The sequence below is a fragment of the Pristiophorus japonicus genome, chromosome 14 (assembly GCF_044704955.1).
Source record: "Pristiophorus japonicus isolate sPriJap1 chromosome 14, sPriJap1.hap1, whole genome shotgun sequence".
NCBI classification, from domain to species: domain Eukaryota; kingdom Metazoa; phylum Chordata; class Chondrichthyes; family Pristiophoridae; genus Pristiophorus; species Pristiophorus japonicus.
The window spans coordinates 167,953,468-168,241,825 of NC_091990.1; the positions used below are offsets into that span (position 1 = coordinate 167,953,468).

The 288,358-nt window shown below is 46.8% G+C and overlaps 2 protein-coding genes across 3 annotated transcripts; one reads left to right on the forward strand and one right to left on the reverse strand.

Annotated features, from left to right (window-relative positions):
* Positions 1 to 7,624: 7,624 nt before the first annotated feature.
* Positions 7,625 to 117,558, reverse strand: LOC139279654 (acyl-CoA 6-desaturase-like). The gene is made up of 10 exons (XM_070898761.1): positions 117,432 to 117,558; positions 116,809 to 116,888; positions 86,892 to 86,920; positions 85,899 to 85,974; positions 41,328 to 41,525; positions 39,716 to 39,806; positions 37,359 to 37,406; positions 11,586 to 11,678; positions 8,795 to 8,847; positions 7,625 to 7,657 (listed from the first exon to the last, which is right to left on the reverse strand). Exons 1-10 carry the CDS (start codon positions 117,556 to 117,558, stop codon positions 7,625 to 7,627), a joined length of 828 nt encoding a protein of 275 aa, XP_070754862.1.
* A 4,561-nt stretch (positions 117,559 to 122,119) lies between these two features.
* On the forward strand, positions 122,120 to 231,559 carry LOC139280222 (acyl-CoA 6-desaturase-like). 2 transcript variants are annotated; one of them, XM_070899835.1, is made up of 12 exons: positions 122,120 to 122,438; positions 161,585 to 161,695; positions 192,563 to 192,760; positions 194,273 to 194,374; positions 202,335 to 202,460; positions 203,319 to 203,379; positions 203,481 to 203,557; positions 204,260 to 204,357; positions 206,083 to 206,179; positions 211,789 to 211,868; positions 224,138 to 224,263; positions 227,976 to 231,559. In XM_070899835.1, the coding sequence occupies exons 1-12, from the start codon at positions 122,232 to 122,234 to the stop codon at positions 228,025 to 228,027; spliced, it is 1,335 nt and encodes a 444-aa protein (XP_070755936.1). In that variant the 5' UTR covers positions 122,120 to 122,231; the 3' UTR covers positions 228,028 to 231,559. The 2 variants fall into 2 exon arrangements, with proteins under 2 accessions (XP_070755936.1, XP_070755937.1); XM_070899836.1 differs by lacking the exons at positions 122,120 to 122,438; positions 161,585 to 161,695 and adding an exon at positions 172,869 to 172,920.
* The last annotated feature ends 56,799 nt before the right edge of the window (positions 231,560 to 288,358 follow it).

Here is a 288,358-nt window from a genome sequence, read left to right on the forward strand (position 1 = left end):
TCTGCATCTTCTCAGTTGGAAGAGATTGAGGGTTGAGGGAGAACATAAGAACATAAGAAATAGGAGCAGGAGTAGGCCATAGGGCCCCTCGAGCCTGCTCCGCCATTTAATACGACCATGGCTGATCCAATCATGGACTCAGCTCCACTTCCCTGCCCGCTCCCCATAACCCCTTATTCCCTTATTGGTAAAGAAACTGTCTATCTCTGTCTTAAATTTATTCAATGTCCCAGCTTCCACAGCTCTCTGAGGCAGCGAATTCCACAGATTTACAACCCTCAGAGAAGAAATTCCTCCTCATCTCAGTTTTAAATGGGTGGCCCCATATTCTAAGATCATGCCCCCTAGGGTTGAGAGAAGGAAGATTAGGTATGCAGATATCTTCATCATTGATTGCTTCAGCTCTGCCAGTGTCCACAGCGTCAGTGATGGCCCTTCCCATGATGGTCACCACCGGCTCCTCAAAGCCGATTAAAATGTGCAGACGCACTTGTCCTCCTCCAGTTCTTTGCTGCTGCCTGCTGTTATGCACCGCCTTCTCCTGCAAGAAGGAGGAAAGTGTGTCCTGCAATAAGTTTGGGTGATTTGGCTGGCATGGTTGAATAGCTGCCAGTGTGTGCAAGCTGTGAGCTATGGATGTGAGGCTAGCAACAGTGCTAAGTGCGTGAGGGTGAGGTAAAGCATATGAATGGTAGGCTTGAGTACAGATTAATAGAGATTGTTGGTAGGTAGGTGATTGGAGGGGGGTGTAGAGAATTGAGCAGTGGATGCGGCCAGTGTTGCAGTTCGTAGGATATACCATTTGAAGTTGAACTCACTCAATTTGACAACTTGTGAGAGATTGTTAAACTTCTCAGTTTTCAAATGAACTGCCCCTACTTCCTGCAGCCACAATGCACCTCCCCTTTAAGAGGTGCAGGCTGTCTTTAATAATACTAACCGATATTGGGCCCCCCTGTTGATTCATGCAGCCAATGAACAACGCTACACACAGCAATCATGTAAAGCAACTGACAACATCAATTTACCAATGCAATGAATGGGTGCGAGTTAATCGTGCACTTTGATCCCTACACCCGTTTTCAGGGGTTAACCAATTTCCCTCCCTGAAAGTCTCTGATAACTTGTTGAACTATGTCGTTCTCATCAAATCCTCCAACACTAAAGCCAGCTCATGTAAATGATACAGCTTCACTATGCCGGCACTGAGAGTCCAGCCACAATAAACGCATGGTCTCATGGCACATCTGCAATTAATCTCTATGCAGACATGGCACCCAAACTGCACATAATGCTATCGCCCAGCAGCTTCCTTAATAGTTTCCCCAACAATCCCCTGCTTCCTTGTAGCATCTAGGCCCTGCAAGCCCACTGCCGAGCATCTTTAGGCCTTGTCTCACCCCCTCACTTCTAACTCTTTGACATCCTGTCTCTCCCTCTTCCTCTTCGCCTCCTTTCTCCCTCACTTCCTCACCTGCTCGTCTCCCGCCTCCATCCTCCCCTTTCCCTTGTCTCCCCTTGCATCCTCCATCACTCTCTCTCCCCTTCTCTAACTCCCTCTCTCCCTCCCTCTTTCTCCCTCCCTCCCCCCTCCTCCTCCCTCTCGTCAGTTAGCCAATAATCTGCCATGTCTCTAAATATAATTTGGTTTCCGGCCTGTTGAATCAGACACAGCTACATATAAATATATGTATATATATATATAATAAATATATTCAAATCAATTTAAGCTTTTATTTGTGACTGACCTCAAGTATACCAGCAAAGCAGCAACATGGACCATAGCAGCATAGAAAAATTCCACTATGGGGCAACCTTACCAAGCAGGACACAGTAATTATCTCAGCCCTGGGAAGGGGGCCAACCAAGGTTTCTTTCTTCTGTGGAGGATACACTGTAACTCCCCGTCTATGTGCTGACTCTCTCCCTATATACCCTTTATTATCACGACCATGTGACACATCTGGCTGCAACTTCCCTTTGTTTTCAGACTTCCATTAACTTTATTACACTTCTCAGAGCTGATGACGTCTTTTGCTAAATTAATGCTCCGGTGTTCTTGCAAGTGATACCAATAAAAATGAACTACCCTAACACCAAGAACAGATTTTCCATCTCTGATAACTGTTTGGCCTTGAGAACCCGTTGGATTCCCAGGACTGTACTTGGAACTGGCTTGTCTTGTTCCGAGCAGCCTTCCCACATTCCCATGCGGGCTTCACCTTGAGTAACTAACACTATGTGCCCCTGCTGTGCCAAGTCACCCTTATCTCTTTACTTTGAATGAGTGAACAAACCATCTGTTCAAACACAAAATCGCAACATTGGTTAGTTATCTTAAGATACCGTGGCTGAAAGATTATATCATCGTGCTCAACAGCCAAGAGCTGGGGAATTGTCACTACTACAATGTAACAAATCATTGGCAGTAATACGCTAACAAACTTCATTAAATCACTTCTTCTCAGTTGCAGAAATCCCTGCATACAGTTCCATTATCACCCAAAACCACCCTCTCTCCTCCTGACCACTCCCTCCCCTCATGACCTCTCCCTCACGCCCGTCCTCCTTGCCACAATCCCGCTTCTCTGCCCTCTCTCCCCTCCTATCCTCTGTCCCTGCCTGTTGTGTATGTAATAACTGTTAGACTAAGTACTGTTTAACTCCAAGAGGTATGACCTTGGCTCTGCTTTATTAAGGCCCAAAGTGACTAATATACAAAATGGCTGGCCTTTTATACTTGGGCTGCACACACATGCATGCAGCCCAATGGCCTCCAACAGTGACGCCATCTAGTGGCTAGTGATCCCAAAAGTACATACATGACAATACCCCCCTATGAGATATTAACGCAGTCTTTTAGAAAATTGAGACGATCCGGTGTTTTACGCTCCCGGGTTGACCATCTCAGTTCAACTCCAGCCTTAGGTGAGTGTTCAGAGTTTGTTGTGACAGGTAGCTGGGTGGCTGACCTGGTGGGAGTGGCAATGGCCATGTCAGGGATTGAAAGTCCATTTTCATTGAACATGTCAGTGATTAAAAGTCCCGATTCACTGACCACTGAGTCCTCTGATGACTGGGGGTAGGTTGGTTGGTCGTCGATTGTCTCTTCCTCCGACTGTTCCGGTTCGTCTGTGTGCCGCAGCTTTGTCTGATCCATATGTTTCCTGCATGTTTGCCCATTTTTGAACTTAACGATAAATACTATGTTGCCCTCCTTGGCAATGACAGTAGCAGCAATCCACTTGGGACCCTGACCATAATTCAGAACATATACAGGATCATTAAAGAAATATCGCGTGACACAGCTGCGCGATCGTGATACCCTTGTTGACTTTGTCTTCTATATTCAACATGATTATTCAAGGCAGGGTGTACAAGAGATAGCTTGGTCTTAAGACCTCTCTTCATCATTAGTTCGGCAGGCCAGACCCCGGTAAGCATGTGTGGTCTTGTCCTGTAACTAAGCAGTATGCATGACAGGCGGATCTGCAGTGACCCTTGGGTTACTCGCTTCACACTCTGCTTTATGATTTGGACATCATGTTCTGCTTGCCCAATGGATGTAGGTTTGAACGGTGCTGCTGACCTTACATGTTTGATGCCATTGAGTTTCATGAACTCTTGAAGCAGGATCCGTTGTCACTAACAACGATATCGGGCAGACCATGTGTCGCGAACATGACAGAGATTCTCAATGGTAGCTGCGGATGTGCTGGATGACATGATTATACACTCTATCCACTTCGAATATGCATCCACCACAACTAAAAACATCTTCCCCAGGAAGGGACCTGCGAAGTCTATGTGGATCCTGGACCATGGTTTGGACGGCCAGGACCACAGACTCAGCGGCGATTCCGCTGGTGCTTTGCTGAGCTGCACGCAAGTGTTGCACTGATCCACACATGATTCCAGCTCAGAGTCAATTCCTGGCCACCATACATGAGACCTGCCAATGGCTTTTATCATTACAATGCCGGGATGTGTGCTATATAGCTCACGTACAAATTTCTCTCCCCCTTTCTTGGGCATAACAACATGATTGCCCCACAGTATACAATCCGACTGAATAGACAGTTCGTCTTTGCGACGAATGTAAGGTTTGGTCTCCTCGCACATTTGCTTGGGTATGGCAGACCAATCACCTTTGAGGATGCAACTCTTCACCACTGATAAAATCGGGTCCTGGCTGGTCCAGGTCTTAACTTGTTGGGCCGTGACAGGGGTTCCTTCACTTTCAAAAGCATCCATAACTAACAGTAGGTCCGCCGGTTGTGGCATCTCCACCTCCTGTGAGGGCAACGGCAGACGGCTCAAACATCGGCACAATTCTCAGTGTTAGGTCTATGGTGAATGACATAATCATAAGCGGATAATGTCAGCGCCCATGTCTGGATGCGGGATGAAGCATTGGTATTGATACCTTTGTTTTTGGAGAACAGTGAAATGAGCGGCTTGTGATCTGTCTCCAGATCAAACTGAAGATCGAACGGGTACTGATGCATCTTTTTAACCCCATACATACAGGTTAGTGCTTCTTTTTCTACCATGCTGTGTGCTATTTCTGTGTGCTTTGGACAAACTTTTTGAAGCATACGCGACTGGTTGAAGTTTACCCGACTCATTAGCTTGTTGGAGTACGCAACCAATTCCATATGACGAAGCATCACAGGCCAATACTAAATATTTACATGGGTCATAATGCACCAGCAGCTTGTTAGAGCAAAGCAGATTAGTGGCTTTCTCAGAAGCTCTGTCTTGAGATGCACCCCACACCCAGTTGTCGCCTTTTCTCAGCAGCACGTGCAGTGGTTCTAATAAGGTGCTCAATTTAGGTAGGAAGTTGCCGAAGTAGTTGAGTAGACCCAGGAACGAACGCAGCTCTGTCACATTCTACGGCTTTGGTGCATTCTTGATGGCCTTGGTTTTCGCGTCCGTGGGCCTGATGCCATCAGCAGCAATTTTTCTCCCCGGGAATTCGACCTCAGGTGCCATGAAGACGCACTTCGAGCATTTCAGTCTGAGTCCCACTTTGTCCAGATGATGTAGAACCTCTTCCAGGTTGTTCAAATGTTCCTCAGAGTCACGACCTGTGATCAGGATATCATCTTGGAACACGATGGTTCTGGGAACGAACTTCAATAGACTCTCCATGTTCCTCTGAAATATTGCTGCAGCCGAGTGAATTCCGAAAGGGCACCTGTGATAAATAAACAGTCCTTTATACGTGTTAATGCACGTAAGGCTCTTTGAAGTCTCAACCAGCACCTGTGTCATGTAGGCCAACGTCAAGTCCAGTTTGGTGACCTACTTCCCCCCAGCTAGCATTGCAAACAGGTCATCAGCCTTTGGTAATGGGTACTGATCCTGTTTCAAAATCCTGTTGATCGTAGCCTTGTAGTCTCCACAGATTCTGATTGTGCCATCACTTTTCAGCATAGGAACAATGGGGCTGGCCTATTCATTAAATTCCACCGGTGATATGATCCCTTCATGCTGGAGTCTGTCCAGTTCGATTTCGGCCTTCTCCCTCATCATATACGGAGCTGCCTGAGCTTTATGATGGACGGGTCTTGCATCTGAGTCCACGTGGATCTGCACCTTGGCTCCCGTGAAGTTGCTGATGCCTGGTTCGAACAGCGAGAGGAACTTGCTCAGTACTTGGGCACGTGTATCTTTCTCCGACGACAACACCTTGATGTTGTTCCAGTTGCATCTGATTTTTTCAAGCCAGTTCCTGCCAAACAACGTTGGGCCATTGCCTGGGACAATCCATAGCGGTAACTCATGAATCGCACTGCCATATGACACTTTAATTGTGGCACTGCCAATCACCGTTATGAATTCTTTGGTGTATGTGTGCAACTTGGCATTGACTGGACTCAGCCTAGGCCTCACAGCCTTGGTATCCCACAGCTTGTCAAATGCCCTCTGGCTCATTATCGATTGACTCGCTCCCATGTCCAGTTACATCGATACCGGCACCCCATTAAATTTCACATTGATCATTATCGGTTTGCTCTTAGTTAGGAACGAGTACAGTCCATATACTTCCTCCTCTGGTTTCTTGGATTGCGTATCTGCATCTGCGCTAATCTGACCATCATCTTCCACCTGGTGTGTTGCAGCACGCTTGCTCATCTGCGGACACTTGCGCTGGAGATGCCCCACTCTCAGACAGCCTTTGCAACTATATTGCTTAAATCGGCACCTCCCCCACAACGCCAACACGGAGAAATCGGATGCATTCCCACTGGCGGACTTTGGGCAACCACAGGTTTCGCGTACGCAGTCGGATAGGCCCTGCTGTGTGCCGCTCTGCCAAATGCCGAATCAATCACATTTACAGTATTTGCCGAGTTTCGATTTTTCACTGATATCTGCTTTAGACTTCTATCCGTCGTCATGCATGACTGAGCGATCGTGATGGCCCTGTTCAAGTCCAATGTCTCCACCGCCAGTAGTTTACGCACATCACCTCGTGGTTGATGCCAATTACAAAGAAGTCCTGCAGCATGTCTGCCAACACAGCCCCGAACTTAGACGGTCCAGCTAGGCATCTCAGGTCGGCAACGAATTCCGCCACATTCTGGCCCTCTGAGCGAACGTGCATATAAAATCTGTATCTCGAGATGATGATGCCTTCATCTGGCTTAAGGTGGTCCTGTACCAGTGTACACAATTCTTCATACGTCTTCTCTGTTGGCAGGAGTATATTTTTTATCAGACCTCAAACCGTGAAGATCACCGCCCGGCGCTGATCTGCATCCTCTATTTTGTTGGCCACGAAGAACTGGCTCAAATGGCTCACAAAATCTGCCCAATCTTCTCCTTCCACAAATCGCTCCAACAATCCAATTGTGCTCATTTTTGCATGCAAAGGTTCTTGTTGCCTCATTGCCAAATGTTGTGCATGCAATAACTGTTAGACTGGCTACTGTAACTCCAAGAGGTATGGTCTTGGCTCTGCTTTATTAAGGCCCAAAGTGACTAATATACAAAATGGCTGGCCTTTTATATTTGGGCTGCACACACGTGCATACAGCCCAATGGCCTCCAACAGTGATGCCATCTAGTGGTTAGTGATCCCAAATGACACTGCCTAACATCATAATCAGTCCATTCTGCAATTGCTCTGTTATTATTGCAAAAACAAAATACTGTGGATGCTGGAAATCTGAAATAAAAACAGAAAGTGCTGGAAATCTCAGTGGGTCAGGGAGCATCTGTGGAGTGAGAAACAGGGTTAACGTTTCAGGTCGATGACCCTTTGTCAGAACTGGTAAACGTTAGTGATGTAACAGGTTTTAAGCAAGTACAGAGGTAAGGAAGGGGGTGGGGGGAGGGGAGGAAAGAACAGAAGGGAAGGTCTGTGATTGGATAGAAGGCAGCTGAGATTAAATGACAAAGGGATGATGGTGAGGCAAAAGGGGATGGTAATGGAACAAGTTATCTATGTAAACCTGTAAATACCTTGTTTAACCACCAGAGGGCTCATCCCTAGGAGTCCCAAGGGATCCCACAATCCCTTGGGAGCACAGGTACTTAAGGAGGCTTCACAGGCTGGAGAGGCATTCCGGAGACCTGCAATAAAAGACTAAGGTCACACTTTACTTTGAGCTCACAATATCTGGTCAGACTCTTTGTTCATACACTACAGAACAAGTAAAGCAACAGAAATAAAAACAGAAACTGCTGGAAATACTGAGCAGGTCAGGGGGTATCTCTGGAGTGAGAAACAGGGTTAACGTTTCAGGTCGATGAGTAGCTGAGTATTTGCAGCATTTTCTGTTTTTATTTCAGATTTCCAGGATCTACAGTATTCTGTTTTTTAAGGAAAGAAAAGGTGGGTCTAGAGGATCTGTAAATGGCAAAAGCAGAATCATTACAACAGCTGTTGTCTGAAAAAATGGGAACAGTACTTATGATTTGAAATTGTTGAACTCCATGTTGAGTGCAGAAGGCTGTAATTGAGAGATGGGGTGCTGTTCCGCGAGCTACCATTAAGCTTCATGCTCTGTCACTATGGGCTAGGCTTTCCCTAAAGGCCCTCAATGCCCGATTGCCCGCTGAGAAGAACAGAAAAGCTGGCGAGAATTTCCATTTTAATGTTTAAGGTAATTAAAATTAATCGCCCAGCGAAAAAATGGGCATTGCACGCTCATTGTTGGCGGTTTTCTAGGTGGGTAAGTGGAAAATTAGCAACCTGGGTGGTCATTACCGGAATGGACGGTAAGTACTAAAATTTAGTCTGAGGCTGCGGTTGGGCCTAGGGAGGGGGGAAAACTTTTTTTTAAATTTCAATTTAAAAAAACTTACAAATCATTCCTAAGACAGTTTTAAACCTAAGACAGTTTTAAACCTAATCGCCATTTAAACATTTTTTTTAAATAATTAAAGAACCTTTAACTTACCTTTCTATTGTGTCTGTAAGCATTCCAGTAATGACTCCACGAGGCAAGGTATTGTGCTTGAACTGTGGTGACCTTGGTCCATTTATTGCAGCTCCTGAGTGAGCTCCCTTTTATACCGGGTTACCTGTCGTGTACAGGTGACCCCTAGGTCTCCACCAGTTGCACCCTCTGGTGGTACAGGCATAGTGTATACAGTGTGAAGATACATCCAGTAGTCTTATGTAACTGTACATTGAGTGTACAGGGAGTATACTTATATTATACATACACAACACTTTCTTTGCAGGGCCCCCCCCCCCCTTACTGCCCTACAAAAGCAGCATTTACCAGGCGGGTCTCTCGGCAATCTGGACGTCGGCGATTGAGGCCAAACTTACGCCCTGGCAATTGTTCTCGGCGTGCACGTGAGCGGTTTGGTCCCGGCGGGCGGCTTCAGATGTGGGCAATACCGTGAAATACTTACCTGGAAACTCTCGCTGGGCGGAAAACCAACTGTACCGCCGAGAAAATCGCTGACTATCAAGCCGAAAGTCTGGCCCTATAGTCTGCATTAACAGCAGTTTAATATTTTTATCGCATTTTGTACGACTAAGATTTTTTCTTCCCAGTCCTTACATAACCAGAACCCCTGAATATTATTAATTCATGAATGGAACCGTTTAGTACACTGACCACTGCATCATTTGCTTATTCACCAGTTGATTGGTTTCAGCCGAGACGGTCACCCACAGTGCTGTCCCAAGGGAGTGCTGTAACTTCTAAGATGATGTTGTCTGGATGAGTCATTAAACCAGGTCCCTGTCTGCTTGTTCCAGTGGTTTAGATAGTACACGTAAAAGAAAATCAGGGAACGGGTGCCAAATTTTTAGCCTCAACCATCACCACCAAAGACAGACATTCTGATCTGTTTTCTCTCTCTCTCTCTCTTGCTTGTGAACCTACATGAAGGCAAATATTGTACCTGTACTTCAAAGTAACGCATTGAATGTGGAACATTGAGAGATTTAAGGTGCAATATAATTCTTTATTTCTTAATATGTGCAAATTATTGGGTGCAATGTGCAAACAAGGAAAACTATCAAATACTAAGTGGACCTCAATTTCTTTGAAAGGGGAATCTTTACTCCCAGTAAAACATCAACAAGTTCAAAGGAATTTTAATCAACAATCTTCTTTGGTTCTGCAGCAAGCTGGCCAGATGTTACCGAGCCTGGGAGAGAGTTGGATTCACATTGAGCAATACAGAATGGTCATGTTTATTTCCAACACCCGATCCCTGATTGGTCACCTTGAAGGCAACACTTGATTTCTGATTGGTCCCCTTGGAGGACAAGACATACCCAGCAGTTTATCTGGAATGTGTAACTAGATCCTGCCTGCCAAAGTAATCAATTAGTTTGCAAAGTGTAATTTGAGCCATTCTGACTGCATTGCTTCAGATAGAAGAGCTCACATAGAACAGACAGGGTTCACCCTTAGCTTCTCCCGCCCACTCCCCCCACAAGTTCCTAAGCTTCCTCACCAGCCCCCCCCCCCCACCCCCACCCCGCCCGCCCCGGAGGTTTCTGACCTTCTCCCCCTGCTCTTCTTCCCCTGGGTTCTTCCTCCCCCCACCCCGGGTTCATGACCTTCTCCCCCTGCCCAAGTTCCTGACGTTCCTCCCCCACTCCATAGATGGGGCATTGTGTGCCGGTCACGAATTGCTAACAGGTTTATTGGGTATGAAGTGAATAGTGACAGTGTCATGGCTTCCGGATTTTGTCCACTCCAATGATGTCACATGTTACACACGCAGCGATCTTTCGGAGAAATCAACCAGGTGTAAGGGAGGAGAGGAGAACGTGGTGTGGGTGTAAAGGGGGTGGGGTTCGAACAACACGATCTGTCTTCTCATCTGGATCATGTTCTCACTCTCATCCCTCCCCATTTAGACCTGGATCATGTTCTTCCCCCAGACCCACTGTGCTCCCCGTGCTCTTTACCATCACCCACCCAAGTTCCTGACCTTCTCTCTCCAAGTTCCTGACCTCCACTCCCCTCCCCTCTGATCCTCTCTCCCCATCATCTCTCTCTCTCCTCCTCTCTCTCTCCCCTCCTCGCTCCCTCCCTCCAATCCACTCACTCCCTCCTCTCTCTCCCCCTCGGATCCTCTCTGTTGCCCCCTCCGATTCCCCTTCTCTTCCCCCTTCGATCTACTCGCTCTCCTGATTCCCTGTATCTCTCCCCTTCAATCCTCTCTCTGCCACCTCTGATCCTCTCTCTCTCTCTGCGATTCCCTCTCTCTCTCCCCTCCAATTCCCTCTCTCACTCCCCAATTTCCCCTCTCTCTCTCTCTCCAATTCCCTCTCTCCCTCTCCCCAATTCCCTCTCTCTCTCTCCCTCTCTCTCCCCCAATTCCCCCCCTCTCTCTCTCTCCCCAATTCCCCCTCTCTCTCTCTCTCTCTCTCTCCCCAATTCTCCCTCTATCTCTCCCCAATTCCCACTCTCTCTCTCTCCCCCCAATTACCCATCTCTCTCCCCAATTCCCTCTCTCTCTCTCTCTCCCCAATTCCCTCTCTCTCCCAATTCCCTCTCTCTCTCTCCCCAATTCCCTCTCTCTCTCTCTCCCCAATTCCTTCTCTCTCCCCCCAATTTCCTCTCTCTCGCCCCAATTCTCTCTCTCTCGCCCCAATTCCCTCTCTCTCTCTCTCCCCACTAATTCATTCTCTCTCTCTCTCTCTCTCCCCCCTCTAATTCCCCCTCTCTCTCTCCCCTCCAATTCCCTCTCTCTCTCTCCCCAATTCCCTCTCTCTCTCTCTCTCTCTCCCCAATTCCCTCTCTCTCCCCCCAATTCCCTCTCTCTCGCCCCAATTCTCTCTCTCTCGCCCCAATTCCCTCTCTCTCTCTCTCCCCACTAATTCATTCTCTCTCTCTCTCTCTCTCTCTCCCCTCCAATTCCCTCTCTCTCTCCCCTCCAATTCCCTCTCTCTCTCCCCTCCAATTCCCTCTCTCACTCCTCTCCAATTCCCTCTCTCCCCCCTTTTGATCCTCTCTGTTTCCCGCTGGCCACCAATGGAACCAGGAGTCTTCTTACAGAGCTGAGGAAGGTGTGACCTACTGCTGTTGTATAATGTGTGTGTGCGGCCTCGGTAAACATTGTTCATGTGCAGAAGGGGTTCTGATGCGCACACGGGGCTCCGGGATACCGCGTGCATTCATAGAAGGCCAGAAAAATGTTTGTGTAGATAATCACAGCGGCAACCATTAATGCGATGCTGTATCCTAGGAGATCAACAGAGTTTTTGCACCAATCAATTCACTGTGTCACAGCCCTTGCTTGCAGGCATTGGTTCAATCCTGATCTTTCGGACCAGTCGGGGTGATACTTCTATAAGAGCTTTCAAGTAAACCTCACTTGAATGAAATTGTGGCCAAAGCCGCTCGGTAAAGCTTCTATTCTGAATTCAACACACTGCCAACCCTCCAATTCCAGCTTCTCTTCTTCCTTTGAGTCACAGCACTGAATTCAGACCCTCATTGACTCCCCCCGGCCAGTATCCCGTGTTACTGACTGTATCTCCGCTGACACTGATCCAGCTCCCTGTCAAATTCGAACATTCCTCCACAACCAGCGCCCTTTGTCACAAACTATAATTCAGTTTATGCGAATCCATCTCCCTCACATTGAGGCTTAGAAACTCCTCCTCCTGCACTATTCTCTGTCACTGTGATTATCTACACGGACATTTTTGCCTTCTGCGCGTGCGCGCAGTATCCCGGAGCCACGTGTGCGCACCCGATCCCCTTCTGCGCACGTGCGCTGTTCTCCGAGACCTAACGCGTGTATGCATTACCCAACAGTTGCGACTGCTGGTGTGCCGTGTCCTTGAAGGGGACCAATCAGAGATCAGGTGTTGCCTTCCAGGTGACCAATCAGAGATCAGGCGTTGGAAATAAATGCGGCCATCTCTTGCAGGCTGAGATTTAATTGAGGCGTTTATATTTGGACGAATAATAAGAACTTGGGAGTGATTAGAATCTAATCAAAGGGTTCAGATGTGTTATATATATTTGTACTCCGAGATCTCTTTGTTCCTCTACACCACCTGGACTCTCATTTCTTGTTACAAATTGAGACACATGTTACATGCTCCCCGAGATGGGGTGCACTCCTTTATCTGTCAGGTGAACGTGCTGGCACTACAGTGTGTACCGTACATGCCCTATATTGCACAGATATCTGTACAGGAGATAGAGGAGATGCACAGATATCTGTACTGAAGGTAGAGGGTGTTATATATATGGACTTGTATTTACTCTGTACAGCCACCAGAGGGCTCATCTCCTGGAGCCCCAAGGGATCCTATAATCCCTTGGGAGCACAGGTATTTAAGGAGGCCTCACAGGTTGTAGAGGCACTCTGGAGACCTGCAATAAAAGACTAAGGTCACACTTTACTTTGAGCTCACAGTGTTCAGTCTGACTCTTTCTCCAGACACAACAGGGGTTGCACAGATATCTGTACTGAAGGTAGAGGGGATGCAGAGATATCTGTACTGGAAGTAGAGGAGATGTACAGATATCTGTATTGGAAATAGAGGGGATGCACCGATACCTGTACTGGAGATACAGGAGATGCACCGGTATCTGTACTGAAAGTAGAGGGGATGCAGAGATATCTGTACTGGAAGGAGAGGAGATGTACAGATATCTGTATTGGAAATAGAGGGGATGCACCGATACCTGTACTGGAGATACAGGAGATGCACCGGTATTTGTACTGAAAGTAGAGGGGATGCAGAGATATCTGTACTGGAAGGAGAGGAGATGTATAGATATCTGTATTGGAAATAGAGGGGATGCACTGATACCTGTACTGGAGATACAGGAGATGCACCGGTATTTGTACTGGAGGTAGAGGGGATGCACCGATATCTGTACTGGAGATAGAGGCTGTTTGTATAGCTGCTGTGTCCATCAGATGTGAATGAATATGAGCTCCTCCATCAGCCGCACCGCTTGTCCTATTCTCAGATATTGGCTCTACTCCAATAGCGATCACACGATTCATCTCCAGGACAAAGACCCACAGCAGGGACATGGCCAGGTGAGAGCAGACAATCAGCTTTTATCCAGTGTGTTCCTCATGGACTTTGTGTTTTGCGAGACAGTTTACGTATAAATACCAGTATCATATTCATAACGTGTAATGATGGATTGAATTAATAACTCAGTACATGTGGTACTGCAGTAAACCAGTAAATACAGTCAGTGGGATGGCTAATTTAAATCTGAATCACCAATGGAACAGAAAGAGCCAGAGATCTCGCAATCTTGTCAATTTAAAATGCAGCAACAAACAGGTGTTAATCATGATGTATCAATATTATTGGGTCTTTGTTTTACTCATTGAAGTAAAGCATTATTGTCAATGGAATATTTATTCCCCCACAGTGTCACAGCAAGCATACTCCGATCAGGAGCCCAGGAAAAGATCCCATGAATCAGGTCTACATAACATAAAGAACATAAGAAATAGGAGCAGGAGAAGGCCATATGGCCCCTCGAGCCTGCTCCACCATTCAATAAGATCATGGCTGATCTGATCATGGACTCAGTTCCACTTCCCCACCTGCTCCCCATAACCCTTGACTCCCTTATCATTCAAAAATCTGTCTATCTCCGCCTTAAATATATGCAATGACCCAGCCTCCACAGTTCCCTAGGGCAGAGCATTCTAACATTGGTTATAAAGAGGTGAAAGGCCAAAGGGTTAATGGTGTGTACTCCAAACCCACCGTGCCTCACAAAAAAACCTGTGCCCTCCCTTACCAAACGTTTCCTGTTTGAAAGAGGACATTACTTACTGGTGCTCGATCTGTAAGTTGAGGTGGCCACTGAACCAGTCATTGAAGGAGTATTGTTCAATATTACATGTGACCTGCGACTAGAGAATCAAAAACAGAACAGTATGTCATTACACATCCTGCAGGACAATGATCTGAAAGCACCTGCCTCCAGGTTAACAGTCAGGAAGGATATACTTGCATTGCAGGCTGTTCAGAGAAGGTTCACTAGATTGATTCCAGAGATGAGGGAATTGACTTATGAGGAAAGGTTGAGTAGGTTGGGCCTATACTCATTGGAATTCAGAATAATGCGAGGTGATCTTATCGAAACATATAAGACAATGAGGGGGCTCAACAAGGTGGATGCAGAGAGGATGTTTCCCCTCATAGGGGAAACTAGAACTAGGGGACACAGTCTTAGAATAAGGGGCCGCCCATTTAAAACTGAGATGAGGAGAAATTTCTTCTCTCAGAGGGTTGTAAATCTATGGAATTCACAGCCCCAGAGAGCTGTGGAGGCTGGGTCATTGAATATATTTAAGGCGGAGATGGACAGCTTTTTGAGCGATAAGAGAGTAAAGGGTTATGGGGAGCGGGCAGGGAAGTGGAGCTGAGTCCATGATCAGATCAGCCATGATCGTATTAAATGGCGGAGCAGGCTCGAGGGGCCAAATGGCCTCCTCCTGCTCCTATTTCTTATGTTCTTATGTTCTTAACTGCTGAAGGCGGCCTATCGGCTCGTGCCTCGACACCCTAGCCTGTTGACCACCCACATCATGTGTCTTGTTGGTTCAGTGTCAGGACATGAAGCTGGCTGTTACATCAGAACAGAAGAACAGAAAAATAGGAGCAGGAGTAGGCCATTGGCCCCTCGAGCCTGCTCCGCCATTCAATATGATCATGGCTGATCTGATCATGGACTCAGCTCCACTTCCCCGCCCACTCCCCATAACCCTTGACTCCCTAATCTTTCAAAACTCTGTCTATCTCCACCTTAAATACATTCAATGACCCAGCCTCCACAGCTCTCTGGGGCGGAGAATTCCAAACATTCACGATCCACTGAGAGAGGAAATTCCTCCTCGTTTCCGTTTTAAATGGGCGACCCCTTATTCTGAAACTATGCCCCCTAGTTCTAGATTTCCCCACGAGGGGAAACATCCTCTCTGCATCCACCCTGTCCAGCCCCCTCAGAATCTTATATGTTTCAATAAGATCACCTCTAAGTCTTCTAATTGCTAATGAGTACAGGCCCAACCTGTTTAACCTTTCCTCATATGACAACCCCTTCATCTCAGGAATCAACCTGGTGAACCTTCTCTGAACTGCCTCCAATGTAAGTATATCTCTCCTTAATGAAGGAGACCAAAACTGTACACAGTACTCCAGGTGTGGTCTCACCAATACGCTGTACAGTTGGAGCAGGACTTCCCTAATTACTTGCTGTACCTGCATGCTAATTTTTTGTGCTTCATGCACAAGGACCCTCTGTACCACCGTATTGTGTAATCCTTCCCCATTTAAATCACAATTTGCTTTTTTTATTTTTCCTACCAAAGTGGATAACCTCACATTTTCCCACGTTATAATCTATCTGCCAAATTTCTGCCCACTCACTTAGTCTGTCTATATCCCTTTGCAGATTTTTTGCATCCTCTTCACAACTTGCTTTCCCACCCAACTTTATATCATCAACAAACTTGGCTACATTATACTCAGTCCCTTCATCTAAGTCATTAATATAGATTGTAAATAGTTCAGGACCCAGCACCGATCCCTGCGGCACCCCACTAGTTACTGATTGCCAACCTGAAAATGACCCATTTATCCCGACCCTCTGCTTTCTGTTAGTTTGCCAATCCTCTATCCACACTAATATATTATCCCTAACCCTGTGAACTCTTATTTTGTGCAGTAACCTTTTATGTGGCGCCCTATCGAATGCTTTCTGGAAATCCAAATACACCACATCTACTGGTTCCCCTTTATCCACCCTGCCCGTTACATCCTCAAAGAATTCAAGCAAATTTGTCAAACACGATTTCCCTTTCATAAAACCATGCTGACTCTGATTGACTGCATTATGATTTTCTAAATGTCTTGCCAGGACTTCCTTAATGATGGACTCCAGCATTTTCCCAATGACAGATGTTAGTCTAACTGGTCTATAGTTTCCTGCTTTCTGTCTCCCTCCTTTCTTAAATAGGGGCGTTACATTTGCGATTTTCCAGTCCACTGGGACCTCTCCAGAATCCAGTGAATTTTAGTAGATTACAACTATCTCTGCAGCCACCTGTTTTAAGACCCTAAGATGCAGGCCATCTGGTCCGGGGACTTGTCCGCCTTTAGTCCCATTAGTTTGCCTAGTCCTTTTTCTCTAGTGATAGTGATTGTTTTAAGTTCCCCCCTCCCAATAGCCCCTTGACTATCAGTTATTGGGATGCATTTAGTGTCTTGTACCGATACAAAATATTTGTTCAAAGTCTCTGCCATTTCCCTGTTTCCCATTATTCATTCCCCAGTCTCATCCTCGAAGGGACCAACATTTACTTTAGCCACTCTCTTCCCTTTTTATATACCTGTAGAAGGTCCTACTGTCTGTTTTTATATTTCTTGTTAATTTATTCTCATAAGCTATTTTCTCTCTCCTTATCATTTTTTAGCCATCATTTGCTGGTTTCTAAAAATTTCCCAATCCTCTGGCCTTCCACTGTCCTTCACAACTTTGTATGTCTTTTTTTTCAATTTGATACCATCCTTTACTTCCTCAGTTAGCCAGGGATGGTTCATCCTTCTCTTAGTCTCTCTTTCTCATTGGAATATATCTTAGCTGAGAGTTATGAAATATCTCCTTAAATGTTTGCCTCTGCTTTTCTACAGTCTTACCCTTTAATATATTTTCTCAGTCCACTTTAACCAGCTCTGCCTTCATACCTTTATTTAAGTTCAGGACACTAGCTTGACAACTAGCTTTCTCACCCTCAAACTGAATTAAGTTAAGCTACATTCCCTCACTATACTTGTTTTGTTGACATGAGCCAGGTAAAATACACAACACGGGTTTGCTGAGTTGAGTTGAATCAGGTTGAATGCGACCTCTCTGTGTTGTTGCTCTGCCCAGACCAGCCTGTGTTTCAGGAAGCACTGAGCTGCACATTGACAATCCAACCATCAATGGCATTTGTTTTGGAAAAACATTCCATATCATTGCTGACTTCTAAGGCAATTGTTATAATCATCATCATAGGCAGTCCCTCGAAACGAGGATGGCTTGCTTCCACGCCGAAAAGGGATGAGTTCACACGTGTTTCAATGAAGGACCTAATATTCCGGATCCTGAACTACATGTTGAAGGGTGGAAGATGCCTGTGCGTGGATTGTTTTAACGTGTGGTGGCCGTTGCACACCAGCCACCACACGGGCTTGACAGAGCAAGGTCTTGGTCCAGTGGCAAAGATTAACCAAGACAACTGGAGACCAGCTCTGCTGCACGGACCTAGTGCACACACATATCGCAGTGTGGGCTGGCCCGTGCTGCCCCTGGGCCCTCGCCTCTTCTGGGCCCCGATCACGTCCCTCTACGAACTCTCGCCGCTCCTTTGCCCTGACCTCACCGATCCTGCTGTACCTGCCTGCACTGCAGTCAGCCGTCGCCCTCCTGCAGCAGCACACGCTGCTCTCTCCAACGGCCCCGGCCTGCTGATGGTGTTGTAACTGCAGGTACTGACCTCATACTTGTACGGAGTGACATGGGAGTGACACACCAGAGTTATACTGCCAGTTTCTAAATCACTCTCTGCCCAAGGACAACAGCTGTACGGAGCTCTGGTCAGACCCCATCTGGAGTACAGCGTTTATTTCTGGGCACCACAGCTCAGGGAGGATGTATCGGCCTTGGGTGGGGGTACAGCTCACATTCACCAGAATGATACCGGGGCGAAAGGGGTTAAATTATCAGGACAGATTGCATAGACTCAGCTTGCATCCCCTTATGGATATAGAAGATTAAGGAGTGATCTAATTAAAGTGTTTAAGATGGTTAAAGGATTTGATAGGCTGGATAGAGATAAATTATTTCCTTTGGTGGAAGAGTACAAAGCAAGGGGGCATAACCTTACAATTAGAGCCAAGCTGTTCAGGAGTGATGTCAGAAAGTACTTCTTCACACAAAGGGTAGTGTAAGTCTAGAACTCTCTCCCCCAAAAAGCTGTGAAGGGAGGCTAGGTCAATTGAAAATGTCAAAACTGAGATTGTTAGATTTGGTGGCAAGGCAATTGAGGATTACGGAACCAAGGAGGGTAGATGGAGTTAAGTTACAGATCAGAAATAATCGAATTGAATAGAGGACTAGGCTCGAGGGGCTGAGTGGCCCACTCCTGGTCCTATGTCACAGAGCTCTGTTCGATAAATTTTAATGTTCGAGAATGAAGTGTTACATTAGCTCTCTAAAACTTGGCTTTGTATCAGACTGCAGTTATACTGTAGAGAATGTGAAGCAGAGGCAGTGCCGTCCTATCTCCTGAAGTTGGTCTGACACCTCTAGCCTAATCTCGGTTTGAAAAGGGGAGAATATTAAAGCATCGAGGGAAGAAAGGAGGAGAATACTTACAAACATACAGAAAAGGACAGGAAAAGATCATCTGGTCCAGGAAGTCTGCCCCACCCTGACCTGGTATCGCCTAATAATCTACACACACCATCAACTCGCTCTCCCGGTCAGGAAGTTTCCTGGAAGAGGCAAAAAAGTGAAAAAACGACTCTAGGCCAATTTAGGAAAAAACTATGGGAAATTGCACTCCGAAGGCAATCAAGCAAGGTCCAGGGGGTCATGGTGCACAATATTCCTAGTCTTACTTAATCTATCCATCCTCCATACCTCAAAATATCTACTTCCCCATCTGTGTAAACCCCTCCACCCCTACAACCCTCCGAGATCTCTGCACTCCTCCAATTCTGGCCTCTTGCACATCCCGATATCCTTCGCACCACCATTAGTGGCCATGCCTCCAACTGCCTGGGCCCTGAGTACTGGAATTCCCTCCCTAAACATCCCAGCCTCTCTACTGCTCTCTCCTCCTGTAAGTGGCTCCTTAAAACCTACCTCTTTGACCAAGCTTTTGGTCACCTGTCCTAATATCTCTCTATGTGGCTTGGTGTCAAATTGTATCTGATTACACTCCTGTGAAGCATCTTGGGATGTTTTACTATGCTAAAGGAGCTATATTATTGCAAGTTGTTGTTGTCTTCCTCTCTCAGGAATTTACCCAGATCACTTTTGAAAGCAGTGGGATCAGATGAAGTGGAAAAATCACCGACTCAATGAACCAGGTGACCTGATTCTTTGCTTCTAAATATCGTTCCACTCACTTCACACATTAATTATAGAGCTGAGCACATACACTTCTCATCAGTGCAAATTATACAGTGCATCCAGTCTGTAGGTTGTTTACTGAAAGGTCGCTCTTGGAAGCAAATAAAGGGCATTTGTAAACAAGCGATCGAGATGTTTCGTAGTGACCCAGTGGTTCTAGCAGCAGAATGTTTCACTTGTACTCCCAAAATGCATTGAGTTGAATTCTAGACTCAAGTATTTTCATTGCCCATCCCTTGGGATGATAGAATTGGCAGGCGATGCCCCGAGACTTCCACTTATCTTCCTCGTTGGGTGATGTGCAAAAGTAGCCCAAGGGTGACAAATCATCACGTGTAGGAACACTGACTGGATTGTGTTTTAATGCCTCTTCTGAACCTTAACCGAGATAGGGAACTTCACTACCCAGGGAGTCATGGTCACAAACTCATAGTCAACAGTCCACAACATCATACACTGGGGCAGCAATAAACCACACCATCATGGTGGTCCTCAGAACCACAGGCTTGTTTCCAATATCTGACTGATATTGGCCAGAGTGATGGACTCTCATGTTATCCCTAAAGGTGACTCATCTGAGACAACATTGCTTTCCAATGCTTGGCCGCCTTCATGATTGATGTTGAATGTCTTGGACTCAATATTAGTCCCAGACATGACCAATATTGGCTAAAAAAGTCGCTTCAAACATTTTAGGCCAATCAAGAAAGTCAACACCTTCGGCTGATCTGGTTGTATCTCTGGAAGAATCATGTCAAAATATCACATTAAAATTAGACCAACAATAAAAAGCTCGAATGGTCCTATGCTTTCAATGAGATAACTCATTGCATGTGCAAGCATCTAAACATTGCTGAAATGAGTTATCTTCAGCACTGCACAGTTTTACACACTAGCAGCAGGGTGATCTGTGACGGCCTGACATCTTTGTATCACCAATGATGCCAATGCACTGTGTTCGGTTCAGTAACATGCCAAGTTTTCTGACAGTTTGACACATGGCAGCATCCTTTAAATTCACCATCCTATATCTCTGTGCAGTTGTCAGATTCTGTCTGTTTTGTCAGTCAGCACCTGACATGGATCTGCATCGTCGTGGAAACACTTTTCTGCATCATCATGAAACTTTAATCTGCTATAAACATTCTAATTATTTTACATTAGTGGTTTAATGAGCTGCCTTCTGTATACTTAATATTCTGGAGAACAAAGTCATTGAAATTTGAGGCTGAACTAGAGAACAGGAACAGGCATATAATTCAATCTGTTTCTCAGGACAAAGACTAGCCTCCACTAATAATTGAACATCTTTCTCCACAGATTAATGAGCGATCTAGTATACAACATCTCAATGTGACAATAGAGCCACAGAATTGAAGCACCCCCTGGTTGATTTCCGCTGATTTGTGCTCCTCTTCTGCCTCTCTGATCTTTGTTTCCTCTCTTCTCTCCTAAAATCACCAACGTGTTAGTCTTCTATAGGCACTGGACCACTTTCCAGGACCTTCTGCAAGTAGCCATTCCCCATTTGAGACCACACAATGACTTGTGACCAGAGAGGCATCATAGCCAATAGTGATCCTGTCCTCATCCAACTCCACATGGCCCACTCTCTCTCCTCCAGTCTTCCAGATCACATCCTTTCAATAAGAGGCAGCAGGAACAAACAAGGTGAATATCAGACCTGCTTTATGGACCGTCATTGATGCAGCAAACCACTCTTCATGATGAGAACCAATCAAGATCGCTGTCTATAAACCAGATGACCATTTTGATGTTTGTTGCAATTTTGGGCATTTGGGAAAAGCTGAGATACAATGGCCATTTTGTGGTTAACAGGAGCAGCCTGCCAGTGGTCGTTACCTGTCAGTTGGCTGTAACTGCTTGCGTTGCATAGTTTCCTGTGAGGAGGGAACTGAGACAGCACTGGTAACTTGCTCTCTACACGGGAGTTCTCCCTTTATCTATTGGGGACTAGGCCTGGATGGTGTTACACGGGAAAGTCCTATGCGATGAGGTTTCAAGTTGGTTCACAGACTCCAAATGCATTTTCTGCGGCCTGGAGGAATCCTTGTTCTATGTTTACGTTGAGTGTGCGAGGTTGCAGCCCCTCTTCCAGTATTTAAAGGGACTGCTCCTCGATTTTTGGTTGCATTTCAGTCCCACGCTCCTGATTTTTGGGCACCCTGTGCAGGTGGGAGCGAACAGGTCAGAGGACCTCCTCATATCTAGAATTGTGGCTATCTGAAAGTGAGTTTACAGGCGGAATCCAATCAAGCGTTTGGACGGTGTATTTGCATATAATAAACATTTGGTATTCTGTGATTTCACGCTGTGCTTGCAGGCAGCAGGGATGAAGAATCAGGGATAAATGCCGCAGCCCTATCTTCAATGTTCTCCCTGCTGGGAATATAGAACTGCAACATTACCTCTATAGAACAATGGATACCTGGGAGATGAGCCAAAGGTGGGCAGCGGAAACGTTACAAAGACACCCTCAAAGCCTCCCTGGTGAAGTGCGACATCACCACTGACACCTGGGAGACCCTGGCCAAAGACTGCCCTAAGTGGAGGAAGTGCATCCGGGAGGGCGCTGAGCATCTCGAGTCTCAACGCAAAGAGCGTGAAGAGGTCAGGCACAGGCAGCGGAAGGAGCGCGCGGCAAACCAGTCCCACCCTCCCCTTCCCCCGACGAATGTCTGTCCCACCTGTGACAGAGACTGTGGTTCTCATATTGGACTGTTCATCCACCAAAGAACTCACTTTAGGAGTGGAAGCAATTCTTTCTCGATTCCGAGGGACTGCCTATGATGATGATGATGACCTAGGAGGGATTTGCAGGCTGGAATCTGATCGACACCTTTAGATGGTTTTATACAGAATAATGGATCTTCAGTTCAAATGTTCCTGTGAAAGATTTACATCCTTTGTACTGAAGGCCTTGTGTAGAGGCTGATCCAATCCCTCCTAATTCCTCTTTGCCCCCTGTAGTTTGGAAAGAAGATCAAGTATTTGCCGTACAACTATCAGCACGAGTACTTTTTCCTCAGTAAGTATGGCTCCGTACCAGTCAGTGTGGTTCTGTCAGTTGTGAGGGTTGTTTCCTGTTGTGATATCTCCTGTGTTGTCGCTCTCTCTTTCAGTTGGCCCACCCCTGCTAATGTGGGCACCAAAAACAGACGGACAAACACCGGGCAGCATACATTCATTGTAAACCAGTAATATCACAATGCCTTTAACATGGTTCAGTCTACTTCTTCTCCACTTTGCAGGATCTTGCCTGGGCAACTACATATTACATCCGCTACTTCAACACCTACGTCCCATGTTATGGATTTTTTCGGTTCCATACTCTTTGTCCTCTTTGTCAGGTATGTACAGTTGGAGCAAACTACTCCTGTTGTTCCAGTCACAGTCGGTAATGTTATAATTTATTAGGATTATAAACCATTTAAATAGCCATTGTTTTCGGTCCACGCCAGAAACTCTGTTCCCTAGCCACTGACTCCATCCCTCTCCCTAACACCTGTCTGAGGCTGAACCAGACTGTTCGCAACCTTGGTGTCACAATTGACCCTGAAATGATCTTCCAACCACATATGTGCGGCATCACCAAAACCGTCGATTTCCACCTTCGTAACATCGCCTGTCTCCGCCCTTGCCTCAGCTCATCCGCTGCAGAAACCCTCATCCCTGCCTTTGTTACCTCTAGACTTGACTGTTCCAATGCACTCCTGGCTGGCCTTCCACATTCTACCCTCCATAAACTTGAGGTAATTCAAAACTCGGCTGCCCGTGTCCGAAGTCCCGTTCACCCATCACCCCTGTGCTCGCTGACCGACATTAACTCTCGGTTAAGCAACACCTCAATTTCAAAATTCTCATCCTTGTATTCAAATCACTCGATGGCCTCGCTCCTCCCTATCTCTGTCATCTCCTCCAGTCCATCAACTCCTGAGATATCTGCACTCCTCTAATTCTGCCCTCTTGAGCATGCCTGACTAATTGCTCAACCATTGGTGGCCGTGCCTTCTGTTGCCTCGTCCACAAGTTCTGGAACATAGAAACATAGAAAATAGGTGCAGAAGTAGGCCATTCGGCCCTTCTAGCCTGCACCGCCATTCAATGAGTTCATGGCTGAACATGCAACTTCAGTACCCCATTCCTGCTTTCTCGCCATACCCCTTGATCCCCCGAATAGTAAGGACTTCATCTAACTCCTTTTTGAATATATTTAGTGAATTGGCCTCAACAACTTTCTGTGGTAGAGAATTCCACAGGTTCATCACTCTCTGGGTGAAGAAGTTTCTCCTCATCTCGGTCCTAAATGGCTTACCCTTATCCTTAGACTGTGACCCCTGGTTCTGGACTTCCCCAACATTGGGAACATTCTTCCTGCATCTAACCTGTCTAAGCCCGTCAGAATTTTAAACGTTTCTATGAGGTCCCCTCTCATTCTTCTGAACTCCAGTGAATACAAGCCCAGTTGATCCAGTCTTTCTTGATAGGTCAGTCCCGCCATCCCGGGAATCAGTCTGGTGAACCTTCGCTGCACTCCCTCAATAACAAGAATGTCCTTCCTCAGGTTAGGAGACCAAAACTGTACACAATACTCCAGGTGTGGCCTCACCAAGGCCTTGTACAACTGTAGCAATACCTCCCTGCCCCTGTACTCAAATCCCCTCGCTATGAAGGCCAACATGCCATTTGCTTTCTTAACTGCCTGCTGTACCTGCATGCCAACCTTCAATGACTGATGTACCATGACACCCAGGTCTCGTTGCACCTTCCCTTTTCATAATCTGTCACCATTCAGATAATAGTCTGTCTCTCTGTTTTTACCACCAAAGTGGATAACCTCACATTTATCCACATTATACTTCATCTGCCATGCATTTGCCCACTCACCTAACCTATCCAAGTCGCTCTGCAGCCTCATAGCATCCTCCTCGCAGCTCACACTGCCACCCAACTTAGTGTCATCCGCAAATTTGGAGATACTACATTTAATCCCCTCGTCTAAATCATTAATGTACAGTGTAAACAGCTGGGGCCCCAGCACAGAACCTTGCGGTACCCCACTAGTCACTGCCTGCCATTCTGAAAAGTCCCCATTTACTCCTACTCTTTGTTTCCTGTCTGACAACCAGTTCTCAATCCATGTCAGCACACTACCCGCAATCCCATGTGCTTTAACTTTGCACATTAATTTCCTGTGTGGGACCTTGTCGAAAGCCTTCTGAAAGTCCAAATATACCACATCAACTGGTTCTCCCTTGGAAACATCCTCAAAAAATTCCAGAAGATTTGTCAAGCATGATTTCCCTTTCACAAATCCATGCTGACTTGGACCTATCATGTCACCTCTTTCCAAATGCGCTGCTATGACATCCTTAATAATTGATTCCATCATTTTACCCACTACCGATGTCAGGCTGACCAGTCTATAATTCCCTGTTTTCTCTCTCCCTCCTTTTTTAAAAAGTGGGGTTACATTGGCTACCCTCCACTCGATAGGAACTGATCCAGAGTCAATGGAATGTTGGAAAATGACTGTCAATGCATCCGCTATTTCCAACGCCACCTCCTTAAGTACTCTGGGATGCAGTCCATCAGGCCCTGGGGATTTATCGACCTTCAATCCCATCAATTTCCCCAATACAATTTCCCGACTAATAAGGATTTCCCTCAGTTCCTCCTCCTTACTAGACCCTCTGACCCCTTTTATATCCGGAAGGTTGTTTGTGTCCTCCTTAGTGAATACTGAACCAAAGTACTTGTTCAATTGGTCCGCCATTTCTTTGTTCCCCGTTATGACTTCCCCTGATTCTGACTGCAGGGGACCTACATTTGTTTTTACTCACCTTTTTCTCTTTACATATCGATAGAAACTTTTGCAATCCGTCTTAATGTTCCCTGCAAGCTTCTTCTCGTACTCTATTTTCCCTGCCCTAATCAAACCCTTTGTTCTCCTCTGCTGAGTTCTAAATTTCTCCCAGTCCCCGGGTTCACTGCTATTTCTGGCCAATTTGTATGCCACTTCCTTGGCTTTAATACTATCCCTGATTTCCCTTGATAGCCACGGTTGAGCCACCTTCCCTTTTTTATTTTTATGCCAGACAGGAATGTACAATTGTTGTAGTTCATCCATGCGGTCTCTAAATGTCTGCCATTGCCCATCCACAGTCAACCCTTTAAGTATCATTCGCCAATCTATCCTAGCCAATTCACGCTTCATACCTTCAAAGTTAGCCTTCTTTAAGTTCTGGACCATGGTCTCTGAATTAACTGTTTCATTCTCCATCCTAATGCAGAATTCCACCATATTATGGTCACTCTTCCCCAAGGGACCTCGCACAATTGCTAATTAATCCTCTCTCATTACACAACACCCAGTCTCAGATGGCCTCCCCCCTCGTTGGTTCCTCGACATATTGGTCTAGAAAACCATCCCTTATGCACTCCAGGAAATCCTCCTCCACCGTATTGCTTCCAGTTTGGTTAGCCCAATCTATATGCATATTAAAGTCACCCATTATAACTGCTGTACCTTTATTGCACGCACCCCTAATTTCCTGTTTGATGCCCTCCCCAACATCACTATTACTGTTTGGAGGTCTGTACACAACTCCCACTAACGTTTTTTGCCCTTTGGTGTCTGCAGCTCTACCCATATAGATTCCACATCATCCAAGCTAATGTCCTTCCTAACTACTGCATTAATCTCCTCCTTAACCAGCAATGCTACCCCACCTCCTTTTCCTTTTATTCTATCCTTCCTGAATGTTGAATACCCCTGGATGTTGAGTTCCCAGCCCTGATCATCCTAGAGCCACGTCTCTGTAATCCCAATCACATCATATTTGTTAACATCTATTTGCACAGTTAATTCATCCACCTGATTACGGATACTCCTTGCATTATGACACAAAGCCTTCAGGCTTGTTTTTTTAACACCCTTTGTCCTTTTAGAATTTTGCTGTACAATGGCCCTTTTTGTTCTTTGCCTTGGGTTTCTCTGCCCTCCACTTTCCTCATCTCCTTTCTGTCTTTTGCTTTTGCCTCCTTTTTGTTTCCCTCTGTCTCCCTGCATTGGTTCCCATCCCCCTGCCATATTAGTTTAACTCCTCCCCAACAGCACTAGCAAACACTTCCCCTAGGACATTGGTTCTGGTCCTGCCCAGGTGCAGACTGTCCGGTTTGTACTGGTCCCACCTCCCCCAGAACCGGTTCCAATGCCCCAGGAATTTGAATCCCTCCCTGCTGCACCACTGCTCAAGCCATATATTCATCTGCGCTATCCTGCGATTCCTACTCTGACTAGCATGTGGCACTGGTAGCAATCCCGAGATTACTACTTTTGAGGTCCTACTTTTTAATTTAGCTCCTAGCTCCTTAAATTCGTTTTGTAGGACCTCATCCCTTTTTTTACCTATGTCGTTGGTACCAATGTGCACCACGACAACTGGCTGTTCTCCCTCCCATTTCAGAATGTCCTGCACCCGCTCAGAGATATCCTTGACCCTTGCACCAGGGAGGCAACATACCATCCTGTAGTCTCGGTTGCGGCCGCAGAAACGCCTATCTATTCCCCTTACAATTGAATCTCCTATCACTATCGCTCTCCCACTCTTTTTCCTGCCCTCCTGTGCAGCAGAGCCAGCCACGGTGCCATGAACTTGGCTGCTGCTGCCCTCCCCTGATGAGTTACCCCCCCCCAACAGTACCCAAAGCAGTGTATCTGTTTTGCAGGGGGATGACCACAGGGGACCCCTGCACTACCTTCCTTGCACTGCTCTTCCTGCTGGTCTTCCATTCCCTATCTGGCTGTGGACCCTTTCCCTGCGGTACGACCAACTCGCTACATGTGCTACTCACGTCATTCTCAGCATCATGGATGCTCCAGAGTGAATCCACCCTCAGCTCCAACTCCGCAACGCGGTCCGTCAGGAGCTGGAGGCGGATACAATTCCCGCACACGTAGTCGTCAGGAACACGGGTGTCATCCCTGAGTTCCCACATGGTACAGGAGGAGCATAACACGTGACCGAGCTCTCCTGCCATGAGTTAACCCTTAGATAGGCAACAACAATGCTAAAGTTTACTCACTGTTATAGAAGAGAAAAAAGAAAAACTACTCACCAATCACCAGCCAATCACTTACCCCCTTGGCTGTGACGTCACCTTTCTGTTTCTTTCGACTTCTTTTTTGCCTTCTCCCTGTAACTGCACCGGTACGCCTGTCGCCGACCCCGGAACTCACGCCTCTCCACGCACCTCCTCGATGCTGCTCCCGATTGCCGCCGACTCTCTCTTTTGCTTTTGAACTCCCTGCTTAAACCTCTCTACCTCTCTCTCCTCCTTTAAGGCATTCCTTACCAAACTCTTTGACCAAGCTTTTGGTCATGTGCCCTGATACGTCCTTACTACACAGTATAAATGCACACGAGGCCTATGCTTGAGAGAAGGTCAGTCTGTGACCTGTCCTTTATTCCTTAGCACTCAAGTGATGACGGTGGGTGGAGCTTCCCCTTTTATACCTGAAGGTCCAGGTTAAGAGTGTCTCCCACCTAGTGGTCAGTGTTCTCACGGTGTACAACTTAGGTCAGTTTATACATGGGTCACAATGCTGGTTGAATACATGACATCACCTCCACCCCCAAAGTCTTATTGGGATCACAGGTTGAGTCTCTCTGGTGGTTTACGCTCCCTTGTAGAGCGCCTGAGTTGGGGCTCCGGTTGTTGGGCGCTGGCCTGAGTGTCTGCTGTTTGCAGTGCCTCAGGCCTGTCCGGACTGCCCACAGTGACTGGGCTCTCCTCCCTTTGGTTCCGGTGTTCAGTCACCTGTGGTGGAGTGAACTCTATATTGTGTTCTTCCTCTGCTTCTTCTATGGGGTTGCTGAACCTCCTTTTTGTTTGATCCACATGTTTGCGGCAGATTTGTCCATTGGTAAGTTTAACTACCAGAATCCTATTTCCCTCTTTGGCAACCACAGTGCCTGCGAGCCATTTGGGCCCTGCAGCGTAGTTGAGGACAAAAACAGGATAATTTACATCAATACATCGCGCCCTCGCATTCCTGTCATGGTAGTGATACTGTGACTGGCGCCTGCTCTCGACAATTTCTTTCATGGTGGGGTGTATAAGGAATAATCGGGTTTTGAGCGTCCTTTTCATTAGTAGCTCTGCGGGTGGAACCCCTGTGAGCGAGTGTGGTCTGGATCTATAGGCCAACAGGAGGCGTGATAAGCGGGTTTGTAGGGAACCCCCTTGGAATCTGAGCATCCCCTGTTTGATTATCTGCACTGCTCGTTCTGCCTGGCCGTTTGAGGCTGGCTTGAACGGTGCCGTTCTAACATGGTTAATTGAATTGCCTGCCATGAAGTCCTGGAATTCAGTGCTTGTGAAGCACAGGCCATTGTCGCTGACCAAGATGTCCGGTAGACCGTGGCCGGTGAACATTGCTCGTAGACTTTCTACCGTGGCAGAGGATGTGCTTGAATTTAAAATGTCACACTCGATCCATTTGGAGTAGGCGTCTACTACAACCAAAAACATTTTCCCCATGAAAGGACCTGCGTAGTCCACATGGATGCGTGACCATGGCTTGGCGGGCCATGGCCAGGGGCTAAGGGGGGCTTCCCTGTGCGCATGGCCCAGCTGGGCACACGTGTTGCACCTGCGAACACAAAGTTCCAGATCTGCGTCTATCCCTGGCCACCAAACGTGTGACCTGGCAATTGCCTTCATCTTGACAATGCCCGGGTGCCCATTGTGGAGTTCTCTGATGAACACCTCTCTGCCCATCTGGGGCATGACTACGCGGTTTCCCCACAGTAGGCAATCGGCCTGAATCGAGAGTTCATCCTTGCGCCTGTGAAATGGTTTAAATTTCTCAGGGCATGCCCTGTACGTGGCTGCCCAGTCCCCATTCAGGACACATTTCTTGACTAGAGACAATAGTGGGTCTCTATTTGTCCAGACTTTAATCTGACGGGCTGTCACGGGTGAGCCTTCGCTTCCGAAAGCTTCAACAACCATGACCATCTCAGCACCACGCTCGGTAGCCCCCTCAGTGGTGGCTAGTGGGAGCCTGCTGAGTGCATCGGCGCAGTTTTCGGTGCCCGGTCTGTGCCGAATTGTGTCGTCATAGGCAGCTAACGTGAGTGCCCACCTCTGTATGCGGGCCGATGCGTTTGCATTTATGGCCTTGTTGTCGGCCAAAAGGGACGTTAGGGGTTTGTGATCTGTCTCCAGCTCAATTTTCCTGCCAAAAAGGTACTGGTGCATTTTCTTTACCACATATACACATGCGAGCGCCTCCTTTTCTACCATCCCGTAGCCCTTTTCTGCCTGGGACAGACTCCTGGAGGCATACGCTACCGGCTATAACTGACCCTTGGCATTGACATGCTGCAACACACACCCGACACCATAGGACGATCGCATTGCACGTTATCACAAGTTTCTTACATGGTTCATATAGCGTTAACAGATTGTTGGAACATAACAAATTGCGTGCTCTATCAAAAGCCCTTTCCTGGCTGTCCCCCCAGTCCCATTCGCGACCTTTGCGTAGGAGCACGTGTAGCGGCTCTAGCAATGTGCTCAATTTGGGAAGAAAGTTACCAAAATAGTTCAGGAGCCCCAGGAACGAACGCAGCTCCGTCGTGTTATGGGGTCTGGGTGCTCTCTGGATCGCTTCCGTCTTGGATGCAGTAGGGCTGATCCCGTCTGCTGCTACCCTCATCCCCAGGAATTCTACCTCTGGAGCTAGGAAGACGCACTTCGCCTTTTTCAGTCGCAGACCTACCTGGTCCAGTCTGCGTAGCACCTCCTCCAGTTTGGGGAGGTGTTCTTCAGTATCGTAACCCGTAATGAGGATGTCGTCCTGCAAAACCACCGTCCTTGGAATCGACTTGAGGAGGCTTTCCATATTTCGTTGGAAGATCGCGGCGGCCGAGCGAATCCCGAACGGACATCTGTTGTACTCAAACAACCCCTCGTGTGTCGTGATGATGGTCAGCTTCTTCGATTCACTCGCCAGCTCCTGGGTAATGTAAGCTGAGGTCAGGTCCAATTTTGAAAAAAGTTTGCCACCAGATAGCGTCGCAAAGAGGTCCTCTGCTCTCGGTAGCGGGTACTGGTCTTGGAGTGACACCCGATTGATGGTGGCCTTGTAATCGCCACATATCCTGACCGACCCATCCGCCTTGAGCATCGGCACAATCGAGCTCGCCCAGTCACTGAATTCGACTGGTGAGATGATGCTTTCCCTCAACAGGCGGTCCAATTCGCCTTCTATCTTTTCCCGCATAACGTACGGCACCGCTCTGGCCTTGTGGTGTACTGGTCTGGCGTCCGGGTTTATGTGAATCACTACCTTGGCCCCCATGAAAGTGCCAATGCCGGGTTGAAATAATGAGTCAAATTTGTCCAGGACCTGTGAGCATGATACTCGCTCCACAGAGGAAATTGCATTGACATCGCCCCATTTCCAGTTCATGACAGCAAGCCAACTCCTCCCCAGTAGTGTGGGACCATCCCCTGGGACAACCCAGAGTGGCAACCTGTTCTCCGAATCTTTGTGGGTCACGACTACCGTGGCGCTGCCTAGCACCGGAATGATCTGCTTTGTGTAAGTCCGTAGCTGTGCGTCAATCGGCGATAATTTTGGCCTTCTGGCCTTGGATGCCCACAACTTTTCGAACTGTTTGATACCCATCAGGGACTGGCTGGCACCCGTGTCTAACTCCATTGATACTTGGATGCCATTGAGGAGCACTTTCATCATTATCGGTGGCGTCCTGGTGTATGAACTATATACGTGCTCCACATGAACTCGCTGAACTTCAGCTTCCAGCGATTTCCCCCAGTGTCCATTTCTGCAATTTCTGCAGTTATTTTGCTCATCTCTGCAAACTCCGGCTGAATGTATGCCTCCACGCCTCCAGCATGAGTTGCGGTTTGAAACAAAAGGTCCCTTGCCAGTCAATCGTCCCTGACTGCCCCTGTTATTGTCCTTGAGTGCACCATTAACAGGTGTTGATGGTCCCATTACTGGCCGCATTGTCCCTTGCAATGGCGTGAATCGCTGTTCAGCTTGCCATTGTCTCTGTCGAACTCCCCCTCTGGGTTCGACTACATGTTGGGGCATGCCTGACTGCCCTTGTCTGCCTGGAGAACTGTGTGCTGCTTTAACAATGTTGAATCTCTGTCCCAACCATTCCTTAACACGGTACCTCTCGTCTGTTCTGCTAGTGGCCATGCTCGCGTGGTTTAAATCCCAGTTTATTGTCGCCATTGATACGTCCTTACTACACAGTATAAATGCACACGAGGCCCATGCTTGAGAGAAGGTCAGTCTGTGACCTGTCCTTTATTCCTTAGCACTCAAGTGATGAAGGTGGGTGGAGCTTCCCCTTTTATACCTGAAGGTCCAGGTTAGGAGTGTCTCCCACCTAGTGGTCAGTGTTCTCACGGTGTACAACTTAGGTCAGTTTATACATGAGTTACAATGCTGGTTGAATACATGACATGCCCTAATTATTCTTCTGTGGCTCGGTGTCAATTAAGGAGGAGCTTCTTTTCACCTCCAATACTTTGGAATATTTTGTGTTTCAGGTAAATATTTAATTTCATCTACCTAGAACTTGAACTAAATCTGGTAATTATAGACTAAACTGTCTGCTAAGTTAATTAAATACATAAACTTTAATTAATTAACTAATTAAAACAAGGTTATAAAGGCATGGCAGTGCAGGTGGTGTGCTGCAACTGTAGCATGTGGGAATTTGTGGAGAGCATCGCGATCCTGGACAATCACGTCTGCAGTAAGTGTCTGCATCTCAAGGAGCTTCAGCTCAGAGATGTTGAGCTGGAGTCCGGGGTGGAGGCATTGCAGGGCATGAGGGAAGGAGAGAGTTATCTGGACACTTCGATCCGGGAGGCAGTCACACCCCTTTGGTTAGGTAGTAGTACAGATTTACAGGTAGTACCCAAAGCAAATACTCTACTCGGAACTCCTTCACGGCAAACGAGCCAAAGGTGGGCAGAGGAAGTGTTACAAGGACACCCTCAAAGCCTCCCTGATAAAGTGCAACATCCCCACCGACACCTGGGAGTCCCTGGCCAAAGACCGCCCCTAAGTGGAGGAAGTGCATCCGGGAGGGCGCTGAGCACCTCGAGTCTCGTCGCCAAGAGCATGCAGAAATCAAGTGCAGGCAGCGGAAAGAATGTGTGGCATTCCCCACCTGTCCCACCCACCCTTTCCCTCAACAACTCTCTGTCCCACCTGTGACAGGGACTGTGGTTCTCGTATTGGATCGTTCAGCCACCTAAGGACTCATGTTAAGAATGGAAGCAAGTCTTCCTCGATTCCGAGGGACTGCCTATGATGATGAGTACAGATTTGGTCTGTGGTCAGAGAAGGAGGGTGTGACTGCACCTCAGGCAGGTAAGGGGACCCCTGGTGCAGTGTTGGAGGAATCTCAGCCCTTATCCTTATCTAACAGATATGAAGCTCTTGCTGTCTGTGTGGACGAGGGCAAAGTCTGCAAGATGGATAAGCAAACTGACCACGGCACCATGGTACATGAGGCCATTCAAGTGGGGAGAGTGAAAAGAAATGTTGCAGTGGTAGGTGACAGTGTAGTCAGGGGGAATAGATCTTGTTCTCTGCAGCCACGATCGGGAGTTCTGAAGGTTGTGTTGCCTGCCCGGTGCTACGGACTAAGGATATCTCCTTGCAGCTGGAGAAGAACTTGGAGTGAGAGGGGAGGGATCCAGTTGTCATGGTCCATGTAGGAACCAACGACATAGGTAGAACTAGGAATGACGTTCTGCTGAGAGAGTTTGAGGAGCTAGGGTTTAAATTAAAAAGCAGAACCTCCAAGGTAATAATCTCTGGATTGTGACCTGAGCCACGCGCCAATTGGCATAGGGATAAGCAGATCCGAGAGTTAAATGTGTGGCTCAAAGAGTGGTGTGGGGGGAAGGGGATCAGTCCATGGGGCACTGGCACCAGTACTGGGGAAAGAGGGAGCTGTTCCGTTAGGATGGGCTCCCCTTAAACCGGACTGGAACCAGTGTCCTGGCGAATCGAATAACTAGGGCTGGACATAGGGCTTTAAACTAAAAAAGGGTGGATGAGGGATCAGGTAAGGGGAAATTTATAAATATAAAGAGAAAAGTCAAGGCAATGGAGCTTTGAAGCAATTTGGGTAAAGATAAGTATGTGACTGGAAGGGACAGAGAGTTTTAAGGTAATTGTGCATCAGCGAATAAGATGAAAGCAGGGAACAATGGTAAAAGGTTAAAACTGAAGGCTCTTTATCTGAATGCACGAACATTTGTAACAAGATAGATGAATTAGTGGCACAAATAGAGATAAATGAGTCTGATCTAATAGCTATTACAGAGACACAGCTGCAAAGTGACCAGGGTTGGGATCTAAATATTCCAGGGTACTTGACGTATTGTAAAGACAGGCAGACTGGTACAGGAAGGTGGTGGGTTGGGGGCGGGGGGGGAGGAGGGAGCCCTGATTATTAAGAACAACATAAGGACAGTTGTGAGGAAGGATCTTAGCTCAGAGATCAGGAAGTGGAATCAGTATGGGTGGAGAAAATAAATAACAACGGGCAGAAAACACTGGTGGGAGTGGTTTATAGGCCCCCCTAATAGTAGCTTTACCATTGGATAGAGCATTCATCAACAAATAATAGGAGTTTACAACAAAGGTAATACAATAATCATGGGGGACTTTAATCTGCATATAGATTGGGCAAATCAAATGGGCAAGGATAGTCTGGAGGATGAGTTCATGGAATATGTTCAAGACAGTTTCCTGGAACAATACATCATGGAACCAACCAGGGAACAGGCTATTTTAGATCTTGTTTAGTGTAATGAGACAGGGTTAATTATTCATCTTATAGTATAGGAACCTCTATGGAAGAGTGATAATAATATGATAAAATTTCACATTGAGTTTGAGAGTGACATTCTTAAGTATGACACTAAAGTTTTAACCTTAAACAAAGCCAATTGCTTTGTTGAGGGGCGAGTTGGCTAAGGTAGATTGAGAAATTAGATTAAAAGGTATGACAGTCGATAAACAGTGACGATCATTTAAAGAAATATCCCCAAATTCTCAATAAATATACATCCATTGAGGAATATAACCTCCATGGGAAAAGTGATCATCCGTGGCTAACTAAAGAAGTTAAGGATAGCATTAGATTAATAGTAGAGGCTTGTAATGTTGCAAAGAATAGTAGTGGGGCTGAGGATTGGGAGAGCTTTAGAAACCAGCAAAGGATGACCAAAAAATTGATTAAAAGGGAGAAAATAGAATGAAAGTAAATTAGCAAGAAATATAAAAACAGATTGTAAGAGCTTCTACGAGAATGTAATAAGGAATGGAATAGCAAAAGTAAACGTTGGTCCCTTAGAGGCTGAGACAGGAGAAATTATATTGGGTAACAAGAAAATGACAGAGACTTTAAATAAATATTCTGTATCTGTCTTCGCAGTAAAAGACACAAAACGCATACTTAAAATGGTGGTGAACCAAGGGGCTAATGAGAGCAAGTTAAATGAATTAATATCAGTAGAGAAAAAGTACTTGAGAAACTAATGGGACCAAAAGCTGACAAATCCGCTGGACCTGATTGGCTACACCCTAGGGTTCCAAAAGAGGTGGCTACAGAGATAGTGGATGCATTGGTTGTAATCTTCCAAATATTAGATGAAGGGACTGAGTGCAATGTATCCAAGTTTGCTGATGATACAAAGCTAGGTAGGAGAGTAAGCTGTGAGGAGGAAGAAAGGAGCCTGCAAAGGGATATAGATAGACAAAGTGAGTGGGCAGTAAGGTGGCAGATGGAGTATAATGTGGGGAAATGTGAGATTATTCACTTTGATAGGAAGAATAGAAAAACAGAATATTTTTTAAAATGATAAGCAACTATTAAATGTTGGTGTTCAGAGAGATTTAGGTATCGTCATGCAAGAAACACAGAGAGGTACAGCAAGCAATTAAGAAGTCAAGTGGCCTGTTGGCCTTTATTGCTGGAGGGTTGGAATACAAGAATAAAAAAGTGTTGCTGCAATTGTACAGGGTTTTGATGAGACCACACCTGGATTCCTGGGATGAGAGGTTTGAGGAAAAATTGAGTAGATTGGGCCTATACTCTATGGAATGTAGAAGAATGAGAGGTGATCTCATTGAAACATTTAAGATTCTGAGAGGGATTGCCAGATTAGATGCTGAGAGGTTGTTTCCCCCGGGCTGGAGAGTCTAGAACTAGGGGGCATAGTCTCAGGATAAGGGAACGGCCTTTTAGGACTAAGATGAGGAGGAATTTCTTCACTCAGAGTGTTGTGAATCTTTTGAATTCTCTGCCCCAAAGTGGTGTGAATGCTCAGTCGTTGAATATATTCAAGGCGGAGATCGATAGATTTTTGGACTCTGGGGGAATTGAGGGATATGGGGATCAGGCAGGAAAGTGGAGTTGAGGTAGAAGATCAGCCATGATCTTATTGAATGGTGGAGCAGGCTCGAGGGGCCGAATGGCCTACTCCTGCACCTATTTCGTGGGTTCTTATGTTCTAACGATGTTACCGATGAACAGCATTTAAAAAGGAACAGAACATGGGAAAGGGGTTGGAAAATATATAGACACAGTCACATTGAAAGAAATAGAATGACCTCTATTAGCCACAGTTATTATTAGTTAGGCCACAGCTAGGGCACTGCGTGCAGTTCTGGTCACTGCATTACAGGAACGATGTGATTGCACTAGAGAGGACAGATTGGATAGAGTTGTTTGTTTTCTTTGGAACAGAGGAGGCTGAGAGGAGACCTTAGGAGCATAAAATTATGAGGGGCATAGATAGAATGGATAGGACGTATCTATTCCCCTTAGCAGAGGGATCAATAACCAGGGGGCATAAAGGAATTTAAAGATTTAAAGTAATTGGGGGGAGGTTTAGAGGAGATATGAGGGGAAATTTCTTCACCCAGAGGGTGGTGGGGGTCTAGAACTCACTGCCTGAAAGGGTGGTAGAGGCAGAAACCCCCACCACTTGGATGTGCGCTTGAAGTGCCGAAACCGGCAGGGCTACGGACCGAGAGCTGGAAAGTGGGATGAGGCTGGATAGCTCTTGGTTGGCCGGCGCGGACACGATGGGCCGAAATGGCCTCCTTCTGTGCTGTAAATTTCTATGATTCTAAAGTTCTTAAGTGGAGAAGAGGAGATGGCTAAATGGCAGAAGTAATATTAGGGTGAGACAATAGGAGTTATAATGAGAGAAATCAAAGAAATAGAAGACACAAAAAGTGCGTGAATAGCTTAAAGAGATGGTAGATAGGCAGGTGGAAAGGGAAGCCTGAATGGCAAAGTAGAACATGCTCCAGTGGCCCAGGAGCCTGGTAGAAACAAAAAGCAAGTCGACACACCAAGGGTACAGATCAACCTGGTATCCTGACCATCATGGTACCCTGACAGAGGGAGGGCACCTACCACAAACACCAACCTGCTCCTTCCTGGGGCTTGTGGTTGGTTGCTACATTGGAAGACCATGGGGTTGAAATTTGGTCCCTCCATGTTTGAGGCGGTGTCTCCGCCTGAGGGCTGATTTTACCGCCAGGCGGTAGGTGCAGATTCCAACGGCCAAATTCAGTTTTTACGCCCAAAGATGAGAGAGCAGCGCGAAAAAGTGGCGTTGCATACTCACCCTCGGGCGAGAGCTCAGGAGGCCAACTGAATTTTTCCGGCATGCGAGCTGGAAAACAGGAAGAGAAGGGAAGAAAAAATAACCTCAAACTTCGCCGATCCACACACAAACTTCCCCATTGTTACAACTAATGAAAAAATGAAGAAAAAAATATGGAAAAAAACTTAGCTTGCTCTCTGGCCGATTCCGCCCGAGTTCCGCTTTTATTCACCACTTTTTTCAGGCTGAGTGTCTGCTGGGAAGGCCGACATGTAAACTACATATCACGGTAGAGGCGCTAAGGAGGTGTTGCACGCTGCATGACATCACCACGCGGATGGCGTTAGCCGTTACAGCGTTAGCTCTTGGCTCCTCTGCCAAAGAGCCGACTGAATTTCTGCGCAGGTGTGGACGCCGCTTACCGTCGAAGGTAGGCCTTTGCCGTCCAGTAGCCGTCTCCCGCCGTCGGTAACGGGTGGCGGTATAAACTGAATTTTGACCCCCATGTCTTGACAAAGGTCTCCTTACCTATGAAAGGATATACTTGCCATAGAGGGAGTGCAGCGAAGGCTCACCAGACTGATTCCTGGGATGGCAGGACTGTCGTATGAGGAGAGATTTGGTCGACTAGGCCTGTATTCACTCGCGTTTAGAAGAATGAGAGGCAATCTAATTGAAACTTATAAAATTCTGACTGCGTTGGATAGACTGGATGCGGGGAGGAGGTTTCCCGTGGCTGGGAAATCTAGAACAAGGGGTCACAGTCTCAGGATACGGGATAGGAAATTTAGGACCGAGATGAGGAGAAATGTTTTCACTCAGGGTGGTGAACCTGTGGAATTCTCTACCACAGAAAGCTGTGGAGGGCAAGTCACTGAATATATTTAAGAGGGGTATAGATTTCTAGAAACAAAAGGCATCAAGGGGTCTGTGGAAAAAGCGGGAATATGGTGTTGAGTTAGAGGATCAGCCATGATCACATTGAATGGCGGTGCAGAATCGAAGGGCCGAATGGCCTACTACTGATCCTATTCTCTATGTTTCTACACCCGATACATCAACTTGTCTGTTCTCCCCACCGATGCGGGAACGGTAGCATAGCGGTTATGTTACTGATCTAGTAATCCAGAGGCCTGAACTAGTGATTCAAAGACATGAGTTCAAATCCCACTCTTGAAGCTGGGGCATTTAAATTCAGTTAATTAAATAAATCTGGAATAAAAAGCTAGTATCAGTAATGGTGACAATTGAACTATCAGATTGTCGTAAAAACCCATCTGGTCACTAATGTCCTTTAGGGAAGAAAGTCTGCCGGTCTGGACTATATGTGACTCCAGACCCACAGTAATGTGGTTGACTCTTAGCTGCCCTCTGAAATAGACTAGCGAGCCACTCAGTCGTACCAAACCATGACATAAAACAATACAGGGACTGCAGCGGTTCAAGAAGGCGGCTCACCACCACCTTCTCAAGGACAATTAGGGATGGGCAATAAATGCCGACCTTGCCAACGACGCCCACATCCCAGGAATGAATAAAACACAAAAAAAATCTGCTGAGTGTTTCTAAAGGTTTCTGGCTTTATTTCACATTACCGCAAATTGTGGAACATAACTGGGCGAATGCCAAGACTGGGATAAGTAAAGCTGAAGTCACCCTAGCCAGCGTCAGAATCAGCAACAAAAGTAACTTTAGCCCAACATAATCATACTCTGCACCTATTCCAAGCAAAGTCCTTTGGAACTGACTACAGAAAACCCTGCAGCGTTCTGATTTTTTAAAATGAGGTGCGTCTTAAGAGCCCCTCCCCCGTGCTAACCTTCATTGTGTACAGTTTTGGTCTCCTAACTTGAGGAAGGACATTCTTGCTATTGAGGGAGTGCAGCGAAGGTTCACCAGACTGATTCCCGGGACGGCGGGACTGACCTATCAAGAAAGACTGGATCAACTGGGCTTGTATTCACTGGAGTTCAGAAGAATGAGAGGGGACCTCATAGAAACGTTTAAAATTCTGACGGGTTTCGAGAGGTTAGATGCAGAAAGAATGTTTCCAATGTTGGAGAAGTTCAGAACCAGGGGTCACAGTCTAAGGATAAGGGGTAAGCCATTTAGGACCGAGATGAGGAGAAACTTCTTCACCCAGAGAGTGGTGAACCTGTGGAATTCTCTACCACAGAAAGTTGTTGAGGCCAATTCACTAAATATATTCAAAAAAGCGTTAGATGAAGTCCTTACTACTCGGGGGATCAAGGGGTATGGTGAGAAAGCAGGAAGGGGGTACTGAAGTTGCATGTTCAGCCATGAACTCATTGAATGGCGGTGCAGGCTAGAAGGGCCGAATGGCCTACTCCTGCACCTATTTTCTATGTTTCTATGACCGATCAGGAACTTGTGTAGCAGGTGGTTCCATTTTGATGTCCGAAAGACAGACAAATGTCCAAAGTCGTGTTGAAGCCAGCCTGACTGCGCCTGGAATCCAATAAAAACAGAAACACCTTCACAGCATTGTACAGGGCTAGGAAAATCGATTGAAATCTCTTTACTGTTTTATAGAAAGTAATAAAAACAATGATCATCCCAGATAAACACCCTCCTCTCACCCCCCGCACCCCCCCCAGTCTCCTCACCAAGACAACCACTGATCAGTTCATCCGACAGAAACTCAACATTATTTCATGGGAGTCATTCACCCATCTCACTGCAGAGGCGAGGTTTGCAACCAAGGCATGTGATCCCCGAGAACATGCTGAAGGTGTGTGTTCATTATATGTAGGATCGGTGCGTTATTTTCAAGGGAGAATGCCTCAGTATTTTATATCCAGGTGCCCAGGTGATATTCAAGAATCATAAAACGTCTCCCCTTGCTCAAAAGGATGAAGTTTCTAAACCCTTGTAGCGATACAGCATCAAGGATTGCCACAATAAATTGCCATGGCGATGTGGGAGATTTGTACCAGTCTCACTGAGACTCCCCGAATTATCTACAGAATATTACAGCACAGAACGGGACAAGTCAGCACACTGAACCTGTGCCAGTTTCCAAACAGAGCTTCCGACTTAGTTCCATCCCCTTGCCCCTTTCCCATAGTCTTTTTTCCCCCAAGTATTTATCCAGTCCTTTTTAAAAAGCTATTATGGATTCCGTTTCCACCTCAGTTTCTGGTGAGCCATTCCATTAATAACCCTCTGTATAACATACATATTTAATTCTCCTAGCCTCCCTCTCTTTTGCCGATGATCTTATATTTATATCTTCTATTTCGCATCGACCAGTGGAAATAGTTATTCCATTTGCTTTAGCAAAATCTTTCATAATTTTGAACTCTTCTATTGACTTAATCGGACCCTGATTTGCATATATTAATGAGGCTCCCAGCTACGTTAGACAGTTGCCTCATCTGCTGCGAAATCCTGCAGTTTAATATCAGATAGGATTGGGATATGAGCGGGAAAGTAACCTGCTCACTTTTAAATGCCTGCCCGGAGGAAACTGGCCAGCTAAAAATTGACCCCTACATTTCCTTTATCAATACACTCCATAGTTCCTCAAAAAACTATTTTAAATGTGCCAGATGCAACTTCCTTTGGCAAATGTGAGCTGGCTATCCTTAATTAATCCATCGATTTCTGAGGGAGCAATTATTTTATCCCATATCATGGCTGCCTACCCACTTTACATCAAGCGCAGGGCTAGGAAAGGGAGGGTATGTCGGTGATTGAATGGAGTAGTATCTTGGAATAGGATTGGCTAAACTCCTTGACCTTCTGGATCCCTCACTGGGATTAGCCAAACTCGTGTTCTTCAGGATCCTTAACTGAAATTGAAATAAGAGATCATCCCGCCCGATGAAACTTAATTAGAGTTTTCACCCTGGAGAAAAGGGGAGTGATCTAACACAGTACATCACCCTGCCCTGCTTAGGTATTTCTTATTTTGCTTGGGCCCACGCCCTTCATTGAGCTGATTATATGGTTATGGCTGCTCCTTACCTGCGAGGTTGCCAGGATTAAGGCAGTAAGGAGTGTTGCAATCCAGCCAGTCCCAAAATATGACAGCGTCAACCAGGCCAGGAACTCCAAGACGAAGAGGTGTCCAAGGTAGAGGGAGAAAAACACCAGGTCGGTGTCAAACAGTTTCATGTCCTCTGCTGTCTTCCGCAACGCCCGGAAATCTTCAATCAACTCCGTCTGAAACCAAATGAATGAGTGTTCACTGAATCTTCAATGGGTGCTCTGTAACCATTCTTGTTTTAATGAATATTATGCTCAGCAAATGTTAGTGTTAATTGTTACTGCTGGGAATCAAACACTTACCCTCGATACAGAGTAAAGAGCCGACTACAATCAAACTAATTTTATTTTAATGTTAAAACTAGTTGACCTTCAGTGTCATTGCACAAGGGGAGTCAAAACCAACTGTAGTCCCCAGATGAAACGGAGTTAGAGGGCTGGGATAATTGCCCAGGGTTTGCAGATCTAATTCTGTCTCCAATTTAAAGTCATGCATTCTGTCCGTGCTTTACTATTCCTGTTATAAATGACTGTGCACACGTTAATAATGGCAATGACTTCAGTAAACTGGTCACCTTCCGGTCAGTGGCACACTGCAGTGCCTCTAATGGGGGAGGGAGTGTTGTGGAATATTTTACAATACTCGACACAAGTCTGATAGCGAGAGTTCAAACAGTCTTTATTCGCACGCGGGCGGAGAGACCGCCTGCATCTCTGTGTGTAGCCAAGCTTCTCCAAATTGGTTTAACAGTTTATGGATATTTATACACACATATAACACATCTTATAATGTCTCCGGCTACCTTTGAGAACATTCCATTTAGACTTGCAGTACAGAAACATAGAAACATAGAAATTTACATCGCAGAAGAAGGCAATTCTGGCCCATCGTGTCCGTGCCGGCCGACATTGTTTGTCATTTCTGCTATAATCAGGTGTCCACCTTATTTTAGATAACATAGAAACATAGAAAATAGGTTCAAGAGTAGGTCATTCGGCCCTTCGAGCCTGCACCGCCATTCAATGAGTTCATGGCTGAACATGTAACTTCAGTACCCCATTCCTGCTTTCTCGCCATACCCCTTGATCCCCCTAGTAGTAAGGACGACATCTAACTCCTTTTTGAATATATTTAGTGAATTGGCCTCAACAACTTTCTGTGGTAGAGAATTCCACAGGTTCACCACTCTCTGGGTGAAGAAGTTTCTCCTCATCTCGGTCCTAAATGGCTTACCCCAGTAGTCAGTTGCGGTTTGCGTCAGTAAGCAGTTAATCAGTCACTTTTCAGACAGTTTTGGTCAACACAGTTGGCCTGACCGTCACCCCCCACCATGGGTTGCCTTAAGCTATTATACGAAAGTGGCAGTTGAGATCAGCATATCTGACAATTGCCTTACTTGTAGCCTTGTTCTCTGTTTTGCTACACAAGCTGTTATTGAATTCTGTTCACAGAAGCTGTTGCTCAAACTAAAGCAGGCCTATGGTTTCTTGTAGCTTATTTCTCCATCTTTCTTGTGCTCCCCCTTCAGTCCCCTCTTTTGGCCCGTGGCTATTAGAATATAAGAACATAAGAAATAGGAGCAGGAGTAGGCCATACGGCCCCTCGAGTCTGCTCCGCCATTTAATATGATCATGGCTGATCCGATCATGGACTCAGGTCCACTTCCCTGCCCACTGTCCATAACCCCTTATTTCCTTATCATTTAAGAAACTGTCTATCTCTGTCTTAAATGTATTCAATGACCCAGCTTCCACAGCTCTCTGAGGCAGCGAATTCCACAGATTTACAACCCTCTGAGAGAAGAAATTTCTCCTCATCTCAGTTTTAAATGGGCGGCCCCTTATTCTAAGATTATGCTCCCTAGTTCTAGTCTCCCCTATCAATAGAAACATCCTCTCTGCATCCACCTTGTCGAGACCCCTCATAATCTTATACGTTTCGATAAGATCACCTCTCAATCTTTTGCGGCGTCTGCCAATCTTTTGGCTCTTAATCACCTGCATTTGTGACAGCAGCTTTTTATCGGGTACAGAATGATTACTACCTATAGGGATACCAAGGTATGGGATGTGTCTGGACATTCATGCCCCAGTCCCATACCCTGCCGTACCATGGGGAGCGTCCAACGTTTCAATTCCTTCCCAGTTTCCCTGATTTCTTTTTGCTATTGAGGGAGTGAAGCGAAGGTTCACCAGACTGATTCCCGGGATGGCAGGACTGACATATGAAGAAAGACTGGATCGACTGGGCGTATATTCAATGGAATTTAGAAGCATATTAAAATTCTGACGGGATTGGACAGGTTAGCTGCAGGAAGAATGTTCCCGACGTTGGGGAAATCCAGAACCAGGGGTCACAGTCTAAGTATAAGGGATAAGCCATTTAGGACCGAGATGAGGAGAATCTTTTTCACTCAGAGAGTTGTGAACCTGTGGAATTCTCTACCACAGAAAGTTTTTGAGGCCAGTCCGTTGGATATATTCAAAAGGGAGTTAGATGTGGCCCTTACGGCTAAAGGGATCAAGGGGTATGGAGAGAAAGCAGGAAAGGGGTACTGAGGGAATGATCAGCCATGATCATATTGAATGGTGGTGCAGGCTCGAAGGGCCGAATGGCCTACTGCTACACCTATTTTCTATGTTTCTATGTTTCACCATTTTCTCCAGTTTCTCTGCTAACTGGGTTAAATGGTGTTCGGGGAGTTTGGGGGATTTCGAGTCCCTCAGGAATCAGGTATTCCCGCAAATCCCCTTTTATCCTCACCGTGGCATTGAGAACTATCTGTTGTCTTTTATATATCGCTATCAGATATTGGTGTCCGATACTCGTTGGGGATTCTAGGCGGAAACATAGGCTCGCAGTGTTGATTGGACATACAAAGGGGTCCGTGGGTATACTGTTTTTCACTCGTAGTCACACAGTATTTCCCCTTACCCTGGTGGGCAGTGTGGGTTGGCTCATTTAGGGCCTGTGTCACTTTCATAGTGCAATTTGAGGTAATATTAAACCGACATAGTGCCTGAGTACCAGTCCCTACTGAGTGTGGACACATCACAGTGTTTCCATACTCCTTGCATCCTGTTAGTGATATTCCTCCCAGGGTCTCTCCCTGCCCGGGTGCTTGATCCTGTTTAGTGGCATAGCTGAAGATTGGGTAAACTCTGATGTGTGCTTTTCCCTGGTTCACACCTATGTTTTCCACTTGGTGTAGTGGGTAGGGTCTTTGGCCCTCGGCCATGACTGGTATCATCATGATCTTCCCGAGGTATTGTGTGTGGTTTGTCACCCAATACTGGGGTATACGCAGATCAATCTGAGAGTTGGCTTGCTGTCAGACTGTTGGGGTTACTGGCCATACCTTTTAGAAACATAGAAACATAGAAAATAGGTGCAGAAACAGGCCATTCGGCCCTTCAAGCCTGCACCACCATTCAATATGGCTGATCATACAACTTCAGTACCCCATTCCTGCTTTCTCTCCATACCCTCTGATCCCTTTAGCCGTAAGGGCCACATCTAACTCCTTTTTGAATATATCCAACGAACTGGACTCAACAACTTTTACTTTCTCGTTACTGATCCAGCTTGGGACCTCTCCCTGGTACAGCTGGTCAAGACTTGACTAGTTACCCATGCCCCATAGGAATGACATAGCAATTGGTTTTTGACTTCTCGTTGATTCGCTGTGTTGGTATCTATTAGCCGGTTGGTGGCTTCTGCACGTGCCTTTAGGATGTGAGTTATTCCCAACAGGGTTTCAGCTGCATCCATCCCCAGCTGACCTCCTTTTTGAGCCTCAATGTTTGTTGGTGTTAGCACCCGCTTTAGTTTGTCGTTTAACTTTCCTCATTTTTGGTCCACTGCCTCGCTAGCTCGGGTATTGATTAGCGAAGTTCCTGTGTTAAACACGGTCCCCACATCCCCCAGTGTGCTTCTTTTCCTCCTACCCCACCGGTTTTCCTCTTTCCTACGCATCGCTGAACCTTGGGCAGCTTGGTCTATTACATATTTTATGTGTTTTATTTAGCTGTTGCGTTTGTAGACTACACCACATGGAAAGATAAATCCGTGCCGAATTCAATACCACAGGCACGAGCTCGTGGCGTGCATTATCATACAATATTCTATGATTGATCACTAATACCAGTCCACCTTTAGGACCTGGGATTGTCTCCGGACATTCCCAGTGTTTCGATGTCGTAGTAATTGTCACCGTTGAAGTGGGTGCAGTTGTGGGCACCATTCGAGTATCTTCCTCCTGCGATGGTTCCGTCCCAATAACTTCCTTTGACGAAGAGGAATTGTTTTCCGTGTTCTGCACATTTTACGCATCCTGTGCTTTCCTGACTTGTTCCGTTACTGCATGGTACACCGTCCTCCGTGGTATCGCCCATGTTTGCCCTCGCCAGTGGTAAGCCCAAAGCCAATGGCAACCCATAATAGCAGCGTCATGGTTGCGGTTTCCTGTGAGGATATAATATGGCCTTGGTCATCACCAAGGGTTAGTGGCCATTACTACTATATCTCTTAAGTTGGGTCCAGCGTTTCCACCGTCCCTCTCCATTCATCTCCATGCATGCACATGTATCGCTTGTCAGTATTACTTCATGAGGTCCAGTCCATCACGGGGCACACCCTGGTCTCCCGGGTAATGTCTGACCATTACAGAGTCTCCTACCTTTTGTAGGGGTTCTATTGGTTCTACATTCTGGTTATCTTGGTCTTTAATGATCTGTTGTTCCCTGACCTCCTTTCGTAGAACTTTCAACTGCTCATCTAATATTTTTACGTAATTTCGAATTCGGTCTCAGATTGGCCCTCGCTCTGCGCTCCCGGTGAGATTCCTTCAGGTAGGCGCATAGCGCGTCCAGTCATTAACTCATACGGGTTCAGTCCCATCGTTCAGTTGGCCATTGCTCGAAGACCCATTAATATGTCGGGCAACGCATCTGACCATGATTGACCTGTTTCTGTGACGGCTTTAGCTGTAGCTGCTTTAAGGGTTCGATTCGACCGTTCTACCATCCCAGAGCTTGGGGGGGGTGGTGGGGTAGGGTATGTGGAAACGTTGTCGGATTCCTAGTAATTTACAGGCATCTTTCATTACCTTTCCCGTAAAATGGTTTCCTTGATCGGAGTCTATCTGAAGCGGGACGCCCCATCGCGGGATAATTTCGTATGCAAATATTTGGGCTACAGTATTGGTGATGCAATCCTGTGCAGGTAATTGGTCTATTATTACCAAGCAGTAGGTTTTGCCTCCACTGTTGGGTAATGGTCCAGTGAAATCTATTTATAAGCATAGAAACATATAAAATAGGAGCAGTAGTAGGCCATTCGGCCCTTCGAGTCTGCACCGCCATTCAATATGATCATAGCTGATCCTCTATCTCAACACCATATTCCTGCTTTTTCCCCATACCCCTTGATGCCTTGTGTTTCTAGAAATCTATCTATCTCCCTCTTAAATATATTCAGTGACTTGGCCTCCACAGCCTTCTGTGATAGAGAATTCCACAGGTTCACCACCCTCTGAGTGAAAACATTTCTCCTCATCTCGGTCCTAAATTTCCTACCCCGTATCCTGAGACTGTGACCCCTTGTTCTAGACTTCCCAGCCACGGGAAACATCCTCCCCGCATCCAGTCTGTCCAACCCAGTCAGAATTGTATACGTTTCAATGCGATCCTCTCTCATTCTTCTAAACCCTAGTGAATACAGGCCTAGTCGACCCAGCCTCTCCTCATATGTCAGTCTTGCCATCCCAAGAATCAGTCTGGTGAACCTTCGCTGCACTCCCTCTGTGACAAGTGTTTGTAGATTTTCCCATGGTCCCTTTGGTCTGGGCTGATGTGCCATTCGGACCTTTATGGGTCTGCCCGGGTTGTGTTGGGTGCACATTATGCAACGTTGGCAGTGTTTGGTCACATCTCTGCCCAGACCACATCCCCACCACCAATCTTACTTAAGTCTGTTTATCATGTTCTCTCTCTCCCTACATGTCCTGTCCCGTGATATATGTCTAATAGGTTTTCCTGGATGCAGTCGGGGAGCTACTACTTGAGTATTATTTCTCCATATCCCGTCATCGTCTTGTGTTTACCCCTTTCTCTCCCACCCTTCCTTTTCAATAATGTCTCTGACCTCCTGTAGTTTCTTATTTCCTCTGGCCTGCTGCAGCGATTTAGGTCACAACTTCCGTCCCTGCCGCCTGGCGGAGTGAACGACTTTACCAACTGCGACAGTTGTTCTTTACTCAAGGTCTCTGCAGGATCTCTCTCTTTGGCCGGTGCATACCAGCCTTGCGGCCCTTGCCCTTCACTGCCTCCTCCCGTGCCCAGCAGTCCTTTGCCTCATGTCCCACTCTATTGCAGTTTTTGCACTGTACTCTTCCCTTATCTTTCCGTGGTGCCCGACAGTCTTGGCGGCGATATCCTGGCTTATTGCAGTTAACTCTGGTTTGTCCCACCATATGCTTTTTCTTCCAAGGCGGCCACCTTGCATGGTGACTAACACGCTTTTAAGAATACCTTGGCGTGTGCTGCTGAGCCTATCTTTAAACATTTTTAGGAAGGCTACATTATTTCTGTTGGGCTGGGCTATCGCTGAGTATGCTAGGAAGCGCGTGCATTTCCTTTCACCATAGTCTTGTGCGGATTCACCTTTATTTTGGCTAACTCCCATTATCAATCCCCAATTTATAGGGACTACTCCCATTGCATGTGTTCATCATCACAGGCGGTCTCTCGAACGAGGATGACCTGCTTCCACAAGAGTTCACAGATGTTTCAATGAAGGACCCGATGTTCCAGTCCTGAACTCCAATTGAGGGGGTGGAAGATGCCTGTGCGTGGATTTTTTTAACGTGGGGTGACCGTTGCACACCAGCCACCACACGGGCTCGACAGAGCGAGGTCTTGGTCCAGTGGCAAGGGTTAACCAGGACGACTGGAGACCTGATCTACTGCACGGACTTAGTGCGCACACATATTGCAGTGTGGGCTGACCCGTGCTGCCCCTGGGCCCTCGCCTCTTCTGGACCCCGTACCCTCATTCGCCGCACCTCCGCCAGGGCCCCGCGCTCCAGCCCTAGTTATAGCCCCAACCTGCGGTGGTGTTTTCACACAGGTCGGGGCGACCCATGCATGTTACTTCAGCTCTGAACAGCATGTATTTGGCTTGGCACTGCTGCCGTGGGTTCTACCTCTACGCCCCAGATTCTGTCCCGGAACCATTGGCCCAACTCTTCCCACATACTTTCCTGCATTTTTGCCCGTACCAGCCGCTCCCCATCTCGGTTATGTAGAGAGTGGCAGATACGCATTTCTCTCGTTTTTTTTTTGCCAAAATTCAGCATCACTCTCTCTAGCTTTTATTTGTGGGAGTAATTGCAGCAACTTCACCTTGTCGCCGGGGGGAGAACGGTACACGTGTAGTCCGGATTACATCCGGTCCTGCTCCTGGGATGAATTCCGATTTAATAGGAGCAAGTGAGAATGGTTTGCCATGGAGGGGTGATGCATCCCACCCATGATTCCGGTTATAATCTGCTGCCTCCTTCCCTAAACCTTCCCAGTTTATGGTTCTGTCATTGTCCTTGTCATTGTCCATCGTGTCTGGTGCTGTTGGCAATGTTGGTGACTGTGATACAGTCGCACTTGCGCGCGGTTTCTTAGCGTTTGCTTCCGTTCTTTTTGTGACAGCTTCGGTAACTTTTTTGCTGAATTCATAATATGTGCGAGCTACTATCACGCATCCCTTTTCTTCCTTATGTTCCTTCTCGTTTTCCCACCATTTCTTTTGCTCGGCGGGAATTACACCAGGATTACACGTGATGCGCGAGTCCTTGCAGTCCCTCGCTCAGATGATGACTTAGTCGAGCAGATGCCAGTGCTTGGAGCGAGGGTGTTGCCATGAAGCCTTGTACTTGTCTCTCTGACAGAACAAGGTATTGATAATGACAAGGCCGTGTTCTAGGCATCGTGTCAGCAGCAAGGTACCGCTGGAGTTAGCTTTCCCTACCATCTCTCTGCCGATCACACCTCCCCAGAGATCCGTATCCTTTCCGACTCTGGTGTTAAAGTCGCCAAGGAGGATCAGCTTGTCACCCGTTGGGACTCGGGACAGCGAGTGTTCGAGGCTGGCGTAGAATTCCTCTTTGGTCGCATCTGTAACCCCCAGTGTCGGGGCGTACGCGCTGATGACCGTAGTGCACTGGTTCCGGGCTAGGGTGAGCCGAAGAGTCATGAAGCATTCGTTTTTCCTGCAGGGGGAGTCTGAGACGGCCCACCAGATCATTCTTGATGGCGAACCCAACTCCATGGGGGCGGTGTTCTTCTTCTGGTTTACCTTTCCAGAAGAAGGTGTAACCGCCACCTTGATGTTTGAGCCGGCTTTCCCCTGCCCGCCGGGTGTCGCTTAGGGCAGCGGTGGCGGTTGCACATCAGCTACCACACGGGCTTAGCGGAGCGAGGTCTTGGCCCAGTGGCAAGGGAATCCAAGACGACTGGAGGCCAGGCTGCGCTGTACGGGCCTAGTTGCGGGATGTAGACCGTGAGCTCGGCGCTGAGCGGTGCCTTTGGGAGAGATGGTGGGAGATCCGAGGTGTGGGGAGTGAGAGCAAGGAACTTGAGGCAATGCTTCCCTCCAGCTTCCGATCAACTCTCAGGTTTGGACTCTATCCTCTCTCTCCGCCCCCACACCCAGCTGATTCGGCCCGCTCTTTGGCTGCCGGTCCCGCTCAACTGCGGAGGCGAAAGCGGCTGGAAGAATCGCAGCGGAGCCCCTGTCGGGCACGTGGTGTGTGTAATGGCGGCAGCAGCGGGCTGCACTCCAGATCATCATCATCATCACAGGCAGTCCCTCGGAATCGAGGAAGACTTGCTTCCACTCTAAACATGAACACTTAGATGACTGAACAGTCCAATACGAGAACCACAGTCCCTGTCACAGGTGAGACAGATAGTCGTTGAGGGAAAGGGTGGGTGGGACTGGTTTGCCGCACGCTCCTTCCGCTGCCTGCGCTTGATTTCTGCATGCTCTCGGCGATGAGACTCGAGGTGCTCAGCGCCCTCCCAGATGCACTTCCTCCACTTAGGGCGGTCTTTGGCCAGAGACTCCCAGGTGTCAGTGGGGATGTTGCATTTTATCAGGGAGGCTTTGAGGGTGTCCCTGTAACAGTTCCTCTGCCCACCTTTGGCTGGTTTGCCACGAAGGAGTTCCGAGTAGAGCGCTTGCTTTGGGAGTCTCGTGTCTGGCATGCGGACAATGTGGCCCGCCCAGCGGAGCTCGACCAGCTCGATCAGCTCGATCAGCACTCCAGAACGGCAACATTAAATGCCATGCGGCCGTGTTCAGCCCTTTGGAAAAAGCTGCACTGAGAGCTGTCTGTCGGCGCTCCTCTGGCCGTGCCTGAGGCCTCTGAAAGTCTCTGTGATCGACCGGCAACTGTCTTCTGCCTTCTTCTGCGACCCCTCTCGATTCAGTGAGCAACAAAGATGGAGCGGGGTGCAGTGTGAGAGTGCGGGCGAGGCCCCAGTGTCTGTCCTCAACCGGGAACTCGCTCACATACACCATCTGCAAAGCGGAGCTTTCCACCGGCCAGCGGGCGGGCGATTGGATTACTGAGACCACCTGTATTGTTGCAGGCGATCGGTAACTGTATCAATGAGGTAAACCGAACCTTTTCATTAATTATTGACTGATGATTTTACCCTTCTCCCTATGCTGCGTGTCCCGTGTCACTGTCGCCTGTGTGTACAGAAACAGATACTCCCAAAGTCTCCAAGGGAACTGCTTTGTATTTTGCACTTTTGCGCTCATTAAGGTGAGTGTTGGTGCCAAGAATGGAACATTTTCCATTTCAGTCACCTGATAGCAGCAGCAAGCATTCCTGGATCAAGATCAGCACAGGGTCGGTGCAGAATGATAACAGTCTACTCCTCTTAATCCAATGTTGCTCAAGTTGACTTATCAATTAATTCAAATTTTAAAAAGTATAATAAAAAAAAAGCCTGTGTTGTTTTATTAAAATTGCTTAATTCATGTTGCTTGATTGTTTTTTAAAGCAGGCAACTTTGAATTATCAGTCAGTCGCTTGCATGACTGCGAGAAGCGGAGGAGGGAATCGAATCGAACTGGGAACTGGAGCAGAGAGAAAATAAATCAAGGAGTGACGTCATAGGACAGCTATTGGCTGATTGGTTGGAAAAGGTCACATCGTTTTGTCTGCCCTTCAAATTAGGGGCCGGGGTTAAATAGCTGGTTAGGGATAACGCAAGTACTTGGAGATCAGTAATTGTTCAAACTACATTAAAATATTCTGTTAATACTATATCAACTTAGTAACTGTTAATACTATATTAAATTAGTAACTATTAAATATATATTATATTCATAACATGAATTAGGTAGATCTTAGTCTTAAATTTCTGGAAAGTTACTTAATAGTCAAAATAATAAAGGGCAGCTCAGTCCCATGGAATGCGCATCCTGTGCCATGTGGGAACTCCAGGACGCTTCCCATGTCGTGGACAACCATGTGTGCAGGAAGTGACATCAGCTGGAGGAACAGAGCCGGTGTCACTACAGTGCATCCGCGAGGCTGAGAGCTACGTGGATAGCACGTTTCAGGAGGTGCTCACCCCGCAGCTAAGGAGTGCGCAGGCAGAGAGGGAATAGGTGACCGCCAGACAGAAGAGGAGGAGGTGTCCCCTGAGTGCATCTCGCTCTCCAACCAATATTCTGTTCCTGTTATGTACGCAATAAAGGTTCAAACTGAGTACTGTTTAACTAAGCAAGGTACAACCTTGCTTCTGCTTTATTCAGGCCCAAAGTGTCTGATTCACAAAACGGCTGGCCTTTTATACCAGAGCAGCACCATGTGCGTGCTGCTCAGTGACCTCCAACAATGCCACCATCTGGTGGCTACAAACAGCATGTACATACATGACAATACCTTCCTCTGAGATCTTAGCACAGCCTTTCACAGGTTGAGATGGTCCGGTGCTTTACATTCCCGGGCTGACCGTCTCAGTTCGATTCCGGCCTTGGGTGAATGTGCGGAGTCTGTTGTGGCTGGTGGCTGGATGGCTGACTTGTTGGGGGTGGCAGTGGCCATGTCAGGAATTCTCGAATTCCTTGTTTATTGAACAAGTCCGTGATGGAAATTCCGGATTCATTGATGACCCTTGAGTCCACTGAAGGCTGCTGGTAGATTGGTTGGTTGTCTGATTGCTCTGGCTCATCCGTGTACCTCAGCTTTGTTTGATCCATATGTTTTCTGCACGTTTTCCCACTCTTGAGCTTAATAACAAATACTCTGTTGCCCTCCTTGGCCATGACTGTACCAGTGATCCACTTGGGACCCTGACCATAATTCAACACATATACAGGATCATTAACAGAAATCTCGCGTAATACAGTTGCGCGATCGTGGTACCCTTGTTGACTCTGTCTTCTGCATTCAACATGATTACTTAAATCCAGGTGTACAAGAGATAACTTGGTCTTAAGACCTCTTTTCATCATGCGTTCAGCACGTGAGACCCCTGTGAGCTTGTCCTGTAACTCAGCAGTATGCAAGACAAGCGGGTCTGCAGTGACCCTTGGGTAACTCTCCTCATGCTTTGCTTGATAATTTGTACTGCACGTTCTGCTTGCCCGTTGGATGCAGGCTTGAATGGTGCTGAGCTTACATGTTTTATGCCGTTAAGTTTTACAAACTCCTGAAATTCCTGACTGGTGAAGCACGACCCAGTGTCGCTCACCACTATGTCAGACAGACCATGTGTCGCGAACATGATATTGAGATTCTCTATGGTTGCCGTGGACATGCTGGATGGCATGATTATGCATTCGATCCACTTCGAATAAGCATCCACTACCACTAAAAACATCTTGCCCAGGAAGGGACCTGAAAAATCTACATGGATCCTGGACCAAGGATTGGATGGCCATGACCACAGACTCAGCGGCGATTCCGCTGGTGCTTTGCTGAGCTGCATGCAGGTGTTGCACTGATGCACGCATGCTTCCAGCTCAGAATCAATTCCTGGCCACCATACATGGGACCTGGCGATGGCCTTCATCATCACTATACCAGGGTGTGTGCTGTATAATTCACGCACAAATTTCTCTTTCCCTTTCTTAGGCATTACAACTCGATTGCCCCACAATATGCAATCTGCTTGAATAGACAGTTCGTCCTTGCGACGAATGTACGGTTTGGCCTCCTCGCACATTTGCTTAGGTATGACAGACCAATCCCCTTTGAGGATGCAACCCTTTACCACCAATAAAATCAGGTCCTGGCTGGTCCAGGTCTTAACTTGTTGAGCCATGACAGGGGTACCTTCACTCTCAAAAGCATCCATGATTAACATTAAATCTGCCGGTTGTGGCGTTTCCACTTCCAGTGTGGGCAACGGCAACCGGCTCAAAGCATCGGCACAATTCTCTGTGCCAGGTCTGTGGCGAATGACATAATCATAGGCAGATAATGTCAGCGCCCACCTTTGGATGCAGGATGAAGCGTTGGTATTGATACCTTTGCTCTCGGAAAACAACAAAATGAGCGGCTTGTGATCGGTCTCTAATTCGAGCCTCAGACCGAACAAGTATTGATGCATCTTTTTAACACCGTTACACACACGTTAAAGCTTCTTTTTCGACCATGCTGTAGGCTCTTTCTGCTTTAGACAAACGTTTGGATGCATCCGCGACAGGTTGACGTTTCCCCGACTCATTGGATTGTTGTAACACGCAAACAATTCCATATGACGATGCGTCACAGGCCAAAACGAAACGTTTACATGGGTCATAATGTACCAGCAGCTTGTTCGAGCAATGCGGATTGGTGGCTTTCTCGAAAGCTCTGTCTTGCAATGCGCCCCACACCCAGTTGTTGCCTTTTCTCAATAGCATGTGCAGTGGTTCAAGTAAGGTGCTCAATTTAGGTCGGAAGTTACCAAAGTAGTTGAGTAGATCCAGGAACAAACACAGCTCCATCACGGTCTGCGGTTTGGGTGCATTCTTGATGGCTTTGGTTTTCACGTCAGTGGGTCTGATGCCATTAGCGGTGATTTTCCTCCCGAGGAATTCGACCTCCGGTGCCATGAAGGCGCACTTCGAGCGTTTCAGTCTGAGTCCCACTCTGTCCAAACGCAGTAGAGCCTCTTCCAGGTTGTTCAGATGTTCCTTGGAGTCACGACCGGTGATCAGGATGTCATCTTGGAACACAACGGTTCTGGGAACGGACTTCAGTAGACTTTCCATATTCCTCTGGAATATTGCTGCAGCCGAGTGAATTCCAAACAGGCATCTGTGGTAAATAAACAGCCCTTTGTGCGTGTTAATGCACGTAAGTCTCTTCATCATCTCGACCAACTGCGTCATGTAGGCCGACGTCAAGTCCAGTTTGGTGAACAACTTCCCCCTGGCTAGCGTTGCAAACAAGTCATCAGCCTTCGGTAATGGGTACGGATCTTGTTCCGAAACCCTGTTGATCGTAGCCTTGTAGTCGCCACAGATTCTGACTGTGTCATCACATTGCAGCACAGGAACAATGGGGCTGGCGCATTTATTAAATTTGACCGGTGATACGATCCCTTCACGCTGGAGTCTGTCCAGTTCAATTTTGACCTTCTCCCTCATCATATACAGCACTGTCCGAGCTTTATGATGGATGGGTCTTGCATCTGAGTCCACCTGGATCTGCACCTTGGCTCCTGTGAAGTTGCCGATACCCGGTTCAAACAGCGATGGGAACTTGCTCAATACTTGGGTACATGTATCTTCCTCCGATGACAACGCCTTTATGTCGTTCCAGTCACATCTGATTTTCTCCAAACAGCTCCTGCCAAGCAGCATTGGGCCATTGCCCAAACAATCCACAGCGGTAACTCGTGAACCGCACCGTTATACGACACGTTAATTTGTGCACTGCCAATCACCTTTATCAGTTCTTTGGTGTATGTGCGCAGCTTGGCGTTAACAAGGCTCAGCCTGGGTCTCACAGTCTTAGTATCCCACAGTTTAGTAAATGCCCTCTCATTCGAGGAGGCGAGAGTTCGTTGGTGAGGCGGGAGATCGAGGAGGCAGAGGCCTATAAAGGCCCGTGAGCGAGGAGTCCGGGGAGTTTGTGGAGGCGGGAGTTCTGTCGGTGAGGCCTACCTGTGCAACTGCAGCAGGGAGGCAAAAAAGAAGTAGAAAGAAATCGAAAGGTGACGTCACAGCCAAGGGGGTAAGTGATTGGCTGGTGAGTGGTGAGTAGTTTTTCTTTTTCTTTTCTTTATCAGTAAGTAACCTTTTAACATTGTTGTTGCCCAATCAGGTTAATCTAAGCGTTAAGTCATGGCAGGAGAGCTCGGACACGTGTTATGCTCCTCCTGTACTATGTGGGTACTCAGGGACACTTCCAGTGTCCCTGACGACTACGTGTGTGGGAAGTGAAACAGCCTCCAGCTTCTGACGGACCGCATTGCGGCACTGGAGCTGTGGGTGGATTCACTCTGGAGCATGCACGATGCTGAGAATGACGTGAATAGCATGTTTAGCGAGTTGGTCTTACCAACTCGCTAAACAGACAAGCCTGAAGGCTCTGTGCCTCAATGCAAGGGGTATTCGGAATAAGGTGGACAAATTAACTGCACAGATAGCAGGTAACGGATATGATGTGATTGGCATCACAGAGATATGGCTCCAGGGTGATCAAGGCTGGGAACTCAACATCCAAGAGTATTCAGCATTTAGGAAGGATAGACAGAAAGGAAAAGGAGGCGGGGTGGCATTGCTGGTTAAAGAGGAAATTAATGCAATTGTAAGGAAGGACATTAGCTTGGATGATGTGGAATCGGTATCGGTGGAGCTACGGAATACTAAAGGGCAGAAAACATAAGAATTGGGAACAGGAGTAGGCCATCTAGCCCCTCGAGCCCGCTCTGCCATTCAACAAGATCATGGCTGATCTGACCGTGGAATCAGCTCCACTTACCCGCCCGCTCCCCATAACCCTTAATTCACTTATTGGTTAAAAATCTATCTATCTGTGATTTGAATACATTCAATGAGCTAGCCTTAACTGCTTCCTTGGGCAGAGAATTCCACAGATTCACAACCCTCTGGGAGAAGAAATTCCTTCTCAACTCGGTTTTAAATTGGCTCCCCCGTATTTTGAGGCTGTGCCCCCTAGTTCTAGTCTCCCCGACCAGTGGAAATAACCTCTCTGCCTCTATCTTTCATTATTTTAAATGTTTCTATAAGATCACCTCTCATCCTTCTGAACTCCAACGAGTAAAGACCCAGTCTACTCAATTTATCATCATAAGGTAACCCCCTCATCTCCGGAATCAGCCTAGTGAATCGTCTCTGTAACCCCTCCAAAGCTAGTATATCCTTCCTTAAGAAAAGTGACCAAACCTGCATGCAGTACTCCAGGTGCGGCCTCACCAATACCCTATACAGTTGCAGCAGATGGGAGTTGTGAACAGGCCACCAAATAGTAGTAGTGAGGTTGGGGACAGCATCAAACAAGAAATAAGGGATGTGTGCAATAAAGGTATGGCAGTAATCATGGGCGACTTTAATCTACATATTGATTGAGCTAACCTAACTGGTAGCAATGCGGTGGAGGAGGATTTCCTGGAGTGTATTAGGGATGGTTTTCGAGACCAATATGTTGAGGAACCAACCAGAGAGCTGACCATCCTAGACTGGGTGATGTGTAATGAGAAAGGACCAATTAGCAATCTTGTTGTGCGAGGCCCCTTGGGGAAGAGTGACCATAACATGGTAGAATTCTTTATTAAAATGGAGAGTGACACAGTTAATTCAGAGACTAGGGTCCTGAACTTAAGGAAAGGTAACTTCGATGGTATGAGACGTGAATTGGCTAGAATAGACTGGCGAGTGATACTTAAAGGGTTGACGGTGGATAGGCAATGGCAAACCTTTAAAGATCATATGGATGAACTTCAACAATTGTCCATCCCTGTCTGGAGTAAAAATAAAACAGGGAAGGTGGCTCAACCATGGCTAACAAGGGAAATTAAGGATAGTGTTAAATCCAAGGAAGAGACATATAAATTAGCCAGAAAAAGCAGCAAACCTGAGGACTGGGAGAAATTTAGAATTCAGCAGAGGCGGACAAAGAGTTTAATTAAGAGGGGGAAAATAGAGTACAAGAGGAAGCTTGCCAGGAACATAAAAACTGACTGCAAAAGCTTCTATAGATATGTGAAGAGAAAAAGATTAGTGAAGACAAATGTAGGTCCCTTGCAGTCGGATTCGGGTAAATTTATAATGGGGAACAAAGAAATGGCAGACCAATTGAACAAATACTTTGGTTCTGTCTTCACGAAGGAAGACACAAATAACCTTCCAGATGTACTATGTGGAAATGTATTTTTATTTAAGCTGTACCACACTGTAGTTTTGTGCCCTTTTTAATATAAAACAAAATGGAGTCCTGGTCCTTCCAGGAATTTCGGCAACAAGCAGTCGGCTTGCATAAACAGCTAAACCTGGCTTGAAATGGCTGATGGCCACCAGACAGCTGGGAGGCAAGTCCTGCTGAGACAAGTAACCGCCCATGGTGCTCTCCTATTGTCTATACGACACCAGTTCCACTCCACCCCACCCTTTTCGAAGTACTCAAACCATCAGCCATTATCTCTTGTACAGACCTCATCTATTTGATGCAAAAAGATAACTGACCAGGAAACTGGACAATCCTGACAATGCAATGCAGGTAATAGCTCATTACCACACTCATCGAGTGATGGCCGGCTGGCCAACTAATAACCCTGACAAAAGGAAATATCTGGAAACCATGTCAGGACAAGGATGTAGTAATTAACTCTTTATCTGTATTCACTGACTGCGAGATAGAGCCAATACACAGGGAGAGGCCATAACTTGGGTTTTACTGTATAAACATCTCGTGAAATTGTACCATTTGGAAGGTGTTCACTTAGCCATTGACTGAGTGTGACCTTTCCCTTGCTAGCAAGTAAATTAAAGAAACTTCTGCCGGAGCTGAAGGTGTCTGAGTCGTTTATTGGAGGTCGAGATTTCGACAGTTGCTTCTTGGAGGTTCCACCGAGATGCATACTCTCTGCCCTGTGAGTAAAACGGATACAGGCATAGTGCCTCCCCAGTGAAAGGCTTCAGTGGCCAAAACAAGGTGAGCCTTTTGCTCACAAGAGGTTTCTTCACTGTTGAATCGCATATGTAATCTGTTGTCCACAGGGGAGGTACTGCAATCTACAAGACTCGATATTTAAAAGCTAAAGTTATTTTTTTATGATCATTTCTTTCTCAGCTTGCAGGCAGAAGAGATCTGGTTCTGGAAATATCTTGAAACAGCCCGGGCAAGGTTTCAGTAGGAAAAGGTAAAAAGAGCGCAATCGAAGGTTCTTATGTGATAAGAGTTAATTAGGAAAACGGTTCTTATGTGATAAGGTTAGGGGAAAAAAGCGCTAATCGATCGAAGGTTCTTATGTGATAAGAGTTAAGGTAATGGGACCATAAGTTTTATAAGTTTCATTAGGATAAGATAAGGACTCAGTCTGTAGTGGCGTACAATGCAGACTGAGAATTGATTATTTGTTTAGATAGAGTTTAAGGTTATGATTTGTATACTCGCGTGAATGTTGTTTGTCCTAGTTGTCCTTGTTATACTGTTGTGTGCAATACCTTTGTGCGACATTGCAATGAGAGAAACGGGAAGAGTCACGAGGGAAAAATTGTGATTTGGAAAAACAAGGATTGATTAAGAGAAGAAACAGTGACTGATTGATCAACTATGGTTGGTTCGTGCCAACATCTCTCACACACCCAGACTGAGCCCGAATTAAGAGCCTTTTCAGGCCACGTAACGGCCAGGAGAAGTGGGCGTAGAGAACTCGGTTGGCCGAAAGGATTGTGAGATCAGAAACTGTGGAAAATCTTAATCATCCAGAATGGGTGCCGGAGCAAGTTAAAACACCACAAAAGGGCACACCAGCCTATTTTCTGCTCCAGAATTGTGGCCAGTCTTCAATTGACCACCAAAAAAAAATGGGTGAAAACAGGCCATTTCCACCAGATGGTTCATTTAATTTAGAGAGAACAACATGTCTAGAGGAGTGTCTTATAAACAGAGATCCAGGTAGAAGAGGTAAAGAAAAAGGAAAGTAATAGAAAAGGCCTGGGTTCCGATTCTTCAAGCCCATGTAAAACTAACAGAGGAAGTAAATCAATCTGTAAAAAAAAGAGAACCTGATAGTGACTTATGGATTCAAAAAAAAATAAAGCTGGCCAAAAAAAAAAAGCTTTATTGAATAAAGAGAGACTTTTGTGAATGTCTGTCTTTGAATGAGAGTGCTTCTGTGTTTTTTTTCTCTCGTGTCTGGAAACCTGTTTGGAAAGGTGGTGCAACTGCCTGTTTGTTTTAGCTCCACCCACTTTTTCAGAGTGAAGTTTTTTTTTAACCCTTCATAGTGTTGTCCTGTATGTGGGAAGTTTAAAACATTTTAAGTTAGAAACGCAGGTGTGGATTTATTTGGATGAGAAGTTACGGAGCTAGGAAATGCACAAAGGGTAGGTTTGTTGAGACATGGTCCCAGTGGTTTAAAAAAAAAGAGAATTTATTTGACACGCTCACTTACTTGTCGAAAGAAGACAAGCAATCATTGATTACATTGGTAAGACATTGGGAAAGACATAAATTTAGTCTAGGAGTAAGATAAAGAACGGGGAAGGGAAGTTGTAATGCCTTTTTTTTTTAAAAAGCCTTTGTGGGTCTCTCGAGGCTGCAGGCTGGGGGAGTACACGCTCATTGTCCTTGGTGTAAAATCTTGACGCGAAAGCTTCTAGCTCAGTAAGAGGATTTGTTTTTTAGATAAAGAGTGGCAGTACAATATTTGAATTGGGATTTTGAGATATTTCAGGTGATCTCCTTGATCAACATTTTGGGTGTATTGGAAAAATCTTGGGTTTGGAAGCCTTTTAATAAAATTATAAAACAAGTACTTTACATTCTGTGATCTGTGAATCACTATAAGCATAAATGAGAAGTCCGTGTAACACACCGATTCTTCCGGTTCAGAAGCCCAATAGTGACAAATGGAGGTTTGTCCAAGACCTACGAGCTGGGAATGAATCTACTATATTCTCACAATGCTTAAAGAAGGATTTGGAATGAAGTATCCCGGAATGCTTTCCAGAGTCTTAAGCAGTCCCTCACTTCAGCACCAGCCTTGGGATTACCAGATTACACTAAGCCATTCAACTTATTTGTTCATCACAAGTTGGGTTTTGCACAATCTGTTTTGACTCAGTTACATGGGGACAGGCAGCGACTGATAGCGTATTTCAGTACCCAACTAGACCCAGTGGCACGCGGACTACCAGGATGTCTTCCTTCGTTGGCAGCAGCTTATTATGCTATACAACAGGCTCAGACAATAACTCTAAATCATCAGACCATTCTATACATCCCACACTCTGTCGAGATTTTACTTACTAAATGTGCCACCCAACACCTAACCTCTGCAAGAACCACTAAGTATGAAGTCGAACTGTTATCAAATCCGAACCTTATCATTAAAAGATGTACTACCTTAAATCCAGTCACTCTACTCCCCACGGAAGAAGACGGCGAACCCCATTCATGTGAAATGGTAACCGAATTAGTGACTAAACCACGTATCAATTTAACAGATGTACCAATGTGTAACCCTGATCTAGTGTACTATGTTGACGGATCAGCCTTACGAAATGATAGGGGCCAACCTAGAGCGGCTTATGCAATTGTAATGTTGTCAGTTTAATGTTGTCAAAAGAGCCTCTCTTCCAGACTCCTTTTCAGCCCAACAAGCCGAATTGTTTGCGTTAACCCGAGCCTGTATTCTGGCTAAAGGACAAACAGTTAATATCTACACCATCTCCAGGTATGCTTTTGGGGTATCACATGACTATGGACAAATTTGGAAGATTCGCGGGTACCTGACTTCTTCAGGAACCACTATCAAAAATGCAGAACAAGTGGAAAATCTCCTGCGAGCCATTCAATGCCCCTTGAAACTTGCCATTATCAAATGCCAAGCACATACAGGCCAGTCGAATGAGGTGGCACTTGGGAACGCCAGAGCTGATAATGCAGCTAAGTCAGCAGCTCTGTCAAAAGGGGGGATGCAGGTGCCATTGTTCCCACTAAGGAAAAATAATTACTCAGACCCGTCACCCACTATTAATGACGTGCTGACCTTTCAGACACAGGCCAGTACAGAGGAGGTGGTGACCTGGACGAAGGATCAGTGTTATAAAAATCCAGAAGGAATATGGGTTCACCACAATGGCCGCGTGGTGGCACCCAGATCCTTACTTCCATGGATTGCCCGATGTGTTCATACATTCACACATGCTGGCAAAGGGGGATGGCAGATTATATTTTGGCAACTTGGTATGCACCAGGTATTTCGGCAATTGCAAAACAAATCTGTAAAAATTGTGTTACCTGTCAGACAATGAATCCGGGTAAGACGGAAAAAGTAGAATCTGCCTCCCACCCAAATCTAGTGGGGCCTTTTGTACATTTACAAATGGATTTTATTGAATTACCTGTGTGTATGGGATTCAAGTATGTATTAGTTATTGTAGATGTGTTCTCTAGATGGATTGAAGCCTTTCCATGTAAAAAGGCCGATGCCAGTACTGTTGCTAAATGTTTGTTAAAAGAAATCGTACCACGCTTTGGAATCCCTGCTAAGCTTTCTAGTGATAACGGGTCACATTTCACGGGAACTGTTATAAGAGAAATGTGTAAAGCTTTACAGACTAATCAACGTTTTCATTGCAGTTATCATCCACAATCAGCTGGACTTGTTGAAAGATATAATGGAATGCTTAAAAATAAGCTGGCAAAATTATGCAATGACACTGGACTGAAATAGACAGAACTGCTGCCCTTAGCTTTGATGGTAATGCGATCTGCAACCAACAGAACAACAGGCCTGTCACCTAATGAGATAGTTATGGGACGTCCCCAATGACTACCTTTTACAGCACCATTTACTGCAAAACAAATGGACATCCACAAAATGGAGGAAAATATGTTGAATCATTGTATTGCACTAACCAAATGTATTTCCAGCTTTCATTCACAGGTAAATGAAGCTCAAGTCAAGCCAGTGGAAGGGACGTGTCATAATCTGGAGCCCGGGGAATTCGTTTACATCACATAGAAACATAGAAACATAGAAAATAGGTGCAGGAGCAGGCCATTCAGCCCTTCTAGCCTGCACCGCCATTCAATGAGTTCATGGCTGAACATGAAACTTCAGTACCCCTTTCACAATCTTTAAAAGAAAAAGCAGTCTACAGCCAAGATTTGAAGGACCATACCAGGTCTTGCTGGCGACTAATACTGCAATCAAGGTAAAGGAAAGACCAACATGGATCCATGCGTCCCATTACAAAAGGGCACCCGATCAGGAGGAAGGGAAGAAGGAACCAGAGGAACAGAAAAAGGAAGACTGAATAAGGAACTGTATGGACTATGGGGACTGATGGTGCTGGGCTTGACAGGGTTTTACTTTGCATTATTGATTATACCAGGGGTACAGACACGCCACCGAAGGGAACTGCAAGTAAACGTATTTATGGCACTGAGTCATAAGTATGCTTAAGAAAGAAACTTGGCCAGTTGTTGGATATGTTCCCATGTACCTGTCCACTCCGAAGGGGGTATTCCCCTAAGATTTGTCCCCTTTAACAAATCAGAAATGGTAGAATGGTTGATAGTGCAAAATAGGACAAACCTAACCAAGGTGTCAGAAACGAAGGAGCAAACAGAATGGAGGTCAGCAGGGTATAAACTTACAACCTTCCAGGGATGGTACCAGCCAAATTATAATAATAATCGTCAGCCTCCCTTCCTAAGCATTACTCCCAGAATAGGAAATCCTTAGGGTATAATATGCCGAGTGGGTAATGAGACTAAAGGACCAGAAATGGGACACAGCAAGTGTTCCCAAATGACTAAATGGCAAGCCACAACTAATCCCACTGATGGGAGAAATGTAGCAACCGTTGGCTGGACAATGGTCCAAAACAAAGCCCAGGTGAAGGATGGGAAGGTGAGACCACTCGAGTAGGGATGGCGCGAAAGGACCAGGAGCTGACGTCCTATAATTGCACCTACTTTATTTGTGGCCATAAAGCCTACCCATGGTTACCAGCCAACTGGACAGGGTCCTGTTACTTAGGATATGTGGTGCCCTTTATCAGATCAATAAAGACTCTTAAGGGATGCCTATGGAAGTCATAGAGTTAAACGGGATTTGACATGGCTAAATGGAATATTCAAGGTAATGGTGCCACCCTATGGAATAGCATCAACCGAATGGCAGTTACGGGAACTGGCTAACTTTGTCAAATCAGTAGCCAACGCAACTTCCCAAGCCTTCGAAGGGGTGAATGATGAAATGGTAGCTATTCGAACAGTGGCTTTCCAAAATCGTATGGCCTCAGATTATCTCCTAGCCAAGGAGGGAGGGACATGCGCATTAATAGGTGAAGAATGCTGTAAGTATATCCCAGATAAATCAGAAGAAATCGGCAGTCTAGCTGAATACATTAGGAAAAAGGTAATAGAGTATAAACAGACAGTTGGCCAGGACGGTATCACCTTGTGGTGTTGGGATCCCAAGGGAGATCTGTGGTACAGGGTTTGATCATATTCCTGCTGATAGTCTTTGCCCTATATCTATTATTTGTCTTGGTTAAGTGTTGCTGTGCCAGGGTGGGAAAAACCATGTTACCTACCGAGACCACAGCTAGAGTTATGGTAGCAACAACTACTGAAGGCTCTTGTGTGGAAATGGAAATATAGAGACTATACAAGATCAGAATGGATTAAGTTGTCCTTGTGAAGGACAAAATGGGGGAATGTGGAAATGTATTTTTATCTAAGCTGTACCACACTGTAGTTTTGTGCCCTTTTTAATATAAAACAAAATGGAGTCCTGGTCCTTCCAGGAATTTCGGCAACAAGCAGTCGGTTTGCATAAACAGCTAAACCTGGCTTGAAATGGCTGATGGCCACCAGACAGCTAGGAGGCAAGTCCTGCTGAGACAAGTACCACCCATGGTGCTCTCCTATTGTCTATACGACACCAGTTCCACTCCACCCCACCCTTTTCGAAGTACTCAAACCACCAGCCATTATCTCTTGTAGAAACCTCATCCATTTGATGCAAAAAGATAACTGACCAGGAAACTGGACAATCCTGACAATGCAATGCAGGTAATAGCTCATTACCACACTCATCGAGTGATGGCTGGCTGGCCAACTAATAACCCTGACAAAAGGAAATATCTGGAAACCATGTCAGGACAAGGATGTAGTAATTAACTCTTTATCTGTATTCACTGACTGCGAGACAGAGCCAATACACAAGAGGCCATAACTTGGGTTTTACTGTATAAATATCTCGTGAAATTGTACCATTTCGAAGGTGTTCACTTAGCCATTGACTGAGTGTGACCTTTCCCTTGCTAGCAAGTAAAATAAAGAAACTTCTGCCGGAGCTGAAGGTGTCTGAGTCGTTTATCGGAGGTCGAGATTTCGACAACTAGGGGACCGAGGATCTCGTGAGAAGGAGGAACTGAAGGATATCTTTATTAGGCGAGAAATTGTGTTAGGGAAATTGATGGGATTGAAGGCCAATAAATCCCCGGGGCCTGATAATCTACATCCCAGAGTACTTAAGGAAGTGGTCCTAGAAATAGTGGATGCATTGGTGATCATTTTCCAACAGACTATCGACTCTGGATCAGTTCCTTTGGACTGGAGGGTAGCTAATGTAACACCACTTTTTAAGAAAGGAGGGAGAGAGAAAATGGGTAATTATAGACTGGTTAGCCTGACATCAGTAGTGGGGAAAATATTGGAATCAATCATTAAGGATGAAATAGCAGTGCATTTGGAAAGCAATGACAGGATCCATCCAAGTCAGCATGGATTTATGAAAGGGAAATCATGCTTGACAAACCTTGGAGAGAGGCGGGAGTCGAGAGAGGCAGCGGCCTATAAAAGGCTCAGCAGTCCGGGGAGCGTCGAGAGAGGCGGGAGTCGAGAGAGGCAGCGGCCTATAAAAGGCTCAGCAGTCCGGGGAGCGTCGAGAGAGGCGGGAGTCGAGAGAGGCAGCGGCCTATAAAAGGCTCAGCAGTCCGGGGAGCGTCGAGAGAGGCTTACTTGTGCAGCTCCAGCTGAGAGAAGTCAAAAAGAAGTAGAAAGAAATCAAAAGGTGACGTCACAGCCAACGTGGTAAGTGATTGGCTGCTGATTGGTGAGTAGTTTTTCTTTTTCTTTATTAGTCAGTAACTTTTAACATTGTTGTCGGCAATTTAAGTGTATCTAAGGGTTAAGTCATGGCAGGACAGCTCGGTCACGTGATATGCTCCTCCTGTACCATGTGGGAACACGGGGACAACACCAGTGTCCCTGACGACTACATGTGCGGGAAGTGTGTCCACCTCCGGCTACTGACGGTCCGCGTTGCGGAGTTGGAGCTGAAGGTGGATTCACTCTGGAGCATCCACGATGCTGAGAATGACGTGAGTATCACGTGTAGCGAGTTGGTCTTACCGCAGGAGAAGGGTCCACAGCCAGCGAGGGAATGGAAGACCAGCAGGAAGAGTAGTGCAAGGAAGGTAGTGCAGGGGTCCCCTGTGGTCATCCCACTGCAAAACAGATACACTGCTTTGAGTGCTGTTGAGGGGGATGACTCATCAGGAGCGGGCAGCAGCAGCCAAGTTCATGGCACCGTGGCTGGCTCTGTTGCACAGGAGGGCAGGAAAAAGAGTGGGCGAGCGATAGTGATAGGGGATTCAATTGTAAGGGGAATAGATAGGCGTTTCTGCAGCCGCAACCGAGACTCCAGGATGGTATGTTGCCTCCCTGGTGCAAGGGTCAAGGATGTCTCGGAGCGGATGCAGGACATTCTAAAAAGGGAGGGAGAACAGCCAGTTGTCGTGGTGCACATTGGTACCAATGACATAGGTAAAAAAAGGGATCAGGTCCTATGAAATGAATTTAAGGAGCTAGGAGCTAAATTAAAAAGTAGGACCTCAAAAGTAGTAATCTCGGGATTGCTACCAGTGCCACGTGCTAGTCAGAGTAGGAATCGCAGGATAGCTCAGATGAATACGTGGCTTGAGCAGTGGTGCAGCAGGGAGGGATTCAAATTCCTGGGGCATTGGAACCGGTTCTGGGGGAGGTGGGACCAGTACAATCCGGACGGTCTGCACCTGGGCAGAATCGGAACCAATGTCCTCAGGGGAGTGTTTGCTAGTGCTGTTGGGGAGGAGTTAAACTAATATGGCAGGGGGATGGGAACCAATGCAGGGAGATAGAGGGAAACAAAAAGGAGGCAAAAACAAAAGACAAAAAGGAGATGAGGAAAAGTGGAGGGCAGAGAAACCCAAGGCAAAGAACAAAAAGGGCCATTGTACAGCAAAATTCTAAAAGGACAGAGGGTGTTAAAAAAACAAGCCTAAAGGCTTTGTGTCTTAATGCAAGGAGTATCCGCAATAAGATGGATGAATTAACTGTGCAAATAGATGTTAACAAATATGATGTGATTGGGATTACGGAGACGTGGCTCCAGGATGATCAGGGCTGGAAACTCAACATCCAGGGGTATTCAACATTCAGGAAGGATAGAATAAAAGGAAAAGGAGGTGGGGTAGCATTGCTGGTTAAGGAGGAGATTAAGGCAATAGTTAGGAAGGACATTAGCTTGGATGATGTTGAATCTATATGGGTAGAGCTGCAGAACACCAAAGGGCAAAAAACGTTAGTGGGAGTTGTGTACAGACCTCCAAACAGTAGTAGTGATGTTGGGGAGGGCATCAAACAGGAAATTAGGGGTGCGTGCAATAAAGGTGCAGCAGTTATAATGGGTGACTTTAATATGCACATAGATTGGGCTAACCAAACTGGAAGCAATACGGTGGAGGAGGATTTTCTGGAGTGCATAAGGGATGGTTTTTTAGACCAATATGTCGAGGAACCAACCAGGGGGGAGGCCATCTTAGACTGGGTGTTATGTAATGAGAGAGGATTAATTAGCAATCTCGTTGTGCGAGGTCCCTTGGGGAAGAGTGACCATAATATGGTGGAATTCTGCATTGGGATGGAGAATGAAACAGTTAATTCAGAGACCATGGTCCAGAACTTAAAGAAGGGTAACTTTGAAGGTATGAGGCGTGAATTGGCTGGGATGGATTGGCGAATGATACTTAAGGGGTTGACTGTGGATGGGCAATGGCAGACATTTAGAGACCGCATGGATGAACTACAACAATTGTACATTCCTGTCTGGCATAAAAATAAAAAAGGGAAGGTGGCTCAACCGTGGCTATCTAGGGAAATCAGGGATAGTATTAAAGCCAAGGAAGTGGCATACAAATTGGCCAGAAATAGCAGCGAACCTGGGGACTGGGAGAAATTTAGAACTCAGCAGAGGAGGACAAAGGGTTTGATTAGGGCAGGGAAAATGGAGTATGAGAAGAAGCTTGCAGGGAACATTAAGACGGATTGCAAAAGTTTCTATAGATATGCAAAGAGAAAAAGGTTAGTAAAGACAAACGTAGGTCCCCTGCAGTCAGAATCAGGGGAAGTCATAACGGGGAACAAAGAAATGGCGGACCAATTGAACAAGTACTTTAGTTCGGTATTCACGAAGGAGGACACGAACAACCTTCCGGATAGAAAAAGGGGTCGGGGGGTCGAGTAAGGAAGAGGAACTGAGGGAAATCCTTATTAGCCGGGAAATTGTGTTGGGGAAATTGATGGGATTGAAGGCCGATAAATCCCCAGGGCCTGATGGACTGCATCTCAGAGTACTTAAGGAGGTGGCCTTGGAAATAGTGGATGCGTTGACATTCATTTTCCAACATTCCATTGACTCTGGATCAGTTCCTATGGAGTGGAGGGTAGCCAATGTAACCCCACTTTTTAAAAAAGGAGGAAGAGAGAAAACAGGGAATTATAGACCGGTCAGCCTGACATCGGTAGTGGGTAAAATGATGGAATCAATTATTAAGGATGTCATAGCAGTGCATTTGGAAAGAGGTGACATGATAGGTCCAAGTCAGCATGGATTTGTGAAAGGGAAATCATGCTTGACAAATCTTCTGGAATTTTTTGAGGATGTTTCCAGTAGAGTGGATAAGGGAGAACCAGTTGATGTGGTATATTTGGACTTTCAGAAGGCGTTCGACAAGGTCCCACACAAGAGATTGATGTGCAAAGTTAGAGCACATGGGATTGGGGGTAGTGTACTGACATGGATTGAGAACTGGTTGTCAGACAGGAAGCAAAGAGTAGGAGTAAATGGGTACTTTTCAGAATGGCAGGCAGTGACTAGTGAGGTACCGCAAGGTTCTGTGCTGGGGCCCCAGCTGTTTACACTGTACATTAATGATTCAGATGAGGGGATTAAATGTAGTATCTCCAAATTTGCGGATGACACTAAGTTGGGTGGCAGTGTGAGCTGCGAGGAGGATGCTGTGAGGCTGCAGAGCGACTTGGATAGGTTAGGTGAGTGGGCAAATGCATGGCAGATGAAGTATAATGTGGATAAATGTGAGGTTATCCACTTTGGTGGTAAAAACAGAGAGACAGACTATTATCTGAATGGTGACAGATTAGGAAAAGGGGAGGTGCAAAGAGACCTGGGTGTCATGGTACATCAGTCATTGAAGGTTGGCATGCAGGTGCAGCAGGCGGTTAAGAAAGCAAATGGCATGTTGGCCTTCATAGCAAGGGGATTTGAGTACAGGGGCAGGGAGGTGTTGCTACAGTTGTACAGGGCATTGGTGAGGCCACACCTGGAGTATTGTGTACAGTTTTGGTCTCCTAACCTGAGGAAGGACATTCTTGCTATTGAGGGAGTGCAGCGAAGGTTCACCAGACTGATTCCCGGGATGGCGGGACTGACCTATCAAGAAAGACTGGATCAACTGGGCTTGTATTCACTGGAGTTCAGAAGAATGAGAGGGGACCTCATAGAAACATTTAAAATTCTGACGGGGTTAGACAGGTTAGATGCAGGAAGAATGTTCCCAATGTTGGGGAAGTCCAGAACCAGAGGTCACAGTCTAAGGATAAGGGGTAAGCCATTTAGGACCGAGATGCGGAGGAACTTCTTCACCCAGAGAGTGGTGAACCTGTGGAATTCTCTACCACAGAAAGTTGTTGAGGCCAATTCACTAAATATATTCAAAAAGGAGTTAGATGAGGTCCTTACTACTAGGGGGATCAAGGGGTATGGCGAGAAAGCAGGAATGGGGTACTGAAGTTGAATGTTCAGCCATGAACTCATTGAATGGCGGTGCAGGCTAGAAGGGCCGAATGGCCTACTCCTGCACCTATTTTCTATGTTTCTATGTTTCTATGTTTCTGGAATTTTTTGAGGATGTAACTAGTGGAGTGGACAAGGGAGAACCAGTGGATGTGGTGTATTTGGACTTTCAAAAGGCTTTTGACAAGGTCCCACACAAGAGATTGGTGTGCAAAATCAAAGCCCATGGTATTGGGGGTAATGTACTGACGTGGATAGAGAACTGGTTGGCAGACAGGAAGCAGAGAGTCGGGATAAACGGGTCATTTTCAGAATGGCAGGCAGTGACCAGTGGAGTGCCGCAAGGCTCAGTGCTGGGACCCCAGCTATTTACAATTTACATTAACGATTTAGATGATGGAATTGAGTGTAATATCTCCAAGTTTGCAGATGACACTAAACTGGATGGCGGTGTGAGCTGTGAAGAGGACGCTAAGAGGCTGCAGGTTGACTTGGACAGGTGGGCAAATACATGACAGATGCAATATAATGTGGATAAATGTGAGGTTATCTACTTTGGGGGCAAAAACACAAAGGCAGAATATTATCTGAATGGCAGCCAATTAGGAAAAGGGGAGGTGCAGCGAGACCTTGGTGTCATGGTTCATCAGTCATTGAAAGTTGCCGTCTAGATACAGCAGGTGGTGAAGAAGGCAAATGGTATGTTGGCCTTCATAGCGAGGGGATTTGAGTATAGGGGCAGGAAAGTCTTCGTGCAGTTGTACAGGGCCTTAGTGAGGCCTCACCTGGAATATTGTGTACAGTTTTGGTCTCCTAATCTGAGGAAGGACGTTCTTGCTGTTGTGGGAGTGCAGCGAAGGTTCACCAGACTGATTCCAGGGATGGCTGGGCTGTCATATGAGGAGAGACTGGATCAACTGGGACTTTATACACTGGAATTTAGAAGGATGAGAGGGGATCTCATAGAAACATAAGATTCTGACGGGACTGGACAGGTTAGATGCGGGAAGAATGTTCCCGATGTTGGGGAAGTCCAGAACCAGGGGACACAGTCTTAGGATAAGGGGTAGGCCATTTAGTACTGAGATGAGGAGAAACTTCTTCACTCAGAGAGTTGTTAACCTGTGGAATTCCCTGCCACAGAGAGTTGTTGATGCCAGTTCATTGGATATATTCATGAGGGAATTAGATGTGGCCCTTACGGCTAAACATAGAAACATAGAGACATAGAAAATAGGTGCAGGAGCAGGCCATTCAGCCCTTCTAGCCTGCACCGCCATTCAATGAGTTCATGGCTGAACATGAAACTTCAGTACCCCCTTCCTGCTTTCTCGCCATAACCCTTGATCCCCCGAGTAGTAAGGACTTCATCTAACTCCCTTTTGAATATATTTAGTGAATTGGCCTCAACTACTTTCTGTGGTAGAGATTTCCATAGGTTCACCACTCTCTGGGTGAAGAAGTTTCTCCTCATCTCGGTCCGAAATGGCTTACCCCTTATCCTTAGACTGTGACCTCTGGTTCTGGACTTCCCCAACATTGGGAACATTCTTCCTGCATCTAACCTGTCTAAACCCGTCAGAATTTTAAATGTTTCTATGAGGTCCCCTCTCATTCTTCTGAACTCCAGTGAATACAAGCCCAGTTGATCCAGTCTTTCTTGATAGGTCAGTCCCGCTATCCCGGGAATCAGTCTGGTGAATCTTCGCTGCACTCCCTCAATAGCAAGAATGTCCTTCCTCAAGTTAGGAGACCAAAACTGTACACAATACTCCAGGTGTGGCCTCACCAAGGCCCTGTACAACTGTAGCAACACCTCCCTGCCGCTGTATTCAAATCCCCTCGCTATGAAGGCCAACATGCCATTTGCTTTCTTAACCGCCTGCTGTACCTGCATGCTAACCTTCAATGACTGATGTACCATGACACCCAGGTCTCGTTGCACCTTCCCTTTTCCTAATCTGTCACCATTCAGATAATAGTCTGTCTCTCTGTTTTTACCACCAAAGTGGATAACCTCACATTTATCCACATTATACTTCATCTGCCATGCATTTGCCCACTCACCTAACCTATCCAAGTCACTCTGCAGCCTAATAGCATCCTCCTCGCAGCTCACACTGCCACCCAACTTAGTGTCATCCGCAAATTTGGAGATACTGCATTTAATCCCCTCGTCTAAATCATTAATGTACAATGTAAACAGCTGGGGCCCCAGCACAGAACCTTGCAGCACCCCACTAGTCACTGCCTGCCATTCTGAAAAGTACCCGTTTACTCCTACTCTTTGCTTCATGTCTGACAACCAGTTCTCAATCCACGTCAGCACACTACCCCCAATCCCATGTGCTTTAACTTTGCACATTAATCTCTTGTGTGGGACCTTGTTGAAAGCCTTCTGAAAGTCCAAATATACCACATCAACTGGTTCTCCTTTGTCCACTTTACTGGAAACATCCTCAAAAAATTCCAGAAGATTTGTCAAGCATGATTTCCCTTTCACAAATCCATGCTGACTTGGACCTATCATGTCACCATTTTCCAGATGCACTGCTATGACATCCTTAATAATTGATTCCATCATTTTACCCACTACTGAGGTCAGACTGACCGGTCTATAATTCCCTGTTTTCTCTCTCCCTCCTTTTTTAAAAAGTGGGGTTACATTGGCTACCCTCCACTCCATAGGAACTGATCCAGAGTCAATGGAATGTTGGAAAATGACTGTCAATGCATCCGCTATTTCCAAGGCCACCTCCTTAAGTACTCTGGGATGCAGTCCATCAGGCCCTGGGGATTTATCGGCCTTCAATCCCATCAATTTCCCCAACACAATTTCCCGACTAATAAAGATTTCCCTCAGTTCCCCCTCCTTACTAGACCCTCTGACCCCTTTTATATCCGGAAGGTTGTTTGTATCCTCCTTAGTGAATACCGAACCAAAGTACTTGTTCAATTGGTCTGCCATTTCTTTGTTCCCCGTTATGACTTCCCCTGATTCTGACTGCAGGGGACCTACGTTTGTCTTTACTAACCTTTTTCTCTTTACATACCTATAGAAACTTTTGCAATCCACCTTAATGTTCCCTGCAAGCTTCTTCTCGTACTCCATTTTCCCTGCCCTAATCAAACCCTTTGTCCTCCTCTGCTGAGTTCTAAATTTCTCCCAGTCCCCAGGTTCGCTGCTATTTCTGGCCAATTTGTATGCCACTTCCTTGGCTTTAATACTATCCCTGATTTCCCTAGATAGCCACGGTTGAGCCACCTTCCCTTTTTTATTTTTACGCCAGGCAGGAATGTACAATTGTTGTAATTCATCCATGCGGTCTTTAAATGTCTGCCATTGCCCATCCACAGTCAACCCCCTAAGTATCATTCGCCAATCTATCCTAGCCAATTCACGCCTCATACCTTCAAAGTTACCCTTCTTTAAGTTCTGGACCATGGTCTCTGAATTTACTGTTTCATTCTCCATCCTAATGCAGAAATCCACCATATTATGGTCACTCTTCCCCAAGGGGCCTCGCACAATGAGATTGCTAATTAATCCTCTCTCATTACACAACACCCAGTCTAAGATGGCCTCCCCCCTAGTTGGTTCCTCAACATATTGGTCTAGAAAACCATCCCTTATGCACTCCAGGAAATCCTCCTCCACCGTATTGCTTCCAGTTTGGCTAGCCCAATCTATGTGCATATTAAAGTCACCCATTATAACTGCTACACCTTTATTGCATGCACCCCTAATTTCCTGTTTGATGCCCTCCCCAACATCCCTATTACTGTTTGGAGGTCTGTACACAACTCCTACTAACGTTTTTTGCCCTTTGGTGTTCTGCAGCTCTACCCATATAGATTCCACATCATCCAAGCTAATGTCTTTCCTAACTATTGCATTAATCTCCTCTTTAACCAGCAATGCTACCCCACCTCCTTTTCCTTTTATTCTATCCTTCCTGAATGTTGAATACCCCTGAATGTTGAGTTCCCAGCCCTGATCATCCTGGAGCCACGTCTCCGTAATCCCAATCACATCATATTTATTAACATCTATTTGCACAATTAATTCATCCACCTTATTGCGGATACTCCTTGCATTAAGACACAAAGCCTTCAGGCTTGTTTTTTTAACACCCTTTGTCCTTTTAGAATTTTGCTGTACAGTGGCCCTTTTTGTTCTTTGCCTTGGGTTTCTCCGCCCTCCACTTTTCCTCATCTCCTTTCTGTCTTTTGCTTTTGCCTCCTTTTTGTTTCCCTCTGTCTCCCTGCATTGGTACCCATCCCCCTGCCAAGGGATCAAGGGGTATGGAGAGAAAGCAGGAAAGGGGTACTGAAGGAATGATCAGCCATGATCTCATTGAATGGTGGTGCAGGCTCAAAGGGCTGAATGGTCTACTCCTGCACCTATTTTCTATGTTTTTATGTTTCATGATCAGGTGTCCTGGTACAACCTTGCTTCTGCTTTATTTTGGCCCAAAGTGTCTGACTCACAAAATGGCTGGCCTTTTATAACAAGGCAGCACCATGCACGTGCTGCTCAGTGGCCTCCAGCAATGACTCCATCTAGTGGCTACAAACAGAATGTACATACATGACAGTTCCAAATACGAGTTAGGCGATAGTTCCTCTGAGGAATACAGCCAAGCCAAGTCTTAACAGATCCACGTGGATTCGGATGCAAGACCCATTCATCATAAAGCTCAGGCAGTTCTGTACATGAGGGAGAAGGTCGAAATCGAACTGGACAGACTCCAGCGTGAAGGGGTCATATCACTGGTCGAATTTAACGAATGGGCCAGCCCCATTGTTCCTGTGTTGAAGAGTGATGGCACTGTCAGGATTTGTGGAGACTACAAGGTTACGATCAACCGAGTTTTGAAACAGGATCAATACCCATTACCGAAGACTGATGACCTGTTTGCAACGCTAGCCGGGGGGAAGTCGTTCACTAAACTGGATCTGACGTCGGCCTACATGACACAGGAGCTGGTAGAGATGTTGAAGAAACTTACGTGCGTCAGCACTCATAAACAACTGTTTATCTACAGGTGTCATTTCGGAATTCGCTCGGCTGCAGCCATATTTCAGAGGAACATGGAGAGTCTACTGAAGTCCGTCCCCAGAACCATCGTGTTCCAAGATGACATCCTGGTCACAGGTCATGACATCGCCAAACATTTGAATAATCTGGAAGAGGTTTTACATCGTCTGGACAAAGTGGGACTCAGACTGAAACGTTCGAAGTGCAACTTCATGGCATCGGAAGTCGAATTTCCGGGGAGGAAAATTGCTGCTGACGGAGTGATAATGGCGGTATTGTGTTGGGGTCCCTCTTACAGCCCGAGCTGTCCTCAGTCAATGGTGACTCTTCCCCCTGTCTGTCACCTGTGGTACTGCAGCTCCCAGTGTCCCAGAGCTGGGCTGCCCCATGTCGCTTCATACCCGACACTGACACCAGTTACATTGCTCAATATGCCAATCCCAACCCAAGAAACTTTGGTCTCTGGGTCTCTCCCTTCCCTTTCTGTTCATGGTACATCTCTGTGGCGCGTGCTTGCTTTGCCTTTTCCATCAAGGCGAAGGATGTTACTGCTGGAGAATGGAACACATCCCTTTTCAGGCACTCAGTTGCAGCACCAAGTATTCCCAGGTCAAGTATAGGTCAGTTAGATGCAGATTTAAGATCACGCTAACCTATCCCAAAAATGTGCCTTAATCCTAATCTCAAAGCAGCTCCCCCTACATAGGGACAGGAGGAGGCTATTCAGTCCCTCAAGCCTGTTGAGTGGCAGTGTGAGCTGCGAGGAGGATGCTGTGAGGCTGCAGAGTGACTTGGATAGGTTAGGTGAGTGGGCAAATGCATGGCAGATGAAGTATAATGTGGATAAATGTGAGGTTATCCACTTTGGTGGTAAAAACAGAGAGACAGACTATTATCTGAATGGTGACAGATTAGGAAAAGGGAAGGTGCAAAGAGACCTGGGTGTCATGGTACATCAGTCATTGAAGGTTGGCATGCAGGTGCAGCAGGCGGTTAAGAAAGCAAATGGCATGTTGGCCTTCATAGCGAGGGGATTTGAGTACAGGGGCAGGGAGGTGTTGCTACAGTTGTACAGGGCATTGGTGAGGCCACACCTGGAGTATTGTGTGCAGTTTTGGTCTCCTAACCTGAGGAAGGACATTCTTGCTATTGAGGGAGTGCAGCGAAGGTTCACCAGACTGATTCCCGGGATGGCGGGACTGACCTATCAAGAAAGACTGGATCAACTGGGCTTGTATTCACTGGAGTTCAAAAGAATGAGAGGGGACCTCATAGAAACATTTAAAATTCTGACGGGGTTAGACAGGTTAGATGCAGGAAGAATGTTCCCAATGTTGGGGAAGTCCAGAACCAGAGGTCACAGTCTAAGGATAAGGGGTAAGCCATTTAGGACCGAGATGCGGAGGAACTTCTTCACCCAGAGAGTGGTGAACCTGTGGAATTCTCTACCACAGAAAGTAGTTGAGGCCAATTCACTAAATATATTCAAAAAGGAGTTAGATGAGGTCCTTACTACTAGGGGGATCAAGGGGTATGGCGAGAAAGCAGGAATGGGGTACTGAAGTTGAATGTTCAGCCATGAACTCATTGAATGGCGGTGCAGGCTAGAAGGGCCGAATGGCCTACTCCTGCACCTATTTTCTATGTTTCTATGTTTCTATGTTCCACTATCCAATCAGATCATGGCTGATCTGTGACCCTAACTCTATATAGTCATCTTTGGTCCATATCCATTAATGCCTTTGGTTAACAGAAAGCTATCAATCTCCAATTTAAAATTAACAATTAATCCAGCATCAATTGTCGTTTGCGGAAGAGAGTTCCAAACTTTACCACCCTTTGTGTGTAGAAGTGTTTCCTAGTTTCACTCCTGAAAGGTCTGGCTCTAATTTTTAGACTATGCTCCCTAGTCCTAGACTCCCCAACCAGCGAGAATAGTTTCTCTCCATCTACCCTATCTGTTCCCCTTAATATCCTGAAAACTTCAATCAAATCATCCCTTAACCTTCTCAATTCCAGGGAATACAACCCTAATTTGTGTAATCTCTCCTCGTAACTTAACCTTTGAAGTCTGGGTATCAGTCTGGTAAACCTATGCTGCACTCCCTCCAATATATCCTCCCTACAGTGTGGTGCCCAGTACTACTCACAGTGCTCCAGGTGTGGTCTAACCAGGGCTTTGTACAGCTGCAGCATAACTTCTACCCCTTTGTATTCTAGTCCTCTAGATATAAACACCAGCATTCCATTAGCCTTTTTGATTATTTTCTGTACCAGTCCATGACAGTTTAATGATCGATGTATATGGAACCCCAAGTCTCTTTGGACCTCCACTTAATCCCATTCACTTAATCTGTCAATTGCCCTGTGTAATTTTATGCTCCCATCTACATTGTCTACAATGCTATCTGTCTTTGTGTCATTGGCAAATTTGGATATATGACTTTCTATGCCATCATCTAAGTCTTTAATAAATACTGTGAATAGTTGCGGCCCCTGCGGGACCCCACTAGTCACCTCCTGCCAATTTGAGAACCTGCTCATTATCCCTAATGCCTGCCTCCTGCTGCTCAGCCAATTTCCGAACCAGGTCAATAATTTACCCTCAATTCCATGGGCTTAGTTAACAGTCTCTCAGGTGGGACTTTATCAAATGCCATCTGGAAGTCCATATAAATAACAGCCATAGACATTCCCCTGTCCACTACTTTAATCACCTCTTCAAAAAATTCAATCAGGTTTGTCAGGCGTGACCTGCCTTTCACAAATACATGCTGACTCTCTCTGGTCAGCTGTAAGTTTTCAAGATGTTCAGTCACTCTCTCCTAAATTATAGACTCTAGTAATTTCCCAACAACAGATGTTAGGCTAACTGGTCTATAATTCCCTGGTGCCCCTCTCTCGCCATTCTTAAATAGCAGTGACATGCACAATTTTCCGATCTAAAGGGACAGTTCCTGAATCGAGAGAACTTTGGAAGGTTATAGTTCGGGCATTTGCAATGTGTCCACCTCCTGAGAAACCATCTACTCCTGGGATCTGTCACTCTTTAGTGCCATTATTTTCTTCATTACTGTTATTTTACTTACGTTAATTTTATTGAGTCTCCATCCCTAATTTAGTTTCCTTGGGATTCCTGGCATGCTATCCTCTTCCTCTACTGTAAATACTGACGCAAAGTAATTGTTCAACATGTCCGCTATTTCCTTATCATTGACGATATCACCACTTTCAGTTTTTAAGGGGCCAACACTGCTCCCAACTACCTTCTTTTTCCTAATATAATTGTTTTGATATCCCTTGCAAGTTTCCTTACATACTCTCTGTCTGTAGCTCTTACTATCTGTTTTGTGACTCTTTGTATCTTTCCCATTCGCTAGGATCGCTGCTATTTTTCTGCGCTTTTTTTAATAGTTTTATATTGTCCCTCTTTAGTCGTCCATGACTGTTTTTTTTGGCAAATAGAGCTCTTGCCCCTCCGGGGTATAAACTGGTTCTGTATCGCCTTAAATTATTTTTTGAACACCTCCCTCTGATCTTCTGTCATTTTACCCATTAACGGATTTGCCCAGTTTACTGTGGACAGTCTGTGTCTCATTCATTTGAAGTCAGCCTTACCCAAATCTAGAATCTTAGTAACTGTTTTGTGTTTCTCCCTTTCAAATGCTACGTTGAACTCGATCATGTTATGATCGCATAGTTAAGCTGCTAACTAAATCTGGCTCATTACTCATTACTAAATCTAATATGGCTTGCCCCCTTGTTGCCTCTAGGACATATTGTTGTAGAAAACTATCCCGGACACACTCCAGAAATTAACTACCTTTCTGACAGGTGCTACTCTGCTTATCACAATCGATATGAAAGTTAAATTCCCCATTAAAACCAGTCTGCCTTTGCTAGACGCTTGTCTAATCTCTGCCTTAATACAATCGAGCACTTCACAGCTGCTACCAGGAGGCCGAGACACAATTCCCAGTCTTAAATCCTTTCCTATTTCTTAATTCTACCCATAAAGTCTCCACTGCCTTCTTACCTCTCGTTTATCCTCTCTTATCATTGAAGTGATTTCATCCTTAATCACCAAAACTATTCCTCCCCCTCTGCCATTTCCCCTATCTTTACTGTAGATCTTATAACCGGGTATATTTAGTTCCCAGTCCTGACCATCTTACAGCCGTGTCTCAGTAATGGCCACCATGTCATATCCTCCAATTTGAATTTGCATCTGCAGTTCATTCAATGTATTCCTTATACTCTGTGCGTTTGTATAAAGAACGTTTATTTGGGCCACACGCCCTAGCCTGTTCTTTGACTCTAATGTTTTTCCCACTTCTTTCTTATTTCTCTCACCTGGTTTAATCACTTTACATCTTTTAGTTTTCCGTCGACATGTAGTGCCTAAAGCACAATTTCTGACTGTTACTCTACTCTCTTCCCTTGCGTTTGGTTTTGAACTAATGCTCTTAAGTCCACTAGAATCCACCCCCACTGAATCGACTAAGATTCTCACCCTAGCTTTCAAATTCCTCCATGGCCTTGTCTGATCCTTCTTCAATGATCTCCTCCAGCCATGCATTCCTGCCGAAACTCCCCGCTCCTCCTCACCATCGGTAGTGTCCTCATTCCCTGGTCACTCCATTCCACTGCTGGCATCACTCCTTCAGCTGTTCTGCTCCTGCCCTCTGGAATTCCCCTTCTAAACCTTCCCACCTCTTGCTCTGCTTTCAAAATCCTTCCCTATGACTGTGTTTTCAGCTTGGCTCCCTCTTGCTCAATCCCGACTTTTCTCTTTTCACCCTGTAAAGCACTCCGACACCTCACGATACACAAGGAGTGCTATAGGTTGTTGGTTGAAGCACTTCACATCACGTTACATTATAACCACTGCCCGGGCAGGAGCTGCCTTTTGTTTTTAAAGGGAAATAAATAAACTGGATTAAAAATATTCATCATGAGTGGACGACAGAGCCACTCAGTCAAGCTGTAACTTGACCCAGTATTGAGCAGTTCAGAGTGAAGGAGTGGATTGGCACATCGACCCCAGAGCTAAAAGGGACAGAGTTCAAAACCAGCCCAGACCGATGAGATGAAAAGTCTCCGCTCTGTGCTGCCTGTAAGGATCCTGTTTGAAATATAGTTGTTCATTAGGGCACGTTTTGTGGGACAGAGAAGAGGGAGCTTTCCTCGCGTCTAACATGTACTCTACCTGATCTGGTAATCCTTGATCAGTAGCTGATCTGGGAGGGGATAGTGTAACGGGAGTTTTATTTTGAACCTAACCACAGGCTTGATGACAAAAGTGGAAGTATTGTCCAATGCTAGCACTGCATTATTGACTTCAATGTGCACAAAACAAATGCCCTGAAGATGAATAAGACGACAATGACTGGGATGTTGGCTCCCATCCACTCTCGCACAGACTGTACATCCCAACACAAAGGGAGCTTGAATTCCTTTTGGTGAAGTAGCAGCCAGAGTGTAGAGTTACCCATTTCATTCAGCACGGATAAGGAGATACCAGCCCTGCAGAGTGCATCAGTGCAACCTTTAGATCACCGGTACCAGGAGCCTCGATTCTTGCTTGATCCTTATTTATAGGCTGCTCTATACTGCCGAGCCTCGTATTGTGGTATCAATGTCCCACCTGGAACTAGGCTTCCTGCCCTTGTTCCCAGAATCTAAAAACACCTCAGTACAGTGCACCCAGATTCCACAAAATGTGTAACGGTCGCACTCTGCTCTACTCGGAACTCCGACACGGCAAGCGAGCCAAAGGTGGGGGCAGAGGAAACGTTTCAAGGACACCCTCAAAGCCTCCCTGATTAAGTACAACATCCCCACTGACACCCGGGAGTCCCTGGCCAAAGACCGCCCTAAGTGGAGGAAGTGCATCCAGGAGGGCGCTGAGCACCTCGAGTCTCATCGCCGAGAGCATGTGGAAATCAAGCGCAGGCAGCGGAAAGAGCGTGCGGCAATCCTGTCCCACCCACCCTTTCCCTCAACGACTATCTGTCCCGCCTGTGACAGGGACTGTGGTTCTTGTATTGGGCTGTTCAGTCACCTAAGAACTCATTTTTAGAGTGGAAGCAAGCCTTCCTCGATTCCGAGGGATTGCCTATGATGATGATGACGGTCAAGTGCAACATTTGAAGCTAATTTTGAGCCCAGCATTGTGTTGGCATGTGTTGACGTGCCTCAGTGCTGCGAAACAGGTTGTTCGGGAGTAATTCTGTACCCGCTATTCTGTGTCCAACAGGCTCCCACGAGTGTGTGTGACATCGAGAAAAATGCAGTAGGTACCTTAACTAGGACCCGTGAGGAAAGCATCCACCCAGTTTACTGGACAAAGCTGAGGGGTGGCGGGTGAGGTGGTGGGGAAGGCCAGAGACATCGGAGAAAGGAGAGAGAAAATGTCTGTCACAATATTTCTCCAAATAGTAAGCCTTCAAACAAATAAGCAATTCAAAAAGTGTTGAAATATTCTGAATACAAGACATATGAATATTAAAAACCAAAATCTAATTCATTCTTTGTTAAATGGCATTGCGATTGGAACATGGCCTTATTGCCTATGCTGACATGGTCTCGGGCGCCTCCTATTAACAAGAGTAGGCATTGATGACGAGATCCAACACTGCCTCCAGTGCGCCAGTGCAGCCTTTGGCCGCCTAAGGAAAAGAGTGTTTGAAGATCAGGTCCTCAAAACTGTCACCAAGCTCATGGTCTACAGGGCTGCAGTAATACCCGCCCTCCTGTATGGCTCAGAAACATAGATCGTGTACAGTAGACACCTCAAGTTGCTGGAGAAATATTGCCAATAATGTCTCCGCAAGATCCTACAAATCCCCTGGGACGACAGGCGCACCAACGTTAGCGTCCTCATTCAGGCTAACATCCCCAACATTGAAGCACTGACCACACTCGATCAGCTCCACTGGGCAGGCCACATACTCCGCATGCCTGACACGAGACTCCCAAAGCAAGTGCTCTACTCAGAGCTCCTTCATGGCAAACCAGCCAAAGATAGGCAGTGGAAACGCTACAAGGACACCCTCAAAGCCTCCCTGATAAAGTGCAACATCCCCACTGACACCTGGGAGTCCCTGGCCAAAGACCGCCCTAAGTGGAGGAAGTGCATCCGGGAAGGTGCTGAGCACCTTGAGTCTCAACGCCGAGAGCACGCAGAAATCAAGTGCAGGCAGCGGAAAGAGCGTGCGGCAAACCTGTCCCACCCACCCTTTCCCTCAACGACTATCTGTCCCACCTGTGACAGAGTCTGTGGCTCCCAGATTGGACTGTACAGTCACCAAAGAACTCACTTCAGGAGTAGAAGCAAGTCTTCCTCGATTCCGAGGGAATGCCTAGGATGATGATTGAGGAACTGGCAGGTTTTGTGGAATTCCTGATCAAGGTACTTGGAGTTCAATCAGGACTCTGGCAATAAGTCGGAAAAATCAGGCTTGTGTTCCAATGGGAGCAAGTCTGCTGGTCGTACACAGATCCAGGCTGTGGCTTTTCTTGTGCTTTTTAGAATTGGCCTCCAAATGTCTGAACAGGTCAGTAACATTTTCTGCAATTAAGTACAAACTGGATCACAGGTATCGGACAGAATCTCAGTGACCGTTTTCATTGGACGATGGGAGGGCACCAACCTACATCAAGCTGTCACTGGGCACCTTGGAGTGGCACCATACCTCTACTAAAGACCCACATACAAGCACCTGGATTAAGCAGTTAGTGCCTAATAAGGCTGTGATACAAATTAAACTTTGCACTTGAAATTTTTCCATTGTCAAGAGAAGTGATGGTGAGGTAGAGCTGGGTGTCATCAGCGTACATGTGGAAACACTTTTAAGGAGCTCTTTCATAGTTACTCAGCAAAAATATATTCCAGTGAAAAAGAAGGGCGGTAAGAGAAGGGATAACCAGCCGTGGATAACCAAGAAAATAAAGGAGAGTATCAAATTAAAAACCAATGCGTATAAGGTGGCCAAGGTTAGTGGGAAACTAGAAGATTGGGAAAATTTTAAACGACAGCAAAGTATGACTAAGAAAGCAATAAAGAAAGGAAAGATAGATTACGAAAGTAAACTTGCGCAAAAGATAAAAACAGAGAGTAAAAGCTTTTACAGATATATAAAACGGAAAAGAGTGACTAAAGTAAATGTTGGTCCCTTAGAAGATGAGAAGGGGGATTTAATAATGGGAAATGTGGAAATGGCTGAGACCTTAAACAATTATTTTGCTTCGGTCTTCACAGTGGAAGACACAAAAACCATGCCAAGAATTGCTGGTCACAGGAATGTGGAAAGGGAGGACCTTGAGACAATCACTATCACTAGGGGGGTAGTGCTGGACAGGACAATGGGACTCAAGGTAGACAAGTCCCCTGGTCCTGATGAAATGCATCCCAGGGTATTAAAAGAGATGGCGGAAGTTATAGCAAATGCATTCGTTATAATCTACCAAAATTCTCTGGACTCTGGGGAGGTACCAGCAGATTGGAAAGCAGCTAATGTAACGCCTCTGTTTAAAAAAGGGGGCAGACAAAAGGCAGGTAACTATAGGCCAGTTAGTTTAACATCTGTAGTGGGGAAAATGCTTGAAACTATCATTAAGGAAGAAATAGCGGGACATGTAGATAGGAATAGTGCAATCAAGCAGACGCAACAGCAGGGGAAATCATGTTTAACTAATCGTCGCCAGTTGTTATGTATTGAATAAAGAGTCTGACTAGATACTGTGAGCTCAAAGTAAAGTGTGACCGTAGTCTTTTATTACGGGTCTCCAGAGTGCCTCTCCAGCCTGTGAGGCCTCCTTATATATAGGTGCTCCCAAGGAATTGTGGGATCCCTTGGAACTCCAGGGGATGAGCCCTCTGGTGGTTAGACATGGTATTTACAGATTTACATACATAACAGACCTCTCTGCTGAGGGAAGTAGGCCCTTTCTATCCACTATATCTAGGCCCCTCATAATTTTATACACCTCATTGAGATCTCCCCTCAGTCTCCTCTTCCAATGAAAACAAACCCAGCCTATCCAATCTGTCCTCATAGCTAAAATTCTCCAGTCCAGGCAACAGCCTCGTAAATCTCCCCTGTACCCTCTCCAGTGCAATCACGTCCTTCCTGTAATGCAGTAACCAGAACTGCACGCAGTAATCTAGCTGTGGCCTAACTAGTGTTTTATACAGTTCAAGCATAACCTCCCTGCTCTTGTATTCTATGCCTCAGTTAATAAAGGCAAGCATTCCGTATATTTTCTTAACCACCTTATCTAACTGTCCTGCTACCTTCAGGAAAGGAGGAGGCAGGGGAGAGGAGCAGGTTGAACTGAGGAGATTGATAGATGATGGAGCAGGGTGATGAGGAGATCGTTTTAAGTTTTTCAGCTGCACCAGATGGCTTATTGAGTCCTGTAGGTAAGCCCACACGTCCAGTTAATTGAAGTGACTTTACATGCCAATATTGGTAATGTAGCATTGCCCAACATCAATCATCATCTATCTGGGCCCAGAAGAGGCGAGGGCCCAGGGGCAGCACGGGCCAGCCCACACTGCGATATGTGTGCGTGCTCGGTCCGTGCAGCAGAGCTGGACTCCAGTTAGTCTTGGGTAATCCTTGCCAGTGGACCAAGACCTGGCTCTGTCAAGCCCGTGTGGTGGCTGGTGTGCAATGGCCACCCCACGTTAAACAAATCCACGCACAGGCATCTTCCACCCTTCAGGATGTAGTTCGGGATCTGGAATATTAGGTCCGTCATTGAAACACCTGTGAACTCATCCCTTTTTGGCGTGGAAGCAAGTCATCCTCGGTACGAGGGACTACCTATGATGATGATGATCAGCCTAACAAGGGCTCAAACCAATACTTGTCTGTTAGTTAATGGCCAATGATTGACTATCGCCCTGGGAAGGGAGACAGATAAGCAGAGTCTCTTTGGGTGCAGGAGATGGCTCCTTGATGGCACACCTGATGATAAGTTGATCAGAACCAAGTCAGCCCTCTGCGATTGGCTCAATAATACTTAAGCCAGGAAAGTTCGCAGTACCTCAGGATACGGTTAATGATTAACTATCCAAACTGGCTCATTATCGGGGCCTGGAGGGATAATCGTCACTAGGACAGGGATTCTTCCCACAAGGTTCCCGATAACCCTGAAGTCAATGCCCAGTAAATAAGGCAGTCCTAGTTGGATGGTATTGAGAAGATTACCACCGCTCTGTGCTGGTAAGCTGAACAGTTTTAGCCGGTTAAACTCCAGCACTGTTCCGGACATACTTGGGACTGCTGAAGACTTAGATCTTGCCAACCTGCACATAAGCTCTTTGGAATTAGATAAGTGAGTGGTGTTCCTATGGGAGAGCATGTGCGCCCTGTATCAAACAGGCAAGCAGTTTCTCAGTGTCTTGGTTTGGGAATGTTTAAGCATTGTAATGAGATTCAATGCATTGGGTCGCTGGCTGACTGGGAAAAAGACATTTGGGGCAGGTAGGAGAGTCGTTTTTCTTCTATTTCTCCACTCTTCTACAGTCAGCTGGTGCTTGACTGCCTAGGCAGAGCAAGGAAAGAGAACCAGAGACATAAAGAAAGAAGCAAAACACGAGAGAAGAACAAGAGGGAAACGGAGAGGCAGAGTGAGATGATAGAAGTAACACACAATAAACATTGCATAGAGTTGTATACAGGACAAGCAGAAACAATCATATTTAAATAACCATCGCACTAGTGCGGAGAAAAACACATTAACATTAAATGCCTGGGCTATTTTAACATTGTCATTAATCCAGTTAAAATAAACTAAAAAGTTTAAGAAAAGAAAATGGTTAACAGCTGCATTAAAATTGCAGAGGTTGGAATTTTACACAATATCTTGCAGGCAGAGGAAGTGAAACCCCGTCATGCTAGAAACAGTTTTGTTGCGTCCATGTTTCTCTGAGTTAGTTCAAGGTGCCCTATGTACAGAGGAAGTAGGGTGTGGAAACACATTAAAGGGACATCACAGAAATATATTTGAAGGGAGTATCCAGGAATGTAATCAGCATTGTGCCACTGGTATAGATATTTCACAATTGCCACTACTGAGTCACAGGAAAATTATTGCAACAACTTTGGTCAAAACAACCGATGTCATCCATTGAAACCACTCACCTTTTTCTGCCGGTCCTGGCTGGGCTCCCCCGGAGATAACTCACCAATCAGGAGAGGCTTCATAAATTTACGGACACAGATAAGGGGCTAGACTTTCCCTAAAGACCCTCAACGCCCGATTGCCCGCTGAGAAGAATTGCTAACGTTCGGCGGGAAAAGCTGGCGAGAATTTCCATTTTAATGTTTAAAGTCAGTAAAATTAATCGCCCGGCGAGAAAATGGGCGTTGCACATATTATGTCCGTAATGTACTTATGAATGACTCCACGAGGCAATGTGTTGTACTCAAACTGTAGTGACCTTGGTCCTTTATTCGTAACTCCAGAGTGAGGCACAAGCATGGTGGGCAGCCTTTTATACTGGGCCCCGCCACCAGGGCAGGAAACCCCCGGTCTCCACCAGTTGCACCCTCTACTGGTGCCAGCATGTATGTACACAGTGTAAACCTTCTTGATAGTAACTTATGCAACCACACAGTGACTACACGGAGAGTACATCATAGTCCGCATATACAACAGCACACGTATTGTCGGCGGTTTCCTCGGGGGGGTAAGTGGAAAGTTAGCAACATGGGCGGTCGTTACCGGAATGGACGGTAAGCACTAAAATTTAGTCCGAGGCTGCGGTTGAGCCTCGGGAGGGAGTAAAACTTTAAAAAATAATTTTCATTTAAAAAAAATAAAAACGTACAAAGCATTCCCAAGATAGTTTTAAACCTAATCGCCGTTTTAAAATGACAAATAACTAAAGAACCTTTCACTGACCTTTCTTTGCTGGGCCCCCCCTTACCGCCCGGTTTAAGCAGCATTTACCGGGCGGGTCTCTCAGCGATCTGGACGCTGGTTTTCGGCATTGCACGCGGGCGGTTTGGTCTCAGCGGGTGTCTTCAGATGTGGGCGATACCGTGAAAAACTTACCTGGAAACTCTCGCTGGGCGGGAAACCAACTGTACCGCCGAGAAAATCACCGACAATGAAGCTGAAAGTCTGGCCCAAGGTCTGGGTGGAAAGCTCGGAAAGCATCCTGCCAAAAAGACACACGCGATGATACAAATGAGGTTACAGAGCAAGGAGAGCGGAAATCTTTTGCTGTGGTAAATTTATTGTGTCCCGTCAAGGCAGGGATGTTAATGCTGAAGATCGGAACAATTTGTCAGTCATTACTCGCGTCATTATTAACCACTGCCAGGTGCGGTACAGCACAGGTTAGATGCAGTGTAAAGCTTCCTCTGCCCAACGTTACAGCAGCTACAATTCTGCAGAGCACAACAGCATAGCACTTCCAAGTCTCAGTGATGGTATTCCGAAAATGCCAAAATTATGCCAGCTAGTGCCAAAATAAAGGGCAGTTTTGAGCACCAGAAACTGCGTTGAAATCGTCCACACTCATTTCACACATAATCCACATACAGGAGATGAAGCTATAGTGCCACCCGAACCACTGTTACTTAAATTATCTTTACAATCGCCCTCGGCCATTAGATGGCCCATTTCCCAGCAAAGCAAGATTCTTTCTATGGGTGCTCCCAAAGCTATTTTTAATGCCTTAATGAACTTTCAGTTATCATGTGCCTGTCTGTACAATGAAGGGCTCTCTCTGTCTTTCTTCTTCTCTCCCTCAAAACCCCCCTGAGTTGATCTGAGATGAACACACAATTCCCAGTTCTGTTAATTTATCGTACAGTGGAGCAGTAGCTGATCGGAACGACTCCACTCCTCCAGCTGTTATAGGCAATAATTCTGAGGTAATATGGAATTAAGAATGGCATCTTACTGTAAACAAAATGCAACCTGAAGCAGGTATTGAGTTGGCGAAGCTAGGAAATAGTGAGGGCTGGTGCTGTGTCACATTCTTTCAGTGTAGATATACCTCATCATAATAGACAGTCCCTCGGAATCGAGGAAGACTTGCTTCCACTCTAAAAATAAGTCCTTAGGTGGCTGAACAGTCCAATACGGGAACCACAGTCCCTGTCACAGGTGGGACAGATCGTCGTTGAGGGAAAGGGAGGGTGGGACTGGTTTGCCGCACGCTCTTTCTGCTGCCTGCGCTTGATTTCTGCATGCTCTCGGAAATGAGACTCGAGGTGCTCAGCGCCCTCCCGGATGCACTTCCTCCACTTAGGGCGGTCTTTGGCCAGGGACTCTCAGGTGTCAGTGGGGATGTTGCACTTTATCAGGGAGGCTTTGATACAGCATGTAAACGGCAACTGACTCCAGAGGGTTGACAGCTGGGGTTTGTAAAAAGCCGACTACGCACATTGGGCAACGAACAAGTTCTATTGTGGTTCAGTTTACCAATTACCATTAAAAAGGAAATTCATGTTACGTTGAATAGAATTACATGGCATTTTACAGCACAGAAACAGGCCATTCAGCCCAACACAGGATGACGACCTACAAGACAAATTTAGGGAGCTAGGAATTAAAAAGTAGGATCTCAAAAGTCGTAATCTCAGGATTGCTACCAGTGCCACGTGCTAGTCAGAGTAGGAATCGCAGGATAGCTCAGATGAATACGTGGCTTGAGGAGTGGTGCAGAAGGGAGGGATTCAAATTCCTGGGACATTGGAACCGGTTCTGGGGGAGGTGGGACCAGTACAAACCGGACGGTCTGCACCTGGGCAGGACCGGAACCAATGTCCTAGGGGGAGTGTTTGCTAGTGCTGTTGGGGAGGGGTTAAACTAATATGGCAGGGGGATGGAAACCTATGCAGGGAGACAGAGGGAAGTAGAATGGGGGCAGAAGCAAAAGATAGAAAGAAGAAAAGTAAAATTGGAGGGCAGAGAAACCCAAGGCAAAAAGCAAAAAGGGCCACCTTACAGCAAAATTCTAAAGGGGCAAAGGGTCTTGATAAGACAAGCCTGAAGGCTTTGTGCCTCAATGTGAGGAGTATTTGGAATAAGGTGGACAAATTAACTGCGCCGATAGCAGTTAATGGATATGATGTAATTGGTATCACGGAAACATGGCTTCAGGGTGACCAAGGTTGGGAACTCAACATTCAGCGGTATTCAACATTCAGGAAGGATAGACAGAAAGGAAAAGGAGGCGGGGTGGCGTTGCTGGTTAAAGAAGAAATAAATGCAATTGTAAGGAAGGACATTAGCTTGGATGATGTGGAATTGGTATGGGTGGAACTACGGAATACCAAGCGGCAGAAAACGCTAGTGGGAGTTGTGTACAGACCACCAAACAGTAGTAGTGAGGTTGGGGACAGCATCAAATGAGAAATTAGGGATGCGTGCAATAAAGATACAGCAATTATCATGAGTGACTTTAATCTACATGTTGATTGGGCTAACCAAACTCGTAGCAATGCGGTGGAGGAGGATTTCCTGGAGTGTATTACGGATGGTCTTCCTAGACCAATATGTCGAGTAAGCAACTAGAGAGCTGGCCATCCTAGACTGGGTGATGTGTAATGAGAAAGGACTAATTAGCAATCTTGTGGTGCGAGGCCCCTTGGGGAAGAGTGACCATAATATGGTAGAATTCTTTATTAAAATGCAGAGTGACACAGTTAATTCAGAGACTAGGGTCCTGAACTTAAGGAAAGGTAACTTCGATGGTATGAGACGTGAATTGGCTAGAATAGACTGGCGAGTGATACTTAAAGGGTTGACGGTGTATAGGTAATGGCAAACATTTAAAGATCACATGGATGAACTTCAACAATTGTAAAAATAAAACGGGGAAGGTGGCTCAACCGTGGCTAACAAAGGAAATTAAGGATAGTGTTAAATCCAAGGAAGAGGCATATAAATTGGTCAGAAAAAGCAGCAACCCTGAGGATTGGGAGAATTTTGTAATACAGCAGAGGAGGACAAAGGGTTTAATTAGGAGGGGGAAATAGAGTATGAGAGGAAACTTGCTGGCAACATAAAAACTGACTGCAAAAACTTCTATAGATATGTGAAGAGAAAAAGATTAGTGAAAACAAATGTAGGTCCCTTGCAGTCAGGTTCAGGTGAATTTATAATGGAGAGAAAGAAATGGCGGATCAGTTAAACAAATACTTTGGTTCTGTCTTTACAAAGGAAGACGCGAATAACCTTCTGGAAATATTAGGGGACCGAGGGTCTAGTGAGAAGGAGGAACTGAAGGAAATCTTTATTAGGCGGGAAATTGTGTTAGGGAAATTGATGGGATTGAAGGCCGATAAATCCCTGGGGCCTGATAGTCTGCAACCCAGAGTACTTAAGGAAGTAGCCCTAGAAATAGTGGATGCATTGGTGATCATGTTCCAACAGTCTATTGACTCTGGATCGGTTCCTATGGGCTGGAGGATAGCTAATGTAACACCACTTTTTAAGAAAGGAGGGAGAGAGAAAACAGATAATTAGCCTAACATCAGTAGTGGGGAAAATGTTGGAATCAATTATTAAGGATGAAATAGCAGCACATTTGGAAAGCAGTGACGGGATCGGTCCAAGTCAGCATGGATTTATGAAAGGGAAATCCTGCTTGACAAATGTTCTAGAATTTTTTGAGGACGTAACTGATAGAGTGGACAAGGGAGAACCAGTGGATGTGGTGTATTTGGATTTTCAAAAGGCTTTTGACAAGGTCCCACACAAGAGATTGGTGTGCAAAATTAAAGCACATGGTATTGCGGGTAATGTACTGACGTGGATAGAGAACTGATTGGCAGACAGGAAGCAGAGAGTCAGGATAAACGGGTCCTTTTCAGAATGGCAGGCAGTAACTAGTGGGGTGCCGCAGGGCTCAGTGCTGGGACCCCAGCTATTTACAATATACATTAATGAATAGGATGAGGGAATTGAGTGTAAAATCTCCAAGTTTGCAGATGACACTAAGCTGGGAGGTGGTGTGAGCTGTGAGGAGGACGCTAAAAGGCTGCAGGGTGACTTGGACAGGTTAGGTGAGTGGGCAAACGCGTGGCAGATGCAGTATAATGTGGATAAATGTGAGGTTATCCGCGTTGGTGGCAAAAACTCGAAGGCAAAATATTATCTGAATGGCGGTAGATTAGGAAAAGGTGAGGTACAATGAGACCTGGGTGTCATGGTACATAAGTCATTGAAAGTTGTCATGCAGGTACAGCAGGCGGTGAAGAAGGCAAATGGTATGTCGGTCTTCATAGCTAGGGGTTTTGAGTATAGGAGCATGGAGGTCTTACTGCAGTTGTACAGGGTCTTGTTGAGGCCACACCTGGAATATTGTGTTCAGTTTTGGTCTCCTAATCTGAGGAAGGACCTTCTTGCTATTGAGGGAGTGCAACGAAGGTTCACCAGACTGATTCCCGGGATGGCAGGACTGACATATGAGGAGAGACTGGATCGACTGGGACTGTATGAGAGGGGATCTCAAAGAAACATATAAAATTCTGATGGGACTGGACAGGTTAGATGCAGGAAGAATGTTCCCGATGTTGGGGATGTCCAGAACCAGGGGACAGAGTTTAAGGATAAGGGGTAGGCCATTTAGGACTGAGATGAGGAGAAACGTCTTGACTCAGAGAGTTGTTAACCTGTGGAATTCCCTACCACAGAGAGTTGTTGATGCCAGTTCATTGGATATATTCAAGAGGGAGTTAGATATGGCCCTTACGGCTAAAGGGATCAAGGGGTATGGAGAGAAAGCAGGAAAGGGGTACTGAGGTGAATGATCAGCCATGATCTTATTGAATGGCGGTGCAGGCTCGAAGGGCCGAATGGCCTACTCCTGCACCTATTTTATATGTTTCCGTGTTTCTATGTTTCCTCCTACCTTACTATCACCTTGTGTAAAACTTGCTCAGAGTTAACAACAGCCCCTGTATTAACAGCACACATTAACACACTAGTTCTCCATTTCTCAGCCCATCTACTGCCTGTGTGATGGCGTTCAAATAAAGCTGACAGGTCACTAAATAGATTGAGATTCCCAATTTCACTTCTGCGAATGAGCATCAGGGAGGGGTGACCTTATCCTGCAGTCTAACCCCCTGCACTGATCCTTCATCCGCTTTCTGTGGACATTAGCATCCTCGACATTAGCGTCCTCGACCAGGCCAACATCCCTAGCATTGAAGCACTGACCACACTTGATCAGCTCCACTGGGCAGGCCACATTGTCCGCATGCCTGACACGAGACTCCCAAAGCAAGCGCTCTACTCGGAACTCCTTCATTGCAAACGAGCCAAAGGTGGGCAGAGAAAACGTTACAAGAACACCCTCAAAGCCTCCCTGATAAAGTGCAACATCCCCACTGACACCTGGGAGTCCCTGGCCAAAGACCGCCCTAAGTGGAGGAAGTGCATCCGGGAGGGCGCTGAGCACCTCGAGTCTCATTGCCGAGAGCATGCAGAAACCAAGCGCAGGCAGCGGAAAGAGCTTGTGGCAAACCTGTCCCACCCTCCCTTCCCTCAACGACTATTTGTCCCACCTGTGACAGGGACTGTGGTTCCCGTATTGGACTGTTCAGCCACCTAAGGACTCATTTTGAGAGTGGAAGCAAGTCTCCCTCGATTCCGAGGGACTGCCTATGATAACTGATCCTTCCTCCACTTTCTGTGGACTGGATTTTAACTCCGGTCCCAGAGACAAGCGACGTGTTGTTGATGCACTGCATGGCCCAGTCTGCCAGAGAGGGAACTTCATCCTGTGTGGGGCTACATCCAGTCTCAGTTTCTACAGGCAATGTTATCGAGCTACACAACCCAACGTCCCAGAACACACAGACCTTCTTCCCCTCCTGGGCTGAATGACGGACCCACGGGAAATATTAATCCATTTTTCTCCTTCAAATATTGCTGTGTATTTCCAGCATTGTCCATGGCCAGGAATTTCCCTGGAGATTCTGCCCTTACCCCCACTGTAACTTTGCCAGCACTGCGACACAAACCACCTTTACATGCCTCAAAGTTGCGGCAACAGAGCGGGAGCCGTGTCGAGGAAATGCCGGCCCCTCTTTCTCATTTCAGATTTCCAGCATTTGGGGTTTTTCTTTGGAATCGGTCCAAAGATTAAATAAAGTGCAGCCCCAGCTCGATAAAAGTTCCAACTCCTCTACATTGGTTTGTTCGAGATACACCATCATACCAGGACATCGCAAATGGGTCTATTAACTGTACACAGCATAGCAATATGATACCATACTGTGAGATCCTGAGTCATGTGTTTCATTGTCACCACACAGATGGGCAGTCCGGGGAGCGTCGAGAGAGGCGGGAGCCGGCGAGAGGCAGCGGCCTATAAAGGCTCAGCAGTCCCAGGAGAGAGGCGGAGCTTGTACAGCTTCAGCTGGGAGAGAAGGCAAAAAAGAAGTAGAAAGAAATCAAAAGGTGACGTCACAGCCTAGGGGGTAAGTGATTGGCTGGTGATGGTGAGTAGCTTTACTTTTTCTTTTTTATATCAGTCAGTAACTTTTAACACTGTTGTTGTCAATTTAAGTGTATCTAAGGGTTAAGTCATGGCAGGAGAGCTCGGTCACGTGATATGCTCCTCCTGTACCATGTGGGAACTCAGGGACGACACCAGTGTCCCTGACGACTACATCTGCGGGAAGTGTATCCGCCTCCAGCTCCTGACGGACCGCGTTGCGGAGTTGGAGCTGAGGGTGGATTCACTCTGGAGCATCCACGATGCTGAGAATGACGTGAGTAGCACGTGTAGCGAGTCGGTCTTATCGCAGGTGAAGGGTCCACAGCCAGATAGGGAATGGAAGACCAACAGGAAGAGCAGTGCAAGGAAGGTAGTGCAAGGGTTCCCTGTGGTCATCCTCCTGCAAAACAGATACACTGTTTTGAGTACTGTTGAGGGGGATGACTCATCAGGGGAGGGTAGCAGCAGCCAAGTTCATGGCACCGTGGCTGGCTCTGTTGCACAGGAGGGCAGGAAAAAGAGTGGGAGAGCAATAGTGATAGGGGATTCAATTGTGAGGGGAATAGATAGGCGTTTCTGCGGCCGCAACCGAGACTACAGGATGGTATGTTGCTTCCCTGGTGCAAGGGTCAAGGATGTCTCTGAGCGGGTGCAGGACATTCTAAAAAGGGAGGGCGAACAGCCAGTTGTCGTGGTGCACATTGGTACCAACGACATAGGTAAAAAAAGGGATCAGGTCCTACAAAACAAATTTAAGGAGCTAGGAACTAAATTAAAAAGTAGGACCTCAAAAGTAGTAATCTCGGGATTGCTACCAGTGCCACGTGCGAGTCAGAGTAGGAATCACAGGATAGTGCAGATGAATACGTGGCTTGAGCAGTGGTGCAGCAGGGAGGGATTCAAATTCCTGGGGCATTGGAACCGGTTCTGGGGGAGGTGGGACCAGTACAAACCGAACGGTCTGCACCTGGGCAGGACCGGAACCAATGTCCTAGGGGGAGTGTTTGCTAGTGCTGTTGGGGACGAGTTAAACAAATATGGCAGGGGGATGTGAACCAATGCAGGGAGACAGAGGGAAACAAAAAGGAGACAAAAGCAAAAGACAGAAAGGAGATGAGGAAAAGTGGAGGGCAGAAAAACCCAAAGCAAAGAACAAAAAGGGCCACTGTACAGCAAAATTCTAAAAGGACGAAGGGTGTTAAAAAAACAAGCATGAAGGCTTTGTGTCTTAATGCAAGGAGTATCCATAATAAGGTGGATGAATTAACTGTGCAAATAGATGTTAACAAATATGATGTGATTGGGATTACAGAGATGTGGCTCCAGGATGATCAGGGCTGGAAACTCAACATCCAGCGGTATTCAACATTCAGGAGGGATAGAATAAAAGGAAAAGGAGGTGGGGTAGCATTGCTGGTTAAAGAGGAGATTAATGCAATAGTTAGGAAGGACATTAGCTTGGATGATGTGGAATCTATATGGGTAGAGCTGCAGAACACCAAAGGGCAAAAAACGTTAGTTGAAGTTGTGTACAGACCTCCAAACAGCAGTAGTGATGTTGGGGAGGGCATCAAACAGGAAATTAGGGGTGCATGCAGTAAAGGTGCAGCAGTTATAATGGGTGACTTTAATATGCACATAGATTGGGCTAGCCAAACTGGAAGCAATACGGTGGAGGAGGATTTCCTGGAGTGCATAAGGGATGGTTTTCTAGACCAATATGTCGAGGAACCAACTAGGGGGGAGGCCATCTTAGACTGGGTGTTGTGTAATGAGAGAGGATTAATTAGCAATCTCGTTGTGCGAGGCCCCTTGGGGAAGAGTGACCATAATATGGTGGAATTCTGCATTCGGATGGAGAATGAAACAGTTAATTCAGAGACCATGGTCCAGAACTTAAAGAAGGGTAACTTTGAAGGTATGAGGTGTGAATTGGCTAGGATAGATTGGCGAATGATACTGAAGGGGTTGACTGTGGATTGGCAATGGCAGATATTTAGAGATCGCATGGATGAACTACAACAATTGTACATTCCTGTCTGACGTAAAAATAAAAAAGGGAAGGTGGCTCAACCGTGGCTATCAAGGGAAATCAGGGATAGTATTAAAGCCAAGGAAGTGGCATACAAATTGGCCAGAAATAGCAGCGAGCCCGGGGACTGGGAGAAATTTAGAACTCAGCAGAGGAGGACAAAGGGTTTGAATTGGGCAGGGAAAATGGAGTCCGAGAAGAAGCTTGCAGGGAACATTAAGACGGATTTCAAAAGTTTTTATAGATATGTAAAGAGAAAAAGGTTAGTAAAGACAAACGTAGGTCCCCTGCAGTCAGAATCAGGGGAAGTCATAACTGGGAACAAAGAAATGGCAGACCAATTGAACAAGTACTTTGGTTCGGTATTCACTAAGGAGGACACAAACAACCTTCTGGATATAAAAGGGGTCAGAAGGTCTAGTAAGGAGGAGGAACTGAGGGAAATCCTTATTAGTCGGGAAATTGTGTTGGGGAAATTTGATGGGATTGAAGGCCGATAAATCCCCAGAGCCTGATGGACTGCATCCCAGAGTACTTAAGGAGGTGGCCTTGGAAATAGCGGATGCATTGACAGTCATTTTCCAACATTCCATTGACTCTGGATCAGTTCCTATCGAGTGGAGGGTAGCCAATGTAACCCTACTTTTTAAAAAAGGAGGGAGAGAGAAAGCAGGGAATTATAGACCGGTCAGCCTGACATCAGTAGTGGGTAGTGTGCTGACATGGATTGAGAACTGGTTGTCAGACAGGAAGCAAAGAGTAGGAGTAAATGGGTACTTTTCAGAATGGCAGACAGTGACTAGTGGGGTACCGCAAGGTTCTGTGCTGGGGCCCCAGCTGTTTACATTGTACATTAATGATTTGGACGAGGGGATTAAATGTAGTATCTCCAAATTTGCGGATGACACTAAGTTGGGTGGCAGTGTGAGCTGCGAGGAGGATGCTATGAGGCTGCAGAGTGACTTGGATAGGTTAGGTGAGTGGGCAAATGCATGGCAGATGAAGTATAATGTGGATAAATGTGAGGTTATCCACTTTGGTGGTAAAAACAGAGAGACAGACTATTATCTGAATGGTGACAGGTTAGGAAAAGGAGAGGTGCAACGAGACCTGGGTGTCATGGTACATCAGTCATTGAAGGTTGGCATGCAGGTACAGCAGGCGGTTAAGAAAGCAAATGGAATGTTGGCCTTCTTAGCGAGGGGATTTGAGTACAGGGGCAGGGAGGTGTTCCTACAGTTGTACAGGGCATTGGTGAGGCCACACCTGGAGTATTGTGTACAGTTTTGGTCTCCTAACTTGAGGAAGGACATTCTTGCTATTGAGGGAGTGCAGCGAAGGTTCACCAGACTGATTCCCGGGGTGGCGGGACTGACCTATCAAGAAAGACTGGATCAACTGGGCTTGTATTCACTGGAGTTCAGAAGAATGAGAGGGGACCTCATAGAAATGTTTAAAATTCTGACGGGTTTAGACAGGTTGGATGCAGGAAGAATGTTCCCAATGTTGGGGAAGTCCAGAACCAGGGGTCACAGTCTAAGGATAAGGGGTAAGCCATTTAGGACCGAGATGAGGAGAAACTTCTTCACCCAGAGAGTGGTGAACCTGTGGAATTCTCTACCACAGAAAGTTGTTGAGGCCAATTCACTAAATATATTCAAAAGGGACTTAGATGAAGTCCTTACCACTCGGGGGATCAAGGGGTATGGCGAGAAAGCAGGAAGTGGGTGCTGAATATGCATGTTCAGCCATTAACTCATTGAATGGCGGTGCAGGCTAGAAGGGCCGAATGGCCTACTCCTGCACCTATTTTCTATATTTCTATGTTTCTATGGCTGGTGTGAGAACTAATCCCCCTGATGCAGCGGGGAGCTGTTCTCCTTAACTTCACATTGAGTTCTGCTACACCTGAAACTTTAACTCATCTGTTCTCTCCACAAATGCCGACTGATCCGAGTGTTTTCAGCACTTTCTGTTTTTGTTTCAGACTAACTAACTCCTTGCCCCCTCAGTCTTCCTTGTCCCCTGTGATTCAGGGGCTTTTACATTCACCCGTCTTCAGGTGCCTGGCCTACTCTCATCTGTCTAACCTTTGTGGTATCCTCTACCATGGGCCTTTATTCTTCAATAAACAACCGTGACGGGAAGAGAGAGGAACTGACGGAAATTTAACATCAGCTTCCCCTCCCTCATGAACCTGGAATGCTCCGTCTGAATAGCAGTCTCCCACCAGCGAATCACATGGTCCTGGCAGCATCCTTTATTCCCAGGTCAGATACAATCAGCCTCTTGTTGCTGTAACCCAGTGACCTACACCCAGCAGCCAAGTGGCTGGAATGTACATCTTGCAATGTGGCACCTGAATTTTAAAATTCTCTATTTGTCCCCCTCACTCCCCACGGTGAATTCGGCAGTTCCACTCTTCACGCTTAGTCAGCAAGAAATCCAATCGGGAATTCGGAAGAAAATTCTTTACCCAAAGAGTGGTGAGAATGTGGAAAACAATATTTATATTGATGGACTCTAGTTTTGCTCTTCCCCACAAGTGGAAACATTCTCTCTCTATCCACTCTATCAAAACCTTTCATCATTTTAAAGACACCCTTCTTTTTTCAAGAGAAAAGAGATCCAGTCTGTTCATCCTTTCCTGATATGTAAACCCTCACATTTCTGGTATGACCCTTGTAAATCTTCTCTGCACCCTCTCCACTACCCCTATATCCTTTTTATAATAGAATTGTACGCAGTACTCTAAGTGTGGTCTAACCAATGTTCGATACAGGTTTAGCATAACTTCCCTACTTTTCAATTCTATAGAAATAAACCCTAGTGCTTGGTTTGCTTTTTTAATGGCCTTGCTAATCTTTGTCGCAACTTTTAGTGATTTGTGTATGTGTACTCCGAGATCCCTTTGTTCCTCTACCCCACTCAGACTCGCACCCTCCCAGTAATAATTGATCTCCCTATTCTTCCTACCAAAATGTAATACCTCACATTTATCTGTATTGAACTTAATTTGCCAATTATATGCCCATTCTGCAAGTTTATTCATTTCCTCCTGTAATTTGTTGCAGTCCTTCTCAGTATTGACTATCCCCCAATTTGGTATCATCCGCAAATTTAGAAATTGTGTTTTTGATTCCAAAGTATAAATCGTTAATATAAATTGTGAACAACAGTGGTCCCAGCACTGATCCTTGTGGAACACCACTACCCACCTTCTGCCACTGTGAATAGTTACCCTTTACTCCTACTCTCTGCTTTCTGTCTTGAAGCCAGCTAGCGATCCATTCTGTTACTTGTCCTCTGACTCTGCATTCTCTGACCTTGTTCATCAGTCTGTTATGGGGCACCTTATCAAAGGCCTTTTGAAAATCGATATTAACGACATCTATTGCATTACCATTGTCTACTCTCTCTATGACCTCTTCAAGGATTTCGGAACATTTTCCGGATTCAGGACGACCCCGCCACGGATCAGCTGGTGTCCGGATTCCGGAACTCTGGATTTTGGAGGCCGTACCTGTATAGGTTTAACACAGTACTTTCTAGTTTCTCGCACCTAGTTTAAACCACAGTCCTAGGTTAGTGAGAAAAGAGAGATGAAAAAACCTTAATACTCACCAACCAATCACCTACCCGTTGTCCTTGTTTTTTTTCAAAACTGCCGAAGGTCCAGCCGTCAGTGATACCTCCTCCAATTAGGTCCTTCCCCCCCTTCTCTGAATTCTCACTCTTTCCAAATTCTGAAATAAAACACTCTGGTTAAGTACACTCTGTGCAAATCATTCTCGACACTCTGTGCAAATCACTCTCAACACTGTGCAAATCATTCTCGACACTGTGCAAATCACTCTCGACACTGTGCAAATCACTCTCAACACTCTGTGCAGATCACTCTCGACACTCTGTGCAAATCACTCTCGACACTCTGTGCAAATCACTCTCAACACTCTGTGCAAATCACTCTCGACACTCTGTGCAAATCACTCTCGACACTCTGTGCAAATCACTCTCGACACTCTGTGCAAATCACTCTCGACACTGCAGATCACTCTCGATACTCTGTGCAAATCACTCTCGACACTTTGTGCAAATCACTCTCGACACACTGTGCAGAACACTCTCGACATTCTGTGCAAATCACTCTCGACACTTTGTGCAAATCACTCTCGACACACTGTGCAGAACACTCTCGACACACTGTGCAGAACACTCTCGACACTCTGTGCAGATCACTCTCGACACTCTGTGCAGATCACTTTAGCAGATTTAATACCTCAGCCATGCCCTCTGCCTCCAGGCCTAGGTCTTCTTTTTGGTCCCTAATCAGCCCCACCCTTCATCTTACTACCTGTTCAATATGTATATGCCTATAGAAGACTTTTGGATTCCCTTTTTTGTTAGATGCCATTATATTTTCATACTCTCTCCTGGCCCCTCTTATTTCCTTTTTCACGAACTTTGGATATTCAGCCTGATTCTCACGTATTCTCAACCTGACATCTGTCACACACACCCTTTTTTCTGCTTCATCTTACTTTCCTCATCCAGGGAACTTTGGCTTTGGTTGCCCTACTTTTCCCTCTCGTGGGAATGTACCTCGACTGTACCCGAACCATCTCCTCTTTAAAGGCAGCCCATTGTTCGATTACAGTTTTGCCTGTCAATCTTTGATTCCAATTCACCCGGGCAGATCAATTCTCAACCCACTGAAATTGGCCTTCCTCCAATTAAGTAATTTTACTCTAGATTATTCCTTGTCCTTTTCCATAGCTAATCTAAACCTTATTATTCTATGATCACTGTTCCCTAAATGTTCCCCTTCTGATACTTGCTCCACTTGCCCCACTTCATTCCCCAGAATCAGATCCAGCAATGCCTCCTCCCTCGTTGGGCTGGATATGTACTGATCAAGAAAGTCCTGCTGAATACACTTCAGAAATCCTTCCCCATTTCTGCCCTTTGCGATATTACTATCCCAGTCTATATTCAGATAAATAAAGAGTAGAATTAAGCTAGATGTTCAGCGGTTCTCCTTTTCCCAGAGAGTAGTTAACCTTTGGAATATGTTGCTGACTTGTGCGGTGTGTGCTGACTCTCTGCAAGCCCTTCAAGATGAGCTGGACCTGTTCTTATTTCAGGCACAGCTGTCATCGTATGGAAGGCGAGTGCTCTATTAGTTATCATCATCATCATCATAGGCAGTCCCTCGGAATCGAGGAAGACTTGCTTCCACTCCCGAAGTGAGTTCTTTGATGGCTGATACGAGAGCCACAGACCCTGTTACAGGTGGGACAGACATTCGTCGAAGGAAGGGGTGGGTGGGGCTGGTTTGCCGCACGCTCCTTCTGCTGCCTGCGCTTGGCCTCTTCATGCTCTTTGCGTTGGGACTCGAAGAGCTCAACGCCCTCCCGGATGGACTTTCTCCACCTTGGGCGGTCTGCGACCAGGATCTCCCAGGTGTTAGTAGTGATGTCGCACTTTACCAGGGAGGCTTTGAGGGTGTCCTTATAACGTTTCCGCTGTCCTCCTTTGGCTCGTTTACCATGAAGGAGCTCCGCATAAAGCATTTGCTTCGGGAGTCTCGTATCTGGCATGCGAACTATGTGGCCTGCCCAGCGGAGCTGATCGAGTGTGCTCAGTGCTTCAATACTGGGGATGTTGGCCTGGTCGAGGACACTGATGTTGGTGCGCCTGTCCTCCCAAGGGATTTGCAGGATCTTGCGGAGACATCGTTGGTGATATATCTCCAGCGACTTGAGGTGCCTTCTATACATCGTCCATGCCTCAGATGAGACCTCATCTCTCTCATCTGGAGGGAGGCGAGCATGCCGGGAGATCTGAGAGTTATTAGCTAATGTCCGCATGGTCAATGTTGTCTCCTGGACTGGTTTTGATCCCTAGAGCTGGGTCAATGGGAATATTTTTCTCCTTTTTGGTCCTGTGTTACTTTTCTGTTTTTTGCCTCCCGGGAGATGATATAGCTGCTGGGCGGCGGGGGGGGGGGGGGCGGAGGGGGCGGTCAGGAAGTGTCTGGTCGTGATGCTCCAGGCATCATGGGTATGGGGTAGACTTGATGAACCAGTTGGTCTTTTCCTGCCCATCATTTACGTGTGTTCATTTGTAATGTATAGATTTACAGAATAACTTGTCTAATGCTTGCCTCTCTTTACAATTTTTTCTTTGATGCTTGAATCTGTTGTGTATCTGCAAAGCATGCACTCCCATGTTCCGCCACCAGGGAGCACATCCCCTGAAGTCCCAAGGGATCCAAGCATCCCTTGGGAGCACTGTATATAAGCCAGACCCTAAGGCCTGTTCCTGACTCTGGAGTGTCTTAATAAAGACGTTAATAGGTGTTTCTGCAGCCACAACTGAGACTCCAGGATGGTATGTTGCCTCCCTGGTGCAAGGGTCAAGGATGTCTCGGAGCGGGTACAGGACATTCTGAAAAGGGAGGGTGAATAGCCAGTTGTCGTGGTGCATATTGGTACCAACGATATAGGTAAAAAAAGGGATGAGGTCCTACGAGACGAATTTAAGGAGCTAGGAACTAAATAAAAAAGTAGGACCTCAAAAGTAGTAATCTCGGGATTGCTACCAGTGCCACGTGCTAGTCAGAGTAGGAATCGCAGGATAGCTCAGATGAATACATGGCTTGAGCAGTGGTGCAGCAGGGAGGGATTCAAATTCCTGGGGCATTGGAACCGGTTCTGGGGGAGGTGGGACCAGTACAAACTGGACGGTCTGCACCTGGGCAGGACTGGAACCAATGTCCTAGGAGGAGTGTTTGCTAGTGCTGTTGGGGAGGAGTTAAACTAATATGGCAGGGGGATGGTAACCAATGCAGGGAGACAGAGGGAAACAAAATGGAGACAAAAGCAAAAGACAGAAAGGAGATGAGTAAAAGTGGAGGGCAGAGAAACCCAAGGCAAAAAACAAAAAGGGCCACTTTGCAGCAAAATTCTAAAGGGTCGAAGTGTGTTAAAAAGGCAAGCCTGAAGGCTCTGGGCCTCAATGCGAGGAGTATTCGGAATAAGGTGGACGAATTAACTGTGCAGATAGCAGTTAACAGATACAATGTGGTTGGCATCACGGAGACTTGGCTCCAGGGTGACCAAGGCTGGGAACTTAACATCCAGGGGTATTCAACATTTAAGAAGGATAGATAGAAAGGAAAAGGAGGTGGGGTGGCGTTGCTGGTTAAAGAGTAAATTAATGCAATTGTAAGGAAAGACATTAGCTTGGATGATGTGGAATTGTTATGGGTGGAGCTACGGAATACCAAGGGGCAGAAAACGCTAGTGGGAGTTGTGTACAGACCTCCAAACAGTAATAGTGATGTTGGGGAGGGCATCAAACAGGAAATTAGGGGTGCATGCAATAAAGGTGCAGCAGTTATCATGGGTGACTTTAATATGCATATAGATTGGGCTAACCAAACTGGAAACAATACGGTGGAGGAGGATTTCCTGGAGTGCATAAGGGATGGTTTTCTAGACCAATATGTCGAGGAACCAACTAGGGGGGAGGCCATCTTAGACTGGGTGTTGTGTAATGAGAGAGGATTAATTAGCAATCTCGTTGTGCGAGGCCCCTTGGGGAAGAGTGACGATAATATGCTGGAATTCTACATTAGGATGGAGAATGAAACAGTTAACTCAGAGACCATGGTCCAGAACTTAAAGAAGGGTAACTTTGAAGGTATGAGGCGTGAATTGGCTAGGATAGATTGGCGAATGATGCTTAAAGGGTTGACAGTGGATGGGCAATGGCAGACATTTAGAGACCGCATGGATGAACTACAACAATTGTACATTCCTGTCTGGCGTAAAAATAAAAAAGGGAAGGTAGCTCAACCGTGGCTATCAAGGGAAATCAGGGATAGTATTAAAGCCAAGGAAATGGCATACAAATTGGTCAGAAATAGCAGTGAACCCAGGGACTGGGAGAAATTGAGAACTCAGCAGAGGAGGACAAAGGGTTTGATTAGGGCAGGGAAAATGGAGTACAAGAGGAAGCTTGCAGGGAACATTAAAATGGACTGCAAAAGCTTCTATAGACATGTAAAGAGAAAAAGGTTAGTAAAGACAAACGTAGGTCCCCTGCAGTCAGAATCAGGCGAAGTCATAACTGGGAACAAAGAAATGGCAGACCAATTGAACAAGTACTTTGGTTCAGCATTCACTAAGGAGGACACAAACAACCTTCCGGATATAAAAGGGGAAATTGTGTTGGGGAAATTGATGGGATTGAAGGCCGATAAATCCCCAGGGCCTGATGGTCTGCATCCCAGAGTACTTAAGGAGGTGTCCTTGGAAATAGCGGATGCATTGACAGTCATTTTCCAACATTCCATCGATTCTGGATCAGTTCCTATGGAGTGGAGGGTAGCCAATGTAACCCCACTTTTTAAAAAAGGAGGGAGAGAGAAAACAGGGAATTATAGACCGGTCAGCCTGACATCAGTAGTGGGTAAATTGATGGAATCAATTATTAAGGATGTCATAGCAGCGCATTTGGAAAGAGGTGACATGATAGGTCCAAGTCAGCATGGATTTGTGAAAGGGAAATCATGCTTGACAAATCTTCTGGAATTTTTTGAGGATGTTTCCAGTAGAGTGGACAAGGGAGAACCAGTTGATGTGGTATATTTGGACTTTCAGAAGGCTTTCGACAAAGTCCCACACAAGAGATTAGTGTGCAAAGTTAAAGCACATGGGATTGGGGGCAGTGTGCTGACGTGGATTGAAAACTAGTTGTCAGACAGGAAGGAAAGAGTAAGAGTAAATGGGTACTTTTCAGAATGGCAGGCAGTGACTAGTGGGGTACCGCAAGGTTCTGTGCTGGGACCCCAGCTGTTTACATTGTACATTAATGATTTAGATGAGGGGATTAAATGTAGTATCTCCAAATTTGCGGATGACACTAAGTTGGGTGGCAGTGTGAGCTGCGAGGAGGATGCTATGAGGCTGCAGAGCGACTTGGATAGGTTAGGTGAGTGGGCAAATGCATGGCAGATGAAGTATAATGTGGATAAATGTGAGGTTATCCACTTTGGTGGTAAAAACAGAGAGACAGACTATTATCTGAATGGTGACAGATTAGGAAAAGGGGAGGTGCAACGAGACCTGGGTGTCATGGTACATCAGTCATTGAAGGTTGGCATGCAGGTACAGCAGGCGGTTAAGAAAGCAAATGGCATGTTGGCCTTCATAGCGAGGGGATTTGAGTACAGGGGCAGGGAAGTGTTACTACAGCTGTACAGGGCCTTGGTAAGGCCACACCTGGAGTATTGTGTGCAGTTTTGGTCTCCTAACTTGAGGAAGGATGTTCTTGCTATTGAGGGAGTGCAGCGAAGATTCACCAGACTGATTCCCGGGATGGCGGGACTGACATATCAAGAAAGACTGGATCAACTGGGCTTGTATTCACTGGAGTTCAGAAGAATGAGAGGGGATCTCATAGAAACGTTTAAAATTCTGACGGGTGTAGACAGGTTAGAGGCAGGAAGAATGTTCCCAATGTTGAGGAAGTCCAGAACCAGGGATCACAGTCTAAGGATAAGGGGTAAACCATTTAGGGCCGAGATGAGGAGAAACTTCTTCACCCAGAGAGTTGTGAACCTGTGGAATTCTCTACCACAGAAAGTTGTTGAGGCCAATTCACTAAATATATTCAAAAAGGAGTTAGATGTAGTCCTTACTACTAGGGGGATCAAGGGGTAGGGCGAGAAAGCAGGAATGGGGTACTGAAGTTGCATGTTCAGCCATGAACTAATTGAATGGCGGTGCAGGCTCGAAGGGCCAAATGGCCTACTCCTGCACCTATTTTCTAATTTTCTATGTTTCTATGTTACTTTAACCTCCCTGTGTGCAGTCTCATCTGTGTTGGGAACACAATAACTGGCAACGAGTATACGAATCCAACGCAAAGATGCAGCAGACTGTGGGCATCCTGGAAAAGTTCTCGGAGGGTGAGGACTGGGAAGCCTATGTCGAACGGCTAGACCAGTACTTTGTAGCCAACGAGCTGGACGGAGAAGGAAGCGCTGCAAAAAGGAGAGCGGTCCTCCTCACGGTCTGCAGAGCACCAACCTACAGCCTCATGAAGAATCTTCTGGCTCCGGTGAAACCCACAGATAAGTCGTATGAGGAGCTGTGTACACTGGTTCGGGAGCATCTTAACCTGAGGGAGAGCGTGCTGATGGCGAGGTATCGGTTCTACACGTGCCAGCGATCTGAAGGTCAGGAAGTGGCAAGCTACGTTGCCAAGCTAAGACGACTTGCAGGACAATGTGAGTTTGATGGTTACCTGGAGCAGATGCTCAGAGACTTTTTTGTACTGGGCATTGGCCACGAGACCATCCCATGAAAAATTTTTGACTGTAGAAACACTGACCCTTAGTAAGGCCTTTGCGATAGCACAGGCGTTTATGTCCACCAGTGATAACACCAAACAAATCTCTCAGCACACAAGTGCTAGCAATGTTCATAAAATAACTGGAACTGTGTTTGCAAACAGAAATGTACAGGGCAGAAACCATGAGTCTGCAACTGCCAGCAGGCCTCAGATGACCCAGATGACTCAGAGTCCGCAACAAAGGATGAATGCAAGGCAATTCACACCTTGTTGGCATTGTGGAGGCTTCCATTCAGCCTATTCAGCCTACTCAGATGAGCTGCAAGCTCTGCAAAACCTGCTCACCACCACGTGGCAGAGGAAGATCGGTCCATGGTGGATCAAAGCAATTTCAAGCCTCAGAGAGAGGAGGCAGATGCTGAAGTACACGGGGTGCACACATTTTCAACAAAATGTCCACCTATAATGCTAAATGTAAAATTGAATGGCTTACCCGTAGCCATGAAACTAGACACTGGTGCTAGCCAATCCATCATGAGTAACAAGATGTTTGAGAGACTGTGGTGCAACAAGGCACTCAGATCAGCCCTGAGCCCCATTCACTCGAAACTGAGAACGTACACCAAAGAGCTCATCACTGTCCTGGGCAGCGCCATGGTCAAGGTCACCTACGAGGGCACAGTGCACGAACTGCCACTCTGGATTGTCCTGGGCGATGGCCCCACACTGCTTGGAAGGAGCTGGCTGGACAAAATCCGCTGGAACTGGGATGACATCCGAGCGCTATCACATGTCAATGAGGCCTCATGTACCCAGGTTCTTAACAAATTTCCTTCCCTTTTTGAGCCAGGCATTGGAAACTTTTCCAGGGCGAAGGTGCGGATCCACTTGGTCCTAGAGGCATGACCCATTCACCACAAGGCGCGAGCGGTACCTCACATGATGAGGGAGAGAGTGGAAATCGAGCTGGACAGGCTGCAACGCGAGGCCATCGTCTCCCCAGTGGAATTCAGCGTGTGGGCCAGCCCGATTGTTCCAGTACTCAAAAGTGATGGCACGGTCAGGATTTGCGGCGATTATAAAGTAACTATTAATCGTTTCTCGCTACAGGACCAATACCCGCTACCTAAGGCAGACGACCTATTTGCGACGCTGGCAGGAGGCAAGACGTTCACCAAGCTCAACCTGATTTCGGCCTACATGACGCAGGAGCTGAAGGAGTCTTCGAAGAGCCTCACCTGCATCAACATGCACAATGTACAACAGATGCCCGTTTGGAATTCGGTTGGCTGCAGCGATCTTCCAGAGAAACATGGAGAGCCTACTCAAGTCTGTACCACGCACGGTGGTTTTTTAGGACGACATATTGGTCACGGGTCGGGACACCACCGAGCACCTACAAAACCTGGAGGAGGTCCTCCAGCAACTGGATCGCGTAGGGCTGCGGCTGAAGAGGTCGAAATGCATCTCCATGGCAACAGAAGTAGAGTTTTTGGGGAGAAAGATCGTGGCCGACGGCATTCAGCCCACAGACGTCAAGACAGAGGCTATCAGGAAAGCGCCCAGGCCACAGAACGTCACGGAGCTGCGGTCGTTCCTGGGACTCCTCAACTATTTTGGTAACTTCCTACCGGGGTTAAGCACCCTCTTAGAGCCCCTACATGTGTTATTGCGTGAAGGTGAGAACTGGGTATGGGGAAAAAAACCAAGTAATTGCTTTTGAGAAAGCCAGAAACATTTTATGCTCCAACAAGCTGCTTGTATTGTATAACCCGTGTAAAAGACTTGTGTTAGCATGTGATGCGTCGTCGTACGGGGTTGGGATTGTATTACAACAAGCTAACGTTGCGGGGAAGTTGCAACCTGTTGCCTATGCCTCCAGGAGCTTGTCTAAGGCCGAGAGGGCCTACAGCATGATTGAGAAAGAGGCATTAGCGTGTGTGTTCGGGGTAAAGAAAATGCTTCAGTACCTATTTGGCCTCAAATTTGGCCTCGAAACCGATCACAAGCCCTTCATTTCCCTGTTCGCTGAAAACAAGGGGATAAATACTAATGCCTCAGTCCGCATACAAAGGTGGGCACTCGCGCTATCAGGGTAGAATTATACCATCCGCCACAGGCCAGGCACTGAGAACTGTGCGGATGCTCTCAGTCGGCTACCATTGCCCATCATGGGGGTGGAAATGGCGCAGCCTGCAAACTTGTTGATGGTCATGGAAGTGTTTGAAAATGATAAATCACCTGTCACGGCCCGCCAGATTAGGACTTGGACCAGACAAGATCCTCTGCTGTCCCTAAAAAACTGTGTACTGCATGGGAGCTGGGCTAGCATCTCCGTTGAAATGCAAGAGCTAATCAAGCCGTTCCAGCGGCAAAAGGATGAGCTGCCCATTCAGGCAGGCTGCCTGTTGTGGGGTAACAGCGTAGTGCTACCCAAAAAGGGCAGGGAGACGTTCATCTTGGATCTCCACAGCACATACCCAGGTATAGTAATGATGAAAGCGATAGCCAGATCCCACGTGTGGTGGCCCGGTATCGACTCTGACTTCGAGTCCTGTGTGTGAATGCAACATGTGTGCTCAGTTGAGCAACGCGCCCAGAGAGGCACCACTAAGTTTGTGGTCCTGGCCCTCCATACCATGGTCGAGGATCCATGTCAACTGTGTGGGCCCGTTTCTCGGTAAAATGTTTCTGGTGGTGGTGGATGCTTTTTCAAAATGGATTGAATGTGAAATAATGTCGGGAAGCACCGCCACCACCACCATTGAAAGACTGAGGTCCATATTTGCTACCCATGGCCTGCCTGACATACTGGTCAGTGACAGCGGGCCATGTTTCACCAGTGCCGAATTTAAAGAATTCATGACCCGCAATGGGATCAAACACGTCACCTCGGCCCTGTTTAAACCAGCCTTTAATGGGCAGGCAGAGCGGGCAGTACAAACAATCAAACAGAGCCTTAAACGAGTCACAGAAGGCTCACTCCAAACCCGCCTGTCCCGAGTACTGCTCAGCTACCGCACGAGACCCCACTCGCTCACAGAAGGAACAGCGACATATTTCCAAGTCGGGAAGGTGTGTGACTTGGAGGGGAACTTGGAGGTGGTGGTGTTCTCAGGCGCCCGCTGCCCTTGTCCTTTTAGGTGGCAGAGGTCGCGGGTTTGGGAGGTGCTGCCGAAGAAGCCTTGGCGAGTTGCTGCAGTGCATCTTGTAGATGGTACACACTGCAGCCACGGTGCTCCGTTGGTGGAGGGAAAGAATGTTTAAGGTGGTGGATGGGGCGCCAATCAAGCGGGCTGCTTTATTCTGGATGGTGTCGAGCTTCTTGAATGTTGGAGCTGCGCTCATCCAGGTAAGTGGAGAGTATTCCATCACACTCCTGACTTGTGCCTTGTAGATGGTGGAAAGGCTTTGGGGAGTCAGAGGGTGAGACACTCGCCGCAGAATACCCAGCCTCTGGCCTGCTCTTGTTGCCACAGTATTTATGTGGTTGGTCCAGTTAAGTTTCTGATCAATGGTGACCCCCAGGATATTGATGGTGGGGGATTTGCCGATGGTATTGCCATTAAATGTCAAGGAGAGGTGGTTTGACTCTTGGTTGTTAGAGATGGTCATTGCCTGGCACTTGTGTGGCACGAATGTTACTTGCCACTTATCAGCCCAAGCCTGAATGTCGTCCAGGTCTTGCTGCATGCGGGCACGGACTGCTTCATTATCTGAGGAGTTGCGAATGGAACTGAACACTGTGCAATCACCAGCGAACATCCCCACTTCTGACCTTATGATGGAGGGAAGGTCATTGATGAAACAGCTGAAGATGGTTGGGCCTAGGCCACTGTACTGAGGAACTCCTGCAGTGATATCCTGGGGCTGAGATGATTGACCTCCAACAATCACAACCATCTTCCTTTGTGCCAGATATGACTCCAGCCGGTGGAGAATTTTCCCCTGATTCCCATTGATTTCAGTTATACTCGGGCTCCTTGATGTCACACTCGGTCAAATACTGCCTTGATGTCAAGGGCAGTCACTCTCACCTCAACTCTGGAATTCAGCTCTTTTGTCCATGTTTGGACCAAGGCTGTGATGAGGCCTGGAGAAGAGTGGTCATCCATGTATTGCTGACAGCACATATTTCACGCTTCTATGACATCTGTTCCTACACCATCTTTTAGCACACTTAAAAGCATTACATAATTTAATACACATAATATGTATGAATTTTGTATTCTAATTGAATTTCCAGTTTATCAACTAATCTCTTGCGGATGGAATGTGATTTTATCATTCCACAAGCATGTGCAGTGGAATCAGATTTTAAAGCCACATTCATTAAAAACTGCACAAATCAACAATTTAAGTCCATATTATGAATGGAGATGTGAAGCTTTAACAACCATTGACTAAAATTTCATATAAATTGTAGATGGCCCAAAATATTGATCTGCATCAAGCTGATGACTGATGAAATTCAATGTCATGATGAAAGGGTGGTGGAACACAAGATATTTCAGAGTATGCTTAATATATATCATCTACCTCATGGTTTCTCCATTACACTCCAGATTTCATCTGCTACACAAACAATACCAAAAAAGCCAGTAACGATACCAGATGCTTCTAACTTGGATCGAAATTTAAGCATTTTACAATTTGTACATTTTTCTTCAAGCTATTAAATTCGAATTAGCTTAAAGTGCTACTTACTTAACAATCAGAAATTATGGTCTTAAAGGGACCCAGCATTACCAGACAACATTGTGCATAATGTAACACTCCCGTTCTTATAAAATAACGTTTCCTTCAACTTACCATGAGCAACATCAGAGGAGATCTACTACAATTATTTAAAAGGCCAATGTTCTCCCCTCCCCAATCATCTCTAACAATTTAAACTTGCAAATACATAGTTTTTTCAACCAGTTTGTAACAAATAGGGATAAGCAACATGTGTTTGTCTGTCTCGCCTGTATCAATTATCTGATTAGGTGGTTCGATTCAGTTATGTAGCTTTTGGTATGGGGTCCAAACTCTGCTATTAGGTGAATGTTAAATTCCCCCACAAAGAAAAAGCCTAATTCTCTGGGGTCTCCTGCTCTTCCTTCCTCTGCCCACCTTCTGTCGTTGTAACCCAGCTGCCAAAGCAAAAACTCGACTCACTTGAGGCTCATTAGCGGGCCCTTATATCAATATGCCATGTGCCATTTCTGTGTCGTGCTGATATTCGATGCATGAAACAGCTGATTATCTTTCTCAAGTGCACCTCTGAAGTTTCAGTTTAAATGCTATTTTCTTTCTTGGACAGCAACACCATGGATTGGTCTCGGTTCCACTCAGCAAGGGAGAAAGAGAGATACATCAGTGGTCCCTCTCAATTGTTATAGAGATGGCGGAAGTTATAGCAGATGCATTCGTTATAATCTACCAAAATTCTCTGGACTCTGAGGAGGTACCATCGGATTGGAGAGCAGCTAATGTAACGCCTCTGTTTAAAAAAGGGGGCAGACAAAAGGCAGGTAACTATAGGTCGGTTAGTTTAACATCTGTAGTGGGGAAAATGCTTGAAACTATCATTAAGGAAGAAATAGCGGGACATCTAGATAGGAATAGTGCAATCAAGCAGATGCAGCATGGATTCATGAAGGGAAAATCATGTTTAACTAATTTACTGGAATTCTTTGAGGATATAACGAGCATGGTGGATAGAGGTGTACCGATGGATGTGGTGTACTTAGAGTTTCAAAAGGCATTCGATAAGGTGCCACACAAAAGGTTACTGCAGAAGATAAAGGTTCGCGGAGTCAGTGGAAATGTATTAGCATGGATAGAGAATTGGCTGGCTAACAGAAAGCAGAGAGTCGGGATAAATGGGTCCTTTTCGGGTTGGAAATTGGTGGTTAGTGGTGTGCCACAGGGACCACAACTGTTTACAATATACATAGATGACCTGGAAGAGGGGACGGAGTGTAGTGTAACAAAATCTGCAGATGACACAAAGATTAGTGGGAAAGCGGGTTGTGTAGAGGACACAGAGAGGCTGCAAAGAGATTTAGATAGGTTAAGCGAATGGGCTAAGGTTTGGCAGATGGAATACAATGTCGGAAAGTGTGAGGTCATCCATCTTGGGGAAAAAAACAGTGAAAGGGAATATTATTTGAATGGGGAGAAATTACAACATGCTGCGGTGCAGAGAACCTGGGGTCCTTGTGCATGAATCCCAAAAAGTTAGTTTGCAGATGCAACAGGTAATCAGGAAGCGAATGGAATGTTGGCCTTCATTGCGAGAGGGATGGAGTACAAAAGCAGGGAGGTCCTTCTGCAACTGTATAGGGTATTGGTGAGACTGCACCTGGAGTACTGCGTGCAGTTTTGGTCACCTTACTTAAGGAAGAATATACTAGCTTTGGAGGGAGTATAGAGACGATTCACTAGGCTGATTCCGGAAATGAGGGGGTTACCTTATGATGATAGATTGAGTAGACTGGGTCTTTACTCGTTGGAGTTCAGAAGGATGAGGGGGTGATCTTATAGAAATATTTAAAATAATGAAAGGGATAGACAAGATAGAGGCAGAGAGGTTGATTCCAATGGTCGGGGAGACTAGAACTAGGAGGCACAGCCTCAAAATACGGGGGAGCCAATTTAAAACCGAGTTGAGAAGGAATTTCTTCTCCCAGAGGGTTGTGAATCTGTGGAATTCTCTGCCCAAGGAAGCAGTTGAGGCTAGCTCATTGAATGTACTCAAGTCACAGATAGATAGATTTTTAACCAATCAGGGAATTAAGAGTTACGGGGAGCGGGCGGGTAAGTGGAGCTGAGTCCACGGCCAGATCAGCCATGATCTTGTTGAGTGGCGGAGCAGGCTCGAGGGGCTAGATGGCCTACTCCTGTTCCTAATTCTTATGTTCTTATGAGCAAACTATCGGGTTGCTTAAAATGCAGTTCAGGTGCCTGGACAAATCTGGAGGGGCCCTTCAGAATGCACCAGCGAGGGTCTCTAGAATAGTCATGGTCTGCTGCGCCCTGCACAGCACAACACCGCACAGCAGCGAGGGCTAGCGCTCGATCAGGACGATGGCGCGGAGCATCATCGGAGGAGGAGCAGCATCACCGTGACGTTGGGAGCGACGATGAGGAAGACCTGGAGGAGCCAGTGGGTCCAAGAAGACCAGTACGTGACAACGTTGCTGCCCGTAATGCCAGGGATGCTCTCATACAGCCAGGTTCAACCAGCTTTGTGGAGGTCAAACATTTGGCTGCCACAGGCACCCGCATGTTGGCATGGCCCCACGGCAACAACATAAACCAAAGAAACAATCACTCATCCCTTGTTTTCATCCTCACCGTCATTGCTGGATGCCAATTGAGCCCTAACTGTCCACTCTGCCACTTTCCTTCCATCAAACACATTTACCTACGACTGCAAAGTGTGATATGTAAATTATTTAATAACATTTGTGCATATAGTCCAAACATCACAGTGATCAAGAGTGACTTCCCTTAAGAGTGTGTGGGATCTTTCTTTTCCGGGTGCTTCTACGTGGTGCCACCCCTGTGGCTTCAGCAGAGGTCAAGACGGCCTCCTCACCTCCCTGCTGCACCTGCTTAGCCACCTTTGGCGGTTGTCCTCTGGGTTTGGGAGCCTGTGAGGGCTCTGCCAGAGTCTGTTCTTCCTTCCACTGTGCAAGGGCAGACTCGGCCGTCAATGTTCGGGGAGGCATCTGGGGCTCTGACCGAGGGGTTGGCAAGGGGGTGGAAATTGGAGTGCTGGAGAGGAGCCCCCACTTCCATGCCCCCTCCCACCATCACCCTTCTCATAGGCCACCCACACTTCCCTGCTAACAAGGAGCTGGAGAGCAACTTGCTGCACTTCAGTGGGGCCACGAGGGCCCATGTCTACACTGACATCCAATGTGGCTGGAGAAATACCACCAACGATGTCTCCGCAAGATCCTTCAAATCCCCTGGGAGGACAGACACACCAACGTTAGTGTCCTCGACCAGGCCAACATCCCCAGCATTGAAGCACTGACCACACTTGCTCAGCTCCGCTGGGCAGGCCACATTGTTCGCATGCCAGACACGAGACTCCCAAAGCAAGCGCTCTACTCGGAACTCCTTCACGGCAAACGAGCCAAAGGTGGGCAGAAGAAACGTTACAAGGACACACCCAAAGCCTCCCTGATAAAGTGCAACATCCCCACCGACACCTGGGAGACCCTGGCCAAAGACCACCCTAAGTGGAGGAAGTGCATCCGGGAGGGCGCTGAGCACCTCGAGTCTCGTCGCAGTGAGCATGCAGAAACCAAGCGCAGGCAGCGGAAAGAGCATGCGGCAAACCAGTCCCACCCACCCTGTTCCACCTGTGACAGGGACTGTGGTTCTCGTATTGGACTGTTCAGCCTCCTAGGGACTCATGTTTAGAGTGGAATCCAGTCTTCCTCGATTCCGAGGGACTGCCTAGGATGATGATGAAGATGATGATGTGGTGATGGACCAATCGAAGTATGCGTATCTGCACTGGTGCTGCGTTGCGCTGTTTGAGGTGATGCTGTGCCCTCAGAGGCCGAAGGCTTCTCTGAGGAGTCTGCAAGGATGGCGGGCATGGAAATGGAAATATTACTGTGGTAAAGTGGAGAGCTCGCTCATGTCAGGAGGGCCTGTGTGGTGTAGCATTTTCACTGGGGTGAACAGATATCACAACATACTTAAAATAACATTTAAACAAATCGGTTTATCAGAAGAATGTTGCATCAAGCTCCCGTGATGATTCATTGTGTAAATCCTCCATGGAATGTAGGACTAAACCATACAGAGCACAAGCTCCCAGGGTCAATTCCACGTTGACAATGAGTTGGCTGATCTGTGCCCCGGCTGGGGAAGGTGGAAATCAGCCAGGGTTCCAACTCCTGACCAATATGTAGCACCACCTGCTGGAGAGCCCATTCAGTTTGACGTTGGGTAAAACATGAGCTGTAATGTCCCCCACAATCGAATAGCCCGCTGACACTCATCGTCCAGGCACACGTGAAGCGTGACCACTTGACATGCAGCGTTGGAACTGTGCCTCGGCATTTAGTAATTCATATGTAGACCTCGCGAGAGATTAATTCTTGGCGGCACACAGCCTCAGAAGGTGGTGTTCCTTCAAGAACGATGACCCACGTTCAACTGACTGATAGTAACTTCGGATCTGTGACCTCAAGTAACCTTGGCCTTTTGCCAAGAAACTGGTGATTTCTTCTGTATCTTAAAATCCAGATGTTTTATAAAGTGCAAGGCAATCTGCATCGAAAAGACGTTCCGGGTAAAGACTATCATTTTGCAATTATGAAAGGAATACCCATGAATATCCCCAAACTCAAATATGCAAGGATGAATTGGCGGGTCACAAAAGTACAGCAGCAACACACAGAGAATACATCCCTCAATCACTGGAATGCATTTGTGCTTTGCATGGATGCAGCATCTCTAATAATACCAGCGGGCAATTGTTATATTTGATTGATAGAAACATAGAAAATAGGTGCAGTAGGCCATTCGGCCCTTCAAGCCTGCACCGCCATTCAATGAGTTCATGGCTGAACATGCAACTTCAGTAACCCATTCCTGCTTTCTCGCCATACCCCTTGATCCCCCTAGTAGTAAGGACTTCATCTAACTCCTTTTTGAATATATTTAGTGAATTGGCCTCAACTACTTTCTGTGGTAGAGAATTCCACAGGTTCACCACTCTCTGGGTGAAGAAGTTTCTCCTCATCTCGGTCCTAAATGGCTTACCTCTTATCCTTCGACTGTGACCCCTGGTTCTGGACTTCCCCAACATTGGGAACATTCTTCCTGCATCTAACCTGTCTAAACCCATCAGAATTTTAAATGTTTCTATGAGGTCCCCTCTCATTCTTCTGAACTCCAGTGAATACAAGCCCAGTTGATCCAGTCTTTCTTGATAGGTCAGTCCCGCCATCCCGGGAATCAGTCTGGTGAACCTTCGCTGCACTCCCTCAATAGCAAGAATGTCCTTCCTCAAGTTAGGAGACCAAAACTGTACTCCAGGTGTGGCCTCACCAAGGCCCTGTACAACTGTAGCAACACCTCCCTGCCCCTGTACTCAAATCCTCTCACTATGAAGGCCAACATGCCATTTGCTTTCTTAACCGCCTGCTGTACCTGCATGCCAACCTTCAATGACTGATGTACCATGACACCCAGGTCTCGTTGCACCTCCCCTTTTCCTAATCTGTCACCATTCAGATAATAGTCTGTCTCTCTGTTTTTATCACCAAAGTGCATAACCTCACATTTATCCACATTATACTTCATCTGCCTTGCATTTGCCCACTCACCTAACCTATCCAAGTCACTCTGCAGCCTCATAGCATCCTCCTCACAGCTCACACTGCCACCAAACTTAGTGTCATCAGCAAATTTGGAGATACTACATTTAATCCCCTCGTCTAAATCATTAATGTACAGTGTAAACAGCTGGGGCCCCAGCAAAGAACCTTGCGGTACCCCACTAGTCACTGCCTGCCATTCTGAAAAGTGCCCATTTACTCCTACTCTTTGCTTCCTGTCTGACAACCAGTTCTCAATCGACGTCAGCACACTACCCCCAATCCCATGTGTTTTAACTTTGCACATTAATCTCTTGTGTGGGACCTTGTCGAAAGCCTTCTGAAAGTCCAAATATACCACATCAACTGGTTCTCCCTTGTCCACTCTACTGGAAACATCCTCAAAAAATTCCAGAAGATTTGTCAAGCATGATTTCCCTTTCACAAATCCATGCTGACTTGGACCTATCATGTCACCTCTTTCCAAATGCGCTGCTATGACATCCTTAATAATTGATTCCATCATTTTACCCACTACCGATGTCAGGCTGACCGGTCTATAATTCCCTGTTTTCTCTCTCCCTCCTTTTTTAAAAAGTGGGGTTACATTGGCTACCCTCCACTCCATAGGAACTGATCCAGAGTCTATGGAATGTTGGAAAATGACTGTCAATGCATCCGCTATTTCCAAGGCCACCTCCTTAAGTACTCTGGGATGCAGTCCATCAGGCCCTGGGGATTTATCGGCCTTCAATCCCATCAATTTCCCGACTAATAAGGATTTCCCTCAGTTCCTCCTCCTTACTAGACCTTCTGAACCCTTTTATATCCGGAAGGGATCTCCTTACTGTCACATCCTCTCCGGCGTAGTGACTGATAACCCGCAGCCCTCCTGGGTGCTTTAGGGCCCAGTTAGTGATGTTATATATCGTGCACCATCGGAGCAGGCCGGGGAGCGGAAGGAGCAGCGTGGTGGCGACATACCACTCCAGGGAGCAGCACGTGCTGGAGCAGGAGAGCAACGGCAGTGAAGAGGGACCTCACCAAGATCCAGGTCGGTGATTGGAGCGTGGGCAGGTACAGCAGGAGCGGCGAGGCCGGGGCGAAGGAGCGGCGAGAGAATGTAGAGGGTCGTGATTGGGGCCCAGGAGAGGCGTGAGTTTGGGGCCCAGAAGAGCCGAGGGCCCAGGGGCAGCACGGGCCAGCCCACACTGCGATATGTGTGCGCACTAGGTCCGTGCAGCAGAGCTGGTCTGGCAGTCGTCCTGGTTAATCCTTGCCACTGGACCAAGACCTCGCTCTGTCAAGCCCGTGTGGTGGCTGGTGTGCAACGGCCACCACACGTTAAAAAAATCCACATACAGGCATCTTCCACCCTTCAGGATGTAGTTCGGGATCCGCAATATTAGGTCCTTCATTGAAACACCTCTGAACTTTTTGATGTGGAAGCAAGTCATCCTCAATTATGATACTTTCTCATCAATCACAAGCCACTTGTCCGTCTTGCTTTTGTTCTTCTGAATCTCTTCCCAAGTGTAAAGCGCTAATCTTTTCTCACATCCTCCCTCCTGTTCTCCTTTCTCTCCTCCTTTTCCCATTCTGTCCTTTCTCTCTCTCTTTCACCTTTTTCTCTCTTGCTCTCCCTCTACCTGCCCTCTTTGTTTTAGTAGTTCATCTTATATTTCCAGCCTGCCCAGCAACATCCTGCAAGAATTAACCATTGATAGCGCTTATTTCCAACACCTGATCTCTGATTCGTCACCTTGAGGGCAACACCTGATTTCTGATTGATTCCCTTGGAGGACATGACACACCCAGCACTTTGCGTGGAATGTGTAATTAGATCCTGCCTGTCTCAATAAACAATTTGCAAAGTATCATTCTGATTGCCAGGCTCCAAACAGAAGAGCTCACATGGAACCGACAGAGTTCACCCTCACAGATTAAGACATTCTCCCACCCTCAAAAAAGTTCCCGCCCACCCCCAACAAGTTCCTAACCTTCCTCACACACCCCAGTTTCAGACTTTTTCCCTCCCCCAAGTTCCCGACCTCCTCCCCCAAGTTCCCGACCACCTCCCCCAAGTTCCCGACCTCCTCCCCCAAGTTCCTGACCTTCTCACACTACCCAAGATACGCCCCTCTCTCGCTCCTCCTTCGATCCTCTCTATGTCTCTCCGATCCCCTCTATCTATCTCTCCTCCTGCCCTCTCTCCCTCTCCAAATCCCACTCTCCCCCTCCAAATCCCACTCTCTCCCCCCACCCCCCTTTCCCCCGGGTCAATGACGGAACCTGTGGCATTCTTATGGAGCTGAGGAAAGCGTGGCCCAGCACAGGCCGCAACTGTAGGGTAATGTGTGTATGTGCGGCCTCGGTAAACAGCACACGTCCGCAGAAGGGGACCGGGTTCGCGCACACAGCTCCGGGATACCGCGCACATCTGCAGAAGGCTGCAACAATGTTCGTGTAGATAATCCTCATCAACATCATAGGCAGTCCCTCAGAATCGAGGGAGACTTGCTTCCACTCTTCACATGAGTTCTTAGGTGGCTGAACAGTCCAATACGAAAACCACAATCCCTGTCACAGGGGACAGGTATTCGTTGAGGGAAAGGTTGGGTGAGACTGGTTTGCCGCACGCTCCTTCCGCTGCCTGCACTTGGTTTCTGCATGCTCTCGGCGATGAGACTCGAGGTGCTCAGCGCCCTCCCAGACGCACTTCCTCCACTTAGGGTGGTCTTTGGCCAGGGACTCCCAGGTGTCGGTTGGGATGTTGCACTTTATCAGGGAGGCTTTGAGGATGTCCTTGTAACATTCCTGCTGCCACTTTTGGCTCGTTTGTCATGAAGGAGTTCCGAGTAGAGCGCTTGCTTTGAGAGTCTCATGTCTGGCATGCGAACAATGTGGCCTGCCCAGCGGAGCTGATCAAGTGTGGTCAGTGCTTCAATGCTGGGGATGTTGGCCTGGCCGAGGACGCTAATGTTGGTGCGCCTGTCCTCCCAGGGGATTTGCAGGATCTTGCGGAGACATCATTGGTGGTATTTCTCCAGCGACTTGAGGTGTCTGCTGTACATGGTCCATGTTTCTGAGCCATACAGGAGGGCTGGTATTATTACAGCCCTGTAGACCATGAGTTTGGTGACAGTTTTGAGGGCCTGGTCTTCAAACACTCTTTTCCTCAGATGGCCAAAGGCTGCACTGGCGCACTGGAGGCAGTGTTGGATCTCATCGTCAATGCCTGCTCTTGTTGATAAGAGGCTCCTGAAGTATGGGAAATGGTCCACGTTGTCCAGGGCTGCGCCACGGATCTAGATGGCTGGGGGGCAGTGCTGTGCGGCGAGGACAGGCTGGTGGACGGTCTTTATCTTACAGATGTTTAGCGTAAGGCTTTATGCTTTCATACGCCTCAGTAAATAAGCCTCAGTAAGCCTCTGTAGATAATCACAGCGCAACTGAATAGCCCGGTGACACCCATCATCTCGACACACATGAAGAATGGACACTTGACAAGCACCATTGCAACTGGGTCTCAGTAAAAAGTCGGCATTTTCAGGATGGGGCGAGAATTGGAGAAAATGAGGAAAAAAAGTCATTGTTATTTGCAACCGATTCTGAATGAGTATAGATTATTCGCAACACCCCATTCCAGGGTATTATGTTAATATATTGTAGCACTAATTTGAATTGCAGTCCAATTAAGTCGTATTCACCAGGCTCACAGCATTAGTGACCGAATAAGTGAAGTTCTGTTTTTATTAAATGGGATTCCACGATTTTTAGCCGTGTTTTGGAGATTGCTTTCATTTATAAAACCGCCCACTGATTTATGGTGACTGAATAAATCAACATTTATCACATGGTAGTACTGGATTTTCCAAGACTGCTAGGGTATTTTGGGAATTTTAATCCACGAATACATCCACTTTTTTTGTGAAAACCACAATTAGTGGTTTTGGTAATTATGCTTAATCGTCATTTTTTTTTAAACTCTCGTCTCCCCATGGGTGACTCAGAAGAATTGTGCTTCTCTAATTTTCACCAGTAGCCCCAGCAACTTAGCAATTCGTATGTAGACCTCGCCTAGAGATTTATTCTAGGCGGCTCACAGCCTCAGAGGTGGTGTTCCTTCAAGAATTACCCAGATTGAACTGACCAATAGGAACTTCGGATCTCTGACCTCAAGTAACCTTGGCCGTCTGCCAAGAAACTGGTGTTTCTTCTGTACCTTAAAATCAAGATTTTCTTTAAAAAGTGCAAGGCAATCTGCGCCGAAATGATATTCTGGGAAAAGACGGCAATTATGAAAGGAATATCCCCAAACTCATTGTTGCAACGATGGATTGACGGGTCACTAAAGAACCGCAACAACACGCACAGATCGCATCCGTCGATCACTGAAATACAGTCTTACTTTACATGCATGCAGTATCTCTCCAATAATACAAGCGGACAATCGTTATATTAGATTTAATGATTTTTAAAACCGCAGCCTCACTGTCACATCCTCTCCGGCACAGTGACGGATAACTCACAGCCCTACAGTGAGTGATGTTATATACTTTCCTATCAATCACAAGCCACTTGTTCATTTTGCTTCCTAATCTCCTCCCAAGTGTAAAGGGCTAATCTTTTCTTGCCTCCTGTCCCCATTCTGTCCTTTCTCTCTCTCTCTCTCTCTCCCCTTCACATTCATTCTTTCTCTTCCTCTACCCTCTTTGCTTTAGCAGTTCATCGTGTGTTCCCATCCTGCCCAGCAACATCCGAGAAGAATTAACCATTGGTCGCATGTATTTCCAACACCAGATCTCTGGGGTTTTTTTGTTTTTTTGGTCCAGATCTCTGGGGGTTGGTCTCCTTGAAGGCAACACCTGGTTTCTGACTGGTCCCCTTGGAGGACAAGACACACCCAGCACTTTCTCTGGAATGTGCAATTAGATCCTGCCTGCCTAAGTGATCAATTAGTTTGCAAAGTGTTAAGACCTCACGGGTTAAGACCTCTCCCTCCCCCAACAAGTTCCTAACCTTCCACCAACCACCCGAGTTTCTGACCCTTTCCCTCCCCCACCCCAAGTTCCTGACCATCCCGGTTCTTGACCTTCCTCCCTCCCCCCCCAGTCAGTTCTTGACCCTTTCTCTCTCTGCCCCCCCCCCCCCCGGCTCTTGACTCTTCTCCCCAGTTCTTGACCCTTCCTCTCTCCCCTTCCCCCCATTACTTGACCCTTCCTCTCTCCCCTTCCCCCCCATTACTTGACCCTTCTTCCCCCCCCCCAGTGCTTGACCCTTCCTCCCCCTCCCCCCGGCTCTTGACCCTTCTCCACTCCCCCCCCCCCACTCCTTGACCCTTCTTCTCTCCCCTTCCTCCCCAGTCCTTGACCCTTCTCCCCAGTTCTTGACCCTTCTTCTCTCCCCTTCCCCCCAGTCCTTGACCCTTCTCCCCAGTTCTTGACCCTTCTTCTCTCCCCTTCCCCCCCAGTCCTTGACCCTTCCTCCCCTTCCCTCCCCAGTCCTTGACACCCCCCCCCCCCAATCCTTGACCCTCCCCCCCCCAGTCCTTGACCTTCCTTCCCTCTCGCCCCCCCCCTTCCCGGTCCTTGACCCTTCCCCCCCCCCCATTCCTTGACCCTCCCCCAGTCCTTGACCCCTACCCCCCAGTCCTTGACCTTCCTTCCCCTCCCTTCCCCTCTCCCCCCCGTGGAGCCAGTGAGCCTGTCCGGAGCTGGGAAACAAAGCATTGGGCGCTGGGGCTCACGGCCCTGGGGCGCACTAAGCCGCGACCTGTGGGCGATGAGCGAGTGTGCAACAAAGAATGCGCCTATGCAGGAATGATGGAATTGGCTGAATGTCAGTGCAGACACAGTCAGTCCCACGGGACAGGCTCTGGGTGCAGTGCTGGGGGGAAGCCGGATTGGGAGCGTTCGCAATGTGTCTAACTCTGGGGAAAGCAACTTTAGCAAGCGGCTTTAGCCACAATCTCACCGAGCGAGGTTGACTTGAAAGCTCTTATAGATGCATCGGACCCGACTGGGTTCGAAAGATCCGGATTGAACCAATGCCTGCAAGCGAGGGCTGTGACACTGCCACTCGATTGGTGCAGAAACTCTGCTGATCCCCTAGGATACAGCATCGCATTAATGGTTAATTCCTGTCGGATGTTGCTGGGCGGGCTGGAAATATAAGATGAACTGCTAAAGCAAAAGAGGGCAGGTAGAGGGGAAGAGAAAGAGAAAAGAAAAGAGCGTGAAGGGGAGAGAGAGAGAGAGAAAGGACAAGAATGGGGAAAGGAGGAGAGAAAGGAGAAGAAGAGGGAGCATGCGAGAAAAAGGCAGCCCTGTACACTTGGGAAGAAGTGCAGAAGCACAATAGCAAGACGGACAAGTGGCTTGTGATTGATAGGAAAGTCTATAACATCACTAACTGGGCCCGAAAGCACCCAGGAGGGCTGAGGGTTATCAGTCACTTTGCTGGAGAGGATGCCACGGTAAGGAGATCGCCTTAACCATCATTCAGTCAAATCTGAGCATTGTCCGCCTGTATTATTGCAGAGATGCTGCCTCTGTGTAAAAGTCAGAATGCATTCATTCCAGTGATCTGTACCCGCTCTGCTGTGCTTTTTCTCAGCCCTCGCTTTACCATTGCAAATTTGACTTTGTGGCATTTTCATGGATTTGCGAAATAATGGGTCTTCCCCCCTCCCCCCAGAACATCTTTTCGGCGCACACATGTGCCTTGCACTTTTTAAAAATAAAAAAATCTTTGGTTTAAGGCACGGAGCAAGAGCAGTTTGTTGGCAGGAGGCCAAGGTTACTTGCTTTCACAGATCCCAAGTTACTATCGGTCACTTGAATCTGGGCCATCGTTCTTGCAGGAACAGCCACCTTCTGAGGCTGTGAGCCACCGAGAATTAGTCTCTAAGGCGAGGTCTACATATGGATTATAAATTGCTGGGGCTACTAATCACAATTAGACAGGCACAATTCTTCTGAGTCACAACAGTTTTTAAAAAAAATTACGATTAAACGGACTTAGCCAAACCACTTTTCACCAAAAACGTGGATGGATTCGTGGATTTACACTTCCCAAAATATCCATCCATACCATTCCTGGAAAATCCAGTATTACCGTGTGATAAATATTGATTTATTCAGTGGGCGGTATTATAAATGAATGCTGCTTTAGAATGCAATCTGCTAAAATTCTGGGATTTCATTTAATAAAAACAAAATTGGACTTATTCGGTGACTGTAATGTAGCGACCCTGGCGAGTAGGACTCAATTGGACTGCAATTCAAAATCCTGCTACAATATAGTAACATAATGAATGTTCCCCTGGGAGGAGATATTTTTAATAATCTATACTCATGTAGAATTGATTGCAAATAACAAGGATTTTATCCCCATTTTTTTCCATTCTCGCCCCTCCTCTGCTAAAAGTCCCATCTTTTAGCTCCGGCACAGTTCCAACGCTGCATGTCAAGTGGTCACGCTTCACGTGTGCCTGGACGATGAGTGTCAGCGGGCTATTCGATTGTGGGGGACATTACAGCTCATGTTTTACCCAACGTCAAACTGAATGGGCTCTCCAGCAGGTGGTGCTGCATATTGGTCAGGGGTTCCATGGAACCCTGGGCTGATTTCCACCTTCCCCAGCCGGGGCACAGATCAGCCAACTCATTGCCAAGAGGAAAGTCATGGGCTGCAGGAGGATATCAATCTACTGGTCAGATGGGCAGAGCAGTTGCAAATGGAATTTAATTCAGAGAAGTGTGAGGTGATGCACTTTGGGAGGGCTAATAAGAAAAGGGTACACACATTAAGCGGTAGGCCACTTAATAGTGTAGATGAACAAAGGGACCTGGGAGTGCTTGTCCACAGATCCCTGAAAGTAGCAGGCCAGGTGGATAAGGTGGTTAAGAAGGCATACGGAATGCTTGCCTTTATTGGCCGAGGCATAGAATATAAGAGCAGGGAGGTTATGCTGAAACTGTATAATACTTTGGTTAGGCCACAGCTGGAGTACTGCGTGCAGTTCTGGTCGCCGTATTATAGAAAGGACGTGATTGCACTTGAGAGGGTATAGAGGAGATTTACTAGGATGCTGCCTGGAATGGAGAATCTTAGTTATGAGGACAGATTGGATAGGCTGGGTTTGTTCTCATTGGAACAGAGGAGGTTGAGAGGAGACCTCATTGAGGTGTACAAAATATTGAGAGGCCTGGACATAGTGGATAGTAAGGGTCTTTTTCCATTGGTGGAGGGGTCTATTACAAGGGGGCATAGTTTTAAGGTGGTTGGTGGAAGGTTTAGAGGGGATTTGAGGGGGGGCTTCTTTATGCAGAGGGTTCTGGGGATTTGGAACTCGCTGCCTGGAAGAGTGGTGGATGCAGAAACCCTCACCACTTTTAAGAGATGGTTGGATGGGCATTTAAAGTGCAGTAACCTGGATGACCTTTTGTTGGACGGAGCAGATATAATGGTAAGTACTGCAGGGAATAGAATATGGCCAGGGTGATCACCTGGATGGGTCGGAGAGGAATTTTCCCAGATTTTTTTCTCCCTAAATTGGCCTGGGTTTTTATTTGGTTTTTGCCTCTCCCAGGAGATCACATGGCTCCAGTTGGGGTGGAGTGTAGAATGTTTCAGTATAAGGGGTGTCGCATTTGTGTGAGGCGGACTGGTTGGGCTGGGTGCTCTTTGCCTTTCCGTCATTGTTCATAGGTTTATATGTAACCTTTAGGGCTGCTGACCAAGGGCCGTATGACTTTTTGTCGGCTGGCGCGGACACGATGGGACGAAATGGCCTTCTGCGATGTAAATTTCTATGTTTCTGTGTTTCTAACGTGGAATTGACCCTGGGAGCTTGTATTCTGTTTTGTTTTGTCCCAAATTTAGTGGAAGATTTACGCAGTGAACCATCACTGAAGCTTTATACAACATTCTTCCGATAAATTGAGTATCTTGTGATGTCTGTTCGCCCCCAGTATAAATGTTGTGCCACACAGGCCCTCCTGACATGAGACATGAATTCTCTTGATATTGCAGATAGAACCTTATTATTAGTTGCATTTACTATACTCCCAGCTCAGGTACAGCATGGATTAGAGTAAAACTGTCTTTATACTGTTCACCAAGCATTCTTGGATCTACTACACCAGAGGAAGGCACCTCTGCTGTGCTCTAATGGTCATCATCATCATCATCATCATCATAGGCAGTCCCTCGGAATCGAGGAAGACTTGCTTCCACTCTAAAAATGAGTCCTTAGGTGGCTGAACAGTCCAATACGAGAACCACAGTCCCTGTCACAGGTGGGACAGACAGTCGTTGAGGGAAAGGGTGGGTGGGACAGGTTTGCCGCACGCTCCTTCCGCTGCCTGCGCTTGGTTTCTGCATGCTCTCGGCGATGAGACTCGAGGTGCTCAGCGCCCTCCCAGATGCACTTCCTCCACTTAGGGCGGTTTTTGGCCAGGGACTCCCAGGTGTCAGTGGGGATGTTGCACTTTATCAGGGAGGCTTTGATGGTGTCCCTGTAACGTTTCCTCTGCCCACCTTTGGCTGGTTTACCGTGAAGGAGTTCCGAGTAGAGCGCTAGCTTTGGGAGTCTCATGTCTGGCATGCGAACAATGTGGCCTGCCCAGCGGAGCTGGTCAAGTGTGGTCAGTGCTTCAATGCTGGGGATGTTGGCCTGGTTGAGGACGCTAATGTTGGTGCGTCTGTCCTCCCAGGGGATTTGCAGGATCTTGCAGAGGTATATTGAGCCTCAATCTCTATAGACCACTCCAGTTTACCAGAGTAATATTTCCATTTTAACTCTAGCCATCCTTGCAGCCTCTTCAAGTAGAAGTGCCACTAAGGGTGGAATCATGGATTGTTATGCACTGTGGGTCCATGCCAACTACAGACTGTCCCAAACTTATTACACATTGCACCCTTACAACCAGCAGCATCGAAGAATTTCAATCCATGAATTTGCAGTAGGTTTGAACCCGCATCGGATAGGTAAAGGATAATACTCTCTCTAATCAACTACATCGCCATTTCCTACATGCTTCAAAAATCATTTGACTCTTTAAATGAATTGTTCTGAATATAGACACAGCAGATTAATGTGATGCAATGCAAAATAATACCGAAGACTTGTAGAAGATCACACACTATTTGAATTGCTTTGATGTCAAATTATGAATTAAAAATGTTGGTGCAGTATTACAACTATATGGGGCCCACAAAGTGGCTGGTGATGTCTGATGGTTGCATAGTCCCGTGATGCAATGCACTGGAGGGCGGATAGCAGTTTAAAAACTCGCCCACTGGCTCAATACGATTCGAAGGCACCGAGAACTGAAAGGTCCCAGGTTCAAACTGTAGTCTGTGTTGAATTAACTCATCCTAGCAGTTGGCCTCAGCACCCTGGGCTGAGGAGGGTGATAAAATAAGCAAGGGTTCCCGTTCCCACCCTGATCACGGTTCAGAGATACCTGTTGGAAAGTATGTGTATATATGTGCACAGAGGGTCAGAACAGGATCAGGTTGGCCTGTGATAATCCCCTGTAGTTAAATAGCCTGACAATGTTCAAAATATAGGATCGCTCAGGAAGAATGGACATTTGAGTAAGGTACTGGTGGTGAGTTGTCTGTGGAACCGTACTACACTATGAGAGAACCCATTCGGGAAAGGATGGGGCTTAATCCAGGCAGTGGAGAAACAGGCTCAATAGGTAAAGTACATCATCATCATCATCATAGGCAGTCCTTCGGAATCGAGGAAGACTTGCTTCCACTCTTAAAATGAGTCCTTAGGTGGCTGAACAGTCCAATACAGGAATTACAGTCCCTGTCACAGGTGACAGACAGTCGTTGAGGGAAAGGGAGGGTGGGACTGGTTTGCCGCACGCTCCTTCCGTTGCCTGCGCTTGATTTCTGCATGCTCTCGGCGATGAGACTCAAGGTGCTCAGCGCCCTCCCGGATGCACTTCTTCCACTTAGGGCGGTCTTTGGCCAGGAACTCCCAGGTGTCAGTGGGGATGTTGCACTTTATCAGGGAGGCTTTGAGGGTGTCCTTGTAACGTTTCCTCTGCCCACCTTTGGCTCGTTTGCCGTGAAGGAGTTCCGAGTAGAGCGCTTGCTTTGGGAGTCTCGTGTCTGGCATGCGAACAATGTGGCCTGCCCAGCGGAGCTGATCAAGTGTGGTCAGTGCTTCAATGCTGGGGATGTTGGCCTGGTCAAGGACACCAACGTTGGTGCATCTGTCCTCCCAGGGGATTTGCAGGATCTTGCGGAGACATCGTTGGTGGTATTTCTCCAGCGATTTGAGGTGTCTACTGTATGTGGTCCATGTCTCTGAGCCATACAGGAGGGTGGGTATCACAACATGTACAAGGTATAGACTGTCTGGTTTGAGTGAAACCCATTTGACATTTCCCTCATACTCCACAGATGGAGTGATATCACAGGGTCCCTGTCTGGGATCTTCACGGTGGAATTATCCTGTCTGCATGCTATTGTCACTGCCTCTGTAGATGTTAGTGAGCTGTTAAATCTTCCTTTAAGCTGCTCTTGATCGATTCATGGGTACTAAGCAAGTCTGTGCCCTGTGCTGAGTTAGCTCATTGCAGTTGAGGCGGTGATAGGTGTTATATATGTAAACCTGTAAATACCTTGTTTAACCACCAGAGGGCTCATCCCCTGGAGTCCCAAGGGATCCCACAATCTCTTGGGAGCACCTGTACATAAGGAGGCCTCACAGGCTGGAGAGGCACTCTGGAGACCCGTAATAAAAGACTACGGTCACACCATACTTTGAGCTCACAGTATCTGGTCAGACTCTTTATTCAATACATAACAACTGGCGACGAGGTACAGATGACGAACCCCACCACAACGATGCAGAGAACAGTGGGCATCCTGGAAAAATTTTCCGAGAGAGATGATTGGGAAACCTTCGTGGAGCGACTCGACCAACACTTTGTGGCTAATGAGCTGGAAGGAGAAGCGAATGCTGCCAAACGAAGTGCGATTCTCCTCACCGTCTGCGGGGCACCAACGTATAGCCTCATGAAATATCTGCTTGCTCCAGCGAAACCCACAGAGAAGTCGTATGATGATTTGTGCACACTGGTCTGGGAGCATCTAAACCCGAAGGAAAATGTTCTGACAGCGAGGTACAGGTTCTACACGTACAAGAGATCTGAAGACCAGGAAGTGGCGAGCTATGTCGCCGAGCTAAGGCGCCTTGCAGGACATTGCGAATTTGAAGGACACTTGGAGAATACGCTCAGAGACTTCTTTGTACTTGGCATTGGCCATGAAGTAATACTTCGCAAACTTTTGACTGTAGGGACCCCAACCTTGAGTAAAGCCATAGCGATAACCCAGGCATTCACCAGTGACAATACCAAATAAATCTCTCTGCACATGAGTGCTGCTGCAAGTACTGTGAACAAAGTGATGTTGTTTTCGAATCGTAACGTACAGGGCAGGCCTCACATGCCTGCAGCTGCTTGTCCGCAGATGTCAGAGTCCACCATCAAGGGTGGTGAATGCAAGGCCATTAATGGGGTACTGAAGTTGCATGTTCAGCCATGAACTCATTGAATGGTGGTGCAGGCTCGAAGGGCCGAATGGCCTACTCCTGCACCTATTTTCTATGTTTCTAACACCTTGTTGGCGCTGCGGGGGTGATCATCGTTTCCATTCATGCCGCTTCAAAGGATACGTTTGCAACGGCTGTGGAACAATGGGACACCTCCAACGTACATGCAGGCGAGCTGCAAACCCTGCTAATCCTGCAAACCACCATGTTACAGAGGAGGACAGATCCACGGCGGATCACGACGAACCAGAGCCTCAGACCAAGGAGGCGGAGGTATATGGGGTGCACACATTTACCACAAAGTGTCATCCGATAATGCTGAAGGTTGAACTAAATGGACTCCCGGTGTCAATGGAGTTGGACACGGGCGCGAGCCAGTCCATAATGAGCAAAAAGACTTTCGATAAATTGTGGTGCAGCAAGGCCTCAAGGCCAGCCCTGACTCCCATTCGCACTAAACTGAGAACGTACACAAAGGAACTGATTCCCGTAATCAGCAGTGCTACTGTAAAGGTCTCCTACGATGGAGCGGTGCACAATTTACCACTCTGGGTGGTACCGGACGATGGCCCCACGCTGCTCGGCAGGAGCTGGCTGGGAAAGATACGCTGGAACTGGGACGACGTCCGATTGCTCTCGTCCGTCGACGACACTTCATGTTCCCAGGTCCTAAACAAGTTCCCCTCACTGTTCGAACCAGACATCGGGAAGTTCCAAGGAGCAAACATGCAGATCCACCTGATTCCGGGGACGCGACCCATCCATCACAAGGCGAGAGGGGTACCATACATGACGAGAGAGAGGGTGGAGATTGAGCTAGACCGGCTGCAACGAGAGGGCATCATTTCGCCGATCGAATTCAGCGAGTGGGCCAGTCCAATTGTTCCAGTCCTCAAGGAAGATGGCACCGTCAGAATCTGTGGTGATTACAAAGTAAGTATCAATCGTTTCTCCCTGCAGGATCACTACCCGCTACCAAAGACAGACGACCTATTTGCAACGCTGGAGGGAGGAACAACGTTCACGAAGCTGGGTTTGACCTCGGCCTACATGACGCAGGAGCTGGAGGAATCATCGAAGGGCTTCACCTGCATCAACATGCTCCAAGGTCTCTTCATTTACAACAGATGCCCGTTTGGGATTCGATCAGCCGCGGCGATATTCCAGAGGAACATGGAAAGCTTACCGAAGTCGGTCCCGCGCACCGTGGTCTTCCAGGACAACATCTTGGTTACAGGTCGGGACACCGTCGAGCACCTGCAGAACCTGGAGGAGGTTCTTAGTTGGCTTAATCGTGTGGGGTTCAGGCTAAAATGCTCGAAGTGCATTTTTCTGGTGCCTGAAGTGGAGTTCCTGGGGAGAAGAATCGCAGTGGACGGCATCAGGCCCACCGATTCGAAAAGGAAGGCAATCAAGAACACACCAAGATCACAGAACATGACGGAGCTGCGGTCGTTTCTCAGACTCCTGAACTACTTTGGTAACTTCTTACCGGGTCTTAGCGCACTGTTAGAACCACTGCACTCATTACTGCGTAAAGGAGATGAATGGGTATGGGGTAAAAGCCAAGAAAATGCCTTTGTAAAAGCTAGAAAACTGTTATGCTCAAACAAATTGCTTGTGTTGTATGATCTATATAAGCGTTTGGTACTAGCATGTGATGCATCGTCATATGGTGTCGGGTGTATATTGCAACAAGCTAATGAATCTGGGAAATCGCAACCGGTTGCTTATGCATCCAGAAGTCTGTCTAAGGCTGAGAGGGCCTACAGCATGATCAAAAAAGAAGCATTAGCGTGTGTTTATGGGGTAAAGAAAATGCATCAATATCTGTTTGGGCTCACATTTGAATTGGAAACCGACTAAGCCACTGATATCCCTCTTTTCTGTAAGTAAGTGGATAAATATGAATGCATCGGCCAGCATCCAGAGATGGGCGCACATGTTGTCCACATACAACTATGCCATCCGCCACAGGCCAGGCACCGAAAACTGTGCTGCTGCTCTCAGTAGGCTGCCATTGCCTACCACAGGGGTGGAGATAGCACAGCCCGCAGATTTAGTTATGGTAATGGAAGCATTCGAGAGTGAGCAATCACCTGTTACCGCCCAACAGATTAGAACCTGGATGAGCCACGACCCTTTACAGTCCTTAGTAAAAAAAAACTGTGTGCTCCATGGGAGCTGGTCCAGTGTCCCGTTAGAAATGCAGGAAAAGATAAAGCCGTACCAGTGGCGCAAAGATGAAATGTCTATACAGGCAGGCTGCCTTCTATGAGGTAACCGGGTAGTAGTACCCAAAAAGGACAGGGACACTTTCATTAGTGATCTCCACAGTGCCCACCCAGGCATTGTAATGATGAAAGCGATAGCCAGATCCCATGTGTGGTGGTCCAGTATCGATGCGGACTTCGAGTCCTGCGTGCACAAATGTAACACATAATCACAGTTAAGCAATGCACCCAGGGAGGCACCACTAAGTTTATGGTCTTGGCCCTCCAAACCGTGGTCTAGGGTCCATGTCGACCATGCAGGCCCGTTCTTGGGAAAAATGTTCCTAGTGGTTGTAGATGCATACTCCAAATGGATTGAATGTGTGATAATGTCGGCAAGCATGTTTGCTGCCACCATTGAAAGCCTGCGGGCCATGTTTGCCACGCACGGCCTGCCTGACGTCCTTGTGAGTGACAATGGGCCGTGCTTCACCAGTGCCGAGTTCAAAGAGTTCATGACCCATAATGGGATCAAACATGTCACATCTGTCCCGTTTAAACCAGCGTCCAATGGCCAGGCAGAGAGAGCAGTGCAACAATCAAGCAGAGCTTGAAGAGGGTGACTGAAGGCTCACTGCAGACTCCCCTATCCCGAGTCCTGCTTAGTTACCGCATGAGACCCCACTCGCTCACTGGGGCTCCCCCCTGCTGAACTGCTCATGAAAAGGGCACTTAAGATAAGGCTCTCGTTAGTCCACCCTGCTCTACACGAACAGGTAGAGAGCAGGCGGCTTCAACAGAATGCATATCATGATAGCGCAAATGTGTCACGCAAGATTGAGATTAATGATCCTGTATTTGTGTTGAACTATGGACAACGTCCCAAGTGGCTTCCTGGCACTGTCGTGGCCAAAGAGGGGATAGGGTGTTTCTGGTCAGACTTTCAAATGGACTTACCAACAGGAAACACTTGGACCAAACCAAACTCAGATTCGCGGACTATCCAGAGCAACCCACAAAGACTTTACCTTTTTTGACCCCCCAACACACACATCAGTGGCAACCGACCCAGCGGTTGACCACAAAGCAGGACCCATCACCCGCAGCAGCCCATCAAGGCTCACCACCCCCAGCAGTCCAGTAAGGCCAGCTGCACAGCAGCCCAGCGAGGGCCCAACAAACGACTCACCAAAACCAGCATTTGCACCAAGACAATCAACCAGAAAAAAAAAGGCCCCAGATCGACTCACATTGTAAATAGTTACACTATTGACTTTTTGGGGGGGGGGGTGGGGGGAGTGTTGTGTTATATGTAAACCTGTAAATAGCTTGTTTAACCACCAGAGGGCTCATCCCCTGGAGTCCCAAAGGATCCCACAATCCCTTGGGAGCACCTGTACATAAGGAGGCCTCACAGGCTGGAGAGACACTCTGGAGACCTGTAATAAAGGACTACGGTCACACCTTACTTTGAGCTCACAGTATCTAGTCTGACTCTTTATTCAATACATAACAGTAGGGATGCTGCAATTCATAGAATTTTACAGCAGGAGGCCATTCGGCCCATCGTGCCTGTGCCGGCTCTTTGAAAGAGCTGTCCAATTTAGTCTCACACCCCAGCCTTTTTCCTCATAACGCTGCAAATTAGTCCTCCTCAAATACCTGTCCAGTTGCCTTTTGAAAGTTATTGAAGAATCTGTTTTCACCACACTTTCAGGTAGCATGTTCCCGACCTCAGCAACCCTCTCTATAAAGAAATTTCTACTCATTTGCCCTCTAGTTCTTTTTGTCAGTTATCATTTTAAATCTATAATCTCTGGTTACCACTCCACTTGCTAGAGGAAATAATTTCTCCCTACTTGCTCGATCAAAAGCCCGTATAATTTTGATGACTGCTATTAGGTCTCCCCTTAACCTTCTCTGCTTGAAGCAGAACAAGCCAATTTACTCTAATCTCTGCACAGAACAGAACTCAATCATCCCTGGTATCATCCTGGTAAACCTCCTCTGTTCTCTTCTTCTTAGGCAGTCCCTCGGAGTTGAGGAAGACTTGCTTCCACACTAGAAATGAGTTCCCAGGTGACTGAAGAGTCCAATGGGGGACCTACAGTCTCTGTCACAGGTGGGTAGACAGCGGTTGGAGGAACGGGTGGGTGGGGTGTCTGGTTTGCCGCGCGCTCCTGCTGTCGATGCTTGGCTTCAGCTTGCACCCGGCGATGAGACTCGAGGTGCTCAGCGCCCTCCCGGATGCTCCTCGTCCACTTTGGGCGGTCTTGGGCCAGGGACTCCCAGGTGTCGGTGGGGATGTTGCACTTTTTTCAAGGAGGCTTTGAGGGTGTCCTTGAAGCGTTTCCTCTGCCCACCTGGGGCTCACTTGCCGCGTCGAAGCTCCGAGTAGAGCGCTTGTTTTGGGAGTCTTGTGTCAGGCATGCGGACAATGTGGCCTCTGCACCCTCTCTAGGACCAGCTGAGGCCTAACTAGTGATTTGCAATGATTTAGCATGACTTTGTTTTTGTATTCAATACCCCTATTTACAAAGCCAAGTATCCCATAAGCTTGCTTAACCGACTCACCAACTTGCCCTGCCACCTTCAGGGATAGTGCACCCCCAGTTCCCTCTGTTCTTGCACCCCCCCCTCAAAATAGTAACGCTTCGATAATGCTGTACTGCCTCTCCAAGTTGTTTCTCCCTAAGTGCATGACTACACACTCATCTGCATTCAATTGCCTCGGCCCTGTGTCTGCCCATTTCACCAGTCTGTCTGTGTCCTCCTGGAATCTGCTTCTGTCCTGTTCATGTTGCCAAGTTGTGTTATCATCTGCAAGCTGCGACATTGTACACCCGATACCCAGGGTTCCCTTTGAGCTGCACGGTTGCGCAGTGCTCTGGACCTCCCGTGCAGCTGGCTTGCCGGCTTTTCAATGAGAAAAAACTGCATACGCGCAATATTTTCAATGGGCCACACAGGCCCTAAAAGGGGCCACGCACCCAAAAATAAATTAACCGAAACATTGCCTGTATCTAAGTCCAGGTCATTTATATATAACAAGAAAAGCAATGGTCCTAATACCAACTCCCGGGGGACCCCACTCCATACTTCCCAACAGTCGGGAAAACATCCATTCACCAATACTCTGCCTCCTATCCCTTAACCAATTTCATACCCAAGTTACCACCGTCCATTTAGTACCATTTTCTGAATAAATCTGTTATGCGTTACTTTATCAAATGCCTTTTGAAAATCTGTATAGAAACATAGAAAATAAGTGCAGGAGTAGGTCCTTCGAGCCTGCACCACCATTCAATAAGATCATGGCTGATCAGGCAACTTCAGTACCCCATTCCTGCTTTCTCTCTATACCCTTTGATCCCTTCAGCCGTAAGGGCCACATCTAACACCCTTTTGAATATATCTAACGAACTGGTCTCAACAACTTTCTGTGGGAGAGAATTCCACAGGTTCACCACTCTCTGGGTGAAGAAGTTTCTCCTCATCTCGGTCCTAAATGACTTACCCCTTATCCTTAGACTGTGACCACTGGTTCTGGACTTCCCCAACATTGGGAACATTCTTCCTGCATCTAACCTGCCCAGTCCCATCAGAACTTTATATGTTTCTATGAGATCACCTCTCATTCTTCTAAATTCCAGTGAATATAAGCCTAGTCAATCCAGTCTTTCTTCATATGTCAGTCCTGTCATCCCAGGAATCAGTCTACTGCACTACCTTCATCAATCCTCTCTGCTCCTTTATCAAAAAACTCAATCAGGTTCATCAGACACGATTTACCTTTAACAAATCCATGGTGGCTGATCCTTATTAACCCATGCCTCTTCAAATGGGAATTTATTTTGTTCTTGACACAGGCATCGAGTAGTTTTCCCACGTTAGACTGATCGGTCTGTAGTTACCAGGCTTATCACTCTCGCCTTTAAACAGGGGTGTAACATTCACAATCCTCCAGTCCTCTGGCACCAGTCCCATATCCAAGGAGGATTGAAAGGTGGTGGTCAGAGTTTCTTTTGTCTCCACCCCAGCCTCTGCTTTCTGGGTTAGGGAGGGAAAAAAAGATCGTCCAGATTCCTGGTTCTGGTGGCGGCATAGTGACCTCTCCTGGAAAGTGCACGTACGTGGATGGCAGATCAGGACAGAATTGTTCTCGGCTGTGATACTCTCCGTGGCCAAATAGCTTGATAATGCCCACTGTCTGGGCTTGCGTGTAAAGAATGGCCACATGGATGAGATTTTGGGGGCCGACCAGTTCCTGTGTAACTATACCCACAAGTTCAGGAGAATATCAGATAAATCTGAAGACAATTCCCCCCACAGCCCATTACATTTGGTTTAGTAACTGCAAACTTAATGTTTTACAAATGAATGCCTCTTACCCTGCCGCCCTTTTCTCTCATCCTCTCCTGAAGGCATTGGGGTTTAGTTCCTCACCCATTAGCTAATCCTCACGGGTGGGCCAAGGCTATTCAACTGTGGAGGGCTTTGCAGGCAAGCCCTGTCCTGTCCTTACTCTCTTGAAATTTGATTTACAGATGTGCCAAGTGTAAAAGAATCATGCAACCCCTTACTGTCTTTGACTGACGTGTACACACACATACACACACACACACACTTTGCAGCATGAGTCATAGGAGTGGTTGGGGGTGGGGGGATGGGTGGGCTGTGGCGGTGCAGTGTTTGCTAGCTTGGAATTCAAAAGTGAGAAAGTGATGCTTCAGTTGTACAGAGACTTGGCCAGGCCCCATCTGGAGTAGTGCTTTCAGTTTTGGGCACCGAATCTCAGGAAAGATATATTGGCCTTGATAGCGGTTCAGGGCCAACGGTACCATCAACCGGTCCAGGCAGCGGGCGGTCGAGGGGGTCGTTCAGCCCGACTGCCTGCCTCTCTTCCGCGGTTACATCCAAGCCAGGGTGTCCCTGGAGATGGAGCACGCGGTGTCCACCGGTACGCTCGCGGCCTTCCACGAGAGGTGGGCGCCGGAAGGACTGGAGTGCATCATCACCCCCGGCAACCAAATTTTAATTTGATTTAAGTTGATGGTCAAATGTTAATTTGTTTGTTTGTTGGTTTTAGTGCCCCTTTAATAAGGGGACATGTTATTTACAGATCAACTAAAAACTCATACTAGGACATTAAGGGATAAATTATGAAGAGAGGTTGCATAAATCTGGCTTGTATTTCCTGGAGTTTAGAAGGTTGAGGGGTGATCTAAGCGAGGTATTTAAAATGTTAAAGGTGTTAGATACAGGAAAATAGTTTCCTCTGGTGGGGAATCAGGAACAAGAGGGCATAATCTTAAAATTTGAGCTAGGCCGTTAGCGGGTTAAATCAGAAAACACTTTTCACACAAAATGTGGTGGCTATCTGGATCTCAACTCTCCCAAAGGTTGTGGATGTGGTTCAATTAAAATTTTCAAGACTGACATTGAAAGGTTTTTCAATGCCACCAAACTCAAAACTCAAAATGGCATATTCATGTAAGGCTTGCATACACTGAATTCTCTAGGCCCGCTAATGAGCCTCAAGTGAGTCGAGTTTTTGCTTTGGTAGCTGGGTTACAGCGACAGAAGGTGGGCAGAGGAAGGAAGAGCAGGAGACCCCAGAGAATTAGGCCTTTTCCTCGCGGGGGAATTTAACATTCACGTAATAGCAGTGTTTGGACCCCATACCAAAAGCTACATAACTGAATCGAACCACCTGCACTCACTAATCATATCATTGATACAGGCGAGGCAGACAAACACCTCCTTGCTTATTTCTATCTGTTACAAACTGGTTGAAGAAACCATGGGGGTGGCGATTTCCCCGACCTCGCACGGATCCAGGGTCGATAACAGATTCTGCCCACTTTGTGAAAGGGGTTTAGGTTGATTGGGCTTGTTAAGCCTGGCCAGCGCGTTACCCAGCCAATTGAAAGAAGTGAGTCTGATGACGTTATTTGATGATGAGTCATCACCCAGTTTCCTTCAAGGGTCAATGCGCAAATTTAGTTTCACAGTTGTGCTGTCAGTGTTCTACAGCATTGAGGTGCTGCAAACACTGACGATGACTGCACAGAGGCACAGGGCTGCACCCAGGCTCTTCCATGACCCTCCACATGCTTATGGAGGGAGTCATAGCATGCAGGCAGGTTCTCTTCCCTTCCAGTGGGCAGAAGAGACCTCCCCAGGAGACCAACACAGCCTGGTTGCATTTTGCACAGGAAGGCACAAGCAGGGATGTCATCAGGAGGAACAGGCTGCAGTGACGCAAACCTTTCAATGATCTCAGTGGATCACAAAATCTTAATACAAAACCACTCTCAACTTCATCCTGCAGTGCCACTCATCATATCCCCATCACTCTGCCTTCCCTACCCTACTCCTGCACGTCCTTACTCACACCAACCTACCTTGCACCTCTACCCATCCCTCTATCTACATTATCACTTCTCCATCTCACTAGCCACCCCTCATTCTAGTTCAAGCATACCAACTAACAATACACAAGGGTAGGCACTTGAGTGTTTTAGTCAATGTTCATGTGAAGTTTCTGTTAATGTGTTGTCAAACATTGAAATCTTTACTTTCAATATTTTGCATTCTTGGACAGATTTGTGTGTACCTTTGGAAGTGGCTTAGTGAGTTACAGTGACTGGTGAGACATAATGGTACCCCCCACAATGGTGAGGAATGTGAAAGGAATGGCTTGGGCTTTATAGGGATGTTTTATGGTAGTGGTGTGGGGTGGTGCCACCTTGGCGCATCATGTGGCAGCCAGGGTGTACAGCGTCAAGTGAATTAAATCTGGTGAGGCCATCCCTGGCCTCCCGGGCAGCAGTATGGTCGGGTGCTGATGTCCTGTGTCCTGTGCAGCATCAGGTGATTGCGGAGAGGTTGGTGGTGTTGTTGGTGCTGCTGGTGTGCCTGATGCTGCTGGTGTTGGGGCTGATCATGGTGGGATTCTGAGGACCAAGGTGAGAGTGTTTCATGGGCACCAATGCTAATGTAATAGATGGCAGGGGAACTTGAGATGACAGAAGCAATCTGTCACTGGTGAGAGAGGTTGTTCCAATGAGGTGACACTGGATAGAGAGATTGCTCCAAACACTTGCAACCTGCACAATGCTCAATCTGCCTTCCAAAAGCAGTAAGCAGCAGTTTTAGATCTTGGAAAATGATCTTGGAGGATGGGAGCCTTTATAGCACAATTGCAGCTGTGAAGAAATGAATTCATTGTCACACAACTCCCGACATCCTTAGCTGACGTGATCCCCGAGCAGCGGAGACCCGTGGACAACCTGGTAAAATGACAAGGTGAGCTCAAAATACAGGTTGAGTGTCCACAATCCGGAACCCTCGGGACCAAGGCCGTTCCAGATTCTGGGGTTTTCCGGATTTTCGATTTGTTTTCTGACTTCACGAATCCGGAAACCCCCGGATTTCCGGATTTCAGAACATCAGTAAGCCGGGGGGGGGGAATTCCCGTCAAAGAACTGTTCGGAGCGTCCGGCCCCACCGAGGTTGTTGTTGGACCGGCTCCGCCGAGGAGATCGTCGTCGGGCAGGGCCCCGCCGAGGAGGTGATCGGGCGGACTGGCGAAGAGGCCCGAAGTAAGGGCGACGTTGCAAGCGACGGCGAGGCAAGGCCCGATATTGGGCAGCGGCGAGGCCCCGAGATCGGCAGGGTCGTCCGGTCTGGATTCCGGAACATTTTACGGATTCCGGACGAAAAAAGAAGTGGAAAGAAATCGAAAGATGACGTCACAGACAAGGGGGTAAGTGATTGGCTGGTGATTGGTAAGTAGTTTTTCTTTTTCTTTTCGTTATCAGTAAGTAACATTTAGCATTGTTGTTGCCAATTTAAGTTTATCTAAGGGTCAAGTCATGGCAGGAGAGCTCGGACACGTGTTATGCTCCTCCTGTACTATGTGGGAAGTCAAGGATGCTTCCGCTGTCCCTGACGACTACGTGTTCGGGAAGTGCATCCGCCTGCAGATCCTAACAGACCGCATTGCGGCACTGGAGCTGCGGGTGGATTCACTCTGGAGCATCCACGATGCTGAGAATGATGTGAATAGCACGTTTAGTGAGTTGGTCTTACCGCAGGTAAAGGGTCCACAGCCAGATACGGAATGGGTGACCAACAGGAAGAGCAGTGCAAGGAAGGTAGTGCAGGGGTCCCCTCCGGTCATCTCCCTGCAAAACAGATACACCGCTTTGGGTACTGTTGAGGGGGATGACTCATCAGGGGAGGGTAGCAGCAGCCAAGTTCATGGCACCGTGGGTGGCTCTGATGCACAGGAGGGCAGGAAAAAGAGTGGGAGAGCTATAGTGATAGGGGATTCGATTGTAAGGGGAATAGATAGGCGTTTCTGCGGCCACAACCGAGACTCCACGATGGTATGTTGCCTCCCTGGTGCAGGGGTCAAGGATGTCTCGGAGCGGGTGCAGGGCATTCTGAAAAGGGAGGGTGAACAGCCAGTTGTCGTGGTGCATATAGATTGGGTGATGTGTAATGAGAAAGGACTAATTAGCAATCTTGTTGTGCGAGGCCCCTTGGGGAAGAGTGACCATAACATGGTAGAATTCTTTATTAAGATGGAGAGTGACACAGTTAATTCAGAAACTAGGGCCCTGCATTTAAGGAAAGGTAACTTCAATGGTTTGAGGCGTGAATTGGCTAGAATAGACTGGCAAATGATACTTAAAAGGGTTGATGGTGGATAGGCAATGGCAAACATTTAAAGATCACATGGATGAACTTCAGCAATTGTCATCCCTGTCTGGAGTAAAAATAAAACGGGGAAGGTGGCTCAACCGTGGCTAACAAGGGAAATTAAGGATAGTGTTAAATCCAAGGAAGAGGCATATAAATTGGCCAGAAAAATCAACAAACCTGAGGACTGGGAGAAATTTAGAATTAAGCAGAGGAGGACAAAAGGTTTAATTAAGAGGGGGAAAATAGAGTACGTGAAGAAGCTTATCCGGGAACATAAAAACTGACTGCAAAAGCTTCTATAGATATGTGAAGAGAAAAAGATTAATGAAGACAAATGTAGGTCCCTTGCAGTCTGATTCAGGTGAATTTATAATGGGGAACAAAGAAATGGCAGACCAATTGAACAAATACTTTGGTTCTGTCTTCACGAAGGAAGGCACAAATAGCCTTCTGGAAGTAATAGGGGACCGAGGGTCTAGTGAGAAGGAGGAACTGAAGGATATCCTTATTAGGCGGGAAATTGTGTTCGGGAAATTGATGGGATTGAAGGCCGATAAATCCCTGGGGCTTGATAGTCTGCATCCCAGAGTATTTAAGGAAGTGGCCCTAGAAATAGTGGATGCATTGGTGATCATTTTCCAACAGTCTATCGACTCTGGATCAGTTCCTATAGATTGGAGGGTAGCTAATGTAACACCACTTTTTAAAAAGGGAGGGAGAGAGAAAGCAGGTAATTATAGACCGGTTAGCCTGACATCAGTAGTGGGGAAAATGTTGGAATCAATTATTAAGGATGAAATAGCGGCACACTTGGAAAGCAGTGACAGGATCAGTCCAAGTCAGCATGGATTTATGAAGGGGAAATCATGCTCGACAAATCTTCTGGAATTTTTTGAGGATGTAACTAGTAGAGTGGACAAGGGAGAACCAGTGGATGTGGTGTATTTGGACTTGCAAAAGGCTTTTGACAAGGTCCCGCACAAGAGATTGTTGTGCAAAATCAAAGCACATGGTATTGGGGGTAATATACTGACGTGGATAGAGAACTCGTTGGCAGACAGGAAGCAGAGAGTCGGGATAAACAGGTCCTTTTCAGAATGGCAGGCAGTGACTAGTGGAGTGCCGCAGGGCTCAGTGCTGGGACCCCAGCTCTTTACAATATACATCAATGATTTGGATGAAGGAATTGAGTGTAATATCTCCAAGTTTGCAGATGACACTAAACTGGGTGGCGGTGTGAGCTGTGAGGCTGCAGGGTGACTTGGACAGGTTAGGTGAGTGGGCAAATGCATGGCAGATGCAGTATAATGTGGATAAATGTGAGGTTATCTACTTTGGGGGCAAAAACGCTATGACAGAATATTATCTGAATGGTGGCAGATTAGGAAAAGGGGAGGTGGAACGAGACCTGGGTGTCATGGTTCATCAGTCATTGAAAGTTGGCATGCAGGTACAGCAGGCGGTGAAGAAGGCAAATGGCATGTTAGCCTTCGTAGCTTGGGGATTTGAGTATAGGAGTAGGGAGGTCTTACTGCAGTTTTACAGGGCCTTGGTGAGGCCTTACCTGGAATATTGTGTTCAGTTTTGGTCTCCTAATCTGAGGAAGGACGTTCTTGCTATTGAGGGACTGCAGCGAAGGTTCACCAGCCTGAATCCTGGGATGGCTGGACTGACATATGAGGGGCCTTTATACATTGTCGTTTAGAAGGATGAGAGGGGATCTCATAGAAACATATAAAATTCTGATGGGACGGGACAGGTTAGATGCGGGTAGAATGTTCCTGATGTTGGGGAAGTCCAGAACCAGGGGACACAGTCTAAGGATAAGGGGTCGGCCATTTAGGACTGAGATGAGGAGAAACTTCTTCACTCAGAGAGTTGTTAACCTGTGGAATTCCCTGCCGCAGAGAGTTGTTGATGCCAGTTCATTGGATATATTCAAGAGGGCGTTAGATATGGCCCTTACGGCTAAAGGGATCAAGGGGTATGGAGAGAAAGCAGGAAAGGGGTACTGAGGGAATGATCAGCCATGATCTTATGGAATGGTGGTACAGGCTCGAAGGGCCGAATGGCCTACTCCTGCACCTATTTTCTATGTTTCTATGTGATGCACAAACCATGAGGTAGATGATATATATTAAGCACACTCTGAAATATCTTGTATTCCCCCACCCTTTCCTCATAAACTATTGCATTAAATTTCATCAGTCATCAGCTTGATGCAGATCAATATTTTGGGCCATCTATAATTTATATGAAATTTTAGCCAGTGCTTGTTAAAAGCTTCAGATCTCCTATTCATAATATGGGTTTAAATTGTTGACTTGTGCAGTTTTTAATGAATGTGGCTTTAAAATCTGGTTCCACTGCACATGCTTGTGCAGTGATAAAATCACATTCCATCCGCAAGAGATTAGTTGATAAACTGGAAATTCAATTACAAAATTCATACATATTATGTGTATTAAATTATGTAATGCTTTCAAGTGTGCTAAAAGATGGTGTGGTAACGAATGTCATAGAAGCGTGAAATATGTGCTGTCAGCAATACATGGATGACTGAACCTATACTGTATGTGAGTTCTCACTGGGGTAACTGTTTCCACCGTGATAATCTTCTTAATGGCTCTTTGCATATGTTGAAACTGAACTCTCGTTATTAAATAATTGAGATCAGTTTCATGCTGTCCTTGTCAAAGGATTTGGTTATTTGACACCAATTAAACACTAAATAATGACTGAGCCCAAATTTAAAAATGTATTAATTTGCTTGAAATCGAATCAAGCATCAAAGAAAAAAACTGTGAAGAGAGGCAAACATTAGACAAGTTATTCTGTAAATCTATACATTACAAATGAACATACATAAGAACATAAGAAATAGGAGCAGGAGTAGGCCATATGGCCCCTCGAGCCTGCTCCGCCATTTAATACGATCATGGCTGATCCGATCATGGACTCAGCTCCACTTCCCCACCCGCTCCCCATAACCCCTTATTCCCTTATCAGTTAAGAAACTGTCTATTTCTGTCTTAAAGTTATTCAATGACCCAGCTTCCACAGCTCTCTGAGGCAGCAAATTCCACAGATTTAAAACCTTCTGAGGGAAGAAATTCCTCCTCATCTCAGTTTTAAATGGGCAGCCCCTTATTCTAAGATCATGCCCTCTAGTTCTAGTCTCATATCAGTGGAAACATCCTCTCTGCATCCACCTTGTCAAGCCCCCTCATAATCTTATACGTTTCGATAAGATCACCTCTCATTCTTCTGAATTCCAATGAGTAGAGGCCCAATCTCCTCAATCTTTCATCATAAGTCAACCCCCTCATCTCCGGAATCAACCTAGTGAGCCTTCTCTGAACTGCCTCCAAAGCAAATATGGAAACCTTTCGTAAATATGGAAACCAAAACTGCACGCAGTATTCCAGGTGTGGCCTCACCAATATCCTGTATAGCTGTAGCAAGACTTACCTGCTTTTATACTCCATCCCCTTTGCAATAAAGGCCAGATTCCATTGGCCTTCCTGATCACTTGCTGTACCTGCATACTAACCTTTTGTGTTTCATGCACAAGTACCCCCAGGTCCCGCTGTACTGCAGCACTTTGCAATGAACGTATGTAAATGACGGGCAGGAAAAGACCAACTGGTTCATCAAGCCTACCCTATACCCATGATGCCTGGAGCATCATGGCTAGACACTTCCTGCCCTGCCCTCCCCCCCCCCCCCCCCCCGACCAGTAGCCATGTCATCTCCCGGGAGGCAACAAACAGAAAAGTAACACAGGACCAAAATGGAGAAAAATATTCCCATTGACCCAACTCTAGAGATCAAAGCCAGTCCAGGAGACCACAATGACCATGCGGACAGTAACTAATAGATCACCTGCCTTTGATACGATGGCAGTTCTGCCTGAGACAAGAACTGGTCCAGCTCACTCTTGAAGGGCTTGCAGAGAGTCAGCACACACCGCACAAGTCAGCAACATATTCCAAAGGTTAACTACTCTCTGGGAAAAAGAGAACCGCCGAACATTTAGCCTATTTCTACTCTTTATTTATCCGAACATTGATAGGATAGTAATAGCGCAAAGGGCAGAAATAGGGAAGGATTTCTGCAGTGTATTCAGCAAAACTTTCTTGTTGGGTACGTTCCCGGCCCAACAAGGAAGGAGGCATTGCTGGATCTGGTTCTGGGGAATGAGATGGGGGCAAGTGGAGCAAGTGTCAGGAGAGGAACAGCAACAATAAGTTGTATTTATATAGCGCCTTTAACGTAGTGAAACGTCCCAAGGCGATTCACAGGAGTATTATGAGACAAAAAAAATTGACACTGAGCCACATAAGGAGAAATTAGGGCAGGTGACAAAAAGCTTGGTCAAAGAGCTAAGTTTTAAGGAGCATCTTAAAGGAGGAGAGAGGGATAGAGAGGCGGAGAGGTTTAAGCAGGGAATTCCAGAGCTTAGGGCCTAGGCAACAGAAAGCACGGCCATCAATAGTTGAGCGATTTATAATCAGGGATGGTGGAGAGGGCAGAGTTAGGGGAGCACAGATATCTCTGGGTGGGGAGGGGAGGAGGAGGGGGTAAGTTGGAGCTGGAAGAGATTAGAGATAGGGAGGGACGAGGCCATGGAGGGATTTGAAAACAAGGATGAGAATTTTGAAATCGAAGCGTTGCTTAACCGGGAGCCAATGTCGGCCAGCGAGCGCAGGGGTAATGGGTGAACGGGACTTGGTGTGAGTTAGTACATGGGCAGCCGAGCTTTGGATCATCTCTAGTTTACGTCGGGTAGAATGTGGGAGGCCAGCCAGGAGTGCTTTGGAATAGTCAAGCCTGGAGGTAACAAAGGCATGGATGAGGGCTTCAGCAACAGATGAGCTGAGGCAAGGGTGGAGACGGGTGATGTTACAGAGGTGGAAACAGGTGGTCTTTGTTATGCTGTGGATATGTGGTCGGAAGCTCATTTCAAGGGCAAATATGACACCAAGGTTGCGAACAGTCTGGTTCAGCCTCAGACAGGAGTTGGGGAGAGGGATGGAGTCAGTGTCCAGGGAACAGTGATCATAGTATCACAAAATTTAGATTAGCTATGGAAAAGGACTTGGAGCAATCTAGAGTAACAATACTTAATTGGGGGGGGGGGGAAGGGGAGGGTGGATTGAGAACGGATCTGGCCCAGGTAAATTGGAATCTAAGATTGACAGGCAAAACTGTAATGGAACAATGGGCTGCCTTTAAAGAGGAGATGGTTCAGGTACAGTCGAGGTACACTCCCACGAGGGGGAAAGATAGGGCAACTAAAGGCAGAGCTTCTTAGATGACGAAAGAGATAGAAGGTAGGATGAAGCAGAAAAAGGGGGTGTATGAGAGCTATCAGGTTGAGAATACAAGTGCGAACCAGGCTGAATATAGAAAGTTCAGCAGGAAAGTGAAAAAGGAAATAGGATGGGCAAAGCTCATGAAGGTAGGTTGGGCCTATACACATTGGAGTTCAGAAAAATGAGAGGTGATCTTATTGAAACATAAGAATATGAGGGGGCTCGACAAGGTGGATGCAGAGAGGATATTTCCACTCATAGGGGAAACTAAAACTAGGGGACATAGTCTCAGAATAAGGGACTGCCCATTTAAAACTGAGATGAGGAGAAATTTCTTCTCTCAGAGGGTTGTAAATCTGTGGAATTCTCTGTCCCGGAGAGCTGTGGAGGCTGGGTCATTGAATATATTTAAGGCGGAGACAGATTTTTGAGCGATAAGGGAATAAGGGGTTATGGGAAGCAGGCGGGGAAGTGGAGCTGAGTCCATGATCAGATCAGCCATGATCTTATTAAATGGCGGAGCAGGCTCGAGGGGCCAACTGGCTGATTCCTGCTCCTATTTCTTTTGTTTTTATGTAAAGCGAGAGTATGAGAATATAATGGCAGCTAACAGAAACACAAATCCATAGGCATATAAATATTAAACGGATAGGAAGAGGATGGGTGGAGCCAATTAGGGACCAAAAAGGAGGCTTACAGAGGGCACGGCTAAGGTATCAAATGAGTACTGAGGAAGAAGATGCCGCCAAAGTCATAGTGAAAGAGGAGGTAGTTGAGATGCTGGATGGAATTAAAATTAATTTAAAAAAAAAGAAAGACTTGCATTTATATAGCACCTTTCACGACCACCGGACATCTCAAAGCGTTTTACAGACAATTTGAAGTGTAGTCACTGTTGCAATATGGGAAACGCGGCAGCCAATTTGCACACAGCAAGCTCCCACAAACAGCAATGTGATAATGACCAGATCTGTTTTTGTTATGTTGATTGGGGGATAAATATTGGCCAGGACACCAGGATAACTCCCGCTGCTCTTCTTCGAAATAGTGCCATGGGATCTTTTACGTCCACCTGAGAGGGCAGACGGCGCCTTGGTTTAATGTCTCAGCCGAAAGACGGCACCTCCGACAGTGCAGCACTCCCTCAGTGCTGCACTGGAACGTCAGCCCAGACTTATGTGCTCAAGTTCCGGGAGTGGGATTTGAACCCACAACCTTCTGTCTCCAAGGCGAGTGAACTACCCACTGAGCCACAGCCAAAGAGGAGTTACTAGAAAGGCTAGCTGTAATTAAAGTAGATAAGTCACCAGGACCAGATGGGATGCATCCTCGGACACTGAGGGAGGTAAGGGTGAAAATTGCAGAAGTACTGACCATAATCTTCCAATCGTCCTTAGATATGGGGGTGGTGCCAGAGAACTGTAAAATTGCAAATATTACATCCTTGTTCCAAAAATGGTATAAGGATAAACCCAGCAACTACAGTCCAGTCAGCTTAACTCACTAGTGGGGAAGCTTTTAGAAACGATAATCCGGAATAAAATTAACAGTCACTTGGGCAAGTGTGGATTAATTAAGGAAAGCCAGCATGGATTTGTCAAAGGCAAATCGTGTTTAACCAACTTGATTGAGTTTTTTGATGAGGTAATAGAGAGGGTTGATGAGAGCAACCAACAGATGAGATCAAAGCTCTGCAGTCCTGCCACATCCAGTTGTGAATGGTGGTGGACAATTAAACAACTAACGGGAGGAGGAGGCACCATGAATATCCACATCCTCAATGATGGCGGAGCCCAGCATGTGAGTGCAAAAGACAAGGCTGAAGCGTTTGCAGCCAGAAGTGCCGAGTGGATGATCCATATCGACCTCCTCCTGAGGTCTCCACCATCACAGAAGCCAGTCTTCAGTCAATTCAATTCACTCCACGTGATATCAAGAAACGGCTGAGCGCACTGGATACAGCAAAGGCTACAGGCCTCGATAACATCCCGGTTGTTGTGCTGAAGACTTGTGCTCCAGAACTAGCCGCGCCTCTAGCCAAGCTGTTCCAGTACAGCAACAACACTGGCATCTACCCGACAATGTGGGAAACTGCCCAGGTATGTCCTGTCCACAAAAAGAAGGACAAATCTAATCCAGTCAGTTCATCATAGACATTCCCTCGAAACAAGGATGACTTGCTTCCACGCCAAAAAAAAGGATGAGTTCACGGGTGTTTTGAATGAAGAACCCGAAATACATCCTGAAGGGTGGAAGATGCCTGTGCGTGGATTTTTTTAACGTGTGGTGACCGTTGCACACCAGCCACCACACGGGCTTGACAGAGCTAGGTCTTGATCCATGGGCAGCGTCCGGCCAATTACCTCCCCATCAGTCTACTCCCAATCATCAGCAAAGTGATGGAAGGTGTTATCGACAGAGCTATCAGGTGGCACTTACTCACCAATAACCTGCTCACCGATGCTCAGTTTGGGTTCCGCCAGGACCACTCTGCTCCAGACCTCATTACAGCCTTGGTCCAAACATGGACAAAAGAGCTGAATTCCAGAGGTGAGGTGAGACTGACTGCTCTTGACACAAGGCAGCATTTGCCCGAGTGTGACATCAAGGAGCCCGGGTAAAATTGAAGTCAATGGGAATCAGGGGGAAAACTCTCCACTGGCTGGAGTCATACCTAGGAAGATGGTTGTGGTGGTTGGAGGTCGATCATCACAGCCCCAGGACATCGCTGCAGGAGTTCCTCAGGGCATTGTCCTAGCCCCAACCATCTTCAACTGCTTCATCAATGACCTTCCCTCCATCATAAGGTCAGAAGTGGGGATGTTTGCTGATGATTGCACAGTGTTCAGTTCCATTCACAACTCCTCAGATAATGGAGCAGTCCATGCCCGCATGCAGCAAGACCTGGACAACATTCAGGCTTGGGCTGATAAGTGGCAGGTAACATTTGCACCACACAAGTGCCAGGCAATGACCATCTCCAACAAGCGAGAGTCTAACCACTGCCCCTTGATATTCAACGACATTACCATCATCGAATCCCCCACCATCAACATCCTGGGGCTCGCCATTGATCAGCAACTTAACTGGACCAGCCACATAAATACTGTGGCAACAAGAGCAGGTCAGAGGCTGGGTATTCTGCGGCAAGTGTCTCACCCCCTGACTCCCCAAAGCCTTTCCACCATCTACAAGGCACAAGTCAGGAGTGTGATAGAACACTCAAGAAGCTCGACACCATCCAGGACAAAGCAGCCCGCTTGATGGGCATCCCATCCACCACTTAAACATTCACTCCCTCCACCACCGGCGCACCGTGGCTGCAGTGTGTACCATCTACAAGATGCACAGCAGCAACTCGCCAAGGCTTCTTCGACAGCACCTCCCAAACCCACGACCTGTACCGCCTAGAAGGACAAGGGCAGCAGGTGCATGGTTACACACCATCCTGACTTGGAACTATATCGCCATTCCTTCATCATCGCTGGGTCAAAATCCAGGATACGGGGTAGGAAATTTCGGACCGAGATGAGAAGAAATATTTTCACTCAGAGGGTGGTGAACCTGTGGAATTCTCTACCACAGAAGGCTGTGGAGGCCAAGTCACTGAATATATTTAAGAGGGAGAGAGATAGATTTCTAGAAACAAAAGGCATCAAGGCATATGGGGAAAAAGCGGGAATATGGTGTTGAGACAGAGGATCAGCCATGATCATATTGAATGGTGGAGCAGGCTCGAAGGGCCGAATGGCCTACTACTGCCCCTATTTTATATGTTTCTGGAACTCCCTAACAGCACTGTGGGAGTACCTTCACCACACGGACTGCAGTGGTTGAAGAAGGCGGCTCACCACCACCTTCTCAAGGGCAATTAGGGACGGGCAATAAATGCCGGCCTTGCCAGCATCCCGGAACGAATAAAAAAAAATCCAGACATTTCATTATTTTATATATCTCAATCAGGTTGCCTCTATGCCTGTGCTGCACCTTCACACTTTTGTGTCAGAGATTTTTTCATTATAAATTTTTATGTTCACATTTATAATGGAAAAACCTCTACGTAAATCTGTCACGGTTTAACAATCTAGCCACTTGATAGCTCTCTACACAGTTTTTACACATTATCAGAGAGTCCATCTGCCACATTTTCTCTTCAGGTAAAATTCGCTCTTGCTGGAACTCTCTGTCACTGCTTCATTCATAATCTCTAACTCTTTGTGTTTTCTATTTTCTTCCTCTTTTTTCCCTCTACCCTGACTTACAAGTATTTTTCTCTGTCCTACCCGCTCCTCCTGCAGCCTCTGAAATCCCCACACTGAGCACGAATGCCCTTCCCACCACTGCTAACACATCCCTCAAGCCCCATCGCCATGCTTTTGTCTGCAGCATCCCCCTCCCAATGTTACCATGCCGAGAAGCCACTTTCTCAATGATCCCACACCTGTGCCACATGACCTTGACCCCAGAACTATCCTGTCCACACTACCACCTCACAAATCCCACTCCCTGATTCTGCCACAAGTACTTCCTAGCTCCCTGGAACATCTTGCCCTGCATTCTTACACTGTATCCGGAGCTTTTTGGAAAAAAGTCAGAAGAAATTAACTACATCATTAAATCAATATTTAAAAGTAATTACGTTCACTAATTTACAGTTTCTGTGCAAACATGCACATCAAAATGGAATTTGAGCCTGAAATATTAACTTTCCAATTCTCTAATAAAATCACAATGTGACTTATTTTAATTATTGTATATCAGTCGCTGAGATAAATTACAAGAACCACTGATTTATACAAGTCACATTGAGCAACAGAACGGGAGATAAATTTAGTGCTTATATATATTCATTAGAAAATGTATTATGTGACTGTATATGGAGAGAAATCAGTTCGAAGACATTTTCCTGTAACTGAATGTGACACAGGAAGTGTGACGATGCACAGGAAATGCAAGCCATGGGTACTATTTATTTATTGTTTCAAGTGTTTGTGTGTCATATGTGTAAAGTCTCGATCGCACAAAAAAAACTGCTACGTTCCTGGGAAAGTTGGTCAAATCAAAAATACTTTGCACACTCTGAGCAAATCTGTCTCATGCTTTCGCTAGCCACATGTACCTCCAGCACTTCCATTTGCTCCATAACCTTTGACTCACTTTTAGGGCCACCATATTAACATAATTCAGCCTTTAATTCATCCGAGAAAGGCACATGAAATAGCTTCAAATTGAATTCCGGAAGCAAATTTAAAAAAAAATAAAAGCATAAGCTGATCTGACCTCTAATTGATTTGAAAAAAGCAAAGTCATTAAACCATGTGACCACAAAGGTATGCACTAAACTGCAGAGCTACACGTCAGCATCAGAATTATTTTTTATTCATGGAATGTGGATGTCGCTGGCAAGACCAGCATTTATTGTATTGTGTTCCTAACACAGATGAGGCTGCACACAGGGAGGTTAAAGTAACAGTGACCTCAGTCTTTAATAAGACACTCCAGAGTGAGGAACAGGCCTGAGGGGCCGGCTTATATACAGTGCTCCCAAGGGATGCTGGGATCCCTTGGGACTTCAGGGGATGAGCTCCCTTGTGGCGGAACATGGGAGTGCATGCTTTACAGATACACAACATCACTCCCCGCCGTCCCCCAAAGTCAAAGTAAAAACTATTTACAAGGTGAGGCGGTCGGGAGCCTTTCTTTCCCTGGTGGACCGCCTCGGTACAAATGTCTGTACTGGTGTGTTGGCTGTGCCCTCGCTGGGCTGGCGTGTTGTTGGCCCTGCAGGACTGTTGGGTGAGCCTGGCCTTGCTGCGCTGTTGGGCGTGATGGGTTTGATTTCCTGGTCCGGCGTGGTTTCGTTGATCCTTTGGGTGTGTGTTGTGGGCTCGAATAAGATGGTGTCTGCTGTGGGTTGTTCAGGGCAGTCTGTGAACCACAGCCTCGTTTGGTCCAGGTGCTTTCTGCAAATTTGTCCATTGTCTAGTTTGACCACAAACACCCGACTTCCTTCTTTAGCTATCACCGTGCCCGCGATCCACTTGGGACCATGTCCATAGTTTAGCACATACACAGGGTCATTCAGATCAATTTCCCGTGACACAGTGGCGTGACCATCGTTTACATTTTGTTGCTGCCGCCTGCTCTCTACCTGATCATGCAGGTTGGGGTGAACCAGCGAGAGTCTGGTTTTAAGTGTCCTTTTCATGAGTAGCTCAGCCAGGGGCACCCCTGTGAGCGAGTGGGGTCTCGTGCTGTAGCTGAGCAGTACTCAGGACAGGTGGGTTGTACTGCCCGCTCTGCCTGCCCATTGTAGGCTGGTTTAAACGGGGCCGAGGTGACATGTTTGATCTCATTGCGGGTCATGAATTCTTTAAATTCGGCACTGGTGAAACATGGCCCGTTGTCACTGACCAGTATGTCAGGCAGGCCGTGGGTGGCAAACATGGCCCTCAGGCTTTCAATGGTGGTGGTGGCGGTGCTTCCCAACATTATTTCACATACAATCCATTTTGAAAAAGCATCCACCACCACCAGGAACATTTTACCGAGAAACGGGCCTGCATAGTCGACATGGATCCTCGACCATGGTCTGGAGGGCCAGGACCACAAACTTAGTGGTGCCTCTCTGGGCGCGTTGCTCAACTGAGCACATACGCTGCATTGCTGTACACAGGACTCGAAGTCAAAGTCGATACCGGGCCACCACACGTGGGATCTGGCTATCGATTTCATCATTACTATACCCGGGTGTGTGCTGTGGAGATCCGAGATGAATGTCTCCCTGCCCTTTTTAGTAGCACTACGCGGTTACCCCACAACAGGCAGTCTGCCTGAATGGACAACTCATACTTTCGCCACTGGAACGGCTTGATTGGCTCTTCCATTTCAACGGGGATGCTGGCCCAGCTCCCATGCACTACACAGTTTTTTACTAAGGACAGCAGAGGATCTTGGCTGGTCCAAGTCCTAATCTGGCGGGCCATGACAGGTGATTTATCATTTTCAAACGCTTCCATGATCATCAACAAGTCTGCGGGCTGCGATACCATCAACAAGTTCGCAGGCTGCGCCATTTCCACCCCCGTGGTGGGCAATTGTAGCCGACTGAGAGCATCCGCACAGTTCTCGGTGCCTGGCCTGTGGCGGATGGTATAGTTATACGCAGATAGCGCGAGTGCCCACCTTTGTATGCAGGCTGAGGCATTAGTATGTATCCCCTTGTTTTCAGTGAACAGGGATGTGAGGGGCTTGTGATCGATTTCCAGCTCAAATTTGAGGCCAAACAGGTACTGATGCATTTTCTTTACCCCGAACACACACTCTAATGCCTCTTTCTCAATCATGCTGTCGGCCCTCTAGGCCTTAGACAAGCTCCTGGAGGCATAGGCGACAGGTTGCAACTTCCTCGCAATGTTAGCTTGTTGTAATACACACCCGACTCCGTACGACGATGCGTCACATGCTAGCATGAGTCTTTTACACGGGTTATACAATACAAGCAGCTTGTTGGAGCATAAAATGTTTCTGGCTTTCTCAAAAGCAATTACTTGTTTTTTTTCCCCATACACAGTTCTCACCTTTGCGCAATAACACATGTAGGGGCTCTAAAAGGGTGCTTAACCCCGGTAAGAAGTTACCAAAATAGTTGAGGAGTCCCAGGAATGACCGCAGCTCCGTGACGTTCTGTGGCCTGGGCGCGTTCCTGATAGCCTCTGTCTTGGCGTCTGTGGGCCGAATGTCGTCCGCCGCGATCTTTCTCCCCAAAAACTCCACTTCTGTTGCCATGAAGACACATTTCGACCTCTTCAGCCGCAGCTCTACGCGATCCAGTCGCTGGAGGACCTCCTCCAGGTTTTGTAGGTGCTCAGCAGTGTCCCAACCCGTGACCAATATGTCATCCTGAAAGACCACCGTGTGTGGTACCGACTTGAGTAGGCTCTCCATGTTTTTCTGGAAGATCGCTGCAGCCAATCGAATTCCAAATGGGCATCTGAACAGTCCCTTGTGTGTGTTGATGCAGGTGAGGCCCTTCGAAGACTCCTCCAGCTCCTGCATCATGTAGGCCGAAGTCAGGTCGAGCTTGGTGAACGTCTTGCCTCCTGCCAGCGTCGCAAATAGGTCGTCTGCCTTAGGTAGCGGGTATTGGTCCTGTAGCGAGAAACGATTAATAGTTACTTTATAATCGCCGCAGATCCTGACGGTGCCATCACTTTTGAGTATTGGATCAATCGGGCTGGCCCATTCGCTGAATTCCACTGGGGAGATGATGCCCTCGTGTTGCAGCCTGTCCAGCTCGATTTCCACTCTCTCCCTCATCATGTGAGGGACCGTTCGCGCCTTGTGGTGAATGGGTCGTGCCTCTGGGACCAAGTGGATCCGCACCTTCGCCCCGGAAAAGTTTCCAATGCCTGGCTCAAAAAGGGAAGGAAATTTGTTAAGAACCTGGGTACATGAGGTCTCATCGACATGTGATAGCGCTCGGATGTCATCCCAGTTCCAGCGGATTTTGCCCAGCCAGCTCCTTTCAAGCAATGTCGGGCCATCGCCCGGGACAATCCAGAGTGGCAGTTCGTGCACCGTGACCTCGTAGATGACCTTGACCATGGCGCTGCCCAGGACAGTGATAAGCTCTTTGGTGTACGTTCTCAGTTTCGTGTGGATGGGGCTCAGGGCTGGTCTGAATGCCTCGTTGCACCAGTCTCTCAAACATCTTTTTATTCATGATGGATTGGCTAACACCAGTGTCCAGTTCCATGGCTATGGGTAAGCCATTCAATTTTACGTTTAGCATTATAGATGGACATTTCGTCGCAAATGTGTGCACTCCGTGTACTTCAGCATCTGCCTCCTCTCTCTGAGGCTCGAAATTGCTTTGATCCACAATGGACCGATCTTCCTCTGCCACGTGGTGGTTAGCAGGTTTTGCAGAGCTTGCAGCTCGTTTGCAAGCTCGTTGGAGGTGCCCAATTGTTCCACAGCTCTTGCAAACATACCCTTTGGAGCGGCATGAATAGGCTGAATGGAAGCCTCCACAACGCCAACAAGGTGTGAATTGCCTTGCATTCATCCTTTGTTGGGGACTCTGAATCATCTGGGTCACCTGAGGCCTGCCGGCAGTTGCAGATTCGTGGGTTCTGCCTTGTACATTTCTGCTTGCAAACACAGTTGCAGTTAATTTATGAACATTGCTAGCACTTGTTGCTGAGAGATTTGTTTGGTGTTATCACTGGTGGACATAAACGCCTGTGCTATCGCAATGGCCTTACTGAGGGTCGGTGTCTCTACAGTCAAAGGTTTTCGTAACATGGTCTCGTGGCCAATGCCCAGTACAAAAAAGTCTCTGAGCATTTGCTCCAGGTAGCCATCAAACTCACATTGTCCTGCAAGTCGTCTTAGGTCGCCGACATAGCTCGCCACTTCCTGACCTTCAGATCGCTGGCACGTGTAGAACCGATACCTCGCCATCAGCATGCTCTCTCTCGGGTTAAGATGCTCCCGAACCAGTGTATACAGCTTCTCATATGACTTATCTGTGGGTTTCACTGGAGCCAGAAGATTCTTCATGAGGCTGTAGGTCGGTGTCCCGCAGACTGTGAGGAGGACCGCTCTCCTTTTTGCAGCGCTTCCTTCTCCGTCCAGCTCGTTGGCTACAAAGTACTGGTCTAGCTGTTCAACATAGGCTTCCCAGTCCTCACCCTCCGAGAACTTCTCCAGGATGGCCACAGTTTGCTGCATCTTTGGATTCGTATTCTCGTCGCCAGTTATTGTGTTCCTAACACACGTGGCTGCACACAGGGAGGTTAAAGTAACAGTGGCCTCAGTCTTTAATAAGACACTCCAGAGTGAGACACAGGCCTTCGGGGCCGGCTTATATACAGTGCTCCCAAGGGATGCTGGGATCCCTGGTGGTGGAACATGGGAGTGCATGCTTTACAGATACACAACAATTGCCCATCGCTAATTGCCCTTGAGAAGGTGAGCCGCCGCCTTCAACCGCTGCAGCCCGTGTGGTGAAGGTGCTCCCACAGTGCTGTTAGGGAGGGAGTTCCAGGATTTTGACCCAGCGACGATGAAGGAACGGCGATATATTTCCAAGTCAGGATGGTGTGTGACTTGGAGGTAGTGGTGTTCACATTCGCCTGCTGCCCTTGTCCTTGTTGAAGAAGCCTTGGCGAGTTGCTGCAGTGCCTCTTGTAGATGGTACACACTGCAGCCCCGGTGCGCCGGTGGTGGAGGGAGTGAATGTTTAAGGTGGATGAACTGCAGATCAAGCAGGCTGCTTTGTCCTGGATGGTATCAACCTTGTTGGAGCTGCACTCATCCAGGCAAGTGGAATGTATTCCATCAGACTCCTGGCTTGTTCGTTGTAGATGGTGAAAAGGCTTTGGGGAGTCAGGAGGTGAGACACTCAGCACAGAATACCCAGCCTCTGACCCGCTCTTGCAGTCACAGACTTTATGTGGCATAGACTGCTTCATTATCTGAGGTATTATGAATGGAACCGAACACTGCACAATCATCAGTGAACATCCCCACTTCTGACCTTATGATGGAGGGAAGGTCATTGGTGAAACAGCTGAAGATGGTTGGGCCTCGGACACTGCACATTATATGGTATAATGCTCTTGTCCTTTATAAAAAAAACCATGAGGATGCCATGAGAGATCTGCCAGTATAAAAGTTTTGAGATGAGCCACAGCACTTCAGCCATCATACTTTGTTCTCGAGTCTTGTTAATTAAAAAAAATCATATCTTCTAATCAGGGTATACAAAAATGGCAAGCTTTCATCTTTAATGATCTTTGGATGTGTATAACTGGAAATAGCCTCTTGCTGTGCATTTTACAACAGCTAGACCTTGTGGTTTTAAAAGATCAAAGCAGGTTAAATGCACCTGTATTTTATCAGCAGAATAATACATTGTGGGACACATGGTGTAATTCTTCTTTGTTCTAAAACACCATCTCCTCCAACTTACTGTGAGCAACATCACTGGAAATCTGCTAGTGTGTGTGCGTGTGTGTGCATATATAATATATATATATATAAAAAAGGTTTTTTATTTGGGAAAATTCAAAGTATCGCATTTTGTTACAGATGCAAAACAATCTCAAGTAAACAAGAAAAATAATCATTTTTGCTAGTTTTACTGATTATACTTTTGGTTGGGGAAGACGGGATGAGGAGCCAGGGATTTGCAATCACCGATCTATCTCTACAGAAACAATACCCCTTCACCTGGGGATGTTCTTAAGAAGAATGAGTCTGTAATTTAATGGGATGCCCCTATTTATAACAGTTAGGTGTTATGAGCTTAGCAATCGAATACTATGTGTTTACATGTTAATACTCCTGTTTTCTAAAGCATAAAATCCTCTGACCATGTCACAGGAGAGCAGCTGGTATTCTGAGGTAAATCCAGGCTTTCCCCATTGGATCAGCTGCAGAGAGCAGTCAAGTCGGACAGACGAGGAAGGTCTCGGATTTGTTCGTACTGAGTTAGCTGATCTCAGTCACAGCAGTGTCAGGGAATCTGCAATTGGCCTCAGAGGGGAAATCAATCATGATTCCTGCTTCTAATCATTACTCAGTGATCCCGACTGGAAGTCCGTGTGTGTTTGTCTTGTGAGGCAATGATCAGCCTGAACTATGATCATTGAGTTGGAGAGTCTGGTAATTATCCCACATGCTGAGTGCATCCAAACCAGGCACTGGCCTGGAGTCCGTGCTGGTACATCAGGCACATGGTCTGTGCTCATCATCATCATCATCACCTCGGAATCGAGGAAGGCTTGCTTCCACTCTTAACATGAGTCCTTAGGTGGCTGAACAGTCCAATATGAGAGCCACAATCCCTGTCACAGGTGGGACAGATAGTCGTTGAGGGAAAGGGTGGGTGGGACTGGTTTGCCGCACGCTCTTTCCGCTGCCTGCGCTTGATTCCTGCATGCTCTCGGGACGAGACTCGAGGTGCTCAGTGCCCTCCTGGATGCACTTCCTCCACTTAGGGCGGTCTTTGGCCACAGACTCCCAGGTGTCAGTGGGGATGTTGCACTTTATCAGGGAGGCTTTGAGGGTGTCCCTGTAACGTTTCCTCTGCCCACCTTTGGCTCGTTTGCCGTGAAGGAGACTGTGCTGGTACAGCAGACACTGGCCTGGTGCCTCTATTTACAAAATGCAGAGCATAAAACTTGGGAGCGAATGGATGAGAAATATTTTAAATATCCCATAAAAATTATTCTGGAAGGAAAGAGCAAAGTGATGCAAGCGTGAAGAGTGGAACTGCCGAATTCACCGTGGGGAGTGAGGGGGACAAATAGAGAATTTTAAAATTCAGGTGCCACATTGCAAGATGTACATTCCAGCCACTTGGCTGCTGGGTGTAGGTCACTGGGTTACAGCAACAAGAGGCTGATTGTATCTGACCTGGGAATAAAGGATGCTGCCAGGACCATGTGATTCGCTGGTGGGAGACTGCTATTCAGACGGAGCATTCCAGGTTCATGAGGGAGGGGAAACTGATGTTAAATTTCCGTCAGTTCCTCTCTCTTCCCGTCACGGTTGTTTATTGAAGAATAAAGGCCCATGGTAGAGGATACCACAAAGGTTAGACAGATGAGAGTAGGCCAGGCACCTGAAGACGGGTGAATATAAAAGCCCCTGAATCACAGGGGACAAGGAAGACTGAGGGGGCAAGGAGTTAGTTAGTCTGAAACAAAAACAGAAAGTGCTGAAAACACTCGGATCAGTCGGCATTTGTGGAGAGAACAGATGAGTTAAAGTTTCAGGTGTAGCAGAACTCAATGTGAAGTTAAGGAGAACAGCTCCCCGCTGCATCAGGGGGATTAGTTCTCACACCAGCCATCTGTGTGGTGACAATGAAACACATTACTCAGGATCTCACAGTATGGTATCATATTGCTATGCTGTGTACAGTTAATAGACCCGAGCAATTGTCATATTTGCGATGTCCTGGTATGATGGTGTATCTCGAACAAACCAATGTAGAGGAGTTGGAACTTTTATCGAGCTGGGGCTGCACTTTATTTAGCTTTTGGACCGATTCCCAAGAAAAACCCCGAATGCTGGAAATCTGAAATGAGAAAGAGGGGCCGGCATTTCCTCGACACGGCTCCCGCTCTGTTGCCGCAACTTTGAGGCGTGTAAAGGTGGTTTGTGTCGCAGTGCTGGCAAAGTTACAGCGGGGGTAAGGGCAGAATCTCCAGGGAAATTCCTGGCCATGGACAATGCTGGAAATACACAGCAATATTTGAAGGAGAAAAATAGATTAATATTTCCCGTGGGTCCGTCATTCAGCCCAGGAGGGGAAGAAGGTCTGTGTGTTCTGGGACGTTGGGTTGTGTAGCTCGATAATATTGCCTGTAGAAACTGAGACTGGATGTAGCCCCACACAGGATGAAGTTCCCTCTCTGGCAGACTGGGCCATGCAGTGCATCAACAACACGTCGCTTGTCTCTGGGACCGGAGTTAAAATCCAGTCCATAGAAAGTGGAGGAAGGATCAGTTATCATAGGCAGTCCCTCGGAATCGAGGGAGACTTGCTTCCACTCTCAAAATGAGTCCTTAGGTGGCTGAACAGTCCAATACGGGAACCACAGTCTCTGTCACAGGTGGGACAGATAGTCGTTGAGGGTAAGGGGTGGGTGGGACAGGTTTGCCACACGCTCCTTCCGCTGCCTGCGCTTGGTTTCTGCATGCTCTCGGCAATGAGACTCGAGGTGCTCAGCGCCCTCCCGGATGCACTTCCTCCACTTAGGGCGGTCTTTGGCCAGGGACTCCCAGGTGTCAGTGGGGATGTTGCACTTTATCAGGGAGGCTTTGAGGGTGTCCTTGTAACGTTTCCTGTGCCTACCTTTGGCTCGTTTGCCGTGAAGGAGTTCCAAGTAGAGGGCTTGCTTTCGGAGTCTCGTGTCTGGCATGTGGACAATGTGGCCTGCCCAGCGGAGCTGGTCGAGTGTGGTCAGTGCTTCAGTGCTGGGGATGTTGGCCTGGTCGAGGACGCTAATGTCGAGGATGCTAATGTCCACAGAAAGCGGATGAAGGATCAGTGCAGGGGGTTAGACTGCGGGATAAGGTCACCCCTCCCTGATGCTCATTCGCTGAAGTGAAATTGGGAATCTCAATCTATTTAGTGACCTGTCAGCTTTATTTGAATGCCATCACACAGGCAGTAGATGGGCTGAGAAATGGTGCATTAGTGCGTTAATGGGTGCTGTTAATACAGGGGCTGTTGTTAACTCTGAGCAAGTTTTACACAAGGTGATAGTAAGGTAGGAGGAGGCTCGTGTTGGGCTGAATGGCCTGTTTCTGTGCCGCAAAATTCCATGTAATTCTATTCAATGTAACATCAATTTCCCTTTTGATGGTAATTGGTAAACTGAACCACAGTAGAACTTGTTCCTTGCCCAATGTGCGAGGTCGGCATTTTACAAACCCCCACCTGTCAACCCTCTGGAGTCAGTTGCTGTTTACATGCTGTATCAAAGCCTCCCTGATAAAGTGCAACATGCCCACTGACACCTGAGAGTCCCTGGCCAAAGACCGCCCTAAGTGGAGGAAGTGCATCCGGGAGGGCGCTGAGCACCTCGAGTCTCATCGCCGAGAGCATGCAGAAATCAAGCGCAGGCAGCGAAAAGACCGTGCGGCAAACCTGTCCCACCCACCCTTTCCCTCAACGACTATCTGTCCCACCTGTGACAGGGACTGTAATTCCCATATTGGACTGTTCAGTCACCTAAGGACTCATTTTTAGAGTGGAAGCAAGTCTTCCTCGATTCCGAGGTGCTGCCTATGATGATGATGTATACTACACTGAAAGATTGTGACACAGCACCACCCCCCTCTATTTCCTAGCCTCACCAACTCAATGCCTGCTTTAGGTTGCCTTTTATTTACAGTAAGGTACCATTCTTAGTTCGATATTACCTCAGGATTATTGCCGTTGTAACTGCTGGAGGAGTGTACCGGTTCCGATCAGCTACTGCTCCATTGTAGAACATGTAGAGCCTTTAGAGAGAGAAATGGGGGCCCGGACCTGAGAGGGAACACCAGCGACAGGTCGGGGCCATAAAAGGAGTGGTGAGCAGCGGCCATGGGCAGTGTGGCGGTGTACCACGGCAAGGTACAGCATGAGCTGGAGCAGGAGGGAGACGGCAGCGAAGAGTGACCTCATCAAGGTCCAGGTCGGTGATTGGAGCGTGGGCAGGTACAGCAGGAGCAGCGAGGTCGAGGCGAAGGAGCGGCGAGAGAATGTAGAGGGATGTGATCGGGGCCCAGGAGAGGCGTGAGTTCGGGGACCAGAAGAGGCGAGGACCCAGGGGCAGCACGGGCCAGCCCACACCGCGATATGTGTGCGCACTAGGTCCGTGCAGCAGAGCTGGTCTCCAGTCGTCTTGGTTAACCCTTGCCACTGGACCAAGACCTCGCTCTGTCAAGCCCGTGTGGTGGCTGATGTGCAACGGCCACCACACGTTAAAAATATCCACGCACAGGCATCTTCCACCCTTCAGGATGTAGTTCGGGATCTGGAATATTAGGTCCTTCATTGAAACACCTGTGAACCTATCCTTTTTTGGCGTGGAAGCAAGTCATCCTCGTTTCGAGGGACCGCCTATGATGACGATGATGGCTCCACTGTATGATAAATTAACAGAACTGGGAATTGTATGTTCATCTCAGATCAGATCATAGGGAATGCTAGACTGAAATCCCTCAAAATGAACCATCAGATTAAGTCAGCCACTTTTAACCGCCGCTGCTGACCCAGTTAGAGCAGTTCCACTGTCCTAGATATTTAGACCACTTTCTTTGCTACTTGCTACACCTGCAGTATCTCTGCAAAAATGGCTGGTAAAGAATTTGAAGTGTTAGAAGAAAGGGAAAGAATGGTGTTACAGCCTGAGAACTGACCCTGGGCATCACAATAGCAGCTTGCACTTTTATATAAAATGTTTTAAACCTCCCAGATACTTCCTGGCAGTCAAGCCTGGGGAACAACGGACGCTGAGCAGGAGTTGGGAGAAAAGTTTGGGGAAATGACCCAAGGCATAGCCAAAGAAGAGATTTTTGAGTGAGTGAAGACAAAAGACAGAGAGAGACTTCCATCGTACAGACAGGCACATGATAACTGAAAGTTCATTAAGGCATTAAAAATAGCTTTGGGAATCCCCATAGATGGAAACTTGCTTTGCTGGGAAATGGGCCATCTAATGGCCGAGGGCGATTGTAAAGATAATTTAAGTAACAGTGGTTCGGGTGGCACTATAGCTTCATCTCCTGTATGTGGATTATGTGTGAAATGAGTGTGGACGATTTCAACGCAGTTTCTGGTGCTCAAAACTGCCCTTTATTTTGGCACTAGCTGGCACAAGTTTGGCATTTTCGGAATACCATCACTGAGACTTGGAAGTGCTATGCTGTTGTGCTCTGCAGAATTGTAGCTGCTGTAACGTTGGGCAGAGGAAGCTTTACACTGCATCTAACCTGTGCTGTACCGCACCTGGCAGTGGTTAATAATGACGCTGACAATGGGAAAAAAAAGAGTTGCATTTATATAGCGCCTTTCACGATCACCAGACATCTGAAAGTGCTTTAGCGCCAATGAAGTACTTTTGGAGTGTAGTCACTGTTGTAATGTGGACTGATAAATTGTTCTGATCTTCAACATTAACATCCTTGGCTTAGTAAATTTACCACTTCAAAAGATTTCCACTCTCCTTGCTCAGTAACCTCATTTGTATCATCGCTTGTGTGTTTTTTTTTGCAGGATGCTTTCCGAGCTTTCCACCCAGACCTTATCTTTGTCCGTAAATTTATGAAGCCTCTCCTGATTGGCGAGTTATCTCCGGGGGAGCCCAGCCAGGACCGGCAGAAAAAGGTGAGCTGTTTCATTGGATGACATCGGTTATTCTGACCAAAGTTGTTGCAATAATTTTCCTGTGACTCTGTAGTGGCAATTGTGAAATATCTATACCAGTCCCATTTTTCCTACTTATACCAGATTTTTCCTACTTATCCTGATTGAACTCCAAGTAACCTTGATCGGGAATTCCGCAAAACCTGCCAGTTCCTCAAAGTGAAACCATGTCAGCACAGGCTATACCTTATTCCGTGTTCCAATCGCAATGCCATTCAACAAAGAATGAATTAGATTTAGATTATATTTAATATTCATGTGTCTTTTATTTGGAATATTTCGACACTTATTTTGAATTGGTCATTTGTTTGAAGGCTTACTATTTGTCACAGAGTTTGGAGAAATATTGTGGGCAGACATTTTCTCTCTCCTTTCTCCGGTGCCTCTGGCCTTTCCTGCCATCTCCCCGGCCACCCCTCAGCCTTGTCCAGTAAACTGGATACATGATTTGATCACAGGTCCTACTTGAGGTACCTACTGCATTTTTCTCGATGTCACACACATGCATGGGAGCCTGTTGGACACAGAATAGTGGGTACACAGATATCTCTGCTCACAGTACACAGGCACATCAACGCAGGCCAACACAATGCTGGGCTTAAAACCACATTCAAATGTCGTGTTAGGATCAGCAGCATTTGACCATCATCATCATCATAGGCAATGCCTCAAAATCAAGGAAGACTTGCTTCCACCCTAAAAGTGAGTTCTTAGGTGACTGAACAGTCCAATACGGGAATTACAGTCCCTGTCACAGGTGGGACAGATAGTCGTTGAGGGAAGGGGTGGGTGGGACAGGTTTGCCGCACGCTCTTTCCGCTGCCTGCGCTTGGTTTCTGCATGCTCTCGGTGATGAGACTCGAGGTGCTCAGCGTCCTCCCGGATGTACTTCCTCCACTTAGGGTGGTCTTTGGCCAGGGACTCCCGGGTGTTGGTGGAGATGTTGCACTTGATCAGGGAGGCTTTGAGGGTGTCCTTGAAACGTTTCCTCTGCCCCCACCTTTGGCTCGCTTGCCGTGTCGGAGTTCCGAGTAGAGCAGAGTGCGACCGTTACACATTTTGTGGAATCTGGGTGCACTGTACTGAGGTGTTTTTAGATTCTGGGAACAAGGGCAGGAAGCCTAGTTCCAGGTGGGACATTGATACCACAATAAGAGGCTCGGCAGTATAGAGCAGCCTATAAATAAGGATCAAGCAAGAATCGAGGCTCCTGGTACCTGTGATCTAAAGGTTGCACTAATGCACTCTGCAGGGCTGGTATCTCATTATCCGTGCTGAATGAAATGGGTAATTCTACACTCTGGCTGCTACTTCACCAAAAGGAATTCAAGCTCCCTTTGTGTTGGGATTTACAGTCTGTGCGAGAGTGGATGGGAGCCAACATCCCAGTCATTGTCGTCTTATTCATCTTCAGGGCATTTGTTTTGTGCACATTGAAGTCAATAATGCAGTGCTAGGATTGGACAATACTTCCATTTTTGATGTCAAGCCTGTGGTTAGGTTCAAAGTAAAACTCCCGTTACACTATCCCCTCCCAGATCAGCTACTTTTCGATGCAGAGTTAAATTAGAAACATAGAAATTTACAGCACAGAAGGAGGCCATTTCAGCCCATCGTGTCTACGCTGGCTGACAAAGAAACGCACGGCCCTTGGTCAGCAGCCCTGAAGATTACATACAAACCTATGAACAATGACGGAAAGGCAAAGAGCACCCAGCCCAACCAGTCCGCCTCACACAACTGCGACACCCGTTATACTAAAACATTCTACACTCACCCCAACCGGAGCCATGTGATCTCCTGGGAGAGGTAAAAACCAGATTAAAAACCCCGGCCAATATAGGGAGAACAAATCTAGAGAAAATTCATCTCCAACCCATCCAGGCGATCGAAACTAGTCCAGGAGATCACCCTGGCCATATTCTATTCCCTGCAGTACTTACCATTATATCTGCGCCGTCCATCAAAAGATCATCCAGTTTAATCCCAATTACCAGCTCTAGGTCCATAATCCTACAGGTTACTGCACTTTAAGTGCCCATCCAACCATCTCTTAAAAGTGGTGAGGGTTTCTGCATCCACCATTCTTCCAGGCAGCGCATTCAAGATCCCCATAACCCTCTAAACCTTCCACCAGCCACCTCAAAACTATGCCCCCTCTTAATAGCTCCCTCCAGTAATGGAAATAGGCCCTTACTATCCACTATGTCCAGGCCCCTCAATATTTTGTTCACCTCAATGAGGTCTCCTCTCAACCTCCTCTTTTCCAATGAGAACAAACCCAGCCTATCCAATCTGTCCTCATAACTAAGGTTCTCAATTCCAGGCAGCATCCTAGTAAATCTTCTCTGCACCCTCTCTCATGCAATCACATCCTTCCTATAATACGGCGACCAGAACTTCATGCAATACTCCAGCTGTGGCCTAACCAAAGTATTATACAATTTAAGCAGAACCTACCTGCTCTTATATTCTATGCCTTGGCCAGTAAAGGCAAGCATTCCGCATGCCTTCTTAACCACCTTATCCACCTGGCATGCGACTTTCAGGGATCTGTGGACAAGCACTCCAAGGTCCCTTTTGTTCATCTACACTATTAAGTGGCCTACTGCTTAATGTGTATACCCTTTCCTTATTAGCCCTCCCAAAATGCATCACCTCACATTTTTCTGAATTAAATTCCATTTGCCACTACTCTGCCCACCTGACCAGTAGATTGATATCCTCCTGCAGCCCATGACTTTCCTCTTCATTATCATCCACACAGCCAATTTTAGTGTCGTCTGCAAACTTCTTAATCATACTCCCTATATTCAAATCTAAATCATTGATATATACCACAAAAAGCAAGGGACCCAATACTGAGCCCTGCATAACCCTGAAGTCCTGTTCCAGTCACAAAAACATTCATCAATCATTACCCTTTGATTCCTACCTCTAAGCCAATTTTGGATCCAACTTGCTACTTTGCCCTGTATCCCATGGGCTTTAACCTTCATGACCAATCTACCATGTGGAATCTTATCAAAAGCCTTGCTAAAGTCCATATATACTACATTGTACGCACTACCCTCATCGACCCTCTTGGTTACCTCCTCAAAAAATTCAATCAGGTTAGTCAGACATGATCTTCCCTTGACAAATCCGTGCTAACTGTCCCTAATTAATCCTTGCCTATCCAAATGCAGATTTATCCTGTCTTTCAGGATTTTTTCCAATAATTTTCCCACCACTGAGGTTAGGCTGACACGCCTGTAATTACTCGACCTATCCCTTTTTCCCTTCTTAAACAAGGGCACTACATTAGCAGTCCTCCAATTCTCCGACACCATGCCCATATCCAAAGAGGACTGGAAAATGATGGTCAAGGCCTCTGCTATTTTCTCTTTTACTTCGCTCAACAACCTGGGATGCATTTCATCTGGGCCTAGGGACTTATCTACTTTCAAAGCTGCTAAACCCCTTAATACTTCCTCTCTCACTATATTTATTTCACCCAGAATATCACACACCTCCTCGATAGCAGTATCTGCATTGCCCCTTTCCTTTGTGAAAACAGATGCAAAGTATTCGTTAAGAACCCTACCAACATCTTTCGCCTCCACACAAAGATTATCTTCATGATCTCTAATAGGCCCTACCCTTTCTTTAGTTACCCTCTGACTCTTAATATATTTATAGAACATCTTAGGGTTTTCCTTAATTTTACTGGCCAAGAATTTCTCGTGCTCTCTCTTAACATTCCTAATATCCTTTTTAATTTTACCTCTTATTTTTCTATATTCCTCCTTTTTTTTCTTAATCCTCCCCTGTAAGTCTCTAGATATCCAGGGGGCTCTAGAATTATTTTTTCCAACCTTTTTCTTTAAGGGTACATATTTGGCCTGAGCCTTCCGGATCTCCTCCTTGAATGCCTCCCACTGTTCCAACATCGATTTACCCACAAATCCACTATGGCCAAATCACTCCTTAACTTAGCAAAATTAGCTTTTCCCCAATTCGGAACTTTTAATCCAGGCCTATTCTTGTCCTTATCCATAACCAACTTGAATCTGACTGAATTATGGTCACTGGTACCCAAATGCTCCCCCACTAATACCCCTTCAACCTGCCCAGCTTCATTCCCCAAAACTAAATCCTCTCGTGTTGAGCTTGCTACATACTGACTAAAAAAAAGTTCTCTTGAATGCATTTCAAGAATTCCACACCTGCTATACCCTTCACACTAAATTTGTCCCAATCAATATTTGGATAGTTAAAATCCCCTACTATTACTATCCTATGGTTTTTAGACATCACAGCAATTTGCCTCCATAATTGTCTACAATTACCCTGATCAAGGATTACCAGGTCAGGTAAGAACCTAAGAAATAGGTGCAGGTGTAGCACATATGGTCCCTCGAGCCTGCTCCACCATTCAATAAGATCATGGCTGATCTGATCGTGGACTCAGCTCCACTTTCCTGCCTATTCCCCATAATCCTTGACTCCCTTATCATTCAACAATCTGCCTATCTCCACCTTAAATATATTCAATGAACCAGCCTCCCCAGCTCTTTGAGGCAGAGAATTCCAAAGATTTATGACCCTCTGAGCGAAGAAATTCTTCCTCATCTCTGTCCTCAAAGAGGGAGTTAGATGTGGCCCTTACGGCTAAAGGGATCAAGGGGTATGGAGAGAAAGCAGGAATGGGACACTGAGGTGAATGATCAGCCATGATCTTATTGAATGGTGGTGCAGGCTCGAAGGGCCGAATGGCCTACTCCTGCACCTATTTTCTATGTTTCTATGTTTGCCTAGTACTTGTTCTCTAGTGATAATGATTGTTTTAATTTTCTCCCTCCCTTTTGCTCCCTGATTTTCTACTATTATTGGGATGCTTTTAGTGTCTTCTACTGTGAAGACAGATACAAAATATTTGTTCAAAGTTTCTGCCATTTCCCTGTTTTCCATTATTAATTCCCCAGTCTCATCCTCTAAGGGACCATGTTTACTTTAGCCACTCTCTTCATTTTTATATACTTGTAGAAGCACTTGCTCTCTGTTTTTTATATTTCTTGCTAGTCTACTCATAATCTATGTTATTTTTTTAGCCATCATTTGCTGGTTTCTAAAATGTTCCCTATATTCTGGCCTACTACTAATCTTTGCAACATTGTATGCCTTTTAAAATTTTTTATCCCATCCTTAGTTAGGCACGGATGGTTCATCCTTCTCGTAGAGTCTTTTTTTCTCGATGGAATATATATTTGTTGAGAGTTATGAAATATCTCCTTAAATGTCTGCCACTGCTTATCTACCTTTTAATCTATTTTTCCAATCCACTTTAACCAACTCTCTCTTCATATGTTTGTAATTGCCTTTATTTAGATTCAAGACACTAGTTTCAGACCCACATTTCTCACCCCCCAAACTTTTTGGAGGATCCTTTACTATGAGATCATTAATTAATCCTGTCTCATTACATATTACCAGATCTAAAATAGCGTTCCCTGGTTTTTCGAAGAAAGTAAGAACGAATACACTCTATGAGCTTGTCCTCAAGGCTACTTTTGCCAATTTGATTTGTCCAATCTATATGAAGATTAAAGTCGCCCACGATTATTGCAGTACCTCTCTTACAAGCCCCCATTATTTCTTGAATTATACTCTGTCCTACAGTGCAGCTACTGTTAGGGGGCCTATAGACTACTCCCACCAGTGACTTCTTTCCCTTCTATTTCTTATCTCAACCCAAACTGATTCTACATCTTGATCTTCCGAGCCAAGATCATTTCTCACTACTGCACTGATCTCATCCTTTATTAACAGAGCTACCCCACCTCCTTTTCCTTTCTGCCTATCCTTCCAAAATGTCAGGTACCCCTAAATATACAGGTAGAGTACATGTTAGACGCGAGGAAAGCTCCCTCTACTCTGTCCCACAAAACGTGCCCTAATGAACAACTATATTTCAAACAGGATCCTTACAGGCAGCACAGAGCGGAGACTTTTCATCTCATCGGTCTGGGCTGGTTTTGAACTCTGTCCCTTTTAGCTCTGGGGTCGATGTGCCAATCCACTCCTTCACTCTGAACTGCTCAATACTGGGTCAAGTTACAGCTTGACTGAGTGGCTCTGTCGTCCACTCATGATGAACATTTTTAATCCAGTTTATTTATTTCCCTTTAAAAACAAAAGGCAGCTCCTGCCCGGGCAGTGGTTATAATGTAACGTGATGTGAAGTGCTTCAACCAACAACCTATAGCACTCCTTGTGTATCGTGAGGTGTCGGAGTGCTTTACAGGGTGAAAAGAGAAAAGTCGGGATTGAGCAAGAGGGAGCCAAGCTGAAAACACAGTCATAGGGAAGGGTTTTGAAAGCAGAGCAAGAGGTGGGAAGGTTTAGAAGGGGAATTCCAGAGGGCAGGAGCAGAACAGCTGAAGGAGTGATGCCAGCAGTGGAATGGAGTGACCAGGGAATGAGGACACTACCGATGGTGAGGAGGAGCGAGGAATTTCGGCAGGAATGCATGGCTGGAGGAGATCATTGAAGAAGGATCAGACAAGGCCATGGAGGAATTTGAAAGCTAGGGTGAGAATCTTAGTCGATTCAGTGGGGGTGGATTCTAGTGGACTTAAGAGCATTAGTTCAAAACCAAACGCAAGGGAAGAGAGTAGAGTAACAGTCAGAAATTGTGCTTTAGGCACTACATGTCGACGGAAAACTAAAAGATGTAAAGTGATTAAACCAGGTGAGAAAAATAAGAAAGAAGTGAGAAAAACATTAGAGTCAAAGAACAGGCTAGGGCGTGTGGCCCAAATAAACGTTCTTTATACAAACGCAGAGTATAAGGAATACATTGAATGAACTGCAGGCATAAATTCAAATTGGAGGATATGACATGGTGGCCATTACTGAGACACGGCTGTAAGATGGTCAGGACTGGGAACTAAATATACCCGGTTATAAGATCTACAGTAAAGATAGGGGAAATGGCGGAGGGGGAGGAATAGTTTCGGTGATTAAGGATGAAATCACTTCATTGATAAGAGAGGATAAACGAGAGGTAAGAAGGCAGTGGAGACTTTATGGGTAGAATTAAGAAATAGGAAAGGATTTAAGACTGGGAGTTGTGTCTCGGCCTCCTGGTAGCAGCTGTGAAGTGCTCGATTGTATTAAGGCAGAGATTAGACAAGCATGTAGCATTGATTCTAGTGGACAAGAGCAATAGTTGAGGAAAATAATGATTCAATAAAGGACATTTTACTCTAACTAGCTCCTTCTTTCCCAGACCTCAAATCTGTGGAAGTCCTTCCCTTTATCCTACAATCCACAGGATCTTAAAATCCAAACTTTGTTTCAACCAATCACCACTTCTTGATTTAAGTTGTTTTTTCTGCTACTCTATTTTTTCCAACCTTGCTGGCACCCTTAATGGTGAGCCTTGCCCTTCACCAGCTTCTCAATTTGACAAACAGACACGTGTATACTATTTTGTGGTCTGTGCACACTGGATGGTGCTATTGCTGCTGTGATATGTTTAGTCATGGGTTAAGGTTGCTATCTCTGGGGAGACAGCAATGTTATTGCCACCTGTGTGTGGGGTGGGAGTGGGTGTTTAAGGTGGCGGAAGGTGTGGACGTTTAAAGTGATAAATGAGCACAGGTCAAGTGGACTGCTTTGTCTTTCATGGTGTCTGAATAGGTATATACAGGTGTGTAAATTATATCATATATATATATATATAATTGACCTCTATTCATACAAAGACACCGCATTTACTCATTGTTCATAGGTTTATATGTAACCTTCAGGGCTGCTGACCGAGGGCCGTGTGGCTCTTGGTCGGCCGGCAGGGACACAACAGACCGAAATGGCCTCCGTCTGTCCTGTAGATTTCTATGTTTCTAATCTGTTCCAGTGATAGGACTGCATGATATAAAATTGCTGTTTAAATAAATTCACTTTTGAAATGCACCCGTTCAGGCACTTGATAACATATTGTTGATACCATAAATGCTGTCGGCTCCAATTACAGAGGATAAGACTGAATAATCCGATTTTAAATGGCTGAAAATTACTTTTTAGAATATACAGAACCATTTTCTACTTATATTGGGGTACAATATAAGAATGTTCTTGCTATTGAGCGAGTGCAGCGAAGGTTCACCAGACTGATTTCAGTAATGGCTGGACTGTCATATGAGGAGAGACTGGATCAACTCGGCCTTCATTCACTGGAGTTTAGAAGAATGAGAGGGGATCTCTTAGAAACGTATAAGATTCTGACGGGACTGGACAGGTTAGATGCGGGAAGAATGTTCCCGATGTTGGGGAAGTCCAAAACCAGGGGACATAGTCTTAGGATAAGGGGTAAGATGAGGAGAAACTTCTTCACTCAAGAGAGTTGTTAACCTATGGAATTCCCTGCCGCAGAGAGTTGTTGATGCCAGTTCATTGGATATATTCAAGAGGGAGTTAGATATGGCCCTTATGGCTAAAGGGATCCAGGGGTATGGAGAGAAAGCAGGAAAGAGGTACTGAGGCAATGATCAGCCATGATCTTATTGAATGGCGGTGCAGGCTCGAAGAGCCGAATGGCCTACTCCTGAACCTATTTTCTATGTTACTCTATGTTACTCTATGTTTGTCTCAAGTCCTAGTCAAAACAGTGATGCAGTTGTGTGGTTCCTGAGGTGGCAACAGCAGAGAGATGAAAGAACTGGAACAGAGCAAAGTACTTGAAGAGGATTCAGAATAGACTAAAATGAGAAGAAATGGGCGTTTGGGGGGGGGGGGGGGCGCTTGGTGGCACAGTGGGTTAGACTGTCACCCTTCCACCTCTGGGACACGAGTTTAAATCCAGCCAAGAGTGATGAGGTGCAATTCCCCTCTGCTGATTTGTAAATGTGTGGAATGTGCGTATCCAGTCTTAATCCAACAGCTAATGGTCACAGGCCTACATGAGCAGCGTGGAGGTCCCAACCTGCGTGAGAACACCAGCGGCAGATCGGGGCCATAAAAGGAGCGGCGAGCGGCCTCGGGAACGGCGTGGCGGTGTACTACTCCAGGGAGCAGTGCGAGCTGGTGCAGGAGGGCGACGGCAGCGAAGAGTGATGTCATCAAGGTCCAGGCAGGTGATTGGAGCGTGGGCAGATACAGCAGGAGCGGCGAGGTCGGAGTGAAGGAGTGGCAAGGGTTCGTAGAGGGAAGTGACCGGGGCCCAGGAGAGGCGTGAGTTCGGGGCCAGAAGAGGCGAGGGCCAAGGGGCAGCACGGGCCAGCCCACACTGCGATATGTGTGCGCACTAGGTCCATGCAGCAGAGCAGGTCTCCAGTCATCCTGGTTAACCCTTGCCACTGGACCAAGACCTAGCTCTGTCAAGCCCGTGTGGTGGCTGGTGTGCAACAGCCACCACACGTTAAAAAAATCCACGCACAGGCATCTTCCACCCTTCAGGATGTAGTTCGGGATCTGGAATATTAGGTCCTTCATTGAAACACCTGTGAACTCATCCCTTTTTGACGTGGAAGCAAGTCATCCTCGCTTCGAGGGACTGCCTATGATGATGTCACAATCAGCACTGAGGTGGTCCTAAGCTTGATATTGGAGGAAATATAAAGAGATGGTAGGGGGAGCTGTTCTGAGCACGTTATTGGGATAGGTTAGCGTGATCTTAAATCTGCATCAAACAGACCTACACTTGACCTGGGAATACTTGGTGCTGATACTGAGGCGAAGGGAAGCGTTCCTTTCTCCAGCAGTAACATCCCCCGCCTTGATGGAAATGAGAAAGCAAGCTCACGCCACAGAGATGTACCACAAACAGAAAGGGGAGAGAGAGATCCAGAGACCAAAGTTTCTTGGCTTGGAAGTGACAAATCTTGGGCAACGTAGCTGGAGCCAGACTGGTGTCAGTGTTGGGTGTGAAGTAACACTTTCACAACACTCCAGGATCAGGTTCACACTGACTGCTGCAAAGGCAACACTGTCAAGTTTAAAATTGAGGTTTAAAAAGAACCCTTGTTGGCACGTTAGACCAGCTTTTAAGTTGCCGATGTTTGAGGATAGCATTCTACATTTTAACCTTTTTTTAAACACAAAATGGCCCTAGCAGTCAGAGCCCAGTGGGGAGATCTCGATGAACTATATACACTGTTTCCGATCGGTGATTCAACCTTGGCAGGAGTCACATGTCGACACTTCCATTAAAACCAACATGAGCATCTTGATAATGTAATCATTCCCTGGACTCGCTTACTGCGGTTGTGTAATGAGGGGTCACGTGTGCTAGGACACGGCACTTCCTTAGGGCTCAATTTTCCCCAAAGCATTTTTTTGGCGTACTTGAAGAGTTACGCTAGATTTTTGGGACCTAAGTACGCCAAAAAAAAATGTTCTAAGTTTCCCCGTTGGATTTCTTCATTTTGGCGTGGCCTAACCCGACATTTAGTTTTGGGGGTGGAGCCTTGATCTGCACCAAAAAGATCAGGCTGCCATGGTAACCAGGGACACAATGCGAGCTGAGGCTGCAAAAGTGAAGCATGCAGCCAGCTCCCAACACATTAAAAGAATTGAAAAACACAGAGCACCAGCTTACCTCCAACCCTGCCTGAAAGGCTTGCCAGTCTCCGTCCGGTCCCCATGCTCTCTCTCCTCTCTCTCTCTCTCTCTCTCTCTCTTTCTCTCTGAATTGTGGACATAGAAACATAGAAAATAGGTGTAGGAGTAGGCCATTCAGCCCTTTGAGCCCACACCACCATTCAATATGATCATGGCTGATCATTTTTGCAACTTTAGTACCCCATTCCTGCTTTCTCTCCATACCCCTTGATCCCTTTAGCCGTAAGGGCCACATCTAACTCCCTTTTGAATATATCCAGTGAACTGGCCTCAACAACTTTCTGTGGTAGAGAATTCCACAGCTTCACAATTCTCTGAGTGAAGAAGTTTCTCCTCATCTCGGTCCTAAATGGCTTACCCCTTATCCTTAGACTGTGACCCCTGGTTCTAGACTTCCCCAACATCGGGAACATTCTATCCGCATCTAACCTGTCCAGTCCCGTCAGAACTTTATATGTTTCAATGAGATCCCCTTTCATTCTTCTAAATTCCAGTGAATATAAGCCTAGTTGATCCAGATGTCATATGTCAGTCCTGCCATCCCGAGAATGGGACCGGACAGCCTTCGGGCGGGGTTGGAGGTAAGTTGCTGCTATGTGTTTTTCAATTCTTTCAGTGTGTCCGGGCATCTGCTGCGCCGATTCCGTTACCTCTCCGGAAGGTTTTTCTAGAGAGGTCACATACGCCGGCCTAAACAGAATTGGAGTAACTCTCAGCTGGCCAAACTTCCCTAAATGGCCAGAATTGGCGCGGGTGGCTGGTTACGCCCCCTTTGGCTGAAAAAAATACAGACTTAAAAAAATTGTAACTAACTGAGTTACGCTGGTGCAAATTGATTGGGGAAACTGGGGTTTTTCAACTTAGGCCAAAAAGAGCAGCCTGCTCCAAAAAAAAACGGCGCAAACCACTGGGGAAAATTGAGTCCATAATAATGTTTTATTTAGGGGATAGAGTTAGACGCTTGCCTGGAATCTGGGTTTTTGGTTTGCTTGCTGTCCAGCTCCACTGTGGGCTGCGTTTGTGCTGTCCCAACCCACTTTATTCAGATATGGGCCTGCAGCAATAATGTGCCAGCAAGTGAAACTAAATTGGTAATCTCACTTAAGGAACCCACAGGATGGGCTATGTGGAAATGTTAAATGTTAAATGTCACATAGAAACATAGAAAATAGGTGCAGGAGCAGGTCATTCGGCCCTTCGAGCTTGCACCACTATTCAATATGGCTGATCATGCAACTTCAGTACCCCATTCCTGCTTTCTCTCCATACCCCTTGATCCCTTTAGCTGAAAGGGCCACATCTAACTCTCTTTTGAATATATGTAACGAACTGGCCTCAACAACTTTCTGTGGTAGAGAATTCCACAGGTTCACAACTCTCTGAGTGAAGAAGTTTCTCCTCATCTCGGTCCTAAATGGCTTACCCCTTATCCTTAGACTGTGACCCCTGGTTCTGGACTTCCCCAACAGCGGGAACCTTCTTCCTGCATCTAATCTGTCCAATCCCGTCAGAATTTTATATGTTTCTATGAGATCCCCTCTTATTCAGCTAAATTCCAGTGAATATAAACCTAGCAATCCAGTCTTTCTTCATATGTCAGTCCTGCCATCCCGGGAATCAGTCTGGTGAAGCTTCGCTGCACTCCCTCAATAGCAAGAATGTCCTTCCTCAGATTAGGAGACCAAAACTGCACACAATATTCAAGGTGTGGTCTCACCAAGGCCCTGTACAACTGTAGTAAGACCTCCCTGCTCCTATACTCAACTCCCCTTGCTATGAAGGCCAGCATGCCATTTGCCGCCTTTACTGCCTGCTGTACCTGCATGCCTACCTTCATGACCTCCCTTTTCCTAATCTGTCACCATTCAGATAATATTCTGCCTTCCTGTTTTTGCAGCCAAAGTGGATAACCTCACATTTATCCGCATTATACTGCATCTGCCATGCATTTGCCCATTCACCTAACCAGTCCAAGTCCCCCTGCAGCCTCCTAGCAACCTCCTCGCAGCTCGCACTGCCACCCAGCTTAGTATCATCTGCAAACTTGGAGATATTACATTCAATTCCTTCCTCTAAATCATTAATGTATATTGTAAATAGCTGGGGTCCCAGCACTGAGCCCTGCGGCACCCCACTAGTCACTGCCTGCCATTCTGAAAAGGACCCGTTTATTCCCACTCTTTGCTTCCTATCTGCCAACCAGTTCTCTATTCACATCAATACATTACCCCCAATACCATGTGCTTTAATTTTGAACACTAATCTCTTGTGTGGGACCTTGTCAAAAGCCTTTTGAAAGTCCAAATATACCACATCCACTGGTTCACTCTTATCCACTCAAAAAGCTCTAGAAGATTTGTCAAGCATAATTTCCCTTTCATAAATCCATGCTGACTTGGACCAATCCTGAGACTGCTTTCCAAATGCGCTGCTATTACATCTTTAATAATTGTTTCCAACATTTTCCCACTACCGATGTCAGACTAACTGGTCTATAATTCCCTGTTTTCTCTCCCTTCTTTTTTAAAAAGTGGAGTTACATTAGCTACCCTCCAATCCATAGGAACTGAACCAGAGTCGATACTATGTTTGGAAAATGACTACCAATGCATCCACTATTTCTAGGGCCACTTCCTTAAGTACTCTGGGATGCAGACTATCAGGCCCTGGGGATTTATCAGCCTTCAGTCCCTTCAATTTCCCTAACACCATTTCCTGACTAATAAGGATTTCCCTCAGTTCCCCCTTCTCGCTAGACCCTCGGTTCCCTAGTATTTTCGGGAGGTTATTCGTGTCTTCCTTAGTGAAGACAAAACCAAAGTATTTGTTCAATTGGTCTGCCATTTCCTTGTTCCATATTATGAATTCACCTGATTCTGACTGCAAGGGACCTACATTTGTCTTCACTAATCTTTTTCTCTTCACATATCTATAGAAGTTTCTGCAGTCAGTTTTTATGTTCCCTGCAAGCTTACTCTCAAACTCTATTTTCTCCCTCCTAATTAAACCCTTAGTCCTCCTTTGCTGAATTCTAAATTTCTCCCAGTCCTCAGGTTTGCTGCTTTTTCTGGCCAATTTATATGCCTCTTCCTTGGTTTTAACACTTTACCTAATTTCCCTTGTTAGCCACGGTTGAGCCACCTTCCTTTTTTTATTCTTACGCCACACAGGAATGTATAATTGTTGTAGTTCATGCATGTGATATTTATATGTTTGCCATTGCCTATCCACCGTCAACCCTTTAAGTATCATTCTCCAGTCTATCCTAGCCAATTCATGTCTCATACCGTCGAAGTTTCCTTTCTTTAAGTTCAGGACCCTAGTCTCTGAATTAACTGTGTCATTCTCCATCTTAATGAAGAATTCTACCATATTATGGTCACTCTTCCCCAAGGGGCCCCGCACGACCAGATTGCTAATTAATCCTCTCTTATTACACAAGACCCAGTCTAGGATGGCCTGCTCTCCAGTTGGATCCTCGACATATTGGTCTAGAAAACCATCCCTTATACACTCCAGGAAATCCTCCTCCATAGTATTGCTACTGGTTTGGTTAGCCCAATCTATATGTAGATTAAAGTCACCCATGATAACTGCTGTACCCTTATTGCACGTGTCCCTAATTTTCTGTTTGATGCCATCCCCAACCTCCCTACTACTGTACACAATCCCACTAATGTTTTCTGCCCTTTGGTGTTTCGCAGCTCTACCCATATAGATTCCACATCATCCACGCTAATGCTCTTCCTTACTATTGCGTTAATCTCCTCTTTAACCAGTAACGCTACCCCACCTCCTTTTCCTTCCTGTCTGCCCTTCCAGAATATTGAATACCCCTGGATGTTGAGTTCCCAGCTTTGGTTACCTTGGAGCCATGTCTCCGTAATCCCAATTACATCATATCCGTTAACAGCTATCTGCGCAGTCAATTCATCCACCTTATTACGAATGCCCGTCGCATTGAGACTGGTGCAATAGGGGTTGCCTTTGAGGTTGGGGCTGAAGCACATTTTGAGGTGCAGTAGAGGAAGCTCATGCAGGCTATTGATAATTCAAAGTTGTCTGCTTAAAAAAAAATGATCAAGTTGCAATTTTAATAAAACAACACAGGTTTTTTTATTAAATTTTTTTTTAAATTTGCACTAATAGATGAGTCAAATTGAGCAACACTTGAAGGAAGAGGAGTAAACTGTCATCATTCTGTGCTGATCTTGATCCAGGAATGCTTGCTGCTGCTATCAGGTGACTGAAATGGAAAATGTTCCATTTTTGGCACCAACACTCACCTTAATGAGCGCAAAAGTGCAAAATACAAAACAGTTCCCTTGGAGACTTTGGGAGTATCTGTTTCTGTATACACACGCGGCACAGGACAGACGACAGTGACACGGGACACGCAGCATAGGGAGAAGGGTAAAATCATCAGTCAATAATTAATGAAAAGGTTCGGTTTACCTCATTGATACAGTTACCGATCGCCTGCAACAATACAGGTGGTCTCAGTAATCCAATCGCCCGCCCGCTGGCCGGTGGAAAGCTCCATTTTGCAGATTGTGTACGTGAGCTAGAAATGTTTGTGACTGCTTGTAACTTTATATGCTCTAAATCTTGGCTGAGCTGCACAAAACATAAATGGACTATGGGAAAAAAAAAAATGTTTTTTAAATAGGTTTTTGTTTTTTTTCTGCACTTCCCCGGCCCACCACCTTCCAATCATAGCTGGAGTCGGGCTGCACAGTTCCCCAGCCGCTCTTCAGTATCTCACCTAAATAGCCATTCTTCAGCCGTGCGCTGCTGTATGTACCATCGGGCGATTTGTTACAACTGTGATGCGTTCGATGAGCCAGCATGTCCTCACCTGACCTCCACATAGATGCACCTTCCAACAGATGTCTTTGGATCGTGATCAGCACTGGGAACCCAAAATGATTTTTTTCACTTCTAAAACCCCCCCCCCCCTCAACATAGAGGTACTGAGGACAAACGTAGAACTCCTATCACCTCCCCATCAGAAATCCGCTAACTCAACACAGTTCAGAGATCAAACCTGGAACCATGCTTGTTGTGCAGTCAATTCCATGCCAAACACCGCATTTCCAATTCAGCCATTGGTACTGTCCTAAAAGGAAATGTTTGTATCCGGGACTGAAATGATTAATTCATAAGAACATAAGAAATAGGCACAGGAGTAGGCCATACGGCCCCTCGAGCCTGCTCCGCCATTCAATATCATGGCTGATCCGATCATGGACTCAGCTCTACTTCCCCGCCCGCTCCCCATAACCCCTTATCCCCTTATCGCTCAAGAAACTGTCTCTTTCTGTCTTAAATTTATTCAATGTCCCGGCTTCCACAGCTCTCTGAGGCAGCAAATTCCACAGATTTACAACCCTCTGAGAGTAGAAATTCCTCCTCATCTCTGTTTTAAATGGGCGGCCCCTTATTCTAAGATCATGCCCTCTAGTTCTAGTCTCTCCCATCAGTGGAAACATCATCTCTGCACCCACCTTGTCAAGCCCCTTCATAATCTTATACTTTTCGATAAGATCACCTCTCATTCTTCTGAACTCCGATGAGTAGAGGCCCAACCCACTCAACCTTTCCTCGTAAGTTAACCCCCTCATCCCCAGAACCAACCTAGTGAACCTTCTCTGAACTGCCTCCAAAGCAAGTATATCCTTTCGTAAATATGGAAGCCAAAACTGCACGCAGTATTCTAGGTGTGGCCTCACCAATATCCTGTACAACTGTAGCAAGACTTCCGTGCTTTTATACTCCATCCCCTTTGCAATAAAGGCCAAGATACCATTGGCCTTCCTGATCACTTGCTGTACTTGCATACTAACCTTTTGTGTTTCATGCACAAGTACCCTCAGATCCCGTTCTACTGCGGCACTTTGCAATCTTTCTCCATTTAAATAAAAACATGCTCTTTGATTTTTTTCTGCCAAATGACCTCACACTTTCCAAATTATACTCCATCTGCCAAATTTTTGCCCACTCACTTAGCCTGTCTATGTCCTTTTGCAGATTTTTTGTGTCCTCCTCACATATTGCTTTTCCTCCCATCTTTGTATAGTCAGCAAACTTGGCTACGTTTCACTCAATCCCTTCTTCCAAGTGGTTAAAATAGATTGTAAATAGCTGAGGTCCCAGCACTGATCCCTGCGGCAGCCCACTAGTTACTGGTTGCCAACCAGAGAATGAACCATTTATCCCAACTCTCCGTTTTCTGTTCGTTAGCCAATCCTCTATCCATGCTAATATATTACCCCCAACCCCATGAACTTTTATCCTGTGCAGTAACCTTTTATGTGGCACCTTGTCAAATGCCTTCTGGAAGTCCACATACACCACATCCACTGGTTCCCGTTCATCCACCCTGTTCGTTACATCCTCAAAGAACTCCAGCAAATTTGTCAAACATGACTTCCCCTTCATAAATCCATGCTGACTCTGCCTGACTGAATTTTGCTTTTCCAAATGTCCTGCTACTGCTTCTTTAATAATGGACTCCAACATTTTCCCAACCACAGATGTTAGGCTAACTGGCCTATTAGTTTCCTGCTTTTTGTCTGCCTCCTTTTTTTAAATAGGGGTGTTACATTTGCAGTTTTCCAATCTGCTGGGACCTCCCCAGAATCCAGGGAATTTTGGTAAATTACAACCAATGCATCCACAATCCCTGCCGCTACATCTCTTAAGACCCTAACCATCAGGTCCAGGGGATTTATCTGTCTTTAGTCCCATTATCTTACTGAGTACCACCTCCTTAGTGATTGTGATTGTGTTAAGTTCCTTCCCCCTATAGCCCCTTGACTATACTATTGGGATATTGTTAGTGTCCTCTACCATAAAGACTGATACAAAATATTTGTTCAGAGTTTCTGCCATCTCCATGTGCCCCATTATTAGTTTCCCGGTCTCGTCTTCTAAGGGACCAACATTTACTCTAGCTACTCTTTTCCTTTTTATATACCTATAGAAACTCTTGCTATCTGTTTTTATATTTTACTTCCACGGGTGGAGCTGGTATAATAAGTGTAAGTGGCCGTTGAAATTTGCCCTGTGATCTTCCAGTCAAGGTCATGGTGCCCACCACATGTCACTGTTGTAACCTACATTGCCGTTCCATAGGAAATTCAGGGTTTGAAGATCATTGAAAGGAGGGAGATTGAGATGGACAGTATTAATAACATCAAAAGGTGTGTGTTTCTAGAGAGACAGGATTCAGGGATGTGTGAAGGGGTTAGGAAGGGGAGGCTCAATGACAAAAGGGTAAAAATATGGCTTTTTCCTATTTCCAAATGAAAATGTTTGTTCATATCTACAGCAATTAAGTCTTGATTTTTACTCACCCCTCCACAATGCACAATCCATTAGCATGTTGAGAGAACAACTAAAACCCCAAGTCAGTGTCATCTTTGGAGATGGCATTGGGAGATACTGCAAGAGTGCCCCGTGGTGACACTGCGTCTGATTTCAGCCTACCTGTGGGAGAAATGGCTGGCACATTGGCCAAGATCATGAACTTACTTATAGAATCGCAGGGACAGACCAGTATTCCATGATACCGGGCAGCGGAGTGCCATGCATTGTGCCAGTGTCCTATTTACAGTTTGATTTTAATCGGAATGAAATGGTTTGAGCCAAAAGAATCCCTGGTGAAATCATTGCCAAATTCAGATTGTGATTCAACAAATTAGTACGTTCCTGCTGAGAAATCAGCTCCTGCGCTAGAACATGACCTAAAAACTGCACTATGTATTGATTCCGTGTATGCAATACCATGCGAAAAAGACCACTAATAGATTAAAAAACCTACTGTCAGTATGTACTTCCTGTCAGCTTTTTGCCATTATAAATTCCTGTGCCCACATTTATAATGGGTATTGATATATCTTTACTATACAGTATAAATGCACATGAGGCCCATACTTGACAGAAAGTCACTCTGTGACCAGTTGTCTTTATTACCAAGACCTCAAGTGAAGAAGGTGGATGGAGCTTCCCTTTTTATACCTGGAAGTCCAGGTTAGGAGTGTCACCCACAAGTTCACCCCTTGTGGTCAATGTTCTCAAGGTATACAACTTAGGTCAGCTTATACATGGGTTACAATGATAGTTGAATACATCACATCACCACCCCCCCAAAGTCTTATTGGGATCACAGGTTAAGTCTCTCTGGTGGTTTACGCTCTCTTGTAGAGCGCCTGAGTTGGGGCTCCGGTTGTTGGGCGCTGGCCTGAATGCTGATTGCGGTGCCTCAGGCCTGTCCGGACTGCCCACAGTGACTGGGCTCTCCTCCACTTGGTTCCGGTGTTCGGTCACCTGTGATGGAGTGAACTCTACATCGTGTTCTTCCTCTGCTTCTTCTATGGGGTTGCTGAACCTCCTTTTAGTTTGATCCACGTGTTTGCGGCAGATTTGTCCATTGGTAAGTTTAACTACCAAAACTCTATTCCCCTCTTTGGCAATCACAGTGCCTGCAAGCTATTTGGGCCCTGCAGCGTAATTGAGGACAAAAACAGGGTCATTGACATCAATACATCGCGCCCTCGCATTCCTGTCATGGTAGTCACATTGTGACTGATGCCTGCTCTCAACAATTTATTTCATAGTAGGGTGTATAAGGGATAACCTGGTTTTGAGCGTCCTTTTCATTAGCAGCTCTGTGGGTGGAATCCCTGTGAGCGAGTATGGTCTGGATCTATTAGCCAACAGGAGGTGTGATAAATGGCTTTGTAGGGAACCCCCTTGGATTCTGAGCATCCCCTGTTTGATTATCTGCACTGCTCGTTCTGCCTGGCCGTTTGAGGCCGGCTTGAACGATGCCGTTCTGACATGGTTGATTCCATTGCCTGCCATGAAGTCCTGGAATTCAGTGCTTGTGAAGCACGGGCCATTGTCGCTGGCCAAGACATCCGGTAGACCATGGGCGGTGAACATTGCCCGTAGACTTTCTAACATGGCAGAGGATGTGCTTGAATTTAAAATGGCACACTCAATCCATTTTGGAGTAGGCGTCTACTATAACCAAAAACATTTTTCCCATGAAAGGACCTGCGTAGTCCACATGGATGCGTGACCATGGCTTGGCGGGCCAGGACCTGGGGCTAAGGGGGGTTTCCCTGGGTGCATTGCCCAGCTGAGCACACGTGTTGTACCTGCGAACACAAAGTTCCAGGTCTGCATCTATTCCTGGCCACCAAACGTGTGACCTGGCAATTGCCTTCATTATGACAATGCCCGGGTGCCCATTGTGAAGTTCTCTGATAAACACCTCTCTGCCCTTCTGGGGCATGACTACTCGGTTTCCCCACAGTGGGCAATCGGCCTGAATCGAGAGTTCATCCTTGCGCCTATGAAACGGTTTAAATTCCTCAGGGCATGCCCCGTACGTGGCTGCCCAGTCCCCATTCAGGACACATTTCTTGACTAAAGACAGTAGCGGGTCTCTATTTGTCCAGACTTTAATCTGACGGGCTGTCACAGGTGAGCCTTCGTTTTCGAAAGTTTCAACAGCCATGACCATCTCAGCATCATGCTCAGTTGCCCCCTCCGTGGTGGATAGTGGGAGCCTGCTGAGTGCATCGGCGCAGTTTTCAGTGCCCGGTCTGTGCCAAATTGTGTAGTCATAGGCGGATAACGTGAGTGCCCACCTCTGTATGCGGGTCGATGCATTCGCATTTATGGCCTTGTTGTCGGCCAAAAGAGACGTTAGGGGTTTGTGATCTGTCTCCAGCTCAAATTTCCTGCCAAACAGGTACTGGTGCATTTTTTTTACTGCATATACACATGCAAGCGCTTCCTTTTCTATCATCCCGTAGCCCCTTTCTGCCTGGGACAGACTTCTGGAGGCATAAGCTACTGGCTGTAACTGACCATTGGCATTCACATGCTGCAATACACACCCGACCCCATAGGACGACGCATCGCACATTAAAACAAGTTTCTTACACGTGTCATATAATGTTAACAGTTTGTTGGAGCATAACAAATTGCGTGCTCTATCAAAAGCCCTTTCCTGGCTGTCCCCCAGACCCAATTGCGATCTTTGCATAGGAGCACGTGTAGCGGCTCTAACAGCGTGCTCAATTTTGGAAGAAAGTTACCAAAATAGTTCAGGAGCCCCAGGAACGAACGCAGCTCCGTCGTGTTACGGGGTCTGGGTGCTCTCTGGATCGCTTCCATTTTGGACGCAGTAGGTCTGAACCCGTCTGCTGCTACCCTCCTCCCCAGGAATTCTACCTCTGGAGCTAAAAAGATGCACTTCGCCTTTTTCAGTCGCAGCCCTACCCGTTCCAGTCTGCGTAGCACCACCTCCAGGTTGTGGAGGTGTTCTTCAGTATCGCGACCCGTGATGAGGATGTCGTCTTGAAAAACCACCGTCCTTGGAATCGACTTGAGGAGGCTTTCCATATTTCGTTGAAAGATTGCAGCAGCCGAGCGAATCCCGAATGGACATCTGTTATACTCAAACAACCCCTTGTGTGTCGTGATGGTGGTCAGCTTCTTCGACTCACTCGCCAGCTCCTGGGTCATGTAAGCTGAGGTCAGGTCCAATTTTGAAAAAAGTTTGCCATCGGATAGCGTCGCAAAGAGGTCCTCTGCTCTCGGTAGCGGGTACTGGTCTTGGAGTGACACCTGATTGATGGTGGCCTTGTAATCGCCGCATATCCTGACCGACCCATCCGCCTTGAGCACCGGCACAATCGGGCTTGCCCAGTCACTGAATTCGACTGACGAGAGGATGCTTTCCCTCAGCAGGCGGTCCAATTCGCATTCTATCTTTTCCCCCATCACGTACGGCACCGCTCTGGCCTTGTGGTGTACTGGTCTGGCGTCCGGGTTTATGTGAATCGTTACCTTGGTCCCCATGAAAGTGCCAATGCCAGGTTGAAATAATGAGTCAAATTTGTCCAGGACCTGTGAGCATGATACTCGCTCCACAGAAGAAATTGCATTGAATCACCCATTTCCAGTTCATGACAGCAAGCCAACTCCTCCCCAGTAGTGCGGGACCGTCCCCCGGGACAATCCAGAGTGGCAACCTGTTCTCCGAATTTTTGTGGGTCACGACTACCGTGGCGCTGCCTAGCACCGGAATGATCTCCTTTGTATATGTCCGTAGCTGTGCGTCAATCAGCAATAATTTTGGCCTCCTGGCCTTGGACACCCACAACCCTTCGAACTGTTTGATACTCATCAGGGACTGGCTGGCCCCCGTGTCTAACTCCATTGGGATGCCAGTGAGGAGCACTTTCATCATTATCAGTGGCGTCCTGCTGTATGAACTGTATATGTGCTCCGCATGAACTCGCTGAACTTCAGCTTCCAGCGATTTCCCCCAGTATTCATTTGGCCTCGTAGGGCTTACATCGGGCCTGTCCTCCTTGTACACCAACCTGGCTGTAGGCTTCCTGCACATACGCGCCAAGTGACCGCTGACGTTGCACTTTCTGCAGGTATATTGCTGATAGCTGCAAGCTCTGGCTGGGTGTTTGCCACCACACCTCCAGCATGAGCTGGAGGCCCCATTGTTGGAAACAAAAGGTCCATTACCAGTCGATCGTCTCTGACTGTCTCTAACTGTCCTTAAGCGCACCATTAACAGGTGTTGATGGCCCCATTACTGGCCGCATTGTCCATTGCAATGGCATGAATCGCCGTTCAGCTAGCCATTGTCTCTGTTGAATTCCCCCTTTGGATTCGACTACATGCTGGGGCATGTCCGATTGCCCCTGTCTGCCTAGAGAACTGTGTGCTGCATTAACAATGTTGACTCCCTGGTCGTTTGCTGCATTTGAGCCAAGATTTTTGTCATACATCATTCTGGTCTCTTTCTTCCCTGAGATAAATGTCTGGGCTATCAGAGCCGCCGCTTCCAAGGTTTTGGTCTCAATCAGTTTCCTGAAAACCCCAGCCCGATGCTCTCAATAAAAAAGTCTCACAGCATCTCTGCTCTGCATGCATCTGGGAACTTACATAGGCTCGCCAGTCGCCCGAGATCTGCCACGAAGTCTGGAACGCTTTGCCCTTCTCGCCGCCGGTGGGTGTAAAACCGGTGTCTCGCTGTGTGCATGCTGCTCGATGTGTTCCCCGATTAAGGTGTTCCCCGATCAACTTACTGAGCTCTTCGAACGTCTTGTCCGCCGGCTTCTCTGGCACTAGAAGACCCTTCATCGGAGAGTACGTTCTGGATCCACAAATCGTCAGGAGATGAGTCCTGCGTTTGTCGGCCGAATCCTGTCCCAACCATTCCTTAGTGACAAAACTTTGCTGTAGTCTCTCAATAAAATCGTCCCAATCATCACCAACACAGTACCTCTGTTCTGTGCTGCTAGTGGCCATGCTCGCGTGGTTTAAATCCCAGTTTCTCGTCGCCAATGATATATCCTTACTATACAGTATAAATTCACACTAGGCGCATACTTGAGAGAAAGTCACTGTGACCAGTTACCTTTATTACCAAGTGATGAAGGTCGGTGGAGCTTCCCCTTTTATACCTGAAAATCCAGGTTAGGAGTGTCTCCCACAAGTTCACCCTCTTGTGGTCAATGTTCTCAAGATGAACAACTTAGGTCAGCTTATACATGGGTTACAATGATAGTTGAATACATGACAGGTATGAAGGCAGAGTTGGCTAAAGTGGACTGGGAAAATTAGATTAAAGTATGGGACGGTAGATGAGTAGTGACAGACATTTAAGGAAATATTTCATAACTCGCATCAAAAATATATCCCAATGAGAAGGAAAGACTGTAAGAGAAGGGATGACCATCTGTGGCTAACTAAGGAAATAAGGGATGGTATCAAATTGAAAACAAGTGCATACAATGTGGCCAAGACCAGTGGAAGGCCAGAGGATTGGGAAACATTTAAAAGCCAGCAAAGAACGATTAATGATAGAGAGGGAAGATAGATTATGAAAGTAAACTAGCACGAAATATAAAAACAGATAGTAAGTTTAAAAAAAAACGGGATGAGGTCCTACAAGACGAATTTAGGGAGCTACGAGCTAAATTAAAAAGTAGGACCTCCAAAGTAGTAATTTCAGAATTGCTACCAGTGCCACGTGCTAGTCAGAGTAGGAATCGCAGGATAGCTCAGATGAATACGTGGCTTGAGGAGTGGTGCACAAGGGAGGGATTCAAATTCCTGGGACATTGGAACCAGTTCTGGGGGAGGTGGGACCAGTACAAACCGGACGGTCTGCACCTGGGCAGGACCGGAACCAATGTCCTAGGAGGAGTGTTTGCTAGTGCTGTTAGGGAGGAGTTAAACTAATATTGCAGGGGGATGGGAACCCATGCAGGGAGACAGGGGGAAGTAGAATGGGGCAGAAGCAAAAGATAGAAAGGAGAATAGTAAAAGTAGAGGTTAGATAAACCTAAGGCATAAAGCAAAAAGGGCCACATTAAAGCAAAATTCTAAAGGGGCAAAGTGTGTTCGAAAGACAAGCCTGAAGGCTCACTGCCTCAATGCGAGGAGTATTCGGAATAAGGTGGACGAATTAACTGCGCAGATAGCAGTTAACGGATATGATGTAATAGGCATCACGGAGACATGGCTCCAGGGTGACCAAGGCTGGGAACTCAACATCCAGGGGTATTCAACATTTAGGAAGGATAGACAGAAAGAAAAAGGAGGCGGGGTGGCATTGCTGGTTAAAGAGGAAATTAAGGCAATAGTAAGAAAGGACATTAGCTTGGATGATGTGGAATCAGTATGGGTGGAGATACGGAATACCAAGCGGCAGAAAACGCTAGTGGGAGTTGTGTACAGACCACCAAACAGTAGTAGTGAGGTTGGGGACAGCATCAAACAAGAAATTAGGGATGCATGCAATAAAGGTCCAGCAGTTATCATGGGTGACTTTAATCTACATATTGATTGGGCTAACCAAACTGGTAGCAATGCGATGGAGGAGGATTTCCTGGAGTGTATACGGGATGGTTTTCTAGACCAATATGTCGAGGAACCAACTAGGGAACTGGCCATCCTAGACTGGGTGATGTGTAATGAGAAAGGACTAATTAGCAATCAGCAATCTTGTTGTGCGAAGCCCCTTGGGGAAGAGTGACCATAACATGGTAGAATTCTTATTAAGATGGAGAGTGACACAGTTAATTCAGAAACTAGGGTCCTGAACTTAAGGAAAGGTAACTTCGATGGTTTGACGCGTGAATTGGCGAGAATAGACTGGCAAATGATACTTAAAGGTTGACGGTGGATAGGCAATGGCAAACATTTAAAGATCACATGGATGAATTCAGCAATTGTACATCCCTGTCTGGAGTAAAAATAAAACGGGGACAGTGGATCAACCGTGGCTAACAAGGGAAATTAAGGATAGTGTTAAATCCAAGGAAGAGGCATATAAATTGGCCAGAAAAAGCAACAAACCTGAGGACTGAGAGAAATTTAGAATTCACCAGAGGAGGACAAATGGTTTAATTAAGAGGGGGAAAATAGAGTACGAGAAGAAGCTAGCTGGGAACATAAAAACTGACTACAAAAGCTTCTATAGATATGTGAAGAAAAAAATTTTATTGAAAACAAATGCAGGTCCCTTGCAGTCAGATTCAGGTGAATTTATAATGGGGAACAAAGAAATGGCAGGCCAATTGAACAAATACTTTGGTTCTGTCTTCACGAAGGAAGACACAAATAACCTTCCGAATGTACTAGGGGACCGAGGGTCTGGTGAGAAGGAGGAACTGAAGGATATCCTTATTAGGCGGGAAATTGTGTTAGGGAAATTGATGGGATTGAAGGGCGATAAATCCCCGGGGCCTGATCGTCTGCATCCCAGAGTACTTAAGGAAGTGGCCCTAGAAATAGTGGATGCATTGGTGATCATTTTCCAACAGTCTATCAATTCTGGATCAGTTCCTATGGACTGGAGGGTAGCTAATGTAACACCACTTTTTAAAAAGGCAGACTATCAGAGAGAAAGCTGGTAATTATAGACCGGTTAGCCTGACATTAGTATTGGGGAAAATGTTGGAATCAATTATTAAGGATGAAATAGCAGCGCATTTGGAAAGCAGTGACAGGATCGGTCCAAGTCAGCATGGATTTATGAAGGGAAAATCATGCTTGACAAATCTTCTGGAATTTTTTGAGGATGTAACTTGTAGAGTGGACAAGGGAGGGCCAGTGGATGTGATGTATTTGGACTTTCAAAAGGCTTTTGACAAGGTCCTACACAAGAGATTGGTGTGCAAAATCAAAGCGCATGGTATTGGGGGTAACGTACTGATGTGGATGGAGAACTGGTTGGCAGACAGGAAGCAGAGAGTCGGGATAAACGGGTCCTTTTCAGAATGGCAGGCAGTGACTAGTGGAGTGCCGCAGGGCTCAGTGCTGGGACCCCAGCTCTTTACAATATACATTAATGATTTGGATGAAGGAATTGAGTGTAATATTTCCAAGTTTGCAGATGACACTAAACTGGGTGGCGGTTTTAGCTGTGAGGGGGATGCTAGGAGGCTGCAGGGTGACTTGGACAGGTTAGGTGAGTGGGCAAATGCATGGCAGATGCAGTATAATGTGGATAAATGTGAGGTTATCCACTTTGCGGGCCAAAACGAGAAGGCAGAATATTATCTGAATGGCGGCAGATTAGGAAAAGGGGAGGTGCAACGAGACCTGGGTGTCATGGTACATCAGTCATTGAAAGTTGGCATACAGGTTCAGCAGGCGGTGAAGAAAGCAAATGGTATGTTGGCCTTCATAGCTAGGGGATTTGAGTATAGGAGCAGGGAGGTCTTACTGCAATTGTACAGGTCCTTGGTGAGGCCTCACCTGGAATATTGTGTTCAGTTTTGGTCTCCTAATCTGAGGAAGGACGTTCTTGCTATTGAGGGAGTGCAGCGAAGGTTCACCAGACTGATTCCTGGGATGGCAAGACTGACATATGAGGAGAGACTGGATCAACTGGGCCTTTATACGTTGGGGTTTAGAAGGATGAGAGGGGATCTCATAGAAACATATAAGATTCTGACTGGACGGGACTGGTTAGATGCGGGTAGAATGTTCCCGATGTTGGTGAAGTCCAGAACCAGGGGACACAGTCTTAGGATAAGGGATAGGCCATTTAGGACTGAGATGAGGAGAAACTTCTTCACTCAGAGAGTTGTTAACCTGTGGAATTCCCTGCCGCAGAGAGTTCATTGGATATATTCAAGAGGGAGTTAGATATGGCCCTTACGGCTAAGGGGATCAAAGGGTATGGAGAGAAAGCAGGAAAGGGGTACTGAGGAAATGATCAGCCATGATCTTATTGAATGGTGGTGCAGGCTCGAAGGGCCGAATGGCCTACTCCTGCACCTATTTTCCATGTTTCTATGTAAGAGTTTCTACAGGTATATAAAAAGGAATAGAGTGGCTAACGTAAATGTTGGTCCCCTAGAGGATGAGACTGGGGAATTCGTAGGGAACAGGGAAATGGCAGAAACGTTGAACAAATATTTTATATCGGTCTTCACAATAAAAGACACTAAAAACATCCCAATAGTGGTTAATCAATAGGCTGTAGGGAGGGAAGAATTAATACAATCACTATCACTAATAAAGTAATACTCGGTAAAATAATGGGACTAAAGGTGGGCAAGTGCCCTGGACCTGATGGCTTACATCCTAGGGTCATAAAAGAAGTGGCTGCAGAGATAGTGGATGCATTGGTTGTAATCTACCAAAATTCCCTGGATTCTGGGGCGGTCCCAGCGGATTGGAAAATCGCAAATGTAACGCCCCTATTTAAAAAAGGAGGCAGAAAACTATAGACCAGTTAGCCTAACATCTGGTCGTTGGGAAAATGCTGGAGTCCATTATTAAGGAAGCAGTAGCAAGACATTTGGAAAAGCATAATTCAATCAAGCAGAGTCAGCATGGTTTCATGAAAGGGAAATCATGTTTGACAAATTTGCTGGAGTTCTTTGAGGATGTAATGAGCAGGGTGGATAAGGGGGAACCAATGGATGTGGTGTATTTGAATTTCCAGAAGGCATTCGATAAGGTGCCACATTAAAGGTTACTGCACAAGATAAAAGTTCACGGGATTGGGGGTAATATGGACAGGGGATTGGCTAACGAACAGAAAACAGAGCGTCGGGTTAAATGGGTCATTTTCCGGTTGGCAAACAGTAACTAGTGGGGTGCCGCAGGGATCGGTGCTGGGGTCTCAACTATTTACAATATATATTAATGACTTGGATGAAAGGACCGAGTATAATGTAGCCAAGTTTGCTGATGATACAAAGATGGGTGAGGAGGACACACAAAATCTGCAAAGGGATATAGACAGGCTAAGTGAGCGGGAAAAAAATTGTCAGATGGAGTATAATTTGGGCAAATGTGAGCTTATTCACTTTGGCAGAAAAAATAGAAAAGCAAATTATAATTTAAATGGAGAAAAATTGCAAAGTGCTGCAGTACAGAGGGACCTGGGGGTCCTTGTGCATGAAACTCAAAAAGTTAGTATGCAGGTACAGCAAGTGATCAGGAAGGCAAATGGAATGTTGGCCTTTATTGCAAGGGGGATAGAGTATAAAAGCAGAGAAGTCCTGCTACAACTGTACAGGGTATTGGTGAGGCCACACCTGGAGTACTGCGTATAGTTTTGGTCACCGTATTTAAGGAAGGATATACTTACATTGGAGGCTATTCAGAGAAGGTTCACTGGGTTGATTCCGGAGATGAGGGGGTTGACTTATGAAGATAAGTTGAGTAGGTTGGGCTATACACACTGGAGTTCAGAAGAATGAGAGGTGATCTTAGTGAAATTTTTAAGATAATGAGGGGGCTCGACCGGGTGGATGGAGAGAGGATATTTCCACTCATGGGGGAATCTAAAACTAGGGGATATAGTTTAAGAATAAGGGGCTGCCCATTTAAAAACTAAGATGAGGAGGAATTTCTTCTCTCAGAGGGTTGTAAATATATGGATTTCTCTGCCCCAGAGAGCTGTGGAGGCTGGGACAGTAAATATATTTAAGGTGGAGGTAGACAGATTTTTGAGCGATAGGGGAATTAAGGGTTATGGAGAGCGGGCAGGGAAGTGGAGCTGAGTCCATGATCAATCAGCCATGATCTTATTAAATGGTGGAGCAGGCTCGAGGGGCCAGGTGGCCTACTCCTGCTCCTATTTCTTGTGTTCTTATGTAACTATCTATGTAAACTTGTTACACTGTAATTACTCCCTCCCCCATTAGAGGCGCTGCAGTGTACCACTGACAGGAAGGTAACGAGTTTACTTAAGTAGTTGCCATTATTAACGTGGGCACAGGGATTTATAACGGGAATAGTAAAGTACGGACAGAATGCATGACCTTAAATTGGAGACTGAATTAGATCTGCAAACCCTGGGCCAATTATCCCAGCTCTCTAACTCTGTCTCATCTGGGGACTACAGTTGGTTTTGACTCCCCTTGTGCAATGACACTGAAGGTCAACTAGTTTTAACATTAAAATGAAACGAGTTTGAATTTTACTTATTATCCGGTGTCTCCCAGGTGCCACGGCTGATTTTGATCCATATCGTGAAAACTTAACTGAAAACCTGACCAACGGTTGGTTTATCCCCAGTTAAAGAAGCATAAAGGACATTTGGAAAAGCAAAATTCGGTCAGGCAGAGTCAGCGTGGATTTATGAAGGGGAAGTCATGTTTGACAAATTTGCTAGGGGACAAACAGGGTGGATAAGGGGGAACCAGTGGATGTGGTGTATTTGGATTTCCAGAAGGCATTTGACAAGGTGCCACATAAAAAGTTACCGCACAAGATAAAAGTTCACGGGGTTGGTGATAATATATTAGCATGAATAGAGGATTGGCTAACTGACAGAAAACAGAGAGTCGGGATAAATGGTTCATTCTCTGGTTGGCAACCAGTAACCAGTGGGGTGCCGCAGGGATCAGTGCTGGGACCCCAACTATTTACAATCTATATTAACAACTTGGAAGAAGGGACTGAGTGTAACGTAGCCAAGTTTGCTGACGATACAAAGATGGGAGGAAAAGCAATGTGTGAGACGGACACAAAAAAACCTGCAAAAGGACATAGACAGGCTAAGTGAGTGGGCAAAAATTTGGCAGATGGAGTATAATGTTGGAAAGTGTGAGGTGATGCACTTTGGCAGAAAAAATCAAAGAGCAAGTTATTATTTAAATGGAAAAGGACTGCAGTACAGCGGGACCTGGAGGTACTTGTGCATGAAACACAAAAGGTTAGTAAGCAGGTACAGCAGTGATCAGGAAGGCCAATGGAATCTTGGCCTTTATTGCAAAAGGGGATGGAGTATAAAAGCAGGGAAGTCTTACTACAGCTATATAAGGTATTGGTGAGGCTACACATGGAACACTGCGTGCAGTTTTAGTTTCCATATTTATGAAAGGATATACTTGCCTTGGAGACAGTTCAGAGAAGGTTCACTAGGTTGATTCCAGAGATGAGGGGGTTGACTTATGAGGAAAGATTGAGTAAGTTGGGCCTCTACTCATTGTAATTCAGAAGAATGAGAGGTGATCTTATCGAACGTAGAAGATTATGAAGGGACTTGACAAGGTGGATGCCGAGAGGATGTTTCCACTGATGGTGGAGACTAGAATTAGAGGGCATAATCTTAGAATAAGGGGCTGCCCATTTAAAACTGAGATGAGGAGAAATTTCTTCTCTGAGGGCTGTGAATCTGTGGAATTCGCTGCATCAGAGAGCTGTGGAAGCCGGGACATTGAATAAATTTAAGACAGAGATAGACAGTTTCTTAAACGATAAGAGGATAAGGGGTTATGGGGAGCGGGCGGGGAAGTGGAGCTGAGTCCATGATCAGATCAGCCATGATCTTATTGAATGGCGGAGCAGGTTTGAGGGGCCGTATGACCTACTCCTGCTCCTATTTCTGATGTTCTTATGTAAGTCCTGGTTATATCGAAGATTAATAACACAAAACTGTCTCGAGTTTGGAACAGCCTTGGCTGCTCTGGGAAACAGTAAAGTAACTTTATGGTACAGTGGTGGAGGAGCTTTTCTGACATTGGGCTATGGAACACCATTCGGCCTGTGTAGTCGGCTCTTTACTCTGTATCGAGGGTAAGTGTTTGATTCCCAGCAGTAACAATTAACACTAACATTTGCTGAGCATAATATTCATTAAAACAAGAATGGTTACAGAGCACCCATTGAAGATTCAGTGAACACTCATTCATTTGGTTTCAGACGGAGTTGATTGAAGATTTCCGGGCGTTGCGGAAGACAGCAGAGGACATGAAACTGTTTGACACCGACCTGGTGTTTTTCTCCCTCTACCTTGGACACCTCTTCGTCTTGGAGTTCCTGGCCTGGTTGACGCTGTCATATTTTGGGACTGGCTGGATTGCAACACTCCTTACTGCCTTAATCCTGGCAACCTCGCAGGTAAGGAGCAGCCATAACCATATAATCAGCTCAATGAAGGAAGCAAAATAAGAAATACCTAAGCAGGGCAGGGTGATGTACTGTGTTAGATCACTCCCCTTTTCTCCAGGGTGAAAACTCTAATTAAGTTTCATCAGACGGGATGATCTCTTAATTCAATTTCAGTTAAGGATCCTGAAGAACACAAGTTTGGCTAATCCCAGTGAGGGATTCAGAAGGTCAAGGAGTTTAGCCAATCCTATTCCAAGATACTACTCCATTCAATCACCGACATACCCTCCCTTTCCTAGCCCTGCGCTTGATGTAAAGTGGGTAGGCAGCCATGATATGGGATAAAATAATTGCTCCCTCAGAAATCGATGGATTAATTAAGGATAGCCAGCTCACATTTGCCAAAGGAAGTTGCATCTGGCACATTTAAAATAGTTTTTTGAGGAACTATGGAGTGTATTGATAAAGGAAATGTAGGGGTCAATTTTTAGCTGGCCAGTTTCCTCCGGCTAGGCATTTAAAAGTGAGCAGGTTACTTTCCCGCTCATATCCCAATCCTATCCGATATTAAACTGCAGGATTTCGCAGCAGATGAGGCAACTGTCTAACGTAGCTGGGAGCCTCATTAATATATGCAAATCAGGGTCCGATTAAGTCAATAGAAGAGTTCAAAATTATGAAAGATTTTGCTAAAGCAAATGGAATAACTATTTCCACTGGTCGATGAGAAACAGAAGATATAAATATAAGATCATCGGCAAAAGAGAGGGAGGCTAGGAGAATTAAATATGTATGTTATACAGAGGGTTATTAATGGAATGGCTCACCAGAAACCGAGGTGGAAACGGAATCCATAATAGCTTTTTAAAAAGGACTGGATAAATACTTGGGGGAAAAAAGACTATGGGAAAGGGGCAAAAGGGGATGGAACTCAGTCGGAAGCTCTGTTTGGAAACTGGCACAGGTTCAGTGTGCTGACTTGTCCCGTTCTATGCTGTAATATTCTGCAGATAATTCGGGGAGTCTCAGTGAGACTGGTACAAATCTCCCACATCGCCATGGCAATTTATTGTGGCAATCCTTGATGCTGTATCGCTACAAGGGTTTAGAAACTTCATCCTTTTGAGCGAGGGGAGCCTTTTATGATTCTTGAATATCACTTGGGCACCTGGATATAAAATACTGAGGCATTCTCCCTTGAAAATAACGCACCGATCCTACATATAATGAACACACACCTTCAGCATGTTCTCGGGGATCACATGCCTTGGTTGCAAACCTCGCCTCTGCAGTGAGATGGGTGAATGACTCCCATGAAATAATGTTGAGTTTCTGTCGGATGAACTGATCAGTGGTTGTCTTGGTGAGGAGACTGGGGGGGGCGCGGGGGGTGAGAGGAGGGTGTTTATCTGGGACGATCATTGTTTTTATTACTTTCTATAAAACAGTAAAGAGATTTCAATTGATTTTCCTAGCCCTGTACAATGCGGTGAAGGTGTTTCTGTTTTTATTGGATTCCAGGCGCAGTCAGGCTGGCTTCAACACGACTTTGGACATTTGTCTGTCTTTCGGACATCAAAATGGAACCACCTGCTACACAAGTTCCTGATCGGTCATATGAAGGTTAGCACGGGGGAGGGGCTCTTAAGACGCACCTCATTTTAAACGATCAGAACGCTGCAGGGTTTTCTGTAGTCAGTTCCAAAGGACTTTACTTGGAATAGGTGCGGAGTATGATTATGTTGGGCTGAAGCTCCTTTTGTTGCTGATTCTGACGCTGGCTCGGGAGACTTCAGCTTTACTGATCCCAGACTTGGCATTTGCTCATTAGGCAGTTATGTTACACAATTTGCGGTAATGTGAAATAAAGCCAGAAACCTTTGGAAACAATTAGCAGGTGAGATAGCATCGGTGGCGAGAACAAATAAGTTGATGTTTCGAGTGTGTGGAGACCCTTTGTGAAGACATAGTCTTCTAATGTAGCATCCCCATCACAAGCCCCAGGAAGGAGCAGGTTGGTGTTTGGCGTGGGGACCCTCCGTCAAGGTACCATGATGGTCAGGATACCAGGATGATCTGTACCCTTGGTGTGTTGACTTGCTTTTTACTTCTACCAGGCTCCTGATCCCCTGGAGCATGTTCTGCTTTGCTATTCAGGCTTCCCTTTCCACCTGCCTATCTGCCATCTCTTTAAGCTAGTCACACATTTTCTGTATATCTTCGATTTCTTTGATTTCTCCCGTTCGGATTCCTCGGGCTGGATTTTCGGCCTTTGTGATTTTGGGGCGCTAATGTCGGTGAGGCGGTCCTGATCCGGCCTGGGAAAAGTTTGTGCCCTCGTCGGCAAAATCCTGCATAAAATGAGCTTCCATGATCGGGGCGCAAAATCAAGTGTGACACAAGGAAGTTTTGGAGCCCCAGCCAAAAATCGTTGCGGTTAAAAAGTTCGACATTTCACGCATGCACAGACGCATTTCAATTTTTTGTGCCCTGCAGCATAACGTTGTCTATTATATGGTCTTCTTTTGGTGGGGGGAGTTTTTATGACTTTGTTGCCATAAAAGTTATGATTCATCATTTGCCATTGGTGTCTTTGGCATCATTCCAACGTTCACCGGAGATGTGCCTTTATGGGGGCACATAGCGTGTCCAGTATTAGCTCCATCCCTCAGTTTCCTCCATTTAGGAGCCGGCCCATTATGAGCTGGTGATGTACGAGTGTTGGTCCGGTAGCATCTCCACGCTGCCTCACCCCGTGGATGGGGGGCTATTCAATGGGGGTCTTGCCAGGCTGCTCTTCATTGTCCTCCTCCTCCTGCAATCCTCACTGGCAATGCCTGGCCCCTCATGGTGGCCAAGCTGTGCAACATGCTGCACACCACAATGAATGTGGAAACCTGTTGAGGGGAGTATAGAAGGCTGCCTCCAGAGCGGTGCATGCATGAGTCTGCCTCTGGGAGATGGCATATCTCTTGTCAGCACTTCCTTTCGGAAGCGTAGCCTTCTCACACACTGCTCCTCAGAGAGCTGGAGGTATGAGCGTTGGTGCCTGTAAACCCATGGGGGGTAAGCCCTCCTCCCTGGACGTCTTCGGCCTCTCCTCATCCGTGGGCTGACATGGCCAAAAACCCGTGTTGTATAATGAGGCTGCCTACAATAGCATAAAAACATAGAAAATAGGTGCAGGAGTAGGCCATTCGGCCCTTTGAGCCTGTACTGCCATTCAATAAGATCATGGCTGATCATTCCTTCAGTACCCCTTTCCTGTTTTCTCTCCATACCCCTTGATCCCCTTAACCGTAAGGGCCATATCTAACTCCCTCTTGAATATATCCAATGAACTGGCATCAACAACTCTCTGCGGTAGGGAATTCCACAGGTCAACAACTCTCTGAGTGAAGAAGTTTCTCCTCATCTCAGTCCTAAATGGCCTACCCCTTATCCTAAGACTATGTCCCCTGGTTCTGGACTTCCCCAAAATCGAGAACATTCTTCCCGCATCTAACCTGTCCAGTCCCGTCAGAATCTATGTTTCGATGAGATCCCCTCTCATCCTTCTAAATGCCAGTGAATAAAGGCCCAGTTGATCCAGTCTCTCCTCATATGACAGCCCAGCCATCCCTGGAATCAGTCTGGTGAACCTTCGCTGCACTCCCTCAATAGCAAGAATGTCCTTCCTCAGACTCGGAGACCAAAACTGAACACAATATTCCAGGTGAGGCCTCACTAAGGCCCTGTACAACTGCAGTAATACTTTCCTGCTCCTATACTCAAATCCCCTAGCTATGAAGGCCAACATACCATTGGCCTTCTTCACCGTCTGCTGTACTGCGTGCCCACTTTCAGTGACTGATGAACCATGACACCCAGGTCGTGTTGCACATCCCCTTTTTCTAGTCTGCCGCCATTCAGATAATATTCTGCCTTCGTGTTTTTGCCCCCAAACTGGATAACCTCACATTTATCCACATTATACTGCATCTGCCATGCATTTTCCCACTCACCTAATCTGTCCAAGATACCCTGCAGCTTCTTAGCGTCCCCCTCACAGCTCACACCGCCACCCAGTTTAGTGTCATCCGCAAACTTGGAGATATTACACTATTCCTTCATCTAAATCGTTACTGTATATTGTAAAGAGCTGGGGTTCCAGCACTGAGCCCTGCGGCACTCCACTAGTAACTGCCTGCCATTCTGAAAAGGACCCGTTTATCCCAACTCTCTGTTTCCTGTCTGCCAACCAGTTCTCTATCCATGTCAGTACATTACCCCCAATACCATGCGCTTTGATTTTGTACACCTATCTCTTGTGTGGGACCTTGTCAAAAGCCTTTTGAAAGTCCAAATACACCACATCCACTGGTTCTCCCTTGTCCACTCTACTAGTTACATCTTCAAAAAATTCCAGAAGATTCGTCAAGCATGATTTCCCTTTCATAAATCCATGCTGACTCGGTTCGATCCTGTCACTGCATTCCAAATGGGCTGCTATTTCATCCTTACTGATTGATTCCAACATTTTCCTCACTACTGATGTAAGGCTAACCGGTCTATAATTACCCGCTTTCTATCTCCCTCCCTTTTTAAAAAGTGATGTTAAATTAGCTACCCTGCAGTCCATTGGAACTGATCCCGAGTCGATAGATTGTTGGAAAATGATCACCAATGCATCCACTATTTCTTGGGCCACTTCCTTAAGTACTCTGGGATGCAGCCTATCAGGACCGGGGGATTTATCAGTCTTTAATCCCATCAATTTCCCTAACACAATTTCCCGCCTAATAAGGATATCTTTCAGTTCCTCATTCTCACGAGACCCACTGTCCCCTAGTACATTCGGAAGGTTATTTGTATCTTCCTTTGTGAAGACAGAACTGAAGTATTTGTTCAATTGGTCTGCCATTTCTTTGTTCCCCATTATAAATTCACCTGAATCCGACTGCAAGGGACCTACGTTTGTCTTCACTAATCTTTTTCTCTTCACATATTTATAGAAGCTTTTGCAGTCAGTTTTTATGTTCCCTGCAAGCTTCCTCTCGTACTCTATTTTCCCCCTCTTAATTAAACCCTTAGTCCTCCTCTGTTGAATTCTAAATTTCTCCCAGTCCTCAGGTTTGTTGCTTTTTCTAGCCAATTTATATGCCTCTTCCTTTGTTTTAACACTATCCTTAATTTCCCTTGTTAGCCATGGTTGAGCCACCTTCCCCGTTTTATTTTTACTCCAGACAGGGATGTACAATTGCTGAAGTTCATCCATGTGATCTTTAAATGTTTGCCATTGCTTATCCACTGTCAACCCTTTAAGTATCCTTTGCCATTCTATTCTAGCCAATTCATGCCTCATACCGTCGAAGTTACCTTTCCTTAAGTTCAGGACCCTAGTTTCCGAATTAACTTTGTCACTCTCCATCTTAATAAGGAATTCTACCATATTATGGTCACTTTTCCCCAAAGGGCCTCGCACAACAAGATTGCTCATTAGTCTCTTCTAATTACACATCACCCAGTCTTGGATGGCCAGCTCCCTGGTTGGTTCCTCGACATATTGGTCCAGAAAACCATCCCTAATACACTCCAGGAAATCCTCCTCCCCCGCATTACTACCAGTTAGGTTAATCCAATCTATATGTAGATTAAAGTCGCTCATGATAATTGCTGTACCTTTATTGCACACATCCCTTATTTCTTGTTTGATGCTGTCCCCAACCTCACTACTACTATTTGGTGCTCTATACACAACTCCCACTGGCGTTTTCTGCCCTTTGGAATTCTGCAGCTCCACCCATACCGATTCCACATCATCCAGGCTAATGTCCTTCCTTACAATTGTATTGATTTCCTCTTTAACCAGCAACGCCACCCCGCCTCGTTTTCCTTTCTGTCTATCCTTCCTAAATGCTGAATGCTGGATATGATGTTGAGTTCCCAGCCTTGGTCACCCTGGAGCCATGTCTCCGTGATGCCAATTACATCATATCCACTAACTGCTGTCTGCGCAGTTAATTCGTCCACCTTATTACAAATACTCCTCGCATTGAGGCACAGAGCCTTCAGGCTTGTCTTTTTAACACACTTTGCCCCTTTTGAATCTTGCTGTAATGTGGCCCTTTTTGCTTTTTGCCTTGGGTTTCTCTGCCCTCCACTTTTACTATTCTCCTTTCTATCTTTTGCTTCTGCCCCTCTTCTATTTCTCTCTGTCTCCCTGCATAGGTTCCCATCCCCCTGCCGTATTAGTTTAACTCCTCCCCAACAGCACTAGCAAACACTCCCCCTAGGACATTGGTTCCGATCCTGCCCAGGTGCAGACCGTCCGGTTTATACTGGTCCCACCTCCCCCAGAACCGGTTCCAATGTCCCAGGAATTTGAATCCCTCCCTTCTGCACCATTTCTCAAGCCACGTATTCATCTGAGCTAAACTGCGATTCCTACTCTGACTAGCACGTGGCACTGGTAGCAATCCTGAGATTACTTTTGAGGTCCTACTTTTTAATTTAACTCCTAGCTCCCTGAATTCGTCTCGTAAGACCTCATCCAATTTTTTTACCTATATCATTGGTACCTATATGCATCACAACAACTGGTTGTTCACCCTCCCTTTTCAGAATGTCCTGCACCCGCTCCGAGACATCCTTGACCCTTGCACCAGGGAGCCAACATACCATCTTGGAGTCTCGATTGTGGCCGCAGAAACGCCTATCTATTCCCCTAACAATTGAATCCCCTATCACTATCGCTCTCCCACTCTTTTTCCTGCCCTCCTGTGCAGCAGAGCCACCCACAGTGCCATGAACTTGGCTGCTGCTGCTCTCCCCTGATGAGTCATCCCCCTCAACAGTACCCAAAGCGGTGTATCTGTTTTGCAGGGGGATGACCGCAGGGGACCCCAGAACTACCTTCCCTGCACTGCTCTTCCTGTTGGTCTTCCATTCCCTATCTGGGAAGGATGAAGGATGGAGCGTGGAGGATGAAACGCTGGAAAACTAGTAATTCCCCCATTAAATTGTTTCAGTGAAGATGTAAGGACACTGTAATGGCAGGTAAAAGTACCACTTTTAAGGCAGAGCTTCACGCAGCGTGCTGTGCGCAACCGTTGCCGTCAGTGTGACCTGCGATGTAGGAGCCCCCTCCCACCATTTAAATACGACCATTGGACCATGCGAATGCCCGGTTTTTTAGGCCTTTCCTGGGGTGGGCATAAAATGGGGTGTTGGGGCCTAATTTTGCATCCGTGGCTGCGAGCGGAGCATTGCACGACGATTGACGTCATGATCTCAGTGAAAGTAGAGGGCGGAGCGGTAAGTCTTTGCGCCGCCGCAAATTATGAGCCGAATTTTCCAATCGGGCGGTAAAAGCTGGACGCCCGCCGTAAGGCCTGGAAACACCTTTTACCGCCCCTCCAGACCGCTAACTGAGGCGGTAGTGAGCCGAAAATCCAGCCCCTAGTGTCTCATCCTAATATTACTTCTGCCATTTAACCATCTCCTCTTCTCCATTTAAGCACTTTAGAACATAAGAAATAGGAGCAGGAGTAGGTCATTTGGTCTCTCGAGCCTGCTCCGCCATTCAATAAGATCATGGCTGATCTGATCTTGGTCTCAGCTCCACTTCCCTGCCCGCTCCCCATAACCCTTGATTCCCTTATCGTTCAAAAATCTGTCTATATCCGCCTTAAGTATACTCAATGACCCAGCCTCCACACCTCTCTGGGGCAGAGAATTCCACAGATTTACTCTGAGAGAAAAAAATCCCTTCTCATCTCAATTTTAAATGGGCGGCCCCTTATTCTTAAACTATGCCCCCTAGTTCTAGATTTCCCCATGAGTGGAAACATCCTCTCTGCATCCACCTTGTCAAGCCCCCTCAGTATCTTATACGTTTCAATAAGATCACCTTTCATTCTTCTAAACGCCAATGTGTATAGGCCCAACCTGCTCAACCTTTGTTCATAAGTCAACCCCTTCATCTCAGGAATCAACCTAGTGAACCTTCTCTGAACTGCCTCCAATGCAAGTATATCCTTCCTTAAATAAGGAGACCAAAACTATACGCAGTACTCCAGGTGTGGTCTCACCAATACCCTGTACAGTTGTAGCAGGACTTCCCTGCTTTTATACTCTATCCCCCTTGCAATAAAGGCCAACATTCCATTTGCCTTCCTGATCACTTGCTGTACCTGCATACTAACTTTTTGTGTTTCATGCACAAGGACCCCCAGGTCCCTCTGTACTGCAGCACTTTGTAATCTTTCTCCATTTAAATAATAATTAGCTTTTTTATTTTTCCTGTCAAAGTGGATAACCTCACACTTTCCCACATTATACTCCATCTGCCAAATTTTTGCCCACTCACTTAGCCTGTCTATATCACTTTGCAGATTCTTTGTGTCCTCCTCACAATTTGCTTTCCCACCCATCTTTGTATCATCAGCAAACTTGGCTACATTACACTCTGTCCCTTCATCCAAGTCATTAATATGTATTGTAAATAGTTGAGGACCCAGCACTGATTCCTGTGACACCCCACTAGTTACAGTTTGCCAGCTAGAAAATTAACCATTTATCCCGACTCTCTGTTTTCTGTTAGTAAGCCAATTCTCTATCCATCCTAATATATTACCCCCCACCCCCGTGAGCTCTTATCTTGTGCAGTAACCTTTAGAGGTCATTCTATTTCTTCCTCTGTGATTGTGTCTATATATTTTCCGTTCACCTTCCCATGTTCTGTTCCTTTATAAAAGCTGTTCATCGGTAATATTGGTCAGTCCTTATTTGTCTGTTCTCTCCTCAGATGCTGACTGACCTGTTGAATATACCCAGCATATTCCGTTCTTGTTTAAGATTTCCAGCACTTGTAGTAGTTTGCTTTTGTTCATAATTTGCTATGGTGAAATGGTTTTGGTTTCTGATGTAAGCTGTGCAGTGTAATTTAATGTAAACTGTGTAATTTGAGTGTGCAGTCACCTTATGAGCAGGAGCAGCACGACCACCTCCAGGAGACAACCTTGCAACATTCCTGCTTCACACCTGTTGCAGTATATCTGTGGCCATGTGCAGAGCCAAGGTTTAAAAAGTTTGACTGGATTGCCTGGGAACTTCTTAACTGTGTTTTGACTCTTTCTGATATTATTAAGCCAAAAGGACAGCCCACTAACATTAGCATTTAAGCTCGATAAACATGCATGCACAGACCTTTTTTTGCCTGGACTAGATAGCACCATAGGAGCAGACAACTTGGGTCTGCCAACCTTGGATTGCTCTCTGAGATACCAGTGTCGAACTGCTATTTGCGGTGCAGCAATGCCCCAAGTAAAAGTGAGAGGGAATGGGTTGCAATTGTGCCAGCTGTTTAACGATGACTCTGACAGAGAGCAGATGCTGAGAATGACTGTCAACAAGTATCAGACAGTAAACCCGGAGGGATTGAGTGAGGTACCGAAACTCGTGTGGGTGATTAAGAATTTGAAGCTCATATAAGTAAAGAGCTGGAGTTAATGTGAATAAGTGTGATGACGATATTAAAAGAGCATGAGCAGGGATTGCTATGCTTTTAGTATATTGTGTGATACTGTATCTCTGTTATAAGGGGGCATCTGGGAACTGGTGGAACCATCGACACTTTCAGCACCACGCCAAACCCAACATCTTTAATAAGGACCCCGACGTGAACATGCTGAAGATGTTTGTATTGGGAGATACACAACCCGTGGAGGTAATTTCTTTATATTGAGAAATCTAGGAGAAGGACCTGGGCCCATAGTGCAGGACAAGACCAAGTTTGGAAAGAGAAGGTGAGATAAATCAGGGAGTACTGACTACATGATGCCAGGCATGTTGCAAGACTATGGATTGAAGTAGGAAAGGGAGCCTGAGGAAGGTAAGGAGTTCCACAGTTTTGAGGTCTTGGCGAAAAAGTGAGTTAGAGTAGGAGACAGCACAGAGTGAATCTTGCTTTTAATAGAGTTAGGATTCAGGGAGGAGGGACAGAGAATTTGCATCTTGGGAGGGATAGTACCGATGCACTCCATGTTCTCTGTGCTTAACATTGGGACCAGAAAGGATAAGCTCCTACAAGTATAGTCTGAACTCTCATACATTTATCAAACAGATTTATGTGGGCTGCGACATTTCCCTCAGAGTCACAAAAACCTCACTGTTGGTTTACTCCGGGAGACATGTTTACACTTATGTCGACTTTTTCACTAACATTAGCAACTGGAGGAAAGTACATCTTACAGAATAGCAGATACCCAGGAGTGAGTGAGAGGTTGAAATCTAATCCAGGGGTTCCGATACTTTGTATGTAGAATAACGGATACCCGGAAGGTGTGGAATTTCCTCCCATCCTCATTTCCCACTGGAAGCATGGTAGGCCAGGAATGCTGAGAATATAGAACCGTAGAACAATGCATACCTGGGAGGGATTTGTAGGCTGGAATCTAACCGATGGTTTTATTCAGAATATGGATCTTCAGTTCAAATGTTCCTGTGAAGGATTGACATCCTTTGTACTGAAGACCTCATGTAGATGCTGATCCGATCCCTCCTAATTCCTCTTTTCCCCCTGTAGTTTGGTAAAAAGAAGATCAAGTATTTGCCGTACAACTATCAGCACGAGTACTTTTTCCTCAGTAAGTATGGCTCCGTACCAGTCAGTGTGGTTCTGACAGTTGTGAGGGTTGTTTCCTGTTGTGATATCTCCTGTGTTGTCACTTGCTGCTCTCTCTTTCAGTTGGCCCACCCCTGCTAATCCCGGTGTATTTCTACATTCAGATAATGATGACCATGATTTCTCGTCGAGATTGGGTGGTAAGTACATCAGAACGTGCAACACGAGGTTTTTGTTTCCCCCTCTCCCACTCCTCACCATCTCCCACACTTTGAATTTTATTTTTCCACTTTTGTCTTCCCCCTCTCCACATTCTGTTATTGCCCGATGGAAAGGGCAGGCTGGTGACCCCTTACCCCGACCTAGAACTAGCCAGTGGGACTTGTGTGAGAAATGCCAAGGGTGACTGGGCCTGCGAGTTCTTCTTGCCTCCCTGAATGTAAACGCCATCTCTTGCTTGCCACTGGTACTGGCACCACTTGCGTTGGGGGCCTTGTCATGTAGGAAATTCTGGGCGCAACAACAGATGGACAATCACTGGCGCGGAGCAGCATATTACCTTCCGCTTCTGTATAAAGAGATGCTGTCCAACACGTAACTGGGGAACCACAGTAGATGGACATATTGGCACCAAATTCCTGGGGACTGGGAGAAAGGAAAGCCTGATTTCAGTCCAGGGTTGGGATGCCCAAGCATTTGAGGTGGAACCTAGTTACACTGGCAATCCTCCCCCCTGCAAATCCGCTCCCCATCAGCAAATCCCATACCTAAAGCATGGCACTGTCTGCACTTACTGCATTGCACACACATCAGAGCAATATCATAGCTTTTACATTTATTGTAACTCAGTAATATCACAATGCCTTTAACACGGTTCAGTCTACTTCTTCTCCACTTTGCAGGATCTTGCCTGGGCAACAACGTATTACATCCGCTACTTCAACACCTACGTCCCATTTTATGGATTTTTCGGTTCCATACTCTTTGTCCTCTTTGTCAGGTATGTACAGTTGGAGAGAACTCCTCCTATTGCACCAGTCACAGTCGGTAATGTTATAATTTATTAGGAAGATAAACCAAGGTGCTACCTTGTTTAAATAGTTGAAGAGGACTTTAGGGTTAATTTAGCATTTTGGAGCAGGGAGGAGGGGATTTAACATGCCAAAAATGTGAGGGACATATTTCCCCCCTCCCTTTTTTTCCTCCTCCCCTGTGCCTATGATATTACGCGATGAATTGTCTGATAATCCAATCACATGTTCAGTGTCAAATGCCCAACCTTCCCCAAACTTCTGTAACGACCAGTCCAAATTGGCTCATTTATACTGGCATCAATTTCGAGCAGCTCTGTACCTTTGTTAATATCTGAGAGCCAGCTTTTTATTTTCCTTTCCTGCTGGGCCAAAGTGCTGCGGCAGACATGCTAGAAAAGATAGTGACTTACTGATAAATAACCACTGACGTCGGGCACACAAAGTACAAGCTATTTAAAATTTGAACAAGATTACCATGTATGGAAAGCAAAGTGCATTAAGAAATGTTCTCCAGTTCTCTAGAGGTCAGTCAGTAAAAGCTGTATGTAACAGAGGTATTCAGAACAGGAAAGTTCCAGGTTTAATCCCCCAGTCTGTGCTGTTAGCTGATCTCAGCTATAAAAAGACTTGCATTCATGACCTCAGGATGTCCCAAATTGTTACGTTTAGAAGAACTCCACAAGACTGTACATCCTAAGCTCAAACTGTTGTGACCTTGGTCGCTTTATTGTAGCTCCAGAGTGAGGAGGCAGCATGGTAGTCTGCCTTTTATACCTGCTTGCCCAGGGTGTGCAGGTGACCCTTGGGTCTCCCACAGGTGCGCCCCCCCTGGTGGCAAGTCAATTTGCAATGCAGGAAGAGCAGTAGCCAATTTGCACACAGCAAGGTCCCACAAAAAGCGATATGATAATGACCAGATAATCTACTTTCAGGTTTAGTTGAGGGATAAATATAGGCCAGGACACCAGGTATATGCTCCTGCTCTTTGAAATAGTACGGTGGGATTTTTTACGGCCACCTGAGAGAGGGCAGTCAGGGCCTCGGTTCAACATCTCATTCAAAAGACGGCACCTCCAACAGTGTAGCACTCTCTCAGTACTGCACTGGATTGTCGACCTGGATTTTGTATTCAAGTCTCTGGAGTGGGACTTGAACCCACAACCTTCTAACTCTGAGGCGAGAGTGCTTTCCACTGAGCCACGGCTGACACCAATGGCAGTAGGGCTGCTACAATTGGCCTTAGTTTCTCTGAGCTAGGAGGGGAAAATCAGTGAGGCTTCCTCCTCATGATTCCTGTCTAATAACCCTTCTAGAAAGTGTTTGTATGTGGACATTGCATGAGGACGGGTTCATTCTCAGCTGTGATAACTCTTGAAGCTTACCAACTTTCAGTGTCTAAGCTCACACATGAAGAATGTCCATTTGGGAGTGTGCCGGTCCCTATGGAACTGTACCCGTGTGAGTTGGTGTCTTCAGGAGAGGAGGAAGAACATTGGAGAGGCAGAGAATTAGAGGGAAAATGTTCTCTGGTCCCAGTTTATTATGTTCAAAGGAGGAAGAGCACCCTAAAGGGATTTCCAGGAAACTGTTTAACAAGTACCTGCCTGTTCTGAACAGAATGTAGTAGATTCAGCAGTTGATGAGTTTCGATAGTAGTTGATACCTGACTATTGCCCTGGTTCTCTCTGCAGGTTCATAGAAAGTCACTGGTTCGTGTGGGTGACCCAGATGAACCATATTCCAATGAATATTGATGATGAAAAGCATAAGGACTGGCTCACGATGCAGGTAACCCTCCGTATAATGCTCAGATTTGGAATTTTCTTTTAGCTGTTTGTAACATTTCCCAAATTTTAAAAAATGAAATGTTTTTAGTCATAATTACATTAGAATCTTGTATTCTTATCAAAAAGGCTGCCCATTAAATTGTAGCCAATACAGACAAGCTACATCATGGGATAACTTCAAAAATGGCCATTGTATCTCAGTTTTTCCCAAGTGTCTAAAATTGCTGCCACCACAAAATGATCATATGGTTTATAGTCAGCGATCTTGATTGGTTCTCATCATGAAGAGTGGTTTGCTGCATCAATGACGGTCCATAAAGCAGGTCTGATATTCACCTTGTTTGTTCCTGCTGCCTCTTATTGAAAGGATGTGATCTGGAAGACTGGAGGAGAGAGAGTGGGCCATGTGGAGTTGGATGAGGACAGGATCACTATTGGCTATGATGCCTCTCTGGTCACAAGTCATTGTGTGGTCTCAAATGGGGAATGGCTACTTGCAGAAGGTCCTGGAAAGTGGTCCAGTGCCTACAGAAGACTAACACGGGTTGGTGATTTTAGGAGAGAGGAGAGGAAACAAAGATCAGAGAGGCAGAAGAGGAGCACAAATCAGCGGAAATCAACCAGGGGGTGCTTCAATTCTGTGGCTCTATTGTCACATTGAGATGTTGTATACTAGATCGCTCATTAATCTGTGGAGAAAGATGTTCAATTATTAGTGGAGGCTAGTCTTTGTCCTGAGAAACAGATTGAATTATATGCCTGTTCCTGTTCTCTATTTCAGCCTCAAATTTCAATGACTTTGTTCTCCAGAATATTAAGTATACAGAAGGCAGCTCATTAAACCACTAATGTAAAATAATTAGAATGTTTATAGCAGATTAAAGTTTCATGATGATGCAGAAAAGTGCTTCCACGACGATGCAGATCCATGTCAGGTGCTGACAAAACAGACAGAATCTGACAACTGCACAGAGATATAGGATGGTGAATTTAAAGGATGCTGCCATGTGTCAAACTGTCAGAAAACTTGGCATGTTACTGAACCGAACACAGTGCATTGGCATCATTGGTGATACAAAGATGTCAGGCCGTCACAGATCACCCTGCTGCTAGTGTGTAAAACTGTGCAGTGCTGAAGATAACTCATTTCAGCAATGTTTAGATGCTTGCACATGCAATGAGTTATCTCATTGAAAGCATAGGACCATTCGAGCTTTTTATTGTTGGGTTAATTTTAATGTGATATTTTGACATGATTCTTCCAGAGATATAACCAGATCAGCCGAAGGTGTTGACTTTCTTGATTGGCCTAAAATGTTTGATGCGACTTTTTTAGTCAATATTGGTCATGTCTGGGACCAATATTGAGCCCAAGACATTCAACATCAATCTTGAAGGCGGCCAAGCATTGGAAAGCAATGTTGTCTCAGATGAGTCACCTTTAGGGATAACATGAGAGTCCACCACTCTGGCCAATATCAGTCAGGCCTGGAAACAAGCCTGTGGTTCCGGAGACCACCATGATGGTGTGGTTTATTGCTGCCCCAGTGTATGATGTTGTGGACTGTTGACTATGAGTTTGTGACCATGACTCCCTGGGCAGTGAAGTTCCCTATCTCGGTTAAGGTTCAGAAGAGGCATTAAAACACAATCCAGTCAGTGTTCCTACACATGATGATTTGTCACCCTTGGGCTACTTTTGCACATCACCCAACGAGGAAGATAAGTGAAGGTCTTGGGGCATCACCTGCCAATTCTATCATCCCAAGGGATGGGCAATGAAAATACTTAAGTCTAGAATTCAACTCAATGCATTTTGGGAGTACAAGTGAAACATTCTGCCGCTAGAACCACTGGGTCACTACGAAACATCTCGATCGCTTGTTTACAAATGCCCTTTATTTGCTTCCAAGAGAGACCTTTCAGTAAACAACTTACAGACTGGATGCACTGTATAATTTGCACTGATGAGAAGTGTATATGCTCAGCTCTATAATTAATGTGTGAAGTGAGTGGAACGATGTTTAGAAGCAAAGAATCAGGTCACCTGGTCCATTGAGTCGGTGATTTTTCCACTTCATCTGATCCCACTGCTTTCAAAAGTGAGCTGGGCAAATTCCTGAGAGAGGAAGACAACAACAACTTACATTTATATAGCACCTTTAGCATAGTAAAACATCCCAAGATGCTTCACAGGAGTGTAATCAGATACAATTTGACACCAAGCCACATAGAGAGATATTAGGACAGGTGACCAAAAGCTTGGTCAAAGAGGTAGGTTTTAAGGAGCCACTTACAGGAGGAGAGAGCAGTAGAGAGGCTGGGATGTTTAGGGAGGGAATTCCAGTACTCAGGGCCCAGGCAGTTGGAGGCATGGTCGCCAATGGTGGTGCGAAGGATATCGGGATGTGCAAGAGGCCAGAATTGGAGGAGTACAGAGATCTCGGAGGGTTGTAGGGGTGGAGGGGTTTACACAGATGGGGAAGTAGATATCTTGAGCTATGGAGGATGGATAGATTAAATAAGACTGGGAATATTGAGCACCATGACCCCCCTGGACCTTGCTCGATTGCCTTCGGAGAGCAATTTCCCATAGTTTTTTCCTAAATTGGCCTAGAGTCTTTTTTTACTTTTTTGCCTCTTCCAGGAAACTTCCTGACCGGGAGAGCGAGTTGATGGTGTGTGTAGATTATTAGGCGATACCAGGTCAGGGTGGGGCAGACTTGCTGGACCAGATGATATTTTCCTGTCCTTTTCTGTATGTTTGTAAGTATTCTCCTCCTTTCTTCTCTCTATGCTTTAATATTCCCCCCTTTTCAAACCGAGATTAGGCTAGAGGTGTCAGACCGACTTCAGGAGATAGGACGGCACTGCCTCTGCTTCACATTCTCTACAGTATAACTGCAGTCTGATACAAAGCCAAGTTTTAGAGAGCTAATGTAACACTTCACTCTCGAACATTAAAATTTATCGAGCAGAGCTCTGTGACATAGGACCAGGAGTGGGCCACTCAGCCCCTCGAGCCTAGTCCTCTATTCAATTCGATTATTTCTGATCTGTAACTTAACTCCATCTACCCTCCTTGGTTCCGTAACCCTCAATTGCCTTGCCACCAAATCTAACAATCTCAGTTTTGACATTTTCAATTGACCTAGCCTCCACAGCTTTTTGGGGGAGAGAGTTCTAGACTTACACTACCCTTTGTGTGAAGAAGTACTTTCTGACATCACTCCTGAACAGCTTGGCTCTAATTGTAAGGTTATGCCCCCTTGCTTTGTACTCTTCCACCAAAGGAAATAATTTCTCTCTATCCAGCCTATCATATCCTTTAACCATCTTAAACTCTTTAATTTGGTCATTACTTAATCTTCTATATCCATAAGGGGATGCAAGCTGAGTCTATGCAATCTGTCCTGATAATTTAACCCCTTTATCCCCGGTATCATTCTGGTGAATGTGAGCTGTGCCCCCACTAAGGCCGATACATCCTCCCTGAGCTGTGGTGCCCAGAAATAAACGCTGTACTCCAGATGGGGTCTGACCAGAGCTCCGTACAGCTGTTGTCTTTGGGCGGAGAGTGATTTAGAAACTGGCAGTATAACTCTGGTGTGTCGCTCCCATGTCACTCCGTACAAGTATGAGGTCAGTACCTGCAGTTACAACAACTTGCCTTTGGAGTCATCATCATCATAGGCAGTCCCTCGGAATCGAGGAAGACTTGCTTCCACTCTAAAAATGAGTCCTTAGGTGGCTGAACAGTCCAATACGAGAGCCACAGTCCCTGTCATAGGTGGGACAGATAGTCGTTGAGGGAAAGGGAGGGTGGGACTGGTTTGCCGCACGCTCCTTCCACTGCCTGCGCTTGGTTTCTGCATGCTCTCGGCAACGAGCCTTGAGGTGCTCAGCGCCCTCCCGGATGCACTTCCACTTAGGGCGGTCTTTGGTCAGGGACTCTCAGGTGTCGGTGGGGATGTTGCACTTTATCAGGGAGGCTTTGAGGGTGTCCTTGTAACGTTTCCTCTGTCTACCTTTGGTTCGTTTGCCATGAAGGAGTTCCGAGTCGAGCACTTGCTTTGAGAGTCTCGTGTCTGGCATGCGGACAATGTGGCCTGCCCAGCAGAGCTGATCAAGTGTGGTCAGTGCTTCAATGCTGGGGATGTTGGCCTAGTCGAGGGCGCTAATGTTGGTGCGTCTGTCCTCCCAGGGGATTTGTAGGATCTTGCGGAGACATTGTTAGTGTTATTTCTCCAGCGACTTGAGATGTCTACTGTACATGGTCCATGTTTCTGAGCCTTACAGGAGGGCGGGTATTACAACAGTCTTGTCGACCATGAGCTTGGTGGCAGTTTAGAGGGCCTGGTCTTCAAACACTCTTTTCCTCAGGCGGCCGAAGGCTGCACTGGCGCACTGGAGGCGGTATTGGATCTCGTCGGCAATGTCTGCTCTTGTTGATAAGAGGCTCCCGAGGTATGGGAGATGGTCCATGTTGTCCGGGGCCGCGCCCTTAGAAGTCAGTAATGATATGGAATGTTTTTCCAAAACAAACGCCATTGATGGTTGGATTGTCAATGTGCAGCTCAGTGCTTCCTGAAACACAGGCTGGTCTGGGCAGAGCAACAACACAGAGAGGTCGCATTCAACCTGATTCAACTCAACTCAGTAAACCCGTGTTATGTATTTTGCCTGGCTCATGTCAACAAATCAAATATAGTGAGGGAATGTAGCTTTATAAGAAACTCAAATTCATGTCCTGACACTGAACCAACAAGACACATGGCGTGGGTGGTCAACAGTCTGGGGTGTCGAGGCACGAGCCGCTTGGCCGCCTTCAGCAGTTTGAAGTCTGACTGTCGACCTGCAACCAGGTGCTTTCAGATCATTATCCTTCATCATCATCATAGGCAGTCCCTCGGAATCGAGGAAGACTTGCTTCCACTCTAAAAATGAGTTGTTAGGTGGCTGAACAGTCTAATACGTGAACCACAGTCCCTGTCACAGGTGGGACAGATAGTCGTTGGGGGGGAAAAGGGTGGGTGGGACTGGTTTGCCGCACGCTCTTTCTGCTGCCTGCGCTTGGTTTCTGCATGCTCTCGGCGATGAGACTCGAGGTGCTCAGCGTCTTCCCGGATGCACTTCCTCCACTTAGGGCGGTCTTTGGCCAGGGACTCCCAGGTATCGGTGGGAATGTTGCACTTTATCAGGGAGGCTTTGAGGGTGTCCTTGAAACGTTTCCTCCGCTCACCTTTGGTTCGTTTGCTGTGAAGAGGCTCCAAGTAGAGCGCTTGCTTTGGGAGTCTCGTGTCTGGCATGCAGACAATGTGGCCCGCCCAACGGAGCTGGTCGAGTGTGGTCAGTGCTTCAATGCTGGGGATGTTGGCCTGGTTGAGGACGCTAATGTTGGTGCGTCTGTCCTCCCAGGGGATTTGTAGAATCTTGCAGAGACATCGTTGGTGGTATTTCTCCAGTGATTTGAGATGTCTACTGTACATGGTCTATGTCTCTGAGCCATACAGGAGGGCGGGTATTACTACAGCCCTGTCGACCATGAGCTTGGTACACATTATCCTGCAGGATGTGTAATGACATACTATTCTGTTTTTGATTCTCCAGTTGGAGGCCACATGTAATATTGAACAATCTTCCTTCAATGACTGGTTCAGTGGCCACCTCAACTTCCAGATCGAGCACCAGTAAGTACTGTCCTCTTTCAAACAGGAAACATTTGGTAAGGGAGGGCACAGGTTTTTGTTTGGGCGGGTGTGGGGCTCACATCTTTAACATACTGACCTTTATGGCTGAACCGCATAAAGCATTATCGGGTCCTACTCTTGTCTGCCGAAACTACTCACGGTTCCACAATCATTCTGGAATGCAAAGGTAAGCCCAGGCTACTATTCGCTACTGCTAACCATCTTCTTAAACCCCTCGCCCCTGTCTCCACCACACTCACTTCCAACAAGTGCGAGGAGGTCATGGATTTCTTTGTCTCGAAGATTGGAACCATCCAATCAGCTGCCTCTAAGAGTTCCCCTAGTCCATCGAGCCAAACTTCCTCTCAGGATCCCCCCTGCCCTAGCCCTGACCCCACATCTTTCTCCAGTTTCTCTCCGATCTCCCCTCTTGACCTCTCCATGCTCATCCTGTCCACGAGACCCACTTCCTGCTGCCTTGACCCGATTCCCACTAAACTGCTGACCACCCAACTTCCTTTTCTGGTTCCCATGTTAGCCGACATTGTTAACGGTTCTCTGTCCTCAGGTACTTTCCCCCTCTCCTTCAAATCTGCCGTTATCACCCCTCTCCTCAAAAATACCCTTGACAACACTGTGCTTGCAAGCTACCGACCCAACTCCAAACTCCCTTTCCTCCAAAGTCCTTGAACGTGCTGTCGCCTCCCAAATCCATGCTCATCTTTCCCGGAACTCCATGTTTAAATCCTTTCAATCCGGTTTCCGCTCCTGCCACAGTACCGAAATGGCTCTCAGCAAAGTCACAAATGACATCCTTTGTAACTGTGACAGAGATAAACTATCCCTCCTCGTCCTTCTTGACCTGTCTGCAGCCTTTGACACGGTTGACCACTCTCTTCTCCAACGCCTCTCCACCGTCGTCCAGCTGGGTGGGACTGCACTCGCCTGGTTCCATTCTTATCTATCTAATCGTAACCAGAGAATCACCTGCAATGGCTTCTCTTCCCGCCCCCGCATCGTTACCTCTGGTGTCCCCCAAAGATCTATCCTTGGCCCCCTCCTATTTCTCATCTACATGTTGCCCCATGGCGACATCATCCGAAAACACAGCGTCAGTTTCTACATGTACGCTGATAACACCCAGCTCTACCTCACCACCACTTCTCTCAACCCCTCCACTGTCTCTAAATTGTCAGACTGCTTGTCCGACATGCAGTTCTGGATGAGCAGAGATTTTCTACAATTACAAGACCGAAGCCATTATCTTTGGTCGCCGCCAGAAACTCTGTTCCCTAACCACCGACTCCATCCCTCTCCCTAGCAGCTGTCTGACGCTGAACCAGACTTCGCAACCGTGGTGCCATATTTGACCCTGAAATTAGCTTCCAGCCACATATCCGCGGCATAACTAAAACCACCTATTTTCACCTCTGTAACATTGCCTGCCTCCGACCTTGCCTCAGCTCTTCTGCTGCTGAAACCCTCATCCATGTCTGTGTTACCTCTAGACTTGACTACTCCAACGTACTCTTGGCTGGCCTCCCACGTTCTACCCTATGCAAATTGAGGTAATTCAAAACTCGGCAGCCCATGTCCTAACTCGCACCAAGTCCCGTTCACCCATCACCCCCTGTGCTCGCTGATCTAGATTGGCTCCCGGTTAAGCAACATCACGATTTTAAATTTCTCATCCTTGTTTGCAAATCCCTCCATGGCCTCCCCCCTCCCTATCTCTGTAATCTCTATCAGCCTCACAACCACAGCTCCCCCTCGCCCACATCCTGGTCCTGGCCCTGAGATATCTACGCTTCTCTAACTCTGCCCTCCTGACCATCCCTGATTATAAACGCTCAACCATCGGTGGCCGTGCCTTCAGCTGCCTGAGCCCTAAGCTCTGGAACTCCCTCCCTAAACCTCTCCGCCTCTCTACCTCTCTTTCCTCCTTTAAGACGCTCCTTAAAACCTACCTCTTTGACCAAGCTTTTGGTCATCTGCCACAATTTCCTCTTGTGTGGCTCAGTGTCAATTTTTTGAATCTTATAACACTCCTGTGAAGCACATTGGAACGTCTAACTACGTTAAAGGCGCTATATAAATACAAGTTGTTGTTTGAGACCAACGTTAGAATCCAGACCTGATTCATGGGATCTTCTCCTGAGCTCCTGATCGGAGTATGCTTGCTGTGACACTGTGGAGGAATAAATATTCCATTGACAATAATGCTTTACCTTAATGAGTAAAACAAAGACCCAATAATATTAATACATCATGATTAACACCTGTTTGTTGCTGCATTTTAAATTGACAAGATTGCTAGATCTCTGGCTCTTTCTGTTCCATTGGTGATTCAGATTTAAATTAGCCATCCCACTGACTGTATTTACTGGTTTACTGCAGTACCACATGTACTGAGTTATTAATTCAATCCATCATTACACGTTATGAATATTGTGGTGTATGTAGCACACAAATCACTGACTCCACACGGTCTGGTGTAAGTCTAACTGCTGTGATCTTCGTCCTTTATTGTTCAGCTCCAGAGTGCCTCCCAGGTGTGGTGGACAGCCTTATATAGCCCTTGTTACAGGTACTACCAGGGTTTCCCACAACAGCGCCCTCTGTGGTGTGGCATAGTACTTACATTACATTTAAGGTACTGGGACGATACACACACCATTACATAACAAATATGATACTGGTATTTATATGTAAACTGTCTCGCAAAACACAAAGTCCATGAGGAACACGCTGGGTAAAAGCTAATTGTCTGCTCTCACCTGACCATGTCCCTGCTGTGGGTCTTTGTCCTGGAGATGAATTGTGTGATCACTATTGGAGTAGAGCCAATATCTGAGAATAGGACCAGCGGTGCGGGTGATGGAGGAGCTCATATTTATTCACATCTGATGGACACAGCAGCTATACAAACAGCCTCTATCTCCAGTACAGATATCGGTGCATCCCCTCTATCTCTAGTACAGATATCTGTACGTCCCCTCTGTTGTGTATCTGTAAAGCATGCACTCCCATGTTCCGCCGCCAGGGAGCTCATCCCCTGAAGTCCCAAGAGATCCCAGCATCCCTTGGGAGCACTGTATATAAGCCGGCCCCTAAGGCCTGTTTCTCACTCTTGAGTGTCTTATTAAAGACTGAGGTCACTGTTACTTTAACCTCCCTGTGTGCAGTCTCATCTGTGTTAGAAACACAATAACTGGCGACGAGAATACGAATCCAACGCAAAGATGCAGCAAACTGTGGGCATCCTGGAGAAGTTCTCAGAGGGTGAGGACTGGGAAGCCTATGTCGAACGGCTAGACCAGTACTTTGTAGCCAACGAGCTGGACGGAGAAGGAAGCGCTGCAAAAAGGAGAGCGGTCCTCCTCACAGTCTGCCGGCACCGACCTAAAGCCTCATGAAGGATCTTCTGGCTCCAGTGAAACCCACAGATAAGTCATATGAGGAGCAGTGTACACTGGTTCGGGAGCATCTTAACCCGACGGAGAGCGTGCTGATGGCGAGGTATCGGTTCTACACGTGCCAGCGATCTGAAGGTCAGGAAGTGGCGAGCTAAGGCGACTTGCAGGACAATGTACGTTTGATGGCGACTTGGAGCAAATGCTCAGAGACTTTTTTTGTACTGGGCATTGGCCACGAGACCATACTACGAAAACCTTTGACTGTAGAGACACCAACCCTCAGTAAGGGCATTGCGATAGCACAGGCGTTTATGTCCACCAGTGATAACACCAAACAAATCTCTCAGCACACAAGTGTTCATAAATTAACTGGAACTGTGTTTGCGAGCAGAAATGTACAGGGCAGAACCCACGAGTCTGCAACTGCCAGCAGGCCTCAGGTGACCCAGATAACTCAAGAGTCCCCAACAAAGGATGAATGCAAGGCAATTCACACCTTGTTGGCGTTGTGGAGGCTTCCATTCAGCCTATTCATGCCGCTTCAAAGGGTATGTTTGCAAGAGCTGTGGAACAATGGGGCACCTCCAACGAGCTTGCAAACGAGCTGCAAGCTCTGCAAAACCTGCTAACCACCACGTGACAGAGGAAGATCGGTCCATGGTGAATCAAAGCAATTTCGAGCCTCAGAGAGAGGAGGCAGATGCTGAAGTACATGGGGTGCACACATTTTCAACGAAATGTCCACCTATAATGCTAAATGTAAAATTGAATGGCTTACCCGTAGCCATGGAACTGGACACTGGTGCTAGCCAATCCATCATGAGTAAAAAAATGTTTGAGAGACTGTGGTGCAACAAGGCACTCAGACCAGCCCTGAGCCCCATCCACACGAAACTGAGAACGTACACCAACGAACTCATCACTGTCCTGGGCAGCGCCATGGTCAAGGTCACCTACAAGGGCACAGTGCACGAACTGCCACTCTGTATTGTCCCGGGCGATGGCCCCACGCTGCTTGGAAGGAGCTGGCTGGGCAAAAGCCACTGGAACTGGGATGACATCCGAGCGCTATCACATGTCGATGAGGCCTCATGTACCCAGGTTCTTAACAAATTTCCTTCCCTTTTTGAGCCAGGCATTGGAAACTTTTCCGGGGCGAAGGTGCGGATCCACTTGGTCCCAGAGGCACGACCCATTCACCACAAGGTGTGAGCGGTACCTCACATGATGAGGGAGAGAGTGGAAATCGATCTGGACAGGCTGCAACGCAGGGGCATCATCTCCCCAGTGGAATTCAGCGAGTGGGCCAGCCTGATTGTTCCAGTACTCAAAAGTGATGGCACGGTCAGGATTTGCGGCGATTATAAAGTAACTATTAATCGTTTCTCGCTACAGGACCAATACCCGCTACCTAAGGCAGACGATCTATTTGCTATGCTGGCAGGAGGCAAGACGTTCACCAAGCTCGACCTGACTTTGGCCTACATGAGCTGGAGGAGTCTTCGAAGGGCCACACCTGCATCAACACGCACAAGGGACTGTTCATCTACATCAGATGCTCGTTTGGAATTCGGTCGGCTGCAGCGATCTTCCAGAGAAACATGGAGAGCCTACTCAAGCCGGTACCACACATGGTGGTCTTTCAGGACGACATACTGGTCACGGGTCGGGACACCGCCGAGCACCTACAAAACATGGAGGAGGTCCTCCAGCGACTGGATCGCGTAGGGCTGCGGCTGAAGAGGTCGAAATGCGTCTTCATGGCAACAGAAGTGGAGTTTTTGGGGAGAAAGATCGCGGCGGCCGGCATTCGGCCCACAGACGCCAAGACAGAGGCTATCAGGAACGCGCCCAGGCCACAGAACGTCACGGAGCTGCGGTCGTTCCTGGAACTCCTCAACTATTTTGTAACTTCCTACTGGGGTTAAGCACCCTCTTAGAGCCCCTACATGTGTTATTGCGCAAAGGTGAGAACTGGGTATGGGGAAAAAAACCAAGTAATTGCTTTTGAGAAAGCCAGAAATATTTTATGCTCCAACAAGCTGCTTGTATTGTATAACCCGTGTAAAAGACTTGTGCTAGCATGTGACGCATCGTCGTATGGAGTCGGGTGTGAATTACAACAAGCTAACGTTGCGGGGAAGTTGCAACCTGTCGCCTATGCTTCCAGGAGCCTACAGCATGATTGAGAAAGAGGCATTAGCATGTGTGTTCGGTGTAAAAAAAATGCATCAAATTTGAGCTGGAAACTGATCACAAGCCCCTTACATCCCTGTTCGCTGAAACCAAGGTGATAAATACTAATGCCTCAGCCTGCATACAAAGGTGGGCACTCGCGCTGTCAGTGTATAACTGTACCATCTGCCACAGGCCAGGCACCGAGAACTGTGCAGATGCTCTCAGTCGGCTATCATTGCCCACCATGTGGGTGGAAATGGCGCAGCCTGCAAACTTGTTGATGGTGGTGCAGCCCACAGACTTGTTGATGGTCATGGAAGCGTTTGAAAATGATAAATCACCTGTCACGGCACGCCAGATTAGGACTTGGACCAGCTAAGATCCTCTGCTGTCCCTCGTAAAAAATTGTGTACTGCATGGGAGCTGGGCCAGCATCCCCATTGAAATGCAAGAGCCAATCAAGTGCGAAAGCACGAGCTGTCCATTCAGGCAGACTGCCTGTTGTGGGGTAACAGCGTAGTGCTACCAAAAAAGGGCAGGGAGACGTTCATCTCGGATCTCCACAACACACACCCGGGTATAGTAAGGATGAAATCGATAGCCAGATCCCACGTGTGGTGGCCGGGCATCGACTCTGACTTAGAGTCCTGTGTACGGCAATGCAGCGTATGTGCTCAGTTGAGCAACGCTCCCAGAGAGGCACCACTAAGTTTGTGGTCCTGGCCCTCCAGACCATGGTCGAGGATCCATGTCGACTATGCGGGCCCGTTTCTCGGTAAAATGTTCCTGGTGGTGGTGGATGCTTTTTCAAAATGGATTGAATGTGAAATAATGTCGGGAAGCACCGCCACCGCCACCATTGAAAGCCTGAGGGCCATGTTTGCCACCCACGGCCTGCCTGACATACTGGTCAGTGACAACGGGCCATGTTTCACCAGTGCCGAATTTAAAGAATTCATGACCCGCAATGGGATCAAACATGTCACCTCGGCCCCATTTAAACCAGTCTCCAATGGGCAGGCAGAGCGGGCAGTACAAACATCAAACAGAGCCTTAAACGAGTCACAGAAGGCTCACTCCAAACCCGCCTGTCCCGAGTGCTGCTCAGCTACCGCACGAGACCCCATTCGCTCACAGGAGTGCCCCCGGCTGAGCTATTCATGAAAAGGACACTTAAAACCAGACTCTCGTTGGTTCACCCCAACCTGCATGATCAGGTAGAGAGCAGGCGGCAGCAACAAAATGTAAACGATGGTCGTGCCACTGTGTCACGGGAAATTGATCTGAATGACCTGTGTATGTGCTAAACTATGGACACGGTTCCAAGTGGATCGCGGGCACGGTGATGGCTAAAGAAGGGAATAGGGTGTTGGTAATCAAACTAGACAATCGACAAATTTGCAGAAAGCACCTGGACCAAACGAGGCTGCGGTTCACAGACTGCCCTGAACAACCCACAGCAGACACCACCTTTTTCAAGCCCACAACACACACCCAAAGGATCAACGAAACCACGCCAGACCAGGAAATCGAACCCATCACGCCCAACAGCCCAGCAAGGCCAGGCTCACCCAGCAGCCCTGCAGGGCCAACAACACGCCAGCCCAGCGAGGGCACAGCCAACACACCAGAACAGACATTTGTACCGAGGCGGTCCACTAGGGAAAGAAAGGCTCCCGACCGCCTCACCTTGTAAATAGTTTTCACTTTGACTTTTGGGGGGGGAGTGATGTTGTGTATCTGTAAAGCGTGCACTCCCATGTTCCGCCACCAGGGAACTCATCCCCTGAAGTCCAAAGGGATCCCAGCATCCCTTGGGAGCACTGTATATAAGCCGGCCCCTAAGGCCTGTTCCTCACTCTGGAGTGTCTTATTAAAGACTGAGGTCACTGTTACTTTAACCTCCCTGTGTGCAGTCTCATCTGTGTTAGGAATACAATACCCTCTATCTCCAGTACAGATATCTGTGCAATATAGGGCATGTACGGTGCACACTCTAGTGCCAGCATGTTCACCTGACAGATAAAGGAGTGCACCCCATCTCGGGGAGCATGTAACATGTGTCTCGTTGGTAACAAGAAATGTCTGTAACAGTCCATGTTGCCACACGGACTGCAGCAGTTCAACAAGAAGGCAACTCACCACCTTCTTGAGCAACTAAGTCTGGGCAATAAATGCTGGCCTTGCCAACGACGCTCACATCCTGAGAATGAAAAAGGACCATTTTTGTTGGCCAGAGCTCCGATGTTCTAACCTAAGGAACATTTTACGAGGTGAAGGGCTGGGTTTTCAGATTTCGGAGCGCTCTAAGAGGTGCCTGGAGAGAGACAAAAACTCAAAATAGCCCCACCAAAAACATTCCCAAAAAATAACTCTCCACCACTACATAATTCCCCCAAAAACCAATCGTACCTACCCGAGGTAGACATTACTTAAATCTCTGCAGCCACTACCGCTTAAGAAACATAGGGCCCAAGTTTCCACATGATTCGCGCCTGATTTTTAGGAGCAACTGGTGGAGAACGGACTATTTTAGAAATCGCAATTCTCCACATTTTTTTTTCTGCAGTTCTAGTCAGGTAGAACAGTTCTAGTTTAGAACAGAATTTTTTCTTCAAAAGGGGGCGTGTCCGGCCACTGACGCCTGATTTGAAAGTTTCCACAGTGAAAACGTACTCCAAACTAAAGTAGAATGGAGCCAGTGAAGATTTTTGTAGAACTTAAAAAACCTGTTCTACACATTAAAAAATCAGGCGCAGGTTACAAATTAGGCGTCAGAACGAGGTGGGGAGGGGGGGGAGGGGAGGGAAGGGAACTCATTAAATTCGACAATAAATCCTTATTTATACTTCTACAAATATTATACAAATAAATCCAACCTGAATAAACATTTATAAGCCACGAAAAGATTAAATAAACCATCTTCCTACCTGTGTGAAAGTGCTTCAGCCAGGGAGAATTCTGCAGCCGTTCGTGCCGCTGAGCGAGAGAGGGAGGGCGAGGGAGGGAGGGACAGACAGAGAGAGAGGGGAGGGAGAAAGAGAGAGGGGAGAGAGAGGGGAGGAAGGGAGGGAGGGAGAGAGAGAGAGGGGGGGGCGTCGGGTCGGGGAACAGGAGCGGGTGTCTGGTCGGAGCGGGGGTCGGGTCGGGTCTGGTCGGCGGCGGGGGGGGGGGGGGGGGGGAAGAGAGCGAGTATACGGTCTGGTCAGGCGGGGAGCAGGAGCTGGCCGTGGGAGGAGCCCCAGTGAGGCCATTGGGCCAGGGCTAGGGGCTGCGTGCTTCGGGCCCCTCCCACACAGTTCGGCGTCTGGAGCGCGCATGTGCAGAGGTCCCGGCACTGTTTTCAGCGCCGGGACCTGGCTCGGCCCCCCCACAGCTCGTGCTGACTGCGCCGAGGGCCAGAGGACCTGTAAGTAGGTGCAGACTACCGAGGATTTTTTTAGGCGCGAAAAACGGGCGCCCAGCTCGGAGGGGCGCCCGTTTTTTTTCTTGTGGAAACTTGGGCCCATAGAAACATAGAAATTTACAGAGTAGAAGGAGGCCATTCCAGCCCATCGTGTCCGCGTCGGCCGACAAAGAGCTGCACGGCCCTTGGTCAGCAGCCTGAAACATAGAAAAATAGAAAATAGGCCCTTCGAGCCTGCACCACCATTCAATGTGATCATGGCTGATCATGCAACTTCAGTAGCCCATTCCTGCTTTCTCTCCATAGCCCTTGATCCCTAAGGGCCACATCTAACTCCCTTTTGAATATATCTAACGAACTGGCCTCAACAACTTTCTGTGGTAGAGAATTCCACAGGTTCACAATTCTCTGAGTGAAGAAAGGTTACATATAAACCTATGAACAATGACGGAAAGGCAAAGAGCACCCAGCCCAACCAGTCCGCCTCACCACAACTGCGACACCCCTTATACTGAAACATTCTACACTCCACCCCAACCGGAGCCAGGTGATCTCCTGGGAGAGGCAAAAACCAGATAAAAACCCAGACCAATCTGGGAAAATTCCTCTCCGACCCATCCAGGCGATCGAAACTAGTCCAGGAGATCACCCTGGCCGTATTCTATTCCCTGCCGTACTTACCATTATATCTGTGCCGTCCAACAAAAGCTTGGTCCCTCCGTTTTCACAGGCGGTCCCAGCAGGGGGCGCTCTACAGAGCGCTACTGGTCGGGCGGGAGGCAAAAACCGATCCGGTTTCGTAACTTGGGGCGTTGCACACTGGCTCGCCTCTTCCGGGCGGTAATGCCCCGCGCCCTGCCGAAACGGGTCCCGGAAACCCCAGCGGGACGCTGGAATCTGGCCACCCGCCCAGTAAAGCTCACCGCCACCATTGCCGCCGCTTCGGGGTGAAAACCGAGGCAGCCAGGAGCGGGAAATCCAGCCTGAAGGGTTCAAACACTGATGGTGCCAGATGCAGTCAACTGGCTAAGGGTTTGGAGGCTGCTTTTTGTATTTTTTTTAACAAAGTAATGAGATTTGTGCGTGTACGTTAAAATGAGAGAATGTCATTCTTGAACTGGGACTGATCTGGAAGTTCCGAGTGCTGAAGATGTCGGCAGCATATTGCTGGCTGGGGTTGGAGAAGCCATTGGTTGATTTTAACTCTGGTGCAGCCGGCAAGTGGAGTGTTTCCAGTCCTGCCGGGGGGTGGCATGGTCCACGCCGAATGCCGGGCCTCATTATCCTGCTGTCGGTGAACTCTACACCAAAAATGGGCCTCGCGCGGCAGCGTGCTGGCTCTGGGCCGGTGCAATATCGAGGGTCCCAGAAGCTGACTCGGTCAGCAGGTCGGTAGGTGGGCCCAGGGGCTGGGGTAGGGGTGTCGGGGGGGATGTGGAGTCCAGGGTGGCAGATGCCCACATTATTCTGTGCAGTTCCCCCCACCCAATGTCTCCACAGAAATAATTGGTCACTTCCTTTTTTGAGGTCTCTTGTTCTTCACTGCGTCGTACGTTGGATTACATTACATCGGATATACAGCACAGAAACAGGCCATTCAGCCCAACCAGTCCGTGCCAGCGTTTATGCTCCACTCGAGCCTCCTCCCATCTTTCCTCATCTAAATCTATCAGCATAACCCTCTATTCCCTTCTCCCCCATGCGCTTATTTAGCCTCCCTTTAAATGCATCGATACTATTCGCTTCAGCCACTCCTGGGTTCCACATTCTCACCACTCTTTGTTTGGGTAAAGAAGTTTCTTTTGAATTCTTGTTCGATTTCTTGGTACAAAAGGAAGAAACGTGCATGGCAAGTGCTGTGCCCAGTTGTCCCTCGTTAGTACATCGGGATGGTGTAGGACCACGATTTGCTGAGAGCAGTGAGGCCCCGCCTCATTCAGGCAGACACCTGGGCCACCCAGCACAAAGTTCCAGTAACTATGTGCCGCAGGGATCAGTGCTGGGACCCCAACTATTTACAATCTATATTAACGTCTTGGAAGAAGGGCCCGAGTGTAACGTAGCCAAGTTTGCTGACGATACAAAGATGGGAGAAAAAGCAATGTGTGAGGAGGACACAGAAAGTCTGCAAAAAGGACATAGACAGGCTAAGTGAGCGGGCAAAAATTTGGCAGATGGAGTATAATGTTGGAAAGTGTGAGGTCATGCACTTTGGCAGAAAAAAAATCAAAGAGCAAGTTATTATTTAAACGGAGAAAGATTGCAAAGTGCTGCACTATAGCGGGACCTGAAACACAAAAGGATAGTATGCAGGTACAGTAAGTGATCAGGAAGGCCAATGGTATCTTGGCCTTTATTGCAAAGGGGATGGAGTATAAAAGCAGCGAAGTCTTACTACAGCTATATAAGGTATTGGTGAGGCCACACCTGGAATACTGCATGCAGTTTTGGTTTCCATATTTATGAAAGGATATACTTGCTTTGGAGGCAGTTCAGAGAAGGTTCACTAGGTTGATTCCGGGGATGAGGGGGTTGACTTATGAGGAAAGGTTGAGTAGGTTGGGCCTCTACTCATTGGAATTCTGAAGAATGAGAGATGATCTTATCGAAACGTATAAGATTATGAGGGGGCTTGACAAGGTGGATGCAGTGAGTATGTTTCCACTGATGGGGGAGACTAGAACTAGAGGGCATAATCTTAGAATAAGGGGCCGCCCATTTAAAACAGAGATGAGGAGAAATTTCTTCTCTCAGAGGGTTGTGGATCTGTGGAATTCGCTGCCAAAGAGAGCTGTGGAAGCTGGGACAGTGAATAAATTTAAGACAGAAATAGACAGTTTCTTAAACAATAAGGGAATAAGGGGTTATGGGGAGCGGGCGGGGAAGTGGACCCAAGTCCATGATCAGATCAGCTGTGATCGTATTAAATGGCGGAGCAGGCTCGAGGGGCCGTATTTCCTACTCCTGTTCCTATTTCTTATGTTCTTATGTAACTATGGCGGCTGAGCAGAAACAGGGCGGTAAGTTCACCGTGCTGATTTTAACTACGCCAGCGCCCTGATTCTGCCAGATGGGCTGCGTTAAAACTGGTCCCTTACGCTGGGGTGGAACCAAAGGAAGGAAGAATATGGGGCTGGAGTGGAGTAAGGGGGAAAAGGGGTCAATAGTGGGCTCCAAGTTACAGCTTCCAGTTGCAGTACTATTCAGATACTAGCCTCCTTTACAAATGACAGCATTTAATTTCCTCTCTCTAATATATTTTTTTGCAGTCTTTTCCCTATGATGCCTCGTCACAATTACCACAAGATTGCTCCTTTAGTGAAATCGCTGTGTGATAAGCATGGCCTGAACTATCAGGTGAAGCCTTTGTTGCAGGCCTTCAAGGATATTGTCGGGTGAGTAATGCACACATCATTAGCACCGTGTCACCTGCCGTCAAGTTTGCCATCTTAACCCTCTATTCTTTGGGAAAATTAAATTTGATTCTAACTTCCACCTCAAAGCTGGCATGGGGAGAAGCGTTTAATTATATGTGTGGTCTGTAAAGTCCTGTCCCTGCAGTACAGACTCACACGAGGCACATACTGAAGTCAAGGTCACTCAGGACCTGCACCTTTATTACACAGCTCTCGAATGCCACACTTGCCTGAGACCTGTCCTTATATACCTGTCTGGGACAGGTATCCAGTGTCTCCTGCAAGTGCACCCCTGGTGGTAAGGTAAGCTTGTGGTTACAGGTCATCTCTGGTTACAGTCATGTATAGCATGGTAAGATACAGTTATGTACAGTAGTGTGAGATACATGACATGGTCCTTGTTTCCTCATTTCCTGTACCTATTATAGGGTTAAAACAGTGTCATTAAAAACCTGCTCCTGTCATAATAGTGCGTGCTCACGACCTGCCTGGGGAATTAGCTGAAGCCAGACTCAGTGTGAGGGAGCTAATTTAACATTGATACAGATATCGTCAGTGACCCAGGGCCTGACCCAGGCATGCCAACTGTGTGCTTTATACAGACACTCAGCATTTCTCCTCATGTCAGTGTTTGCCTGTAAAAATTAGCACAGGATCAAACTTCCTTTGTACTCCGAGGTTGCCCCATCAGCACCGATACACGCACCAGTCTGGACATGCGTGGCAGCATTTCATAATTTACTCCCCTCTTCCCTGCTCTCGTCTCCTTCCCCCTTCTCTCTGCTCCATTGGCTTCATGCCTTTTTCTGGGCAGCAGGTTTCAGTACTGTTATTGGAGATTGTGCAGGCTGCAGTCCCACTGCCTTTTTATGGAGCCATGGATCAATCGAGGAAAACGTGGATGCTGGAATTCCGATGTCCCGGGTCCGTGCGAAGTTTCTACGGACTGAGAAGGCGTCGGAAAAGCTAGTTTTCAGCGCACAATGCACATGCGCTTGAAACCAGCTTTTCCAATCTGTCACTTTTCTAGCTTGACAGATCATCCGTATCTCGGGAGCGAGGACACTTGCAGGGCAAGATTTCCGATATTGAGAAACATAGAAACCTCGAAAGTAGGTGCAGGAGTAGGCCATTTGGCCCTTCGAGCCTGCAGCACCATTCAATATGATCATGGCTGATCATTCACCTCAGTACCCCTTTCCTGCTTTCTCTCCATATCCCTTGATCGCTTTAGCTGTAAGGGCCATATCTAACTCCCTTTTGAATATATCTAACGAATGGGCCTCAACAACTTTCTGTAGTACAGTTTACAGACTGAGCTGTGGACAGCATGGGTAGGAGAGTATAAATGGAGCAGTTTACAACTCAGCAAAACAAGGGACATAGGTGTTGGCCATTCAGCCCATCATTCCTGCTCTGCCATTCTGTTACCCATGGTGGGCTCAGTCTTTGTTCATCCCAATTCCCTTCCGTTTCTTCCTTTCCCTTAATAACCTTACTTCCCAATAACATATTTATCTCCCCTTTTAAACACCTGAATTAACTTTATATCCATGTGCTCCAGGTAACATACCCACCTTTCCTGTCACCTTCTGTTTTAACCTGCTTTGAGCAGGCAGCAAGGACACCTGCCTGAAGTTGATGAGGTCCTTCTTTAAATATGTAGATCAGGGTGCAATGACATCATCGGGCCTTGACCCTAATTTTAACGGTAGTTTGGGTGGAGAGGTTGTTAAGGCTTTTCCTGCCAGGTGGGAAGTGGATCCAGGACCAGAAAAGGCCCAAGCAGGTAAGTAATTTTTTTGTACTTGTGGAGCCAGGGGGAGCAGGAATGCCCCACAAGGAGACTTTTGACCCTACTGAAACCCTCTCCCTCCACAACTTACCTTATTGTGGGCGACCGTTCCTTTGGTTCTGACCTCCTGTTGCCTAAAACCCCGCTCCAGTATCGGGCGGCACATGAGACCGAGGAGTTAAAATCGCTTGGGCTGGCAAGGTCAGTAGGCGATTGGCCCCTCGCCTTTCCCTTGCCTGTCCAATTCCCGCTCCCAGTTAAAATCAGGCCGAAGGTTGTCATCTGGTCCAGGATTCCTATATTATGCATACATAAAAGTTGGCACTCCAGCACCAATCCTTGGGCATGCCACTCATCACTACAACCAATCCAGGAATGCCTCTTTTATCCCAACTCTCTGCCTCCTACCCATGACACAAGGTTATCTTCAATTGTACAAATCTCAATTTTAATTAGCAATTTCTTGTCTGGAACCTTCTGAAAAACCATGTATACAATATCCATTGATTCCCCCATGTGACTCGGTGATTCTTATTAGCCTAGTTTTATAAAGGGCCTATGTTAAACACTCCGACTCTCTCTAATCAGCTTACATATTGTTCTAACCGGCCACTTACTGTGTTCCAGATGATGAATTCTCAGTTTTGCCACTCTTGACATTAAACTCACTGATCTATAGTTACCTGGTTTCTTTTTTTGTTGAATAAGGCTGCAACATTTGATACATTCTAAAGTTCCAATCCTGCTGGTTTTATCCCTGAATCTAGTGAATTTTATAACTAATATATTCAGCAAGCAAGCATTCAATTTATATGAGTTCTATTTTGTGTCTAATGTTAGATGAGGGGGAAAATGTTAGGGAGCAAATTGGACCGATTCATTCATGCTAACTGTTCTTGAGCAGACATCCAGCGTTACAGACCCGATGCCCGTTTATCTGCGTTTGTGGAAAAAAGTCAGCGAGAATTCAAACTTTACACACTCCAGCGATGGTCCCATGAGCACTCAATGTTCTGTTAGAAGACCCAGCTCTATCTCCCCACTCTCCCTTCACCACTGCTCCCTTGATACCACTCATCATATCATAGGCAGTCCCTCGGAATCGAGGAAGACTTGCTTCCACTCTTAAAATGAGTCCTTAGGGGTGACTGAACAGTCCAATACGAGAACCACAGTCCCTGTCACAGGTGGGACAGATAGTCGTTGAGGGAAGGGGAGGGTGGGACAGGTTTTCCGCACGCTCTTTCCGCTGCCTGCGCTTGGTTTCTGCATGCTCTCGGCAATGAGACTCGGGGTGCTCAGCGCCCTCCCGGATGCACTTCCTCCACTTAGGGCGGTCTTTGACCAGGGACTCCCAGGTGTCGGTGGGGATGTTGCACTTTACCAGGGAGGCTTTGAGGGTGTCCTTGTAACGTTTCCTCTGCCCACCTTTGGCTCGTTTGCCGTGAAGGAGTTCCGAGTAGAGCGCTTGCTTTGCTTGATGCTACTGTCACTTCCAGTGTAACTACATTCGGGCCTGTTTTTGAGTTGTCAGTTTTGTGGGGGCTGTTGGTCAGGTCTTTTTTCGTGAAGTTGTTGTCCAGCTATTGCTAATTTTCTAGTTTGGCATGTATGTTAACACAGTGTGAAGGAGCTGGGTTAAACAGTACGGATGCATTCAAGCAACACGGTGCTGGCTAGGAGCCCACAATGTGAAGGAAATGAATGAACATCTGTACCATGTGTTTGTCGTCAAACAATTCACGGCCCACAGTGAGGTCCAAGTAATATTTCTTGTGGAAAGTCTTTATTTGTTCAGTGCCTTAATTGTCCCATTTACGGATCGCTAACATTTTGTAAATCGAGCCTATTTAAGTCTGCCACTGATTCACCTGATGTGCTCATTTTCTCCCCCAGGTCCCTGAAGAAGTCTGGTGATCTGTGGTTAGATGCATATCTCCACAAATGAGGCAACTCCATCAATCCTCACTTCTTTCTTCCTGTCTCTCTCTGAATTCCAGTACCGCGTTGGAGACCCTGTTTCTCTCTGAGTCTGTGTGCATCTCAAGTGATTTCCGCAGCATTAACAGGAAGCTGCCACTGACTTTCAGCATGACCTGATCCTCAATTGATGGCTGGTGAAGAGCATCTTCAATCCAATTGCTCTGTCTCCCCTCCCCCCACCGCCCTAGTCAAGCCTTGGCAGGCATCCACTGCCAGTGGAGTGGACTCCATTTTAATTGGACAAGAGACAAATGTAGGACAATGGGCTTGATTTTATTTCAATTTATTGTGTTTCTTGTCACTGAACAGAAGTTCTTTAGTGTATTTTGTTGAGTGGTAGGAAGGGGAATTACTGCAATAGCTGTGTGAATATTTAACCTTCAGTTCAATGTACGCCTGACGCGCTTCACTGTAGCCACTATCATTTATTGGAGAGGGTGCCAAGGGCGGAAAGTAATTACAATAACAGTGTTTGAAGCAACAATCTTACCTCTTCTCTATCTAACCCTGGCAGGGTTAATTTACTTAAATTAGTCTCTTTTAGATACAGTTGAAATAACGCCGAGCCCCTGGGAACAGACAGGGGTCTAGAAACTGCTTTCCTTTTCTTCCGCAAACATTCCAAATGGCCGCAAATTGCAGCGGCAGCATCATTTCCAACATGGCCTTATGGGTGAGGCTGGGCAGATGGGACTTTTGTCATTCCAACTACCTGCTACCCCACTGGCACCACTCAGTGTGGTGCAGAGCCTTACAGACCAGGCAGATCCTCGGTTATATCCCCCACCCCTCACCACTCTGTGCTGATCTCGGATCTCGGCCAAGGTGGCCATCTGATTCTGTTCTCGCCAACATCCGTACTGACGCACTTTTCAGCAGGGCTCGATCGCAGCGCAGTGTTCAGAAGCCGGAACCCTGGCTGATGTAGGATTCTCCAGTTGGTCTTAGTCTGGACTGGGAGAGATGACGACTGCTTGCTGGCCAGTGAGTTCCCCCGCAGTCACGTGCACTTGGGTGGGTGTAGCTGAAGACATGATTAGACTCTGCGTTGACGTCCCTTGGAGTCAAAGAGTTTGCATTTATTAAGCCATCAACAATGACACCCTTGGGTGAAATATCAAAGGGCGCCTGCGCCGATGGAACTTGTGTATCCCAACGCGAATCACTGCCTCATGAACAGGGTACAAATTGGGGGCGGGGCGGAGGGAGTGGGTAAACTGTTGCTACCATTTGTCCAATACCCTCAACACCACAAACACGCAAAATATGTTACGCATGCATTTGGTGAATAAAGTCAAGCCCCCGGAGTCCATTTAAAAAAAGGAAATATTAAAGTTTCTACAAATGACCTAAGGTATGATTGGTTCTGCAGCAGCTTGGGGTGAGTTTCAGCGATCTGGTTTTGAGCTGGTTTGGCGTACAACATATCCAAAATGCGGATTCAAACCTCCATCTACCTCTTTCTCGCTAAACATCATTCCTTCACTGCTTTCTGCAACCATGAGCGATAGGTTCCCCACTTCTATGTTTTGTTATGTGTCTCTACACCCGGTTTGTTATCCTGACAAGAAAAGTTCTCTTTCAGAGGACAATGGCGTAGGTAATTTTTTAATAAACTGACTAATCCTGTTTCTGTCGCAACTCAATATCAAAATAATTGTTGATTCCCGTTAATCTCACCCCCCCACTGGTGAACATTATTAACAAGGAATGGACGTATTCTTAACCAGCCTTAACAGCGCTATCAATGGCTGGCCACACTTACCCCACCAGCCGCGTATTTACTGGTCCTCACCGAGTGCAGTTCCTGTCCCCAGTTAGTTTGCATAATAACTTTGCGTTAAAATTTGAACGCCCACACACTGTGCTTTATGTAGATAGAGGTTAGGTTCTGCACTACCATTCTACAGTTGGTCTCGGTGCCACATGGCAAGGGAGGTGGAGAAAAGCGGCCATTAACTGAAAGTGGTAGAACATCTTTATTATCTTTTCTGTAATTAACTTGCTAGTTGAACCGCGCCGTGGCAAGGGGAGACCAGCGATCCTGCCTCGGATTCTGTTTTGCCAGCCAGAGGCGTACTTGCATGAATGGTGCCCCCATCCCTTGCCATCGGATCTAGCTGGTGCCCACCTGGTCAGGCTAATGACCTGTCCGCATAAAAAGGTGTCTTTGTTATGGGTACAACCCGGAGCACGATCTGCTGGACGTAAAAACAGTGGAAGAAATAGATTGCTTCATGGCCACTAGGCACGCAAGAGGAAGGACACTGCAGGAATGCGAAACTTTGATTGGCTGATTTGTGATTCCATGGGTGAGCTGGTCATTATGGAGATAAACAGGTATTGTGTTTTACAAAGGAATGCCCCATCCCCCATCGCTGTCCAATGACCCCCTCTGGGGAAAATGCATGTGTAAGACCTCAGATGACAAGAGGGATCGGGCTTGACCGTGACGGTTCCCAAAGTTGAATAGCCTGTTGACACTCTGTGCCCAGATTCTTGTGAGAAGGAATGGCCATTTGGACATGGAACCGAAGAGCTGATGCAGTCACTAAACCATATCCCAGAATCTTCTACCCATGCCAGGAGCAGCACCAGGTGTCCCTGGAAATAAAATGGCAACCTAGTGAAATACCACAGGTCCATCTGTGAATCTGTGGAATTCTCTGCCCAAGGAAGCAGTTGAGGCTAGCTCATTGAATGTATTCAAGTCACAGATAGATAGATTTTTAACCAATAAGGGAATTAAGGGTTACGGGGAGCGGGCGGGTAAGTGGAGCTGAGTCCACGGCCAGATCAGCCATGATCTTATTAATGGCGGAGCAGGCTCGAGGGGCTAGATGGCCTACTCCTGTTCCTAATTCTTATGTTCTTATGTTCATGCTAAACAAGTGATGCGGCACGTTATAGATGGAACTAAGCGATCCCGCCTGCACTTGACGTTCCATGGCATTGTCATTGCTGACTCATTCCCCCAGTGTGTATCAGTCAGTCGAAACTCAACTGGAGCGGCCACATAAATGCCGTGGCTACTATTGCAGGTCAGAGGCTGGGTATTCTGTGGCGAGTGGCCCACTTGTCTCCCACTCTCCCTCTCCCACACCTACAAGGCACAAGTCAGGAGTATGATGGAATGCCCTGAACTTGCCTGGATGGTTTCAACTGCCAACAACACACAAGAAGCTTGACACCATCTGGGACAATGCAGTCTGCCTGATCATCAGCCCATCCAGCACAGCTGCATCATGGGTGCCATGTGTACTATGTACAGGATGTAAGTCGCTAAAGCTTCTTCAGCAACCTCTCCCAAACCCACAACCTCCACCACCTAGAAGGACAAGGGCTGGGTCAAAATCCTGGAACTCCTTCCCTACACGGACTGCAGCGGTTCAAGAAGGCACCACTTTCTCAAGGGCAATTTGGGATGGGCAATAAATACTTAGCCTTGCCAGCTATGCCCATATCCTGAGAATGAATAATAAAAAAGTCAAGACATACAAGGGTGGAGAAAATATTGTGTGTGTGTGGGTGAGGGGTGGGGGGGGGGGTGGGGGGAGATGAGGAATTAGATGCTTCCACTAAATATCTCTGACTGCAATCTCAAACATACATAACATATTGCTATCAGTCACAATGTGAAATTTTGTGCAGTAATCATTTAACTCAAATTTCTTCAACATTTTCTGACCGTGACCCACATTTCCTTGTGGGAGGGTACAAAATTGGCAGATTGCCTATTAGGTTTCTGCCCTGTTTACGATACGACCCTTATTCCAGTGGGGGAGGTTAGATTAATCTACTACTCATACTTCCTACCTCAGCATTCAGCTTTAGAACATCCCTGGCCTACGCTGGTAATTCCATCCATTACATGAAGACAGTAAGATTGATCGAATACAGTCCTTGGCCTCCATTGCAAGCCCATACATTTCCTCTTCAGCCTGTTTAGGGTCTCTGCCTCCTCTAATTTCTTTCACCTGACATACCTCCCAACTTCAATCATTAACCTATGCCCCCTGGGTTCTGCTCCAATTTCCCTGCATTTTCTCCAGATGGGCACCTCTGTTCCACCTCCCCAATTATTTATATGGGATTTAGGATAGGGTCAGCATCCTCTTCAGGTGATGGGCTTCCCACTCCACTGTACTGACAGTAGAGCAGGGACTGTAGGTAGGGCCTCGAGTCTTCAACTGCAATGATCTAATCTATTTAATAATGACCCAGTGACTGGCATACGTAGGGGGAAAGGGTACCGGTAATAATTTCATCTTCCAAGTGTGGCGGCTAGGAACCATGTAATAAGGCAATCTCTAAGAGGATATCAGTGATGCGGCATCTAATTACTTTTGGGACATTAAAACAAGTTATCCATGTTTAGAAACAAGAAAAGACCAATAAACCTCTCCCTTTTTTACAGATCTATTCCCTTCCCACCATAGCCCCAATCCTTCCTCAATCCAGAAGCATGTATAATTGTCTCTTGAACCTATTTAAACGGCCCACTTCAAAGTCCTTTCTCCGTAACTTGTTCCACAAGTCGATTATCTTTTGGATGAAAAACTTCCATCTGACTTGCCTTATTGCGAATAACATTCTAAATTTTAACTTGTATCGCCTGCTTTTTGAACAGCAACAACTAAGTCAGTCTCCTTCATAATCTCAATCTCTTTAAATTAAACAAACTCGACCTTTCCTCATAACTTAACTTTCTTGGAATTATCTTTTTTGCTGATGTCCATGGGAGGAAGTAAAACTCAATAACTGACTCCACATAATGACAGCTGTTGGCCTATTTTAGTAGAGGTGTGTGCACCGTTATTTGCCTTTTGACAAATGCTGAGTATTTTGGTAAATATCTGCCCATTATTTCTAGATAAACTTATGGTAATTAGGTCAGGTTATTTATCCTTTGGCAGGTCCACTGTGATGCATTTGTGCTTTGATTTAATGTAGTAAAACATTCCAAGACACTTCACTGGAATGGAATCAGACAAACCCATTGACACTGAGCCAAAGGATATATTAGGATAGATGACTAAAAGCTTGGTCAATGAGGTAAGTTTTAAGGGGCATCTTAAGGGAGGAGAGGTGGAAAGGTTTAGAGAGAGAATTCCAGGCCTTAGGGCCTAGGTAGCTGAAGGTACAGGTGCCAATGGTGGAGACAAGGAAGTGGAGAATGCACACGATGACAAAATTGGAGGAGTTTAGATTTCTGGAGAAGGTTGCAGCGATAGGGAGGGGTGAGGTCATGGAGGGATTTGAAAACTAGGATGAGAAGTTTAAAATCAAGCCAATGTAGGTCAGCGAGTGTAGGAATGATGGGCGAACGGGACAGTGCAAGTTAGGATACGGGCAGCAGAGATTTGGATGAGCTCAAATTTATGCAGGTTGGAAGATGGGAGGCCAGCCAGGAGAGCATTGGAATAGTCAAGCCTAAAAGTAACAAAAGCATGGATTAGGGTTTCAGCAGCAAATGGGCGGAGACAGGCTATATATGGGGGTGGAAGTAGGTGATCCTTGTGATAGGATATGAGGTCACAAGCTCAGCTCAGGGGCAAATAGGATGCAGAGGTTGCAAACCAGCCTGAGACACTGGTCAGGGAGGGGAATGGAATCGATGGCTCGGGAATGGACATTCTGGCTGAGGCCAAAGACAATGGCATCGTTCTTCCCACTGCTTAATTGTTGGAGATTTTGGCTCATCCAAGACTGGACGTCAGGCAGCATAGAAGCAATGGATGCCTCGAGAGAGGTGGTGCGGAGGTAAAGGTGGGAGTCGTCAGCGTACAGTTGGAACCGGACGTCAGAGTTTTGGATGCTGTCGTTGAGGGGCAGCGTGTGGATAGGAGAGGGCCAAGGATAGATACTTGTGGGAAAGAGATAACAGATGGGGATGGGAAAAAAAGGCATTAAGGAAAATTCTCGAGGGAAGAGAAGGCGTTGCAGGAGATTCTCTAGGAATGAGCGATTGGTAAGAGTGGAACCAAGCCAGTACAGTGTCATTCAACGGGACAACGGAGGAGAGGCATTGGAGGAGGATAGTGTGGTTAACCATGTCAGACACTGTAGAGAGGTCGAGAAAGATGAGGAGGGATAGTGCACCATGGTCACAGTCACATAGGATGCATTTTGTGAATGTGATTAGGGCTGTTGCATGATCAGCCATGATCATTTTGAATGGTGGTGCAGGCTCGAAGGGCCGAATGGCCTACTCCTGCACCTATTTTCTATGTTTCAATGTTGTGCCATGGGTTGAAACCTGATTGGCGAGATTCAAATATGGGTTTGCAGGAAAGGTGGATACAGATTTGGGAGGTGACAACATGTTCGAGGACTTTTGAAAACATTAAATCATTCCCCCGCCTCCAGGTGTAAACACTAATAAAGTAGCAGACACCCTGGAGTGAGTACAGCAATTATCAATCAAGGGCTTGAGATGAAGTCCTACATTGTCAGAATGAACTTAAGAGGCTTATAACCAGCATCCTGTTCTCTTGATTAGGATCCAGCAAATAACTCACTTTTGGGTATCAGTTACTCTGTATATAACATATCTGAACACTTTCATTGGATTCCAATCACTCCCAAGTTCTTATTATTCACCTACATATGAACCCCTCAATTCGATCCCAGCGTGTAAGATAGATGTTCTGGTGTGAAGATGAAACCTTTATATGAACAAAGTCCTCAGTAGCCAAGAGTTCAGACGTTACGTATGGTAGTAGCTGATAGGGTAACGTTAGTAGGGTATGCTACACGTTTTGGGAATCTCTAACCTGCTGTTCCTCAATATTGCAACATTCATGTACAGTATTGCAGACCCTATGGAACATAGAAACATAGAAAATAGGTGCAGGAGTAGGCCATTCGGCCCTTTGTGCCTGCATCACCATTCAATATGATCATGGCTGATCATGCAACTTCAGTACCCTATTCCTGCTTTCTCTCCATACCCCTTGATCCCTTTAGCCGTGAGGGCCACATCTAACTCCCTTTTGAATATATCTAACAAACTGGCCTCAACAACTTTCTGTGGCAGAGAATTCTGTAAGTCTGTTACATTGTGGCACATCCCATTAAATAACTGATGCTGAAATACTTCTGGTCAGAGATAACCTGTCTTCTATCACAAGTGTAGACCACCTAACACACACCATCATTTCAAATTTTACCTTTGTCCAGTTTACCGTTTCTAACCTGAACCCCTCTCGATGACACCTCTGCATCTCCTCTTACTCTCTTTGTGGCAGAGGTCACACAGGTTGCTTGAAGTAGGTAATTGTGGATTCCAGGGGATGTGAAATATTGAAAAATCTCACCTACTCTATGCTTTCCATGAAAAATAGGCCTCTGGTGTGAAGAATAACATCGCACATGGTGAAGAAATGTAAGGGATAGCGATACCGTCTGTGTATCTGCAGTTCGTTCTTGGAACAAACTTAACCAGCATGAGCTGGACCAGAATATGTCTTTGGTACTGATCTGTTGCTAATTTAAACAATGCTTCTATCTAGCTACAGCTGCTATTAACTTGAATTTATCACCTCCCAGTTCTGACTTTAACAAGAACATTTATTTAGAAAGCAACTCAGGACATCCCAAATGCTTTGCAGAAAATGAAGTACTTTCCAAGTGCAGTCACTGTTGTAATGTTGGAAATGTGCCAGCCAATTTGCGCACAGTAAGCTCCCACAAATAGTGGTGAGTTAAAGACCAGATAATGTTTTTTTTTTAGTGAAGTTGGTTAGATACAGCTGTCAAGCGATATGTTTTACCAGGACAGTCTTCAGTATATCACAAGCTGCTGGACCTTCTCACTTGCAGAAACATTTCATTCCCACTGACAAACACTAAATGAAACCCCTGCCCAGGCCTTAATTGACAATGTAGGTCATAGCCTTGTGGGTGGCAGAAATTTTGGGCTGTTTCTTAAATCAATTATATCAAATATCACCAGAAGATTGAAATTGTTAGAGGTTCCAAAATGGCAAATGACAATTGATTCTTTGATTAATCAGAACAACTGCTTTGAACTGTATTTATTTTGACTTAAGTTTAATTTAATCTACTGAGGTACGAGAGAAAGGTCTGATGTTTTTAAACAGTACAATGTCTCAGATGTACAGTTAATAAAACTTCTGTTAAATGGTAATGAACCGTTTGGTTTCCTTATTCTTTTTGAGAAAGCTGTCTGGAATTATTTAAAAACCTACACTGGGCATAAAAATAAATTTTTCTTTTCTAATAGAAATCCATTTTCTAGTTGTGTGAAACTTGTCTCTGGTCAGGAAACACTCTGATGTGTCAACATCAGAGTAACATTAAAGCTCTTCCAATTTCCTGATAGCCTGAATTTGACTGTTGGATGTTTGAAAACTTGCAGGGAGAAATTGCCCCGCGCCCCGATTGGGGGCAGTAACCGGCTGGGGATGGGACTTCCTGCGCTGGGGGCGGGACTTCCTGTGCCCGGCGCGGAGGTCCCGCCCCGACTGCGGGATTGGCCTTTCCGCGCGTCAGAGGAACTGGAGCGCAATTTCGTGTGTTCCGCTTCCTCTTGGGGAGGGTCCAACGGCGCTAACGGGGCCGCGATCGGCAGCACAGCGCAGACTATCCGCTAACCCGTTTCAACGCACATTCCCCCTTCGCTTAAAGGGGAGGGCTGCTGCGCACAATGCACGGCCTCCACTTGACCACCCGGGCTGCAGCCCGGCACCCAAAACAGAGCCAGGCTGCACGATGCCGCAAGAAGACACAAATTGGAGCGGACTGGTGAGTCGGCAAAACTGCCAAAATTGGTGGCCCGGGGCACTCGCGACCTCCCCTTTAACTTCTGCCCCGCGAGGCACCCGCATGATCATGCCAGCCTCGCGGGGCAATATCCGCCATGGGGCGGAAAGGGGTCGGCAAGCTGAGCTAAGGGGTCGCCGCACATGCCAATGTCATCACCAGTTGCACGGCGGCCCAGCAATCCCCTGTGAGCCGGGAGCGCACCCCTTGACTCAGCCTGTCGCCAAAGCTCAGTAATACCAGAGGGCTTGTTAGAGAAGCTAAAGTTTCTTGTGTGTCCATTTCCCCTCCATTCATTTTAACCTCGATAATGCCTCCCCAACAATATCCATTTCGGTTCATTTCTATTCATTCACATCCATTATTAACCATTCCTGAACCTTTCAATTAATTCTGGCCTTTTCATTTTATCTCCAGTTTTCAAACTCCTCTTGAGCTGTGCATCAGTCCCAGCACTGGCTCACACCGCAATCTGTCAGCCCCTCTTGGGAAGAGTAGCGGGCGTGGGGGGTTTTGTCTGTCACAGCAAAGCAACAAGCTGCACGTTGTGCTTTAGGGGAAGGTGAATATGATACATGGCTGGTGGGTAGCACAACTGCCACAAAAGGCACAGACATAAATATAAAAAAAACAGCCTTACTCTTCAAAGTGATGCGATAAAGTGCAAGTAATGCTCTGTAAGTACCATTAGATGTGTCCAGCACGTGTTTGTAAATACTCCAATGTCTGCCCTTGTTGATAAGAGGCTCCCAAGGTATGGAAAGTGGTCCACATTGTCCAGAGGCGCGCCGTGGATCTTGATGACTGGAGGGGCAGTGCTGTGTGGTGGAGACAGGTTGGTGGAGGACCTTTGTCTTACGGATGTTTAGTGAAAGGCCCATGCTTTCGTACTAGGAGTTACAGCAGGCGAGCCCAAGGTGGGCAGAGGAAATGTTACAGGGACACCCTCAAAGTCTCCCTGATAAAGTGCAACATCCCCACTGACACCTGGGAGTCCCTGGCCAAAGACGGCCCTAAGTGGTGGAAGTGCATCCGGGAGGGCGCTGAGCACCTCGAGTCTCATCGCCGCGAGCATGCAGAAATGAAGCACAAGCAGTGGAAAGAGTGTGCGGCAAACCTGTCCCACCCTCCCTTTCCTTCAACCACTGTCTGTCCCACCTGTGACAGAGACTGTAATTCCCATATTGGACTGTTCAGTCACCTAAGGACTCATTTTTGGAGTAGAAGCAAGTCTTTCTCAATTCCGAGGGACTGCCGATGATGATGATGTAAATACTCCACAATAATAAAATCATCTAATTGGAAAATTGACGTTTAAAACTCTCTGCTGAATAACTTGCTCCAACGACCTGTGGAAGTTACATGTTGGTTATTCATATTTATAGAATCTATTGGAAGCTTAACAACATGCAGAAGGTATTTAGCTAACCGAGCCATTGAGAAAGATGGGAAAATAGTAAACTTACATTCAAAATGCCAGCGATATTAACAGTGACATTTTTGAAATTTAGCGAGGCTAGTGCATTATAAAAATAATTCTGAGGCGGATTGTATGGTGCAATTGGGTAGAAACTGGCTTGTCACCTATGGCACGGGTTCAAATCTAGGTCAGACTGAGGAGGTGAAATTCATCCCTGACTACTGGTTGTAAGGGCCCCCAAATATAACGAGTTTGGGCAGTGTGAATGCATCCACAGGTCAAAATTGAGCGTAATATTCCCGATGTTGGGGAAGTCCAGAACCAGGGGTCACAGTCAAAGGATAAGGGGTAAACCATGCCAAAAATTGCTGGTCATAGGAATGTGGGAAGGGAGGACCTTGAGACAATCACTATCACTAGGGGGGTAGTGCTGGACAGGCTAATGGGACTCAAGGTAGACAAGTCCCCTGGTCCTGATGAAATGCATCCCAGGGTATTAAAAGAGATGGCGGAAGTTATAGCAGATGCATTCGTTATAATCTACCAATATTCTCTGGACTCTGGGGAGGGACCATCGGATTGGAAAGCAGCTAATGTAACGCCTCTGTTTAAAAAAGGGGGCAGACAAAAGTCAGGTAACTATAGGCCGGTTAGTTTAACATCTGTAGTGGGGAAAATGCTTGAAACTATCATTAAGGAAGAAATAGCGGGACATCTAGATAGGAATAGTGCAATCAAGCAGACGCAGCATGGATTCATGAAGGGGAAATCATGTTTAACTAATTTACTGGAATTTTTGAGGATATAACGAGCATGGTGGATAGAGGTGTACTGATGGATGGGGTGTATTTAGATTTCCAAAAGGCATTCGATAAGGTGCCACACAAAAGGTTACTGCAGAAGATAGAGGTACGCGGAGTCAGAGGAAATGTATTAGCATGGATAGAGAATTGGCTGGCGAACAGAAAGCAGAGAGTCGGGATAAATGGGTCCTTTTCGGGTTGGAAATCAGTGATTAGTGGTGTGCCACAGGGATCGGTGCTGGGACCACAACTGTTTACAATATACATAGATGACCTGGAAGAGGGGACAGAGTGTAGTGTAACAAAATTTGTAGATGACACAAAGATGAGTGGGAAAGCGGGTTGTGTAGAGGACACAGAGAGGCTGCAAAGAGATTTGGATAGGTTAAGCGAATGGGCTAAGGTTTGGCAGATGGAATACAATGTCGGAAAGTGTGAGGTCATCCACCTTGGGAAAAAAAAAAGTAAATGGGAATATTATTTGAATGGGGAGAAATTACAACATGCTGAGGTGCAGAGGGACCTGGGGGTCCTTGTGCATGAATCCCAAAAACTTAGTTTGCAGGTGCAGCAGGTAATCAGGAAGGCGAATGGAATGTTGGCCTTCATTGCAAGAGGGATGGAGTACAAAAGCAGGGAGGTCCTGCTGCAACTGTATAGGGTATTGGTAAGGCCGCACCTGGAGTACTGCATCCAGTTTTGGTCACCTTACGGAAGGATATACTGGCTTTGGAGGGGGTACAGAGACGATTCACTAGGCTGATTCCGGAGATGAGGGGGTTACCTTATGATGATAGATTGAGTAGACTGGGTCTTTACTCGTTGGAGTTCAGAAGGATGAGGGATGATCTTATAGAAACATTTAAAATAATGAAAGGGATAGACAAGATAGAGGCGGAGAGGTTGTTTCCACTGGTCGGGGAGACTAGAACTAGGGGGCACAGCCTCAAAATACGGGGGAGCCAATTTAAAACCAAGTTGAGAAGGAATTTCTTCTCCCAGAGGGTTGTGAATCTGTGGAATTCTCTGCCCAAGGAAGCAGTTGAGGCTAGCTCATTGAATGTATTCAAGTCACAGATAGATTTTTAACCAATAAGGGAATTAAGGGTTACGGGGAGCGGGCGGGTAAGTGGAGCTGAGTCCACGGCCAGATCAGCCATGATCTTATTGAATGGCGGAGCAGGCTCGAGGGGCTAGATGGCCTACTCCTGTTTCTAATTCTTATGTTCTTATGTAAGCCATTTAGGACCGAGATGAGGAGAAACTTCTTCACTCAGAGAATTGTGAACCTATGGAATTCTCTACAACAGAAAGTTGTTGAGGCCAGTTCGTTAGATATATTCAAAAAGGAGTTAGATGTGGCTCATACGGCTAAAGGGATCAAGGGGTATGGAGAGAAAGCAGGAATGGGGTCCTGAAGTTACATGATCAGCCGTGATCATATTGAATGGTGGTGCAGGCTTGAAGGGCCGAATGGCCTACTCCTGCACCTACTTTCTATGTAACTTAACATTCATTGGCACTCTCACTCTGAGGAATGGGATGTTCGGTGTGGAAAATGGGAACATGTCAGATTGGTGAATAGGGAGAGGCATCTTTTAAAGATGTGGCTAAGACATATTAGGGTGTCGTTGAAGGCGTTTCACTTTGCTATTGATCTTGATGGGCAGTGCTTTTGTTCCACAGCAGGAACATCCTTAGACTTGCTGAGCACAAAACTCACTAAAAAAAAATATATATTGAAAAGGCATGCAGTCTTCCTGGAAGAATGAAGGGGATTTCAGGACCGGAGTAATCAGCAGAACGAAAAAGGGAGAATGGTTGAAGCAAAAACAGCAAAGGCCTTTGTCCTTCGTGAATAAAGCTTTTCAGCTATGTGCAGTGTGACTTCTAAAGCCCTATCACGGTCTGCTTTAATCCAGTCTCAGGAGAGTTATTAAGGCAGTGAGTCACAGCCACAGGCAGATACTACTCCCTTTGTTGGCAGAGATAGTTATGCCTGAAAAGACCAAAAGCCGACATTGCCAAGTTGGCTTCGGTCCAGCCAATAATGCTACGGACCAGACCCTGCAACTGAATTAGCACCAGTAGAGGTACAGCACAGGTGTACACACTATGGGCCCAATTTTGGCCATGACTTGCTCCAATTTTTTGGGAGTAAGTTGATTTTTCTGGCGTAATTTGAAAAACGCCATTTTCCCCAATAAACTTGCTCCACAGTAACTTAGTTAGGTACGATTTTTTTTAGTTCCCTTTTTTTTTCAATAGGGGGCGTTCCCAGACACTTACGCCAGTTTTGGCCATTTATGCCACTTTGGCCAGCAAAAACTTACTCCCAATCGACTTAGGTCCGTATGTGGCCAGCGCTGAAAAACATTGTGGGCAATGAAGAAAACAGTGCACATTAGTACATCGGCGGACATTAGGGCAGGGATAGGGGAGGGAAGGGAAGGGAAGGGAACGGGGTGGGGGGGGTGGGGGGCACGCGAAACCAAGCAGTACATTGGCACCGAGCACAAAAAGTAATAAGCAATTAATTAACGAATTAAAAAAATAGAAGGAACCCTGCACCTAAAGCACCAAGACCAAAGTAATAAGCAATCAATCAATCAGTAAATAACAAATAAAAAATAGAAGTCCTACCTTACGGAACGCAGCGGGCTGCCGATGAGGGAGCCCATTCGGCCAGGGCTAGGGACGGCGTGCTTCGGGCCCCTCCCACACAGCCTGCAGCGTAGTCACAGATTCAGCCTACCAGGAGCTACTGCACATGCGCGCACACTCTAGCACGCATGTGCAGAGGTCACAGCACTGTTTTCAGTGCCGGGACCTGGCTCCGCCCCCAATCCACTGGGCCACACTATGCCACCACCGAGGAGAGGCTGGAGAGCGGCCAGAATCGGGAGGAAGATTTTCGGCGCGCTTGGAGGCAGACAAAAGCGGCGCACCTCAGGTGAGGGCGCCAGAAAAAGGGGTTGGGGAAATTTGAGCCCAATATGTGGACATTCTGGATATGTGTACAGCAAGTATGGGGTAATCCTAGACTGGGAGTTGTGTAATGAGAGAAGATTAATTAGCAGTCTTGTTGTGCGAGGCCCCTTGGGAAAGAGTGACCATAATACGGTAGAATTCTTCATTAAGATGGAGAGTGGCACATTTAATTCAGAGTCTAGAGTCCTGAACTTAAAGAAAGGAAACTTCGATGGCATAAGACGTGAATTGGCCAGAATAGACTGGCGAATGATACTTAAAGGGTTGACGGTGGATAGGCAATAGCAGACATTTAAAGATCACATGGATGAACTTCAACAATTGTACATCCCTGTCTGGCGTAAAAATAAAACAGGGAAAGTGGCTCAACTGTGGCTAATAAGGGAAATTAGCGACAGTGTTAAATCCAAGCAAGAGGCATATAAATTGGCCAGAAAAAGCAGCAAACCTAAGGACTGGGAAAATTTAGAATTCAGCAGAGGAAGACAAAGGGTTTAATTAGGAGGGGGAAAAGAGTATGAGAGTAAGCTTGCAGAGAACATAAACACTGACTGCAAAAGCTGCTATAGATATGTGAAGAGAAAACGATTAGTGAAGACAAATGTAGGTCCCTTGCTGTCAGAATCAGGTGAATTTATAATGGGGAACAAAGAAATGGCGGACCAATTGAACAAATACTTTGGTTCTGTCTTCACTAAGGAAGACACAAATAACCTTCCGGAAATACTAGGGGACCAAGGGTCTAGCGAAAAGGGGGAACTGAAGGTAATCCTTATTAGTCAGGAAATTGTGCTAGGGAAATTTAAGGGATTGAAGGCCGATAAATCCCTAGGGACTGATAGTCTGCATCCCAGAATACTTAAGGAAGTGGCCCTAGAAATAGTGGATGCATTAGTGGTCATTTTCCAATATCCTATAGACTCTGGATCAGTTCCTATGGATTGGAGGGTAGCTAATGTAACCCCACTTTTTAAAAAAGGAGGGAGAGAGAAAACAGGGAATTATAGACTGGTTAGCCTGACATCAGTAGTGGGGAAAATGTTGGAATCAATTATTAAAGATGTAGTAGCAGCGCATTTGGATAGCAGTGACAGGATTGGTCCAAGTCAGCATGGATTTATGAAAGGGAAATCCTGCTTGATAAATCTACTAGAATTTTTTGAGGATGTAACTAGTAGAGTGGACAAGGGAGAACCAGTGGATGTGGTGTATTTGGACTTTCAAAAGGCTTTTGACAAGGTCCCACACAGGAGATTAGCGTACAAAATTAAAGCACATGGTATTGGGGTAATGTATTTACATGGATAGAGAACTGGTTGGCAGACAGGAAGCAAAGAGTAGGAATAAATGGGTCCTTTTCAGAAGGCAGGCAGTGACTAGTGGGGTACCACAAAGTTCAGTGCTGGGACCCCATCTATTTACAATATACATTAATGATTTGGACGAAGGAATTGAATGTAATATCTCCAGATTTGCAGATGACACTAAGCTGGGTGGCAGTGTGAGCTGTGAGGAGGATGCCAAGAGGCTGCAGGGTGACTTGGACAAGTTAGGGGAGTGGGCAAATGCATGGCAGATGAAGTATAATGTGGATAAATGTGAGGTTATCCACTTTAGTGGCAAAAACAGGAAGGCAGAATATTATCTGAATGGTGACAGATTAGGAAAAGGGGAGGTGCAACAAGACCTGGGTGTCATGGTACATCAGTCATTGAAAGTTGGAATGCAGGTACAGCAGGCGGTGAAGAAGGCAAATGGCATGTTGGCCTTAATAGCGAGAGGATTTGAGTATAGGAGCAGGGAGGTCTTACTGCAGTTGTACAGGGCCTTGGTGAGGCCACACATTAAATATTGTGTACAGTTTTGGTCTCCTAATCTGAGGAAGAACATTCTTGCTATTGAGGGAGCGCAGCGAACGTTCACCAGACTGATTCCCGGGATGGCAGGACTGACATATGAAGAAAGACTGGATCGACTAGGCTTATATTCACTGGAGTTTAGAAGAATGAGGGGGGATCTCATTGAAACATATAAAATACTGACGGGATTGGACAGGTTAGATGCAGAAAGAATGTTCCTGATGTTGGGGAAGTCCAGAACCAGGGGTCACAGTATAAGGATAAGGGGTAAGCCATTTAGGACCGAAATCAGGAGAAACTTCTTCACTCAGAGAATTGTGAACCTGTGGAATTCTCTACCACAGAAAGTTGTTGAGGCCAGTTCATTAGATATATTCAAAAGGGAGTTAGATGTGGCCCTTACGGCTAAAGGGATCAAGGGGTATGGAGAGAAAGCAGGAATAGGGTATTGAAGTTGCATGATCAGCCATGATCATATTGAATGGTGGTGCAGGCTCGAAGGGCCGAATGGCCTAATCCTGCACCTATTTTCTATGTTTCTATTTTCTATGTTTGTAATACAACCCACTTACCACAAAATGCCAACGTGCAATTTAGCACTTTCACAAATGTCATCTTCATCATAGGCAGTCCCTCGAAATGAAGATGGCTTGTTTCCACGCCGAGAAAAAAAAATGATGAGTTCACAGGTGTTTCAATGAAGGACCTAATATTCCAGATCCCGAACTATATCCTGAAGGGTGGAAGATGCCTGTGCGTAGATTTTTTTAACATGGGGTGGCCTTTGCACACCAGCCACCACACGGGCTTGACGGAGCTAGGTCTTAGTGGCAAGGATTAACCAAGACAACTGGAGACCAGCTCAGATGCACGGACCTAGTGCGCGCACATATCGCAGTGTGGGCTGGCCCGTGCTGCCCCTGAGCCCCTGGCCCTGACCTCACGCCTCTCCTGGGCCCCGATCACATCCCTCTACTATCTCACGCCGCTCCTTCGCCCTGGCCTCGCGGCTCCTGATGTACCTGCCTACGCTCCAATCACCGACCTGGACCTTGCTAATGTCACTCTTCGCTGCCTTCGCTCTCCTGCACCGGCTCGCGCTGTACCTTGTAGTGGCATCCATGCTGCTTCCTAGGCCGCTCGCCGCTCCTTTAATAGCCCCGACCTGCACTGATGGTCTCTCGCAGGTCAGGCTGCCACATCAAAAGGGATGAGTTCGCAGGTGTTTCAATGAATGACCCGATATTCCAGTCCTGAACTCCAGGGGTGGAAGATGCCTGTGCGTGGATTTTTTTAATGTGGGATGGCCGTTGCACACCAGCCACCACATGGGCTTGACAGAGCTAGGTCTTGGCCCAGTGGCAAGGATTAACCGTTACGACTGGAGACCTGCTGTGTTGCCTGGACCTAGTGCGCACACATATCGCCCGTGCCAGCCCTGGGTCCTCGCGTCTTCTGGACCTGGCTCCCCTATTTGCCACACCTCCGCCACAATCCCTCACCGCTCCTCCGTCCTGGTCATCCGCCGCATTTCTGCCTTGGACACCACCACAGCTCGGGAGGCTAAGAGCTGGAGCGCGGGTCCTGGGACATCATGGGCACACCACTACAACTTTCAGCACAAGCTACTCCAGGTGTGCGACAGCTTCAAGGTGGGCGACTGGGTGACATCATCAAAACCCAGGTCGCCGTTTGGAGTGTGGGCAGGAACATCAGCGGGACCCTGGTACAGCGGAGGAGCGGGAAGGTCACAAGTAAATGAGAAAACATTTGGCAGATGGAATATAATGTCGGAAAGTGTGCGGTCATGCACTTTCGCAGAAAAAAAATCAAAGAGCAAGTTATTATTTACATGGAGAAAGATTGCAAAGTGCTGCAGTACAGCGGGACCTGGGGGTACTTGTGCATGAAACACAAAAGGATAGTATGCAGGTACAGCAAGTGATCAGGAAGGCCAATGGTATCTTGGCCTTTATTGCAAAGGGGATGGAGTATAAAAGCAGAGAAGTCTTGCTACAGCTCTATAAGGTATTGGTGAGGCCACACCTGGAGTACTGCATGCAGTTTTGGTTTCCATATTTACGAAAGGATATACTTGCTTTGGAGGCTTATCAGAGAAGGTTCACTAGGTTGATCCCAGGGATGAGGGGGTTGACTTATGAGGAAAGGTTGAGTAGGTTGGGCCTCTACTCATTGGAATTCAGAGGAATGAGAGGTGATCTTATCGAAACGTATACGATTATGAGGGGGCTTGACAAGGTGGATGCAGAGAGGATGTTTCCACTGATGGGGAAGACTAGAACTACAGGGGAAAGAATAAGGGCAGCCCATTTAAAACTGAAATGAGGAGAAATTTCTTCGCTCAGAGGGTTGTAAATCTGTGGAATTCGCTGCCTCAGAGAGCTGTGGAAGCTGGGACATTGAATAAATCTAAGACAGAAATAGACAGTTTCTTAAACGATAAGGGAATAAGGGTTATAGAGAGTGGGCGGGAAAGTGGATCAGCCATGATCATATTAAATGGCGGAGCAGGCTCGAGGGGCCGTATGGCCTACTCCTGCTCCTATTTCTTATGCTCTTATGTTCTTATTAAGTGTAATGTTCTGCTGGAGTACGTTACGTTCCACAATCAGATGTAAGGGAATCACGGGACTCAAAGAGGAAGATGGGAAGTCTAAGCCGCAGGTTATTTGGGCCTCTTGGTTGCACCAGGCTGCTCCTTCTGGTGATTATCCCGGTCAGTGATAACACCTGACAAAAAGACCGTGAGGGGATTGAGGGGTGATTTTACCCGGGCGGGTGGCCAATTAAAATCGACATGGTTTATTACCTGCCACCGGAGGCTGAACCAATTCCAATTTTAACCCGCTCTGCCGGGCAGCTGGCAAGAGCACCCACTCAAATCCGGCAGGACGTTTTTTTACATAGGCGTGTAAATGACATCATCGGGACCTGACTGCAATTTTAAGTCTGAGGGGCGGAGGTGGGCCTGACCTGAGGAGCCACAGTGGCTTTCCTGTCCGGTCAGGACAGCGGGTAAGAGGATCTGGGTCAAAACAGTTCAGTTTATATTCTTTGTGAGGTCAGGAGGAACAGATTGCTTTCCGGGCCACACAGAGAAAGCTTTAGCTTCCCCCCCGCCTTGGATTCACCCCCCCCCCCCACCCACCCCGCTGCGGAGTCACCCCCACGCCTGCACCCCCTCGCCACCCGCCACGGAGTCACCCCCACCCCTGCCTCCCTCCACCCCTCCCTGCCACGGAGTCACCCCCGCCCCCGCCCCCCCCCACTTTCCCAATTCCGAAAAAGCCTGGCAGCCAATCCCGTCACCTACCTGGCCTTGATGCACAATTTTACGTCACTTCCCATCAACTTTCCACCCGGAACGGTAGGAAATTGGTCAGAGGAATTAAAATCGCCCGGGTCTCGCTCTGCCACGGTCAGACGGGCAAATTAACTTGTCAGTGTGGCTACCCGCCCGAAACCCACTGAGAGCCTGGGTCAGTGTCCGGGTCGGGGTCGGGGTCCGTGTCCCAGTCGGCGTACGTGTCCGGGCCGGGTTCGGGTCAGGGTCTTGCACAGGTTGAGTGAGGTTAAGTACAGTGCTTCTGAATCTAGGAAGAGCTTTTATTAGAAAAGGTCTTATCAAACAAATACTTATTTTGGAATATTGACCATATTTCTGACAGTGATAAACATTTAGTAAATGTTTAAGGATATTGGACACAACAGATTGATCATTTTTGATATATCAGCCACACCATCCACTTTCTCACCTCATCACTCAATCCTTTCTTTCTTCAAAAACACATGGAATTATCTCTTAAACCCATTTATACTGTCCTTCCCCAAGATGTCTGCGCTCCTCTAATTCTGCCTTGCTGAGCATCTCGGATTATAATCACTCCACCATTGGTGGCCGTGCCTTCTGTTGCCTGGGCCCTAAGCTCTGGAACTCTCTGTCTAAACCTCTCCGCCTCTCTACCTCTCTTTCCTCCTTCAAGACTCTCCTTAAAACCTACCTCTTTGACCAAGCTTTTGGTCACCTGCGTTAATTTCTACTTATGCTGCTCGGTGTCAAATGTTTTATCTCATAATACCCCTGTGAACGTTTCACTACGTTAAAGGTGCTATATAAATACAAGTTGTTGTTGTAGTGTCTTCCTTTGTCTATTATCCTTTGGATCAAGATGACACCTGACTTCTTATCCCTAATCTTTTACTGAGCACCATCTGTTATTTAAACTGTTTACCACACTGAACAATTTGCCTGGATCAACTTTGTCATATCTCTTCATAATTATTAAAAGTACCATTCGGTCACTCAAAGTCTTTTCTTTCGCAAAGAAAATAGACTCCATTTTTTTAAACCTTTTGTGCTAACTTAGATTCCTGATACTCTGGAAACAAGATATCAGAGATGGCACAGTGCAATCCATTAATACAGTTTTTTCTATGCAATTATTGTTTGGTTACGACGGGCTTACTATACACGGTATGCTATACATGGGGCATTGTGGTGGGAAGTAAGCTTTACTGAGTGTCTTGGGTTGTGAATGATCTGGAAACAGATTGCAGGAAGTGACTGTGGTATTAGTGTGTAATCCTGTACTTGGTTCCTACGTTGATGCCTGATGGATTGTAATTATGAAACCCAAGGTTTGAGAGCTACCTTGTGGTGGATTACAATCCGAGCATCTTTGGGACTATCCCGGATCAGGTGCACATCTCAGGTGTCCACAATCAGGTGGAGCTAGCCAAATCCTAAAGACACTGAATGGGCCTGAAGGTCCGGTCTATCTCTCCCCAAAGGAAATGGACAACCCGAGAATGTTACCGTCCTCCAGATAGCATTTTTTAGCAAGCTTCAGCCAGATTCTAATGTCCCGGACATTGTAAGAGGTCTCTCCTCAGTAATATAGCTCTTCACCAAAAGAGTGTATGGAGATGTGGTTTGTGAGTTGTGATACAGCGGACTGTGAGAGACAATTCGAAAATATACAGAGGTTTATTAAAGAACAGATCTGCAATTTACAGCTGGTGAGACAGTCAATTGTAACATTAACAGTTCTTAAAAAAGGCAAAAAATACAATCTTATTTCTAGTAGGGAATCTAACTTTTAAATCTAACTTTCGCCTCAGTATTATAATTCTTAAAATTGTTTAAGCAGGATATCCATCAATTATCAAGGTAGCATTTACCTTAAATCCCAGAGTCGTGGAAGATTATAGAGCTGGCATGATGCCTCTGGGCTTTGCTCTGATAGTTGAGAGATGCTTAAGCAAGTCTAAGCAAGTCTGAAAAATCTCAACAGTTATACATTTCCCGTTTTTTTTCACCCTAGCTGTAAGCATTTCTTGTTGATCGAGTTAATCAACGCTAGTTATATTTGAGCTGACTTTTACATCCAGCTAACCACTGTGTCAGCATATGTCTATTGTGAGGTTACCATCTATGGTCAACTTGACTGTTGTTACAACACGTATCCCATTTTAAGAAGTTATAAAGTAATTATCTTGGGTCACAAGAATTAGTCTTGTTTATACAATAGGTACTTCAAATTAGTCAGTTCAGCTGAACTACCTCATCATAATCACAGGCAGTCCCTCGAAACGAGGATGACTTGCTTCCACGCCGAAAAGGGATGAGTTCACAGGTGTTTCAATGAAGGACCTAATATTCCAGATCCCGAACTACATACTGAAGGGTGGAAGATGCCTGTGCGTGGATTTTTTTAACGTGGGGTGGCCGTTGCACACCAGCCACCACACGGGCTTGACAGAGCTGGGTCTTGGTCCAGTGGCAAGGATTAACCAGGACGACTGAAGACCTGCTCTGCTGCACGGACCTAGTGCGCACACATATCGCAGTGTGGGCTGGCCCGTGCTGCCCCTGGGCCCTCGCCTCTTCTGGGCCCCGAACTCACGCCTCTCCTGGGCCCCGAACACATCCCTCTATGAACTCTTGCCGCTCCTTCGCCCCGACCTCGCCGCTCCCGCTGTACCTGCCCGCACTGCAGTCAGCCGTCGCCTCCCTGCAGTGGTATTCTGCCGCACGCTGCTCCCTCCAATGGCCCCGGCCTGCTGATGGTCTTGCAGGCTGGGACCGCGCCGATTTTCAACAATTGTCTTATTTTAAGAAGGTATAAAGTAACTATCCAGGGTTGGACCTTCAAGGCTAGAATTCCTTCACAACCTTACTTGCATGGATGGAGCATGTTCATAGGTCAGTCTTCCGGGTGGCAGTGGTGTTAATGTGCGCTGCCATGCTTGCTTGTTGTGTTAGCAAGCACAGTAATACACACTAACACAGCTGCTTCACACTCAAGATCACCATACAAGATACGCTACTCCGCCGTTAGCTTTGCGAAACATAGAAACATAGAAAATAGATGCAGGAGTAGGTCATTCGGTCCTTCGAGCCTGCACCACCATTCAACAAGATCATGGCTGGTCATTCACCTCAGTACCCCTTTCCTGCTTTCTCTCCATACCCTTGATCCCTTTAGCCGTAAGGGCCATATCTAACTCCCTCTTGAATATATCCAATGAACTGGCATCAACAACTCTCTGCGGTAGGGAATTCCACAGGTTCACAATTCTCTGAGTGAAGAAGTTTCTCCTCATCTCAGTCCTAAATGGCCTACCCCTTATCCTTAGACTGTGTCCCTGGTTTTGGACTTCCCCAACATCAGAACATTCTTCCTGCATCTAACCTGTCCCGTCCCGTCAGAATTTTATATGCTTCTATGAGATCCTCTCTCATCCTTCTAAACTCTAGTGAATACAGGCCCAGTCGATCCAGTCTCTCCTCATATGTCAGTCCTGCCATCCCGGGAATCAGTCTGGTGAACCTTCGCTGCACTCCCTCAATAACAAGAACATCCTTTCTCAGATTAGGAGACCAAAACTGAACACACTATTCCAGGTGAGGCCTCACCAAGGCCCTGTACAACTGCAGTAAGACCTCCCTGCTCCTATACTCAAATCCCCTAGCTATGAAGGCCAACATGCCATTTGCCTCCTTCACTGCCTGCTGTACCGGCAAGCAGCATTTCACTGTCAGACTCTCCATTGCAATGCATTGAATGGTGCGAAGTTGCTGTGCTTGCATGGCAGAAATGAAGTAAACTGGCCACAGAGTGCTAAGCCTTGTCCATTTCAGTCTAGGTACCCTTTTAACAGCATGATAAGTGTTATCACTTAAAGCAAGCGCTCTACTCGGAACTCCTTCACAGCAAATGAGCCCAAGGTGGGCAGAGGAAACGTTTCAAGGACACCCTCAAAGCCTCCTTGATAAAGTGCAACATCCCCACCGACACCTGGGAGTCCCTGGCCAAAGACCGCCCTAAGTGGAGGAAGTGCATCCGGGAAGGCGCTGAGCACCTCGAGTCTCGTCGCCGAGAGCATGCAGAAACCAAGCGCAGGCAGCGGAAAGAGAGTGCGGCAAACCAGTCCCACCCATCCTTTCCCTCAACAACTATCTGTCCCACCTGTGACAGGGACTGTGGTTCTCGTATTGGACTGTTCAGTCACCTAAGGACTCATTTTTAGAGTGGAAGCAAGTCTTCCTCGACTCGAGGGACTGCCTGTGATGATGACTACTAGAAAAACACTAATATTATGCACCTTAGCTCAACATTTTATATATTGTCACCAGTGTTCAAATTTGTTCCACTTTAAATCAACATAGATCCTAGTAGATTTATTGTTTCCGTCTGTCCCAATGCTGTTTTGGATTCAGGGTGTCGTAAGTGAATGTATGAGGGATAGTAGTGATACTGAGTTCGCTGACCTTAGCTAGGGTGATGGTAGGGGCACTAAACTGGGATACGTGTCCCAGGGTACCTGCTCCTGATCACTATCCAGTCACCCCTGCTGGAACGTGCATGAGTGTAGGCATCGATCAGGGGAGGAACAAGCTTGGCCGTGATCTCCTGCATTTTGGCCAAATACCCTCCCGACACTCACTGCCCGGGGACATACACAAAGAGCAGCTCTTTGAGTGAGAAAGGACAAAACTGTGGAGCCCGATCCCAGCGCCGCACCTCGGGAGGTGGGGGGGATGTTGGGTGAGGGGAATGCAACCAATTAAATTGAAAATCAAGAATGAGTACATTGTGCCTGGTTTCGAAGGGTCTGCAGGGCCCTTTAAAACAGAGATGAGGAACTTCTTCTCTCAAAGGGTTGTAAATCTGTGGAATTCACTGCCTCAGAGAGCTGTGGAAGCTGGGACATTGAGTAAATTTAAGACAGAAAGAGACAGTTTCTTAACCGATAAGGGATTAAGGGGTTATGGGGAGCGGGCGGGGAAGTGGAGCTGAGTCCATGATCAGATCAGACATGATCTTATTGAATGGCGGTGCAGGCTCGAGGGGCCGTATAGCCCGGTGTGAGGGGTAACTGCCCGGTGTGGGTGGTAACGCTCCTATTTCTTATGTTCTTATTGTTAACATGACAGAGTGCTACATTAACATTGAACATCAATCCTCAGTTATTCCAGTTTAAATTGCCCTAAAATTAAAAATAGCAGCAATAAAGGGATTGAAATGTTCCTTTCACCGCCAACATTAATCAGTCGAGATATCCTGCTCTTTTTCACTTAAAAAGTTCCTATAAAGTTGAAGAGTTGGATTAATATGGTCACCATTTGGAGAGTCTGTGGGCATGCATTGTAATCTCAGCACACCATATATGGCAGGCAATCTTTAGGGCGTTTGTGGATCACAGAAGGGCTGTTCAATCCATTTGAAAATGATGAAAGGTCTCGGGCTGATTTATTTTCGCTGTTAATTGCTGAGTTACCATCCAGCTGCTCACCACACCCATATTTAATGGTTGAGTGGAAAATGCCAGTTTGTGCTAATTATGGAAAGGATAATAGCGAAGTAATAGTTCTTCTAAATGTGGGACATATTTCCGCAGACTGGATGATTGCACATGTCCTTCTGTGTCTTATTTACACACTGTATTTCAGGAGCTTAATCCTTCACCCCTACTCCGACATCACCTCAGAGTTTGATCTAATCCGTAGCAAAGCTGCCTTGGTTCAGCACTTTCCAATTCCTGCTCCTTCTACACACCGGTGTGGGGGGTAACTGCCCGGTGTGGGAGGGTAACTGCCCGGTGTGGTGCAGAGGGGGAGCGGGGAGGGGGAGGTGGAGCTGGAGGGGGAGGGGGAGTGGGAGGGGGAGTGGAGGGGGAGCGGGGGTTGGGGGGAGGGGGAGCGGGAGTGGGGTGGGGGGGAGGGGGAGTGGGAGCCGGAGGGGAGGGGGGGTGGGGGATAGGGGGGGGAAGGGGGGAAGTTCGGCTCGTGCGTGTGCTGTTGATCACGGTTCAGTGAGGGGTACCCAGGTGAGAACATGCTGTGCCGTGACGTCACCTTGAGAGCAAGCAGTCTGCTGACGCTCCTGTCTAGACACACACGTGAATAGCGATTTGCACCAGTGGATGGCCGGCTCGAACACTAAGTAAGTTTAATCTTTAGACTGCTGTAAGTTTATTTTTTGCAGAGCAATGATGAAGGAGGAATGCATTAATCCAGAATTATTAATCACACTGGGAGCAAGCCCGGCAAACCTGCGTGCAAGCAAAGCGAAGGAACAGAAAGTTAGTTTGGCTATTGTCTCTCCAGTATTCTCCCCTCCCTTCGTGCTGGGATAGAGATGCACAAGCATTTGGAACAAAGGGACTCCCTGAATTGTCTGCTCTTCTTGTGTGAGCCGAAACAGCGAGTACCAGCAAGATATTCACCTTAGGGGCACCACAGTCAAACTTGAGCACCGATGATCACCGATGATACAGGATCCTTGCTCAAGGATAAGCCAAGCCCAACGATAGAATTCTTTCCCCGTGAATAAATCGTCACACTGCGTTCTGGTGTAACCAAAACATTAGGCCATGTCTTTCCATATTAGCACTAAAGCACCGAGTGTTGGGTGTTCAAGTGTCGAGGCCAGCCTGCCCTACACGAAGAAAGACTGGATCGACTCGGCTTATATTCACTGGAGTTTAGAAGAATGAGAGGGGATCTCATAGAAACATATAAAATTCTGACGGGATTGGACAGGTTAGATGCAGGAAGAATGTTCCCGATGTTGGGGAATCCAGAACCAGGGAACACAGTCTAAGGATAAGGGATAAGCCATTTAGGACCGAGATGAGGAGAAACTTCTTCACTCAGAGAATTGTGAACCTGTGGAATTCTCTACCACAGAAAGTTGTTGGGGCCAGTTCGTTAGATATATTCAAAAGGGAGTTAGATGTGGTCCTTACGGCTAAAGGGATCAAGGGGTATGGAGAGAAAGCAGGAATGGGGTACTGAAGTTGCATGATCAGCCATGATCATATTGAATGGTGGTGCAGGCTCGAAGGGCCGAATGGCCTACTCCTGCACCTATTGTCTATGTTTCTATGTTTCTATGTTTTCCATCCATTAAGTTTAGGAATGGAGAATCCCCGACCAGTGCTCGCATCGCATGAACCTCTGTGCCAGGAGCACTCATTTGTAAAACCTACTCCCACCATTATTATCCATTTTAGAGCCTGATGTGATCCAAAACTACGATCAAATCTCTTCTGTCAACTCACTAGCTACTGAACATAAGAAATAGGAGCAGGAGTAGGTCATAGGGCCCCTCGAGCCTGCTCCGCCATTCAATACGATCATGGCTGATCCTATCACGGACTCAGCTCCACTTCCCCACCCGCTCCCCATGACCCCTTATTCCCTTATCGGTTAAGAAACTGTTTATCTCTGTCTTAAATTTATTCAATGACCCAGCCTCCACAAGCTCTCTGATGCAGCGAATTCCACAGATTTACAACCCTCTGAGAGAAGAAATTCCTCCTCATCTCAGTTTTAAATGGGCGGCCCCTTATTCTAAGATTATGCCCTCTAGTTCTAGTCTCCCCCATCAGTGGAAACATCCTCTCTGCATCCACCTTGTCAAGCCACCTCATAATCTTATACGTTTCGATAAGATCACCTCTCATTCTTCTGAATTCCAATGAGTAGAGGCCCAACCTGCCCCTAGACACAGGCACTTTAGGCCCTGTATGATACTGAACCTTACATATCATCACACTCACTTTCCATCCCAGATGTGTGCGTACTTAGTGCATCTCAGCCAAGATTTCATGGAATATTGTCGCCCACACCCACGGACTGGGTTCCCACTTTGGATGACTATCCGGGGCCACTGCTGGAAAGGAAATTGACAGTGATACCAAGCCCAGGGTCTCATAAATCAAAAGACAAATCAAAAGATTTGTTATTGAAATCATGAGTTGCTATTTTTTTCAAACATAAAACCAATATCGATATATTGACAATTGATGGTGGATTTAATTTCTAACAGATTACAGAAACATTACTACATGTGAAAATGCTTTACAAAAAAACTTTTAAAAATCTAACCGATTATCACCGCCTTGCTCTGCATCTCAGTTTGAGCCAGTCCGGGACGGGGCTACTCTGGGTCAGGGGTCACCTCGGATCATCAAAATCAAACCCAGCCTCTGGGTGGGGGCAAAACACCCAGTGGTCACCCCCCCACCATGGACTCTCCCGGGGAGCCCCACACATACATACACCCCTGTCCGCGGAGAGCACCCCCACTCCTCACCTTGAGCCGTCAGCCGGCCATGCAGCAACAGATCCGAGCGTCTCGCTGACTGATTCTGGAGATGGTGGGGGGGGGGGGGGCGGGGGTCGGGGGGGCTGGGATCGGGGGGGTGGGTCGGTCGGGGGGGGGGAGGTCGGGGGGTGGGTTGGAGGGTGGGTCGGAGGGGTGGGGTCAGGGGAGGGGTGGGTGGGTCAGGGTGGGTGGGGTCAGGGGAGGGGTTGGGTCAGGGGAGGTGTGGGTTGGATCGGGGGGGGTGGGTCGGGGAAGGGTGGGTCGGGGGGTGCATCGGGGGGGGTGGTGGGTCGGGGGGGTCAGGGGATGGGTCGGGGGTGGTTGGGTCGGGGGATGGGTCGGGGTGGTTGGGTCGGGGGGGGGGGTCGGTCGGAGGGGTGGAGCAGTGGCCCCGCTGTCACAACACTCACATGCCAGACTCGCTCAGCTTTTGGTCATTCCGGGACATTATCTCCTCCAACCCTACAACCCCCCCCCCCCCCACCACCCCGCACCCCCCCCCGCCCCCACCCCGCCCCCCACCCCGCCACCCCCAAGATCTCCGCAGTCCTCCAATTTGGGCCTCCTGCGTATTCCTGATTTTAATCACTCCACCATTGGTGGCATTACATTGGAATTCCCTCCCTAACCCTCTCTGCCTCTCTTTCCTCCTTTAAGAAGCCCCTTAAAACCTACCGCTTTCCCTGCCCTAAGATCTCATGTGGCAATATGTCAAATATTGTTTGATAACTCTCCTGTGAAGCGCCTTGGGACGTTTTACTACTTTAAAGGCGCTATATCAATGCAAATTGTCATTGTTGTTTTCGACTTCTGGCCCTCCTTGCCCTGGCACGCAACCAAAACTAGTGTTCCCTGTAAAGATAATCGCCCGCGAGTTCACACACCCTGCCCCGTTAAACCGAGATGGTAGCGATTTTATCCCAATCAGAAGGGAAGACTGTAAGAGAAGGGATAACCACCTGTAGATAACTCAGGAAATAAGGGATGGTATCAAATTGAAAACAAGGGCATACAATGTGACCAAGACCGGTGGGAGGCCAGAGGATTGGGAAACGTTTAAAAGCCAGCAAAGAACGACTAAAAAATGATAAAGAGAGGGAAGAAAGATTATGAAAGTAAACTAGCACGAAATATAAAAACAGATAGTAAAAGTTTCTACAGGTACATAAAAAGGAAAAGAGTGGCTAAAGTAAATGTTAGTCCCCTAGAGGATGAGACTGGGGAATTAATAATGGGGAACAGGGAAATGGCAGAGACTTTGAACAAATATTTTGTATCGGGCTTCACGGTAGAAGACACCATGGGCCCAATTTTGGTCATGACCTGCATCAATTTTTTTGGAGTAAGTTGTTTTTTCTGGCATAAGTTAAAAAATGCCATTTCCCTCAATAAACGTGCTCCAGAGTAAGTCAGTTAGGTACAATTTTTTTTAGTTGAGTTTTTTTTTCAAAAGGGGGCGTTCCCAGACACTTACGCCAGTTTTGGCCATTTATGCCACTTTGGCCAGCTAAAACTTACCCCAAATCCACTTAGGTCAGCATATGTGGCCAGCTCTGAAAAACATTGCGGACAGTGAAGAATTCTGCGCAGGTTAGTACATTTAAAGCACCAAGACTTACAAAGCACTAAACAAACCACAAAAAGTAATAAGCAATCAATAACAAATAAAAAATAGAAGTCCTACTTTTATACCAGAATCAAGTTTTTTTTAAAAAGTCCCCCTCCCCCCCATCAAAACACTCTTTCTCTCCCCCTCCCAAAACTCTCCTCCTTCCCCCTCCCCCGCCCCCCCACCAATCAAAACTCTCAAGCACAACCATCAATAAATAAATAATAAAACTGAAGTCCTACCTCGGCCCAGGAAGTCAGCGGGCCGGCCGGTGTGGGAGGCCACTCGGCTGGGGATAGGATGCGGCAAACATCGGGGCGTCCCTTCGGCCGGGGATAGGGGCTGCGAGCATCGGGTCCTGCTCACAGTCCACAGGACACGCTGGGAGGGCGAGGAGCATGCGCGCAGATTCCATTGCGCATGCGCGTAGCTGCCAGCAGTGCTTTCTGCGCTGAGCTGTTGCTCCGCCCCCCACTTCACTATCTACACCACGCTGGGACACCGGAGAGTCGGCAGAGCGGGCATTCTGGGGCCCCTTTTTTTCGGTGGCGTTTCCAGCACGCAAAATCGGCGCATTTAAGGTAAGTGCGCCCAAAAAAGGGGCTTTGGAAAATTGGGCTCAAAATTCCAATAGCGGTTAATCAAGAGGCTGTAGGGAGGGAGGAACTTAATACAATCACTATCACTAAAGAAGTAGTACTCGGTAAAATAATGGGACTGAAGGTGGACAAGTCCCCTGGACCTGATGGCTTACATCCGAGGGTCTTAAAAGAAGTGGCTGCAGAGATAGTGGATGCATTGGTTGTAATCTACCAAAATTCCCTGGATTCTGGGGAGGTCCCGGCCGATTGGAAAATGCAAATGTAGCGCCCCTATTTAAAAAAGGAGGCAGGAAACTATGGATCAGTTAGTCTAACATCTGTCGTTGGGAAAATGCTGGAGTCCATTATTAAGGAAGCAGTAGCGGGACATTTGGAAAAGCATAATTCAATCAAGCAGAGTCAGCATGGTTTTATGAAAGGGAAATCACGTTTGACAAATTTGCTGGAGTTCTTTGAGGATTTAACGAGCAGGGTGGATAAGGGGGAACCAGTGGATGTGGTGCGTTTGGATTTCCAGAAGGCATTCGATATGGTGCCACATAAAAGGTTACTGCAAAAGATAAAAGTTCACGGGGTTGGGGGTAATATATTAGCATGGATAGAGGATTGGTTAACTAACAGAAAACAGAGAGTCAGGATAAATGGGTCATTTTCCGGTTGGCAAACAGTGACCAGTGGGGTGCCGCAGGGAATCAGTACTGGGGCTTCAACTAAAAGTGAGTATGCAGGTTCAGCAAGTAATCAGGAAGGCAAATGGAATGTTGGCCTTTATTGCAAGGGGGATAGAGTATAAAAGCAGGGAAGTACTGCTATAACTGTACAGGGTATTGGTGAGGCCACACCTGGAATACTGCGTACAGTTTTGGTCTCTGTATTTAAGGAAGGATATACTTGCTTTGGAGGCTGTTCAGAGAAGGTTCACTAGGTTGATTCCGGAGATGAGGAGATTGACTTATGAAGATAGATTGAGTAGGTTGGGCCTCTGCTCATTGGAGTTCAGAAGAATGAGAGGTGATCTTATCAAAACATATAAGATAATGAGGGGGCTCGACAAGGTGGATGCAGAGAGGATGTTTCCACTCATAGGGGAGACTAGAACTAGGGGACATAGTCTCAGAATAAGGGGCCGCCCACTTAAAACTGAGATGAGGAGAAATTTCTTCTCTCAGAGGGTTGTAAATCTGTGGAATTCTCTGCCCCAGAGAGCTGTGGAGGCTGGGTCATTGAATATAGTTAAGGCGGAGATAGAAAGATGTTTGAGCGATAAGAATAAAGGGTTATGGGGAGCGGGCAGGGAAGTGGAGCTGAGTCCATGATCAGATCCGCCATGATCGTATTGAATGGCGGAGCAGGCTCGAGGGGCCGTATGGCCTACTCCTGTTCCTATTTCTTATGTTCTTATCGCGCATGCACAAATCGGCCATTTGACATCATCAGGCATTCGGTGTGAATCCCCCCCAAACAATCCTGAGATATCAGAGTTCCATCACCAGATCACGAGCGACGCTTTATTTCACTCAGAAATCGAATCTCTCGTGATAGATCCACGGCAGCTGCCAATACTGAGCTGATAGCCCAGGGTAGGATGAAGGTGATGCCCCTGTTGCTCAGACAACCTGCCAACACTGACCGTCTAGGATCGCACGTAAAGAATGGCCAATGAGACAAAGTGCCGGGTGTAAATGACTATCTCAGTGTCGCTGATTGCCTTCAGAGAGGAGGGAACAAAGTTTGATGAACAAATGTTTACCTTCCCACCTGGACTGTGAGCTCCCCCCAGTGGTTGCAACAAGTAACAGCTATTGCAGAGACGTCCCTCGCCACTGTTATATTTTCACCAGGCCCTGGGCTATTGACTGAATTGGGAATCAGTGCTTTCTCTTGGTGCCCCATCCGGGTGAGTGGTGAGTATTCTATCATACTCCTTGTGGAGAGGCTTTGAGGGGGCAGGAAAAGTGGTGCATGTCGCAGAGTACCCAGCCTCTGTGATGCTTTCGTAGCCACGGTGTTGATATGACACTTTCCCTCATCGACTATCTGTCCCGCCTGTGACAGGGACTGTAATTCCCGTATTGGACTGTTCAGCCACCTAAGGACTCATTTTTAGAGTGGAAGCAAGTCTTCCTCGATTCCGGGGGACTGCCTATGACGTTGAAGGTGGAGGGGAAGGATTACATTATTCCCGGTTATAAGAGTGGGGAGAGAGGTCCGAGAATCAAGAGTAGGAAAGGCAGAAATATCACAGGAGGAAGGCGGCATAAACTGTCTCCGTTAACACAGAAACTTACCATAAAAGCTGACTGTGCAGTACTGCTGCCTCTCGCTCCAGATTTTAGCACCAAATGTTGGTCACGACTTGCCTGACTCTCCTGGTGCACGTGTATCAGACCTGTCCAAGGTTGGCTGTTCTCAATGAAGGTCGTGGCTGGGGTGTTAAAGTTTACATAAGATTACATAGGATATACGGCACAGAAACAGGCCATTCGGCCCAACCAGTCCATGCCGGCGTTTATGCTCCACACGAGCCTCCTCCCGTCTTTCCTCATCTAAATCTATCAGCATAACCTTCTATTCCCTTCTCCCCCATAAGCTTATCCAGCCTCCCCTTAAATGCATCGATACTATTCGTTTCAACCACTCCCTGTGGCAGCAAGTTCCACATTCTCACCACTCTCTGAGTAAAGAAGTTTCTTCTGAATTTCCTATTAGATTTCTTGGTGACTATCTTATATTAATGGCCTCTAGCTATGCTCATCCACAAGTGGAAACATTCTCTCTGTATCCACTCTATCAAAACCTTTAATCATTTTAAAGATCTCTATTATCAAGAGAAAAGAGACCCAGCTTGGTCATCCTTTCCTGATATGTATACCCTTGCATTTCTGGTATCATCCTTGTAAATCTTCTCTGCACCCTCGCCAGTGCCTCTATATCCTTTTTATAATATGGCGACCAGAACTGTACGCAGTGCTCCAAGTGTGGTCTAACCAAGGTTCGATACAGGTTTTGCATAACTTCATTACTTTTCAATTCTATACGTCTAGAAATAAACCCTAGTGCCTGGTTTGCTTTTTATGGCCTTGCTAACCTGTGTCGCAATGTTTAGTGATTTGTGTCTTTGTATCCGAGATCCCTTTGTTCCTCTACCCCACCCACACTCTCACTCTCCCAGTAATAAGTGACCTCCCAATTCTTCTCTCCAAAATGTAATACTGTGTTGAACTTCATTTCCAAATGATATGCCCATTCTGCAAGTTTATTAATGTTCTCCTGTAATTTTTTGCAGTCCTCCTCAGTATTGAATATCTCCCCGATTTGGTGTCACAGCAAATTTGGAAATTGTGTTTTTGATTCAAAGTCTAAGTCATTAATATAAATGGTGACCAACAGTGGTCCCAGCACTGATCCTTGTGGAACACCACTACCCACCTTCTGCCACTGTGAATAGTTACCCTTTACTCCTACTCTCTGCCTTCTGTCTTGAAGCCAGCTAGCGATCCATTCTGCTACTTGTCCCCTGACTCTGCATTCTCTGACCTTGTTCATCAGTGGGGCACCTTATCGAAGGCCTTTTGAAAATGTAGCCTCTGTGTGTCTATTCTGGGCGGTTCGGAGGCCTGACAGCCCCGACCTGCGAGAGACCATCAGCGGCAGGTCGGGGCCATAAAAGGAGCGGTGAGCAGTGGCCCCGGACAGTGTGGCGGTGTACAACGGCAAGGTACAGCGCGAGCTGGTGCAGGAGGGCGACGGCAGCGAAGAGTGACATCATCAAGGCCCAGGTCAGTGATTGGAGCGTGGGCAGGTACAGCAGGAGCAGCGAGGTCGGGGCGAAGGAGCGATGAGAGACTGTGGAGGGACGTGATCGGGGCCCAGGAGAGGCGTGAGTTCAAGGCCCAGAAAAGCCAAGGGCCCAGGGGCAGCACGGGCCCAGCCCACACTGCGATATGTGCGCGCACTGGGTCCGTGCAGCAGAGCAGGTCTCCAGTTGTCCTGGTTAACCCTTGCCACTGGACCAAGACCTAGCTCTGTCAGGCCCGTGTGGTGGCTGGTGTGCAATGGTCACCCCACGTTAAAAAAGTCCACGCAAAGGCATCTTCCACCCTTCAGGATGTAGTTCGGGATCCGGAATATTAGACCCTTCATTGAAACACTTGTGAACTCATCCTTTTTTGGCGTGGGAGCAAGTCATCCTCGATATGAGGGACCGCCTATGATGACGATTCTGGGCTGAGAAGGGAATAAAAGTATCTGTCAAGGACCCCATTCCTGATCACTATCCAGTGCCCCCTGGTGGAAAGTTTGGGTATCGATGTCAGGGCAGGACTGGGCTCAGCCGTGATGCCCCTCACAGTTCAATACCTGCTGACACTCACTGTCCAGTCTCAGAGACAAAGCACAATCATTTGGGTGAGATACAGGAATGCTGCTGGCACTAACACCCTCGGGAGAGGAGGAGAAACAGGGAGAGACGTGTAACGAAACACAGCTAGGACCTTTAACCGCTGTTAGAAAGTTGTTACAAATCTTGGCTGCCCTTGAGTTTGGTGCAGATTACATTAACTGGCTCAACGTCGTTCCTTCCAACATATCTGAATTTTAAATGTAAATGAATTCCATGGCTGTGTCTGCTTAGAATTTGCTGTGAATTGTGTTGTGAGACCCGTCCTGTTTATTCTGGTTGCCGAGTTGTGTAACTGCCGATCGCCATGGTTACGAGCCGATAGTTGCCAAGGTTCCCTCCTCCCTCGACTGATCCCGAATGCTGCTTCAAATTTTCGCTGAAAATCATCTCTTTTACCCCCCTAGCTTCCTGTAGGCACTGACTCCTGTTGAAGTAGGAACCTTCTACATCTCACAGTTGCCACTTCTAGACCACGGAGGGAATCATATTTGATCCCGATTGTCTGCACTTTCAGTGGCTCAGTGGGTAACACACTCGCCACCCACTGCGGGGGCGGTGGGAAGGGAGAGAGAAACGCAGGAGGCTGGAATCAGAGGGCCAAAGGCCTTGGGCTGGGATACAAGGGTGGAAGTGGTCGGAGGGGTCTGGAGAGGCAAAACAAAACCGTGGAGCGATTTTAGGAGAAGAAGGATTATAAATTCAATGTGCTGGGTGACAGGGAGACAATGTCGGTCAGCACGGAGAGCGGTGATGGTGCGTTACACTTAGTACACAACAGAGTGGGGCTGGGGGATTTATGGATGTTAAGAGTTTATGGAAAGTGGAGGACGCGAGGCCAGCAAGTAGGGATTGAATAGGCGCACAGTTGCATGCTGGTGAGGGGGTGGAAGTGACTGGTCTTGGTGATGGATAAGATAATGGGGTTTGAATCTTGGCTGAGGACCAGACAAGTTGCAAAGGTTTCCCAATGTCTGCTTCAGCCTGAAGAACTGGCCAGTGAGGGAATGGAGTAAGTGGAAAGGCAGCTGAAAACAATGGATTCAGTCATTATAGACAGACTTGCATTTATATAGCGCCTTTCAACACCACCGGATGTGTCAAAGCGCTTTACAGCCAATGAAGTACTTTTGGAGTGTAGTCACTCTTGTAATGTGGGAAACGCGGCAGCCAACATGCGCACAGCAAGCTGCCACAAACTGCAATGTGATAATGACCAGATAATCTGTTTTGATCAGAGGAATGTCCCCGTTATCGGCCACTGGGAAAGTCGGCGCTAAAATCCTCCTCAACCGATTTCTCCCCATGGCCGAGGAGCTGCTCCCGGAGTCACAGTGCGGAGTTCGTCCCCTACGGGGCCCAACGGACATGATTTTTGCAGCGCGACAGCTGCAGGAAAAATGCAGGGAACAGCACTAGCCCTTATACATGGCCTTCTTCGACCTTACAAAGGCCTTTGACACTGTCATCCGCGAGGGTCTATGGAGCGTCCTCCTCCATTTCGGATGCCCCCAAAAGTTCGTCAACATCCTCTGTCTGCTCCACCAGGACATGCAGGCCGGGATCCTTACCAACGGATCCACTACAGACCCAATCCACGTCCGGACCGGGGTCAAACAGGGCTGCATCATCGCCCCAACCCTCTTCTCAATCTTCCTCGCCGCCATGCTCCACCTCACAGTCAACAAGCTCCCCGCTGGAGTGGAACTAAACTACAGAACCTGTTCAACCTTCGCCCTCTCCAGGCCAGGTCCAAGACCACCCCACCACCCTCTGTCGTCGAGCGACAGTACGCGGACGACGCCTGTCTCTGCACATACAGAGGCTGAACTTCAGGACATAGTCGGCGTATTTACTGAGGCGTATGAAAGCGTGGGCCTTACGCTGAACATCCGTAAGACAAAGGTCCTCCACCAGCCTGTCCTCGCCGCACAACACTGCCCCCCAGTCATCAAGATCCACGGCGCGGCCCTGGACAACGTGGACCATTTCCCATACCCCGGGAGCCTCTTATCAACTAGAGCAGACATTGATGACTAGATCCAACACCGCCTCCAGTGCACCAGTGCAGCCTTCGGCTGTCTGAGGAAAAGAATGTTCGAAGACCAAGCCCTCAAATCTGCCACCAAGCTCATGGTCTACAGGGCTGTAGTAATACCCACCCTCCTGTATGGCTCAGGGACATGGACCATGTACAGTAGACACCTCAAGTCGCTGGAGAAATACCACCAACGATGTCTCCGCAAGATCCTACAAATCCCCTGGGAGGACAGACGCACCAATATTAACGTCCTCGACCAGGCCAACATCCCCAGCATTGAAGCACTGACCACACTTGATCAGCTCCGCTGGGCAGGCCACATTGTCTGCATGCCAAACACGAAATTCCCAAAGCAAGCGCTCTACTCGGAACTCCTTCATGGCAAACGAGCCAAAGGTGGGCAGAGGAAACATTACAAGGACACCCTCAAAGCCTCCCTGGTAAAGTGCAACATCCCCACCGACACCTGGGAGTCCCTGGCCAAAGACCGCCCTAAGTGGAGGAAGTACATCCGGGAGGGCGCTGAGCACCTCGAGTCTCATCGCCGAGAGCATGCAGAAACCAAGTGCAGGCAGCGGAAAGAGCGTGCGGCAAACCAGTCCCACCCACCCTTTCCCTCAACGACTATCTGTCCCACCTGTGACAGGGACTGTGGTTCCCGTATTGGACTGTTCAGCCACCTAAGGACTCATTTTTAGAGTGGAAGCAAGTCTTCCTCGGTTCCGAGGGACTGCCTATGATGATGATGATGATGTTTTTGTTATGTTGATTGAGGGATAAATATTGCTCAGGTCACCGGGGATAACTCCCCTGCTCTTCTTCGAAATAGTGCCATTGGATCTTTTATGTGCACCTGAGATATAACTGGAAGAAATTTTGGTGCATCCATGACATTGTCAGACAGCAGAAGAGAAATTGTGGGGAAAGGGAATTAAGAACGTAAGAATATAAGAAATAGGAGCAGGAGTAGGCCATTTGGCCCCTTGAATCTGCTCTGCTATTTATTATCATGGCTGACCTGATCATGGACTCAGCTCCACTTCCCTAGCCACTCCCCATAACCCTTCACTCCCTTATCGCTCAAAAATCTGTCTATCTCTGCCTTAAATATATTCACTGACCCAGCCTCCACAGCTCTCTGGGTCAGAGAATTCCACAGATTTACAACCCTCAGAGAAGAAATTTCTCCTCATCTCAGTTTTAAATAGGTGGCCCCTTATTCTAAGACTATGTCCCCTAGTTTTAGTTTCCCCTACGATTGGAAATTATCCTCTCTGCATCCACTTGATTCAATTGATGGAGAAAAGCTGGTATCATCAGGATACAAATGCTCGCGGGCCCTGACAGTGCAACATCCCTACTGTCACCCGGAAGTCCCTGGCCAAAGATCGCTCTAAGTGGAGGATGTGCATCCGGGAGGGCGCTGAACACCTCGAGTCTCGTCGCCGGCAGCATGCAGAAATCAAGCACAGGCAGCGGAAAGAGCATGCGGCAAACCAGTCCCACCCACCCTTTCCCTCAACGACTATCTGTCCCACCTGTGACAGGGACTGTGGTTCTCATATTGGACTGTTCAGCCACCTAAGGACTCATGTTAAGAGCGGAAGCAAGTCTTCCTCGATTCCGAGGGACTGCCTATGATGATGATGACAAATGCTAGAAGATTGAGTGCCAGCAGGTGATGCCCCAGATGTAAATAAGGAAGGGGACAAGTGGGAGGCCATCTCAGGCCATCCAATATTACTATCCAGCACACCCACATCAGGCAGAGCATTGGGAGCCATCAAGCAAACACTGATATGACTCAGCTCTAACTTCAAGAAAGCCTCCTACTGCGTCAATGTGGTATTTTCCATTTCTTGCACCAACCATCCATTAGCAATTCTAAGAACATAAGAAATAGGAGCAGGAGTAGGCCATACGGCCCCTCGAGCCTGCTCCACCATTTAATACGATCATGGCTGATCTGATCATGGACTCAGGTCCACTTCCCTGCCCACTCCTCATAACCCCTTAACTGTCTATTTCTGTCTTAAATTTATTCAATGTCCCAGCTTCCACAGCTCTCTGAGGCAGCGAATTCCACAGATTTACAACCCTCAGAGAAGAAATTCCTCCTCATCTCAGTTTTAAATGGGCGGCCCCTTATTCGAAGATCATGCCCTCTAGTTCTAGTCTCCCCCATCAGTGGAAACATCCTCTCTGCATCCACCTTGTCAAGCCCCCTCATAATCTTATACGTTCTGATACAATCTGAACGGAGATTGCCCAAACTCATTCCTTGCAGAACCCTCAGAGACAGCTGACAGAGGACACTTCTATTCCCATATGGGCAGATTTGAATTCAGCTGGTCCCAAAGATTAAAGATTAGTCTTTGCAATTAAAGAAAAAAAAATCGCTTTACCTAACCTTGAACCATATGAAAATCTTTGACAAACAGAGCTTAAAAATGTTGAATTTGAAAAATGTTAATTAAAATGTTAGTCACTTCAATTGCATAAACAACGAGAAAATATCCAGCCTACCAATGAGAATGGATCTATAGAAGGGAGTTACAATTGGCTACAAAACCCCTGCAACACTGAAGATAAAATAAATCAGCCACGGTATCACTCCCACTGTCATCATCGGCGGTCCCTTCAACGAGGATGACTTGCTTCCACACCAAAATGGATGAGTTCACAGGTGTTTCAATAAAGGGCCCGATGTTCCAGTCCTGAACTCCAGTTGAGGGGGTGGAACATGCCTGTGCGTGGATTTTTTTAACGTTTGGTGGCCGTTGCACACCAGCCACCACACGGGCTTGACAGAGCGAGGTCTTGGTCCAGTGGCAAGGGTTAACCAAGACGACGGGAGACCAGCTCTGCTGCACAGACCTAGTGCGCTCACATATCGCAGTGTGGGCTGGCCTGTGGTGCCCCTGGGCCCTCGCCTCTTCTGGGCCCCGTACCCTCATTTGCCGCACTTCCGCCACGATCTCTCGTTGCTCCTCCGCCACAAACATTCGCCGCACCTCTGCATCAAATATTTGCCGCACCTCCGCCGTGATCTCTCACCGAATCTCAGCCTGCTGCAATGTGTGTGTGTGGATGTCGGCTGAGAACAAGATTGGGCTCGGCTGCAAAGCTCTCCGCTGCTGGATTGCCCGCTGACACTGGCAAGCCCAACAAGAATCAATGACTTCTGTAATATAGAAACATAGAGAATAGGTGCAGGAGTAGGCCATTCGGCCCTTCGAGCCTGCACCACCATTCAATATGATCATGGCTGATCATGCAACTTCAGTACCCCATTCCTGCTTTTCTCCATACCCCATGGGGGGGTGAAGGAAAGCAATGTGTGATATGGGGGATGTGGGGAAAGGAACTATCCCATCCCATTAAAGAGCCTAGACAACCATTGGTTCCTCCTTGCAGTGCAGTCACTGCAAACTTTGGGAAATAGTTTCAGAACAAAACTGGAATTTTTTGGTTTCTGTGTAGCTGGCAAAACCCTTGCGAGTCTATTCTTGTTGTAAATTACTTGCCACACAAATCACTGTAGCTTGCCTTGTGCTATAATGTGCCCACTACCCAGGCAAACACTATTTTTTTTTATATAAAGGGCACATGTTTGAGTGAACAGGTAGTATAAATGAATCATATGCAAATTTTGAAATGGAGCTGTAGTTAACATTAAATAACTGAATCCGTTTCCACTATTGAAGCACTGCTATGACATGGTTCTCCATCTAATTAACCCAAACTTTGGTTTTACAATACACAACATTGTATTTTCTGCAGCTGACTGAACGATAGAGTCACAGAATTGTTACAGCACGGGAGGCCATTCGGCCCATCGAGCCCGTGCTAGCTCTCTGCAAGAGCACCTCAGCCAGTCCCACTCCCCCCGCCCTTTCCCCGCAGCCCTGCAAATTATTTTTCCTTTAGATACTTATCCAACTCCATTTCGAAAGCCACAATTGAATCTGCCTCCACCATCCTCTCAGGCCGTGCATTCCAGATCCTAACCACTCGCTGCGCAAACAAGTTTTTCCTCATGTCGCCTTTGGTTCTTCTGCCAATCGCCTTAAATCTGTGTCCTCTGGTTCTCGACCCTTCCCCCAATGCGAACAGTTTCTCTCTCTATCTCCTCTGTCCAGACCCCTCATGATTTTGAACACCTCGATCAAATCTCCTCTCAACCTTCTCTGCTCCAAGGAGAACAACCCCAACTTCTCCAGTCTATCCACGTCACTGAAGTCCCTCATCCCTGGAACCATTCTTGAAAATCTTTTCTGCACCCTCTCTAAGGCATTCGCATCCTTCCTAAAGTGCGGTGCCCAGAATTGGACACAATACTCCAGTTGAGGCCGAACCAGTGTTTTATTAATGTTCATAACTTCCTTGCTTTTGTACTCTATGCCTCTATTTATGAAGCCCACAATCCGTAAGCTTTTTTAACCACTTTCTTAACCTGCCCTCCCACCTTCAACGATTTGTGCCCATATACCCCCAGGTCTCTCTGTTCCTGCACCCCCTTTAGGATTATACCCATTAGTTTATATTGCCTTTCCTCGTTCTTCCGACCAAAATGTATCACTTTGTACTTTTCTGCGTTCAATTCCATCTGCCACGTGCCCGCCTATTCCACCAGCCTATATCTATAAGGATCTGAAAATATCTACGAAACAATTCCCCACCTCATGCTACTTAAAAGATGTACCTTAAATCAGGCAGAAAACTAGACTTATTTTGAGATAGCTAATTATTAGCAAATTAGGCACAATTTGCACAACCAACTTCATGTTTGAATACAAGAACATGAATATCTAATCCAAAAACAGGCTATGATCTTCCTGTTTCTGGATTAATGCTAACCGGTCATCTGGATTTAAAAATACAAACCTATAGAACATTTTTTGCTTCAAGCTTCTACTCCAATAATCCTCATATTGCTTTTATCGTCATCATAGGTAGTCCCTCGGAATCGAGGAAGACTTGCTTCCACTCTTAAAATGAGTCCTTAAGTGGCTGAACAGTCCAATACGAGAACCACAGTCCCTGTCACAGGTAGGACAGATAGTTGTTGAGGGAAGGGGTGGGTGGGACTGGTTTGCCGCACGCTCTTTCCGCTGCCTGCGCTTGATTTCTGCATGCTCTCGGCGACGAGACTCAAGGTGCTCAGCGCCCTCCCGGATGCCCTTCCTTCGCTTAGGGCGGTCTTTGGCCAGGGACTCCCAGGTGTCAGTGGGGATGTTGCACTTTATCAGGGAGGCTTTGAGGATGTCCTTGTAATGTTTCCGCTGCCCATCCTTGGCTTGTTTGCCGTGTAGGAGTTTCGCGTAGAGCGCTCGCTTTGGGAGTCTTGTGTCTGGCATGTGAACAATGTGGCCTGCCCAGCAGAGCTGATCAAGTGTGGTCAGTGCTATAATGCTGGGGATGTTGGCCTGGTCAAGAACACAAATGTTGGTGCATCTGTCCTCCCAGGGGATTTGCAGGATCTTGCTTTTATAACTGGTTGAGAACTGTAATAGCATCGTTTTTGTATCGGAATGCAAGACAGCAAAATTAAAACATGTTTGAAGTTAAAATTGGAGGATACTGGATGAAAAGGTAGACATTTGGCCTATGGACCAGATTAAGAATTCAAACCCCATTTGGTCCCAATGATGACGGGATGCTTGGTACCCAGATAGGTTTCTAAAGCCTGGAGTTTAGCAACAAGACAACTCTTCACAACATCTCAATTTTTCCCCAAGAGACATCTCACTGCACTACCCCTTTCTGACAAACATCAAATAAATTGCCAGAATGTTCTATGATTCCAAACAATTCTCAAAATTGTATTTTATAATTCCCACCATTAACGATTTGTAAAAATCAGTTGGGTGTGAATACTGCAATACAGACAACTTCTTAAAATCTGCAATTATTCAGCTCTCCAAAAGCCCACAGAATAATTGCATGAGTGAAGGAAAGCTGAAGGACAAATAATCAAAACTCAAATTGCCCTATTGTATAAAAAATAAATCACCTTCAGTAAGGGACCAACTGGGTACCTTGGCAAGCTGATGGCCCAAAGATGGTATAACACGCGATCAAACTGACTTTTAGTCAAATGTTACATGATGCTGGCTGTTGGTACTAGATGGATGTTAATAGAAGTATGCAGTGGTGTTCCGCAGGGGTTGGTATTAGGAGCACTGCTCTTTTTGATGTATATTAATGACCTGGACTTGGATATACAGGGTATAAGTTCAAAGTTTGCAGAGGACATGAAACTCAGATCTATAATAAACAAGGCAGAGGATACTAACAGACTTCAGGAGGACAAAGAGAGACTGGTAAAATGGGCAGACACCTGGCAGATGAAATTTAACACTGAGAAGTGTGAAGTGATGCATTTTGCTAGGAAGAATGAGGAGGGGCAATATTAACTAAATTGCACAATTTTAAACAGGGTGCAGGAACAGAGAGACCTGTGGGTGTATGTATACAAATCTTTAGAGATGGCATGAAAAATTGAGAAGGCTATTAAAAAGGAATATGGGAGCCTTGCCTTTATTAATAGAGGCAGAGTCTTCATAAGCGGTCCCTCATATCGAGGATGACTTGCTTCCACACCAAAAAGGGATGAGTTCACAGGTGTTTCAATGAAGGACTGAATATTCCAGATCCCAAACTACCTCCTAAAGGATGGAAGATGCCTGTGCGTGGATTTTTTTAACGTGGGGTGGCCGTTGCACACCAGCCACCACACGGGCTTGACAGAGCTAGGTCTTGGTCCAGTGGCAAGGGTTATCCAAGACGACTGGAGACCAGCTCTGCTGCACAGACCCAGTGCGCACTCATATCGCAGTGTGGGCTGGCCCATGCTGCCCCTGGGCCCTCGCCTCTTCTGGGCCCCGATTGCGCCGCTCTACAATCTCTCGCTGCTCCTTTGCCCCGACCTCGCCGCTCCTGCCGCCCCTGCCCATGCTCCAATCACCGACCTGGGTTATGGTGACGTCCTATCCAGTCGCCCTCTTTTCTGCCATTGCTGCTCTCTGGACTGGTCTGCTCCTTTTAAGGCCCCGACCTGCCGCAGATGTCATGCTAAGCCTTTATAAAACACTGGTTAGGCCACACCTGGAGTACTGGGAACAAGTCTGGGCATCACATTTTAGGAAGGATGTCAGGGCCTTAGAGAGGGTGCAGAAGAGATTTACAAGAATGGTTTCCAGGGATGAGGGACATCTGTTATGTGGAGAGTGGAGAAGCTGGGATTGTTCTCCTTAGAACAGAGAAGGTTAAGAGGAGATTTGGCATCGGTGTTCAAAATCATGAACGCTTTTGATAGAGTAATTAAGAAACTATCTCCAATGGCAGAAAGGTCGGTAACCAGTGGACACAGATTTCAGGTGATTGGCCAAAGAACCAGAGGCGACAGAAGGAAACCTTTTTTTGCGCTGCCTGAAAGGTTGGTAGAAGCAGATTGAATAGTAACGTTCAAAGGGGAATTGGATAAATATTTGGCTGCAAAAAATGAGCAAAGAGCATGGTGGTGGAATTAAGTCGACAGCTCTTCCAAAGAGCTGGCACAGGCACGATGGCCCCCTTTTGTGCTGTATCATTCTACAAAAAGATATTCTACCCATTTGACTTTAAAAAAAAATAATCAAGAAAGGTCCTGGCAAAGAAACATCTTCTCACTGCAATGGAGACATTAAAAACCTTTGCATATTTAGTAATGGTCATTTTGACTCATTGGCCCAGAATTTGCGGTGGGTAATAACGGTAGACTACCAGCGTTTGCCATCATTATCCCTCTGAAAATGACCACAACTTCAGGACTCAGCACTCGCACATCTAAACGCGGAAATCCTGTCAGTCATTCACTGCTCCGACACTGCTGCGTTCTCTAACAGTTTTTTTTAAAAGTCCAGATAAAAGCAGCTTCTCATTTCCTGTGAGAATTCTCTAATGCGATTGGCTGCTTAGTCAGCTTGTTAACATCACTGCAGCGTTGCTATAGGAATCCCCATTACTGATCCCTGAAATCAATTGAACGATCGCAAGATCTCGGTGTGCGGGGCCAGTGGGGAGCGCCTTTGCTTGGCTGCTGACTGCAAATTACAGGTCAATATTTTTCTTTTATTCCTGGTGTACACTTTACAGTAATATAGTAGCTGGTGCTTTGACAGGCTGTTGGGGACAGAACCCAACTAGAATTAGGGGCTCAATTTCCCCCAGTGATTTGCGCCGTTTTTTTTGAGCAGGCCGCTCTTTTTGGTCTAAGTTGAAAATCCCTAGTTTCCTCAATCAATTTGCACCAGCGTAACTCAGTTAGTTATGATTTTTTTAAGTCAGTTTTTTTTCAGCCAAAGGGGGTGTAATCAGCCACCCTCTGCCAATTCTGGCCACTTAGGGAAGTTTGGCCAGCTGAGAGTTACTCCAGTTGTGCTTAGGCCATTGTATGTGGCCTCTGCAGAAAAACCTTCCCTAGAGTTAAGGAAATCGGTGCAGCAGGTGCCCAGACACACTGAAAGAATTGAAAAACACATAGCAGCAACTTACCTCCAACCCCGCCCGAAGGGCTTGAAGGGGGGTGCAAAATTCACAAGAACCCCCCCTGTGTTTGGGCTCATTCGAAAGGAAATTTAATTTGGGACTATCTCTACCGAAAAGTTTGGAACCCTAAAATTCTTGTGAAAGAAACTACGAACTTTAATCGAATTTTGGATTTTGAAAGACAAATTCAAGGCTATGGGCAGGCCTAAAAGAACTAACAGGAGACAACCTGATTAAGTGAGACTACCTGGGTGTGAGGACTAAAGTAACCTGTCTGGAGAAATGGTTATTCGAGAATCCTTCTCCACAAGAGACATTAACATTACAACATGACAACTTATTCAAGTTGTTGAAGTTTTGTTAAAGTTTTTACAGTTGTTTTATAGCTATAAGTTTTACAAAGTTTTAAAATTGTTGTACATTTTTTACATTTTTACATAAACGTTTGAATTGAATTTAAGCATTCTCTTGTAACCATCAACTTGAAACTGGAAAACCATCTCAGCATATACATCACAAAGAGGCCCAACCTAGCCTGTATGCAAAAAACTAAGCACAAAGGACATTGCAATTACCAAGCTAATATTTCCATCAGGAAACAGTTTTCAAACATCAACCCACCCAAGACATATTAACTTTTAACAAGCCCGTCAAAATATTACAAAGAGTCAAGCCCGCCAAATTTAAACAAAGAATTCTGAGCTGATTTTGCGCCAAGATTAGAACCACTGAAATCGTATAACTGTCTCCCTGTTTTTCAACAGAGGTTAGGTTGCTAAGTAGCTACAAGGTTGCTACTACCTCAGGAGACACTGACAGACTAGTACCATACTACGCTGGTATTATCAAGACAAGGAGAGAAACCAAGGCGACAGTTGTAAACTAACTTCTCCAGCCTCGAAGTCCTGAAGGAAGGAAGAACATCACCATCGCGGCAGCAACCGACCACAACCAACGTGGTACCAATGTGGTATCAACGAAAAACTACCGCGATCGACCAAACTTGAAACAAAACTCCAACGGGGAAAAACCGAAGAATCGAAAAGTCTCCACTCTACAATCTAATCCTGACCTACCAACGGGTAAAACATTAGCTAAAACACTGTAGAAACCTATTTCTAACGAAGAAAACCGGGTACTTACCCCATAGATCCAAAACGTGCCTTACCGCATCAGCGGACTCGACCCAACTGAAGATTGCGGAGCAAGAAGTCTTCTCCGATGTTCGGGGTACGGCAAGCCGACCCTACCACATCCAGTGAACCCCGAACCCGCGATCTACCGCTAACTGGCAAAAAGATTGGTAAGCATATTCCCTGTCTGCCCTGGAGTCCAACCTAGCTAGAATTAGGTATTGGGAGGTGGGAGGTGTAATTCTACTGTAACCCCCTTTGAATATGTGATGTATTCTTCTCCATTAGAGTCATTATAAGTGATTGTAATCCCCTCTGAGTGTGCAAGATATTGTTCTTTAATAAGTTTGATTAAGTTCTGACATTGTACTTTCTTATTAGAGTAATTATAAGTTTGTCATTTCTTGACTGTAATAAAATCAAAGTTTCTTTTGCATCAAACCATAGTCCTTTGTACTTTGTCACATCCCCCAAATAAATCCAGAGTCTAGAACCCAAGGGAGTGGGAGCGATTCGAACTGCTCAAGTTGGTCAGAAGGAAACCTGACCCCCTCATAGAGACCACCCCCTTACAGTCTTGTCGGTCCGGTCCCCATTATTGGTCCCAGAGAAGAGAGAAGAGGAGTGTGTGTGTCCCCGAGGACCTAGAACGGGACCGGACCGGGAGATTTAAAAAAGGAGGCAGACAAAAAGCAGGAAACTATAGACCAGTTAGCCTAACATCTGTGGTTGGGAAAATGTTGGAGTCCATTATTAAAGAAGCAGTAGCAGGACATTTGGAAAAGCATAATTCAGTCAGGCAGAGTCAGCATGGATTTATGAAGGGGAAGTCATGTTTGACAAATTTGCTGGAATTCTTTGAGGATGTAACGAACAGGGTGGATAAAGGGGAACCAGTGGATGTGGTGTATTTGGACTTCCAGAAGGCATTTGGCAAGATGCCACATAAAAGGTTACTGCACAAGATAAAAGTTCACGGGGTTGGGGGTAATTTATTTGCATGGATAGAGGATTGGCTAACTAACAGAGAACAGAGAGTCAGGATAAATGGTTCATTCTCTGGTTGGCAACCAGTAACTAGTGGGGTGCCACAGGGATCAATGCTGATCTCCCAACTATTTACAATCTATATTAACGACTTGGAAGAAGGGGCTGAGTGTAACGTAGCCACGTTTGCTGACGATACAAAGATGGGATGAAAGGACACAAAAAATCTGCAAAAAGGACATAGACAGGCTAAGTGAGTGGGCAAAAATTTGGCAGATGGAGTATAATGTCGGAAAGTGTGAGGTCATGCACTTTGGCAGAAAATAATCAAAAAGTAAGTTATTATTTAAATGGAGAAAGATTGCAAAGTGCTGCAGTATAGCGGGACCTGGGGGTACTTGTGCATGAAACACAAAAGGATAGGATAGCAGGTACAGCAAGTGATCAGGAAGGCCAATGGTTTCTTGGCCTTTATTGCAAAGGGGATGGAGTAGAAAAGCAGGGAAGTCTTGCTACAGCTATATAAGGTATTGGTGAGGCCACACCTGGAATACTGCGTGCAGTTTTGGTTTCCATATTTATGAAAGGATATACTTGCTTTGGAGGCAGTTCAGAGAAGATTCACTAGGTTGATTCCAGGGATGAGGGGGTTGACTTATGAGGAAAGGTTGAGTAGGTTGGGCCTCTACTCATTGGAGTTCAGTAGAATGAGAGGTGATCTTATCAAATACTTTAAGATTATGAGGGGGCTTGACAAGGTGGATGCAGAGAGGATGTTTCCACTGATGCTGGAGATTAGAACTCGAGGGCACGATCTTAGAATAAGGGGCCGCCCATTTAAAACTGAGATGAGGAGGAATTTCTTCTCTCAGAGGGTTGTAAATCTGGGGAATTCGCTGCCTCAGAGAGCTGTGGAAGCTGGGACATTGAATAAATTTAAGACAGACATAGACAGTTTCTTAAATGATAAGGGATTAAGGGGTTATGGGGAGCGGGCGGGGAAGTGCAGCTGAGTCCATGATCGGATCAGCCATGATCGTATTGAATGGCGGAGCAGGCTCGAGGGGCCGTATGGCCTATTCCTGCTCCTATTTCTTATGTTCTTATGTGTTTTTCAATTCTTTTAATGTGTTGGGAGCTGGCTGTATGCTTCACTTTGCAGCCTCAGCTCGCATTGTGTCTCTGGTTACCATGGCAGCCTGATCTTTTTGGCGCAGATCAAGGCTCCACCCCCAAAACTAAAGATCGGGTTAGGCCACGCCAAAATGAAGAAATCCAACGGGGAAACTTAGAATTTTTTTTTTGCCGTACTTAGGCCTCCAAAAGATCGGGCCTAACTCTTCAAGTACGCCAAAAAATGCTTTGGGGAAAATTGAGCCCCAGGAGCTGGCCTGCAGTAGGAATAAGCTACTAATTGACCGGCTAAAAATCATTACTATTAGCAGCTTTGGTTTGCAAACCAGTAGTGCTGGATCTAGAATCATAGAAACTTACAGAACAGGAGGCCATTCAGCCCCGCATGGCCGTGCAGGCCCTTTGAAAGAGCACTCATCTTTAGTTCCACCCGCTCTCCCCCGGCCCCTGGAAATTCCTTATCAAGCACCTGTCCAACTCTCTTTTACAATTATTTATGCAATCAGTTTCCACCAGCTTTTCAGGTTGAACATTCCAGATCCCGTCAACTGAGTGAAAACATTTCTTATCTCCCTCTAGATTTTTTTCCTATGATTGCGAATCTATGACCTCTAGTTATTGACCCACACACCATAGGGAATACTTTCTCCTTAGTTACTCTATCAAAACTGCTCATTATCTTGAAAACCTCTATTAGGTCATCTCTGAACCTTCTCTGTTCCAAGGAGAACAGTCCTAACTTTTCCAAACTCTCCTCATAACTGAAGTCCGTCATCCCTGGTAACATCCTGATAAACCTCCTCTCTACCCTTTCTAAGACCTTTACATCTTTCCTGAAGTGTGGTGCCTTGTACATGGCCTTCTTTGACCTCACAAAAGTCTTCGACACTGTCAACCATGAGGGATTATGGAGGGCCCTCCTCAGATTCGGCTGCCCTCAAACGTTTGTTACTATCCTCCGCCTGCTCCACGATGACATGCAAGCAGTGATCCTGACCAACAGATCCACCACAGACCCATTCCATGTTCGGACCGGGGTCAAGCAGGGCTGTGTCATCGTACCAACGCTCTTCTCGATCTTCCTTGCTGCAATGCTCCATCTCACCCTCAGCAAGCTCCCCCGCTGGAGTGGAGCTAAATTACAGGACAAACGGGAATCTGTTCAACCTCCGCTGCCTCCAGTCGAGATCCAAGGTCGTCCCATCCTCTATCAGCGAATTACAGTACACAGACAATGCTTAGGTCTGCGCACACTCAGAGGCCGAACTCCAAGCCATCGTCACCACCTTCACCGAGGCGTACGAGAGAATGGGTGCCCAGAATTGCCCGCAATACTGCAGCTGAGAGCCAATCAGTGATTTATAAAATTCTAGTATGATCTCTTTGTTTTATAAGAGCATAAGGCATAGGAGCAGAAGTAGGCCCAAACGACGCCTTGAGTCTATTCCGCCATTCAATAAGATCATCGAACCCCACTCCACTTTCCCGCCCAATCTCCATATCCCTCGATTCCCCTGGACTCCAAAAATCTACCTCAGCCTTGAATATATTCAGAGACTCAGCATCCACAGCCCTCTGGGGCAGAGAATTCCAAAGATTCACAACCCTCCGAGTGAAGAAATTTCTCCTCATCCGTGTCTTAGATGGCCTTCCACTTATCCTGAGACTATGCCCCTGATTCTAGACACTCCTGTGGAAATAAGCTAAGCAACTGCCACCTCGGCAATTGAATGTTATCACACAGTACCAGGCGGTGTGTTTCAAGGGCTAAAGCTTCCAGTGTCTAAACAACATGTTCTTATAGAAGAGACATGAGGGAGGGACACCAAACCCTAACTGTGCTGATTCCGAGCAATTAATCTGTCACCGTTGACAAACAGACCTAAGAATGGAATGTGATAACCGCTGTAAGACAAGCATAACTCGGACACCCGTAACTCAGGCAAGGCCGGGGGCCACCGGAGACCATAGGGGATTGTGAGAGCTCCTTCACATAGGCATCAGAATTATGGGGTATAAAGATATCACCCCCACAGACAGGGTTAGCGGAGACCTGGGACCCCCCACAGACAGGGTTAGCGGAGAGCTGGGACCCCCACAGACAGGGTTAGACCTAGGACCCCCAGAGACAGGGTTAGACCTGGGACCCCCAGATACAGGGTTAGACCTGGGACCCCCAGAGACAGGGATGGCGGGGACCTAGAACCCCCACATTCAGGGTTGGACCTGGGACCCCCACAGACAGGGTTAGACCTGGGACCCCCACAGACAGGGCTAGCGGGGATCCCCGCAGACAGGGCTAGCGGAGACCTGGGACCCCCACAGACAGGGTTAGCAGGAACCTGGGACCCCCACAGACAGGGTTAGCGGAGTCCTGGGACCCCCCCACAGACAGGGTTAGACCTGGGACCCCCACAGACAGGGTTAGCGGAGACCTGGGACCCCCCACTGACAGGGTTATACCTGGGACCCCCACAGACAGGGTTAGCGGAGACCTGGGACCCCCACAGACAGGGTTAGCGGAGACCTGGGACCCCCACAGACAGGGTTAGACCTGGGACCCCCACAGACAAAGTTAGCGGAGACCTGGGACCCCCCACAGACAGGGTTAGACCTGGGACCCCCACAGACAGGGTTAGCAGATATTTGGGACCCCCCCCCCCCCCACAGACAGGGTTAGACCTGGGACCCCCACAGATAGGGTTAGTGGAGACCTGGGACCCCCCCACAGACAGGGTTAGACCTGGGACCCCCACAGACAGGGTAAGCGGGGACCAGGGACCCCCACAGACAGGGTTAGCGGAGACTTGGGACCCCCCACAGACATAGTTAGCAGAGACCTGGGGCCCCCATGGACCTAGGACCAACATCCGACAGAGGGACCTCAGGCTAGGAGTTCGAAGCTAGCAAGTGGAGCAGAGTCTGATCAACTCCTGGGACCGGGTAATATAATACTTAGTAGAAATACAGCTTTTGCATTGCGTGTGTGTAACCTTAAGGTAGTGATAATAAACTAGTTTGCCTTAAATTACAGTCATTTGTGTCTTTGTTCTGACCAATCCTTGAATCTTATAAGTTAGTTGCACACCTACTTGTTCGACCCAGTCGAACATTTAGCGAAATAGTCAACAATTGGCGACCCAGATGGGACGAAATTGACCGAATTATTTAGGATTGGTCTTAACAAATCAACAAACTAACATTTTTGTTTTGAAGGGTTAGAGTCCCTGTATTTTTGAAAGTTTGGGTTTGAGTCCCCATAAGTTAACGCGAAAGACAAGGGTAAGGGGTTAGAGTCCCTATAAATCAGGAACTAACACGGCAAGTGAGTCAGCAAATGGAGTCCCAGAATGGGAAGAACACTTCAACAAATTAGTGGTTACAAATATAAAAGCTGTACGACAATGGTCACCGATCAAAGGAAAGAGGGAGGTCAGACCTTCTTTGATGACAATGACGGTAAAGGGAAAATGAAACTTAAGGATTTTAAATATTATCTTATGGCAACGTGTTACACAGAATTAATGAAAGAGCATCACCGTAACGATAATCAAGCAATTGTCATGGAGGCTAATCAGGAACAAATATTAAACACGGAAAAGGAGATGGAGGATTTGAAAGGTGAAAGACAACTTCACACGATGCATATGGGCTGTAGTTTGAATGGCGTGGATGCACAAGTATCCGAAACAAATAGATTAAACGAGGAGTTAAAGAACTCACAGAATCGGCAGCAGATGTTACAAGGACAATGTGAGGATTTAAAATCCACACTCCAGGATTTACAACACACCCACCAGTCAGATAGATACGATAAGACATAGAAACATAGAAACATAGAAAATAGGTGCAGGAGTAGGCCATTCAGCCCTTCTAGCCTGCACCGCCATTCAATGAGTTCATGGCTGAACATGCACTTCAGTACCCCCTTCCTGCTTTCTCGCCATAACCCTTGATCCCCCGAGTAGTAAGGACTTCATCTAACTCCCTTTTGAATATATTTAGTGAATTGGCCTCAACTACTTTCTGTGGTAGAGAATTCCACAGGTTCACCACTCTCTGGGTGAAGAAGTTTCTCCTCATCTCGGTCCTAAATGGCTTACCCCTTATCCTTAGACTGTGACCCCTGGTTCTGGACTTCCCCAACATTGGGAACATTCTTCCTGCATCTAACCTGTCTAAATCCGTCAGAATTTTAAACATTTCTATGAGGTCCCCTCTCATTCTTCTGAACTCCAGTGAATACAAGCCCAGTTGATCCAGTCTTTCTTGATAGGTCAGTCCCACTATCCCGGGAATCAGTCTGGTGAATCTTCGCTGCACTCCCTCAATAGCAAGAATGTCCTTCCTCAAGTTAGGAGACCAAAACTGTACACAATACTCCAGTAGTGGCCTCACCAAGGCCCTGTACAACTGTAGCAACACCTCCCTGCCCCTGTACTCAAATCCCCTCGCTATGAAGGCCAACATGCCATTTGCTTTCTTAACCACCTGCTGTACCTGCATGCCAACCTTCAATGACTGATGTACCATGACACCCAGGTCTCGTTGCACTTCCCCTTTTCCTAATCTGTCACCATTCAGATAATAGTCTGTCTCTCTGTTTTTACCACCAAAGTGGATAACCTCACATTTATCCACATTATACTTCATCTGCCATGCATTTGCCCACTCACCTAACCTATCCAAGTCACTCTGCAGCCTCATAGCATCCTCCTCGCAGCTCACACTGCCACCCAACTTAGTGTCATCCGCAAATTTGGAGATACTGCATTTAATCCCCTCATCTAAATCATTAATGTACAATGTAAACAGCTGGGGCCCCAGCACAGAACCTTGCGGTACCCCACTTGTCACTGCCTGCCATTCTGAAACGTCCCCATTTATTCCTACTCTTTGCTTCCTGTCTGACAACCAGTTCTCAATCCACGTCAGCACACTACCCCCAATCCCATGTGCTTTAACTTTGCACATTAATCTCTTGTGTGGGACCTTGTCGAAAGCCTTCTGAAAGTCCAAATATACCACATCAACTGGTTCTCCCTTGTCCACTTTACTGGAAACATCCTCAAAAAATTCCAGAGGGTTTGTCAAGCATGATTTCCCTTTCACAAATCCATGCTGACTTGGACCTATCATGTCACCATTTTCCAAATGCACTGCTATGACATCCTTAATAATTGATTCCATCATTTTACCCACTACTGAGGTCAGGCTGACCGATCTATAATTCCCTGTTTTCTCTCTCCCTCCTTTTTTAAAAAGTGGGGTTACATTGGCTACCCTCCACTCCATAGGAACTGATCCAGAGTCAATGGAATGTTGGAAAATGACTGTCAATGTATCCACTATTTCCAAGGCCACCCCCTTAAGTACTCTGGGATGCAGTCCATCAGGCCCTGGGGATTTATCGGCCTTCAATCCCATCAATTTCCCCAACACAATTTCCCGACTAATAAAGATTTCCCTCAGTTCCTCCTCCTTACTAGACCCTCTGACCCCTTTTATATCCGGAAGGTTGTTGGTGTCCTCCTTAGTGAATACCGAACCAAAGTACTTGTTCAATTGGTCTGCCATTTCTTTGTTCCCCGTTATGACTTCCCCTGATTCTGACTGCAGGGGATCTACGTTTGTCTTTATTAACCTTTTTCTCTTTACATACCTATAGAAACTTTTGCAATCCGCCTTAATGTTCCCTGCAAGCTTCTTCTCGTACTCCATTTTCCCTGCCCTAATCAAACCCTTTGTCCTCCTCTGCTGAGTTCTCAATTTCTCCCAGTCCCCGGGTTCACTGCTATTTCTGGCCAATTTGTATGCCACTTCCTTGGCTTTAATACTATCCCTGATTTCCTTTGATAGCCACGGTTGAGCCACCTTCCCTTTTTTATTTTTACGCCAGACAAGAATGTACAATTGTTGTAGTTCATCCATGCGGTCTCTAAATGTCTGCCATTGCCCATCCACAGTCAACCCCTTAAGTATCATTCGCCAATCTAGCCTAGCCAATTCACGCCTCATACCTTCAAAGTTACCCTTCTTTAAGTTCTGGACCATGGTCTCTGAATTAACTGTTTCATTCTCCATCCTAATGCAGAATTCCACCATATTATGGTCATTCTTCCCCAAGGGGCCTCGCACATTGAGATTGCTAATTAATCCTCTCTCATTACACAACACCCAGTCTAAGATGGCCTCCCCCCTAGTTGGTTCCTCGACATATTGGTCTAGAAAACCATCCCTTATGCACTCCAGGAAATCCTCCTCCACCGTATTGCTTCCAGTTTGGCTCGCCCAATCTATGTGCATATTAAAGTCACCCATTATAACTGCTGCACCTTTATTGCACGCACCCCTAATTTCCTGTTTGATACCCTCTCCAACATCACTACTACTGTTTGAAGGTCTGTACACAACGTTTTTTGCCCTTTGGTGTTCTGCAGCTCTACCCATATAGATTCCACATCATCCAAGCTAATGTCCTTCCTAACTATTGCATTAATCTCCTCTTTAACCATTAATGCTACCCCACCTCCTTTTCCTTTTATTCTATCCTTCCTGAATGTTGAATACCCCTGGATGTTGAGTTCCCAGCCCTGATCATCCTGGAGCCACGTCTCCGTAATCCCAATCACATCATATTTGTTAACATCTATTTGCACAGTTAATTCATCCACCTTATTGCGGATACTCCTTGCATTAAGACACAAAGCCTTCAGGCTTGTTTTTTGAACAGTCTTTGTCCTTTTAGAATTTTGCTGTACAGTGGACCTTTTTGTTCTTTGCCTTGGGTTTCTCTGCCCTCCACTTTTCCTCATCTCCTTTCTGTCTTTTGCTTTTGCCTCCTTTTTGTCTCCCTCTGTCTCCCTGCATTGGTTCCCATCCCCCTGCCATATTAGTTTAACTCCTCCCCAACAGCACTAGCAAACACTCCCCCTAGGACATTGGTTCTGGTCCTGCCCAGGTGCACACCGTCCGGTTTGTACTGGTCCCACATCCCCCAGAACCGGTTCCAATGCCCCAGGAATTTGAATCCCTCCCTGCTGCACCACTGCTCAAGCCACGTATTCATCTGCGCTATCCTGCGATTCCTACTCTGACTAGCACGTGGCACTGGTAGCAATCCCGAGATTACTACTTTTGAGGTCCTACTTTTTAATTTAGCTCCTAGCTCCTTAAATTCGTTTCGTAGGACCTCATCCCTTTTTTTACCTATGTCGTTGGTACCAATGTGCACCACGACAACTGGCTGTTCTCCCTCCCTTTTCAGAATGTCCTGCACCCGCTCCGAGACATCCTTGGCCCTTGCTCCAGGGAGGCAACATACCATCCTGCAGTCTCGGTTGCGGCCACAGAAACGCCTATCTATTCCCCTCACCATTGAATCCCCTATCACTATCGCTCTCCCACTCTTTTTCCTGCCCTTCTGTGCAACAGAACCAGCCACGGTGCCATGAACTTGGCTGCTGCTGCCCTCCCCTGATGAGTCATCCCCCCCAACAGTACTCAAAGCGGTGTATCTGTTTTGCAGGGGGATGACCACAGGGGACCCCTGCACTACCTTCCTTGCACTACTCTTCCTGCTGGTCTTCCATTCCCTAGCTGGCTGTGGACCCTTCTCCTGCGGTAAGACCAACTCGCTACACGTGCTACTCATGTCATTCTCAGCATCGTGGATGCTCCAGAGTGAATCCACCCTCAGCTCCAACTCCGCAACGTGGACCATCAGGAGCTCGAGGTGGATACACTTCCCACACACGTAGCCGTCAGGGACACCGGAAGTGTCCCTGAGTTCCCACATGGTACAGGAGGAGCATAACACCCGACCGAGCTCTCCTGCCATGACTTAACCCTTAGATACACTTAAATTGGCAACAACAATGTTAAAAGTTACTGACTAATATAAAAAGAAAAAGAAAAACTACTCACTAATCACCAGCCAATCACTTACCCCCTAGGCTGTGACGTCACCTTCCTGTTTCTTTCTACTTCGTTTTTTGCCGGGCTGACCAGAGTCAGTGCCCAAGTGAAATTAGGGTCCCTTAAAGGGGCAGTCCATGCATTTTCGGACGGAGGCCCAGTAGACATAGATTATAATGATTTGGCTGAAGCCGCCCGAGAATATGAACGAGAGAGAGAGAGGGAGTGGGTGATTATGGGCCAACGTCCAAGAGTGCATGGGATAAACCTCCGCCCTATAGACCCGAACAGTCGGATAGTCCTGACAGTAAGACACAAACAGATGCCCTGCCGGTACTCCCTATGCATCCCTTGATCACCACTAGGGCAGGTCCTGACGATGCGAACCCAATAACTTATTCCACCCCGTTCACCCTGACCCAACTTAATGAGATTGCAAAGGATATCGTTAAGTATGAGGGTAAAATTAATTTTGAACTCTGGAAGGCCGCCGTCTTGCAGGCCTCGGAGACGCAGGGACTGGACGAGGCAGAGAGAAGGAAGTTGGTGACCCTTTGCTTGGGCCCTATCATTTTCGGGGCTATGCCCCAAGTACAGAGAACGGGTGGGGGTACATTAGCGGAGATGTGGACTGCTATCCAAAACGCGGCCAGGGTTAACAGTGAAGATCCAGTGATGAAATTGGCCAACTTTAAACAGGCGGCCGGGGATTATCCGTGCGCCTACACGGAACGATTATGGGTGGTATTCGGTATTGTCATGGGAACCCTGGACCGTACTGCTGCCATTGGGCAAACCACGAGACACACCTGAAGTGGCTGAAGTCCATCATTTCGCACGCCTCCGAATCCAGCAAAAACGCCTGTAGGCACTTTGATCCGTCGGACGCCACCCACAATGAGGCGTGGATCACCCGACGGATGATCATGGCCTGGCAGAACGACCAGAATAAATCCGAGCCCCGGAAAGGAGAAGTTCATGCTTTTCAATCTGGACAACGAAGAGGTGCTACTTGGCAAGCTGAGGGTCCGGACCAACACCGGTCGGGACCTCAGCGCGGGGGTCAAGGGCCCTCGGGATCATGCTTTAATTGCGGACGTCTGGGCCACAGGTCCAGGGAAGTGCCCGGCGCCAAGGCGAAGCAATAGGTCAGGGGGCGGAGGAGCCGCTGGTCGCATGGCACCCTATCATGAGTCTCCGGAACGAAGTCACGGGGGCCTGCAATGACAGGGCCCGACCTCGGAATGGGTGTGTAGGACAAGAGTAGACCAACAGGGCCTCCCACTGTGTCCGGTGCCGTTGGAGGTCATGGGGGGGGTGTCTAGGACGTGTTTGGGGGATCAACACATCCTCCCACACCAGGATTTAACCAATTAGGCTGTTTTGCTCAGCGGGTTCACCGGGCACAGACAATGTGCACGGGTGACTCGGCCATTAGAGATCCGACTGGGAAGTTTTAAATTTACACATGCCTGCCCCTCAGTGCCACAGATGCAAGGGGAGATGGCCATACTCGGGGTTGACTTTATGAAGATCTATAATCTGGCCGATGATCCTGCGAATCGGTGCATATGGAAAATGCAGGAGACGTATACTGATGGTCGGGTCCCCATTGGGGCCTATCTGGAACGGGTATGTGCCATAAAGGTTTTCCCCTCTGAACCCTCCACCCTTGCAGACGATCCAGAGGTGCAAAGTATTTTGTCTCGACAGCCGCGAACGTTTGAGAGACACAAGCATGAATGTGGCCAAATGGACGGAGAGGCCCTCATTGTGTGTCCTGATCCCCCTCCCCATAAACAATACCACATCCCTCGGCAGGCCCAGGCCCATTTAGATGATATCACCACCAGCCTGTTGCAGTAGAGGATCCTCCGGCCCACCGCATCCACTAACAATTCACCTATCTGGCCCGTCCAAAAGTCTGATAATACCTGGCGCATGACAGTCGATTACCGTGCCCTCAATAAAGTTACCCCGGCGGTGGAACCCACGGTCGCCATGGCCCCCGACGCGGCCATCAGGCTCTCCGCCAGTGCAACAGTTTTTACCGCCCTGGACATTAGCAACGGCTTCCCCTTGCCCAGGAAAGTCGATACAAATTCGCCTTCACACATCGAGGACAACAGTACACATGGACATGTTTACCCCAGGGGTTCCACAACAGTCCCTCCATCTTCTCTAACATGATGGCAAATTGTTTGAAAGGGTTTTCCAAGCCACTGGCGCTTGTTCAGTACTCCCTGCTCCAGAGAGAAGCAATGGAGGAACATAAGATAAAAGGGGAGGTGCAACAAGACCTGGGTGTCATGGTACATCAGTCATTGAAAGTAGGCATGCAAGTACAGCAGGCGGTGAAGAAGGCAAATGGCATGTTGGCCTTCATAGTGAGGGGATTTGAGTATAGGAGCAGGGAGGTCTTGCTGCAGTTGTACAGGACCTTGGTGAGGTCACACCTGGAGTATTGAGTGCAGTTTTGGTCTCCTAATCTGAGGAAGGACATTCTTGCTATTGAGGGAGTGCAGCGAAGGTTCACCAGACTGATTCCAGGGATGGCTGGACTGACAAATGAAGAAAGACTGGATCGACTAGGCTTATATTCACTGGAGTTTAGAAGAATGAGAGGGGACCTCATGGAAACATATAAAATTCTGATGGGATTGGACAGGTTAGATTCAGGAAGAATGTTCCCGATGTTGGGGAAGTCCAGAACCAGGGGTCACAGTCGAAGGATTAGGGTTAAGCCATTTAGGACCGAGATGAGGAGAAACTTTTTCACCCAGAGAATTGTGAACCTGTGGAATTCTCTACCACAGAAAGTTGTTGAGTCCAGTTCGTTAGATATATTCAAAAGGGAGTTAGATCTGGCCCTTACGGCTAAAGGGATCAAGGGGTATGGAGAGAAAGCAGGAGTAGGGTACTGAAGGTGCATGATCAGCCATGATCATATTGAATGTTGATATTGGCTCAAAGGGCCGAATGGCCTACTCCTGCACTTATTTTTTATGTTTCTACTGGAGGAATTGTTGATGACCCTCCACAATCTGGGGGTTAAAATAAATCCCAAAAAGGCACAAATAGCAAAATGCACCGTCCACTATCTAGGAATGAGGGTTACCAAAGGGCTAAGGGAGGTGACAGAGCAAAGAAATCCGCCTCTATGTTACCTGCCCCCATGGATGTGAAATCTCTCCGGTCATTCTTAGGGATTACAGGGTACTGTCGGGACCACACAGAGGGTTACTCCGTGATAGCAAGGCCATTGTATGACCTATTAAAAAAGGGAGTTGCCTGGGAATGGAACCCGCTACAGGCCGAGGCATTCCACAAACTCAAAACCGCCCTGGTCTGCGCGCCCCCCCCCCCCTGCCCTGAAGAGCCCAGACGCGTCCCTGAGTTTTTACTTGGAGACAGCTTCTAGGGACGAGGGATCGTCAGCGGTGTTGCTCCAAATGCACTCGGGCAAATTGCAACCAGTTGGCTACGCCTCTAGAGTTTTCATATATTCAAAAGTAAGTTACTGCTTAAGGGATCAAGGGGTATGGAGAGAAAGCAGGAAAGGGATACTGAAGTTGCATGATCAGCCATGATCATATTGAATGGTGGTGCAGGCTCGAAGGGCCGAAAGGCCTGCTCCTGCACCTATTTTCTATGTTTCTATGTCTCCCGTCGAAGTTATGTTCTCTCTGTGTAAGAGGAATTTGCTTCGTGTCTTTTGGGCCATTCACAAATTCTCCCCCATTGTGGGACTGAACCCCTTGGTCATCGTCACCACGCATACCCCAATCAAGATGCTTCTCGACGGTAATTTGAAAGACGGATCCATCAACTCAGAGGATCACTAGGTGGACTCTCCTCTTACAGGGAGGGATATTCACGTTCCGTATCGGGCCAGACTGTCTAATTTGGCACAGAATATGTTGCACCCCGGGGACCCACACGAATGTAAAATTTTGTCATCAAGTGACCTTAGCGGCCCCTTTCAGACAGAATGAAGGGAGGGCAATGAGGCAAAGGTGAAAAGACATGTTTACATGGACGGCTCATCACTCGCGATCAACGGGCAACAGTACACTGGATTTGGAGTGGTATCAATGACGGGGGATGGGAAAATGGTCCAGGAGCGGATTCCTGTAAAATTAGGACAAAGGGGGGCCCAGATGACAGAACTGAGCGCTGTGGCATACGTAGTACTGCACCCAGAATCATTTCCCCCACCAATGGTCATTTATTCAGATAGTAGTTATATATGCAACAGTCTGACGGACTTTCTGCCCATTTGGCAAGCCAGGGGTTTTACCACGGCTGATGGAACACCTTGGACCACGGGCCCCTCCTCAAGGTTATCTTTGATGAAAAATCAGGGAAGCTGTGTCATTACAAAGGTTAAGGTTCACGCAAAAACCACCCCATTAGGAAATCAGCTGGCAGACGAGACAGCTA

What these genes read in the sequence shown, in the direction of transcription:
- LOC139279654 (XM_070898761.1), bottom strand. Translation starts at nt 117,558, where the DNA reads ATGGGAAAAGGAGGAGAGAAAGGAGAACAGGAGGGAGGATGTGAGAAA. An exon ending in GCTTGTGATTGATGAGAAAG is followed by an intron (nt 116,889 to 117,431) that starts TATCATAATTGA and finishes GATGGTGCACGA; the next exon opens with TATATAACATCACTAACTGG. An exon ending in ACGCCGGAGAGGATGTGACA is followed by an intron (nt 86,921 to 116,808) that starts GTAAGGAGATCC and finishes TCTTTTTGGCAG; the next exon opens with GATGCTTTCCGAGCTTTCCA.
- LOC139280222 (XM_070899835.1), top strand. Translation starts at nt 122,232, where the DNA reads ATGGGGAAAGGAGGAGAGAAAGGAGAAGAAGAGGGAGCATGCGAGAAA. An exon ending in GCACGAGTACTTTTTCCTCA is followed by an intron (nt 203,380 to 203,480) that starts GTAAGTATGGCT and finishes TCTCTCTTTCAG; the next exon opens with TTGGCCCACCCCTGCTAATC. An exon ending in CTCTTTGTCCTCTTTGTCAG is followed by an intron (nt 204,358 to 206,082) that starts GTATGTACAGTT and finishes TTCTCTCTGCAG; the next exon opens with GTTCATAGAAAGTCACTGGT.